We start from the raw sequence: 222820 nt of genomic DNA, 5'->3' as shown, positions 1-222820 counted from the left end.
GAGGCTGTGTGACCGGCGTGGACCACTGGCATGAGGACACACGGGGGGAGTGGACACTGTCCCTTACAGGACCGACCGTCACACGAGGGTCGGTTACACGAGGGTCTGTTACACGAGGGTCTGTTACACGAGGGTCGGTTACACGGGGGTCGGTTACACGAGGGTCAGTTACACGGGGGTCAGTTACACGAGGGTCAGTTACACGCTGGGAACCGGCAGCAATAAGTGACATCGGTTACACCGGACTCCGTGCCTGTGAGGGAACAGCGCACGTTAACCGCAAACCCCCACCCCCGGCACCGCCGCCAGCGATCCCCACCCCCCACAGTAATCCCACACCATCCCCAACTACCACAGCATTCCTATTCCCTCAGTGTACCCCCCAAACCTGCCCCCCCCCCACCTGTACCCTCTCCCACACCTGTCCCCTCCTCCCTCACCTGTCTCCCCACCACCTGTCCCATTCTCCCACCTGTCCTCACCACACCTGTCCCCCCCCCCTCCCCACCTGTCCCCCCCCTCCCCACCTGTCCCCCCCCCCCTCCCCACCTGTCCCCACACCTGTGGCCCAGGTGAGCAGTTACCTGTGGGTTTGTAGTGGATCTGGCTGAACATTTTCCTGTACCAGTCCCGCGGTTTGTCCACGCTCTGTGGGGGGGGGGGGGGGGGTTCAGAAAGGAACAGACAGCGAGGGGAAAGGGGGGGGAAGAGGTGCGGGAAAGAGGTACCAAGAAACGGTGAGTGCAAGGGGATAGAGAGATGGGAGAGATGAACATGGGGAGAGATGAACATGGGGAGAGACATAGGGAGAGTTAGAACTCATGGTCCACCCTCACTCCATGACCCTTCCCCCACCCTCCCCTTCTCCCACAATTCACCCTCACCTGTAACCCAAGTAAAGCTAAACTGAACAAAAACAATGGTGAACCCACTTGTTCCCCGCTGTTATCAGGCTTATGACCGGTCCTTCCATAAGCTAGGGTACTGTCCGATTCACCTCTACCCCATTGTGGACATTGGACTTTGTCTGTGGAACTGATGCGCTACAATGCTGAGAACTATATTCTGCACTCTGTATCTTCCCCTTTGCTCCACCTGTTGTACTTGAGTTTGACTTGGTTGTGTTAGTGTGTGGCATGTCTGATCTGTTTGGACAGTGTGCGTAACAAAGCTTTCCCCTGTACCTCGGTACAAGTGACGGTAATAAACCTGGTGAGGGTCTGTGCATATCCGTGTCGTATGTCACCTGTGTCCTATGTCACCCGTGTCGTGTGTCACCCATGTTCTACATCACGCTAGCCACGCCACCACTCACCGGTCGGGAGGCGATGGGCATGCCTGCTTCATCCGTGGGCCCAGCCCCGTCATATTTCACCCAGATCCTCTCCAGCGTGGACGTCTTTGGCTTGACCACGGCCCCAGTGACCAGACCCGTGGGGGGCGAGTGGGGTGGGGTCTCTAGACCTCAATCAATCAATCAATCAATCAAAAGGCTTTATTGTCATTCAAAAATACACCAATAAACAAGTCTGAACAAAATGTTGTTGCATCTGGCTCCGTGCAACATAAAAATAACAAAAGGATAAAATAGATAAAAAGATACAATAGATAATAGTGGTGGCACATTATATGGAATTCAAGAGTCTGATGGCTCGGGGAAGAAGCTGCTGCAAATCCTGGCCGTTCTGCTCCTTATACCTGGAACAATGAAGCCCGGCATCAACAGAACTCCCTCCCTCCCTCCACACCCCCTCCGCACCCCCTCCCCAAACATCTCCGCCTAGACACACGCGCACACGCGCGCACACACACGCGCACAGACACACACGCGCACACGCGCACACACATATACACACACACACACACATACACAGACACACACACAGATACACACACGCACACGCACACACACACAGATACACACACGCACGCACACATACACGCGCGCGCACACACATACAGACAGACACACACACATACAGACACAGACACACACATACACAGACACACACACAGATACACACACACACATGCACGCACGCACGCACACAGACACACACACACGCACACACGCACACAGACACACACACCTGTGTCGGGGTTACGGGGGAGAAGGCAGGAGAATGGAGTGGAGAGGAAAAGATAGATCAGCCATGATCACTTCAGGTAGCCCCGGCATTCCCTCTCTCTCTATCCCTCCCCCACCCAAGTCGCACCAGCTTCTTGTTCTCACCCAACAAACAGATAACAACGTAACTTTTTTTGCATGTCTTTCATTCATCGTTCTTTATCTCTCCACATTATCGTCTATATCTCTCGTATCCCATATCCCTAACCGGTTTGAAGAAGGGTCTCGACCCGAAACGTCACCCATTTCTTCTCTCGAGCGATGCTGCCTGTCCCGCTGAGTTACTCCGGCATCTTGTGTCTGTCTTCAGTGGTGGGTTGGCAGCTGATCAACAGTGCGTGACCCCTGTCCATCCCTAACCTTGACCAGACCCTCACCTACCTGTGGACACTCCATCCGTGACACACGAGGGTGTCCTCGCTCCCTCTCCTCCAACTCCATTCGTCTCTGGAACCTGAGGGGACAAGGAGACGGTCATCATCAGAGGGTCACACAACGTGAAAACAGGCCCTTCGGCCCAACTTGCCCGTGGTGACCCACATGCCCCATCTACACGAGTCCCACCTGCCCCCGATTGGCCCATATCCCTCTAAACCTATCCTATCCATGTACCTGTCCAAATGTCATTTAAATGCTGTTATAGTCCCTGCCTCAACTACCTCCTCTGGCAGCTCGTTCCATACGCCCACCACCCTGTGTGTCAGAAAGTTGCTCTTCAGCTTCCTGTTAAATCTTACCCCTCTCACCTTAAAACTATGTCCTCTGGTTTTTGATTCCCCTGCTCTGGGCAAAGAATAAGGGGCAAGCCATTTAGAACGGAGATGAGGAAAAACGTTTTCACTCAGAGAGTTGTGAATCTGTGGAATTCTCTGCCTCAGAGGGCGGAGGAGGCCAATTCTCTAGATGCTTTCAAGAGCGATTTAGATAGAGCTCTTAAAGATAGTGGAGTCAGGGGATATGGGTAGAAGGCAGGAACGGGGTACTGATTGTGGATGATCAGCCATGATCACAGTGAATGGCGGTGCTGGCTCGAAGGGCCGAATGGCCTACTCCTGCACCTATTGTCTGTTGTCTATTCTTTCATCTTTACAATAAATAATTGTTAGTGTTGAGATTCCCCTCATGTATTTGTCCACCTCTATAAGATCACCTCTCATCCTCCTGCGCTCCATGGAATAGTCCTAGCCTGCCCGACCTCTCCCTGTAGCTCAGCACCTGTAGTCTTGACCATAGAGGGTGGCATGGACCTGTCGCTGACCACACAGCACTGGCACGCAGGGACAGAGTCCTTCCTCTGACATCATGCCCAGTGCTTGGCGCACCTACCTGCAGACGTCCACTGCTGGAGCCAGTGGCCACTGGGAGTTCCCTGGTCATCTCCGGCCAAGGCAGCCCATCGCTGAGCCCAGCGTGGGCGGGAGAGACCCCCGTCTCAGGATCCCGCCCGGGAGAAACTCGCTTCCGGAAGATTCCATTGGTTTGCTGTGCCAGCTGGACACTCGTATGCTTGGAAATCAGGAATATCGGAGCCTCCTGCCAACAGACCAAGTTCAAGAGAGTTTATTGTCATGTGTCCCTGATGGGACAATGAAATTCTTGCTTTGCTTCAGCACAACAGAACATAGTAATAATAATAATAATGGATGGGATTTATATAGCGCCTTTCTAATACTCAAGGCGCTTTACATCGCATTATTCATTCACTCCTCAGTCACACTCGGTGGTGGTAAGCTACTTCTGTAGCCACAGCTGCCCTGGGGCAGACTGACGGAAGCGTGGCTGCCAATCTGCGCCTACGGCCCCTCCGACCACCACCAATCACTCACACACATTCACACACATTCACACACAGGCAAAGGTGGGTGAAGTGTCTTGCCCAAGGACACAACGACAGTATGCACTCCAAGCGGGATTCGAACCGGCTACCTTCCGGTCGCCAGCCGAACACTTAGCACATTGTGCCATCTGTCATCCCTGTCGACCAGTGATCACAATACCATTAGTTTCAATATAATTATGGAGAGGGTCAGAACTGGACCTAGGGTTGAGATTTTTGATTGGAGAAAGGCTAACTTTGAGGAGATGCGAAAGGATTTAAAAGGAGTAAATTGGGACATTTTGTTTTATGGGAAAGATGTGGAAGAGAAATGGAGTGCATTTAAAGGTGAAATTTTAAGAGTACAGAATCTTTATGTCCCTGTTCGGTTGAAAGGAAATAGTAAAAATTGGAAAGAGCCATGGTTTTCAAGGGAAATTGGACACTTGGTTCGGAAAAAGAGGGAGATCTACAATAATTATAGGCAGCATGGAGTAAATGAGGTGCTTGAGGAGTATAAAGAATGTAAAAAGAATCTTAAGAAAGAAATTAGAAAAGCTAAAAGAAGATATGAGGTTGCTTTGGCAAGTAAGGTGAAAGTAAACCCAAAGGGTTTCTACAGCTATATTAATAGCAAAAGGATAACGAGGGATAAAATTGGCCCATTAGAGAGTCAGAGTGGACAGCTATCTGCAGAGCCAAAAGAGATGGGGAGATATTGAACAATTTCTTTTCTTCGGTATTCACCAAGGAGAAGGATATTGAATTATGTGAGGTAAGGGAAACAAGTAGAGTAGCTATGGAAACTATGAGATTCAAAGAAGAGGAAGTACTGACACTTTTGAGAAATATAAAAGTGGATAAGTCTCCAGGTCCGGTCAGGATATTCCCTAGGACATTGAGGAAAGTTAGTGTAGAAATAGCAGGGGCTATGACAGAAATATTTCAAATGTCATTAGAAACAATAGTAGGCATTGACTACAGAACAGATCAGTGTGTCCATATACCATTGTATAAATATATACACACATGAATAAATAAACTGATAAAGTGCAAATAACAGATAATGGGCTATTAATGTTCAGAGTTTTGTCCGAGCCAGGTTTAATAGCCTGATGGCTGATTTAGTTTTTCAGCATGAAAACAGGAAACATGGAAACAGGCCCTTCGGCCCACCGAGTCCATGCTGACCAGCGATCACCCCGTACACAAGCACTATCCTCCACACTTGGGAGAATTTACAGAAGCCAATTAACCCACAAAGTGTGGGAGGGAACCGGGTCACCCGGAGATAACCCAGGCGGTCACAGGGAGAACGTGCAAACTCCACACAGACAGCACCCATAGTCGGGATTGAACCCGGGTCTCTGACGCTGTGAGGCAGCAGCTCTACCCGCTGCACCACCGTGCCGTCCAAATGTAGAGTTAGGGGGTGATACAGAGAGGGGGACGGGAATGTTTGCCCACCTGTGCCTGCATGTTGTCCACGCCAATCCTCTCTGCTGGCTCCTTCCCACACACGGCCTGTAGATAGGGTGTAGTGGTCAGACAAATGCAGTCAGAGACATCTCCCCAACCCCCCCCTCATTCCACCCCCAATCATCCCACCCCCCCCCCCCCCCATCGTCCTAACATCTATCACACCCGCCTTCCCCTCCCCCCAACATCTATCACATGCACATAGACACACACACACACACAGAAACATTGACACACATAGACACACACACACACACACACACACACACACACAAACATTGACACACACACACACACACACACACACACACACACACACACACACAGAAACATTGACACACACACACACACACACACACACACAGAAACATTGACACACATAGACACACACACACACACACACACACACACACACACACACACACAGAAACATTGACACACACACACACACACACACACACACACACACACAGAAACATTGACACACACACACACACACACACACACACAGAAACATTGACACACACATAGACACACACACACACACACATGTCCATTCCTTCTCTCCATAGATGCTGCCTGTCCCGCTGAGTTACTCCAGCACTCTGTGTTTATCTCCAGTGTAAACCAGCATCTGCAGTTCCTTCACACACACACAGAGTGTTTTTATCGTGACCATGAAAGTTTATAATGTTTTTATTGTGTTACTGACTGACCGAGCATGCCAATTATTACGGAAATCGGTCCGAATCAAGTTACTGATTCAGTTTAATCATTAATCTTCCTCCAGCTTTTTTCCGAAGAGGAATTTTTTCAGCATGGTGACAAACGTGGCTGGCGGGGGGAATGTTGCGGTGGCGTTTAACCTGGGTGGAAGTGAGATCATATCGAATGGCGGTGCAGGCTCGAAGGGCCAAATGGCCTACTCCTGCACCTATTTTCTATGTTTCTATGAGAGGAGTGTGTGTGTAACTCAGTGTGTGTGTGTAACTCAGTGTGTGTGTGTGTGTGTGTAACTCAGTGTGTGTGTGTAACTCAGTGTGTGTGTGTGTAACTCAGTGTGTGTGTGTGTAACTCAGTGTGTGTGTGTAACTCAGTGTGTGTGTGTGTAACTCAGTGTGTGTGTGTAACTCAGTGTGTGTGTGTGTGTAACTCAGTGTGTGTGTGTAACTCAGTGTGTGTGTGTAACTCAGTGTGTGTGTGTGTAACTCAGTGTGTGTGTGTAACTCAGTGTGTGTGTGTGTAACTCAGTGTGTGTGTGTAACTCAGTGTGTGTGTGTAACTCAGTGTGTGTGTAACTCAGTGTGTGTGTAACTCAGTGTGTGTGTGTAACTCAGTGTGTGTGTGTAACTCAGTGTGTGTGTGTGTAACTCAGTGTGTGTGTGTGTAACTCAGTGTGTGTGTGTAATTCAGTGTGTGTGTGTAACTCAGTGTGTGTGTAACTCAGTGTGTGTGTAACTCAGTGTGTGTGTAACTCAGTGTGTGTGTGTAACTCAGTGTGTGTGTGTGTGTGTAACTCAGTGTGTGTGTGTAACTCAGTGTGTGTGTGTGTAACTCAGTGTGTGTGTGTAACTCAGTGTGTGTGTGTGTAACTCAGTGTGTGTGTGTAACTCAGTGTGTGTGTGTAACTCAGTGTGTGTGTGTGTAACTCAGTGTGTGTGTGTAACTCAGTGTGTGTGTGTAACTCAGTGTGTGTGTGTGTAACTCAGTGTGTGTGTGTAACTCAGTGTGTGTGTAACTCAGTGTGTGTGTAACTCAGTGTGTGTGTAACTCAGTGTGTGTGTGTAACTCAGTGTGTGTGTGTAACTCAGTGTGTGTGTGTGTAACTCAGTGTGTGTGTGTGTAACTCAGTGTGTGTGTGTAACTCAGTGTGTGTGTAACTCAGTGTGTGTGTGTAACTCAGTGTGTGTGTGTGTAACTCAGTGTGTGTGTGTGTAACTCAGTGTGTGTGTGTGTAACTCAGTGTGTGTGTGTAACTCAGTGTGTGTGGGCTCAGCCCCACTGTGGCAGCTGCTTCCCTACTAAAGCCCCATCACAGGCTCATAAGCTCATAAGTGATAGGAGGAGAATTAGGCCATTCGGCCCATCAAGTCTACTCCACCATTCAATCACTGCTGATCGATCTCTCCCTCCTAACCCCATTCTCCTGCCTTCTCCCCATAACCCCTGACACCCGTACTGATCAAAAATCTATATATCTCTGCCTTAAAAATATCCACTGACTTGGCCTCCACAGTCTTCTGTGGCAATGAGTTCCACAGATTCACCACCCTCAGACTAAACAAATTCCTCCTCATCTCCTTCTGTGAGGTCCCCCCTCATTCTTCTAAACTCCAGCGAGTACAGGCCCAGTGCGGACAAACGCTCATCATAGGTTAACCCACTCATTCCTGGGATCATCCTTGTAAACCTCCACTGGACCCTCTCCAGAGCCAGCACATCCCTCCTCAGATATGGGGCCCAAAATTGCTCACAATATTCCAAATGTGGCCTGACCAGACCAGCGCCTTATAGAGCCTCAGCATTACATCCCTGTTTTTGTATACAAGGCCTCTAGAAATAAATGCTAGCATTGAGTTTACTTTCTTTACTACCGATTCGACTTGCAGATTAACTTTTTGGGAATCCTGCACCAGCTCCCAAGTCCCTTAGCACCTCCGATTTCTAGATTCTCTCCCCATTTAGAAAATAATCTAAGCCTTTATTCCTGCTATTAAAATGCACGACCCCACACTTTGCTACACTATATTCCATCTGCCACTTCTCTGCCCGCTATCCCAACCTGTCCAAGTCCCTCTGCAGAGTCCCAGCTTTCTCTACACTACCTGCCCTTCCACCTATTTTCGTATCCTGAGAGTGGACCAAGGGCTGTTTCCACGCTGTATCTCTAAACTAAACTAAACTAAAGTGCGGCACCTTATCAAAGGCCTTCTGAAAATCCAAGAAAATCCAACAACATTCACTGGCACTCAAATATAGACACAAAATACTGGAGTAACTCAGCGGGTCAGGCAGCATCTCTGGAGAAAATGGAGGTGCCAATTTGGATCTGGATCTGAATGTGAACCAGTGTTCTCCAGAGATGCTGCCACACACTCACACTATCCTACACAAACCAGGAACAATTTACATTTACACCAAGCCAATTAACCTACAAACCTGCACGTCTTTGGAGTGTGGGAGGAAACCGAAGGTCCCGGAGAAAACCCACGCAGGTCACGGGGAGAACGTACAAACTCCGTACAGACAGCACCCGTAGTCGGGATCGAACCCGGGTCTCTGGCGCTGTGAGGCAGCAGCTCTACCTGCTGCGCCACCCTTTGCTTGTGTGGTGTTGCAGGTGAAGGGGTTAATTGCGAGCTGTGCAGGGTGGTCCCTGGGCATTGAGACTGTCTGACTCACTCTGCCCGCTCATTATTGCACTCGGATTCCAAAGATCGGCTCCTCTCTCAGCCCCTGTCATTCCCATTGGCAGCATCCGGGAATTGTGTACAGTTTTCCAAAAGCCCAGGATTAGTCATGCTTTTCCATAACACTGTGCCAATCCCCTCTCTCTCTCTCTCTCTCTCCCATTGCTGGGAGATTTCTCTTTCTTGGAGAACAATTCTGGCAAGGCCAGCAGCATCATCAAGGACCAGTCGCACCCCCCCCCCCCCCCTACCGGGCCACACCCTCTTCCCGTGAAAACGCACACCTCCAGATTCAGGGACAGTTTCTTCCCGGCTGTTATCAGGCAACGGAACCATCCTCATAATGTCATAAGTGATAGGAGTAGAATTAGGCCATTCGGCCCATCAAGTCCACTCCGCCATTCAATCATGGCTGATCTATCTCTCCCTCCTAACCCCATTCTCCTGCCTTCTCCCCATAACCCCAACACCAGTACTAATCATGAAACCTACCACAACCAGAGAGCAGCGCTGAACTACCATCTACCTCATCGCTGACCCTCGGACTATCTTTGAACAGATGTTACTGGCTTAACCTTGCATTAAACGTTATTCCCTTACCATGTATCTGTACACTGTGGACGGCTCGATTGTAATCATGTGTTGTCTTTCTGCTGACTGGTTAGCACGCAACAGAAGCTTTTCCCTGTACCTCGGTACATGTGACAATAAACCAAACTGAGCTGAACACTGAGGGAGTGTTGCAGAAATCAAGGTTGTTTGGGCTGACTGAGTCAGTAGGTGTCCTGGGTTAGATACCAGTACAGTGAGCTCATACAGTGGGGCCAAAGACCACACTCCAAAGACGTACAGGTCTGTAGGTTCATTGTAGCTTCAGATGTGAGTGTAAATTGTCCCTAGTGTGTGTAGGAGAGTGTTGGCGTGCATGGATCGCTGGTCGGCACGGACTCGATGGGCAGAAGGGCCTGTTACAGAGAACGGTGGAGAACACACAGCCAACATCGCCAGGCCGACTCCTGCAACTCCGGCCCAGAGCCGTCGCCATGACAACCGGCCTTTATGGCCATGGTGAGAGTTTTTTAACAACTTTGAACTTGAAGGGAGACGTGGCGACTCTTGTGGTACAGACTCAGGGTCATTACTATTCCTGAAGAAGATAGACACAGAGTGCTGGAGTAACTCTGCGGGACAGGCAGCAACTCTGGAGAGAAGGAATGGGTGACGTTTTGGGTCACAGAAACATAGAAACATAGACAATAGGTGCAGGAGGAGGCCATTCGGCCCTTCGAGCCAGCACCACCATTCATTGTGATCATGGCTGATCGTCCCCAATCAATACCCCAATAACTCATAGAAGGGTCGAGGCCCTTCATCAGGCTCACTCCGAAACGTCACCCATTCTTTCTCTCCAGAGATGCTGCCTGTCCTGCTGAGTTACTCCAGCATTTTGCGCCTGTATTCGGTGTAAACCAGCATCTGCAGTTCCTTCCTACTATTCCAACACTCTGGTGCTCTGATAAGTTCGGGAGTCAGGGGTTCTGGGGAGAAGGCAGGAGAATGAGAGGGAGAGATAGATCAGCCATGATTGAACGGCTGAGTAGACTTGATGGGCCAAATGGCCTAATTCTGCTCCTATCACTTATGAAGTGAAGTTACTGAAGTATGACACAGTACACGGAACCGTATGTGACATATAATGTCACTGTCCCTAAGCACATGTGACATGGAGTACTATTTAAACCATTGTTATTTTGTGTTTAGGCCCTGAAGGAGTGCAGAGAAGGCTTATATCCCTGAGCTACAGGGAGAGGTTGAGTAGGCTGGGATTCTATTCCTTGGAGCATAGGAGGATGAGGGGTGATCTTATAGAGGTGTATAAAATCATGAGAGGAATAGATCGGGTAGACGCACAGAATCTCTTGCCCAGACTTGGGGAATCGGGGACCAGAGGACAATAGGTGCAGGAGGAGGCCATTTGGCCCTTCGAGCCAGCACTGCCATTCAATGTGATCATGGCTGATCATCCACAATCAGTACCCCGTTCCTGCCTTCTCCCCATATCCCCTGACTCCGCTATTTTTAAGAGCCCTATCTAGCTCTCTCTTGAAAGCATCCAGAGAACCGGCCTCCACCGCCCTCTGAGGCAGAGAATTCCACAGACATAGGTTCAAGGTGAAGGGGAAAAGATTTAATGGGAATCTGAGGGGTAACTTTTCCACACAAAGGGTGGTGGGTGTGTGGAACAAGCTGCCAGAGGAGGTAGTTGAGGCTGGGACTATCCCAACATTTAAGAAACAGTTATTTAAGAAGGAACTGCTAGAAAATCGAAGGTAGACAAAATTGCTGGAGAAACTCAGCGGGTGCAGCAACATCTATGGAGCGAAGGAAATAGGCAACGTTTCGGGCCGAAACCCCCTTCAGACTGTTTAAGAAACAGTTAGACAGGTACATGGATAGGACAGGTTTGGAGAGATATGGACCAAATGCAGGCAGATGGGACTAGTGTAGCTGGGACATGTTGGCCAGTATGGGCTAGTATGGGCTAGTTGGACCGAAGGGCCTGTTTCCAGGCTGTACCACTCTATGAATTTTAGGATTAGGATTGTTCTCTGTAAATTAAACTTTAGCCTGTAGGCAGCACGGCTCCGTGGGCCAGGGTTAGGCTACAAGTTGTCACCTCTCCTGCCTGGGCTGGTGCAGTTGTTGAGGGGTTAACCCTGTGGTCACAGTGAGTTGGATCTGTGTCCGCTCGCTTGGTGCCGAGCTGGAGTTTGGGGAATCAATGACTCACCCTCCCAGTTCCTGTTTCAGGCACAAAGTGAATCTCGGCCAAAGTCACAGAGGATCGGCCCCTGCCGGCTGCGAATGGTTATAGAGGGGAGTGTCTGAGCTCTCCCCCACCCACACACACACACACACACTGACAGCAACTGCAAGAGGCATAGGAAGGGAGTTAACGGACATCTGATAGTTATTGAAGAAGCATCTTTGCTGACATTGGCAAATCTCTCTCTCTCTCCATCACCCTCTAGATCTCTCGTTTCCCTCTCCCCTCACTCTCAGTCTGAAGAAGGGTCTCGACCCGAAACGTCACCCCTTCCTTCTCTCCAGAGACGCTGCCTGTCCCGCTGAGTTACTCCAGCACTTTGTGTCTATCTTCGGTTTAAACCAGCATCTGCAGTTCCTGACATCCTCTTCACTCTTTAAAGGGAGCAAGTGGCTCAGTATTTATACAGCTCTGGAACCGCCACAGGTCACAGGGGCAGTGGTGTGTGGTGGTACACCTGCCTCACTGCTCGGTTGACCCAGGTTCAATCCCAGCTTCCCATGCTGCCTGTGTGGAGTTTGCACGTTCTCCCTGTGACTGTCTGCGTTTTCCCTTGGCGCTCCGGTTTCATCCCACATCCCAACTGCTGTAAACCGAGGCATGTCTGTGGAATCTTAGACAGTTTGATGGGAGTGAGGAGAATGGGATTAGTGTGGCACTGATGTGAATGGGTGCTAGTGGTTGGCAGCAGCTCAATGGGCCGAAGGGTCTCTTTTGTTGCTGTATCACATGGGCACACAAAACACACACAGTGTCACACACACACACACAGTGGCACACACACAAACACATACACAGTGGCATACATACACAGTGACACACACACACAGTGACACACACACACAGTGACACACACACACACACACACACAGTGTCACACACACACACAGTGACACACACACACACACAGTGTGACACACACAGTGACACACACACACACACACAGTGACACACACACACACACACACACAGTGACACACACACACACACACACACACACAGTGACACACACACACACACACAGTGACACACACACACAGTGACACACACGCAGTCACTGTTTACTGACAGCAGAGGCTCCTGGACTCAGTGGACAGGCAGATCTGCCAAACACATTCCTTCGCAAACCATCAGTGGAAAATATAAAAACATTTCCTTTGGGGCCCGAATCTTGGATAAAAGATTAACTTACAGTGTTCCTGGCGAGGCGACAGTCAAGCTGTGCTGTAGAGTCCCTGCTCGCTTCTCCAAACCTGCTCCCTCCAGCTGCCCGCCCGGCTGAAGTCCGCTGCTCAAGTTCAGCTCTTCACTGGATCGCCAGTCTGCCACTCACCAAGGTCACTTGGCGAGAGAGGGCGTGTGTGGGAATGGCAGCGGGAGAGGGCGGGAGAGGGAGAGGGGGAGGGAGGGGGGGAGGGAGAGAGGGAGGGCGAGAGGGAGGGAGGGAGGGAGGGGAGGTGGGAGAGGGAGGGAGGAGAGAGGGAGGAGGGAGGGAGGGCAGGAGGGGAGAGAGAGGAGGGAGGGAGGGAGGGAGGGAGAGAGAGGAGGGGAGGAGGAGGAGAGGAGGGAGGGAGAGCGGGAGGGGAGAGAGAGGGAGGGAGGGGAGGGAGAGAGAGAGGAGGGAGGGAGGGAGAGGGGGGAGGGAGGAGGGAGGGAGGGAGGGGAGGGATTGGGAGGAGAGAGGGGAGGAGAGGCGAGAGGGAGGGAGGAGAGAGGGAGGGAGGGGCATGAGGGAGAGGGAGAGGGATGAGGGAGGGAGAAGGGAGAGAGAGAGGGAGAGAGAGAGAGAGAGAGGGAGAGAGAGAGGGAGACAGAGAGGGAGAGGGAGACGGAGATAGGGAGAGGGAGGAGGAGAGGGAAGAGAGGAGACTGAGAGGGAGGGAGGGAGAGAGAGGGGCGGGAGGGGGGAGGAAGGGAGAGGGGAGGGCAGGGAGGGAGAGAGGGAGGGGGAGAGGAAGGAGAAAGAGAGGGAGAGAGAGGGAGGGAGAGAAGGAGGGAGGGAGGGAGGGAGAGAAAGATGGAGAGAGAGAGGGAGAGAGATGGAGAGAGAGAGAGAGATAGGGAGAGAGAGAGGGAGAGAGGGAGGGAGAGAGCGAGGGAGAGAAGGTGGGAGGGAGAGAGAGGGGGAGAGGGATGGGAGGGAGGGAGGGAGGGAGGGAGGGAGGGAGGGAGGGAGGGAGGGAGGGAGGGAGGGAGGGAGGGAGAGAGGGAGAGAGGGGAAGAGGGAGGGAAAGAGGGAGGGAAAGAGGGAGGGAAAGGGAGAGAGAAGGAGAGAGGGAGGGAAAGGGAGACAGGGGGAGAGAGGGAGAGGAGGGGGAGAAGGAGGGAGGGAGCGAGAATGAGGGAGGGAGCGAGAAGGAGGGAGGAAGGAGAGGGAGGGAGGGAGGGAGAGAGAAGGGGGAGGGAGAGGGTAGCACCCTCTGCAGCCACTACACACTCGGTGGGAGAGAGAACACTGTGGCTCGTGGAGTTACTTGCATCCTCTGGCAGTGGGCAGTGAGCTGGGCTTTAACTCACTCTGTGCCTCAGCTCACCGGCTGCTCCGGGAATCTCCCGCCCTCCTCACTCCCGGTCACTTCACGACCCTCTCCCACGGGGCACGAAGACCACCCCACCCCCCGAAACCGCCTGAAGAAAGGGTCTCGACCCGAAACGTCACCCGTTCCTTCTCTCCAGAGATGCTGCCTGAGTTACTCCAGCACTTTGAGCCGGTCTTCAGTGTACAGCAGCACCTGCAGTTCCTTCCTACATATTTTGTCTACTATCTACCTCATTGGTGACTCTCGGACTATCCTTGGTCGGACTTTGCTGGCTTTACCTTGCACTAAACGTTATCCCCTCATCATGTATCTATAACGCTGTAAATGGCTGGATTGTAATCACGTATTGTCTTTCATCTCACCCCTGCCATCAGGAAGAAGGTACAAGAGCCTGAAAACTGTAACATCCAGGTTCAGGAACAGCTACTTCCCCACAGCCATCAGGCTATTAAACACTACAACATATAAGCTCGGAGCTCTGAACTGCAGCGTAGGTTCACCAGGTTAATTCCCGGGATGGCGGGACAGTCATACGCTGAGAGAATGGAGCGGCTGGGCTTGTACACTCTGGAGTTTAGAAGGATGAGAGGGCATCTTATTGAAACATATAAGATTGTTAAGGGTTTGGACACGCTAGAGGCAGGAAACATGTTCCCGATGTTGGGGGAGTCCAGAACCAGGGGCCACAGTTTAAGAATATGGGATAAGCAATTTAGAACGGAGATGAGGACAAACTTTTTCACACAGAGGGCTGTGAATCTGTGGAATTCTCTGCCTCAGAGGGCGGTGGAGGCCGATTCTCTGGATGCTTTCAAGACAGAGCTAGATAGGGCTCTTACAGAGCGGAGTCAGGGGATATGGGGAGAAGGCAGGAACGGGGTACTGATTGGGGATGATCAGCCATGATCACATTGAATGGCGGTGCTGGCTGGAAGGGCCGAATGGCCTATGCACCTATTGTCTATGTTTCTCGGGGCTCCATCTACACTGGGTACACGTGCCTGCGTTTGCCCCGCGTCTCTCAACCTTTCCCGCCCACGAGGCGAATCGGAATGAGTTGTAAATGTTGTGGGGCGGTGTTGTAATGTGGAGAGGGAATGGAGTTGTTTGATTATCTCCACCCACGGCCCTGTCGCTGGAGTCAGCCCCGTCACTGCCCCCCTCCCACCCCAGTCGCCCTCTCGTCACCCACGCACGCTGCCATCACGCTCACTCCTCGGCAAATGCTTCAACTTTGATATAAATCATATTCCCAACTTGAACGAGAACTCCCTCTTCAAACATTAGCAGCGGTGAACCGCAGCCTCGAGGGCTGGGATGGGCACTGTGAGGGAGGGGGGGCCTCAGGCCACGGATGTCCCCTCCCCAAACAGCAACAAGGCAGGTAGCTGAGTGAGGAACACACCCAGTCATCATTCTAGCTGTGACCAAAGATCTTAGAGCAGAGCTGTGACTCTGACACTTTGAAGGGACTGATTGTCTCCGGACTGGCTGAGCGGAACAGGGACCCAGTGTCCCAGCACTAACTGTGTGTGTGTGTGTGTACAACAGGGACTGGCTGTCCCTGAAACTACTGACTATTAAACAGAACAGAGTGGCCCAGCACTGACTCTCTCTGTGCGTGAAACAGAGGCTCCGTTTACCACCATTGACTGTGTGTGTGTGTGTGAGAATGTGTGTGTGAGTGTGAATGTTTGTGTGTGAGTGTGTGTATGCGTGAGGGTGTGTGTGAGTGTGAATGTGTGTGAGTGTGAATGTGTGTGTGTGTGAATGTGTGTGAGTGTGAATGTGTGTGTGTGTGTGTGAGAATGTGTGTGTGTGAGAATGTGTGTGTGTGTGAATGTGTGTGTGTGTGAATGTGTGTGTGTGTGTGAGAGAATGTGTGTGTGTGTGTGTGTGTGTGAATGTGTGTGAGTGTGAATGTGTGTGTGAGAATGTGTGTGTGTGTGAGAATGTGTGTGAGTGTGAATGTGTGTGTGTGTGTGTGAGAATGTTTGTGTGTGTGTGTGAGAATGTGTGTGTGTGTGTGTGTGTGTGTGTGTGTGTGAGAATGTGTGTGTGTGGGAATGTTTGTGTGAGTGTGTGTATGCGTGAGAGTGTGTGAGTGTGAATGTGTGTTAGTGTGAATGTGTGTGTGTGTGTCTGTATGCGTGAGTGTGTGTGTGAATGTGTGTGTGTAAGTGTGTGTGTGTGAATGTGTGTGTGTGTGTGTGTGTGAATGTGTGTGTGTGAATGTGTGTGTGTGTGAGAATGTGTGCGAATGCGTGTGTGTGTGTGTGTATGTGTTTCCAAGTGTACGCAAACAGTAATAGGCAGTGAGGCCAAATGTAGGATCCTTACAGAGTTGGGAGAATTAATAATGTGAAATAAGGTGCGGAGAGGAGTTAAATTCCTTGAGTCTGCCTTCACACAAGATACATCTTCCATCAACCACTACCTCCATAACCTCCAATCTACTAGAGAATGAACGGTTCAGTTCAATAAAATGAGAACCTTTAAAAAAATTAGTATTAGCAAAGAAATAGCACGAGAAGTGATTAGTTTAGAGATACAGTGTTTAAGAAGGAACTGTGCAGATGCTGGAAAAATCGAAGGTAGACAAAAATGCTGGAGAAACTCAGCGGGTGAGTCAGCATCTATGGAGCGAAGGAATAGGTGACGTTTCGGGTCTCGCCCGCTGAGTTTCTCCAGCATTTTTGTCTAGTTTAGAGATACTTATATACACTTGAACATAGTTTAGTTTCAATTTAGTTTAGAGATACAGAACCGAAACAGGCCCTTTGGCCCACCAGCAATCACCACACACTAAACACTATCCGACACATACTACTGACAATTTACAATTTTACCAAGCCAAATTTACCTACAAACCTGTGCATCTTTAGAGTGTAGGAAGAAACCTTAGATCCTGGAGAAAAGCCACGCAGGTCACGGGGAGAACGTTCAAACTCGATATATACCTACAGATTAATTTGGATAGTCCAAGGGTCTCCAATGAGGTAGATGATGGGTCAGAGCCGGTCTCTAGTTGGTGATAGTTCGAGTCTGAAGAAGGGTTTCGGCCCAAAACGTTGCCTATTTCCTTCGCTCCATAGATGCTGCCTCACCCGCTGAGTTTCTCCAGCATTTTTGTCTACCTTCTAGTTGGTGATAGGATGGTTCAGTTACCTGACAACAGCTGGGAAGAAACTGACCCCTGAATCTGGAGGTGTGCGTTTTCACACTTCTGTACCTCTTGCCAAACGGGGGAGGGGAGAAGAGAGAGTGTCTGGGGGTGAGACTCGTCCTTGATTATGTTAGTGGCCGTATGTACTGGAGGAGTAACCCAAAGAAGCCAAGTTTACATCCGTCAATGTGTCTGAGAAATAGAACAGTTTGAAAAATCTGGTGATGGGACAAGTGAGTTTAAAGTTGCTGTAAAATCCCACCGGGTTGACTAATAATATCCTTGAGGAAAGATAATGTGTGATCCCAGTCTACCTACATCTTGCTGCCAACAGCAGCCTCAACCCCCTGCTGTATCAGACTCAGGGTAGGGTTATGAACACAAGCAACTCTCAAGTCCTGAGAACAAATGTAATGGGTCAGAAGGAGGAAAGGCCTCAAGTTAATGAACAGAGTGGAATGAAACTCTGGATACCTGGTGACAGAAGCGTGTCCATAGCTCCACCTCGTTTGGGAGGACAGGTGTCTACCACTTAGGCTGCTTGCCCACGGATCCTGATCTGGCAGCGTTTCATAGACCACAGGTTCAGTTTTGAAGAGCGGAACTGGAAAACATACTCGGAGAATGTTCTGATTAAACCAAACATATTTTTAATGCACATTTTGTTACAAGAAAAATCTTATTGCTGTGCTAAATTAGAAACGGTTCCAGATTTTTAGTACTTACAAAAAAAAAAACAAGTTAATGAAACACTTTTTAAACAACAGTATTTATGCAGCGTTGCTCTCCAGAGGGGAGTCGACATTTCAACCCCAAGAACGACTGCTGCACATTTAAAAATTCTGCAAACAGTAGAACTCTTCCTTTTAAAAAAAACAGCAGAAATAGATCACGTTCTTGATGAATTGGAAGCCAAGAGTTTGAGATTGGTTCAGGTTCCCTGAAGGGTCCCACCGCACCAGTGTGAATTATTCCTGAGGAGATTCCAAATTTCAGCCTAAGATTATGAACTGATCAGTCCCTATGAGTGTTTAAACCCGCACTTTAAATTAGACCTTGAAGCCCATCTTAGACATCGTTTTAGGGAGTAGGGTGGAAGTGGAAGATGTTTTAAGTGAATTTAGCCATTAATTTAATCTTGGTAGTGGCAGTGAACAGTAGTCGTTATTTGGGGGGGGGGGGGGGGACTCTAAGGCTGGGCCAAGAGCTGCACTTGAATGAAGTCTTTGTGCATTTGCTATGACAGGGAAAACAAAAGATCAAAGCTCTGTTGGTATCAATTTATGATCTCCTTATCTCAACAGCAAGCAAACATGCAGACCCAGGTTTAGAAACAGGTCAATGATTGGAATAGTTGCTGGGTCTTGGGTCAGATGAACTGCAGCAGGACTGGGCACGATGTAAACGCAGCTTTGTCAGCGTAAGTCAAGGGATGCCGCGATGCAACTTTGCATAATTAAATACAACAAAAGTGAAAGCAGTTGATGGCCATCGCTTCACTGCCAGGCAGCAAGGATGGGATCTTTAAACAGGTATTAATCAGCTCACTGACAGTCACCTCAATGAAGGAATACACTGATACCACCACATTGACTAACATGCTCGTCAGCTGTAACAGTGCTGGTAAAGTTGCACAGACTGAGCACAAGAGCAACCACCTGTCAGGTGAAATCAGCACACCTCCCTGGCTGCCACTGCTCAGATGGGAGACTGAGAGAACCGTTCCCCCTTTGCAGATGAGCTCGAGATCAAACCAGACCACCGAGAGAGCAAGATGTAAAACTAACATGTTAACCTAGTTCACTGGTGCATCTCCCTCCAGAGGCCATGTCCACCCCTCTCTGCTGGGAAGCTAAACATAAGCTGATAATATCAGAGATACATTAATAAAAAGCAACACAGCCCAACCCTTGAAATAATAAGGGCACAATGAGTATTTCAATTCCCTTTGCTGACAGAGACCTTTAAGCACCAGAACTTGCTCTTTCTTCTCCCAGATAGTCCCCTGAGTCTGGTGCTCTCATGTGAACAGGCGATGGATTCACTCACTCCGTAATGAAGGATCAAGAGTGGAGGACCGTGCAAGTATATTTAAAAAAAATATTGTTCATTAAAAATCCGAGTGAAACAAAAGCCTGGCATGAACTTCTGGTCCACCCTCTGGGCTTCTAACACTTCAGCTAAAAATCTCATGGATTCACAGCCTGGGATCATGTAACCTTGTGATTGGGTTGTGAACAAACAGGACGGCTGAGGTATTCAAATACTGAAAGAGTGGCGGTGTAATGGAGAAATGGACAGGCTCATGAGTGACAATAAGTTCCTTAATCCAGGTGAATTCACAGGTGTGGGGATTGGTGAAGGAAACACTGCTTGCTCCATATGGGTAGAAGATAATGGCACCACAGGATTGCCAAAAGGGTGTTTGCAATGGGGACTACGTGAGGATTTCATTCCTGCCACTACCAACTCTTCTATCCTGAGGATTTAGTCCAAGGAGAGCAATTATCAAGGTACCGCTGTGGAAGGTGTGGATGAAAAGTAGGTGGGGAGGCCAAAGGAACCATTCAAGATGACATCCAAACCAATCCTCACCCCCAACCCCCTGGAGATAGCGATCGGGAAGTTGTAAGTAATGACCCAGGATCTTCCGGTAACTTAATGAGGTCCATGGATCTCCCACTCCATGACCTTCAATCCGACAGAGGTCTTCTTCTGACGTCCCGCACAAACTTGGCATCATTCGCTGTTGATTGCTGGAACCAAAGGGCTGGTCAGTGGTTTGCATTCCAAGACACTCCCATCTTGCAAACAGTTACAATAAATAAATAGGCCCTTGTTGCACCTGTGAGATGGGGTGAGCAGTTAATGTGCCAATTATCATTTGCCTTTCCCCTTGTCAGACTTGAGAGGTGGCATATCACGTGTCTTGTGTTCGGTGGCCTGAGCTTGCTGTCTGCGGGAGGTCACGGTCGTAGGTCGTTCTGACACCTGGTCGGAAGAAGAATCTGTGTGGGCTGACTTTGGCGGGCTGGCTGAGGACTGGCTGCCCTGCTTCTGCATCCGAGACTGAATCCAAGACTGACTTGCGGTCTGCGAATGACCCTGGGGTGTTGCCAGACCCGTAGTCTTCTCTTTCGTTGCCTTGCGTGGTGGCATCCTTTCATTAACACGGTCCAAACCTCTGGCCTGTTCAAAGCTGATAGCCGAGATAGGACCTTTTCCTTGGAAACAGACACAGAGATAAAGCAAAATGTAAGGCACCAACCAGCCTGTTCATCGCATTCCCAACACTGTAACGGAAAGGTTTCTGATTATCATAGAGCATAGAACAGTACAGGTCAATGTCTGTGTTGAACATGATGCCAAGACCAACTCTTATGATCGACATCCCTTCGTTTCCTGCACATCCATATGCCTACAGTATACGCCACTCCGGTTAGCACGCAACAAAAGCTTTTTGCTGAACCTCGGTACACGTGACAATAAACTAAACTCATAACTGTGTAAATCCTTTCAGGCCTACTTATTAAAGAAAATTAACACATTCTGTAAGAGAAATAACAACCAAAAATTAATCTGGCATCTACATCCATGCAGCTGGACAAAACCCTGGTTACACCTCATCTAAAGTAATTGTGCACATTGCAAAGCACTGCTTCCTGGGTCGGAGGGAGACATAGAGTCATCTTTCGGCCCAACTTGTCCACACTAAACAACATGCCCCATCTGCACTAGTCCCACATGCATGCGTTTTGCCCGTATCTCTCCCAGCCTTCCCTATCCATGTAACTGTCCAAATGTTTCTTAAACGGTGTAATAATACCTGCCTCTGGCTGCCGGTTCCATATACCCACCACGCTTTGTATAAAAAAGTTGCTCCTCAGCTTCTTAATACATCTTTCTCCCCTCACCTTAACCCTATGTCCTCCAGTTTGTGATTTCCCCTAATCAGGTTAAGAGACGAACATGGACACAAAATGCTGGAGTATCTCAGCAGGACAGGCAGCATCTCTGGATAGAAGGAATGAGCAATATTTTGGTCTGAAGAAGGGTCTTGACCTGAAACGTCACCCATTCCTTCTCTCTAGAGGTGCCACCTGTCCCGCTGTGTTACTCCAGCATTTTGTGTCTTATCTTTGGTGTAAACCAGCATCTGCAATTCCTTCCTACACATCAGGATAAGATACTGCTAAAGAAACCTAGATGGTGTAGTGCCAGTAATATGTTTGTGGCTGCAGAAGTCAGTACTTTAGAAGCTTTCCTAAGCCATCACATGTATAAATTCATTTGCAGGATAAATGACTCTAAAAATGTAATTATTGTGGCCTTGTGGATCTGAGGGACCGTGAGGGTTGGTAGGGGGAGAGGAGGTCAGTGAGATATGGGGGGGGCCAGATGGTGGAGGGCTTTGTAGGTGAGGACCAGGATTTTGTAGGTGATCCGGTGGGAGATGGGAAGCCAGTGAAGTTTTTTGAGGACTGGAGTGATGTGATGCCAGGATTTGGTGTGGGTGATGAGTCGGACGGCTGCGTTCTGGACCAGTTGGAGTCGGTTGATGTAGGTGGAGCTGATGCCAAGGAGAAGTGAGTTGCAATTTACTATGCATTTACTCTATCTAATCCCTTCATGATCCGATTCACCTCTATACTCTCATCCTCTGCGCTCCAAGAAATAAAACCTTAGTTGGAGAGGAGTATAGACTCATCAAATAATACTGAGGCAGGAAGACTTCATTGGAAGAACAGATTACAGTGCTTTGTATATAGAACCTTGAGGAGTGGAGGTTCAAAGGTTTGGGGTTAATCTATTTCCTTTATTACCTACAGAAATAGGATGCCTATCTCTCTTAGAGCCAGATCACTGAGAGGCAATGTCAGGAAGCACTTCTCCACACGACTTGGAATAAAAACAGGACTCTATCTCCCATAAACTTCAGAACTGAGATTGATTCATTTGTTACTGATCAGAAAAGCTGAGCAGACAAGTTACATCACTTATCGTTCAAAGACAGACACAAAGTGCTGATGTAACTCAGCGGGTCAGGCAGCATTTCTGGATAAAAGCAATACGTGACATTTCGGGTCGAGAGCCTTCTTCAGACTCCAGTCAGTCTGAAGAAGGAACCCGACCCGAATCATTACCTATCCATGTTCTCCAGAGATGCTGCCTGTCCCGCTGAGTTACTCCAGCATTTTGTGTCTATCTTTGGTGTAAACCAGCATCTGCAGTTCCTTGCTACACATCAGTACACTGTATATCAGTCTTGATCGAAGTGAATGATGGAACAAGCTCAAAGGTCTTTGTGAATGGAAGAACAAAGGTGAAGGCATGACTGTGCTCTCAGGACTAGACAGTGGGGTTATTCATAAAGACAGTGCATTGTTTACAGCTGCAGTCTATCTAGGCCCTGCGTGCAGTCTCCAGCTCTGCAGGTAGCACGCTTACAATGCTAAACACATCCGGGACACCTTATCTGCTCCTCACCTTTTGTCAACATCTGATACATTGCAGGTCACTAGCTAACACTTTTGCCTCTCACGAGCCAAGGTTTTAAGTCTTACTCGAATTTTGAGAACGTTTCTGCATTTCTACTCCGACCATTAAAGGTGTGTTTCGATATTCCAGTTCTCCCAAAATAAATGCTAACATTGCATTTGGCCTCCTTACTATGGATTCAACTTGCAAATTAACTCTTTGGGAATCCTGCACCAGCATTCCCAAGTCCCCTTGCACCTCCGATTCCTGAACCCTTTCCCCATTTCGAATATATTCTATGTCTTTACTCCTACCACCAAAATACATGACAGCAAACTTTGCTACACTCTTTCTATCTGCCACTTCTTTGCCTACTTCCCCAACCTGTCCAAGTCCTTCTGCAGAGTCCCTGCTTTCTCTACACTACTCTCCACTAAGACAGCTGAGCAACACAGATGTAATTCAATACTCTGCCCCGACCAAAGACAGCAATGTGCTTTTAAAAATCCACCACTGTTCAAAAATTAAATGCAGTTGATAATGTTCTATCAAGAGGTGAGACGGGAGGGGTTGATAATGTTGAACAGAACAAAAAGAGGATAGGCACAAAAAGCTGGGATAACTCAGCGGGACAGGCAGCATCTCTGGAGAGAACGAATGGGTGACGTTTCGGGTCGAGACCCTTCTTCAGACAAGTCAGACTCCCGAAACGTCACATATTCCTTCTCTCCAGAAATGCTGCTTGTCCCGTTGAGTTACTCCAGCATTTTGTGTCTATCTTTGGTTTAAACCAGCATCTGCAGTTCCTTCTTACACAGAACAAAAACAGGGTTGTGATCTGAAGGGTTAATAACACTCCAGAATCTCACAGCAAGAGGGGGTTTCTATCCATCAGTTGATATTCTCACCTTTGAACACCATGCAAACATTCATAACCTGGGCTCATGCTACTGCAGTTCCAAATCATTGCATAGCCTCAAGATCAGGGCAACAAATATCAGCTCACACAGCCTGAGAAGTGAGGAGGTAAAAGAGAGCTTCCCTAATAGCTTGCAACAGTTTTCCTGTTGTCACCTTCGAACTTGGCAAAGTTCAAATGGAACTGAGAATTGGAGCTTCTGCAGCCAAAAAAAAAGCAGGAATTGGACTCAAATGATGCCAGAAGATTAACCCACTTCACTATGGGCGAGGAAACAAATTCTGTTGTTCAGAAGCCAAAGAATACACACACACAAATCTTCATGCACTGATTAGCTGAATGGGTGGCAGGTTTGGGTCCAAAATAAAGGAACAAAAACACAGTGTTACAGCGTGAATCACACACAATTCCCAACATGCTTATACATACCCTTAGTGGGGGTAGTGGTTGCTTCAGTTAAAGCTTCAGGGTGAATCCCAGCATGGAATGGGAGAGAGAGGAAAGCAGAGTCATCATTAAATATTATCATTGAATAAACATTATGTATGGGGACCAACAAGGAGACGGCAATGGGCATAGGGTGGACAGGGCAGAGGGCAGGGGCAATGAGGAGTGCAAGGTTGCAGGGGAGAGGCGAGGGGCGGGCGGCTGACAATAGACAATAGGTGCAGGAGCCGGCCATTCGAGCCAGCACCGCCATTCAATGTGATCATGGCTGATCATCCACAATCAGTACACAATCAGGTGGGGAGGAGCAGTGCCAGGGGAAAGGGCAGGAGGGGGGCTATGGCACCAGGGACGTGTGGGAGGGGAGGAGGGCACCAGGGGCGAGCAAGAGGGGAAGAGCGGCACTAAAGGCGGGCGGGAGGGGATGAGGGCACCAGGGGCGAGGGGAGGGGTGGGGCAGCACTGGAAGTGAGGGAAGGGCAGGAGCGCAACAGGGGCAAGGAGTGGGCGGGAGGGGAGGAGCAGCACCTGGGGCAGGTGGGAAGAGGAGGAGGGCACCAGGGGGGAGATAGGAAGGGGGCACCAGGGACGAGGGAGCAGAGCAGGGCTGGCCAGAGCACAGGAGACGCAGCGCTGAGGGCTTTGATGTTGGGTGTCCAGTGTACAGGGGCTCTGCTAGGCATGTTTGAACGCTCCTAACCTTGCTCCAGGCTCGGTCTCCCTCCTGTCAGGGCACCGAGCGGCAGGTTGCCGGATGGCGTCAAGCCTTTCAACGTCAGCACATTTTCATGTTCCTCTCTATGAAGACCACAAAACAAGAAACGGTCAATATGTGGCACACCATATTCCTCAACCCTATCGTAACATCCAACCTTATCTAGAGCCACCTTTACAATCCCACCACGGAGCGGGGAACTGCACCAACACGCTGACACAAGAATACCTGAGCACTGCGAAGACCCTGGCCATCTTGCCGATCGCACGGATCTTATTCTTGATGACTTCCTTGCGATCATGTTGAGCTGCTGAAGAATGAAGCAAGAATTAGGAACAGAGAGAGCACCATCTAGCAGTGCACAGCAAAGGAAAAAAGGTGTCAACTGCATCCGGCCACTTCCTAGGTGGGTGTGATCGTCACTGGCACTGTACAGTTTTGTATAAACCTGGAGAGAGGTGCAGGGGCAAAGATAACTTAAGTCCAGCTGAAACGGTATCACTACAATGGGTTAGAACATAGAACAGGAAAACACAGCACCCCACAATGTCCATGCCAAAAATGACGCCAAGTTTAACTCATCTCGTCTGCCTGCATGTACTCCATAACCCTCCCTGACCTGCATGTCCACGTGCCTATTTAAAAGCCTTTCAAATGTCCTTCTCGATTCTGCCTCCACCACCACCCTTGGCTCGTACCTCTCTGTGTGCAAATAAACATTTGCCCGCGTATCTCCTTTAAACTTTGTTCCTCTCACCTTAAAGTTATGACATTTATTTCCTTGGTCCTTGACATTCCTCTACCCTGTTGAAAAATGTTCTGACTGTCTACCCTATCTGTGCCTCTCATAATTTTATATACTTCTATCCTGTCTCCGCTCAGACTCTGACTTTCCAGACAAAAACAATCCATGTTTGTCCAATCTCTTCTAATACCCTCTAATCCAGGCAGCATTCTTGTAAACGCCATCTGCCTCCATTTAGATCTTGTAATGGGGTCACCAGAACGACACACAATGGTCCAAATGCGGCCTAACCAAAGTCCTATAAAGCTGCAACTAACTCTTATACTCAATGCCCCGACCAATGAAGGCAAGCATGCCACTCTATCTACTTGTGATTTAACTTTCAGACAGCTACGGACTTAAAGCCCAAGATCCCTCTACACATTAAGGCTGTTGTGTCTTATAATTAACGGTATATTTTCCCCATACATTTTAAACATCTCAAAGTGCCACACCTCACACCAGCTCGGATTAAACTCCATCTGCCATTTCTCCACCCATCACTAAGTTGTCAGCTCCTGCCTCACCCCTCATCCTTAGCTCTTTACACTGGACAGGTATCCCCCCTTTACACGCACAGTCCTAATGCAGGATCTCAACCTGAATCGCGGTCTTTACACTGGCTACTTCCTCTTTACATTCGCAACCCGAATTGTCGATTACCCCTCTGCCCTCACAGATGCTGTCTGACCTGCAGAGTTCCTGCAGCTGCTTGTTTTATGCTCCACATTCCAGCATCTGCAGTCTCTAGAGTCTTCATCTTTCCAGATGCTCGCCGGTGCTGCCTGCAAATCATTTCTCCCCTCCCTCTTTGCTCTGAAATGGTTCACGTACTTCTAGCATTAGTGTGAAACTGCACTTACCATCATCCTCATCCAAGAGCTCGTCATCGGAGCAGACGTTGAGGATACTAACCAACATGTCTGTAACTGTAAAAGAAAGCAGAGCAGTTCCACATAGTGCCAGCCACACAGCCCGCACTCACTGAATGAAGCCTTACTCACAATGTCTACAGCCAATGCACATCAGGTGCGTGTTACAATATCACACTCAGTGTAACAACTGGACCACAAGTCACCCAGCCCAACCAAAGTGCAAAACTCCCAGTATGAAGAAGGTTCCCAGCCCGAAACGTCGTCTGTCCATTCCCTCCACAGACGCTGCCTGACCTGCTGAGTTCTTCCAGCACTTGGTATTTTGTACAACACTTCCAATACTTTCACACGCAACATCTCCCCCTGCCTCCACCGAGAAAATGACCCAACTCCAATGCCCTTGTTCTGGATTTAGTTTAGAGATACAGCGCAGAAACAGGACCTTCGGCCCACCAAGTCCACACCGACCAGCGATCCCCGCACATTAACACTATCCGACACACACTAGGGACAATTTACACATACACCACGCCAACTAACCTACATACCTGTATGTCTCTGGAGTGTGGGAGGAAAGGGAAGATCTCGGAGAAAACCCACGCAGTCATGGGGAGAACTCCGTGCAGACAGCACCCGTAGTCGGGATCGAACCCGGGTCTCTGGTGCTGCAAGGCAGCAACTACCGCTGCGCCATCGTGGCCGCCCACTGGAGCACGCCTCTTCCTAATGTTACCTCCTTCCCTCATTGCAATCCCACGCTTGCCCCATCTCTCTCACCCTTCCATGGACTTTGGCCTGCCCTCTGACCTATTTTTCCAAGTAGGAAAAGGAACCAAATTATTTATAAACGCATCACTTGCCTTTCTCACCAACAAATGGCAGAGACCAGGAGAAGACATCCATGAAGTTTGGCAGCCAGTAGGGGTGTGGGGAGCAGTTAAACTGCCTAATATTCATCACATTATTTTCATATTTCAATACAGCAGCTATGGAGAGAGATGGAAAATGCCTATCAATAATTCTGTGTAGTTGGCACTGGGCACATCATCCCTTACTATCTTGTACACACAAGCTGATGAGCAGAATCATTGTCTGACTGTGGCAATACGAGGATGAATGAATGATTCAAGCTCTTGTTTTAAAAGATGAACCTCACCTTTGTTATTATAGACATCCAGATAATTTGGTGCAGAAAATATCGTTATTAATGATGGGAAGCCAGTCGCCTGGTTTTTCCTATACATTCGATATCTGTGGATATGGGAATCATAGGTTAATATGTACAATCATTTCAAATAACCAAAAGCAGGGAACAGAGAGGGGTTGAGGGCTAACCCCTGGTTGGGGAATAGGCATCTCCACCAAAGTGAAGGGGGAGAAGCCTTCAGTACTGGAGCAAGAGGTAAATGAACTCTGGAACAAGAGCAAGCGCGGAGTGGAAAACTACTGGATTGAGTGGGGAACAAGACCCCCTGCCGGAGTCTGGGAAATAGACTCCTGATTTTCAGCAAGTGAAGAGTGGGCTCCTGCATCGGAGTGATCAGGGAACAGGTCTGGGACTACAAACTATGGGGTGCTTTATAAAGATAGGCTTCGAGCCAGCACCGCCATTCAATGTGATCATGGCTGATTATCCACAATCAGTACCCCGTTCCTGCCTTCCCGCCATATCCCCTGACTCTGCTATTATAGGAATCACAGCACACTTAAAAATGCCATAGGCAGCAATGAGTTGGCCGAGATCATTTACAGGACAAATATCTGGCAGGCCAACAAATAGAAGAACCTTATTTGAATTTGAATGTTACTATTGGATCATTTATATTCATTGCGTAGGCATCATTGCGTAGGCAGTGGAGCTAAAGATTAAAACCCCATACAAAAGATGGAACTCAGAACAATGCAGTTGAGTTCTCTTGGTAAACCTCTCTGACACTGAAGGTTCTGTAATGAGTGCCACTTGCTGGAGATTCTGGGGATAGCAGCAGTTGCCTTTTACCAGTGTAGAAGCTTTCATTCTTAATTTGCAGTTATACCAGGTAGAAGTGTGCAGCTCAGTTCTACAGAGGAAGGAGCTGAGAGGGAGAGAGGAGAGAGCTGAGAACTTTATCTGGCCCTCTCCCGACCAATCCTCACTCCCCTGAAGGTCTGCGTGGCTTAAGGTTGGCGGGGAGATGAGGCAGCTGCTTCACCTGCCAACCCGATCTTCCCAGCAAAGCTCTGCCTCTCAGCACCATAGACAGCAAAAACAAGCACAAAATAAATAAAGCATTCACTCCCAACTTGATCCGGGGAAATCACAGCTTACCCAGCGTCCTGAGCCTCGTGTGCACGGATTACTGATAACAAGTTGTTGTGTTGCAAAAATTTACAAACTGCGGCATAACTGCAAAGGAGACACAAATACTGTTAGAGCAGGCGAGCGGCTTGTCCTCGAGTAATGACAGGGCCCATGTAAAACATCCCAATCCTTTCAGCACTGACTCTAAGCCTGTTTCCATATCTATTTTCGAGATATAGATGAAGAGAGTTAAGGGGAGAAACAGTGCAAATATTCAACGCGTTAATGGGAAAAGACCAACAAGTCCTCGAGCCTGCTCTTAAATAGATTCATCTAGAGTAGTGTCCAGAAATAGCTATCGATGAAAGGTCAACAATTTAAACAGTTGGCTCTTCTCTCTCCATAGATGTTTTCTAATCTGCTGGGTATTTTCTGTTTATATTTCAGATTTCTAGCAGTATTTTGTGTTAAGGTTGATAGAGACAGATAAACCAGATCCATACATGGACAGAACATGGAGGCATATTCTTACAAATTACAGCAGTTTGTTCTTTACAATGGACATCTAGAAGTCTCTCCCCAAAAAGGCTGAACCTGGGAGTGCAGGGAGTCAATAACATTTTCAAAACTAAGATTAAAAAAGATGCTGGTTGAGTAAAAGTATTATAGGTTAAGGAGCTAAGATGAACTGGACAGCGCACACCACCAGAGTCAGGAACAGCCTCTGTTTTCAGGCTTCTGAACGATCCTTCCACAGGTGATGGTACTGTCCAATTCATCTCTATCCATTGTGGACTTTGTCTATGCGACTGATGTACTGCAATGCTGAGAACTATATTCTGCACTGTGTATCTTCTCCTTTGCTCTATCTGTTGTACTTGAGTTTGACTTCATTGTGTTTATGTATGGTATTATCTGATCTGCTTAGGAAGGAACTGTAGATGCTAGTTTACACCGAAGATGGGCACAAAATGCTGGAGTAACTCAGCGGGACAGGCAGCATCTCTGGATAGAATGGGTGACATTTCGGGTCGAGACTCTTCTTCAGACCCTATTTGGTCTGTTTGGACAGCATGCAAAAAAAGGTTTCTCATTGCACCTCAGTATACATGACAATAGTAAAGCTATACCATTGAAACTGAATGGTAGAGCAGGCTCGAAGAACTGAAGGCTGGATAATCCAACAATTAATTAAACTGTTTAAAAACTGGGTAGATCAGAGACATATACAAGGGATTTAATCAATAGAGGTGGGTGGAGTAGATGAGAACAATTCTTCCCTGTGGTGGAATCTAGAATAAGTGGGACTGTATTTTAGGATGTCGCAGAGCTAGTTAGGAAGGGTCGGAAAGGAGCTGGGTGGAAAAAAAGGGTGGAATATTGCAGAAGAAGCACAGAGTGGTTGAGTTATACAGCATGGAAACAGGCCCTTCGGCCCCACTCATCCATGCCGGCCAGGGTGCTCATCACATTTGCTGGTGTTTGGCCCATATCCCTCTAAACCTTTCCTATCCATGAACCTGTCCAAATGTCTTTTAAATTATGTTATAGAACCTGCCTTAACTACCTCCTCAGGTTCCTATGAAATCTTACCATAAACCTATGTTTCTCGATGCCCCCACCCTGGGCAAAAACTCTATGCTATCACACTGTATATTCCCCTCATGATCTTATGCATCTCTATATGATCACCCTTCAGCCTCCTGCGCTCCAGATTCAAAAGGTACAAGACTGGAGGATGACCCTATGCAGACTAGGACTAGCTGCCCCTATAACTGGGCCAAGCCATCTTTCACATACCCTCAATAGCACGTGCACAAACCTAAAGAAGTAGGAGCAGCCTCGTACAGTGTTGTGACTGAAGTGATCTGGAGTCTTCTCGCTGCCATAGTCCTCGGTTGGGTCCGACCACAGCATATCACACATGGGACCAAAGGCTGGTGGCTCTTTAAATCTGTCTAACTAAAAGATGAGATGAAGCATTAAAAGAAAATGGACCTACAATTACAGAATGCATTTTACAATATCAGGACCTTCCCCAAATGCCTTCCCAACCACAAAGCTTTCATTTGATATGTAGCCTCTGTTACCGTGTGGCTGCACGCACGCGATCCCGTAAATTCAGCTGGGCTTGTGCATGTTTGAGTGAAGTGGGTGATAGGAAGTGTGGGTACACAAAAAAGCTGGAGAAACAGCATCTATGGAGCGGAGGAAATAGGCAACGTTTCGGGCCGAAACCCTCCTTCACAGGAAGTGTGGGATGGGGGGAGGGGAGTGCGAGGGATGTGGGGAACTGCGGATAGTTGTTGGGAAGAGCGTAGGGTTGGAGAATGGAATGGGAACAAAGTCTGCAACCGTGACCAGTTAATTCACAAAATGGAGAAGGGAAGTCCCTGCTGATCTGAATCCAAGGGGGAAGGGGAACAAATAAAGGAAGCAAGCGTGAGTCAGAACAGGGCCAAATGAATGCCATGATCACAGTGAATGGCGGTGCTGGGTTGAAGGGCCGAATGGCCTACTCCTGCACCTATTGTCTATAATGCAGAGGTTTCTAGTTTGGGTAAAAGGGGAAAGGTTTATTATGTGAGGGGAGTCTAGGAGAAACAAGGGGATAAAGGTTGCAGATTCTCCATGTGTGGGGTGTGCAGGCTGGGTGGGCAGCAGATCCCAATGTTTATGAGCTCCAATACAAGAAGGAATGGGGTACAGGAGGGCGCAGGTGGTCCTACAGCACGGCAGCACTCCTCCCCACCCCAATACAACCCGCTCCTGTCCATCCCTCATTCCATTTCCATGCCCTGCTCCATTCTCTCACAGTCCCATCTCCAAACCCACGTTCCACCCTTCTCACTCTGCACCCAAAGTCATCTCCCAGTCCTCCAGCCGTCATCACAGGTTTACTGAGAAACCAAATAGTGGTTCAAAACCAAGGGAGTGAACTTGCTTCTCCTACGGTGACCTCCTTCTCCTCCTGCTTGCCACTGACCTGCTTCTGCTGGGCATCCTGTCCCACCTTCATGAGCACTCGTACTTACTCTCCTAATGTCATCTAGACTGTGGATGTCCGGTGACAGGCCCCCGTGCAAGCAGAGGAACTGATGATTTACGAGGGCAGCCAGAGGCAGGCAGTCAAACGCACCCATGCAGACATTGTAGAGTTGGTCTGAGTACTTGATTCTGCCTACAAACAGGAACGACATAAGGAATATTAACACACCACATACACTACCCCCACAAAGCAGAGATAAACCTGACAAACTGATGGCTTAGCACCCCATCACTGATTAAACCTCTAGTTCCCCTACTGCACTTCCTCTCCCTTGCCGACACTGCAGTCTCATTGCTGTTGATCACATGGACCGCCTCCATGTCATAGTCCTCAGAGACATCATACAGACGCCCAGATGAGTTTGGCACCTTGATGAATCTTCCTTATCCCTAGGATTATCCCAGGTTGAGCCGCTGATGAAATATAATACGCAAATGTCAATCCAGCCCCAGTAGAATACGTATCATTTGGATATTTTGTGCACTATTTGTAATTTTTTAAAGGAAACTTCCCATTTTACCGAAGAAAGCCCTTCACAAATGGGAGGGTGCTAGAATAATGAGCATCCTTAACACTGGATTCAAATCCTTTATCAACAAGTAAAGTCTTTGTGTGCAGCAGCAGAGATTTCTTCATCTCACTGACTTGTTAGCTACCTTCACTGCAGGAGAGACTCAATATACAGAAGGAAAATTACCAGAATTCCTACAAGAGGTCACCGGAAACTGGGAATAATTCTGCACATATTTCATATCCCACCATGGACAAAATAATTGATGAGGATCGGAATGGTGGCACCCCACAGTCACTCTGTTCTTGCAGCACGATGTTACACTTCCATGGTGTCAGTCAACGGCTCCAGATCCAAGGTCTGCTACATGTATAGCTTCTCTCGTGGCAGGGTATGGGAAAAGAGAGGGATCACTTTGTGGAGAAGGGAGGGATCCATAAAGGGGAGAGGATGATCACTGAGGAAATAATGAAGGTGGGTCATTATGAAGGGCGAGAGCTATGTTTAGTTCAGTTTAGTTTAGACATGCAGCGCAGATAAGATACAGATAACCTTCGGCCCGTCGACCAGCGATCACCCCATACACTAACACTATCCTACAAACACTGGTGACAATTTACAATGATACCAGGCCAATTAGCCTACAGACCTGTACATCTTTGGAGTGTGGAAGGAAACTGGATATCCCAAAGATATCCAGGATTCTCGGGAGATATCTCAGAGGAAACCCACGCAGAATGTACTAACTCTGTACAGACTGCAACCGTAGTCAGGATTGAACCCGGGTCTCTGGCGCTGTGAGGCAGCAATTCTACCGTGCTGCCCTGGTTTAGCGAGAGGATTCAATGAACGTAACTAGAGTTTTGCCACCCAAGGATTGTCACACGGGTTAAAGCACTCTGTCTAGTGTGCAGTTTGCCCCAGAGGAGATGACGGTGCAATATAGGGTTACGTGTAAGATGAGCTGCAAAGTCACACATTGCAACTCTGGGATAGTGACAGAGTGAGTAATGTACCCGGTATTCTTGTCAGCTTGTTTTCTTTCTTGCCCTGGACAAATGGAGCGGCATCCCAAGCTAATCGCTGGATATTCAGGCTCTGGCTGGATAAACTTTCAGTCGGCCGATGAATTATACTCACACTCTTGTTTGAACGTGAAGTACTCAGTGAGGTGTCTGCACTCATGGTTCCCCCGGAGCAGGAACAACGTGGTTGCATGGTGAATCTTCAGGACCCAGAGAAGCAGCACACACTGCAAGAGGAAACATTAACAGAGAACCAGGCAGGAATAGGTGAATATGTAAGCGATTGTGTGGCAGGTAAGAGCAACCAGGGAAACGGATCAACCTATAGTTAGTGAAACAGCGGCAATGTGCGAGAGCTGCATTAACATCAGTAGATGTAAAACCAGTACATATTGCTGGGGAGTAGGGTTCTGGAGATTACGTGAGCAAGCTTGATTGACCTCTATGTAGTAAGACAAGGTATTGAATGTAGGGCTTACTGAAGGCTGTAATCTCAACATTACAATCAGTGACACAGTGCAATGGGGTAGAGAGGTAACAGAGAGACAGGAGGAGAGAACTGGCACAGCAGCAGTTGCGGTGGTAGTACAGAGCAGTGGGGAAAATGGCTCACTGAGTGATAGTGTGACAGAGCTAATATCAGCAGAAATACATAGTTACTGAATGACAGTAGGATTGAACTGGCATTGCATCATTAAAGATAGTAACTGCTGATTACAGTGGTTAGTGATAGAATGATATTAACATCAACGAGTGAGAGATAAGTTACTGACAGAGTAAGGAACCTGCAAACATTTCCTTTGTGTGCATTTCTTCAATTTCCCTATTAAAGTTACCATTCAATCTGATACCGTACCCTTTTATGCATTAACGGAAGTCATTTTGTTGAGAAACAACGTTTTGGAATGTTCCCATCCAATATATGAAACCTTGTGAGAAGTTAATGAAGTTATTCCAGTTCCATCACACTGTCATTCAGTAGTAAGCCCTGTACAGGGCCCTAGTGAGACCACACCTGGAGTATTGTGTGCAGTTTTGGTCTCCAAATTTGAGGAAGGACATTCTTGCTATTGAGGTAGTGCAGCTTAGGTTCACCAGGTTAATTCCCGGAATTGCGGGACTGACATATGTTGATAGAATAGAGCGGCTGGGCTTGTATACTCTGGAATCTAGAAAGATGAGTGGAAGGATCTTATTGAAACATATAAGATTATTAAAGGTTTGGACACACTAGAGGCAGGAAACATGTTCCTGATGTTGGGAAAGTCCAGAACCAGAGGCCACAGTTTAAGAATAAGGGGTAAGCCATTTAGAACGGAAATGTGGAAGAACATTTTCACACAGAGGGTTGTGAATCTGTGGAATTCTCTGCCTCAGAAGGCAGTGGAGGCCAATTATCTGGATGCTTTCAAGATAGAGTTAGATAGAGCTCTTGAAGATAGGGGATATGGGGAGAAGGCAGGAACGGGGTACTGATTGTGGATGATCAGCCAAGATCACAGTGAATGGCGGTGCTGGCTCGAAGGGCCGAATGGCCTACTCCTGCACCTATTGTCTATTCAATACCCAGTAATATTAACTCCGCTGAGGTTAATCAAGCAATCAATACTCCACAACCCTACGCCCCAGCAATGGACACATTGGGAACTCAGCAGGACAGGCAGCATTTCTGGAGAGAAGGAATGGGTGACGTTTCGGGTCGAGGTCTGAAGAAGGGTCTCGACCCGAAACGACGCCCATTCCTTCTCTCCAGAGATGTTGCCTGTCCCGCTGAATTACACCAGTATTTTGTGTCTATCTTCGGTTAATCTAGTTCCTTCCCACAACCCAGCAACATATATTACTGATTTAATCTCTACTGATATTAATCTAGCTCCCTTACTGTCATTTAGAAATACTCATTACTGTCAACTGCCACCCTGCTAACTCTGAGATCTCTAAATTTAACCAACTTGTTGACTGCGGGTTCTGCTTGTAATTTGAAAAAAAATACAGAGCTGAAAATGTACAAAAGCTCAGTCATAATCTGAAGCAGAGCAGATAAATTAACATCTGATGTGAAGTCCAGCATCTGAAGTTTGCTCCAAAATTAGCGTCAAGCCTTTCTTTCAATCAGTGTCAGATTTTGGGGGTGTTTAATGATCAGCTCTGTCACAGATTGCGTCTAGCCACAGGTCAATTACAAGCACACAGACCGTAATGCAATAAAAAGGGAGCTGCAAATGCTTGTTTATACCAAAGATATACTGTAGTAACTCAAGAGCATCTCTGGAGAAAATGGAAGGTGACGTTTTAGGTCGAGACCCTTCATCAAACTCAATGCAGGACCTTAATGCAGCATGTTTGTGACACTTAAAGCTCTCCCAGAAGAGGCCGAGGAGTGAACGATTGATTGTGGCTCTGAAAAGAATTGTTAATACCTTCCCATTCCCTCTGAACGAACAAAACACCAGGTCCAGATCTCACCTCAACGCTGAAATAGCCCCGATCCACATAATCGCCAAGGAATAAATACTGTGTGCTGCTGGGCGCTCCACCAATTTCAAACAGCTTCATCAAGTCAAAGAACTGACCATGGATGTCACCACAAACTGAAGGGAAGAGAGAGAAGTCAAGTGAGAGTTTGCTCTCCGAAGCACACAAACCACACGGAAGATCGGGGCTGCAGACAGCCTCAGAGGAGTGGAGAAATTGTGTCTGGGAGAAGGAAGAAAAGGATGGAGGGGATTGCAACAGAGAAGCTCGATGGCCAATGGGGACTGGGTTGCTGCAGGATTAAGGTGGCAGGGAGGGTAGTGTGGACCTGAGGGTTTGGGCTAGGGAGGGTTGCGTGGTAAAGAGAATGCGCGGTGGTCAGTCTAGAGTCACTAGGTGTGTGGTGGCAGGCTGGGTCGAGTGATGGGGACGAGAGGGTGGGGTGTGAGCCGAGGGTCTGTGTGGTGAAATGGGGGTGGCTGATGAGATGCAGAGTGACAGGAGAGAAGGCAGGAGCAGCAAAGAGGGAGGGCAGAAGAAGTGAGGTGTGGGTTAGTGCGGCAGTAATACCTCACGACTTCTGTCCTCTCGTTTTGCCAACGCACATGCCTTGAGGCAAGAGTTGGCAAAGCAAGGGTGGTGAGGTGGGGAGGGGAGGGGTGCAATGAAGGTGAGCCGTGGGATGAGCAGGGGGAATGGTAAACCATTAGCTAGAGGTTGATGTTGCAGACCTGTGACAGGTGCGTCCACCTCAATCAGAGTCCTCTCTTTGCGAAAGACAGCAGCTCCATCTTCTATGATCTTGATGGCAGCTTCCTCCTCCAGCCGCCCTTCTTTAATGAAATGAGCTTTGAGGATATCGAACCTGGGTTTGCCATCAAAGTAAATATCCTGCAAGGTCAAGCGGCGAACTGGTGGTAAGGGAACAGCTGGAAGAGAGTTACAACAGACCTTGACCAGTCCACAGTAAGAGATCACACCAGCCCAAGTAACTGAGCAGACAGACAATGTTGCATTTATTAAACGATTTAGTCAATTTCCCAGGATTGTCATCACACCCCTCACGATAACCTCTTAGGGTGTCAGGGGTTATGGGGAGAAGGCGGGCGAATGGGGTTAGGTGGGAGAGACAGATCAGCCATGATTGAATGGCGGAGTAGACTTGATGGGCCGAATGGTCTAATTCTGCTCCTATCACTTATGATAACCAGTGACTTTAGAATGTAGACTAACAGACTTTAAGAAGGAACTGCAAATGCTGGAAAAATCGAAGGTAGACAAAAATGCTGGAGAAACTCAGCTGGTGATGCAGCATCTATGGAGCGAAGGAATAGATGACGTCACCGATTTTTGTCTACCTTTAATGGTAACCAGGTAGTGATTTTGACCGGAGGGGTCCAATGTTAGCCACAATACTGATGAGGTCTACACTACTTTTCTTCTTGCGTGACATGGGCTCCTCTGTGGAGAGCAGACAACACCTTGCTTTTGCATCCCATCTGAAAGGTAATGTTTTTCATATCAGCAGCACACTTTCAACAGTGCTTTAATCCCATACTAATACTTGTACAGTGCTCCCTCAGTACTATGCTGAAGTGTAGACTAGCATATCAGCCGATTGGTTGTGGAAAAGGACAGTCAAATGTTTCTCATCCTTCCCTGGAAGATGAAAAGGAATTCAATTGAGATGGCTTCAAATGAAACCTTTCAATTAAAAACTAAAAGTGATCTTCAAGGGCAGGTTTGGTTTGAACACAGCGTTGTTCTGAATGAATGATTCTTTCAATGTGAAGTCTGCTGAGTAAGAGGTGTTCAGTGAGGTAGAGGCAACAGTGAGAAGGGACAAGAGGAGCAATGCAACTCTGACAAATTGGTAGAAGATGAAGGGAGGTCCTCCATGCAGGTTTTAGGGAATGAAGAAAGAAGTTAAAAAGGTGCTGGAGTAACTCAGCGGGTCAGGCAGCATCTGTGGAGAACATGGATAGGTGACATTTCACAGAGTGCTGGAGTAACTCAGCGGGTCAGGCAGAATCTGTGGAGAACATGGATAGGTGACGTTTCACATAGTGCTGGAGTAACTCAGCGGGTCAGGCAGCATCTGTGGAGAACATGGATAGGTGACATTTCACAGAGTGCTGGAGTAACTCAGCGGGTCAGGCAGAATCTGTGGAGAACATGGATAGGTGACGTTTCACATAGTGCTGGAGTAACTCAGCGGGTCAGGCAGCATCTCTGGAGAAGATGGATAGGTAATGTTTTGGGTCGGGAAGGTCCTGACTCAAAATGTAACCTATCAAGTTCACCAGAGAGGCTGCCAGATCTGCTGAGTTACTCCAGCACTTTGTATCTTTTGTTTGTAACCTAGCACCAACAGTTCCTTGTATCTCAATCTCAAGATTATACCCAGTTGTACGTGTTAATAATCACAGAAATAGGAAGATAGAATAAATGACTGGGGAGATGATACGGATATTTTATCCTCTGGTATTTTATTTTATTCTTCACATGTTTAAATTATAATGTTTTGTTTTTAATTGTCTACTGTATATCGTGTTGCTATCCTTGCGGGCAAATTCCTTGTATGTATACATACTTGGCTAATAAAATGTATTCAATTCAATTGAATAAACAGGTTATACCTCGATAGTGGGGTTTAGAAACATAGAAAATAGGTGCAGGAGTAGGCCATTCGGCCCTTCGAGCCAGCACCACCATTCAATACGATCATAGCTGATCATCCAGAATCAGTACCCTGTTCCTGCTTTCTCCCCATATCCCTTGATTCCGTTCACCCTAAGAGCTAAATCTAACTCTCTCTTGAATACATCCAGTGAATTGGCCTCCACTGCCACGCTTTTCAAGATGGTTTAAATAAACTTAGACCAGGGATAAAAACCCAAACAAGAAGAATATTAGGAGGGAAAGGAACAAGGCAGAAAAAACAGTTAGAAATGATGTAAACAAAATAAGTACGGTAGCAGTGGAAAAAGGCAATTCTCTGCCCCAGATAGTGGTGGAGGCCGCATCATCAGATATATTTAAGGAGGAGATAGATAAATGCTTGAAAGATCGAGGAATTGAGGGATATGGGGAACTAACATATGAGTTGAGGTAAGTAGAGATCAGCAATGGGGGTCTCCTGGTCTATTCCTGCTCCAATTTTCTTGTGATCGTGACCCACTCAGTGTTTAGATAGAGACTTGACGTAGAGACATCAGCCTGGAGGGGAAGCTGACATTGCCACGATAATCAAATCAATTGATTAATAGTTTGCAGAAGGGTTGGAATCACTGTTGCTCAATAGTCCATAAGCTCACATGCTGGGTCTGAGGTCTAGATCTTTTAAATGCTGGATTGCCGTCTTCATAATTACATCTATGTGCTGTGCCCACAACAGGTCATCTGAGATGCTAATTCTCTTCACCACCAAGAAAAACTGGTACATGGTCTCCTGACTTATGCCACTCTATTCTTTAAGCTGACTTTCTACTGCCATTCTTGTCTCACTGAAGGCAGTGGAGTTAAGTCCTGTACAGCTTGGGTCAAATAGCCAAGTGAGCTTATTGCGTCTATCTTCAAGAAAACGGACGCCAATATAATTGTAAAGGAGGAATGGTAGCAAGACAGAAGCAGATTCAGTGAGGGGTGGCAACAAAGCTTTGACCTACTCACAAAGAAAAGTCATCTAGTCTAGCTCAGAAGTAATTGGGGTGGCTATAATTCATGTCTTGGATTTGCTGCAGAGAATTTGAAAGTTGGACATGTCTAATTCTCAGTTCAATACAGGAAGAGAGATAAACTATCTACTGAGAAAGTCTAGAGATCTCAATCACTTAACTAAATTAGTTGCCATTTTGATGGAAATGTTTGAGCACATGCTAACCCATATAGATTTATTACAGAAAAATAATAAATAGAATGTCTAAGAAGCGTCCCAGCCCGAAACATCACCTATCTGTGTTCTTCAGTGATGCTGCCTGACCTGCTGAGTTACTCCAGGGCTTAGTGTTTAACAAAGGTTTATTACAGCCTGTTTGGTGAACATAATGGAGAGGTTTGAAATACGAACAGAAAAAGTTATCAATAATAGTGTGGTTTATATTGTGGATCTGTGACTTCCATGAAGTGTTTGAAAGGACTGCCACTGCACCATCTTGTCAACAATAACATATGCTGTCGGACTAAAGGGAGTGTGAATGTATGTGCATACAACAGTGTAGAAGGCACTTGCAACGGTGAATGGGTGTTTTCTTATAAGACCAGAAGGCTACATTCAATAATATCTTCTGGAATATCAGAACCATTGCCCATAGGTCAAAAATGACATATGATACAATGCCCAGAACTATACGAATAAATAAGGAAGATACAAACGGAGCTGACCAAGCAGTCTGGAAAAATAGCCAGTGGTAAATGAAATAAATTGTGAATAGCTATTTCTGTGCATTGAGATTCAATAAAATACTTTGAGATTCTATAAACAACTCTGCCTCTAATCTGTGTTTCTCTGCAAATTGATACAGAATGTGGAAATGAGGACAAGGAGAGTGGAGGAGTAAACTGAGGGAGGAAATTGGAAGGGATGGAGAAGGGAGTGGGAGGATGGGGTAGGGTTGAACAGGAGGTTGTTCTAGAGGTGAAGGAGTTGGAAGGGGGAGTGGGTGATGTCAAGTGGAAGGTGTTATATAGTGTTTTCAGGGGGCAACATGTCAGAGAGGTTTGTAGGACGTGGTTGTAAAGGCTTATGTAGAGAGGATTGCAGAGGGATTGTGTGAAAAAAGGGGCGGATTCGAGAGGGTGATCAGTGTAAGATGCATAGGAATGGTTGTAAGAGATGAAGTAGATAAGGAAGAGTGGTAATGGTATGATGTAGGGGGGATTATGGAGTGGGTCTGATGAGGTGGGTGCTTTAGTGTGGAAAGAGTTAACTGGGGTGACGCAGGGTGGGGTGAGGACTCACACAGGGGGTTATGCGGGGAGGTACAAGGGGTTGCAAGAAGGAGATTTGAGGGGAGTGGTTGCTGGGGAGGGATGTGGAGATGAGGGTGTGGAGGGGAGGTGGTTGAGGGTGAGGTTGAGCTGAGGGTGTGTTTGGGAGCAAGTGGCTGAGGGTGCGTGGATAGGGATGGTTGAGCTGAGTATTTGGGTAGGGAGAGTCTTTTTTTGAGGGGATATGGCTGAGGGTAGGTGTTAAGGAGTTTATTGAGGGGGGAGATTGCTGAGGGAGTGAGGTGACGGGATGTGAGAGGTGACTGGATGAGTGAGAGATTACTGAGGATGAGGGGTGATGAGGTTGAGGATGATGAGGGTGAGGAGGTGAGGCCGTGGGTGGGCGAGTGAACCCGGAGGCGTGTGTAGGGAGGGAAGGAGGGGGGTAGAGGGGTGAGGGTGGGGGCGATGAGGATGAGGGGGTGAGGATGGAGGATGAGGGGGTTGAGGGTGAGGGTGATGAAGATGAGGGGGTTGAGGATGAGGTTGAGGATGATGAGGGTGAGGAGGTGAGGCCGTGGATGGGCGAGTGAAGCCGGGGGTGTGTGTAGGGAGGGAGGGGGGTAGAGGATGAGGGGGTAGAGGATGAGGGTGATGAAGATGAGGGGGTTGAGGATGAGGTTGAGGATGATGAGGGTGAGGAGGTGAACCCGGGGGCGTGTTGTGGGAGGGAGTGAGGGGGTAGAGGGGTGAGGGTGGGGGTGATGAGGATGAGGGGGTGAGGCCGTGGGGTGCTGGGTGGGTGGGCGAGTGAACCCGGGGGCGTGTGGAGGGAGGGGGGTTGAGGATGAGGAGGTTGAGGGTGAGGGGAGTTGATGATGAGGGTGATGAGGATGATAGGGATGAGGATGAGGAGGTTGAGGTAGAGTGAGGAGGTGAGGCCGTGGGTGGGCGAGTGAACCCGGGGGCGTGTTGTGGGAGGGAGGGAGGGGGTTGAGGATGAGGAGGTTGAGGGTGAGGGGATTTGATGATGAGGGTGATGAGGATGAGGGGGTTGAGGATGAGGTTGAGGATGATGAGGGTGAGGAGGTGAACCCGGGGGCGTGTTGTGGGAAGGAGTGAGGGGGATTGAGGATGAGGACGTTGGTGAGGGGAGTTGATGATGAGGGTGATGAGGATGATAGGGATAGGATGAGGAGGTTGCGGTAGAGTGAGGGGGTGAGGCCGTGGGTGGGCGAGTGAACCCGGGGGCGTGTTGTGGGAGGGAGGGAGGGGGGTTGAGGATGAGGGGGATGAGGGGGTTGAGGAGGTTGAGGTAGAGTGAGGAGGTGAGGCCGTGGGTGGGCGAGTGAACCCGGGGGCGTGTGTAGGGAGGGAGGGAGTGAGGGGGGTAGAGGGGTGAGGAGGTTGAGGGTGAGGGGAGTTGATGATGAGGGGGATGAGGATGAGGATGAGGATGAGGATGAGGATGAGGTAGAGTGAGGAGGTGAGGCCGTGGGTGGGCGAGTGAACCCGGGGGCGTGTTGTGGGAGGGACGGGGGTTGAGGATGAGGGGAGTTGATGATGAGGGGGATGAGGATGAGGTTGAGGATGATGAGGGTGAGGAGGTGAACCCGGGGGCGTGTTGTGGGAGGGAGGCAGGGGGGTTGAGGGTGAGGAGGTTGAGGATGAGGGGGGTTGATGATGAGGGTGATGAGGTTGAGGTTGAGGTAGAGTGAGGGGGTGAGGCCGTGGGGTGCTGGGTGGGTGGGCGAGTGAACCCGGGGGCGTGTGTAGGGAGTGAGGGAGTGAGTGAGTGAGGGAGGGGGGTAGAGTGAGGGGGGTAGGGGGGTTGAGGATGAGGGTGATGAGGATGATGATGAGGGTGATGAGGATGAGGTTGAGGATGATAGGGATGAGGGTGATGAGGTTGAGGTAGAGTGAGGAGGTGAGGCCGTGGGTGGGCGAGTGAAGCCGGGGGCGTGTTGTGGGAGAGAGGGAGTGAGTGAGTGAGGGGGGTAGAGTGAGGGGGGTAGGGGGGTTGAGGATGAGGGTGATGAGGATGATGATGATGAGGGGGATGAGGTTGAGGTTGAGGATGATGAGGATGAGGGGGTTGAGGTAGAGTGAGGAGGTGAGGCCGTGGGTGGGCGAGTGAACCCGGGGGCGTGTGGAGGGAGGGGGGTTGAGGATGAGGTTGAGGATGATGAGGATGAGGGGGTTGAGGTAGAGTGAGGGGGTGAGGCCGTGGGTGGGCGAGTGAAGCCGGGGGCGTGTGTAGGGAGAGGGAGTGAGTGAGTGAGGGAGGGGGGTAGAGTGAGGGGGGTAGGGGGGGTGTGGGTGCTCACGCCGGCTGCCAGTACCTTTCATCACCCTCTCGACGGTGGGCAGGGGAGCGCTCCTCGCCTCCGAAGCCGCCGCCATGTCTCGGTGAACGGGCAGCCAGGCTCCGCCCCTCGCGCCGCGCGACGCCCGCCGGGAGCTGTAGTCCAACCGCCGCCTCGTCCCCAACCGACTACAACTCCCGGCGGGCAGCGCGCGGGGGGGGGGGGGAAGGGGTTGGGGAGTGGCGCATGCGCAGGGCGGCCGGCCGGCCGGGCGATCATGGCGGGCGGCTGCGGTCGCCATGGCGACGGCGAGGGACCGGAGTTGCAGGGCCACGGGTTCGATCCTGACCTCGGGTGCTGTCTGTGTGGAGTTTGCATGTTCTCCCTGTAAGGACGCGGGTTCCCTCTCACGTCCCAAAGATGTACAGGTTTTGCCTCTGTAAATAGTCCCTAAATTGGGATAGCACAGAACCATTTTGTTGTCTGTGTACTGTACACTAACAATGACAATTAAAGTTGAATATGAATCTGAATCCATAGATTAGTGCAGGTAGATGGGACTAGGGAAGAATAAGTGTTCGGCACGGACTAGAAGTTCAAGTTCAAGTTCAAGTTAGTTTATTGTCATGTGTCCCTGTGTAGGACAATGAAATTCTTGCTTTGCTTAAAGGGCCGAGATGGCCTGTTTCCGTGCTGTAATTGTTATATGGTTATTAATTCTTTCAAACCTGTAATCTTTCACATACAGGCCAGGGTGGTGGGTGCATGGATCGAGCATTCAGAGGAGATGTCTACTATTTCCAAGTGCCCTCTGCTCTCTCCCAGGGCATGGACAGCACGAGTTGTTTACAGTCTACACATCCCAGCATAGATGTAGCATAGAGTGGAGTGTGCAGGAAGGAACTGCAGACGCTGGTTTAAACCGAAGATAGACACAAAATGCTGGAGTAACTCAGCGGGACAGGCAGCATCTCTGGAGGGAAGGAATGCGTGACGATTCGGGTCGAGACCCTTCTTCAGACAGAGTAAGTAGTTGAGTAAGTAGGCCGATACGATAGCAACATTTAAAAGACATTTGGACAGGTACATGGAAAGGAAAGGTTTAGAGGGATAATGGGCCAAACACGGGCAGGTGGGACTGGTGTAGATGGAGCAACTATCCAAGGAGGCGCCCATACCAGGCAACTCTTTGTGTGCTGGTCACAGAAGTAGATCTGCAATTATGCATTGTAATCGTTCCACTCTTTTAAATCTCTACTCTGCTGTACACAGTGGACGGCTTGATTGTAGCTTTTCCGTTGACTGGTTAGCATCCAACAAAAGCTTTCAAAGTACGTCGGTACATATGACAATAAACTAAACAAAATCTTAGTCGGCATGGACAAGTTGGGCCGAAGGGCCTGTGGCCATGTTGTATAACTCGATGACTCTAACTTGTATGAATGAGTGATAATGGTTGGCATGGACTCAGTGGGCCGAAGGGTCTGTTTCCATGCTGTGTCTTTAAACTAAACTAATCTGTCCTAATAGTCCAACCCTTTATCTTGAGGGTGTGACCCCTGACATGGGAATCATCGACTTTGCATTTTACTGGAGCATTCTGAACGTTTCACCAGTCATTCTTCCAAGCTCAGGAGAACAGAAATCTAATTTGTTTAATCTCCTCATAAAACATTTTCACCCAGAGAGTTGTGAATCTGTGGAATTCTCTGCCACAGAAGGCAGTGGAAGCCAATTCACTGGATGTTTTCAAGAGAGAGTTAGATATAGCTCTCCGGACTAACAGAATCAAGAGATCTGGGGAAAAAGCAGGAACGGGGTACTGATTCTGGATGATCAGCCATGATCATATTGAATGGTGGTGCTGGCTCGAAGGGCTGAATGGCCTACTCCTGCACCTACTTCCTATGTGTTTATATTTAATCCTCCCCGCCATCAAATGGATCTACAGGAGGGCTGCCTCAAAAAGGACCCACACCACCCTGGCCACGCTCTCATCTCGCTGCTACCATCGGAAAGAAGGTACAGGAGCCTGAAAACCGTGGCCTCAAGGTTCAAGAATAGCTTCTTTCAAGCAGGCTATTCTTGAACAATGCACAAGGTCTGAAGAAGGGTTTCAGCCCAAAATGTTGCCTATTTCCTTTGCTCCATAGTTGCTGCCTCACCCGCTGAGTTTCTCCAGCACTTTGGTTTACCCTGAACAATGCACAACCTTACTTTAGCACCAATCTACAGTGAAATGTTTTTTTTGTTGCACTATATATTTTAGTTTTGCATTATTATGGCCTAGCTACCTTGTATAACATCATAACATTTATTGTATACTTATTTGTTGCATTATTGCATTAATGGGCCTGTAAAGCTGCAGTTCCATCGTCCCGGAGCGGAAAAGGCCGTAAAAAGTTGTGTCCACAGCCCAGTCCATCACTGGCTTTGACCTCCCCACCATCGAAGGAATTTAACGGATTCGCTGCCTTAAAAAGGCAGGTAACATCATCAGAGACCCACACACTCATTTCACCACTGCCATCGGGAAGAAGGTTCAGGAGCCTGAAAACTGTAACGTCCAGGTTCAGGAACAGCTTCTTCCCTACAGCCATCAGGCTATTAAATGCGGCAACAAATAAGCTCTGAACTGCAACAGATTATTATTATTATTACACTATATTTGTTTGTTTTTGAGTATGTGTGTGTGTATACACACTGAACTTTTTTTCTCTTGTTTATGTACTTGGTTTACATATTCTGTTGTGCTGCAGCAAGCAAGAATTTCATTGTCCTATCTGGGACATATGACAATAAAACACTCTTGTCTCTTGACATGTGACAATTAAAGCCTCTTGACTCCCCATCTCTGGAACTGGTCTGGTGAGTCCCCACTGACCTCCCTCTATCACACCCACACCCATAATACTACCTGACCTGTTGCATCTGTTCTCCTTAAGCCAAATCATATTCCTTCCTGGAAAAATTAACTTGCGCAAGTGAGAGGAGTAGCATTAGGCCATTTGGCCCATCGAGTCCACACCGCCATTCAATCATGGCTGATCTCTGCCGCCTAATCCCATTTTCCTGCCTTCACCCCATAACACTTGACACCCGTTCCAATCAAGAATTTGTCTACCTTTGCCTTAACCTTGTCACAACCTGCACAAATTCTCTTTATTTTCTATATCCACGTTAAATCTAACTGAATAAGGATTTACTGTCTTCCCACTTGCCCGGATTTATTCCCTCTCTCTCTCTCTCTCGTGGTCTGAATTTTCAATGTTCTGATCACAACCCTACTGAATGCACATCAGGAATTATATGTCCCTTCATGCCTGTCACAGGGGGTTATGTAACGGCCCAGTGTGCGTTCACAGATCTGAATTCCGGGAGTCCAATGGAAAAATGAGACTGATCCACCTGCAGTTACTCCTTGTGGTTTCACAATCTTCATCTCTTCAATCCTGACCCCCACTCCGACTGGCCTTTTTGTTCCAACCAACTGTGTATCAAAACCCCCCCTTCGCCTGTGCCCACCTTTTACCAGCCACGCTCTGTCCTGCCTCTCCCCTGTTCCAGCTTTCTTCTCTCTTCTCCCCCCACCCCTCCAACTCAATCTGAAGGATCCCGGCTTGAAATGCCACCGATCCATGTTCACCTGAGATGCTGCCTGACCCGCTGAAAGAGTCTGAATAAGGGTCTCGACCCGAAACGTTGCCTATTTCCTTCGCTCCATAGATGCTGCCTTACCCGCTGAGTTTCTCCAGCATTTTTGTCTACCTGCTGAATTACTCCAGCACCATGTGTCCTTTAGTGCAATTACTTTGGTCTCTGCTGCCTCCAACTGGCTGGTGTGTAAACTCCACCCCAGAGCAACAGCACCCTTGGGTGTCTTCAAAGAATATTTACCCAAGATTTGGGTGGTCTTTTCATCCCCCAATTCCCATCAGATTGGATTGCAATGCACTTTCAACCACAGATGCACAATCTCTTGCCCAGAGTAGGGGAATCGAGGACCAGAGGACATAGGTTCAAGGTGAAGGGGAAAAGATTTAATAGGAATCTGAGGGGTAACTTTTTCACACAAAGGGTGGTGGGTGTATGGAGCAAGCTGCCAGAGGAAGTAGTTGAGGCTGGGACGATCCCAATGTTTAAGAAATAGTTAAGACCAAAAATCTGTAGCCTCCTTTTGTTCTGGTATTTTATTGAATTTAAATGTTTAATTAATAATATTTTATGTGTCATTCAAGTCAAGAGAGTTTATTGTCATGTGTCCCAGATAGGACAATGAAATTCTTGCATTGCTGCAGTACAACAGGATATTGTAGTCATAAATACCGATCAGATCAGTGTGTCCATATACCATAGAATATATATATATACACATCAGTAAACAGATAAAGTGCAATAGGTTGTTATAGTTCAGAGTTTGTTTGAAGTTGTGTTTAATAGCCTGATGGTTGTGTGGAAGAGGCTGTTCCTGAACCTGGATGTTGCAGATTTCAGGCTCCTGTACCTTCTACCTGATGGCAGCAGAGAGATGAGTGGCCAGGATGGTGTGTGGGTCCTTGATGATGCTGGCAGCCTTTTTGAGGCAGAGACTGCGATAGATCCCCTCGATGGTTGGGAGGTGAGAACCGATGATGGACTGTCACTGTATGCCATGTTGTCACTTGCGGGCGGAGCACCAAGGCAAATTCCTTGTATGTGATTATTTGGCCAATAAACATTCATTCATTCAGGTACATGGATAGGACTGGTTTGGAGGGATATGGACCAAGCGCAGGCAGGTGGGACGTGTTGGCCGATGTGGGCAAGTTGGGCCGAAGGGCCTGTTTCCATACTCCATTACTGGGATGGGAGATTGCAACCTTCACGTAGTTCACCCGGTTTCGACTAATGAAATCAACCCGACGTGCACAAACAAATAGAACAAGTTGTCCTACAACTTTAGGCTGCACACGCCTTATGCAAGAAGATTCCATGAGCACGTTGATATAACAGCCAAGCAGGCAGACCAGTGCCTCGATTTTCTAAGGAGACTCCAGTGACTATGACAAACTTTTACAGGTGCACAACAGAACAGCAAACTGTCGGGTTGCATCTAATTAATACAAAATTGACTAGTAAGGTTTTCAAAGGTTATGGGGAGAAGGCAAGAGAATGGGGTTGAGAGTGAAAGTCCAGGACTAGAGATCATAGCCTCAGAATTAAAGGATGTTCTTTTAGGAAGGAGATGTGGAAAAATGTCTTTAGCCAGAGGGCGGTGAACCTGTGGAATTATTTGTTGGGGTGGGAGATTGCAACCTTCACGTGGTCCGCCCTGTTTTGACGAATGCAATCAACCTGGCGTGCTCAATCAAATAGAACAAGTTGTCCTAATATTATCTAAATGGTGGCCGACTAGGAAAAGGGGAGATGCAGCGAGACCTGGGTGTCATGGTACACCAGTCATTGAAAGTAGGCATGCAGGTGCAGCAGGCAGTGAAGAAAGCGAATGGTATGTTAGCTTTCATAGCAAAAGGATTTGAGTATAGGAGCAGGGAGGTTCTACTGCAGTTGTACAGAGTCTTGGTGAGACCACACCTGGAGTATTGCGTACAGTTTTGGTCTCCAAATCTGAGGAAGGACATTATTGCCATAGAGGGAGTGCAGAGAAGGTTCACCAGACTGATTCCTGGGATGTCAGGACTGTCTTATGAAGAAAGATTGGATAGACTTGGTTTATACTCTCTAGAATTTAGGAGATTGAGAGGGGATCTTATAGAAACTTACAAAATTCTTAAGGGGTTGGACAGGCTAGATGCAGGAAGATTGCTCCCGATGTTGGGGAAGTCCAGAACAAGGGGTCACAGCTTAAGGATAAGGGGGAAATCCTTTAACACCGAGATGAGAAGAACTTTTTTCACACAGAGAGTGGTGAATCTCTGGAACTCTCTGCCACAGAGGGTAGTCGAGGCCAGTTCATTGGTTATATTTAAGAGGGAGTTAGATGTGGCCCTTGTGGCTAAGGGGATCAGAGGGTATGGAGAGGAGGCAGGTACGGGATACTGAGTTGGATGATCAGCCATGATCATATTGAATGGCGGTGCAGGCTCGAAGGGCCGAATGGCCTACTCCTGCACCTAATTTCTATGTTTCTATGTTTTCTATGTCCTGCAACTTTAGGCTGTGCACGTCATACGCAAGGAGGAATTATTTGCCACACAAGGCTGTAGAGGCCCTCAGTGGATATTTTAAAGGCAGAGATAGATTTTTGATCAGTACGGGTGTCAGAGGTTATAGGGAGACGGCAGGAGAATGGGGTTAGGAGAGAGAGAGAGAGAGAGAGAAAGATAGATCAGCCATGATTGAATGGCAGAGTAGACTGGAGGAACTGAATTGTCCAACACTGCTCCTGTGATTTATGAACCTATGAGGCTGGAGAACTGGAATCAGATTTATGTTTTGGATGCAACCAGGAAGAGTGTGGGGAGCTGGAGAATATTTTGGACAAATACCCAAAAAGAAAATTAAAATTGCAGTTGTGGGGGGGGGATGGGAGTTGGACTAATGGGAGAAGTCTAATGGCCCAAATGGCCTCCATGGGTCCACGATTCGCAAACACCAGAGTCAGAATTCAGCTCACCTTTATTGAAGTTTCTACAGTTCACAATATATAGGCTATCCCATCGCCAGCGTGGTGCGTTCATTACTTTGGCTTCAGTCTTTCACAACATACAGCACCAGATATCACCCCTGCAGTCAGAGCCGAGGTATTTACCGCAGGGGGTCCAGATGAGTTTGTCCCGCGGGGCGGCAGAGATTGAGGAGCAGTCAGAAGCCCACAAAACCTCCTGGGTGTGATGCACACTGAATCCTCCAGGATCACCAGGCCCTGTAGACTATGTCCCAGCCCCCTGAAGCCCCTCTTGCCAGAGGATGGGTGTGGGGAGCCCACCCTGCACTGGCATCAAAGCCCACAGACCCTTGACTAGTATTGTACAACAGCAACAAATAAATAGCATTTTGATAACCGAGTTAATCACGCAAACAGCATCTAACACGTTGGTGTAATACTTCTTGGCTTTTACAAGTGATATTGCTTTTACATAGCACAGGCTGTGAACAGCCAGGCAGTACAGGGAAAGGTTGTACACGCTATCCCACTATACAAGCTAATTCAAGAGTTCTCCCGAGTTTCCTCTGATTCGAATTCGGAGAATTACAGTAATAGCCGCTTGTCAGTACTCGGGGCTCTCGTGGACATTTTTCAACATGTTGAAAGATCTTCACGAGTCTTCCCAAGCTTACAGCGTTTCCCGAGTACCTGCCGTCAGCATCCCGAGCTCTGACATACCCGCTACGTACGTTCTACGTACTTCCACGAGTTTGATTTTTTTAAAACTCGGGAGAGCTCTTACAGTGGGACAGGCCCTTAACTCAGCGGGCCAGACAGCAGCTCTGGAGAACACAGATAGGTAACACACTGGTCAACCTGAGGAGCACCTTCAGCAACAGACAGGTTCCACCTAGATACAGGGCAGAATGCCATGGGAGATCTTTCTTCCCTGTGGCTATCAAACTGTACAACTCCTCCCCCTTCTATCGTGGGGTAGACTGACACCCCCCCCCCCCACCACACCCCAATCTTTGCTCATACCCAATCCTTTCCATTCATCACTTTAATTTCATGTTTCATGTATTTTGTGTTTTATAACTGTTGGCAGATCAATAGACAATAGGTGCAGGAGTAGGCCATTCGGCCCTTCGAGCCAGCACCGCCATTCAATGGGATCATGGCTGATCATCCCCAATCTGTACCGTCTCCCCGTATCCCTGACTCCGCTATCTTTAAGAGTTCTATCTAGCTCCCTCTTGAAGGTATCCAGAGAACCGGCCTCCACCGCCCTCTGAGGCAGAGAATTCCACAAACTCACCACTCTCTGCGTGAAAAAGTGTTTCCTCGTCTCCGTTCTAAATGGCTTACCCCTTATTCCTAAACTGTGGTCCCTGGTTCTGGACTCCCTCATGTTTCATGCCTCTAGCGTGTCCAAACCCTTAAAGGTTTCAATAAGATCAGACGGGTCCTGATCCGAAACGTCACCGAATCAACATTCTCCGGAGATGCTGCCTGACCCGCTGAGTTACTCCAGCACTTTGTGTCTTTTTGTGTAAACCGGCATCTGCAGGTTCCTGTTTCTACTCCTTCCAGCCAGTGGACTTCTACTACTTCTGGCCAGTGGACTGAGGGAACCTCTAAAGGAATGTCTGAGACAGGGAGCAGACGGCAGCGACCATTGATCTGAGCACCAACAGACATCTGAATGTCCCCATCTCACCGCCAACCTCCGCGCCTGATGAACATGTGGTAGGATCGTACTATAGGCTCTCCGTCAGCAGATAACAAAGTACACAGCAAAGATCCTATAGCGAGCAAGATAGTCCACTCGACGAAAAAAGACCTAGTACGGTCATGGGCAGATCCGTGGGTAATTTTCGGCCCCATTTCCGTAACCGGCTTCCGTCTCCGCACCAAAGATCCCGTAGCGGAGCAAAGATACTAGTGCGGAGACGGAAGCCGGTTACGGAAACATCCTCGTAAAAATAAAAGTTATTTGGTAAAAATCTTCTCCTCATTTTCAGAATTATAACTTATTAACACAAACTGTTCCCCCGCAACGTTGATTAAACTGCGAGTCGGGTCGGGTCCGGTTACGGAAATGGATGAAAAAAAGGCCCACGTTCCGCTCTGTTGCGTACTACACGTCAGCTCATTGCATTTAGCAGGAGTGGCCGATCTTGCTCCGCTATAGGATCTTTGATACACAACTTCCGGAGACAACATCACCTGCATTTTCTGTTGAGAGTAAACATTTCATTCGCTTCATGACTTAGATCGGGCAATCGCTTTCTATCAAACACATTGCACAATAGGTTTATGGTGAGGGGGGGGGGGGATGATATAATGGGAACCTGAGCTTGCAACTTTTTTTCACACAGCGGTTGGTGGGTGTTTGGAACGAACTGCCAGAGGAGGTAGTTTGGACAGGTACAGGTATAGGTATGGTTAGAGGGATATGGGCCAAATGAGAGCAGGTGGGACTAATGTAGATAACAGACAATAGGTGCAGGAGCAGGCCATCCGACCCTTCAAGCCAGCACCGCCATTCAATATGATCATCCCCAATCAGTACCCCATTCCTGCCTTCTCCCCATATCCCTGACTCCGCTATTTTTAAGAGCCCTATCTAGCTCTCTCTGGAAAGTATCCAGAGAACCTGCCTCTAATGCAGAAAATTCCACAGAGTATCTTGGACAGCATGGGCAAGTTGGGCCGAAGGGCCTGTAACCGTGTTGTGTGATTCTATGAGTCGCTGATTCCCTGATATTTTTGACTCAAACTATTGCTAAGGTTTATATTTGGATGACCAAAGTTACCAGAGAACGGTGAACAAGCGTTAGCATTGCCTGCTGTCCTGCCACAAGTGACCGATCACCGCTCACCTTCGCCAGTCAACGGTTTCTGCCCAAAGTTCTCCCGAGTCTCCTCTCCAGTCTCCCCAGAGACTGAAGAAAGGCCTCGACCCGAAACGTCACCCATTCCTTCCATCCAGAGATGCTGCCTGTCCCGCAGAACTCCAGTTTCGTTTAGTTTAGAGATATAGCATGGAAACAGGCCCTTCGGCCCACCGGGTCCGTGCCGACCAGCGATCCCCGCACATTAACACCATCCTACACCCACTAGGGACAATTTTTACATTTACCAGGCCAATTAACCAAAAACCTGTACGTCTTTGGAGTGTGGGAGGAAACCGAAGAACTCAAGAGTGAGTTAGATGTACTGAGGCCCTGGGGTGTATCTGGTCAGTCAGCGTGTGAAAGGGGGGTGGGGGGGGGGCATGGAGGTCCAACCTTCCCCTCCTGTGGGTCTCGGGGTCTGAGACAGCGATGACCCTCTGGGTCCTGTCTCCGCGCAGAATTCCCCATTAGCCGGCCCCTCAGTCCCCATCGCACCTTCCCAGGTCCGAAGGGTAAATCTGCCCCTTCCAGCAATACCCCCTTGCCCCAGTGCCACACCCTGCCCCTCCCACTAATGCCGCGTAGCCCTGCCAATGAGGCACTTGCACCGCCACTAATGCCCACATCATCCTCTCACCCATCATATACCCCCACCCACTCACTAATGCCCACATCTGCCTCTCCCACCATATACCCCCATCGTTAATGCCCACATCCACCAATAGCCCCCACTCACTAATGCCCATATCCACTAATAGCCCCCACTCACTAATGCCCACGCATCCTCACAACCTTTCGACTAATGCCCACGACTGCACTGGGAACAAAAGGGCAGCAGGAGACCTGGGAGTGCGATGGTGGGGGGGGGGGGAGAGTGCGAGGGGGGGGAGTTCTTTCACCTAAAGCCTGCCCCACCCTCAGTAAACCTGCACTCCCTGTGTCCCCACTGGTGCTGGGCTTGGAATGTGTAGCCATGGGAGGAGGGGTCAGCTACAACTATGACCACCCTGGACAGTGTCCAGTCTTGGACCAGCCGGTGGGGGGTGGGGGGGGGGAGCAGGAATCACTTTGCTGCTAAACAGACTATGGATGTGTTCTGCCACCATCGTGTTTCTGAATGGGAGGCGGCGTGTCCATGCCCCCTCGATGGCCGGAGTCCCGCTCCGTGTGAGGGACAGCGGCCGCAGTGACTGGTGGCATTGTCCAGATCCATGGCCACCAGCACTGGCCGGACCCGTGACCACCGCCGGCGCACTGACCACTAGCACTGCCCGGCTCCCTGGCCCGCGGTGCTCCAGGCACACTGACCGCCAGCGCTGCCCGACACCGCGGCCGTGCCCGTCACCGTCTCTAGCCGAACTGGATGGACCCCGAGTACATGGTGAGCAGCAACATGATGGCAAAGCCAGTCAGTAGTCCAGCGTTCTGTATCGCAAACACCACCAGCGACGTCGACTCCTGCCCATCCTCATCTTTGCTCACCTCGTTCATCTCGGGGAACTGTGGGGACAGAGGGGGAACGGTCAGGGGGGAAACATACACATGGAAAATAGGTGCTGGAGTAGGCCATTCGGCCCTTCGAGCCTGCACCGCCATTCAATATGATCATGGTTGATCATCCAACTCAGTATCCTGTACCTGCCTTCTCTCCATACCCCCTGATACCTTTAGCCACAAGGGCCACATCTAACTCCCTCTTAAATATAGCCAATGAACTGGCCTCAACTACCTTCTGTGGCAGATAATTCCACAGATTCACCACTCTCTGTGTAAAAAATGTTGGGGGGGAAAGGTCGGGGGGGGGGGGGGAAGGGTCGGGGGGTAAAAGGGTCGGGGGGTAAAAGGGTCGGGGGGTAAAAGGGTCGGGGGGGGAAGGGTCGGGGGGGAAGGGTCGGGGGGGAAGGGTCGGGGGGGAAGGGTCGGGGGGAAGGGTCGGGGGGGAATGGTCGGGGGGGGAGGGTCGGGGGGGAAGGTCGGGGGGGAAAGGTCGGGGGGAAAGGTCAGGGGCGATCTCTGCATGCAGTCCACTGGATCTTCTGAAAAAGGACATAACGCCTACCCCCTCTCCCCAGCGCCCCCCCTCCCATCACCACCGCCACTCACATTCCACTTCCCCCTACCACCAGCCCCCCCCTCTCCCAACTGACCACACTCTCCCTTCAACCTCTGACCACTCGCGATCCCCTTATGACCCCTGACCCTTCCCCCACAACCTCTGTTCCTTTGCTCCGTCCAGTCTGACCCCTAGTACTCCCCCCCTACGACCCCTAACCCCCCCCTGTGCTGCCCCGGCCTAGCCCACTGACCCACCATGTCGGCCAGGGCGATGTAGAGGAACATGCCCCCCGCCAGGGCGAAGATCCAGCTGGGGGAGAAGTGGCTGCCGGCCAGGATCCCAAAGGCCAGGCCCAGGTAGCAGCAGCAGGCGGACAGGAAGTTGAAGAAGAGAGCCTGTTGTAAACTCATGCCCGCATTCAGCAGGATGACAAAGTCACCTGGGGGTGGGTGGAGAGAGCAGAGCGATCGGTCAGTACTGGACGTGGGTGTGTGGCCATCTCCCTACATCCACCCTCTCACTGTATGTGTCGGTGTCTGCTTCTCTGCCCCACACCCACACAAATTGTGTGTGTGTGTGTGTGTGTGAGAGTGTGTGTGTGAGTGTGAGTGTGTGTGTGTGTGAGTGTGTGAGAGTGTGTGTGTGTGTGAGTGTGTGAGTTTGTGTGTGTGGGTCAGTGTGTGTGTGTGTGTGTGTGTGAGAGTGAGTGTGTGTGTGTGTGTGTGTGTGTGTGTGTGTGTGTGTGTGTGTGTGTGTGTGTGTGTGTGTGTGTGTGTGAGTGCGCTGGCACCTACAGCCATCCCCATCTTTTAACCCCCCACCCTGTGGCCCCTGCACCCCACAGGGGTCTATAACCACACCTGGCCTTTGACCCCCCCCCGTTCCTACCCCAGCCCTCCTGTTCTCCCCCACCATCCCACACTCCCTCCCTCCCTACCCACCCTGTACCCCCCCAGCTTCTCCCCCCCCACCCATTGCTCACCCAGCTCGTGGGGGAACTCCTCACACAAGATGGCGATGGAGGTGCTGACCCCCTGGAAGACAGAGACGGTGAAGGAGGCGCCGATGGCCAGGCCGTCGATGAAGTTGTGCAGCCCGTCGCTCAGCGTCACCATCCAGGCCAGAGTGCCGATGTCCGAGTACTGGCTGCCCTTCAGCCAGTAGCAGTTGCCATGGCAACGCTCCTGTGGGGGGGGGGGGGGTGGAGTGGTGGTCAGTCCAGACCCTCAGTGTTCCTCCCCCCTCCTCTCACTCCACCGCACAGTCAGTGCAAGACCACCCCCCCCCCCCACACAGGGACCATCCCCAACCCCTCCCCCACACTGACCCGTGACCCCACACACACACACTGACCCATGACCCGACACACACACTGACCCGTGACCCCACACACACACTGACCCGTGACCCCCCCACACACTGACCCGTGACCCCACACACACACACTGACCCGTGACCCCACACACACACACTGACCCGTGACCCCACACACACTGACCCGTGACCCCACACACACTGACCCGTGACCCCACACACTGACCCGTGACCCCACACACACTGACCCGTGACCCCACACACACTGACCTGTGACCCCACACACACTGACCCGTGACCCCACACACTGACCCGTGACCCCACACCCACTGACCCGTGACCCCACACACTGACCCGTGACCCCACACACTGACCCGTGACCCCACACACTGACCCGTGACCCCACACACTGACCCGTGACCCCACACACTGACCCGTGACCCCACACACTGACCCGTGACCCCACACACTGACCCGTGACCCCACACACACACACTGACCCGTGATCCCACACACACTGACCCCACACACACACTGACCCGTGACCCCACACACACTGACCCGTGACCCCCCACACACACACTGACCCATGACCCCACACACACACACTGACCCATGACCCCACACACTGACCCGTGACCCCACAAACCCACTGACCCGTGACCCCACACACACTGACCCGTGACCCCCCACACACACACTGACCCGTGACCCCCCACACACACACTGACCCGTGACCCCACCCACACACACTGACCCGTGACCTCACCCACACACTGACCCGTGACCCCACACACACTGACCCGTGACCCCACACACTGACCCGTGACCCCACACACACACACTGACCCGTGACCCCACACACACTGACCCGTGACCCCACACACACACACTGACCCGTGACCCCACACACACACACTGACCCGTGACCCCACACACACTGACCCGTGACCCCACACACTGACCCGTGACCCCACACACACTGACCCGTGACCCCACCCACACACACTGACCCGTGACCCCACACACACACACTGACCCGTGACCCCACACACACTGACCCGTGACCCCACACACACTGACCCGTGACCCCACACACTGACCCGTGACCCCACACACACTGACCCGTGACCCCACCCACACACACTGACCCGTGACCCCACACACACACACTGACCCGTGACCCCACACACACTGACCCGTGACCCCACACACACTGACCCGTGACCCCACACACTGACCCGTGACCCCACACACACTGACCCGTGACCCCACACACACTGACCTGTGACCCCACACACACACACTGACCCGTGACCCCACACACTGACCTGTGATCCCCACACACACACTGACCCGTGACCCCACACACACTGACCCGTGACCCCACACACACTGACCCGTGACCCCACACACACTGACCCGTGACCCCACACACACTGACCCGTGACCCCACACACACTGACCCGTGACCCCACACACACACACTGACCCGTGACCCCACACACACTGACCCGTGACCCCACACACACTGACCCGTGACCCCACACACACTGACCCGTGACCCCACACACACTGACCCGTGACCCCACACGCACACACTGACCCGTGACCCCACACACACACACTGACCCGTGACCCCACACACATTGACCCGTGACCCCACCCACACACACTGACCCGTGACCCCACCCACACACACTGACCCGTGACCCCACACACACTGACCTGTGACCCCACACACATACACTGACCCGTGACCCCACACACACTGACCCGTGACCCCACACACACACTGACCCGTGACCCCACACACTGACCCGTGACCCCACACACACTGACCCGTGACCCCACCCACACACACTGAACCGTGACCCCACACACACTGACCCGTGACCTCACACACACACTGACCTGTGACCCCACACACACTGACCCGTGACCCCACACACCCACTGACCCGTGACCCCACACACACTGACACGTGACCCCACACACACTGACCCGTGACCCCACACACCCACTGACCCGTGACCCCACACACCCACTGACCCGTGACCCCACACACCCACTGACCCGTGACCCCACACCCACTAACCCGTGACCCCACACACACTGACCCGTGACCCCACACCCACACGCGACCCCCACACACACACTGACCCGTGACCCCACACACACACTGACCCGTGACCCCCCACACACACTGACCCGTGACCCCCCACACACACTGACCCGTGACCCCCCACACACACACTGACCCATGACCCCACACACACTGACCCGTGACCCCACACACACTGACCCGTGACCCCACACACACTGACCCGTGACCCCACACACACTGACCCGTGACCCCACACACCCACTGACCCGTGACCCCACACACCCACTGACCCGTGACCCCACACCCACTGACCCGTGACCCCACACACACTGACCCGTGACCCCACACCCACACGCGACCCCCACACACACACTGACCCGTGACCCCCCACACACACTGACCCGTGACCCCCCACACACACTGACCCGTGACCCCCCACACACACACTGACCCATGACCCCACACACACTGACCCGTGACCCCACACACACTGACCCGTGACCCCACACACACTGACCCGTGACCCCCACACACACACTGACCCGTGACCCCACACACACACTGACCCATGACCCCACACACACACTGACCCGTGACCCCACACACTGACCCGTGACCCCACACACCCACTGACCCGTGACCCCACCCACACACACTGACTCGTGACCCCACACACACACACTGACCCGTGACCCCACACACACACACTGACCCGTGACCCCACACATACTGACCCGTGACCCCCACACACACACTGACCCGTGACCCCACACACACTGACCCATGACCCCCCACACACACTGACCTGTGATCCCCACACACACACTGACCTGTGAGTGCCCCTCCAGGCCGGGCTCTGCCTCGGACAGACTCTGCCGCTCACAGTCGCCGCTGCCCGGGCAGGGTGCTCGCCCCACACCACCGTTCTGCAGCTTCTCCAACGCCCCATCCTCCTGCTCACTGCCCGTCATCAGCTGCTCCGGACAGCAGTGGCTGTGGCCCTTCACTCGGCGCTGCGGGGACACCGGCTGAGGGGTTAGCATGGACTCGGTGGGCCGAACGGCCTGTTTCCGCGCTGTATCTTTAAACTAAACCAACCCCCCCCCCCCCCCCCCACTGCTGAACCTACCACTCCCTCCACCCTCTCTTCCCACCCCAGACAGGACTAGAGGGTCTTGCACCACATCCCACGGGTTGAACCCCTCGACACACAGCCCCCCTGCTCCCCACCAAGTGTCAACCAGGGGCAAAGGGCTTGCACCAACAGCACTGCTCCACCCAGGGCCAGCAGAGACTCAGTGGGCCGAATGGCCTCATACTCTGCTGTGAAACAGCCTCAGCTTCCCCACTGTGATGTGGTCCCGCGATGGGTCTGTATACAAGCCCGTAGCCCACGGTCAAGATTTGGAGCACCCCCCCCCCCCCCCCCAAAACCAGCCCCCCAAATCAAGAAACATTAGGACAGGAAAGGTTTCAATAAACAATAGGTGCAGGAGTAGGCCATTCGGCCCTTCGAGCCAGCACCGCCATTCAATGTGATCATAGCTGATCATCCCCAATCAGTACCCCGTTCCTGCCTTCTCCCCATATTCCCTGACTCTGCTATCTTTAAGAGCCCTATCTAGCTCTCTCTTGAAAGCATCCAGAGAACCTGCCTCCACTGCCCTCTGAGGCAGAGAATTCCACAGACCCACCACTCTCTGTGAGAAAAAGTGTTTCCTTGTCTCCGTTCTAAATGGCTGACCCCTTATTCTTAAACTGTGGCCCCTGATTCTGGAGGCAATGAGCATCACAGATTCACCACCCTGTATCTTCTGACTGTGACTTCAATGCCTCATACCCCCTGCCCCACTCCCAAGAAGGGTCTCGACCCGAAACGTCACCCATTCCTTCTCTCCAGAGATGCTGCCTGTCCCGCTGAGTTACTCCAGCATTTTGTGTCTATCTGAAGACTGGCAGCGATAACTGGGGGACAGAGAGCGGGTGTCCTGGCCCAGGTATGGGGGTCTTCTCTCCCACCATCTGCCTAGGTAACCTCCCACTGTCCCAGCCCCCCCCCCCCCCCGCACCTTCTCCTTGGGTTTCATGATCATCTTGAGGATTTTCTCGGTGAAGAAGAACAGGTAGAATCCACCGAACACCACCACCGACTTGGTCACGTAATCCGGCTTCCTGGGGTCAAAGCCAAAGGCCTGTGGGAGGTTGACAGCCGGCGTTAAGGAGAGGTCCATGCCAGCCGGACAACATCGCTGGACATGGGGACGTGTGGTCAGCGGACAGGCCCTTCTGCCCATCACCTCTGTGCTGCCCAACGAAGCTGGCCCCACTTGGTCAGATTAAAGGCAGCGGCCCCTCCAAACCCACCCCTCCCCCACCCCCCCCCCAAACCTCACTCCTCCGGCCCATCCCGTGCAGGGTCACATCCCAACCCAGGAGGTGGGAGCACACGGGAGATGCCAGATGTGGACGGGACCTGCCTTCCCCAGATGTGGAGAGGCAACACCTGGGTGCCAGGACACACCTTGCACAGGTGATCTCAGGTGAGGTGGGCATGGGGAGGGGGGAGATGGTGCTGGAGTGGGTTCTGGGGGAGGGTGGGAGCTGGAGGAGAGGGGGGGGGGGGAGTGGGTGCTGGGGGGGGGGGTCTATGGGCATCAGATCCTTGACATACCACCCCTCCCCCACTCCGTGAGCAAAGCCCACCTCAGGGTGTCACTGGGACGGCCACCACTGGACTTAGGAGACATACAGCAGGGAAACAGGCCCTTCAGCCCATCATCTCCGTGCCGGCCGTCTCGGCTTTGGTCCGCGCCCCTCCCACTCCACCTTGTTTTTGGGGGTGGGGGGGGGGGAAACGGCAGCTCGGTCACCGGGCTGGGGGACGGAGAGAGTCACCTCGACAATTCAAAGAGGTGGTACCACCTGCCCGAGGATCTCCCCATGAACACCGACCCCCCCCCCACCCCCCCCTCCCCATCCACCCCCCCCTCCCCATCCACCGACATGAAACCAAAACATTGGGAACACCAATCAAGGAGACAGAGCAGGCAATACCACCCCCCCCCCCCTCATTCACTCTGCACGGAGGATGTGCAGTGGGCTGTCAAAGACCAACTGTTGGTCAACAATAGGCGATCATTCAGAGACCCCCCCCCCCCCCCTCTTCCCTTCATCTTCTCCGACTGATGGCGAGGGCCGGACTCTGGAATGGGCGATCTGGAACGACTCAGATATGGTAGACAGTCACAGCCTGGTGGAAATATCCAAGACTGGAGGGTGTAGGTTTGCGGGGAGAGGGGCAGAAACTTATAGGAGATTAAAGGAATCAAGGGGTTGGACAGGCTAGATGCAGGAAGATTGTTCCCGATGTTGGGGAAGTCCAGAACAAGGGGTCACAGTTTAAGGATAAAGGGGAAGTCTTTTAGGACCGAGATGAGAATTTTTTTTTTCCCCACACAGAGAGTGGTGAATCTGTGGAATTCTCTGCCACAGAAGGTAGTTGAGGCCAGTTCATTGGCTATATTTAAGACGGAGTTAGATGTGGCCCTTGTGGCTAAAGGGGATCAGGGGGTATGGAGAGAAGGCAGGTGCAGGATACTGAGTTGGATGATCAGCCATGATCATATTGAATGGCGGTGCAGGCTCGAAGGGCCGAATGGCCTCTACTCCTGCACCTATTTTCTATGTTTCTGAGTGATATGGGGAGAAAGCAGGAACGGGGGTAGACACAAAATGCTGGAGTAACTCAGCGGGTGAGGCAGCATCTGTGGAGAGAAGAAACAGGCGGCGTTTCGGGCTGAGATCTCGACCTGAAACGTCACCCATTCCTTTTCTCCAGAGACGCTGCCTGTCCCGCTGAGATACTCCAGCATTTTGCGTCTGTCTTCTGTGTACCATCGGCAGGAACTAACCCCGGTACATCCTCCGTGACACACACATGCGCGCACACACACACACGTGCGTACACACACACGCACGCACATATGCGCACACACACACACGCGCGCGCACACTGGCTTCCACAGTACCTCAGGGATGAGCTGAAAGAGCGCGTTAGAGTAGAGGGTACCGATGGCCAGGGCAATGAAATACAGCAGCAGCCGCTTGTAAAAGGTTCTCCTCATAAACGGCACCACGCTGGCTCCCAGCAGCGAGCAGAGCGAGATGACAGTCACACAGAGGAAACCGTAACCCCAGACTGATGGGCCCCACAAGGGCAGAGGTCCACAACCCAAACGGAGCCAGGGGGGAGGATTATTCCAAATGGGGGGTGGGGTAGAGAAAGAGAAAGAGAAAAAAACACCATTAAATCAATCCATCCAAGATGTCCCCTTGTTGTGGCCGGGGGCCGTGAATGTTGGACATCCAGGAGGGAGGGGATTATTCCAGGGGGGGGGGGAGGGAGAGGGAGGGAGAGGGAAGGAGAGAGAAAGAGAGAGAAAAAAAACACACCATTAAATTAATCCATCCTCGATCTCTCCGTGACTGCTGGACATCCGACAGCCCACTGGACCCCACTGAAGGCCAGGAGCCCCCAGCTGATTTCTCAAATAACGTTGCACCTTCACATCATCAATACATGACTCGTTGGATCAGAAGCTGGCCCTTCGGCCCCTCAGTCCTCCTCTCCCATTTAACAAGATCTGATTTTCACCCTCAACTGTGTGTGTGTGTGTGTGTGTGTGTGTGTGTGTGTGTGTGTGTGTGTGCGCGCACTTCTTCCTATACATAGTGTTTAAGAAGGAACTGCAGGTGCTGGAAAATCGAAGGTAGACAAAAGTGCTGGAGAAACTCAGTGGGTGCAGCAGCATCTATGGAGCGAAGGAAATAGGCAACGTTTCGGGCCGAAACCCTTCCGGGTTTCGGCCCGAAACGTTGCCTATTTCCTTCAGTCTGAAGAAGGGCTTCAGCCCAAAACGTTGCCCATTTTCTTCGTTCCATAGAAACATAGAAAATAGGTGCAGGAGTAGAGGCCATTCAGCCCTTCGAGCCTTTCAGCCCTTCAATATGATCATGGCTGATCATCCAACTCAGTGTCCCATCCCTGCCTTCTCTCCATACCCCCTGATCCCTTTAGCCACAAGGGCCACATCTAACTCCCTCTTAAATATAGCCAATGAACTGTGGCCTCAACTACCTTCTGTGGCAGAGAGTTCCAGAGATTCACCACTCTCTGTGTGAAAAATGTTTTTCTCATCTCGGTCCTAAAGGATTTCCCCCTTATCCTTAAACTGTGACCCCTTGTCCTGGACCTCCCCAACATCGGGAACAATCTTCCTGCATCTAGCCTGTAGCCTGTCCAACCCCTTAAGAATTTTGTAAGTTTCTACAAGATCTAGCCTGTCCAACCCCTTAAGAATTTTGTAAGTTTCTATAAGATTTAGTCTGTCCAACCCCTTAAGAATTTTTGTAAGTGTCTATATGCTGCTGCACCCGCTGAGTTTCTCCAGCACTTTTGTCTACCATTGGAATATAGTCCCCGTTTTGCCCATCCTGTCTCCAAAGATTTTAGCCCCCCTTTCAGGGACAATTAGCCCACAAAACCGCACGTCTTTGGGACGTGGGAGGAAACCGGAGCACCCGGGGGGGGGGAAACTCCACACAGACAGCACCCGAGGTCAGGATCGGGCCTGGGTCTCTGGCTCTGTGAGGCTTGTATTTCATAGGTGGGGACTTAAAGGTCAATTTTCACTGGCAGAATGCAAGGAGGAACAGCAGGGTTCTGCGAAACAGGTTGCTAGGCATCCGTACCTAGTCCCTCTAATGAGCTTAGACCCCATTCAGATCACCCGGCTAATCCTGCCCCGGCTCAAGGCCCCACACACACACACATTTACCCTCTGACCCAGTTCCACCTGGGGAGCTGCGGAGTTGACAATTTGCGGGTACATTCGCTGGGAAGGGGTGCGTTATCCGAGAAATCTCGCTGGCTGAGTCACAGTGTGGAGAGAGGGGGAGAGCAGGACCGCGCGGTGAGTTTCAGCTCGACGTTGCCCTGGGACCAGTGGCCAGTGGCTTGGGACCAGTGGCCAGTGGCTAGTGACCAGTGACCAGTGACTAGTGACCAGGGCTCCAATTATCACAGTCTCGCTGAAACCCACTGCGGTGGCAGCTGTGCCCTGATCATTCGATGGGCTTCCTCACTCCGAGTGGGGACATGCTACACACGCACGCAGGTACGGACACGCACTCACGAACAGACACACACACACACACACACACGGGGACACACACGGACAGACACATACACGGATATGCGCACACAGACGTACACACACACGGGAACACACACAGAGACAGAGACACACACACACACACACAGAGAGACACACACAGACAGAGACACACACCGACAGACAGACACACACACCGACAGAGACACACACCGACAAAGACACACACACACACAGACACACACACCGACAGAGACACACACACACAGACACACACACAGACACACACACACACCGACAGAGACACACATGGACACACACTCGGAGTGAGGGAGCAGTTACGCGTGTGACGGCCCCAAGATTCATCTCCCAGAGATAGGGGACATGGACGGTGTTAGCGGGCACGGCACCACCCAGGGGGCGGTGGGGACCACGTGACTGGCGTTCCGCACCTCTGGGATCAACTGCAGGATGGCGGTGGAGGTGAGAGTGCCGATGGCCAGGGCGATAAAGTAGACGAAGATCCTGCGGAAGAAAGGCTTTCGCCGGCACAGAGTGACCGTGACTCCAAGCAGCGAGCTGAGGTTGATCACAGACACGCTGACAAAGCCCAGACCCCACACTGTGCACAGAAAGCCCGCAGTGGGTGTTACTGACAGGCTGCACCCGCTCCACAGTCATCACCCCACCCCACAGTCACCCCCTCCTCCCCACAGTCACCCCCTCCCCCCCCACAGTCACCCCCTCCCCAGTCATCACCTCCACAAACACCCCACCCCACGGTCAACCCCCTCCCTACAGTCACCCCCTCCCCCCCAGACACCCCCTCCCCACAGTCACCACCTCCCCCCCACAGTCACCCCCTCCACAAACACCCCACCCCAGTCACCCCCTCCCCAGTCATCACCCCCTCCCCATAATAACCCCTCCCCCCCGCATAATCACCCCCCTCCCCAGTCACCCCCACCCCACAGTCACCCCACCCCGCAGTGAGTGTTACTGAGGCTGCACCCGCTCCGCAGTCACCCCCTCCCCCACGCATAATCACCCCCTCCCCATAATCACCCCCCTCCCCCCCAGAGTCACCCCCTCCGCAGTCACCCCCTCCCCACAGTCACCCCATCCCCTTGTCACAGCCCCCACCCCACAGTCAACCGTCTCCCCCCCATAATCACCCCCTCCTCTTCCCCACAGTTGTCCCACTGACAGGGGGAGGGGCTGGCAGTGCCCAGGGGGGAGGATGAGGGGAGGGGGGTGAGGGAGGGAGAGCTCCACTCTCTCCGGGACACCCACCTTCGGTGGCGGTGGGCTTCTGCCCATCGGTCACCTCGTCCTCCTGGTCCTCCAGGTTGTCGGCCGTGCACGCTCCGCTCTCCAGCTGTTGCAGGACGGTGGGACAGATGTGCGTCAGGGCGGCACCATCAATGCGGCTGTTGTTGGTCAGCTGGTGGATGGCAAAGATCTCTGCCGACGAGAAACACTGAACCGGCAGAGATGGGAGCGTCAGACACCGGCCCAGAGACACAGAGACCCTCCCTTCCCTTCCATTCCTATTCTCCCATCCAGCATTCCTATTTTCTCCTTCCTGCTCCTTCCCCTCTGCTGCCCCACCCCTCCCCCCCTCCCCTACTCTCCTCCCGTCCTCATCCTCATCCTCCCCCCCCTCTCCCCTCCCCTCCTCCACTTCTCAAGGGGCCCCACAGATGATGGTCCACCTGAGCCAGACAGGTAGCAAGGTTGGTTGGGGCAGGTGAGGTCCCGGTGTTACCAGGCAGGGATGGCGCCGGCAATACCTTGGCGAGGCTCTGGTTGCCGGTGCGGGCCCCAGTGTTGCCGACACCCACGTCCAGGCGGTTGAGCAGCGCCTTCAGCTGGTGCAGCTCCAGCACCTGGTGTTCACCGTAACGGCTCAGGAGGTCTCGCAGGAAGGCAGCGGGGGGCGGGACGGTGCCGTTCCACTGCGTCCCCTCCACCGCCATCACCGCCCACATCAGCAGCAGCCCGCGGCACACACCAACACCGGGGAACCGGCCACTCGGGTACATCCTGCAACACAGGCACACAGGGTGAGGTTAGTTTAACATGCCGTCGGGCCCAGTACAGACATTGCGGGCCGAAGGGCCTGCTCCTTCACGTGTAGGGTGGTAGGGAGACAGAACCAGGTGCCAGAGGAGACGGGAGAGAAGGTTGTGCGGGCGGACAGGTGCGGGGGTGTGGACAGGTGCGGGGTGGACAGGTGCGGGGGGGACGACAGGTGCGGGGGGGACGACAGGTGCGGGGGGGACGACAGGTGCGGGGGGGGACGACAGGTGCGGGGGGGACGACAGGTGCGGGGGGGGACAGGTGCGGGGGGGGACAGGTGCGGGGGGGGACAGGTGCGGGGGGGGACAGGTGCGGGGGGGGACAGGTGCGGGGGGGGACAGGTGCGGGGGGGGACAGGTGCGGGGGGGGACAGGTGCGGGGGGACAGGTGCGGGGGGGACAGGTGCGGGGGGGGACAGGTGCGGGGGGGGACAGGTGCGGGGGGGGGGACAGGTGCGGGGGGGGGGGACAGGTGCGGGGGGGGGACAGGTGCGGGGGGGACGGACAGGTGCGGTGGGGACGGACAGGTGCGGGGGGGGGGACAGGTGCGGGGGGGGGACAGGTGCGGGGGGGGGGGACAGGTGCGGGGGGGGACAGGTGCAGGGGGGACAGTTGCGGGGGGGACAGGTGCGGGGGGGACAGGCTGCGGGGGGGGGGGACAGGTGCGGGGGGGGGACAGGTGCGGGGGGGGGACAGGTGCGGGGGGGGGACAGGTGCGGGGGGGGGGACAGGTGCGGGGGGGGGACAGGTGCGGGGGGGGGACAGGTGCGGGGGGGGGACAGGTGCGGGGGGGGGACAGGTGCGGGGGGGGGACAGGTGCGGGGGGGGGGAAAGGTGCGGGGGGGGGACAGGTGCGGGGGGGGGACAGGTGCGGGGGGGGGACAGGTGCGGGGGGGGGACAGGTGCGGGGGGGGGACAGGTGCGGGGGGGGACAGGTGCGGGGGGGGGGACAGGTGCGGGGGGGGACAGGTGCGGGGGGGGACAGGTGCGGGGGGGGACAGGTGCGGGGGGGGACAGGTGCGGGGGGGACAGGTGCGGGGGGGGGACAGGTGCGGGGGGGGGACAGGTGGGGGGGGGGACAGGTGCGGGGGGGGGACAGGTGCGGGGGGGGGACAGGTGCGGGGGGGGGACAGGTGCGGGGGGGGGACAGGTGCGGGGGGGGACAGGTGCGGGGGGGGGCAGGTGCGGGGGGGGACAGGTGCGGGGGGGGACAGGTGCGGGGGGGGACAGGTGCGGGGGGGGACAGGTGCGGGGGGGGACAGGTGCGGGGGGGGAAGGTGCGGGGGGGGGACAGGTGCGGGGGGGACAGGTGCGGGGGGGGACAGGTGCGGGGGGGGACAGGTGCGGGGGGGACAGGTGCGGGGGGGGACAGGTGCGGGGGGGGGACAGTGTGCGGGGGGGGACAGGTGCGGGGGGGGACAGGTGCGGGGGGGGACAAGGGCTGGGGGGGGGGACAGGTGCGGGGGGGACAGGTTGGGCGGGGACGGCTTTTTGGGCGGGGGGGGACAGGTGCCGGGGGGGGACAGGTGCGGGGGGGGGACACGTGTTGCGGGGGGGGGGACAGGGCGGGGGGACAGGTGCGGGGGGAAGGTGCGGGTGGGGTGAGAAAGAGTGCGGGGGACAGCGTGCGGGGGGAGGGGGACTGGGTGCGGGGGGGGACAGGTGCGGGGGGGACAGGTGTCGGTGGGGGACAGGTGCGGTGGGACAGGTGCGGGGGGGGACAGGTGCGGGTGGGGACAGGTGCGGGGGGGACAGGTGCGGGGGGGGACATGTGCGGGGGGACAGGTGCGGGGGGGACAGGTGCGGGGGGGACAGGTGCGGGGGGGACAGGTGCGGGGGGGGACAGGTGCGGGGGGGGACAGGTGCGGGGGGGGACAGGTGCGGGGGGGGACAGGTGCGGGGGGGGGGACAGGTGCGGGGGGGACAGGTGCGGGGGGGACAGGTGCGGGGGGGGACAGGTGCGGGGGGGACAGGTGCGGGGGGGACAGGTGCGGGGGGGACAGGTGCGGGGGGGACAGGTGCGGGGGGGACAGGTGCGGGGGGGACAGGTGCGGGGGGGACAGGTGCGGGGGGGGACAGGTGCGGGGGGGACAGGTGCGGGGGGGGACAGGTGCGGGGGGGACAGGTGCGGGGGGGGACAGGTGCGGGGGGGACAGGTGCGGGGGGGACAGGTGCGGGGGGGACAGGTGCGGGGGGGACAGGTGCGGGGGGGACAGGTGCGGGGGGGACAGGTGCGGGGGGGACAGGTGCGGGGGGGGGCAGGTGCGGGGGGGACAGGTGCGGGGGGGGGCAGGGGCGGGGGGGGACAGGTGCGGGGGGGGGACAGGTGCGGGGGGGACAGGTGCGGGGGGGGACAGGTGCGGGGGGGACAGGTGCAGGGGGGGGACAGGTGCAGGGGGGGACAGGTGCGGGGGGGGACAGGTGCGGTGGGGACAGGTGCGGGGGGGACAGGTGCGGGGGGGGGGACAGGTGCGGGGGGGGGACAGGTGCGGGGGGGACAGGTGCGGGGGGGGACAGGTGCGGGGGGGGACAGGTGCGGGGGGGACAGGTGCGGGGGGGGACAGGTGCGGGGGGGACAGGTGCGGGGGGGACAGGTGCGGGGGGGGGGGACAGGTGCGGGGGGGACAGGTGCGGGGGGGGACAGGTGCGCGTCGACAGCAAAGATTTTCATTCATTGAAAGACACAGCATGAAAACAGTCCCTTTGGCCCATCGTCGGCCATGGCCATCAGCATGATCCCGGAAGTGAGGGGTGGGACGGGGTCGGGCAGGGCAGCTTCACTCGGTTCTCAGCCCACAATTCTTGTTTTAAGCAAACAGCTTTTATCCAATTGAACACTAATCCAGGGCACTCACAACCTCAAGGCAGCCGGCCGCTGGCAGTTGGCAAGCGGCAATCACACGGTTATCAGATTGAAATATTGTCAACTTGACCCCCCCCCCCCCCCTGCGGTGACCAGCGATCACGGAAAGCCTCCAGAGTCCACGCGTGTGCTCCCTCTCCAGGGACAGAGGGGCCCAGACGGGGGGGGGGGGGGGGGCAGACAGAGGGGGGGCCAGACAGAGGGGGGCCAGACACGTGGAGAGCGGTCAGTGCCGGAGTCCGTGTCACTGTGTCCAGCCTGGCCAGGTCACCTTGCCCACTGGGAACATGCCCCCAACATTAACCCTTAATGCCACATCACCACAGCGATCACCATCTCCCCCAAACTATCAGCAATCCCCCTCGCAAAGATTTGTCGCTGTAGAGAAACACAGACAATAGGTGCAGGAGTGGGCCATTCGGCCCTTCGAGCCAGCACCACCATTCAATGTGATCATGACTGATCATCCTCAATCAGTACCCCGTTCCTGCCTTCTCCCCATATCCCCTGACTCCGCTATCTTTAAGAGCTCTATCTAGCTCTCTCATAAAAGCATCCAGAGAATCGGCCTCCACTGCCTTCTGAGGCAGAGAATTCCACAGATTCACAACTCTTTGGGTGAAAAAGTTTTTCCTCATCTCCGTTCTAAATGGCCAACCCCTAATTCTTAAACTGTGGCCCCTGGTTCTGGACTCCCCCAACATCGGGAACATGTTTCCTGCCTCTAGCGTGTCCAAGCCTTTAATAATCTTATACGTTTCAATAAGATCCCGATGATCATGGCTGATCATCCACAATCAGTACCCCGTTCCTGCTTTCACCCCATATCCCTCTAAGAGCTGTATCTAACTCTCATTAATGCTCCCTCCACTGTGAAGACCACACAAACAGCCACCTACCTGTTGCCCAGCAGCACCTGTCCAGGTCTGACTGACCCCGTGTCCACGGTTGGCACTTTGTGTGGGTTCACTGGCTCAGTGGTCACTCACAGCCAACCAGAGTCACACAGACAGAGGCCACTGACGCACACTCACACCATGTCCAGCCAGGCAGGGTTCGGGGTCAATATTGACGGCAAACAGTGGAAGACAGCGAGTCACGCAACATCAGTCCCACATCCCTCTGCCTCCACTGACGCTGCCCGAGCCGTCTGTGACAATAGACAATAGGTGCAGGAGTAGGCCATTCGGCCCTTCGAGCCAGCACCGCCATTCAATGTGATCATGGCTGATCATCCCCAATCAGTACCCCGTTCCTGCCTTCTCCCCATATCCCCTGACTCCGCTATTTTTAAGAGCCCTATCTAGCTCTCTCTTGAATGCTCGCACTGCTGCCTACAACTCGGGCCTGGCATCAGGAAACATGGACGTCTACAAGGCAGAGTCCTACCGACTGCGAAGGGCGGTGAAGGACGCAAAGAGGAGGTACAGGGACAAGATGGAGTTACAGATGGAGCAGCAGGACACCAGAAGCCTGTGGCAGGGGCTACGGATTGTAACCAACTACCGGAGCACCCCCTCCCTCATCCGCAGGTGCCGGCACCTCCCTAGCTGATGACCTGAACTCCTTTTATGCTCGTTTCGAGAGGGGCAACACCACCCCAGGTCTGCCGACTATCGACAATACCGCCAGCGGGCTGGCTACCGAAGCTGAAGGGAGGAATGTGTACACATTCTCGCTGTCCGAGCACGACGTGAGGAGGGCTCTGACACGGGTGAAAAGCTGCAGGCCCCGATGGCATCTCAGGGCGAGTACTCAAGTCCTGTGCTACGCAGCTAGCTCCAGTGCTCACCACATTATTCAACCTCTCCCTGGACAAGTCCGTGGTCCCTGCCTGCTTCAAAAAATCCATCGTTGTACCGGTACCAAAAAATGCCTCCCCAGCCTGTCTGAATGACTACCGTCCGGTGGCCCTTACCTCGGTAGTCATGAAATGCTTTGAGAGGCTGGTGAAGAAACACATCTGCGCCTTCCTCCCTCGGAACATGGACCCGTTGCAGTTCGCATACCGTCCGGACAGATCCACGGACGATGCGGTCTCCCAGGTCTTGCACACCGCTCTCTCCCATCTGGACAGCCAGAAGGGGGGCTACGTGAGGATGCTGTTCATAGACTACAGTTCAGCCTTCAACACGATAGTCCCCACCAGACTGGCCGGGAAGCTAATGGAATTAGGGCTCAACACCTCTCTGTGTGCCTGGGTCCTGGACTTTCTCACCGCCAGGCCCCAGGTAGTCAAGATGGGAGGGAATACATCGAAGTCCCTCACCCCGAGCACAGGATCGCCCCAGGGTTGCGTCCTCAGCGCCCTACTGTACTCCCTGTACACACATGACTGTGTGGCTAGGTTCAGCTCCAACTCAATAATTAAGTTTGCTGATGACACTGTGGTGGTGGGCCTGATCTCAGACAACGACGAGAAGGCCTACCGGGAGGAGGTGGCTGGTCTAGCACTCTGGTGCCAGGACAACAGCCTCCTCTTGAACATCAAAAAAACGAAGGAGCTGATCATGGACTTTAGGAGGGCACATCATCCGAGGACGTACACACCATTGAGGATAAATGGGGATCCTGTGGATAGGGTGAACTGTTTTAAATATCTGGGAGTCCACATCTCCGAGGATATGACATGGGCATCACACGCCTCAGCACTCGTGAGTAAGGCAAGGCAGCGCCTTTACCACCTCAGGCAATTGAGGAAATTCAGAGTGTCTCCGAGGATCCTCCAGTGCTTCTACGCAGCGGCGGTGGAAAGCATCTTGTCCGGGAACATTACCATCTGGTTTGGGAATTGCTCTGCCCAGGACAAGAAGGCTCTGCAGAGAGTAGTGCGTTCGGCCGAACGCACTATGGGAACTTCACTCACCCCCCTGCAGGAACTATACATCAGGAGGTGTAACTCCAGAGCCAACAAGATCATGGGAGACCCCTTCCACCCCTGCAACGGACTGTTCCAGCTGCTACGGTCAGGCAAATGCCTCCGTTGCCATGCGGTGAGAACAGAGAGGTTGAGAAGGAGTTTCTTCCCAGAGGCCATTCGGACTGTAAACGCCTATCTCACCAGGGACTAACTCTACTGAACGTTTTTCCTTCCATTATTTATTATGTAAAAGAATATGTGTGTTTATGATTGTGTTTATAGTTTGTTTGGTTGTTTGGTTGTTTGTCTTTTGCACAAAAGTCCGCGAGCATTGCCACTTTCATTTCACTGCACATCTCGTCTGTGTATGTGACAAATAAACTTGACTTGACTTGATCCAGAGAACCTGCCTCCACCGCCCTCTGAGGCAGAGAATTCCACAGACTCACCACTCTCTGTGAGAAAAAGTGTTTCCTCGTCTCCGTTCTAAATGGCCGACCCGATATTCTTAAGCTGTGTGTGGCCCCTGGTTCTGAACTGCCCCTACATCGGGAACATGTTCCGTGCGAGTGAGTGAGCGTGCGAGTGTGTGTGTGTGTGTGAGTGATTGTGTGAGTGTGCCTGTGTGTGTGTGTGTGTGTGTGTGTGTGTGTGAGTGACTGTGTGAGTGTGACTGTCTGTGTGTGTGTGTGTGAGTGTGACTGTCTGTGTGTGTGTGCGTGCGTGCGTGTGTGTATGTGTGACTGTCTGTGTGTGTGTGTGTGTGTGTGTGTGTGTGTGTGTGTGTGTGTGAGTGTGACTGTCTGTGTGTGTGTGTGTGAGATCATGTGACACTTGTGGGAGCGTTTACCCAGTGACTGCAGCTCGCTACATTGCCCACATTCCAGCCAAGACCACACGACAAAGCTACTCACTCAACCTCTGCTCTCACCGCTCCAGACTCCACCAGCCAGTGGGCGACTGCATTCCACACAGCATCAGCACGTTACTGTTCACACCTCACATACACAAGCTCGCTCGGCTGCCTGCCACTGAAGACAGCCTCAGAGAGCTGGAGCAACTCAAGTTTATTCGTCACATACACATACGAGATGTGCAGTGAAATGAAAAGTGGCAATGCTCGCGGACTTTGTGCAAAAAGACAAACAACAAACAGAATGGAACAGAATCACATATTCTTTTTACATTTTACATATTGTGGGAGGAATGGAAAAAGGAAAAAAAATGCAATATTTTTTAAAACAGTAGAATGGTACAGGAAGGTTATTCCCTGATGAGGTAGGTCAGGTAGTCCCTGCTCAGTAGGTCAGGCAGCATCTCTGAAGAACAGGAACAGGTGATGTTTTGGTCCTCTAATGTGAGGAAGGACATTCTTGCTATTGTGGAAGTGCAGCGTATATATCTAGAAACACAACATAGAACGCCGTGACCCCTGGTTCTGGACTCCCCCAACATCAGGAACATTTTTCCTGCATTTAGCCTGTCCAATCCTTTAAGAATTTTATAGGTGACGTTTCGGGTCGAGAGATATAGACAATGACGTAGAGAGATAAAGAACAATGAATGAAAGATATGCAAAAAAATAACAATGATAAAGAAAACTGGATAAGTGGATGTAGAAAGAATGTTTCCACTGGTGGGAGAGTCTAGGACCAGAGGTCACAGCCTCAGAATTAAAGGGCGCTCTTTTAGAAAGGAGGTGAGAAGGCACTTCTTTAGTCAGAAGGTAGTGAATCTGTGGAACTCATTGTCACAGAGGCTGTGGAGGCCAAGTCAGTGGATATTTTTAAGGCAGAGATAGACCCGTAACCTACGCTGCACTCCCTCAATAGCAAGAATGTCCTTCCTCACATTAGGAGACCAAAACTGCACACAATACTCCAGGTGTGGTCTCACTAGGGCCCTGTACAACTGCAGCAGGACTTCTTGGCTCCTAAACTCAAATCCTCTGGCTATGAAGGCCAACATGCCATTGGCTTTCTTCACTGCCCGCTGTACCTGCATGCTTACTTTCAGTAACTGATGTACAAGGACCCCCAGGTCTCGTTGCACCTCCCCTTCTCCTAATCTGACACCATTCAGATAATGTTTAAGAAGGAACTGCAGATGCTGGAAAATTCGAAGGTAGACAAAAATGCTGGAGAAACTCGAGCATGTGTATGTGACGAATAAACTTGAGTTGCTCCAGCTCTCTGAGGCCGTCTTCAGTGCCAGTCTGAAGAACGGTTTCGGCCCGAAACGTCGCCTATTTCCTTCGCTCCATAGATGCTGCTGCACCCGCTGAGTTTCCCCAGCAATTTTGTGTATCTTTGCTGGAGAAACTCAGCAGGTGAGGCAGCATCTGTCTTCCTGTTCTTGCCACCAAAGTGGATAACCTCACATTTATCCACATTATACTGCATCTGCCATGCATCTGCCCACTCAACAAACCTATCCAAGTCACCCTGCAGCCTCATAGCATCCTCCTCGCAGCTCACACCTCCACCCAGTTCACACCGGTACTGTAACCCAGTAAATTTAAAGATTACTGGAATGTAATTGTGAATGAAACACAAAAGCCGACGCTGGGACCTGCCGATGCAGGCAATCACTGGCAACTCTCCACTGGCCAGGCAGCATCTGCGGAAGGTGCAACCGTTTACGGGTCAGAATGATCATCCTACATCAGAAGGGTCCCAGAGATGAACCATTTCCTGTTCCTCTCTCCACAGACGCTGCCTGACTGGTTAAGTGTTTAAGTGCAGTGCATTTATTTCTAAGTGTCCTCTGCTCTCTCCTAGGGCACGAGTTGTTTACAGTCTACACATTCCAGCAGATCTGGATCTGCGCTGAACAGCTCTAGGTAGAGCATCACTCAGCCCTGGCTGTTAGACAAGTTTTACAATTTATCAAGCCAATTAATCAAACCAATTAACCTACAAACCCGTACGTCTTTGGAGTGTGGGAGGAAACCGAAGATCTCGGTGAAAACCCACGCAGATCACGGGGAGAACGTACAAACTCCATACAGACAGCACCCGTAGTCGGGATCGAACCTGGGTCTCTTTGCGCTGCTTTTTGCTGTAAGGCAGCTACTCTACCGCTGCGCCACCCGTGACTGCATAGAGGTAGCACAGAGTGGAGTGTGCAGGAAGGAACTGCAGATGCTGGTTTAAACCGAAGATAGACACAAGATGCTGGAGTAACTCAGCGGGACAGGCAGCATCTCTGGAGAGAAGGAATGGGTGACGTTTCGAATCGAGAGCCTATTTCAGACTGGTTAGGGATAAGGGAAACGAGAGATATAGACAATGACGTAGAGAGATAGAAAACAATGAATGAAAGATGCAAAAAAATAACAATGATAAAGAAAACTGGATAAGTGGATATGGAAAGAATGTTTCCACTGGTGGGAGAGTCTAGGACCAGAGGTCACAGCCTCAGAATTAAAGGGCGCTCTTTTAGAAAGGAGGTGAGACTTCTTTAGTCAGAAGGTAGTGAATCTGTGGAACTCATTGCCACAGAGGCTGTGGAGGACAAGTCAGTGGATATTTTTAAGGCAGAGATAGACAAATTCTTGATTAGAACAGGTGTCACGGGTTATGGGGAGAGGGCAGGAAAATGGGATTAGGAGGCAGAGATCAGCCATGATTGAATGGCAGAGTGGACTCGATGGGCCGAATGGCCCAATTCTACTCCCATAACCTGTGAACTCATCCAGGGCCAGGTCTCGGTTCTGGGAGCGCCTCGAGAAGTCTGTGATATCGCCAAGGTTGGAAAAAATGCTACTAAACTCACAGGACAACGGCTTGTCCTTTTCACGGCTTGTCCTTTGGTCAAGGGACAGACAGGTAGATACAGAGTGAAGCTCCCTCTGCTACACCGTCCCATCTTACATACATACACACACACGCTACCCCACACGCACACACACACACTACCCCACACACACACACACACTACCACACACACACACCCCCACACAAACACACTACCACACACACACACTACCCCACACACACACACACACACTACCCCACACACACTACCCCACACACACACACACTACCCCACACACACTACCCCCCACACACACTACCCACACACACTACCACACACACACACTACCCCACACACACACTACCCCACACACACACACTACCACACACACACAACCCCACACACACACACACACCCCCACACACACACTACCCTTCCCACTAGCCCCCACACACACACTACCCCCCACACCTCTACCACACACACACACTACCCCCACACAAAAACCCCACAAACACAAACAACACACACACTAAAAAAACAACAACACCCAAACACAACACAACACCAAAAAACAAACACAAAAACAAACACACACGACAACACACACACACACAACCAACAAAACACACAACACAAAACACACACACACCCCACACACACATACCCACACACACACTACCCAAACACACACAAAAAACACAACAACTACCCCCATACACAACACGAACACGACACCACAAACCCCCACACACGACCCCACCACCCACGACCCACCACACACACAATGACCCACACACACACTACCCACACACACACACTACCCCACACACACACTACCCCACACACACACTACCCCACACACACACTACCCACACACACACACTACCCCACACACACACTACCCACACACACACACTACCCCACACACACCACCACACACACACTACCACACGCACACGCACTCACACGCAAACCTGGGCTCACACACACACACACAGTGAATCTCTGCCACACTCTCTCCCAGGGCAGGAACAGCCGGGCTGTGACTCCCTGAGCCGGGGGGGGTGTGGGGGGGGGGGTTCGGCTGCTGCGAGCGGCGAGTGGCCGCTGGCCCAGCGGGACACGAGTGACACGTTGCCATCCTCCCGGCCCCAGAGCCGCGCTCCCCGCTCCCGCCTGTGCCACCGCCGGCCCCGGGCCTCCCCTCCCCTCCCCCGCAGTCTACTTGCCTGACCTTGCCGTGTGCCCGTGTACCGGCGCTCCGCTCCCTGGCTACGGCCCGGGATGAAGCCGGGTGTCCGCTGCCCGAGTTCCACGTCTCCGCTGATCTGATCTGATCTGATCTGCGCTCCGGGTTCCCCCGCGGATCCGCTCCGGGATTTTGCCGCCGCCGCCGCCGCCACAATGTATCGTTTCACGGATACTAACCTGAGTTGCGACAATCCCGCCCCTTAAAGGCGCACGCACACCTACCGTCCCTGCATCCAAGGGCACAGCCACCCATCCTTGTTCAATACGTACCAGGGCCCCATCCCCGACCACTACCTCCGTTACATTGACGACTGCTTTGGGGCCACCTCCTGCACCCACACACAACTGACTGACTTCATCCACTTCACCACCAACTTCCATCCGGCACTCCAATACACCTGGACCATTTCCGACACTTCCCTACCATTCCTTGACCTCACCATCTCCATCGCAGGGGACAGACTTCTGACCGACATACACTACAAACCAACTGACTCACATGGCTATCTGGACTACACGTCTTCCCACCCTGCCCCCTGTAAAGACTCCATCCCCTACTCCCAATTCCTCCGCCTACGCCGCATCTGCTCCCAGGATGAGACGTTCCACACCAGGGCATCGGAAATGTCCTCGTTCTTCAGGGAACGGGGATTCCCCTCCGCCACCATAGATGAGGCTCGCACCAGGGTCTCATCCATACCCCGCAACACTGCTCTCTCTCCCCATCCCCGCACTCGCAACAAGGGCAGAGTCCCCCTAGTCCTCACCTTTCACCCCACCATCCGGCAAATACAACAAATAATCCTCCGCCATTTCCGCCACCTCCAACGTGACCCCACCACTCGCCACATCTTCCCATCTCCCCCTATGTCTGCCTTCCGCAAAGACCGCTCCCTCCGCAACTCCCTTGTCAATTCTTCCCTTCCCTCCCGTACCACCCCCTCCCCGGGCACTTTCCGTTGCAACCGCAAGAAATGCAACACCTGTCCCTTCACCTCCCCCCTCGACTCCATTCAAGGACCCAAGCAGTCGTTCCAGGTGCGACAAAGGTTCACCTGTATCTCCTCCAACCTCATCTACTGCATCCGCTGCTCTTGATGTCAGCTGATTTACATCGGGGAGACTAAGCGGAGGTTGGGCGATCGTTTCGCCGAACACCTCCGCTCAGTCCGCAATAACCTACCTGAACTCCCGGTGGCTCAGCACTTCAACTCCTCCTCCCATTCCCAATCCGACCTCTCTGACCTGGGTCTCCTCCATTGCCAGAGTGAGCAACACCGGAAATTGGAGGAACAGCACCTCATATTCCACCTGGGTTGCTTGCGTCCGGTTGGCATGAACGTTGAATTCTCCCAGTTTTGCTAGCCCTTGCTGTCTCCTCCCCTTCCTTAACCCTCGAGCTGTCTCCTCCCATCCCCCCGCCCTCGGGATCCTCCTCCTCCCTTTTTCCTTCCTTCTCCCCCCCACCCCCCATCAGTCTGAAGAAGGGTTTCGGCCGAAACGTCGCCTATTTCCTTCGCTCCATAGATGCTGCTGCACCCGATGAGTTTCTCCAGCATTTTTGTGTACCCACCTCCATCCACTACCCGTTTAAGAAGGAACTGCAGATGCTGGAAAATTGAAGGTAGACAAAAGTGCTGGAGAAACTCAGCAGGTGAGGCAGCATCTATGTGGAGCGAAGGAAATAGGCAACGTTTCGGGTCGAGATCTCGAACGGGTGACGGTCCCACTTGTTCTAATCATGGATAAAATCGTGAGAGGAATCGATCAGGTAGATAGATGCACAGTCTCTTGTCCAGAGTAGGTGACTCGAGGACCTAGAGCTAGATAGGGCTCTTACAAATAGCAATCAGGGGATATGGGGAGAAGGCAGGAACTGATTGGGGATGATCGGCCATGATCACATTGAATGGCGGTGCTGACTCGAAGGGCCGAATGGCCTACTCCTGCACCTATTGTCTATTGACTATTGACCAGAGGACATAGGTTCAAGCTGAAGGGGAAAAAAGATTTAATAGGAATCCGAGGGGTAACTTTTTCCCACACAAAAGGTGGTTGGTGTATGGAACAAGCTGCCAGAGGAGGTAGATTGAGACTGGTTTCAAGATGGTAAACACAACACAAACAGCTGTATAGAAACCCTGGCAGCCTCCCACGTAAAGTATAACACAGACGCGGTGGAGGTTCTTAGAGGAGAGAGGCGAGGTGAGAGCTGGGGCTGAGATTCAGTGGCCCGGCAGGCTAGCAAGGACAAAACACAGCCACAGCCATGTCACCTGGGGAAGCAGCAACGGTCTAAATAATTCAACAGCGACTGGTTTTAAATTCCCATCTGCGCTCAGGCTGTGAGTGGGTGTCACTTAGGAGGGCTGCGGAAGTCATAAGTGATAGGAGTAGAATTAGGTCAAGTCAACTCCGCCTTGATTCAATCATGGCTGATCGATCTCGCCCTACCAACCCCATTCTCCTGCCTTCTCCCCATATCCTCTGACACCGGTACTAATCAAGAATCCATCTATCTATCTCTGCCTTAAATAAATCCACTGACTTGGCCTCCACAACCTTCTGTGGCAAAGAATTCCACAGATTCACCGCCCTCCAACCTTGCCAGTCCTTTAACCTGATCTTGCTAAACTTACAAAGGAGGTTCTATCTGCATGGGGAATGAAAAGTAAATAACATGCAGAGCTGGAAATCCAAAGGAAGTACATAAAATGATGGGAGCACTCAGGCAGAGCCTGTCTATTTCACAGAGGCAACATTTCAGGCTGAAGAACCTTTAGTTTATAGAGATACAGCATAAAAATAGGTCTTTTGGCCCACCGAGTCCACACCGATGGTACACAAAAATGCTGGAGAAATTCAGCAGGTGAGGCAGCATCAATGGAGTGAAGGAATAGGTGACGTTTCGGGTCGAGACCCTTTTCCTTCGCTCCATCGATGCTGCCTCACCCGCTGAGTTTCTCCAGCATTATTGTCTACCTTCGATTTTTCCAGCATCTGCAGTTCTTTCTCAAACATTGAGTCCACACCGACCATCGATCACCCAGTTCGATGCTATCCCACTTGTTGCATCCTCTACACGAGGGGCAAGTTGCAGAAGCCAATTGACCTACAAACCCGCATGTCATTGGGATGTTTGAGGAAACCGGAGCACTCAGAGGAAACCCACGCAGTCAGTGGGAGAGAGTGAAAACTTCACATGGACAACACTTGTAGTCAGGATCGAACCCAGGTCTCTGGCGCTGCGAGGCAGCAACACTACCCGCTGCGCCACTTGGCCTTGTGTTCCAATGAGTTCTCTTTCCGCAGATGTCTGAAGAAGGGTCTCGACCCCAAACGTCACCTATTCCTTCGCTCCATAGATGCTGCCTCTCTTGCTGAGTTTCTCCAGCATTTTTGTCTATCTTCTATTTTCTCTTATAGAAACTTACAAAATTCTTAAGGGGTTGGACAGGCTAGATGCAGGAGGATTGTTCTCGATGTTGGGGAAGTCCAGAACAAGGGGTCACAGTTTAAGGATAAGGGGGAAATCTTTTAGGACCGAGATGAGGAAAACATTTTTCACACAGAGTGGTGAATCTGTGGAATTCTCTGCCACAGAAGGTAGTTGAGGCCAGTTCATTGGCTATATTTAAGAGGGAGTTAGATGTGGCCCTTGTGGCTAAAGGGATCAAGGGGTATGGAGAGAAGGCAGGTACAGGATACTGAGTTGGATGATCAGCCATGATCATATTGGATGGTGGTGCAGGCTCGAAGGGCCGAATGGCCTACTCCTGCACCTATTTTCTATGTTTCACAGATGCCAGTGGACCTGTTGCGCACTTCGTGTTTTTTGATTGTATTCCTATGCAGACAGGATTGATTTATTCCTGCTCGGAGTAGATTAATTTAAATTGAACATCAAAATGCTGGTGAGCCGTGTAATCAGATCTACCAAACATCACGGCAGGGGGGGGGGGGGAAGATGCTGATGCTTTATTAAGGCCAGCGTTTGTGGTCCTTGCTGCAAGGAAGGCTGGCAGGCTCTGGAGGCTTTCATTAGCATTAACTTGACCAGCGTTGTGTGGCTTTGCAAGGGAACACCTTGCAGTGGATCCCCAGCCCACATTTGCAGGTGAGAACACCTGGCTCACCTCTACCTGTGGACCAGAGATCGAGAGCACATCCCTGGAGCACTGTCTGGCCAATGGTGTTTGCATAATACACGCCATCTTGACCACAAGGCGAACAGAGTACACATTGTGGACTTGACTTGGCTTGCTTCAGTCTGCCCCGGGCAGGTGGTTTTCTGGCGAATTTGGAACCACATATTAACGGAATAATGTGAGGCCAGGTGTGTTTGAACAATGTCCTTCCTTAAAGAATAGTGGTGCAACAGTAGAGCTACTGCCTTGCAACGCCGGAGACCCGGGTTCGATCCTGACTACGGGTGCTGTCTGTACGGAGTTTGTACGTTCACCCCGTAGAATTATAAAAGGACTGGACAAGCTAGATGCAGGAAAAATGTTCCCAATGTTGGGCGAGTCCAGAACCAGGGGCCACAGTCTTAGAATAAAGGGGAGGCCATTTAAGACTGAGGTGAGAAAAAAAATGTTCACCCAGAGAGTTGTGAATTTGTGGAATTCCCTGCCACAGATCACTGGATGGATTTAAGAGAGAGTTAGATAGAGATCTAGGGGCTAGTGGAATCAAGGGATATGGGGAGAAGGCAGGCATGGGTTATTGATTGGGGACGATCAGCCAGAGATCACAATGAATGGCGGTGCTGGCTTGAAGGGCTGAATGGCCTCCTCCTGCACCTATTTTCTATGTTTCTATGACTTGTTTGGGTTTTCTCCGAGATCTTCGGTTTCCTCCCACACTTCAAAGACGTACAGGTTTGTAGGAGAATTGGCCTGGTATAAATGTAAATTGTCCCTGGTGTGTGTAGGGTAGTGTTAGTGTGCAGGGATCGCTGGTCGGCGCGGGCTCGGTGGGCCGAAGGGCCTGTTTCCACGCTGTAGATCTAAACTAAAGACAACAGGTATTGCCTTACATCTGCTCCCAATGAGTAGTGCAATGGACAAGACTTCACTCAACTGGATTTGAGCTCCTGAACCAAACCACCAGTGGATAACTTGTGGCACAAGGTGGAGATGGTCTCATGAACAGAAGGCAGCAGACCCAAGCAATATGCAGAACAGCACGGCTGGTTCTATCTGCTCACGGCCTTGACTCCTGGGCAAGAAGCCTCTTTCACAATGCTCTGCCTTGAACAGTCAGTGACTTCTCGACTCCGCTTATATCCACTGTAATTTAGAAGAATGAGAGGGTTTCTTATAGAAACATATAAAATTCTTAAGGGATTGGACAGGCTAGATGCAAGAAATATGTTCCAGATGTTGGGGGAGTCCAGAACCAGGGGTCACACAGTTTAAGAATAAGGGGTAGATCATTTAGGACTGAGATGAGGAAAAACGTTTTCATCCAGAGAGTTGTGAATCTGTGGAATGCTCTGCCACAGAAGGCAGTGGAGGCCGATTCACTGGATGTTTTCAAGAGAGTTGGATACGGCTCTTGGGGCTAATGGAGTCAAGGGATACGGGGAGAAAGCAGGAACGGGGTACTGATTCTGGGTGACCCGCCATGGTCACATTGAATGGCGGTGCTGGCTCGAACGACACTCTCCCGCACCCATTTTCTATGTTTCTAACTTCTACAGAAGTGTCTTTGCAGATCAAGAGCAAGTTTAAGAAAATTTGGAATAAAAACTGGACGGAAGAAGCAGAACAAATATTTTATTTTCATACAACATGTTTTTTTTCTCCAGAGTACACCCTCTGGAGGGACAGTGGAAACAAATTCAATGGTAACTTTCCAATAAGAGGAATTGGATGAATTCACCCAAACAGGAATATTTGCAAGGTTGGATAGAAACACAATTAATGGAACGCTCTCTCAAAGAGCCTGTGTGGATATGACGGGTTAAGTCGCTTGCCCGCGGGTGATGGCTGAATGCAGACCATCTTGTGATGATCTATCCAAGATATGGATGTCAATTGTACAGCAAAGTTAAGGCTTAGATATTGAAGTACCTAACAGAGAATCCATCCTAAACCTTCAACATAGTTTAATCATAGATCATATCTCCTGCATTGACAATTTGGGGGGGGGGGGGGAGAAACAACTCTTTAAATGCAAGAATACAATGCTTACCATAGTGTTTAGGTAATTCATGCAAACAAACAGATTCACCAAATTAACCACAATCCACTATCGAGATCAATAGTGGAAACATCCAGGAACCTACATCTTGTTCTTCATTAAATCAATAATTTTAAATAGTTAAATCAATTGGTTTAAAACAGGCAAATGAGTGAACTAAACTTTTGGCAATTAAATCTCTAAGGCAAGGTTAGACTGAGATGACAAAGCTGAGCTGGGGAAATGACAAACTCAAGTGACTTCAGTAACACCAACTCCAACTGGAGTCCAGCAGACATGGGGGAAGGGGGAAATGGATGAGTTATAGTGAGACTACTAGGGCAGAAACTGCAGCCTCTGCCATGACTCCATTGCAATGCGGTGGATGGGAAGGGAGAGAAGGGAGCAACGTGGGGAAGAAGCAACTGAAGTGGAGCGACTGAAAGCAAACTTACGAGAAAAGAGAGTCTGTAGAACAGGGCAGAAATTTGGCAAACTACTGTGGAAACAACAGATTTTTTTCGATATTAAAAGTAACAGCACATCGGCAGCAGAGCAGGAAACTAACGAGGCCTGAAATTAAAGTGACTTGTCTGGACGTAAAGCATTGCCAGCGAGATGCTGGATGAACTAATGGTACAAGTAGTGATGAGTGGGGCTGATCGAGGAGCTGGCAAACTGAGCAATGTTGGACACATAAATATTCCGGGGTAGTCATCTTAGAAAAGACCACCGGGATCGGGAAGGTGTGACTGTGAAAAGATCAACCGGGAGAATGGGTCTGAACTCAGAAAATCAGTGAGTGTGGTGGTCAAAGATAGAGAAAATGAGGCGAGGTCTGCTGTGTGAGCCTTGTCCCTCTTTCACTAAAATAATAATGCTGTTGATGAGATAAACTCCACATGTTAGAGGGGGAGAGCAAGAGAAGATAATGGTGCTGGGTACGTAATGCTGAGGCTCTTTAAGGCGCTGGTTAGTTGTATTGTGAGCAGTCTTCGGCCCCATATCAGAGGAGGGATGTACTGGCATTGGAGAGGGTCCAGAGGAGGTTTGCGCTAACGATTCCCAGGAAGGAGTGGGTTAACATATGAGCGTTTGAAGGCACTGGGCCTGCACTGGCTGGAGTTAGGAAGGATGAGCGGGTGACCCCATTGAAACTTACCGGAAGACCCCATTGAAACTTACCGGATAGTGAAAGGCCTGGATAGAGCAGCGAGGATGTTTCCACTAGTGGGAGAGTCTAGGACCAAAGGCCGTAGCCACAGAATAAAAGGATGTACCTTCAGAAAGATGAGAACATTTGTTAGAGGGTGGTGAATCTGCGGAATTCATTGCCACAGACGGCAGTGGAAGCCAAGTCAATGGTGGAGATTGACAGATTCTTGATTAGTGAGGATGTCAGGGTTTTATGGGGAGAAGGCAGGAGAATGGAGTTGAGAGAGAAAGATAGATCAGCCATGATTGAATGGCAGATTAGACTTGATGGACTGAATGGCCTAATTCTGCTCCTTGAATTCATGAACTTATAAAGCCATGGTCTGATTCATGAAGCAGATTTATGAGTCTTGCTTGAATCTCTAATGGAGCATGTGGTTACAGTACTTTGTTGCTTCTGCCCAGAGTTTTGATGAGGAAATGATGGCTGGAAAAAACCAGGAAGGCTTTTTGAAGCGTGATTAGATATATCAGAATCAGCAGAAGGCATGAAGAAAATTTGATTGTACAATATTTGGAAATAATAGATTGGGAGACACAGTTTGAAGATGATTAATAGACAGAAAACAGTCAGAATTCAAGGGTCTTGGTCAAGTTGGTTGTTTGAGGGGCTTTTTAAAATGAAGATGAAATGAGAATATGCTGATGACCCTTTCAACATGGTACAAGCACAGCTAGAAAGAGGCACAGAGTGCTGGAGTAACTCAGCGGGTCAGGCAGCATTTCTGGAGAACGTGGATAGGTGAAGTCTCAGGTCAGGACCCTTCTGAGTTACTCCAGTACTGTTTTGTTTTGGTAAACCAGCATCTGCAGTTTCTTGTGTCTTCTAGAAAAAAAAACATAGGAAGCAAAGTTTCCAATCCAGAAGATAGGAGCACAAGAGTTAGGACATCTTGCTCTTAGTGTATAATCCTTTGGCAAGGCTGCAGCAGCAAGACTCCATGTCATTCACTTCTCATTTATTAAAGGACTCAAATGCCTTTGAGGTGCAATGAAAATTTGCGATGTCAATTTCTGGGCTACGGGGAAATTTTAGTTGAATAGCCCAACAATTAAATGAATGATAACATGGTCTCATCTCAAGATCTAACCATTGTAAGGGATGACTAGATGTTGAGGCAGTTTCATCTGGCTAGAGGGGTTGGGGCTCAGACACTATCACAGGATGAAGGCAGGCCAATTGGCACCGATCTGTGGAGAGGTTTCGTGTGAAGGGGATTGCGAATACGTCTCTTCTCTGGGCCAAAGCGGGTGTTCCAGTCCTTGTGAATAATTAGCAAGACGACCAGTGGAACAGTGGTTCGAGTGGACACAGCCCAAGGGTCAGATCAACTCGTACACCAAGGGGATGAATCGTATTCCCGCTCCCGTTTGGATTGTACGTATTTGAGCGATAACTGTACAACTTGCATGAGGGCACTGCCTCACAGCTCGAGTGGCCAGGCTTCAATCCTGACCTCCAATGCTGTTTCGTTGGAGTTTGCACGTTCTCCCCATGCTTCTGTTTCCAGCCACATCCCAAACAAAGCATTCGTCAGCGGATTAAATCGGCCATTGTAAACTAGGGAGCGGCAGCATCAGGGGGGAATTGATGGGAATGAAGGGGGGAGAGAATTACATGGAATTAATGCAAATGGATGCTTGGGCTGAGCAGACTTGATGGGCCGAAGGGCCGATGTCGGTGCTGCATGACTCACCTATCCTGATGCTCCACACCACCAAAGCTGCCTGTGATCAGGCACCAACACCATCTCACTGTGTCCATCTCCTCATAGATAGCTTGCCAGATTTAAATTGGCTCTCAGGTGACGTTCCTGACGTTGAGACGAACTTTGATTGCACAGTTTGGTTCAAGACAGAGGCACAGCCACAGATGCCGACAGGTTTTCCCAGTGTGGTCTGGAGCAGGGAGGTTGTAAAGCGGTCAATGGGATCGCTCCGATTTGCCCGCAAGTTCCTCAGAGGGCAAGAACGACAGGGTGACCACAGTGGCGGCCAACGTTCCCGCTCCGGCCAGGAGTTTGGTTCTTCCCGGAGTCCCAATTCCTTGCATTCATCCATGAGCCCCAAGCTCATTTGGCTTTAGCTACAGGAGAGGATAGACAAGGGGAGCTAGAGGGAACATTGTTGTCCAGTCTCTGCCATGGACGGGCCAGCATGGAACACACACACAACTGCATATGTAACATGTAGACCCAGCCAAGTTAGTGCAGGCAAAAGCTGGATGCAGTGTTTGATTGAAGATGGTGAATGGTGTGGGAGGAGAATGACTTGAAGTTTGGGTGATCACACCCCAGGAGATTACTGACTGCATTTTTGCACCATTACAGAGCTCAGCATACTGTTGTACGGGTGGGACCAGCCTCATAGCAGAGAGGTGGTGGCTCGCCACACTTCCCCACAAAATCAAAACGAGAGATTGAACAATACGAGATGTAGTTCTTCACAAAATAGCTGAGGAGGCTAGGAGTGAACTGAAGATTTCAAAACTGAAATCAATAAATCTCAGCCATAGTGAAGGAATGGCTCAAAAGCATTGTGTGGGGAAGAACTGCAGATGCTGGTTTAAATCGAAGATAGACACAAAATGTTGGAGCAACTCAGCGGGACCAACAGCGTCTCTGGAGAGAAGGAATGGGTGGTGTTTTGGGTCGAGAAGTCTGAAGAAGGGTCTCACCCATTCCTTCTCCCCAGAGATGCTGCCTGTCCCGCTGAGTTACTCCAGCACTTTGTGTCTATCTTTGGCTCCGTAGCATTGACGGGCTGAAAGGCCTCTGTTGTTCCTGCACTCAGATTGGGGTTAACACACAATGAACTGGATGTGCCTTACCCCATGCAGAATGATCCCTCTGCTGTGAAAGGTCAGTCCGCGTTGTGCAACATACAAAATAATTCCAATGGCTTCCAATGGACCAGCTGGTGAACAGCTTGGCACAGAAACAATTTGGGCAACTCGGGGATGCTTGTAAGGAGAGCTCGGCCCTTATTGTTACTCAGATTTACAGAGATGAGTGCTGCTGTGGGTCCAGGCCTGGATGAATCCTCTGAGGCCGCACAGATTCCACTCTGCACTGGAGGAAACACCAACTTCTTCCTGCACCATTCACGAACCACACACACCATCTAATGAACACAGACCAGGTCATGCACAAATTCTTCACACTGGGTATAAATTCAAGGACGGCGGTGGTTCAAGATGGCAACTCGCCATTAGCTTCCCAAGGGCAACTGGGGATGGGCAGTAAATAAACACTGGCCTTGCCACAGAACAAAGGGTGGGGGAGAAAGGTCTTTCACACATGGAAGGACATTTGCTTACAGTATCCCCCAGCCAAGGGCAGTGGATATGTGGCTACACAGTGCTCATGACCCATCTACCTACACAACACAATCACACCACTGCTTGCTAACACATCAGCAACTACCAACTGACCAAAGTTGGCTCGATTTGTATGCGACAAATGTTCACATTAAAAGATTTCTATTAAGTTTTCCAGAAGAAAAATTTGGCATCTTGGGTTGAGATTTACTTCAAACAATTCAATTGTTTTGGGACGAAAGCTGAGTGAATCGTGGCGTGGGAAGCAGTCACAGTGGCGAGGCAACATTTTTGCACAGCGGAAGAATTCTAACGGGGTCAGCAGAGGGTGAAGAAGCCTCCAAATGAGCCTTGCTCCTTGTATTACTACACGCAACAGAAAGATGTGCGATTGGATGGAGACACCTGGCAAAGAGGTGAAGCAAAGCGGAGCTGGTGTAATGCAAGTGCAGTACAATATTCAAGACCGGAGTCACTAAATGGAAACATCGTTTCCTCTGTTGTTGGAATGGGAATTTCCTGCAGGGAGAGGAAGCTTCAGAACTACAAAGTCCCTTTGTTTGGCGTGGATCGGAATTCAGCGAGCATGCTCTGTGGAAGGAATTAAAAGAGAAGATTCTGGGATTTCTATTCATCTTCCTCACATCCGAGTGCGTAGATCAGGTCATCTCTAGTCCAGCAAACCACACGTTTCTCCAAGTGAGCTGGCCCTGGTGGTGGCAAGGGTGGAGATGGACTTGTTCGGAGGTCCGTGTAACCTAGATGAGGATTTTCCTGGGGGGATTTTGCATTGTTCTTCCCGGTTACACTGCCATTTGTTTCCCCCGCCTCTTCCATTAAATCAGAAGATTGACGAGTGGCCCCATTCTGTACGAGTCGGCCAGGTGCGGCAATTGTGCGGGGCTTTCAATTGATTGACCGATGCAGCGTGGAACTTGGCCCCTTTGGCCCGTGCAGACCATCGATCGCCACAGCCCTGTGTGTGATCACACTTTCCCGTGCACTCGGGGGGGGGCAATTTACAGAGGGCCAATTAACCTACAAACCCGCACGTCTTTGGGGTGTGGGGGGAAAACAGGAGCACCTGGAGGAAACCCACGTTGTCACACCGAGAGCATGAAAATCACACAGGTTTCGAGCACTGGAGGTCAGGATTGAACTCAGGTCTCTGGCGTTGTGTGGCAGCAGTATTACCCGCTGCGCCACCTCATTGCCCACTGTGAATGGATGAGTTTCTTGCCCACTATGGTTGCACAGAGACAATCAGTAAGACGGGCAGCATGTGCAGAGGTGAAGATTGCTGTTAGTATTAACAGTTTCTTTCCACAAATGTTGCCTAATGTAGTGGTGGGCTGTTCCCAATCCAACCATTTTGCAATCCCTCTCTTCCTGATTATGCAACTTTTCCAATTCTCAGGGAGACACCCAATGACGTTTCTCCACACCCAGCTTGGACAGCGTGCTCCATGATGGCAAGGAATATGGAGCAAACAAACGCCACGGGTTAAACAAGGAATGAAAAATGTGAACGCCTCCACTGAACTGGGCTTTGTATTGGTTTGCTGGTTTCTAAGCAATGGCAAGTTGAGAAATCTGTTAGCTACAAGACCCACATTGTTACTTTCAGACCTGTGCAGAATAGATGGACAAACTAAGTGACCAATGCCTCAATCCCTACTGAGTAATAGCGACCAGATGGTATGGAGGTGGTGGTGATGGGGGGGGATGAGCAAACGCTACTGAAAATAAACCACCAATGTTATTCTTCATTGTCACCTTCCTCTAGTAAACAATGTTCCATTCAACATTCTCCTTAATCTTCGTCCCCTTTGCTCTCTTGGTTTCACACTTTACCCGTCCATATCTCTGTGTCTCCCTCTCCCCTGACTCTCAGTCTGAATAAGGGTCTCGGACAAAAACGTCAGCCATTCCTTCCATCCAGAAATGCTGCCTGACCCGCTGAGTTACCCCAGCATTTTGTGCCTGTCCTCCAGGTTAATACCCGGTGTGAAGCCGTACGTGCCCCCTGCAGGCCAGGCTGTGGGGAGACGGGGTGGGGTGTGGGGGTGGACAGCCAGCGAGCTGGTCTACCGCTCGATGTGATCACATCACACCACTGATGCTACACACTGGTAAAGCTCACTGATGGAACCCCCAACCTCTGCACTATATACACTGCTGGGGAGGTCAGTGTAAGATCTCAAAACCAGCGAGTGAGACGCACTCAGACAAGACGACGAGGAATCATGGAACCAAGGTGTGAAAGCCTTTGATAAAAAGGATGAACTTTCAAAATGGAGATGAGCAGCAATTTCTTTAGCCAGAAGGTGGTGAATCGGTGGAATTCATTGCCACAGAAGGCTGTGGAGGCCACGTCAATGGATATTTTTAAGGAGAGATTGCTAGGTTCTTGATTAGTAAGGGCGTCAAACGTTACAGTGAGAAGGCAAGAGAATGGGGTTGAGGGGAGAAATAGATCAGCCATGATTGAATGGCAGAGGAGAATCACTGGGATGAATTGCCCAGTTCTGCTCCAAAGTCTTATGGTCTTAAGAGAAGGAGCAGGTACCATGTAAATAGATTTGAGAAGCAGCATCGATATGTTCCTTAGTCGTTTGGGTCTCGATTAATATATCTGTACTGTATGAAAATGTGAGAGTTCTGGAGGGTTCAGTCAGAGGGACTGTTCTAGGATTGGAAGGTTCAAACTGCTCATGGTTTCTGCCACAGACAGCATGTTGCCCAGAACAAGGCAGGACTGTTGAATTGAATTTTTGATTGAAAGATACAGCCTGGACATGGGGCCTGCTGCCTATGAGTTCACACCAACCAGCAATCACCCGCTCACACTAGTTTGATGCTATCCCACTTTCCCACCCACTCCCTACACACTAGGCAACAATTTACAGAGGGCCGATTAACCTACAAACCCGCAGGTCTTTGGGATGTGGGAGGAATCCGGAGCACCCGGAGGAAACCCACAGTGAAAATGTGCAAACTCCACACAGACAGCACCCAAGGTCGGGATCAAACCAGGATCTCTGGTGCTGTGGAGGGAGTGGCTCTACCAGCTATGTCACCGTGGCTCGCACTGGGACCACGAGGCTGTCAGTACAAGCACTCAGTGCAGAAGCTTGTACACGAGCCACATTTGAGTCTGTTGCTTGGGTGGAGTCCATGAGCAGCACTGATTTTCACAGGCAATACTTATCTTCCAAGTAAAAATACACTGTCTCTTTCAGGCTAGCCATTGTGTTTGGTTTCCTCACCAGCTTGCCCTGTCATTTCCTTCTCATCCGGCGTTACTCGGGAAACAAAGACATTTTAAAGTCAAACATATTTCTGCAGCCAAAAATAAGCAAATAAATGTTTTGGGTGGAAAACAAGCCCACGTGGCACCTTGACCAGGGCTCCCATCCGCATCGCATCGCATCACTCCGTGTAACAGGCCACCACCCTCAGTCGCAGCGATCGCCGCACAGGCCGTCACAGGTAAAACAGCAGCTCGGACAGCATGGCGGACGGCTCCTGGTGCAGGGACTGGCCGCACAGGAAGGCCAGCTTGTGGGCGTACTTGCAGGGCGCTGGCACCCGGATGGTGCCCGACCAGTTCCAGTACATGTGGCACAGCTTGAAGGTGAGCCTGCAACACAAAAGGCAAAGTTTCCACTGGGAATGGTTCAAAGGTTCTTTATTAGTCACATACACCAATTGGTGTTGTGAAATGCCGATTGCCATTGCAGCACATAGAAAAACAAAACAACATAATAATAAAGAAATTTAAACATAAAAAACATCCCCCACAATGGTCCCCAATGTGAGGGAAGGCACAAATCCCCATGTCCACCCATAGTCGGGCCAATTTAGGCCTCCGCAGTAGGCTTTACAGAGTCCCGATGTTCCAGGCGTTTCTTGCCAGATGATGGTGCTCCGGCGTCGGGAGAATCCTCACAGCGCCCTGGGAATGGGAATAAAAGGATAACCGCAGAGTGCTGGGGGAGGGGCGGCACGGTGGGGCAGCGGTAGAGTTGCTGCCCAGCAGCGCCGGAGAACCGGGTTCCATCCCGATTACGGGCGCTGTCTGTACGGAGTTTGTACCTTCTCCCCGTGACCTGCGTGGGTTTTCATCGAGATCTTCGGTTTCCTCCCACACTCCAAAGACGTACAGGTGTGTAGGTTAATTGGCTTGGTGTATGTGTAAATTGTCCCTAGTGTGTGTTGGATAGCGTTAATGTGCAGGGATCGCTGGTCGCTGCAGGATCGGTGGGCGGAAGGGCCTGTTTCCGCGCTGTATCTAAACTCAAACTAAACTCAGCGGGAGAAAAAAAATAGGTGACATCTTGGGTCGAGACCCTCAGCTGATACGGTTACATTTCAGAAACATTCACTAACCCACTAACCTTGAACGAGCAGCATTATTATTGCATCATTTAAACGCAAATAAACTATTTTGGCAAATTTACATTTGGCTCTTGTTTATCAGAACTCTGAATAAATAATCATAGAAGTAGCAAAAGGTGGACAAAAATGCTGGGAAAACAGCGTGTGAGGCAGATTCTATGGAGAGTTTCTCCGGCATTTTTGTCTACCTTCGATTTTTCCAGAATCTGCAGTTCTTTCTTAAACATAGAAGCTTCACTCGAACATGCAAGGTCAACCTGCGTCTCACCAAGAGAGGGGGGGTGTGGGGTGTCTGTGTGTGTCTCTGTGTGTGTGTCTATGTGTGTGTGTGTCTCTGTGTGTGTGTGTCTCTGTGTGTGTGTGTGTGTGTGTGTCTCTGTGTGTGTGTGTCTCTGTGTGTGTGTGTCTCTGTGTGTGTGTGTCTCTGTGTGTGTGTGTCTCTGTGTGTGTGTGTCTCTGTGTGTGTGTGTCTCTGTGTGTGTGTGTCTCTGTGTGTGTGTGTCTCTGTGTGTGTGTGTCTCTGTGTGTGTGTGTCTCTGTGTGTGTGTGTCTCTGTGTGTGTGTGTCTCTGTGTGTGTGTGTCTCTGTGTGTGTGTGTCTCTGTGTGTGTGTGTCTCTGTGTGTGTGTGTCTCTGTGTGTGTGTGTCTCTGTGTGTGTGTGTCTCTGTGTGTGTGTGTCTGTGTGTGTGTGTGTCTCTGTGTGTGTGTGTCTCTGTGTGTGTGTGTCTCTCTGTGTGTGTGTGTCTCTGTGTGTGTGTGTCTCTGTGTGTGTGTGTCTCTGTGTGTGTGTGTCTCTGTGTGTGTGTGTCTCTGTGTGTGTGTGTCTGTGTGTGTGTGTGTCTCTGTGTGTGTGTCTCTGTGTGTGTGTCTCTGTGTGTGTGTCTCTGTGTGTGTGTCTCTGTGTGTGTGTGTGTGTGTGTGTGTGTGTGCGTGTGTGTGTGCGCGTGTTAAACTAAAGCTAAACTACTCACCCATTCTTGGAACCCCAAATCCTCCGCTTTTTGTCAATGCAAAGATAAAAGTCACCAATTTCAACAGGCACCTGAATTATTTGTTTATAAAACCCATCTATCAACCAGTTAATAATATTCTGATGCGATTAAGAAGACAACCCTTGATGTTGACTCTCTTGATGAAATGTAACAGTTACGCTGTGAGAAAGGGGGGGGGGGGGGGGGGCAGATTTTATTGGATTCGGGGGGATAATTTTTTCACGCAAAGAGCAGTAGGTGTGTGGAACGAGCTGCCAGAGGAGGTAATTGAGGCAGGTATTATTGCAACGGTTAAAAAACATTTAGACAGCTACATGGATAGGACAGGTTTGGAGGGGTATGGGCCAAACACAAGTAGGTGGGACTAGTGTAGATGGGACACATTGGCCGGTGTGGGCAAGTTGGGCCGAAGGGCCTGCTGTAAAAGACTATGAGTAACATGGTAAAATACAAAGCTTCTTTAAGGAGTGATCTCACAGCTCTGGCCGCCTACCTCTGAATGTGGTCAGGGCTGAGGTTCAGACTGTTAAATACACAGATGTAGCGGGTGGGAATGCCACAACCCTGGTGAACAGTGTGTGCCATCAGGAAGAAGTCAGGCCTGCAAAAACAAGAAGAGCACAGTGAATATCAAGGCTGACTAAGTCATCTGTCCTTTTCACACCTTACCGTCCATATCTCCAGTCTCCCTCTCCCCCGGCTCTCAGCTGAAGAAGGGTCTCGACCCAAACCTCACCCACTCCTTCTCTGCAAGGATGCTGCCTCTCCCGTTGAGTCAGGGAGTCGTGATGCAAGCTTTTTGTAGGTCTTGGTTAGATCGCATTTGGAGCATTGCGTGCTGTTCTGGTCGTGCCACTGCAGGGGGCTCATGTTGTCGACCCCCCCCCCCCCCCCTGTGGTGAGTGAGCCATGTCAACTGACCTCAGTCAGGCCAACGACAACAAACAGAGAACAGCTTGGCGCCAACCCGGAGCATGCGCCCTTTATAACGCCGGGAACCTACGGATGTCGAACTTGATGGCATCACCCTGCTGCAGACTTCTGCTGCCTCAAACGCAAGAAGCAGCAGCCACTGCAGGAAGGATGTGGAGGCGTTGTAAAGGTTGAAAACCAGCGCGCTAGTCAGTGCTAGAAAGTATTAGCTAAAAGGAGGGCTTTGTGACACTCTGTTGCAGATTTTCACACAGAGAGTGGTGAATCTGTGGAATTCTCTGCCACAGAAGGTAGTTGAGGCCACAGTTCATTGGCTATATTTAAGAGAGAGTTAGATGTGGCCCTTGTGGCTAAAGGGATCAGGGGGTATGGAGAGAAGGCAGGTATAGGATGCTGAGTTGGATGATCAGCCATGATCATATTGAATGGCGAATGGTGCAGGCTCGAAGGGCCGAATGGCCTACTCCTGCACCTATTGTCTATGTTTCTATGTTTGACAAACTTGGATTGTTTTCTCTGAGAGAGGGAGGCTGAGGAGAGAGCTGGAGGTAAGAGGCTGACTTAGGGGAGACAGTCAGAATGTTCCACCCCCCGCGAGGGTGGAAATGTCAAATACTACTGGGCATAGCTTTAAGGTGAAAGTTGCAATGTTTAATGGAAATTTTTTGTTTTTTAACAAAACCTCAGTTTTGTGGCCAGTGCCTGCAACACGCTCTCAGTGGTGGTGGTGAAGGCAAATACCACAGTGGGATTTATGAGGCCTTTAGATAGGCACATGGAGATGCAGGGAATGGAGGGGTATGTATCACATGCTAGCGGGGGGGGAAGGGGAAGGGAATATTTTAATGGCACGTTGTGGGCCAGAGAGTCTGTTCCTGTGCTGTTCTACTTCCTATGAATGGGCCACGGCTGTGTACAAACCCCTAGGATCCTGCAATGCTCCAGGCACAACTACATTGCTCTTCAGTTGGGTGCTTCGGCAACTGTTGGTAGGGCAAGGCCTTGTTCCAGATACCATTCTCTCCCTTCCCTCCATTGTGACTGCCCATTGCTGGGAGAACTGGAGGCTTAGAGAGAGCGCCAGAGGGCTCCATCAATGTCTACAAGGTCACCATCGTTCCAAGACGGGCTCTCACCATTCCTTTGTGCTGACGGTGTGGTCCAGCACAGTGCCGGGAGGCGGGATAGCCAGTCTCCCCGACCCCGACACTGCGTACAGTTTGGTGCCAATCCTCTTCTGCACCACGATCACCATCATCTTGGGGTGATAATCACTGAACACGTCAAAGCACTTCAGAAGCTGTGGAATCTCGTAATCTGTCACCGTGCTCAACTGCGAATCGGACACGCCATCCCGGTACACAGCGATCTTCTCGGGCAGGCAGTGGTTGATCTGCAGGCAAAACACACACAAACAAATCAATGCACGTTTGAAGTCCCTGGACTCAGTGATTTCCTGACTCCAGCATTAGCTCATTCATCGTCAATGCTGAAACGGAATGGAATTCTAACAATGCCAACGCTCCGGTACATTAAGGCATTTGGCTGACGGGAAAGAGACCAAAGCAGGAGAGAAAACCTATCAGTGCAGTGCAACTCGCTTCCATTCCACAGCATGTGAGAAGATCATTCCTCAACCACGTTGTTCAGCACATGCCATTCCTCTGCTTGTTGAAATACAAATGATTACCTCGTAATATTTCTTTAAGGATGCCACCATACAGATCTTCAAGCCATCGATGATTTCCTGATTGGGCATCTGGAAGGCCACTCTGGAAAACCACTTGGTCATTGCTCTGGGGGCAGGAACAGGTGAGATGCAACAGTCAGTCTCCAGTCTCCAGATCAAATCACCACCACACACCTCCAGTTACGGGGTACATTGGCACAGCAACTCACCAGCAGATGAGCAGCCAGATAGAATGGAGTAGCCCATGACTGTTCAAACCCCACCACGGCCACAGGGGGATTTAAACGCATCAACTCAAGGGGGGGGGGGGGAGATGGGGGGAGTAATGGGGGGCGAGGAGGTGGGGGGGGGGGGGACGAGGGGGAGGAGAGGAGGGGCGGGGGGGGGAAGAGGGTGAGGAGAGGAGGGGGGGGGAAGGGGGGGGAGAGGAGAGGGGGGAGAGGGAGAGGAGGGGGGGAGAGGGAGAGGGAGAGGAGTGGGGGGGGAGAGGGAGAGGAGGAATGTGCCACTCATTCTTTCTACTATTTAATCTTTTTATTTTGGCATTTTTATGCAATAAACTTCTAGCATTTTGTTTGTACTTCTATGAAATGTTGCTGCAGTTCAGTAATACCAAGGAATTCAAACCCGGAATGAAGCAGGAACCAGTCTTAAAATTATGCAACAAGGCTCTATCTGACATGTCGAGGTGAAATCTGATGTCGAGATAAAGAGAGTGCAAAGGTTCGCCAGATTGGACAGAGGACAAGAGGTACATTTGTCCCGTGGGGATAATTAAACAAACTGGGTCAAAAAGCTCGAGGGTTTCGATGAATCAGAAGTGTAATTGACAGAGAATTCTTCGGGGCTTGGCAAGATGGGTGAAAGGACGGCGCCCACAACCTGTGTGACTGAGGTCAAGTGATAGGGTCATTCAGGACAGAAATTGGAGGAGATTTCTTCAGAGGGCAGCTAATGTTTGGAATTCTCTACCTACGTGAGCTGCGGACCTCAGTCGTGGTATTTTCAAGACAGATTGATAGATTTCCAAGAAAGATTAGAAACAAGGAACTGAAGATGCTGGTTTAAAAAATGCTGGAGTAACTCAGCAGGTCGGGCAGCATCGTTGGAGAACATGCATAGGCGATGTTGCAGATTGGGACAGATTTCCAGATATTGAAGGAATCAAGGGATACACAATGCTGGAGTAATTCAGCGGGACAGGCAGCATTTCTGGAGAGAACAAATGGGTGACGTTTCGGGTTGAGACCCTTCTTCAGACGAAGAGTCTCGACCAAAAACATCTCTCATTCCTTCTCTCCAGAGATGCTGCCGGTCCCGCTGAGTTACTCCAGCATTTGTCTACCTACGATTTAAACCAGCATCTGCAGTTCTTTCCTACACAGGAAGCAAGGGATGATGGGCTTAGTACAGGCATGGGAAGATCGGGTTAAAGGTCAGCCATGGGACTAGCTTAGATGGAGCATCTTGATTGGCATGGGTACGGGGCCGAATGGCCTCTTTTCATGTTGATATTTATATCATGGTATATGTATATATATTTATATCATGGTATATGGACACATTTATCTGTTTTGTAGTAAATGCCTACTATTTTCTGTGTGCTTAAGCAAAGCAAGAATTTAATTGTCCTATACAGGGACACATGACAATAAACTCACTTGAACTTGAACTTGTATGGCATAATCTTACTATTCAATAGAAGCAGGGGCAGCACTGGTAATAGACATGTTTTGCTACAAGAAGCTAGATTGTTGCTTAAATTAATTTTCCTTTTCCTTTAAATAATCCGTCCCGGTGACAGACTGCTGCATGAAGGATGTAAGGATTAAAGGGCCTGTCCCACTTACGTGATTTTTTTTCCGTGACTTGCCGGCATAGTCGCAGCAGATTGCCGAAAATGTTCAACGTGATGAAAATCCAGCGGCGACCAGAAAAAGGTACGACTCTTTGGGCGACTACTCACGACCGTACAGGCGTCACCCCGCCACATGTTTGGTCGTGAGCGGTGGCCCAAATAGTCGTACCTTTTGCTGGTCGCCGTTGGGTTTTCAACACTTTTGAAAATTCTCAACTGCAACTACGACGGGTGCCGGCAAGTCGCCGAAAAAAATCTCGTAAGTGGGACAGGCCCTTGAGGGAGCAGCGAGGCAAAGGAGAGAGGAGACAGAGACATGCAAGCACAAAAAAACAGCTGCGTGTGATCACAGACTACATTCAACTCTCAGCTCTTCTGTCCCAGACAGCCGAGTCACAGAATCACAGCATTTTAGGTGACAGTCTGAGCCGATATAGATTGTGCCCTCATGAAGAAAAAATATATATACTTTATTGATTGCTCTGAATAAAGTGGCAACGGGTACTTACTTGTTTAAGCTGGCAACAAATCCAACAACAGAGCGCTTCCCCATTACGGGGTCATGGTACACATCCATTCCTATCACCATCAGCTGTTTCTAAAATAGGGCAGAAACACATGCATAGATAACACTGTCATTTTAATCAGGGCAAGGCCACGTGTAGGGAGGAACTGCAGATGCTGGCTTAAACTGAAGATACACAAAAAGCTGGAGTAACTCTGCGGGTCAGGCAGCATCTCTGGAGAAAAGGAATTGGTGACGTTTCGGGTCGAGACGTTTACTCAGACTGAAGAAGGGTTTTGACCCGAAATGTCACCTCTTCCGTTTCTCCAGGGATGCTGTCTGACCCTTCTTCAGACTGAAGGAAATAGGCAACGTTTCGGGCCGAAACCCTTCCGGGTTTCGGCCCGAAACGTTGCCCATTTCCTTCGCTCCATAGATGCTGCCGCACCCGCTGAGTTTCTCCAGCATTTTTGTCTACCCATGTTATATTGGATGATGGGCTGTGCAATTAAATTAAGTTCATTTCAAATTGAAAAACTCAAAGTGGATAAAACCTCTAGTTCAAATGGTTTGAATGCAGGCATTTGAAAAGAACCAAGGAAATAAAGAGCATAGGCTATTTAGTGCTACACAAACATTAATTAATTACAGAAAGGTATAGAGCCAGAGAACTAGCTGACAGCTAACATAATATTTGCCTAAGGTAGACAAAAATGCTGGAGAAACTCAGCGGGTGCAGCAGCATCTATGGAGCGAAGGAAATAGGCGACGTTTCGGGCCGAAACCCTTCTTCAGACTGATAATATTTGCCTATATTTGTACTGAGGTGGGACCTGCCAGGTTAAACACACAGGTTACATATTAATGGGAGCAACCCTTGCTAATGGAGAGAATAGAAACTACAAGGTCCAGGTTATACAGCATGAAAACAGGCCCTATTGATCCAAAATGACCACGCTAACCAATATGTCCAAATTTAGAACGGAGACGAGGAAACGCTTTTTCTCACAGAGAGTGGCGAGTCTGTGGAATTCTCAGCCTCTAAGAGGGCGGTGGAGGCAGGTTCTCTGGATGCTTTCAAGAGAGAGCTAGATAGGGCTCTTAAAAGTAGCGGAGTCAGGGGATATAGGGAGAAGGCAGGAACGGGGTACTGATTGGGGATGATCAGCCATGATCACATTGAATGGCGGTGCTGGCTCGAAGGGCCAAATGGCCGACTCCTGCACCTATTGTCTATTGTCAAATGCCTCAAACATTGTAACTGTACCTGCCTCGGCTAGCCTATTAAAGTATTTTAAAGTATGGATTTCCAAAAAGGATCAATTTGCTCGAATAGTTTCATTGATTATTTTGTTGTTGTGTGGGGTCAATGGGTAACCTTGATGGAATACGTGGAGATTTTCATTGCGATTGAGGTTCTGCAAGACTGTGACAAAGCCGGCATGTCACATTCCCTCGGGCGAATTGTGTACATTTGCTCTGAAATGAAAGTACCCTTGCATGGCATGCAGTGGATGTTGGCACCGCACTCGTTGGCCCTGATACACATCAATGTCTGTACCCATATACAAAGAGACAAGATGGAGACCAAGCCCACACACTCACCAGTGGAATGTCCACGCCCCACAGCTCTCCGCCCAGTTTACAATTAATCTGCAGGAGGATCTTTTGACAGATGCATCGCATTCGTGCAGTCTGAGAGATAGTCCGCACATTAATTACCTGGCAAGAACAAATCAGTGCAACGTTAGTGACCGACGTAATCAAAGACTCGACCCATCCTAGTCATTCCTCCTTCTCCCTGCTCCCATCCAGCAGAAGGTACAGAAGCTTGAAAGCGCACACCACCAGACTGGGGAATAGCTTCCCCACCCCCTCCGTTATCAAGCTTCTGAACGGCCTTTCCAGAAAGCTAGGGCATCATCACCAATGTGCACTCAGCTCGGGTAGCAAAGGGTTAGGATTCTCCTTCCAACAACTGCCTCCTGCTGTCCATAAATTGACCTCTTACCTGCGAGGGGACTGGAGATTGGACACAGCACAATTTCTTTATGGCGTGGTACAGGTCATCACGGGTACCAGTCACTAGACACACCACAATCTTAACCGAAGTCTGGAGGGCAAGAAACATTGGCAACAGATTAAAATGTCAAACAGATATAGAACCGGTCCAGGGCCACATTCCATGTTTGCTTTCACACTTTTTCCTCACAGAGAGTTGTGAGTCTGTGGAATTCTCTGCCTCAGCAGGCGGTGGAGGCAGGTTCTCTGGATACTTTCAAGAGAGAGCTAGATTGGGCTCTTAAAGATATGGGATATGGGGAGAAGGCAGGAACGGGGTACTGATTGGGGATGATCAGCCATGATCACATTGAATGGCGGTGCTGGCTTGAAGGGCCAAATGGCCTACTCCTGCACATTGTCTATTGGATAAGCTTGAACTAGGGCTGGGAAGCAATAAAGAGGAGAGAGAGAGAGAGAGAGAGAGAGATGCAATGTCCCAGTAATATTCCCTCTTCAGCCTCGATTACCATTCACCCTCATACCGTGTGTAAGAAAGAACTGCAGATGCTGGTTTAAATCGAAGGTAGACACAAAATGCTGGAGTAACTCAGCGGGTAAGGCAGCACCTCTGGAGAGAAGGAATGGGCGATGTTTCGGGTCGAGACCCTTCTTCAGACTGGCAAGTTTGGATTCGCAACTTTTAGTTGCAGAGGAGACGCAGAAATGCAGCGAGTGATCGGCAACCTACGTTGCTCTCCAGGTGTGACTGAAGGGACCGGATGTAGGTCTGGGTCCTGTCGTCCTTCAGCTCGACGTAGGCAGGCTGCAGGAAGGTCATCCCGATGGGCTCCGCCACCTTCGACATGCAGCTGATCAGGTCCTTCGCACGCGTTGCATTTTGCTTTGAGCAAAAGAGCGTCCAGCAATGCATTGGAATCTGCGTGTCAAAACAATTATAATAATAATAATACATTTTATTTGTTGGGCGCCTTTCAGACATCTCAAGGACACCTTACATAGGTTAACAGGAATATAAACATATAATCAGAGTAAAATAAATAATAAAGACATCACAGAGACACAAACTAAAAACAGAATTCAGTCCAAAAACAGAAAATCAAAAACACAATGTGAAGAGAGCAGCGGCAGCCAAAGCGCGCCAGCGTCCACTCTCCCTCCACGGCAGCCATCTTGGACACAGACTAACAGGATTACATTACAGACAAAACAAAATCATCCCTCCGCAGTGGATACCACTGTGGGGGAAGGCACAGTGTCCAGTCCCCACCCCAAGTTCACCCCAAAGTCAGGCCTATTGAGGCCACTGCAATTGCCTCTACGGAGGCCTGATGTTCCTGGCCATTCTCACCGGGTAGTGTTGACCCGGCGTCGGGAGAGTCCTCTCAGCGGCTGGGCCACCTGGAACGGCCGCTTTCTAGTTGGAGACCGCGGCTTCCGAAGCCGACAAGGCCGCGCCGGTTTGGAGCTCCCAGGCTCCCGATGATGAAGTCGGTGCCGCCCGCTCCGCTCCGCAGCCCCGCAGCCCGGAGGTGTCGAACACGGCGGTCTCAGCTCACCGGAGAGCCATTCTGAGAAGTTAACTCCCCTTACAACCCCTCGACCCCGTCTCATCACCCCTGACCCCCAAATATAAATGATTAAATATTCACTCATGTATCGGACTGATATAATGGAACTTCTTTACACACAGGGCAGCACGTTGGCACAGCTGCTGCCTCACCGCATCAGAAACCCAGGTTTGATCCCAACCTCGGCTGCTGACTGTGTGGAGCTTGCACGTCCTCCTTTTGCACGTCCAACATTTTGAACATTTTCGGCAACGTATTACGGGTGCCGGCAAGTCGCCGAAAAAATTGCGTGTGGGACAGGCCCTTAATGGTCACAACTGCAATGTCTCGGTGGATAAAAGGATAGAGGTGATACTATTGAACTAATCAGGGCAGAGGGCATTCCTAGAGAACATATTGAACCAAATGACCTATTTACACAGCGCGTTTGATAAGGGAGCAGACTTCATCAATATATCTCAACCAAGCTAAATTAGGTCTGTTACTGCGCTTCATTCAATTCCACTCTGCAAGGGCTGTACGCAGTCTCTTTAGAACTTACCGCCGAGATGACTTTCTCCCGTGAAACCTCTTTAGACCAGTTAACATCAGGCCCGCTAGGAAATGACTTGTGCCGGACGATGATCTTCTCAGGGGGCAACACTCTTGCCTCCGTCTGTTAAGCGAACTCGACCAAGAGAGAGAAAAAAAAACAAAATACGCTGTGTAAACATTGTCTAACATTCACCAGTGATGGCTTATTTAAAAAGAATATGTACCCACTGTGAACTAACTCTGCTCCTCACCTTTCCTGAAGAGGCTCAGCGGCTAACACTCTCATTTTTAAAGTCAGGGAGCTGTACACCACGGGAACATGCCTTGACCATGCCATAGTTGGCATAGTGGGCTAGTTCTTGTCTTCATTTGGCCCATAGCCCTGTAAACCCTTGCTATCCATATATCTGCTCAAGAGATCATGTACTCAAGTTAAAAAGAGAGAGCGAGAGAGAAAGTGAGAGATATAGAGGCATGGCAGCACTGGAGCAAGGGAATTGCTGAGGGAATTCACACCGATCAAGGAATGCCTTGCTCCCCCCGTGGGAGAGGCTGTCCCAGGAAAGGTCCAAGGTGTAAACATTTAATCCAAGACCTGATCTGCCCTCAGGCTGACACAAGAGTCAAATAAGAATTCCCCGGCTTCTCTTTCCTAGATGTTGCATAATTCCCAACACAAAAGGTAGCAAATGCACTGCCAGCCCAGTCAGTGCCCGGCTGTGGAAGAGGACAGATCCTGCACAGACCACCCCTTATGGGCCTGTCCCACTTGGCGATTGTCAAGAGTCGTAGCAGGTCGCGGCAAAACCGGCGACAACCTACGTCATCCTGGCGACACCCTAGGTCAGGAGAAGTTAAGCCACGCTCATTGGCGTCAAAGCCATTGTCGCCGAAAAATTTTCAACGTGTTGAAAATTTAGCGGTGACCAGAATGATGCTACGACTTTTTGCGCGACTGAGGCGACTACTTCCAGCGACCAAGTGGCCACAAACACGTTGCCTGCAGTTGCCGAAAAAATCACCTAAGTGGGACAGGCCTTTTACTCTGTGCGTATGCTCAAATCTCCTCTCACCCCAGGCAGAGGTGGCAACGTCACACCACTTTGTTCAGCATCACAAGTGGTTTGAAGGACCCCGAGCACAGTAACAAGTGCGCAGGAGGAGTTGGGTTTCATTGACCTTACGCTGAGGATGTGCCCAGCGTTTGCCAACCTGCCAGCTGCTTCAGCACAGGACAGGTGTTTGGACACAGACCCACCTTATGGATATCATCATCAATGAGGAGACCCCAGAGGCCCAGCTGCTCCTGCGCATCGCTACTTTTCTTGATGTCATTCAGGAGTTTTCGAAGGGCCAGTTGGTGCTGCTCTGGGCTGAGGTTTATCTCTGCAGTCAGATTCTGCAAGAACAAATCAAATGCTGATATCAGAGCCATGAGAAGCACAGAGACCGATCCTTCAGCTACTTTTCCCGAGTTTGGCCCACGTCCATCTGAACCCTTCCCATCCATATATCTGTCCAAATTTATTTTAAAAGTTTCATTGTAGCCACATCTACAGCTTTCTCTGGCAGCTCGTTCCAGATGTCAACTACCCTCAGTGTGATAAAATGGCTCCCGAGGTCTCTCTTAAACTCTCCCCTCACACCTTAAGCCGATACCCTCTGATTTTAGAATCCTCTACCCTGGGAAAAAGACAGCGTTCACTTTATCCATGTCCCTCATCAACTTGTACAGCAAAATATTTCTCCAATTTACACTCGGTCTTCTGTCCTGGGCCTCCTTCACTGTCACTGTCCTGGGCCTCCTCCACTGTCAGAGGGAGGCCCAACACAAATTGGAGGAACGGCACCTCATATTTCGCTTGGGCAGCTTACATCCCAGTGGTATGAACATTGACTCCTCTAACTTCAAGTAACCCTTACTTTCCCTCTCTCTCCATCCCTCCCCCATCCTAGTTCTCCGACCAGTCTGACTGTCCCCAATTATATTTTATCTCTATTTGCTTCGTTGTCCACTTCTCCCAGTTTAACAATGACCTCTCCTACATTTTCCATGATCCCCATCTCTTTTGTAGCCTCATTTTCACACCTTCCCCTTCCTTATCTCTGCGTCTCCCTCTCCCCTGACTCTCAGTCGGAAGCAGGGTCTCGATCCGAAACGAGACCCATTCCTTCTCGCCAGAGATGCTGCCTGTCCCGCTGAGTTACTCCAGCATTTTGTGTCCATCCTGGTGAATCTGTTCTGCACCCTCGAGTTTCCCCAGTGTCTTGCTCCTTGCCACTGCGGTAGTTACAAGCTCCGCCGTACCGTTTCAAACAAGCACACCGTGATATTTGCAGCGTCCTTCACCACCAAGGCAAAGATTAGTGAAGCTTTTTATACATCGTGATACAATAAAGAATTCACGGCATTCCCCCTCTTTGGGAGGGTCAACTTGAGAACGTGTGGAGCAGTCGGCCCCTCCAAGGGCAGAGATAGTCACAAAAAGCTGGAGTTAAGGGCCTGTCCGACTTGGCGATTTTTTCGGCAACTGCCGGCATAATTGACTGACATATCAGGTCACCGAAAAATTTGCGGTGTGCTGACGTGTTGCCGAGCGGTGTTTTTCCAAATGTCGCAACATTTTCTTTGTCGCCGCTGGGTTTTGAAATGTTCAAAATCTTTTGGCGACACTGATGCCGGAAAGAAAACGCCAAGTGGGACAGGCCCTTAACTCAGCGGGTCAGGCAGCATCTCTGGAGAGAAGGAAGAATCTATTCTGACTGCAGTCGTTCCCGTGGCTCCTCTTTCACCGTATCCTGTTATGTAGAAAGCCCATTCATATTTAAACAACTGAATGGCCCGAGTGACGCTCGCAAGTTCTAGTTTAGTTCCAGGTTAGATAATACCCTCTCGTTCATCAGGGGTCTTTCAGCCAGTTTTATACATGGTTACTTGCCCTCATTGCACGGAAATCCTTCCTCATCGGCTCAGGTATGCCAGTCATGTAGGACAGCTCAGGCACCAGAAGAATTTCATTCTCGATTAACTAATATAAAAGACATTTTTTTTTACACATTAAGAAATGAATCATCCTTCGTATTGAAACTCACTTCTCCAGATTAACTGGACATTTGCCATTGCCGCAGAAAATCAAAAGACGTCCCACCCCGGCCATTCCTCCTCCTCCCTGCTCCCGTCCGGCAGAAGATACAGAAGCTTGAAAGCATGCACCACCAGGCTTGGGAACTTCCCCGCTGTTATGAGGCTTCTGATAAGCTAGGGTACTGACCAATTCACCTCTACCCCATTGTGGACATTGGACATTTTCTCTGGAACTGATGTGCTACAATGCTGAGAACTATATTCTGCACTCTGGTTTTTTCTCCTTTGCTCCACTTATTTTACTGATTGTATTTAATTATGGTATACGTATTTTTTTTTAATTATTATTTTTTTTCAAATTTTTTATTTATTAGAAGCAGTGTACAAAAGAATAAACTGCGGCATATGACATAATACGGTTATTGTACAGCTTCAAATTTTAGCTAAAGATGAGAAAGAAGAAGAGAGAGAAAGCAAGAGAGAGAGAGAAAGTGAGTGTGCAAGAATAGAACCCCTAGACTACCAAATTGGTGTAGCCAATAAGAAAAACGTAGAGAAATAAAAATACAAAAACAGAAAGAAAAACAGAAAGTGATGATATACCTGCTTCGTATCTCTCCCCACCCATCACCCAACCCGTAATTCGATTTAATTCCAAAATTGTGTTGCACCATACTATCCTTGTAATGAATCAGTATGGTATACGTATTTGACCTGCATACAAAACATAGCTTTTCACTGTACCTCGGTACACGTTACAATAATAACTGATATATTGTGCAATAGACAAATGTGACATCATGATGGTGATGTGACAAGCTAACTGCAGTATTATTCGCATTGCCACCTTTAGGCAGGAAGTTGAGCTCTTGGGAATGGCTGCACAGGAGATATACTAGAAAGGATCATGTTAGTGGACTCCCATAAGATGGAGGGAACATGGATTGCCTTCTGTTTTATAGAAACGTACAAAATTCTTAAGGGGTTGAACAGGTTAGATTCAGGAAGATTGTTCCCGATGTTGGGGAAGTCCAGAACAAGGGGTCACAGTTTAAGGATAAGAGGGAAGTCTTTTAGGACCGAGATGAGAAAATCATTTTTTACACAGAGAGTGGTGAATCTGTGGAATTCTCTGCCACAGAAGGTAGTTGAGGCCAGTTCATTGGCTATATTTAAGAGGGAGTTAGATGTGGCCCTTGTGGCTAAAGGGATCAGGGGGTATGGAGAGAAGGCAGGGATGGGATACTGAGTTGGATGATCAGCCATGATCATATTGAATGGCAGTACAGGCTCGAAGGGCCGAATGGCCTACTCCTGCACCTATTTTCTATGTTTCTATGAACTGCAGATGCTGGTTTAAATCGATGGTAGACACAAAATGTTGGAGTAACTCAGCGGGTCAATTAGCTCGCCAATTGAAAAAACAAGAAAAGGAAAATACTATAACCAAAATTAAATCAGAGAAAGGTGAATTACTAATACTACCTAAAGATATTAATAATAGATTTGCCCAATTTTACCAAAACTTATATACATCTAAAATTAAAAGAGAAGATAGTAAAATAAAAAAATTTCTAGATAATTGTAATCTTCCAATACTGGACCTTTTGGAACAAGAGGAATTAGGAGCTCAAATTACAATCAAAGAAATAGGTGAAACAATAAAATCGCTGAAAAATGGTAAGACACCGGGACCAGATGGTTTTAATAATGAATTTTATAAAAAATTTCAGGAGATAACAACCCCTTATTTATTTAATTTATACTCCCATGCTTTTAAAGAAAACAAACTACCTGAAACACTAACAGAATCAACTATTACGCTTATTCCAAAAAAAGATAAAGATTTAGAAGATCCGGGCTCGTACAGAGCTATATCACTTTTAAATACAGATCAGAAAATTTTAGCAAAGATTTTAGCAAGAAGATTAAGCAAATATATTAGTAAATTGATAAACCCTGATCAAACGGGGTTTATACCTAAAAGATACTCATTTAATAATCTGAGACGTCTGTTTAATATAATGTACTCGCATAAAGTAGAGGAAGAAGATATATCAATTATTTCTTTGGATGCAGAGAAAGCATTTGATCAGGTAGAGTGGCAATACTTATATAAAGTACTACAAAAATTTAATATGGGAGAGAATTTTATAAGATGGGTAAAATTATTATATGATAAACCGATGGCAAGAATTTTAACTAATAACATGTTATCTCAAAAATTTCAACTATCAAGGGGTAATAGGCAGGGATGTGCACTATCACCCCTGCTATTTGCCCTTATGATAGAACCCCTGGCTGAAAGTATAAGAATTCATCCGAATATTCAGGGCTATAATACCAGAGACTCAAAGAATAAAATCTCATTATATGCAGACGATATACTTTTATATATTACAAAGTCACAAACGAGCATACCAAATTTATTAAACTTAATAGAGGAATTTGGGTCTTTTTCTGGATATAGAATAAACTGGAATAAAAGTGAAATCATGACATTAAAACCTCAAGAACCTACACACTTACTGAAGTTCCCCTTTAAAATCGCAACAGAAAAATTTAAATATTTGGGTATTCAGATTACTAGAAAATATAAAGCATTATTCAATGCTAATTTCATGCCTTTATTAAATAAACTTAATACGTTGATTAAATTTTGGAAAACACTTCCCTTATCATTATTAGGTAGAATAAATGCAATAAAAATGATCTTCCTACCACAATTACTATACCTATTTCAATCTATACCGGTATATATACCAAAATACTTAAAAAAAAAATTAGACTCTAATATTACTAATTATATTTGGGACTATAGATCACATAAAATCACAAAAAAACACTTATGTAAACCAAAAGAGGTCGGGGGACTTTCACTTCCGAATTTTATGTATTATTACTGGGCAGTGCATATTAAGAATATGATTTATTGGTTGGATAGTTCTACCCAACAGACAGAATGGATAAAAATGGAGAAGGAGGATTGCCATCCTAGTAATATAGGAACGATCCTCTTCTCCCCAAAAAAACTGAATAACACAATATATAAGAAGAACCCAATTATATATGGTACAATAAGAATTTGGAAACAAATAAAATTATCTTTAAAATTAAGAAATCTATCACTGTTAATGCCAATAGCGAATAACCCTTTATTTAAACCATCTCTTATTGATAAGACATATAACCAATGGGAAAGTCTCGGAATTAGAAGGATCGGGGATATGTATGAAATGGGAAACTTACTATCATTCCAACAATTACAATTAAAATTTAAATTGAAAAACAACCAATATTTTAAATATCTTCAGATTTGCGATTTCGTGAAAAAATATATACAAGGATATCAAAAAGTAACTCCTGACTTATTGGAAGAGGCAATGAATATTGAAGCTGACTCACAAAAATTAATATCATATTTATATAATAGTATTCTAAATATAGACCTACCATCGACAGAGGTACTTAGAGAAGAGTGGGAACGGGAACTAATGATAAAAATTACGAAGGTTAAATGGGAAAAATACCTGATATATATTCACAAATGTTCAATTAATGTAAGACATAATTTAATTCAATTTAAAATTGTACATAGATTATATTACTCAAAAACAAGATTGAACAAATTTTATCCAAATATATCCGCCACTTGTGATAAATGTCTAGCCCAAAAGGCAACTATAACACACTCCTTAGTCTCCTGCATAAAACTTTATAGATTTTGGAATGATATTTTTGAAATATTTACAAAATTATTCAAGACAAGAATGGAACCTAATACTGAAATGATTATATTTGGCGTAATGGAAGATGGGAATAAATTGAACACATCTCAAAATCTATTCCTTAACTATGGTTTAATAATAGCAAAAAAATTAATTCTTAAATTTTGGAAGGGTACATCAATACCAACGCTTAAAATGTGGATTGCAAGTATGTTGGACACCGCTCATCTTGAGGAAATGCGATTCCTCCTAATGGATAAATCAGACCAATTCATAACGAGTTGGTCTCCATTCGTCGTTTTTTTGGAATCATATGGTGCAACACAATTGTAAAAAATAACTGTTTCAGGACTGGACGAGGGTTGGTCAAGACTATAAATAATGATCTCCTCTTTTTTTTTTTTTTTTTTCTTTTCTTCTCTCTATTCTCTCTCTCAACTTTCTTCATTTACTCATTTTCTTTTTTCACACACTATATATTTCACATCTTTCTATCCTTTACTATCTAACTTCTTTTTCTTATTCTAATCTTTTTTCAGAAAAAAACTTTAAAAAAAAAAAAAAAAAAAAAAAAAAAACTCAGCGGGTCAGGCAGAATCTCTGGAGAGAAGGAATGGACGACGTTTCGGGTCAAGACCCTTCTTCAGACGGATTGTCTTCTTATGGCAGAGGAAACAGAGGGAGAGTTAATAGAAAACTGCGTAAATGAAATGTGTAGGAAGGAACTGCAGATGCTGGTTGAAGCCGAAAATAGACACAAAAAGCTGGAGTAACTCAGCGGGTCAGGCAGCATCTCTGGAGAGAAGGAATAGGTGACATTTTGAGTCGAGTCCAATCTGAATCTGGCACCAGCGGGCCAGGTAGCATCGCTGGAGAAAAGGAATAGGTGACGTTTCTGCTCGAGACCTGACCTTGACCTGAAACATCACCTATTCCTTTTCTTCAGAGATGTTGTCGGACCAGCTGAGTTACTCTCCGCTGAGTTACTCCAGCTTTGAGTCTATCTATAGTGTAAAAGAATACAGACTCAAAACAAAAACTGAAAAAAAAATAAAAATCCTGGAAACACTCTAGCCAGAGAGAAGTTGTGGAGAAACAAAAGTAAACAGGCTATCTGGATGACATTTCAGAAGAGCTGGATGATTGAGAACACTATTTTAAGTTGCAGGAAGACTACGGGTGGGGAGTGATTGGGCAGAGATCAAGATTGTTCTTGATCAACATGACCAAACTGTTGTGTAAGGGTGTGTGAAGAATGCTGGTGATCATTGCTATCTTTCTGGGGGAATGTAAACACGAGGAGATGGATTTGGGCAGTCGAGGGACAAAACATAAACAACACAGGAACCGTGAGATGCAGAATGCAGTTGTTGTGGGAAATCTGAAAACTAAATGTGTCTGAGATAAACATCTGTGAAAAGCTATGATCTACATTGCCAATAATCGACCTGACACCAGAACCAGTCAGTTTTCACCAACAGGAAAGACTGGTTATACAATAGACAATAGACAATAGGTGCAGGATTGGACCATTCGGCCCTACGAGCCTGCACCGCCATTCAATGTGATCATGGCTGATCACCCCCAATCAGTACCCCGTTCCTGCCTTCTCCCCATATCCCCCGACTCCGCTATCTTGAAGAGCCCTAGCTAGCTCTCGCTTGAACGTATCCAGAGAACCGGCCACCACCGCCCTCTGAAGCAGAGAATTCCACAGACTCACAACTCTGTGAGAAAAAGTGTTTCCTCGTCACCATTCTAAATTGCTTATCCCATATTCTTAAACTGTGGCCCCTGGTTCTGGACTCCCCCAACATCGGGAACATGTTTCCTGCCTCTAGCGTGTCCAAACCCTTAACAATCTTATATGTTTCAATAAGATATCCTCTCATCCTTCTAAACTCCAGAGTGTACAAGCCTAACCGCTCCATTCTCTCAGCCTATGACAGTCCCGCCATCCCGGGAATTAACCTTGTAAACCTACGCTGGGCTCCCTCAATAGCAAGAATGTCCTTCCTCAAATTAGGGGACCAAAACTGCACACAATACCCCAGGTGTGGTCTCACTAGGGCTCTGTACAACTGCAGAAGGACCTCTTTGCTCCTATACTCAACTCCTCTTGTTATAAAGGCCAACATGCCATTTGCTTTCTTCACTGCCTGCTGTACCTGCATTCTTACTTTCATAGACAGATGAACAAGGACCCCCCAGATCCAATATTACTGAGTTCAGAACAGGTTCCTAAGGTTACAATGTGCCCAGATCTAATGTACATTGGACCTCAGGGGGTGCCGACTATGGCAGCCTCGCCAACAGTCTACATCGTACCTGTCCTTGTGACCCTAGCTTCTGTTTCGGCCGATGTACCAGGAGAGGCTGGTTGTGATCCTGGATGCTAATCCCATAGTTTTTCCTGCAATAGTAAATACAACAGGTCAACGACAATACCTACGGCACTCTCTGACACATCATCATCACCTCGTAGCTTGGCTCCACATCGTATCTCTGCATTCGGTTGCTTCACCCGCTTTCAGGCTGTGTCATTATTTAATGTTTTGTGTTTCAGAGGTATCTGGAGTTAAACTGAAAGCGCAGGAAATCCAAAGAAGCAGTACAGACCATTAGCATGGAAACCAGTCAGCAGAGCATTCATGTTACAATGGACTCCATCACAACTTTGACCAAGTGAAGACTGTACTCCAGTCAGTTTTGTTTTCCCCTCTACATACACTTTACAATGATTGTGTTCGTACTTCCCCAGAACCACATCCCAAATTGTGTGCATCAAGTTTAGACATTAATTCTGACCTGTAATATTCACAGAAGGTGATGTCACTCCCGTCCGCCATGCGGAAGGAGCTGGTCGGAGCCTTGTGCCAGTCGATGTCGTCAATGCGGTAGGTGCAGTTGTTGTACTTGGTCATGATGATGCTGCCCACCAGCTCCTTCATGCAGTCGTCCTGGAAGTTCTCACTGCTCTTCTGGTACAAAGCTTGCCTGCAGGGGAACACAATGGGCACTCACCGAACAGTCGGACGAACCAGGTGGTCGAATATAGACACAAAAAGCTGGAGGAACTCAGCGGGCCAGGTAGCATCGCTGGAGAAAAGGAATAGGTGACGTTTCTGCTCGAGACCCTTCTTCAGACCCGAAACGTCACCTATCCCTTTTCTCCAGAGATGCTGCCTGCCCCGCTGAGATACTCCAGCTTTTTGTGTCTATCTTCGCTTTAAACCAGCATCTGCAGTTCCTTCCTGGTTGAAAATTATCGGCGACCTGACCGGTGCCAGCAGTCGCCGAAAAAAATCAAGGACAGGCCCTTCAGTAATAGATGAAGAGAGAATAAACCAAACAACAAAGACATCTCAAACAACAACAAACGGGTACAAATTCAGAACAAACAGATACTTACATCATGTCAATGACAGAGTCATTGCGGATTACTTTATGGGACAGATCGACCTGTAACATCAATCCTGCCTCTGTCCTACGGATGCTGGCAGAATAGCCAGGCCATATCTGTAGCCTGCACAACAACAAAAAATGCTCGTTAGGAAGAAGGAAAACCTGTAAATTATTGCAAGTCAAGGCTCTCGTGTCATTGATAGAGTCGAGGCAGAACCTTTTTTCCACAAGATGGCAATATATCAAATACTAGAGGACATACATAGCTTTATGGTGAGAAAGACAAAGCTTAAAGGACCTGTGCTGGGCAAGTTTTAGAAACATAGAAAATAGGTGCAGGAGGAGGCCATTCGGCCCTTCGAGCCAGCACCGCCATTCATTGTGATCATGGCTGATTGTCCCCTATCAATAACCCGTGCCTGCCTTCTCCCCATATCCCTTGATTCCACTAGCCCCTAGAGCTCTATCTAACTCTCTCTTAAATCCATCCAGTGATTTGGCCTCCACTGCCCTCTGTGGCAGGGAATTCCACAAATTCACAACTCTCTGGGTGAAAAGGTTACTTCTCACCTCAGTCTTAAATGGCCTCCCCTTTATTCTAAGACTGTGACCCCTGGTTCTGGACTCGCCCAACATTGGGAACATTATTCCTTCATCTAGCTTGTCCAGTCCTTTTATAATTTTATATGTTTCTATAAGATTTCCCCTCATCCTTCTAAACTCCAGTGAATACAAGCCTAGTCTTTTCAATCTTTTCTCTTTCTAAAACCAGTTTCAGTTTAGTTTATTGTCAAGTGTGACAACTATGATACAGTGAAAAGCTTTTTCGTTGCGTGCTAACCAGTCAGCGGAAACACAATACATGATTACAATACATGAAGGGTCTCGACCCGAAACATCACCTATTCCTTCATTCCATAGATGCTGCCTCACCCGCTGAGTTTCTCCAGCATTTTTATCTACATGATTAAAATTGATCCATTTACAGTGTATAGATACACAATATTGGAATAAGGTTTAGTGCAAGGTGAAGCCAGCATAGTCTGGTCATGGATAGTCCGAGGGACATCAATGAGGTTGATGGTAGTTTGGCACTGCTCTCTGGTTGTGGTAGGATGATCCAGTTGCCTGATAATAGCTCCCACCCAGAGGGTGGTGAGTGCCTGGAACACTACCAGAGGTGGTGTGGAGGAGGCAGGGACAACAGTGGCATTGAAGAGGCTTTTAGATAGGCACATGGATATGCAGGGAATGGAGGGATATGGATCATGTGTAGATGAATAAGAATTGGTCACGGCATCATGTTCGGCCCAGACATGACGAGCCGAAGGGCCTGTTCTGGTGGTGTCCTGTTCTATGTTCTATCTGCCAGCTTTGAGACTTTCAGGTTTCAGACGTCCATTATTAGGAGCAGGGGTCATCCCTCAGTCCCATCACCATTCAATAAGGTCCGACCACAAGCTCAACTCCATGTCCCTGTCCACCTGTGGTGACTTTTCAGCCGTTACTTATCAAGAATCATGCCCTGTTCTCGCTACTGCAATCGGATCGGAGCGACAGAAGCCTGAAGTCCCCACACCACCAAGTTCAGGAGGGAAGATCGATTTCATTGGAACGTACACATTTTCCAAGAGGACCTACTGGACACATAATTTCCCAGTGGAGGAGTTGAGGACATTGGATCAATGGTACACGTGTCAGAGGTTACGGGGAGAAGGCAGGAGAATGAGGTTCGGAGGGAGCAATAGATCAGCCATGATTGAATGGCAGAGTAGACTTGATCGGCTGAATGGCCTAATTCTGCTCCTATCACTTATGCTCTAAATAGTAAGAGACGGGGAAGAAGTCTATATTAAGAGTGTGAATCTTTGAAATTCTCTACACCAGGGATCCGAGCTGTCCTGTCTTTGTTTGGTCTACAAGGCTGAGACAGTCTCTGGTCTAAAACGGAATCAAGGGTGATGGGTCAGCCGTTATATTGTTGGATGGAGCAGGGAGGTTTAGGGCTAGTACAACCTTTTCCTCATCACCCTTGCATGCGGTGAATGCCGCAGCATAACTAGAGTGGAGAGCCAAGGTCACCCCAACCCCAATAGTTGAGCTACAGTGCTCACCTTCATGCACTGAGGCAGTGCAGAGGATGGGCTTGACGCTCAAGATTCACCCAACCTGCCTCTGCTGCACAACACTGCTTTAAAAATAAAAAGGTCCTGGATCACATGGACCACTCTCCACTGTCAGAGTGAGGCCCAGCGCAACACGGAGGAACAGCACCTCATATTTCGCTTGGGTAGTTTACACCCCTTCGGTATGAACATTGACTTCTCCAGATAGCCCTTCCTTTCCCTCTCTCGCCATCCGCTCCCCCTTCCCAGTTCTCCCACCAGTCTTAAGGGCCTGTCCCACTGTACGAGGTAATTCAAGAGTTCTCCCGAGTCTTCCCCTGATTCGAACTTGGAGAATGTCCGTAGCGGGTCCGTAGGAGTTAATGGATGTCTCGTAGCGGCTCGTACGAGTAAAAAGTTTTTTTAAATTCCATCACGAGTATTTATTTACTCGTGGACATTTTTCAGAGTGTTAAAAAAACATCACGAGTTTACCGGATTTCCCGAGTACCTAGTTCCCGCTACGAGACATCCACAAGCTTCTACGGACCCACTACGGACATTCTCCGAGTTCGAATCAGGGGAAAACTCGGGAGAACTCTTGAATTACCTCGTACAGTGGGACAGGCCCTTTACTGTCTCCGACTACATGCTATCTTTGTCCCGCCCACAACCCTGACATTAGTCTGAAGAAGGGTCTCGACCCGAAGCGTCGCCCATTCCTTCTCTCCAGCGATGCTGCCATTCCCGCTGAGTTACTGCAGCATTTTGTCCATACATCGATAGTCACCTCTCAGCTAAGACAATAATACCCGCAGATCCAGAGTAGAATCCTCGCTCCCAGAGTCCCCCAGGACTCATCAACGACACTCACCTGTACTGAGGGAGAACATTAGCGTTTGTTGGGTCGTAGAAATTTCTTCCAATTAACTTTAATTCCAGAATTCTCATCACTCTGTGTGCATGAAAAGAAAAGCAGTGCATATGATACAATGATTCTCCGATTGCCCCCGCATTTAGTGAGCAAAAGCCAAGCCACATTACTCACCAGACACCATGGAAACAATACTGGTACGAGTCACAAAATGCTGGAGTAACTCAGTGGGACAGGCACCATCTCTGGAGCGAAGGAATGGGAGACGTTTCCGGTCGGCTCTTCGAGCCAGCACCGCCATTCAATGTGATCATGGCTGATCATCCACAAACAGTACCCCGTTCCTGCCTTCTCCTCATATCCCCTGACTCCGTTATGTTTAATAGCCCTATCTAACTCTCTTGAAAGTATCCAGAGAATCGGCCTCCACCGCCCTCTGGGGCAGAGAATTCCACAGACTCACAACTGAAAAAAGTGTTTCCTCATCCCCATTCTAAATGGTTTACCCCTTATTCTTAAACTGTGGCCCTTGGTTCTGGACTCCCCCAACATCGGGAACATGTTTCCTGCCTCTAGCTTGTCCAAACCCTTATTAACCTTATATGTTTCAATAAGAGTCCCTCTCATCCTTCTAAATTCCAGAGTATCCAAGCCCAGCCGTTCCATTCCCTCAGCATATGATTCGGCATCTAGATGAGTGTATTAAAGATCAAGACCATAGGCCAGTTCAGCCATGGTGATAGAGACTTTGTGATCCTGTTGCGGGGTTACTCTTCATAGCACAGGTTCAGTTAATTGTACAATTAGACTTCAACACGTCACACATTTAATTGCCAAACCAGTTGCCTCTGGTCTTTAGGGTAAACAGCCTCAAAGCCCAGCAATTATTATTCAAGTCATCTTCCCCTCTAACATGGTTTAAAAATAAATTATACAACGCAGTTTGTTTTAATGACAGCAGTATTCATATCCAAGATTTATTTTAAGCAGAGCGCTGATTTACTGATTAAACAACAAAGGAGAAATATATATATCTTTTAAATCAAAGGAATGCAAATGCTTGAAATCTGTAAGCAACAGAAATAGTTGGAAATAGTCAGTCATGATTCAGATTGAATACCACTAGTTGGATCCGTTTCTCTTGCCACAGATGCTGCCCGTCCTGCTGAGTGTTTCCAGTGACTTTTTTTTTTAACAGAAAAAAAGTTAAGACGGAAAAAGCTGAGGATTATAACTCAGCAGGGCAGGCAGCATCTCTGGAGAAAAGGAATGGGTGGTTTCAGGTTGAGACCCTTCATCAGACCATTCCCCCTCCCTGCTCTCAGTCTGATGGAGAGTCCCGACCTGAAACGTCACCTATTCCTTTTCTTCAGTGATGCTGCCTGTCCCGCTGAGTTACTCCAGCATTTTGTGCGTATAACCATATAACAATTACAGCACGGAAACAGGCCATCTCGGCCATTCTAGTCCATGCAGAACACAGCATCTGCAGTTCATACAAATAAAGAGAGGATGATGCCACATTACCTTCTGAATATCACGTTGTAGTAGGGAATGCAAAGATTAGAGTTTGGCTGCAGGATTTTGGTCATTTGGATTTTAATGTCCACCTCCGCACCGTCTGTTCTTCTTTCTGCTTTGAGATGGATTACCTAGGACGAGACAAAAACAAAGACCTCAAATGACAATAAATGGCTGGAAATACTCAGCCAGTCAGGCAGCATCAATGGAAAGTGGAACAGAGGCCAGGGGTCACCTATGGGAACAGCCCAAACTCAGTGGCTCCCCAAGTCTCTACTTCTTGTCCAGAACAAGGGGGCCACAGTTTGAGGATAAGAGGGAAGTCTTTTAGGACCGAGACAAGAAAAAAAAATTTCACACAGAGAGTGGTGAATCTGTGGAATTCTCTGCCACAGAGGGTGGTTGAGGCCAGTTCATTGGCTATGTTTAAGAGGGAGTTAGATGTGGCCCTTGTGGCTAAATGGATCAGGGGGTATGGAGAGAAGGCAGATACAGGATACCGAGTTGGATTATCAGCCATGATCATATTGAATGGTGGTGCAGGCTCGAAGGACCGAATGGCCTACTCCTGCACCTATTTTCTATGTTTCTATGTTACTGGCATCATTGCCAAACATGGAGACAGTTCCATACAGCCCCGATCTGCACGGTCGTGCCAGTCTCCATAATTAACAAGGCAACAAAGATGTAATTGTTATTTAATAATCCAGAAAGAAATGAAATTTATTTACAATGGGTGTTTCTTTAAATCCACGGCATACCATATGCAAATATTGTAGACTTCTGACTTGATGTTTAGAATTGGATACGCAAATAAAATTGTTTTAAACATGTCCTGATCCCTTAATTTGACAGAAGGCAAACATGGTGGTTGATGCAAAAACATAATGAACTCAACAATTATCTACATAACCATGTTGTGGGGCAGCACGGTGGTGCAGGGGTAGAGTTGCTGCCTTACAGCACTTGCAGCGCCAGAGATCCGGGTTCAATCCCAACTACGGGCGCCATACTGTACAGAGTTTGTACATTCTCCCCGTGACCACGTGTGTCTTCTCAGAGGTCTGCGGTTTCCTCCCGCAGTCCAAAGACGTACAGGTCGGCAAGTTTATTGGCTTGGTGCAAGTGTAGATTTTTGTGTGAGTGTGAGTGAGTGAGTGAGTGAGTGAGTGAGTGAGTGAGTGAGTGAGTGTGTGTGTGTGTGTGTGTGTGTGTGTGTGTGTGTGTGTGTGTGTGTGTGTGTGTGTGTGTGATAGTGTTAATATGTGGGGAATCACTGGTCGCTTCGGACTTGGGCCTGTTTCCGCACTGTATCTTTAAACTAAACCAAATTAATAAACCGCTCTTCAGTTACAGACAGCGTGACATTTTTGAAAAGTCACGCAAAGCAATTTAAGCATGGTAGAAAAGAAAGATGAAAAAGGGCAGTCTGCTCTGAGACAACACATTCCTTCCAATTTCCAAATGCAAACTGAATCAGATGATTTTAATAATGATGGAGGAAACTGATCCAAACCACACTGATAAAATTGGAGATATTCCCTTGACAGATCAGTCTTTCATGAACCCATTCTGAGAAGTTGTGAAATCCTGGGGACATTTTGAGGGGGAAAGAAAGGGCATCCCATCACACTTCACAGCCATTATGTATTTTGTAAGTAAGACAAGGAATTGCAGATGCTGGAATCTTACGGTGAATACTGGCCTCGGGTACTGACTGTGTGGAGTTTGCATGTTATGCCTGTGACGGCATGGGTTTCCTCCGGGTGCTCTGGTTTCCTCCCACATGCCAAAGACGTGCGGGTTTGAGGTTAACTGGCTGCTGGAAATTTCCCCCTAGTGTGTAGGGATGACACAGACTAGTGTAAACGGGTGATCAATGGTCAACGTGGACTCGGCAGGCCGAAGGGCCTGTTTCTATGTTGGAGCTCTAAACTAAGATAAAAGAGCTTTGTTACCACATGCACCACTCTAAGTGGAGGAATTAAATACGAGTACGTACACATGGCACAGTACGTTGATTGTAAATGAGGGGCGGTAAATCTGTGGAATTCATTGCCACAGACAGCTGTGGAAGCCAAGTCATCGGGTATTTTTAAAGGGTCCGAAGAAGGGTTTTGGCCTGAAACGGTGCCCATTTCCTTCGCTCCATAGATGCTGCCACACCCGCTGAGTTTCTCCAGCGCTTTTGTCTACCTCTGGGTATTTTTAAAGCGGAGATTGACAGGTTCTTGGTTAGTAGGGGTGTCAAAGATTATGGGGAGAAGGCGAGAAGATGGGGGTTAAGAGGGGAAGAGAGATTGGTCATGATTGAATGGTGGAGTGGACTCGATGGGCCTAATGGCCTAATTCTGCTCCTATGACTTATCAACTTATGAAAATGTGAACTGTGGTATACCTCTGGTAGTTTCACAGGCAGGTAGAGTATGGTTCCATCAAACGCGGTGGCCCGCCCCGTCACCGCCTGCTGCTCCTTCAACATTCCAAAGCGTATATTCCGACATTCTACATCAGGGCTGAATCAAACGGCAGGGTTTGTCAAGGTGTACAAAGATGTTACGTCAAAACATAATTGGCATGACTAATGTGCCTTCTCTGCCACAGAAAGCACTGAATAAGTCAAGAATGTGGGCAAACGTGGTCACAAACTGGAACTTTAAGTTTCAGTTTCATTTATTTAACCGTGCCGAACAACTAGAAAGCGATTCGCAATTTTCTCTAAACGTTTTAACGCAAACCCAGTGCTCAGAACCACACATGGATCTGTGTTGCACACACTTAAAGTATAGCTGGCGAGTGGCACATGTTGAACAAAGGGTTAATTTATATTGCAGAGAATTGCAGGTCGAGACGTTCAGTGCCATGCCAGCCAGTTGTGCACTCTCACCATAACTGCAAATTAATTTTTTTTCCCCTTTGCTTATTATTATTTTTTATTGCTTTCCATCTCGAACAGTGGCTGCAGGCCACACGCCTCCTCCCCATAATTTACAGCCTCTCGTGACAGCGAGGCTTATTAATATAACTGACCCACAAACGCAAATGCCACGGCCAAAAAGGCTCTGGGTGAGAAATAAAACAAAACGTTCCCCAACACTCGCTCCAATGCACGTATTGCTCAGTGTCACGCACCTGAAGGTGACATGGTATTGATATACAGCTTCATTTCTGCAGTATATCTTGACGTGGTTTACTGCCAGAGGTATGGCCGTTCCAGATGACCCCCTTGTCATAACGGGCTCCCTAAATAAGAACACACAAGGGATTAATATGGTAGACACAAAATTCAGCGGGACGGGCAGCATCTCTGGACAAAAGCAATGGGTGACGTTTCGGGTCGAGACCCTTCTTCAGGGATTAATATTGTCGAGACCCTTCAGGGATTAATATGTCACAGCCACTCCCCTTCAACTTGACCTGTGACTAATAACCTCTCATACCCAGTAACCAAAAGTACAGCAAGTCAGCACATAAACATTCTGGCGATATAGCGCAGAAACAGGCCCTTCGGCCCACCGAGTCTGCACCAACCAGCAATCCCCGCACATTAATACTATTCTACACACACGAGCGACAACTTACATTTATACCGAGCCAATTAACCCACAAACTCTTACGTCTTCGGAATGTGGGAGGAAACCGAAGATCTCGGAGACAAACCACGCGGTCACGGGAAGGACAAGCACCTGTAGTCGGGATTGAACCTGGGTCTCTGGCGCTGTAAGCACTGTAAGGCAGCAGCTCTACCGCTGCGCCACCGTGCCACCCTTTATTTGAAAGATACACGTTTCCATTACAAGGGAATTAAAGTATAATATAGGTCACTGATAAATCCAAAAGGGAATTCAAGAGGAACCTCTCTCTCTCTCTCTCTCTAGATAGATGTTTCAATGCAGAACTGGTTCCCACAGGGAGTGATTGAGGCGAAAGAGATGAAATTAAGGGAAGCCAAATGTGAGAGGGAAAATGGGGCATGAAATGAGGGGTGAAGAGGCTTATGTGAAGCATAAACACTGGCTTGGACCATTTCTGGTTCATGCGTCAAGTATTCAGGAGGTACAAAGTATGATTTATGGCTGCCTTGAAATTACAGAGACCAGACACTGCTCGCCGATTAAGCTGCACTGGGTACATGGAGGGAGGAACTGCAGATGCTGGTTTAAACTGAAGGCAAACGCAAAAGGCTGGAGTAACTCAGCTGGACAGGCAGCATCTCTGGAGAAAAGGAATAGGTGGTGATTCGGCTCGAGAACCTTCTGCACATTGAGAGTCAGGGGAAAGGAGTACAAGAGATATAGATGGTGCTTTGGAGAAATGAATGGAAGACATGCAAAAAACAACAATAGTCCAGGAAGTGTTTAAGAGGAAACTGCAGATGCTGGAAAATCGAAGGTAGACAAAAGTGCTGGAAAAACTCAGCGGGTGCAGCAGCATCTATGGAGCGAAGGAAATAGGCAACGTTTCGGGCCGAAACCCTCCTTCAGGAAATATAGACCAGTGTTGACTGTGGGATGGGCGACAATGAGTATACAGACAGAGGAACTCAACAGGATAAGAGTAAAACTAATATGAAGACTAGGGTGGGGGAGGAACAGGGAGAGAGAGAGAGGATGCAAGGGTTATAATACCTGAAGTTAGAGAAATTAATATTCATACCAGTTTGGGTTTCAGTGCATTCACAGCTACAATAACTGCAAACACACACCTTCTGTAACAGCAGATACTGCCACCAGCAGGCAGGAAGGAAACTAAGCACACTCATATTAAATTAAATACGTTAAGTGCTGCAGTAACTCAGCGGGTCAGGCAGTATCTCTGGAGGATAGACACAAAATGCTAGAGTAACTCAGCGGGACAGGCAGCATCTCTGGAGAGAAGGAATGGGTGACGTTTCGGGGTCGAGACCCTTCTTCAGGCCGATAGGGGAAACGAGATATGGAAGGATACCAAGAATATGCAAGGTGCGAGTAGAACAGATCACAGCAGGCGATGATGAAGGAAATGTACAATGGTTCATTGTTGGATGAGTGGAAGGTGACAATGAGGCGTACAAAAAGTAACATTAATCAGTAGAACATCTCTGGAGGACATGTGCAGGAACGTTTTGGGTCGTGACCCTTCTTCAGGTATATTAAGAACAGTGCGAGTCCCCAGGGGTAAAATCTAAAACAAGAGCTGCTTCAAGAAACAGAAAATAAGCAAGGGAAGAAAGACATGATACTTCAGAGCAATAGTCTCTAATTATTTTAAAGCTCATTTCTTTAAATCCGGAGGCTGAAAGCCAAACTTTTTATGAAACAGTTCATTCATTCGAGTAAATACCGCACGATGGCTGCCTCTCTTTCATCTTTTTCCTTCTTTGTGTTTTTAGTTTCTTGTAAAATGTATGTTTTAGTTTATCTTTAGTTTCGTATTATGTGTTGGGGGGGGGTGAGGGAAACTTTTCTTGTCTTTCCTCAACAGAGATGCAACATTTTCCATGTCGTATCTCCGTCTGCACTGCGGCCTCTCGTTTGGGACTTCTGGAGCTCCAAAACCGGACTTTAAAATCCCGGAGCAGGCGATACCTTTGCCAGGTGTCGGCCTTTGGTGCTCCAACCTGCGGGAGCTGCGGACTTTAACATCATGAAACTCGCCGTCTCTGGTTAGGGACCGACTTTGGGAACTCCAGGAGTCATCAACTATGGTTTATTCATCCCACAAGCAATATGCACCCCTCCACCCCCACCTCAGCCAACCACAGGGTGAACTGCACGCACCGTATGCTTGGTTCCAGCAACTCACCCATAGCTTTCCGTTCCCTTGGCTGCTGCAACATCCGGAGCAGGAGAGAACCGCTGGTCCCCTGCTGCGAGCACAGCTGAGGGGGGAAGGAGTCTGCTCTTCCCCAGTGAGCCTCGCCCCATCTCCAAGCCCTGCAGGCAAGCTGCCAGCTCATCATCGCTGCACAGAGATGGCTCGGGAACCCTGCCTCGGCCTCTGCAATTGGGAGAACTGGAGAGGACAATGTGGGTGAATAGTACATATTAAAATAAAATCATCCCAGTCAGGACTGGATACAGAATGTAGACAAAATTGCTGGAGAAACTCAGCGAGTGCAGCAGCATTTATGAAGCGAAGGAAACCTGGATACAGAATCGTGTAAGAAGGAACTGCAGATGCTGGTTTAGACCAACGATAGACACAAAAAGCTGGAGTAACTCAGCGGGACAGGCAGCATCTCTGAAGAGAAGAAATGGGTTTTGGATCAAGACCCTTCAACGTCACCCATTCCTCCTCTCCAGAGATGCTGCCTGTCCCACTGAGTTACTCCAGCTTTTTGTGTCTATCTTCAGGATACAGAACTTCACATTGCCAAATAGTTTATAGCCTGGCCTGATCTTCCATATTGTGGCACAATGAACTGCAGATACATGTTTACAAAAAAATACTGGAGTAACTCAAGTCAGGTAGCATCTTGAAAGAACATGGATTAAGAGATGCTTCAGGTTGGAACCCTTCTTCAGACTCAGTTGGAAGAAGTGTCCCAACCCGAGATGTCACTTATCCATGCTCTCCAGAGTTGCTGCTTGACCCGCTGAGTTACTCCAGCACTTTGTGTCCTTTTTTGATCCTCCATATTCTTGTAAGTGCACACTTTTAAGTTGTGTACTTTGCTATTCAACTTGTATTTTCTTCTGACGTAGGCAACTATTCCGAATAGTATTCGGACCATCAATCCAATCCCGCAGAGCAGTCGCGCTCCCCAACGCATTTTTCTATAAATAATGCCCTTTCACATGCCCCGGAGATTACATACAGCGGCCAACTAACCTAGCAAACTGCACGTTTTAGAACATGGTAAGAGACTGGAGCCAGTGGCGGACTGGGTCTAAAAATATTGGTTGCCAGGAGACAAAGGGGGCCCACCCACAACTACAATGCTATCATTTCACAGGGGCCCACTTGCTATCACTTCATCAGGGGACCACTTGCCATCGGGCAAGCTGACACCCTGGCCAGTCCGCCACTGACTGGAGCACCCATGGGAATCCGTGCAGCAACAGAAAGAACCTGCCAACTCCACACAGACAGCTCTGAAGAAGATGATTGAATTCTGCTTGGTGGAGCCGAGAGGCAGCAGGGCAGCCCTCTGCCTCACTGTGCCTGTGGTTTACTTATCAAAATGGTCAGCACCTCTAGATCTTTGCTACGCTAAGACGTCACACTTCTTTGTGGGATGGCTTTCCCCCACACCAATAAAAACCACAAGGGGAAAATCACACCTCACTGATCCGCTCTGCAACCTCGCTTCCCAATGCAAAAAGCAGTGTGACAGTCGGATTGGTGTGACAGGAGCTTCTGACGAAGTGCAGTTCCTAACAGTGGAAGTACAGATACTCATTGTCAGTAGATAGTTGACCACACAACTGCCCTGTCATTTCCTTACCTGCTTTGCCCATAGCTCCACTGTGGTATTGCTCTCGGTGGAAAGGCGTCCCCGGCTCCCAGCTCCTTCTCATGTTTAAATCCTCCTAACGTTTCGCTGGATATTCCTCGTCCCAAGATCCCTCTGCCTGTGAGGGGGGGGGGAAAGGAATTAAAAGTCAGTGAAGTCGCTTTACTGCATAGGGAACCACATAGGACTGCTGGGTGGAACATTTAACCTCCAAATTAAACCAAGTCTAAAGCAACTGTGTAGACTACCATTCCCTCCGCAGCAGGTTGCCGAAAATTTTCAACGTGTTAAAAATCCAGCGGTGACCAGAAAAAGGTATGACCCTTTGGGCGACTACTCACAGCCATACAGGCTTCACACCGCGATACGCGGGGTAACGCCTGTATGGTCGTGAGTAGTTGCCCAAAGAGTCATTCTGGTCGCCGCTGGATTCGCAAAACATGTTGAAATTTTTCAGCAACCTGCTGCGACTATGACGGGTGCCGGCAAGCCCAGATTCAAGAGAGTTTATTGTCATGCGTCCCAGATAGGACTATGAAATTCTTGCTTTGTTTCAGCACAACAGAACATAGTAGGCATGAATACAGAACAGATCAGTGTGTCCATATACCATTGTATAAATATATACACACATAAACAGATAAAGTGCAAATAAACAGATAATGGGCTATTGCCCTCCATTGCCAGAGTGAGCAACACCGGAAATTGGAGGAAGAGCACCTCATATTCCGCCTGGGTTGCTTGCGTCCGGATGGCATGAATATTGAATTCTCCCAATTTTGCTAGCCCTTGCCGTCTCCTCCCCTTCCTTAACCCTCGAGCTGTCTCCTCCCATCCCCCCGCCCTCGGGCTCCTCCTCCCTTTTTCCTTCCTTCTCCCCCCCCACCAGTCTGAAGAAGGGTTTCGGCCCGAAACGTCGCCCATTTCCTTCGCTCCATAGATGCTGCTGCACCCGCTGAGTTTCTCCAGCATTTTTGTGTACCAATGGGCTATTAATGTTCAGAGTTTTGTTTGAGTTGAGTTTAATAGCCTGATGGCTATGGGGAAGTTGCAATCTTCAGGCTCCTGTACCTTCTACCTGAAGCTAGTGGGGAGATGAGGGTGTGGCCAGGATGGTGTGGGTCTTTGATGATGCTTGATGACAAGTCGCCGAAAAAAATCACTTAAGTGGGACAGGCCCTGAATGCTTCCCTATTTGACCGCATTCACTTTGCACTGGAACCTCTCCACGCAACATATACTCTTTGCATTTGCATGCACCAATAACCCATTTAATACCAAGAATCAAGTCCTTGGATGCTTTTTCAGCATGCAAGCAGGAATCTTTCAACAGCTCGGTCGGTCTAGTCTTTGTTGCAAGGATTGGTGGGAAGATGCTGTCCGGCAGCAGAAACAACAGCAGAGTGTAGTTGGGCTGGATGGTCTGTTTCTGAGTGGAGACACCAACTCCAGTGAAGGTGCGACATTCATTGATTATTAGCGGAGTGAAGGGTTTACAATGGAAGGTTTGGATACTTCACCAACAACTGGCAAGGTAGACCCAGTATTTGCCGCTGGTCCTTACCTGGGACTGGAGCATGGGTTTTGTTGCCGAGGTGATCTCCTCGACCATAAGCCCCAAACTGCGGTAAGGAGGTCAAACTACGGAGCAGTTCGCCTGAACGACCCAGTGACTGGAAAAAAACAGGCAGAGTTAGGGAGACAATAATTTCTGCTGTAGATGCTGGAAAAATCGAAGGTAGACAAAAGTGCTGGAGAAACTCAGCGGGTGCAGCAGCATCTATGGAGCAAAGGAAATAGGCAACCCTTCTTCAGACTGATGGAGGGTGGGGAGGGGGGGGGGGCATCTAGAGCAGCAGATGCAATAGATGAGGTTGGAGGAGATGCAGGTGAACCTCCGTCGCACCTGGAACGACTGCTAGATGCTGCTGCACCCGCTGAGTTTCTCCAGCATTTATGTCTACCTTCGATTTTCCAGCATCTGCAGTTCCTTCTTAAACACAGTAATTTCTGCTGCACCTTCCAGCAGCTGAGGCATCCTACACCACATCACAGACCGCAGCATATGTCACACAAACTAAAACAAGGAGAGGCAGAATTGAACCCCATCATTTCATTATGTCGCAACAGTTACTCCAATCGGTTGGAAAATTAAATTCAGGTCAGGACACTCGAGGGAACTCCATGCAAGAGGACAAGTGAGGTATAGTACCATAACATTACAAAGATATTTAAAAGATAGCGATAGACTCAAGGGCCTGTCCCACATACGCGATTTTTTCGGCGACTTCCCGTCATGGTCGCAGCAGGTGGCCGAAAATTTTCAACATGTTGAAAATCTAGCGGCAACCAGAGAAAGGTACGACTCTTTGGGCGACTACTCACAACAACACAGGCGACCAGAAAAAGGTACGGCTCTTTGGGCGACTACTCACGATCATACAGGCGTCACCCCGCGACATGTCGCGGGGTGACGTCTGTATGGTCGTGAGTAGTCACCCGACGAGTTGTACCTTTCTCTGGTCGCCGCTGGATTTTCAACATGTTGAAAACTTTCCACCACCTATGACGGGTGCCGGCAGTCGCCAAAAAAAATTGCATAAGTGGGACAGGCACTTTAAGGAAGTGAAGCAGTACACAATCCTTTGTATACACCATACATTGACGGCGTTGAAGTAGAGATGGTCGAAAACTTCCAAGTTGCTGGTATGCTTTGGTGATTCAATTGCACGTCTAGATTTTTAAATTTTTTTTAATTGAGCATTCTGGCATCATCTTGAAAGAGTTCTTGCACATTTTACTTGTCTGCAATAACCAGGAGAGCACAGTTCAGGTAATAATTCTATGAATATACTTCCTTTAACGGGTTATACAAGCTAAAGGGCCTGTCCCACGGCGATTTATTTTGGCGACTGCTGACATCATTGACTGACGTATCAGGTCACCGAAAAATTTGTGGCGGTGATGGCGTATTGACGTGCGGTGTTTTTTCAAGTGTCGCAACATTTGCTTTGTCGCTGCTGGATTTTGAAATGTTCAAAATCTTTTGGCGACACTGATATGATGCCGGTAGTCGCCAAAAAAAAAATTGCCAAGTGGGACAGGCCCTTAACACCCTTAAATGCGTAGGAAGGAACTGCAGATGCTGAAGATAGACACAAAAATCTGGATTAACTCAGCGGGACAGGCAGTGTCTCTGGACAGAAGGAATGGGTAAGGTTTCAGGTCGAGCCTTCTTCAGATGGTCTCTGAGATGCTGCCTGTCCCGCTGAGTTACTCCAGCTTTTTGTGTCTATCTTGTTTTTGAAATGCAGTGCATCAAATCAAAGAGGGCCAAATACAACTGTTTGCAGGATAATTCCCCAAAGCGTTCACATCACTATGGTGCGCCCCTGCCAGCTTTCCCCAAACATAATGTGCGTACCTGGAAGGCCTGTTTGGGACAGGTTGCAAACGTTGCAGGCTGCTGTGGCTCATCTCCCAGTGACTCAGGCTGCAGAGGTCTCCCACTGAGGTATGTTCTCCCTCGCGCTCCCATTGCTGCAGGTTCGGGCAGCGGCTGTTGTGGACGGCCAGGACATCGTGGGTCAATCGCTGTATGAGGCAGGCCGCCGCGGAAAGAGAATCGAGCCCGATCAGACATCTAGCTACCTGCAAAACACCACAGCCACATTATAAGCTCATAGTACCATTACACGTTTTTGATCGAGTTGAAAGCATCAACATTTTCCACTGCGAGGGAAGGCAGTAAAAACTTCAGTCCTCTTCCTCATGTTCACCCGAGGTCGGGACCTATTTGAGGCCTCCGCAGTCGCCTCAACGGCGGACCGATGTTACAGGCCCTCTCGCCGGATGATGGAGTTCCGGCTTCAGGAGAACACTCTTCAACGGCTTGGAGTGTCTGGAACGGCCGCTTCCTCCCCGGAGACCGCGGCTCCCGAAGTCCACAGGCCGCGCTGGTCGGAGCTCTGACACTGGCGATCTCAGCGAGAGAACCTAGGCTCCGCGGAGTTCAAAGTCAGCGCTGCCCGCAGCTGGACGCTCCACAACGACAGCTCCGCGATGTTGGAGTCGGCGGTCTCAGAACTCCGGAGCTTACCACACGGCGACCCGGGTAAGGCATCGCCCGCTCCGCGATGGTGTTTCAGCGCCGTGCCGCCGCCGAGGCTGAGGTTCTGGCTGGTCCCGGCAGGAAACACCGCTCCAGACCCATTGGTTGGGGCGAAAATGCGGCTCGGAGGAAAGCCGCATCTCCGACCAGGTAGGGACTAAGAAATACAGTTTCCCCCTTCCCCACCCCACCCCCACATAAAAGAATTAGAAGACCTCCAGCAAAAAATACAGACTACAGGCAGAGCAGCCATACACAAAGGCGCCCCACTCCTGCAGTCCGCCATCTAGTCATGTTTAGTATTTTGTTGCATATTCTTCCCATGCTTGAAGTCTGCTTGAAGTCTGCGATTCATGGACATCACCAGTTGCTGAGTGTCTTCTCTGGTGATGCTCCGCCAAGCCTGTATTGCAGCCATCATTAGATCACGCTTGTTTTGGGAGCTAATCACCTTCAGTTTTCCTTTCAGCATATAAAAGGCATGCTCAATTGGGTTCAGATCATGTGATTGACTTGGCCACTCGGGAATTGACCATTTTTTATCTTTGAAAAACTCCTTTGTTGCTTTAGCAGTATGTTTGGGACCATTGTCTTGCTGTAGAATTAACCACCAGCCAATGAGTTTTGAGGCATTTGTTTGAACTTGAGCAGATAGGTTGTGTCTATACGCTTCCGAATTCATGATGCTTCTACCATCACATGTTGTATCATCAATAAAGATAAGTGAGCCAGTACCTTCAGCAGCCATACATGCCCTGGCCATAGAACCCCACCACTGTGTTTCACAGATGAGGTGGTATGCTTTGTATCTTGGGCAGTTCCTTCTCTCCTCCATACTTTGCTCTTGCCATCATTTTGATATAAGTTAATCTTCATCTCATCCGTCCACAAGACCTTTTTCCAGAACTGCGGTTGCTCTTTTAAGTACTTCTTGGCAAACTGTAACCTGGACATCCTATTTTTGCAGCTAACCAGTGGTTTGCATCTTGCAGTGTAGCCTCTGTATTTCTGTTCATGAAGTCTTCAGCAGACAGTGGTCATTGACAAATCCACACCTGTCTCCTGAAGAGTGTTTCTGATCTGTCGGACAGGTGTTTGGGGATTTTTCTTTATTATAGAGAGAATTCTTCTGTCATCAGCTGTGGAGGTCTTCCTTGGCCTGCCAGTCCCTTTGCGATTAGTAAACTCACCAGTGCTCTCTTTCTTCTTAATTATGTTCCAAACAGTTGATTTTGGTAAGCCTAAGGTTTGGCTGATGTCTTTAACAGTTATATTCTTGTTTCTCAGTCTCATAATGGCTTCTTTGACTTTCATTGGCACAACTTTGGTCCTCGCGTTGATAAACAGCAATAAAAGTTGATGGAAAGACTGGAGGAAAGATTAGATGCTGAGAGCTCTCTTATACCTGCATTAGGAAGGCAATGAAACACACCCGAGCAATTCCAAACGCCTGTGAAACCATGTGTCCCAAACGTTATGGTGCCCTGAAATGGGGGGGGACTATGTATAAACACAGCTGTAATTTCTATACGGTGAAATCAAAATGTATAAAAATACCCTTTAATAAAATCTGACAATGTGCACTTCAACCACATGTGATTTTTTTCTATTGCAAATCTCAAATTGTGGGGTACAGAGGCAAATAAATAAACAATGGGTCTTTTCCCCCAAACATTATGGAGGGCACTTTACAACAGGACAGCACAAGAACAGGCCATTCAGCCCACAATGTCTGTGCCAAACACAAGACCAACACTTATCTAAGAAGGGTCTCCACCCAAACCGTCACCCATTCCTTCTCTCCAAAGATGCTGCCTGTCCCGTCGAGTTACACCAGCATTTTGTGTCTACCTTCAGTTTAAACCAGCTTCATCAGTTCTTCCCAACACTTATCTACCTGCACATGATCAATATCCATCTATTCTCTCGTTTATCAGACCATTATCTGACCAATTATCCTCCCCACCTCTAAATCCTCCTCCCCCTCTCTACCCCCCCTCTCTATCTCCCCTCTCTACCCCCCCCTCTCTATCCTCCCCTCTCTATCCTCCCCTCTCTACCCCCCCCTCTCTATCCTCCCCTCTCTACCCCACTCTCTACCCCCCTCTCTACCCTCCCCTCTCTACCTCCCCTCTCTACCCCCCTCTCTATCTCCCCTCCCTACCACCTCTACCTCCATTAGCCCCTCTTCCCTCCATCCCCACCCCTCCCCCCCATCTCTAGCCCCCCCTACCTCTCCCTCCCCACCTCTCCAACCCCTACTCGAGTTAATTGGCTCTCCGAATCAGGGCCCTCAGTCCCTTCATCCCCATCCATTCATTCATCACCTGGGCCAGGCTGCAACCACCACCTCTGTACCGTTCAGACTGGTCACCGGAACCCGGCCTCGAGGCTCCACAGCAACCGGGCGCCAACCGCCCCTCCCCTGCGCCCCCCCAGCCCCGCCCCTCCCCTGCGCCCCCCCCCAGCCCCGCCCCTCCCTGCGCCCCCCAGCCCCGCCCCCTCCCCTGCGCCCCCAGCCCCGCCCCTCCCCTGCGCCCCCAGCCCCGCCCCTCCACCACAATCCTGCCCCTCCCCCTGCGCCTTCCCCAGCCCCGTCCCACCCTTACGCCCCCCCAGCCCCGCCCTCCCTTAGCCCCACCAGCCCCGCCCCTCCCTTAGCCCCCCCAGCCCCGCCCCTCCCTTAGGCCCCCCCAGCCCCCGCCCCTCCCTTAGCCCCGCCCCTCCCCCTGCGCCCCCAGCCCCCGCCCCTCCACCACAATCCTGCCCCTCACCCTGCGCCCCTTCCCCAGCCCGTCCCACCCAGAGCCCCGCCCCTCCCCAGAGCCCCGCCCCTCCCTTAGCCCCTCCCACCAGAGCCCGGCCCCCCCCGCCCCTTCCCCTCCCCAGCCTAGTCTACTATTGGTCAATGCTGCTGTCATTCACGCCTGGTCACGTGGGAGCGCTTGCCCCGCCCAGCACGTGGTGCATCGAAGACTGAAGAAGGGTGTCGACCAAGGATCAGAGAGCGGGAATTAAAATGCCGGTTCATGTACCGATGTCCGTCTGTTCCCGGGGCTCGTAGCGGCGCCTCCCTCCCTCACTGAGCTGTGTTATGTGAAACGCTGCTTGACGTAAAAGGTTTTGGGGGTGGAGTGTTTGCAGGAAGCAAAGACTTGTTGAGGGGCTTTAGCTGCTGGAGGTCGTTCGAGTCACATCGCAGATTCTAGAGGCCCATGGCTTCAGGGAGTGGTGGGGCTGAGGGTGGTGGGTGGCAGACTGTAGGTAAGGAAAAGGGGGGCTCTAAGAGAGAGGCATCGAGCGAAAGACCCGAAATGTCAGGAGACGAAGGAAGTAAAGTTAGGAGAACTAGAATTATTGAAGAATCGTCGTGCTGTTTAAAGTTAAAGGAATAAATCAAGGAGATGCAGGATTTGGAGCAGTGAATCCATTAAAAATCACCACCGCCTTGGAGAGCCAGATAGGCAGGGATTTTCAGGCTAAGATTCTGTATAATGGGATGTTAAGAGTTTGTTGCAAAGACAGAAAACAGTTTAATGATGCTAGGGGTGTGGGGAAATTGGTGGTCAAGGTGGAGAGTTTGGTCCCTAGAGGAAGACAGCAGGGAATAAAGGGTGTGGTGTATGGGATGTATGATGGCTTGTCTGAGAAGGAGATCTTAGAAAACGTTAAGGGGGCCCAGGTAATTGATGTTGTGAGATTTAAGAGTAGGAATGGAGTCAGGGACCCGCCGGTCCTGCTTACGTTCAAAGATGGAGTACTGCCACAGAGAGTGTTTCTTGGGAGTATGGCGTATCAAGTGAGGGAGTACATTAAACCACTGTTGCGCTGCTATAACTGTCAGAGGTTTGGACATGTTGCTGGGTCTTGTCGGGGTAAAAGAAAGTGCGCAAAGTGCGGTGGAGATCATGCAATACAAAATTGCAAGGCAGAGGCTCCTAAGTGCCCTAACTGTGATGGGGATCATGCAGCAGGGTTTCATGGTTGTGAGCGCTTTGTTCAGGCGAAGCGAGTGCAGGAAGTGAAGGATCAGAACAACGTGTCATATGGACGACAGATGGCGCAATGGGCTAAGTGTTCGGCTGGCAACCTGAAGGTGGCCGGTTCGAATCCCGCTTGGAGTGCATACTGTCGTTGTGTCCTTGGGCAAGACACTTCACCCACCTTTGCCTGTGTGTGAATGTGTGTGAGTGATTGGTGGTGGTCGGAGGGGCCGTAGGCGCAGAATGGCAGCCACGCTTCCGTCAGTCTGCTCCAGGGCAGCTGTGGCTACAGAAGTAGCTTACCACCACCGAGTGTGACTGAGGAGTGAATGAATAATGCGATGTAAAGCGCCTTGAGTATTAGAAAGGCGCTATATAAATCCCATCCATTATTATTATTATTATATGCAGAGGCAGCTCAAAGGGTGGCTAGAGAACGCGGAGATGTGAGCGCTGGGACTAGAGTGGTGCTAGGAAGCCAGATCACTGCCAAACTTGCCGTCGGCTTTTCCATCTGACATGTTGATTTTTAATAAGGAGTCATTTCTGTCTTTTGTTTCTGATGTGCTGGTAGGAGCTAAGAAAGCAGCTAACCGGTCAGATATCATCAGGTTAGTGGCGGGGGCAGCTGAAAGGTTCCTCAGTGTAAAGCAGTTGCCAGAAAAGTTGCATCAATGCATGACGGAAAGTCAGTGTATGGAGAGGTCACAGTTGTCGAGAGCTAGCAGTATGGAGTATGTCAGTGAGGTGGATGATGGTGATCCTCATTAACACCATAATGTTTTATATACTTCAATGGAATGCCCGGAGTCTGATTGGAAATGGTCAAGAGTTAAAGAGATTTGTTGATGAATTTAAAGAAGCACCAGAATTAATATGTATCCAAGAGACATGGTTAAAGCCCTGTCTAGATTTTGTAATCCCAGGTTATGAATGTGTGCGATTAGATAGGTCTGATAGATCAGGTGGGGGTTGTGCAACTTTGTTAAGAGTGGGTTGCAGTATAGGAAAGTTGACATTAATTCTAATCTTGAGGTTTTGGCTGTGGAGGTTTGGAGCAGCCAGAATTCTATCACTGTGATAAATTATTATAACCCCTGTCAACCCTTGATATTGTCAGATTTTGATGCGATAATGGAGAAGGTAAGGTGTCCTGTTATATGGATTGGAGACTTTAATGCGCATAATCCTTTATGGGGTAGTGATCACAGGGATAAAAATGGTGTTATTGTTGAAGAATTTCTAGACAAGTATGAGTTGGTATTGTTAAATGATGGAAGGCCGTCTAGGTATAATATTGTGAGAAACACCTGCAGCCACATAGATTTATCAATTGCTTCATCAGAATTTAGCAAGAATTGATGAATGGGATGTAATGGATAGATATACATTGGTGATCATTATCCAATTTTATGTAGGTTGGTAGGGATTTGAGGAGAGAAGTGGTAAAGAAAGTCCCTAGATATAACTTTTTTCAGGCCAAATGGGATAAATTTCAAGAGAAGGCTCAAAGTTTAGTTGGAGAGGTTAATAGTGAGGGTTCTGTAGATAGTTGGAATACTTCCATTAGTCTCATGATTCATGAGGCAGCTTGTGTACTATTCCTGATGAAGCAGGAACCTAGGTCCCGTATGTCTGTTCCTTGGTGGAATAAAGAATGTGATGAAGCTGTAAGGAATAGGAAAATAGCCTATCGAAAATTAAGAAAGTATCCAATTTTGGTCAATGCAATGGAGTACAAGCGGCTAAGGGCAGTAGCAAGACGAGTTGTAAAGGATGCAAAGAGGAATAGTTGGAGGAAGTTTTGTGGTACGCTAGTCCCGGAAACTCCAGTAAGGCATTTGTGGTCAGCTGTGCGTAGAATGTCAGGAGTATACAAAATAAGTTTGTTACCAGTGTTGCAGAAGGGTGAGGTGGTAGCAGTCTCCAATAAGGAAAAAGCAGACATGTGTGTTGACAGTTTTCAAGCAGTGCATAGATCAGAGAGCATGGGAGTGGAGAGGTGTAGAAAGTGAACCGAGCTGATGGCAGTTAATCAGTGGAAGCTGGAGAGGAGTTAGTAAATGATAATACCTTTAATCTGTTTTTACCATAAAAGAGTTGAAGGATGCAATTATGTCTGGGGCAAATACCACCCTGGGGAGAGATAGGTTGTCGTATGAGTTATTTAAACATCTGAATGATACTGTACTTGATGAAATCTTAGCTTTGTTTAATACTGTGTGGGCAGAGGGTTATTTACCAAAGGAATGGAAACATGCAGTCGTGGTCCCTATTTTAAACCAGGCAAAGAGGCATCTGACCCTAGTTCATATCGCCCTATAGCGCTCACAGCAGTGCTCTGTAAAATTATGGAGAGGATGGTAACTAACAGACTAGTTTATTTTTTAGAAACCAGAGGACTATTTGTTGATGTACAGAATGGCTTTAGGAATGGAAGGTCTACAATGGAGTCTGTATCAGTTTTGGATCAGGATATTAAAAGGGCATTTAGAAGCAAGGAAACAGTAGTGAGTGTATTCCTTGATATTGAGAAGGCATATGATTCTTTGTGGAAGGAGGGATTAATGATTAAAATTTTGACTTGGGAGTCAGGGGACGAATGTTCAACTGGATTAAGGATTTTTTATTGAATAGAACAATACAAGTAATGGTTGGTAGTGTCAGCTCAGAGACTGTAGAAATAGAGAATGGAACCCCGCAGGGAAGTGTTATCAGTCCAGTTTTATTTAATATCATGATAAACGACATATTTTGTAAATTAGAGAGAGGATTTGGTCTGTCTTTGTTTGCAGATGACGGGGCCATCTGGAAAAGAGAATACTTCCATTGTCTCATGATTCATGAGGCAGCTGGAGCTGCTCCCACCACGCCAAACTGGTTGACAGAGCCCTCAACGACACCTGCCGCATTATCACGGGATGCATAAAGACACGCCAGTCCCGTGCCTCTACGCCCTAGCTGGTATTGCCCCCCCTCCCCATATCAGACGATCCATCGTCGCCCAAGAAGAGCGGAGAGCACAGGAGATCGATACCAGGCACCCCCTGCACGGACACACAGCACCTCCACCCCGACTGAAATCCAGAGCCAGTTTCTTGCAGACAGTTCCCACCTCTCCAGACAACCAAAGAAACAGCAAGGACCAACATCTGGAAAGATGAATGGAACCAGCTCAACACACGAGCCCACGACTGGATGGAGAGAGGAATCACTCCGACTGAATGCCTCGCCAGCGGCACGACCTCCCATGGCCAACCTGGAAGACCCTCAATAGATTACGAGTGGAGCAGGGGAGTGCAAAGCACTTATGAAAGCATGGAACTACCAGGCAGAAGACACATGCAGCTGTGGAGCAGTACAGACAATGTCCACCTACTGGAGTGTGACGCCCCCTCCCAGTGCAGCCCCCAGGACCTGGCTGTACCGACCCGACCATCTGTGACCTGCGCCAGATACTGGCAGAATACATCTGAGATTGCAACGGACTCGAAGAAGAAGAAGAAGAAGAAGATCAGGCCATGATCAGATCTTCTCTTGACTATGGGTGTTTTGTGTATGGGTCTGCGTCTAAAACTGTTCTGGCTAGGCTAGATGTGTTGCAGGCAAAGGCTTTGAGGCTTTGCTGTGGAGCCTTCAGGACTTCCCCAGTCCCTGCCCTGATTGTTGAAATGGGAGAAATGCCCTTATGGTTAAGGCGCATTAAGCTAGGGTTACATTACTGGGCTAAACTTTGTGGGTGTAATGATACCTTCCCAGCAAGGTGTTTGTTGCAAGAGGTCGATGATGGTAACAAATATAACACATTTTTTGTCATTATAAATCAGTGGGCTAGGAAGCTGGGTTTGGAACAAGGGGGTATTATAGAGCATACAATAAGGCTACCTGTGCCCTATTGGGTTCTTCCTGAACTGTTTATTGAGCTTGCTTTTCTTCAGGAAAAAGATAAGCGCGAGGTGACTCCAAGAATAGTGGAATATCTTAATTCAATCAGTGAGAGCACTTTGATTGTTTTTACAGATGGATCTAAAGATCCAGTTAGTGGAGAGCTGGGTTTGGGTGTATGTGGAGCAGCTTGGGTTGAAGATTGGCCGGCGCATTTCTGATGGAAGCTCTGTTCTCCGACTGAATTAATGGCAATTCAATGGGCTCTATGGTGGATTGAGGAAGCCAGTTTTAGAGAAGTCATTATCTGTTCTGATTCTGCAGCAATCTAAAGCTCGTCCTGACATTCTAAATGAAATCTTGAGTGTGTTTTCTAGAATTGGGTTTTCAGATTCAGATTCAATTTTAATTGTCATTGTCAGTGTACAGTACAGAGACAACGAAATGCATGTAACATCACTTTTGCTGGGTTCCCGGGCATGCTGGGGTGAGGGGGAATGAGCAGTGGCCCTCATAGCAAAGGAGAGTTTAAGAAGAGAAATAGATATCCATGTATCATTGGGGAGAGTGGAACTGAGAGAATAATTAAAGAGGGCTTAACAAAGAATGGCAGAGAGGATGGGAAATGGAAGTCAGGGGTAGACACTACTTTTCTATACAATCTGAAGTTAGGAAAATATGTTTCTGTACATCTCTGTCCCGTAGGGACTCAGTTAAACTGTGTAGATCTAGGTTGGGACACTGGTTAAATTACTATTTGTGCATTGTAGGGAAACATGTTTCTGGCTTGTGTGAATGTGGGAGTAATGAGACAGTTAAGCATGTTTTCCTAGAATGTAAAAAGTACAGGGTAGAAAGAAAAGTATTGTTTGTTAGACTGACAGGACTTGGAGTTGAGGCTTTTTCTGTTTCATCTTTGTTTGGACACAGTGAGAAACATCAACTGATATCCAGGGCTGTTCTTCAATTCCTGCAAGTTACAGGACTGTATGTAAGAATTTAGTTCAAACTTTGACCTGTGGAGGGCAGTAATACGCTTAGCAGCGTCTACACTGCCGGAATCCTACAAGAAGAAGAAGCATATCAGAGACCGGATCTTTGGTCTCGACTTTTTCTCCAGCATTTTGTGTCTGTCTGCGGTGTGAACCAGCACACATAGAAACATAGACAATAGGTGCAGGAGTAGGCCATTCGGCCCTTCGAGCCAACACCGCCATTCAATATGATCATGGCTGATCATCCACAATCAGTACCCCGTTCCTGCTTTTTTCCCCCATATCCCTTGATTCCGTTAGCCTCAAGAGCTACTATGTTCTGGTGTGCTAAAGCAAAGCAAGAATTTCATTGTCCTATCAGGGACACATGACAATAAACTCTCTTGAACTTAAATCTAACTCTCTCTTGAACGCATCCAGTGAATTGGCCTCCACTGCCTTCTGTGGCAGAGAAGTCCACAGATTCACAGTTTTCTGGGTGAAAAAGTTTATCCCCCATCTCAGTCCTAAATGGCCTTATTGTTAAACTGTGGCCCCTGGTTCTGGACTACCCCAACATCGGGGAACATTTTTCCTGCATCTACGCCTGTCCAATCCATTAAAAAAAATTATGTTCTATAAGAACCCCTCCCATCCTTCTAAATTCCAGCCCAGTTGACCCATTCTTTCATCATAGTCAGTCCTGCCATCCGGGAATTAAATGGTGAACTGCGCTGCACTCCCTAAATAGCAAGAATGTCCTTCCTCAAATTGCTTCGAACGGAGATGATGAAACCACTTTTTCACACAGAGAGTTGTGAGTCTGGAAATCATCTGCCTCGGTGGAGGACGGTTCTCTGGATACTTTCAAGAGAGAGCTAGATTGGGCTCTTGAAGATAGCGGAGTCAGGGGATATGGGAGATGAAGGAACGGGTGGGTAATGATTGTGGATGATCACTGTTATCCTGTTAATAACAGTTGTGTCAGTTTATGTAAATACGATCTGTTCGTTATTTTGCAAATCCCGCAGGCATTGCCACTTTCATTTCACTGTAATCTTATATGTGTATGTGACATAAAGTTGACTTGATCAGCCATGATCACATTGAATGGCAGTGCTTGCTTGAATGGCCTTTTCCTGCACCTATTGTCTATTTATCTGCAGTTCCTTCCCATAATTTGAATGATTGATTTGATTTGATTAAGGTTAATTCTAGTGCAATCAGAACACCAGCTATTAACCCACAAGGGAGTGAATCTGAGCTGCTCCGGCATTTTGTGTCTGTCTGTCTTTCTTCGAACCATTGGTGAGTTGGGCCGAAGGGCGAGGGGGTGCGCGCATGCGTCTTGGGTCCAGCGTCTTGCGTGCGCAATGAGGGTTGACGTTGGCGGGGCGCTGACGCGTACGCAATGACGTTGGCGGGTGCGCGGTGAGGGCGGGGCGGGCGCTGACGCGTACGCAATGACGGTTGACGTTGGCGCGTGCACGGTGCGGGCGGGGCGGGCGTTTGCGCGTGCGCAATGAGGGTTGACGTTGGCGGGGCGCTGACGCGTACGCAATGACGTTGGCGGGTGCGCGGTGAGGGCGGGGCGGGGCGCTGACGCGTACGCAATGACGGTTGACGTTGGCTCGTGCACGGTGAGGGCGGGGCGGGCGTTTGCGCGTGCGCAATGAGGGTTGGCGGGGCGTTGGCGCGTACGCAATGACAGTTGGCGCATGCGCGGTGAGGGAGGGGCGCTGACGCGTACGCAATGACGGTTGACGTTGGCGCGTGCACGGTGAGGGCGGGACGGGTTGATGGCGCGTGCGCGTTGAGGGCGGGGCGGGGGCGGTTTGGGGCGGGGCTCCGGCCGGAAGCGGGGGGCCGGGCCCGGTGGAGCCTGGCAGATGGCGGCGAACCTGAGCAGGAACGGGCCGGCGCTGCAGGCCGCCTACCAGGATGTGCTCAACGACAAGACGGGCACCGACTGGTGAGCACGGTGGCCGGCGGCTCTGCACAGCCACTGTCCCTGACCTGACCCGACTGGGCTGGGCCGGGCCGGGGTGGGTCTGTAACAGGTGGGGGGGAGACCAATAACCCCCCCCCCTCATATCTCTCCCTAACACTGGGGGTTGGGGTTACCGCCTCTCCCCACCCTGGGGGTTATCGACCCCCCCCCCCCCCCCACTACCCTACCCTGGGGGCTTGTAGCCACCCTCTATTCCCCCCCACCCAGGGAAGATGTGGCCACCCTCTCCCCCCACCCCCTCCCCTTCCCTGGGCGCCTGTTGCCCACTCTATCCTCCACCCCCTGGAGGGATATGGCCACCCCCTCCACCCTGGACGTGTCTGCCTTGGAGAAGATGCGACCAACCTCTCTCCCCATCCTGGGGAGATGCGATCACGCCCTTCCCCCTCCATCCTGGATGGATTTGACTGTCACCCTCCCTCCTGCCGAGAGCAGATGTGATCACCCTGTCCCATCCTGCCTCTGGTTCCTCCCGTGTAGAGGAGACAGCATTGTGAACATTGAATGCAGTGTTAGATTGGTAGTGCAAGTGAAAATTCTGTGTGCGTATGATGGATGGGGGGGGGAGGGAAGAGGTGAAAGGACAACTATGGCATTGCTTGTAGTTGCAATGGAGACATCCGTGTGGGGTGGTTGATGGGAGCGGAAGATTGAACCACAGAGTTGCTAAGGGAACAGTCCTTATGAGCAGTCCTTCCTCTTCTGAAGGGGAGGAATGAGGAACGCATATCTAGGGGTGGAATCTCTTTGTAGATGGTGAATACAGTTTTGGTTTTACAACCGAACAAGGCCATAATGTCAATGAGTAATGTGGCAGGATTGAAAGGCCAAGGGCCTACTCGCATTCATAGCTTTTAAGTTCATAAGTTTTGGTTTTGGTTTGGGTACTTCCCTTGAGAGAGTGGGTACAGAGACTATTAGCAGAACTTCCTAGATTACCACAGCAAGAGAATAAGGTGGAGCATATAAAATATGTCGGATTGTTAATGCATGTGAACCAACCTATTTATGGAAGTTTCAGAGGCGAAGTAAAAAAAGATTGCGGCAAAGGACTTGAGAGAAGTTGTTCAGCAAGAAAAAGGGAAATCCAGTAATTCTGTAGGACTGTGCACATGACGGGTCTATAAGAGGCAGGGTTGATGTGACAGTGAAAAGCAAATTCATTCATGGGGACAGAGGAGATACTGAACGACTTGCTAGGCAGTCTGTGTGATAGCGTTTACCCAACGACGGCAGAGGGAAATATAGTTGAGATTCTGAATGGGTTAAAAGTTAGTTAACAAAGAGGTCTCAAAGTCTGCACTTAAATGGATGAATCACCTGGTGCAGATGAGATTGATGCACCCTATCTATATTGCTGAAGGTAATTGCAGAGGCGCTGGCTACATGTTTCCAAACATCTGTGGCTTCAGGGGTGGTGTCTGATGTCCAGAAAATTGCAAATATTACTCAAAATATGGGTGCAGGAAGAAAGCACAAACCAATCAGTTCTGGAAACAAGAATCAGAGCATCCATGTTAACGTGTATGCTTGTAACCATTCTTGGTTGTAACTATTCTGTGTGAACTGTAAGATGTCTCTGATCTGACATTTGGCATGTGTCCATAGTTGGAGATGGAGGTTGGGGCGCAGTGATGAAGTATTGTAATTAGGAGTGCTACATGAGTGATATGTAACTGGATGACTAATAAGTAAGCCGGCTGCCAAGTGTTCTGTTAACATTTCTCTGTGTCTCTAATCTGAAGATGTGTTACTGTAGATTTTGGATTCTCCATATTAATATTTGGATTTAGATTGGACATTTAAAAAAATCCTTGATAATGTGGGATTGATCTGACTTGCGTGACCTTTTCATATTCAATCCTGGGTTTAATAATAATAATAATACATTTTATTTATGGGCGCCTTTCAAGAGTCTCAAGGACACCTTACAAAAATTGAGCATGTATAGGAAAAACATGTAAGGGGAATGAAATAAATAGTAGAGACATGACTAGTACACAAAGTAAAGACAGAATTCAATACAAAACACAGCATGAGGCAATTAATGCACAGATGAAAAGGGACGGGGACGTGGGGCTAAGGATAGGCAGAGGTGAAGAGATGGGTCTTGAGGCGGGACTGGAAGATGGGGAGGGACACGGAATTGCGGATCAGTTGGGGGAGGGAGTTCCAGAGCCTGGGAGCTGCCCTGGAGAAGGCTCTGTCCCCAAAACTGCGGAGGTTGGACTTGTGGATGGAGAGGAGACCGGCTGATGTGGATCTGAGGACCGTGAGGGTTGGTAGGGGGAGAGGAGGTCAATGAGATATGTGGGGGCCAGATGGTGGAGGGCTTTGTAGGTGAGGACCAGGATTTTGTAGTGATCCGGTGGGAGATGGGAAGCCAGTGAAGTTTTTTGAGGACTGGAGTGATGTGATGCCAGGATTTGGTGTGGGTGATGAGTCGGGCGGCTGCGTTCTGGACCAGTTGGAGTCGGTTGATGTAGGTGGAGCTGATGCCAAGGAGAAGTGAGTTGCAATAGTCCAGTCGGGAGGAGATGAAGGCATGGATGAGTCTTTCAGCAGCAGGCGGAGTGAGAGAGGGTCTGAGTTTGGCGATGTTGCGGAGATGAAAGAAGGAGGTTTAATGACATGGCGGATGTGAGGCTCAAGGGAGAGGGTGGAATCAAAGATCACGCCAAGGTTGCGGGCCTGGGGAGATGGGGAGACAGTGGTGCCGTCGATGGTGAGAGTGGGGTTATTGATTTTGCTGAGTGTGGCTTTGGAGCCTATGAGGAGGAATTCTGTCTTATCGCTGTTGAGTTTGAGGAAATTATGTTGCATCCAGGTTTTTATAGCTGACAAACAGGAGTTGATATGGGAGAGGGGGGGGTTGTGGGGGGATTTGGTGCCAAGGTAAATCTGGGTGTCATCAGCGTAACAGTGGAAGTCCAGATTGAAGTGGCGGAGTATCTGACCAAGGGGGAGGATGTAGATGATGAAGAGGAGGGGGGCCGAGTACGGAGCCTTGGGGAACGCCTTGAGTGACTGCGGCTGTAGCAGAGGTGTGGTTGTGGAGAGAGATGAAGTGGGATCTGTTGGAAAGGTAGGAACGGAGCCAGCTGAGTGCAGAGCCTTCAATGCCGAGGTCCCTGAGTCTGGTGAGCAGGATCTTATGGTTCACTGTATCGAAGGCTGCGCTCAGGTCGAGGAGGATGAGGATGTTGAGGGAACCAGTGTCAGCAGAGGTGAGGAGGTCGTTGAGGACTTTGAGGAGAGCAGTTTCTGTGCTATGGAGGGGGCGAAAGCCAGATTGGAGGGGTTCAAGTAGGTTATACGCAAGGAGGTGGGAATGAAGTTGCGACGCAACGATACGCTCCAGGGTTTTTGAAAGGAAGGGGAGGTTTGAGATTGGGCGGTAGTTAATGAGAGAGGAGGGATCAAGACCAGGTTTCTTTAGGATTGGTGTAACGGCAGCAGTTTTGAAAGCGGAGGGGACAATTCCTTGGGACAATGAGGAGTTGAAGAGATTAGTGAGGTAGGGGCAGAGTACGGGGAGGCAGGACTTCAGCAGGGGAGTGGGGAGAGGGTCGAGGGAGCAGGTGGTGGGTTTGGAAGAGCTGATGAGTTTGGAGATTTCAATAGGGGTGACCAGGTCAAACTGGGAGAGGAAGCAGTGTGGAGGAGGGGTAAGGAGGTCAGTGGAGATGTTGAAAGGAGGGGCCGTGGTAGGTGGTGGAGTAGATGCTGGGGAGTCGGGTACAGGGGATAAAGATTGATAGATGGTGCTGATTTTATCAGCGAAAAAGTGGAGGAATGAGTTGCAGAGATCCGGAGTAGAGGTAGGGAGAGTGTTGGCTCGAGGCTTGAGGAGGTTGCCCACTGTGGAGAAGAGGGTTCTGTGGTTTAGGCAGGGATCGGTGAATATGGAGGAGAGATGGGCAGATTTTGCAGCAATGAGGGCATCTTTGTAGTCAGTGAGGTGGAGTTGTAAGCTTCAAGGTGGACTGTGAGAGATGATTTCTTATTAGTCGTTCGAGTTGGCGACCAGTCTGTTTCAGTTTACGAAGTGCAGGTGTGTACCAGGGTGAGGATGTGTTGAAAGTTACGGTTCTTGTTTTGAGGGGGGCCAGAGTGTTGAGGGAGGTAGACAAGGTGGAGTTGAGATGGTTTGTGAGATCATCAGGTGAGATGGGGGTTGAGTCCAGTGGGAGAGTGGTGGAGAGCAGGTCAGAGAGATGGAGGGGATCAATGGATTTTAGATTCCGGAAGGTGATTTCTCGGAGGAAGAGGGGGCGAAGTGTCGGAGAAGGGATGGTGAACCGTATAAGCTTATGATCAGAGAGGGGGAAGAGGCAAGGATGGAGGTCGAGTACCGGTTGATTTATGGAGCAGACCAGATCAAGGATGTGACCTTTGTCATGGGTGGGAAAGGTGACGTGCTGAGAGATAGAGAAGTTGTCCAGTAAAAAGGCGAATTCAGATGCGAGCTTGCAGGTGGGGGAGTCCATGTGAATATTTAAGTCACCAAGTAGCAGCAGACGTGAGGAGAGGGATGAGGCAAGTGTGAGGAGTTCAGTGAAGTCAGATAGGAAGGAGGGGTTTGGTTTAGGTGGCCGGTAAATGAGGATGACTGTCATGGAGGAAATGGCTTTGAAGGCGAGGAATTCAAATGATGCTACTGGGGGGAAGGTGAGTTCAGTGATACGAAAATTCTGGTTAAAAATAACAGCGAGGCCACCTCCATGGCGGGAGGGGCGGGGTTTGGAAATGTAATTAAATCCAGGTGGGGATGTTTGATTGAGGGAGAAGAAGACATTGGGTTGTTGCCAGGTCTCAGTGAGCAGAAGGAAGTCCAGAGTGTTGTCAAGGATTAGTTCATGGAGGGCAAGGGCTTTGTTGTTGAGCGACCTGGTGTTGAGGAGGGCAAAGTTGGCATTAAGATATAAAGGGGTTTCCAGAGGTGGTGAGTTGAGCAATTACCCCAGAACGATACTTCCTCAGCACTGTCCTTGCAGGGCCAAGCCCTTGAGAAGATGTTGGTGAGCTGTCTTGAACCATTATCTGAAGATTATTCCACAGTGCTATTGTACAGGGAGTTCCCAGGTTTAGAACCAGTACAGATGAATTTATATGGAAAACTGTCAGGAAGGCGAATGACTTGTAAGGGCGTTTGGTGGCATTCCATGTGCCTTGTACCCTGGAACAAACGACAGTGTTGTCTGCAGTTAGACAATGGACGTGGACAATTGTCAGAGGAGAAGATTGAATGTACCTTGTATCGCTGATATGCTGAGAAAGAATGTGTGTGAAGTGAGCCGTACAATAGAACAACACAGGGAGGGAAGACAAAAAACGGTGGATTCTGTAATTGCTGTTCTATTGGAGTGAACTCTGTATTGATCTGCAAAACCTAGAATTTGATATGTTTGAAAAGTCATAAATTATATGCAGTTTAGCAAGGGATTTCTGAAATAAGGAACATACAGGAACACCATGCAATGGGAAGAAGGGCAGTGAATACGGAACCAGTGCAATAAATAATTCAGCAGATCAGAATGTGCACAGTTTCTCTGTTGTTTTAATTCTATCTAGTTATAATATAAGACCTTTAAATCCAAAATGCTGCCCTTGACCTTGTGTTACCCAAACTGAGTACCGTCTCATACCTCTGTGAGTCCTTTCTCTTAAGCAAGTCTTGCAACCCTTAAGCACTCTTCCTGAATGTGGCCTGCTTGCAGTGTCTGAGTATGTTTCCTTGATGTATTAAGAATGCTGTACAAATTTATTTGGGGATTTGACGGTGAACATAAAATTGTATCACATTTACTTAGCAAAGACTATTTTACCCCCCTCTTTCCCCCCCCCCCCCCCCCCCCCCCCAGCCTATAGGGACTTGTGTACCACACAGGACTCACGCTCATAAGTCCCGGCCTGTTAACTCTGTGTAGCATAATCAGCCTTGATCTTAATGAACATGGAGCAGGTGATCCATTGTCTAAAGGGCCTGTTCCACTTACGCGTTTTTTTTCGATGACTTGCCGCCACCCATCATAGTCACTGAAGGTCACCAGTAAAAGGTACGACTCTTTGGGCGACTACTCACGACGTGTCGCGTGGTGACGCCTGGTGATGTTGGCAGCGGATAAAACGCAAAACAAAGTTATTTCACTGTATCGGTGCTTGTGACAATAATCAACCAATACTGATAGTGTAGGAAGGAACTGCAAATGCTGGTTTACACTGAGGATAGATACAAAATGCTGGATAAGTGTTATGGGTTTTTGATTTATACTTTCAACAAACGTAGGCCTGATGATTCACGCTCAGCATGCAAGTAAAAACATATCCAGGTTTCGAAGTTGAACTTGTGAAACATTGTTTAAATATTTTGATGGTGTCTATGGTGCATCAGTTCCATAGACAAAGTCCAATATCCGTAATGGTGTCACTATGAATCTGACACTCCCCTCCCATGGGAAAGAGCTATTCAGAAGCCTGATAAGAGGGGAAGAAGCTGTTCAGTGATGCTTTGTATGTCACATATGTAACTGCAGTGTGAAATTAGTTTTACATGTTTACACATGCGGGAGCGGCCATGTTTTGGCACCATTTCCACAGTCCAAAGTCCAGCCTGCCTGTGTGCTCGGTCTACTGGAGCTGTTCCCGATCCTGCTGAGCCCCAGGCTCCTGCAGGGCCAATCTTTGACCAGATCGGCCCGCAAACCGATGTCCCTCTCCTTGACCAACCACGTATGTGTCCCGCAAGTTGGCGTGAACTCGGGCTAAAGGGCCCGTTTCCACGCGGTGTCTCTAAAGTCTATTAACCCTCGCTGGCAATCGAGCCTGGTGGTTCCGCATTGGCCTCACCAGACACCTCAGACCCACAGAGATGGAGTGTTATTCACACGCCTCTGGGGCTGCCGAACAAGCAGTAGATTCTCGCTGCTAAAAATGTTGAATTACTTGTTCTGTGTGTTATCTACACTGCAGCTTGTCAGTGTTTTGTGTTACAAGGTTGCACAATAATAGAACTTGGCTTGAATTGTAATCCTCTTCCTTTCCGTACACATCCCCCCCCCCCCCCACTACCCTTGATTCTGTGGATTGGTGCAATCCAGTTTCACATGGCGACATTTCCCTCCATTGCTTAGAATTGGAAAATTGTGGCATGGAGGCCATTTGGCCCGTATAGTTTGTGCTGGCACTCAGCAAGAACAATGCAGTCAGTCCCACTGCCCACTGCTTTTCCTCTGCCTCATCGGGCATTGGTGAGATCCGTTCAAGTGTCTACAAAGCTTGCATCTTTATTAAAGTCAAGTCAAGTTTATTCGTCACATACACATACGAGATGTGCAGTGAAATTAAAAGTGGAAAGTGGCGATGCTCGCGGACTTTGTGCAAAAAGACAAACAACCAGACAAGCTACAAACAGAATGGAACAGAATCACATATTCTTTTACATATTAAATATTGTTGGCGGAAGGAAAAAGGGAAAAAAAACAGCAATTTAAAAAAAAAGCAGTAAATTGGTACAGTAAAGGAAGAATGTTAATCTATTGGGAAGAACTGCAGATGCTGGAAAAATCGAAGGTAGACAAAAATGCTGGAGAAACTCAGCGGGTGAGGCCGCATCTACGGAGCGAAGGAATCGGTGACGTTTCGGGTCGAGGAAAAGCAGCTTTGTGATGCAGTCCACTTTAATGACTTGAAACTTAAAGGAGGAACTCATGTGTGCGTAGCCAGGGAGGGTCACAAAGCTCCATAAAAGGAAGTAGTTTTCCATGTGCACTGCGGGCCTTGTGTATTTTGAAGTGCGTATAGGTAGTCCTGTGCCTTTGACTGACCTTGTGAAGCAGGTTTGCAATCTGACCTCCATCTCATAGCTTGCAAACACCTTGTTGATCTTTAAGCAGTTCCTTAAGCATTAACTTTAAGAAGTTAATACCTATACTGGGTTGTGTGGTTTAAGATAATTTTAGATAGGCTGTGTGGAGAAAGAACTACAGATTCTGGTTATTTCCTGTTGATTCCAGTGCTTTTTGTATAGTACCATGAGATAGTCTAAACACCTTGTTTTTTTTGTTGCAGGGCACTGTTTACATATGAGGGCAACAGCAATGACCTGCGGGTGGCAGGAACTGGAGGTGAGGGTCACTCAAACACACTGTTAAGTGGCATTTTATCTGTAGTAAGTGATCTTGCTTGCATCGATGTGGTGCAGTTTTGATTGAGTTGCCGTACCTTCCCTTCTCAATGTGGATTGTTCTCATATGGAGAAGCAAAAGCAGTGGTGCAGGGGTAGAGTTGCTACCTTACAGCGCCAGAGAGGACAGGTGCTTTCTGTACAGAGTTTGTACGTTCTCCCTCTCTCTTCATAGCTATCTGAAGAAGGGTCCCAACCCGAAACATCACCTGTAGAGTGGTGAATCTCTGGAATTCTCTGCCACAGAAGGTAGTTGAGGCCAGTTCATTGGCTATATTTAAGAGGGAGTTAGATGTGGCCCTTGTGGCTAAAGGGATCAGGGGGTATGGAGAGAAGGCAGGTACAGGATACTGAGTTGGATGATCAGCCATGATCATATTGAATGGCGGTGCAGGCTCGAAGGTCCGAATGGCCTACTCCTGCACCTGATTTCTATGTTTCTATGTACCTGTCTTCCAGAGATGCTGCCTGACCTGCTGAGTTACTCCAGTACTTTGTGTTCCATTTTCCCTATAGCGAATGCCCTCAAATCCCGGCAGCATTCTTGTAAACCTCTTCTGCACCCTCTCCAAATCTTCCACATCCTTCCTGTAATGGAGCAACCAGAACTGAACACAATACTCTAATGCGACCCAAAAGCCCGATAAAGCTGCAACGTGACTTCATGGCTATCATAGTCAATGCTCTAAAGGATGAAGGCAGACACAAAATGCTGGAGTAACAGGCAGCATCTCTGGAGAGAAGGAATGGGTGACTTTTTGGGTCGAGACCCGAAACGTCCCGACCCCAAACGCCACCCATTCCTTCTCTCCAGTGATGCTGCCTGTCCCGCTGAGTTACGCCAGCATTTTGTGTCTATCTTTGATCTATATCCTGTTGTATACTTTTGCAGCCTTCCACACTGTCCGCATCTCCACAAACTTCAGTCTCGTCTGCAAGCTCACTAACCAACCCATCTACATTTACGTCCAAGTCGTGTGTGTATATATATATATACATATATATATATATATATATATATATATACTATATATACATATATACATATACAATATACACATATAATGTGTCTCTCTCTCTCTCTGTGTCTCTCTCTCTCTCGTGTGTCTCTCTCTCTCTGTGTGTCTCTCATCTCTGTGTCTCTCTCTCTCTACTGTGTCCTCTCTCTCTCTGTGTCCTCTCTCTCTCTGTGTCTCTCTCATCTCTCTCTTCTGTTCCTCTCTCTCATCTCTCTGTGTCTCTCTCTCTCTGTGTCTCTCTCTGTGTCTCTCTCTATCTGTTCTCTCATGTGTCTCTCTCTCTCTGTCCTCTCTGTGTCTATCTCTCTCTGTCTCTCTCTGTGTGTGTGTCTCTCTCTCTCCTGTCTCTGTCTGTCATCTGTCTTCTCTCTCGCTCTCTCTCTCTCTCTGTGTGTGTGTGTGTCTCCCTCTCCCTCTCCTCTCCCTCTCCCTTCCCCTCTCCCTCTCCCTCTCCCTCTCACCTCTCTCTCATCTCTGCTCTCTCATCTATATGTGTGTGTGTGTGTATATATACATATATATATGTGTGTGTGTGTGTGTATCTATATATTACATATATATATGTGTATATCTGTGTGTGTGTCTATTATATATCTCATATCTATATGTGTATATATATGTGTGTATCTATATATCTATCTATATCTGTGTCTATATGTGTGTTGTGTATCTATCTATCTACCTCTATCTATCTGTCTATGTCTCTGTCTCTGTATGTCTCTGTCTACTCTATGTCTCTGTCTCTGTATCTCTCTCTCCTCTGTGTCTCTATCTCTCTCTCTATCTCTCTTGTGTGTCTCTCTCTCTGTGCTCTCTCTCTCTCCTCTCGTGTGTCTCTCTCTCTCTCTCTCTCTCTCTCTGTGTGTGTCTCTCTCTCTCTCTCTGTCTCTCTCTCTCTCTCTCTCTCTCTCTCTGTCTCTCTCTCTCTCTCTCTCTCTCCCCCTCTCTGTGTGTGTGTGTGTCTCTCTCTCTCTCCCTCTCCCCCCCTGTGTGTGTCTCTCTCTCTCTCTCTCTGTGTGTCTCTCTCTCTCTCTGTCTCTCTGATATTATATATATATATCACAAGCAATAGAAGTCCCAGCACTGATCCCATTGGAATTCTACTGGTTACACACCTCCAGACAGAATAACACCCTTTCACCATAACTGAAGATAGACACGAAATGCTGGAGTAACTCAGCGGGACAGACAGCATTTCTGGAGAGCAGCATATGGGTGACGTTTTGGGTCGAGGCCCTTCTTCAGAGTGAGAGTCAGGGGACAGGGAGACTAAGGATAGGGAAGGGTAAGGTGTGAAAATGACAGATCAAAGCAGACGATGTTCAAGGAAATTTAGAATGGTTCATTGGTGGCTGAGGGGAAGGTGACAACGAGGCAAACAAGCAGTAAAATTATTTAAGAAGGAACTGCGGATGCTGGAAAATCGAAGGTACACAAAAATGCTGGAGAAACTCAGTGGGTGCAGCAGCATCTATGGAGCAAAGGAAATGGGCAAAGTTTCGGACTGAAACCCTTCTTCAGACTGAAGGAAATAGGCAACGTTTTGGGCCGAAACCCTTCCGGGTTTCGGCCCGAAACGTTGCCTATTTCCTTCGCTCCATAGATGCTGCTGCACCCGCTAAGTTTCTCCAGCATTTTTGTGTACAAACAGTAAAATTAATCAGGAGGACAACTAGGGTGGGGGATGGATGGAGAGAGAGGGAAAGCAAGGGTTACTTGAAGTTTGAGAAGTCAATATTCATACCGCTGGGCTGTAAGCTGGTCAAGCTTACGCACAATCACAACCCCTGTGTTCCTGCTGTGATTATTCTGATGACCTATGACATTGGCATTTTCAGATGGAGGTCTGGAGGAAATGGTGGAAGAGCTGAGCAGTGGGAAAGTGATGTACGCTTTCTGCCGAGTGAAAGACCCCAATTCAGGGTTGCCCAAGTGTGTGTTGATTAACTGGGTAAGTGTTGACCCGTGTGTGGGTGAGTTGCTGTTCATTGACCACTCACTCTCCACACCGTAGGGGAGTGCCGTACTTGATCATGCTCCTCCCTTCTGCAGGCACTGTGTTTACCACTCTGCGAAAGCTTAACACTGCACCATTGTTTCATGGTGAGCTCGGAGAGAAAGAGAGAGAGAGAGAGAGAGGGAACGTAGCTGAGTATTGGAGGCCGTCTGGCGATACATGGTGTCCCCCACATCCAGTTATTTCCCTCTTCTGCTGCTCGAGAACCTGAGACCAGTTTTGGCAATCCTACAGCCAAGAAAGGAAATGTCCATTCTTGCTCCTTATCTATATTCCCCAGTATTTGAGCATTTCACCATGGTAAAATGTTCATCCCCTGCAAAATCCTGCATGTCCTGTTGTTTCTGCAGAGCCATGCTCTTTAAAACTGGGGGTGCTGAGGAATGTCAGCTGGATAAAGCTGCAGTTGTTTGAGTTCAGAGACAGGCGCGACTATGATCGTTTATCTCTGGCAGATGCATGTCTAGTTACCTGACCCTTTGTCTTTAGACTGGCGAAGGAGTGAAGGATGCCAGGAAAGGGCTGTGTGCCAATCATGTCAGCACTATGGGCAACTTTCTGAAGGTAAGGTCAAGTTCTCCACACTCTCCTTCCCCAACGCATCGGCTGCCGAAACCCTCCAGACCATGCTGTTCTGGCCGGCTTCCCACACCTGACACCCACTGTACTCCTGAGCCATTTAACAATGTTGCAGCCCATATCCTAATTTGCACTAAATCCCATTTCCCCACCGCTCGCTGTGAGATGCCTTCAATCCTAATCCAGTGCGGCTTTGATTTAGGAATCCTCAGCCTTGTATCCGGTTCCCTCCATGTCCAAGCCCCACCTTGTCTCGGAAACTAGTTCCCATCCAACAATCCTCTGGGCTATCTGTACTTAACCCTACCTTCCAGAGACCACAGGCATAAAGGCATAGATTTATAGAGTCGTGGAAACAGAAAGGCATAGATTATTCAGTGTGGAAACTGGCCCTTCGGCCCAACTTGCTCACACTGACCAACATGCCCCATATTTACTATTCTCACCTGTCTTCATTTGGTCCATATATACCTCGAAACCTCCCTTTAGACAGGAACCTATCCAGGTTCCTGTCTAAATCTGCCAGAGATGACAGGTGCTTTCTGTACAGAGTTTGTACGTTCTCCATCTCTCTTCATAGCTACCTGAAGAAGGGTCCCAACCCGAAACGTCACCCGTTCCTTCTCCCCAGAGATGCTGCATAACCTGCTGAGTAACTCCACATGTTGTGTCTAGCTTTGTGTTGACTTCGAATCAGTCTCAGCCTTTCCAAGTCAATGTAGATTCTGTCCTACCCCCTAGGGACAATTTACAGAAGCCAATTAACCTACATCATTGGTTCCCAATAATTTTTTCCATTAATTTCCTTCGTATTATTGTACGGCTGACCAGCCTGTTAGTTTCCTGGTTTATCCCTGGTGCTCTATTCGGATAAGGTTAATGACATTAGTCACCATCGCCTTTTCTTTCCGATGTTCGCTCACACCGACCTCTTTGACGATGCTTTCCTGTTGAATGTTGCCCGCTTCCCAGGGAGCTCACGTTACCATCAATGCCCGAGCTGATGAGGATGTGGAGCTAGACGAGATCATTGGGAAGGTTGCCAAAGCCTCCGGTGCCAACTACAACTTCCACAAGGAGAGCTCCCGCTACCAAGATACCACCCCGCAGGGACCTGTGGTGAGTCACCCATCAGCCTCTTGAAGCACTCTACACAACCCTACCTACAGCCCGACCTCAGCATCGATCTGCTGTGGACTTTGTTCTGCTTGCATTGCGTGCTTTGCTTTGCACTATTATCATCTGGTTACTGAGTATTACTGATAATATTGAATTATTGATTATTATATATTTGTTGTTGCATTAATGGACCTGCAGCAAGTAAGAATTTCACTGATCCGTTCCTGGTGCATATGACAATAAGCGAGTTTGGTATTCCGAAAAATGCAAGGAGTCATGGGATTTGTCAAAGGTCACTCGTGATAAACATTCTCGGCAGCTGTGCTGCTGCATTTTATTTTATTTTATTTAACCTTTATTTAACCAGGAGAAGTCTCATTGAGATTAAAAATCTCTTTTACAAGAGAGTCCTGGCCAAGATTAGATTAGATTAGATATAATTTATTGCCACAAAGACAGGCAGCAGCACAGTTCCACAGTTACAGACAATAATTTAAAAAAAACAAAACAACAGAGAACATATAAATAGAGTCACAGTCAGAACATCATCAAACAAAGCATGTACAGACAGAAGAGCCCGCTTCAACATCATTAAGAAGGGATTTAAATCTGTTTATAGAAACCAGCTCCTTAAGTTGCAGTTTATTCTGCAGCTGGTTCAATGCGAAGCGAGCAGCATAACTAAATGCCCTTTTCCCCAGTTCAGTACGGACTTTAGGTACAGTTAGTAAGAACAAGTCCTCAGAGCGGAGCTGATAAGTTCCTGTGCTTTTTCGAATTACATACTTCTGCAGGTATGAAGGAAGAACACCGAGGATAGTCTTATAAATAAGGATATGCCAATGATGGAGTCTGCGGGTGGACAGGGCAAACCATCCAACTTGAGCATACAAAGTGCAGTGGTGCGTGAGGGTTTTAAAATTAGTAACAAATCTCAGTGCTCCGTGGTAGACCGTGTCCAAAGACTGTAGGCATTTTGAAAATGCATTCATATATAAAATATCACCATAGTCCAACACAGACATAAACGTTGCAGCAACAAGTCTTTTTTTGGCTTCAAAAGAAAAACAAGATTTGTTTCTAAAGTAAAAACCTAATTTTATCTTTAGTTTTTTCACAAGTTGCTGGATATGAGGTTTAAAAGAGAGAGAATCGATGCATGGATACAGACCAGCGTTTTATCCGTAGTCAGGATCGAACCCGGGTCTCCAGTGCTGCGAGAGCTGTTGAATTGCTACTGGACCGTCCCCGTCCCCTCCCGAGTGTCCCAACTCTGTCCAGGGGCGGTTGGAGATGTCCAGGGTGACCTTGGACTGACGGGACACCAGCCCGGAGCAATGGAGTTAGCGCTTCTTCTCTGCCTTGGCTGTAAGCCTGGGCCGCCACTTATATTCTAAACTAAATAACATGGTGGGATTAAGTGAATGGTGATCATGTGGTTTGGGATTCGGTGCGAGTTCATTCCAAGAGCTCTCCCGAGTTTAAAAAAAAATCAAACTCGTGGTAAGCACGGAGAATGAACGTAGCGGGTAAGTCGGTGCTCGGGGTCGTCTCATAGCCATAACGGCAGGTACTCGGGAAGACTCGCTAAGGGCAGGTAAGCACGGGAAGACTGGTGAAGATTTTTCAACATGTTGAAACGTGTCCACGAGAGCCCCGAGTACCGACGAGCGGCCATTACCGTAAATCTCCGAGTTCGAATCAGGGCAAACTCGGGAGAACTCTTGGAATGAACTTGTACCGTGGGACAGGGGTTTAAGTGTTTTGTCGGTTCTGAGCAGAGACCAAGACGGCACACTGGCCCAGACAATTGCTGCGCGGACTCGGTGGGCCAAAGGGTCTGTTTCCATGCTGTGTCTCTAAGAAAAAAATCGAAAGTACGTCACTTTCTGTAGGTGGTCCTCAGCGTGTCTATGAATGGGTGGAGAAGCTGCATGGTCAGCTGTTTGACCCACCTTCATGGCTGGTGAGCATTGTATAGCACGAGTGGGCCTTAGAATGGGGAAACCTGTCCCATATGCAGCGTACTTCCTCAGGCAATGTTACCAGTAGCAATGGAGAGCTGCGTGCAGTCTGGGTGTCTGTTGTGAGGCAACGTGCCCATGCAGTGTGACCACAGAGCATCGTTGCACCTGGTCTACTCTGCTCTGACAGGTCGAGTTTCACGGCCAAACTCTATGCCTTCCCAACCCAGGACACGTGCTACACATCTTGCTGTCATTCGAATGCCACAATCTTCAGGCAGCACTAATTTCCTTCTCTCTCCACTCAGGGGTCAGTTTATAAGAAGACAAACGCAATGTCAGAAATCCGAAACGTGAACAAGGAGGGTTTCTGGGCACAAACGGAGGTGAGGCTTTAGTGAGTAAGTAAGTAAGTTTATTGGCCAAGTATTCACATACAAGGAATTTGCCTTGGTGCTCCGCCCACAAGTAACAACATGACATACAGTGACAGTTACGGCAGTGGAATACTTTTGAAGGATACATTCAGCCTGTTGAGTTGTGATCAGCGATTGTAGCTTACATCAGCCATCCACCTGTCCAAATGACTAAACCCAGAGGTTGCCAATTGACGTCCCACTGCGCCAATTTGAGAATCGGGTGTCCACGGTGAGACCCCATGGAGATAAAGCTGACTGCAAAACACTCCTTTGGTTATAGGATCCCAGAGTTGACTCTGGATGTGTTTCAAGGAAAGTACCTACTTGGTCTTAGCCTGTTTCAGCCCAGACCTGCCCTTTGCAAGTGAGTCGGTGAGCACGAAATCACAGCAACGCTGAAGTAATGATCGGCTCAGCACAGAGGAATGAGCAGTAAATGACAGCCTCGCTAGAAATGCTGACAAGCACTAAAACATTGATCAATGTTGCCCATGATCTGAGACAGCGGTGTTGAGCCACCCGCGCTGTCTGCCCAGGAGCAGGTGTACAGCCGTAGGTAATAGTAGCAGAATTAGGCCATTCGGCCCATCAAGTCTACTCCGCCCTTCAGTCATGGCTGATCATTCACTCCCTCCCAACACCATTCCCCTGCCTTCTGCTCAGCTCAGAGCTTTGTCAGCGCCCTTTATGGCCGACTATTTGTATACCATGGGTTTGCAAGGAAAGAATTTCACAGTGACTTGTCACATGTGACAAAGTATTCATTCATTCTCCCCGTAACCCCTGACGCCCGTACATACTGTATGCTATGTGGGGGAGAAGAACCCCACTCTACCCCCTAGACTAGCTCGGTCTCTCTCCTTGCGGGGTGCCATATCATCAATCCACGACTGTTTTCCCCCCCCCCTTCCCCCACATTCCTTATGTGCTGCTGTATCACCAGTCCTGCACAATCTCATGTTCAAAGGTGATCGGAGCAGATTTAGGCCATTTGGCCCATCAAGCCTACTCCACCATTCAATTATGGCTGATCTATCTCTCCCTCCTAACCCCATTCTCCTGCCTTCTCCCCATAACCCCTGATACCTGTACTAATCAATAATCTATCTATCTCTGCCTTAAATATATCCACTGACGACCTCCACAGCCTTCTGTGGCAAAGAATTCCACAGATTCACCACCCTCTGACTAAATAATCTCCTCCTCACCTCCTTCCTAAAGGAACGTCCTTTAATTCTGAGGCTATGAACTTGGTCCTAGACTCTCCCATTATTGGAAACATCATCCCCACATCCACTCTATCCAGGCCTTTCACTATTCGGTAAGTTTCAACGAGGTCTTCCCCTCATCCTTGTGAACTCCAACGAGTACAGGCCCAGTGTCGTCATGTGCTCATTATGTGGTAACCCACTCATTCCTGGGATCATTCCCGTATTCTCCCCCCACATTCCTTGTGTGTTGCTGTATCCCCAGTTCTCCGCAGTCTCCCCACATGCCGTGAGCTAGTGACTGCTGCTTCCTGGCCCCACAGCGTTGGGTCCTGCAGGAGTATCGTCGAAACTTGGGGGGCGTGTTTCCGATTTTCCACGTCACATTCCCACACTGACGGTGAGTCCCTTTCCCATCAGAAAGATGAGGCGAAGCGAAGGGAAGAAGACAAGAAGAGGAGGACACAAGAACATGAAGGCTTGGAGCAGGAGCGGAAGGCGAGGGAGCGGCAAGAATCTGACTCGAGGGAGCAGCAATATAGAGATAAGTCAAGTCAGATTGACCAGCAGAAGTGAGTGTTGTTTCTCTGTGTCCGTTCTTTCTCCGAATGGTGCTGTGTTTGAGTACAGACCGGGTCAGGGACTGCAGGATATGTTATTTAGTGAAGAGATACAGTGCGGAAACAGGCCCTTCGCCCCACCATGTCTGCAAGGACCAGCGATCCCCGCACATTAACACTATCCTACACACACTAGCAGCAATTTACATTTATACCAAGCCAATTAACCTACAAACCTGTACGTCTTTGGAGTGTGGGATGAAACCCGAAGATCTTGGAGAAAACCCACGTGGTCACGGGGAGAACGTATAAACTCCGTACAGACAGCACCCGTAGTTGGGATCGAACCCAGGTCTCTGGCCCTGCAAGCGCTGTAAGGCAGCAACTCAACTGCTGCGCCACCCTGCTTAATCTAGCTACTCAATCTTGCCTGCACTTGGCCATGTTCCACCAAATCTTTCCTAACCATGTACCTTTCCAACCTGTCCCGCTAAACTACTCCAGCATTTTGTGTCTACAGTGTAAACAGCATCTGCAGTTCCTTCCTACATTATGTGGAATTGGTTTGAACTCCCTCAAATTAGATGACCTGATTGTAGTTTCATGCAACATAAACTATGGGCCGCTGCTTCAAGTTGATACTCCTGTTTAGTGTCTCAGTGTTGTGCTGTTGGTGTTTTAACGAGTTGCAAATATTACAATAATTGTACTTACCGTGGGTTTCCTGCCGTAATGCAGGAAAAATGTTCCCACTGTTGGGGGAGTCCAGAACCAGGAGCCACAGTCTAATAATAAAGGGGAGGCCATTTAAAACTGACAATGGAAAAAAACATTTTCACCCAGAGAGTTGTGAATTTGTGGAATTCTCTGCCACAGAAGGCAGTGGAGGCCAATTCACTGGATGAATTTAAAAGAGAGTTAGATAGAGCTCTAGGGGCTAGTGGAAACAAGCGATATGGGGAGAAGGCAGGCACGGGTTATTCATTGTGGATGATCAGCCATGATCACAATGAATGGCGGTGCTGGCTCGAAGGGCCAAATAAGCAAGTAAGTAAGTTTATTGGCCAAGTATTCACATACAAGGAATTTGCTTTGGTGCTCCGCCCGCAAGTAACAACATGACTTGCAGTGACAGTTGCGAATGACTCAGAAAACATTAAACATTAATAATAATAAAACATTCATGATAAAACACCATTAATCAAGCATGTGAACCAACAAAATACCAACAAATGGCCTCCTGCACCTATTTTCCATGTTTCTATGTAATGTTAACCATGTCTGAGCAGCTTCATGGGTCTGGGTACAACTTGCTTGCATTGGGTGTTGGTGGATTTAATATGGATTATGGAACACCTCAGTAATGAATCATAAAAAGAGTCTGCCCTCAACAGACTACATTTTCAAAACTCGTTGACCGGCAGGTTTTCTTTAAATTCACTCCATTTTTATCCATCTGTCCTAGGCAGTTCCAGAAGAAACAAGACTCTGTAAGCAGGGAGAATGAGAAACAGCGTTGGGTGAGAACTCATCTGTGTAACTGTAAACGTTGATGCCCCTCTCTGTAGCTCATGAGCGCTGAACATCAGACTGACTTGAAAAAGCCAGTCCATGTAGTACATTGCTAGGGTACAAAATATAAGCTTTGTTTTGCATTCAAATTTCTAATGGTTCCTTAACACCCTTCAGTAAATCATCCCACGGTAAGGTGGAGTGTGGTTAGAAACACTGAATATTTCTCTAAGCTGCCCCATGAAACACTCCCTGGGCAGGTACAACTCTCTCGACACTTATTAAAAATTCCTAGGACAGGTACCAGATGGGTTAGGAACAGAGTAATCCCCTGCATTCCCAGGGCTTAGTGTCATTGTGGTACAGTGTGGAAACATGCTCTTCGGCATAACTTGCCCACACCGACCAACATGTCCCAGCTCCCTAGTGTCACCTGCCTGCATTTGGTCCATATCCCTCCAAACCCATCCTATCATAACCATAACATCCTGCTCACCAGACTCAAAGGCCTCGGCATTGAAGGCTCGGCACTCAGCTGGCTCCGTTCCTACCTTTCCAACAGATCCCACTTCATCTCTCTCCACAACCACACCTCTGCTACAGCCACAGTCACTCAAGACGTTCCCCAAGGCTCCGTATTCGGCCCCCTCCTCTTCATCATCTACATCCTCCCCCTTGGTCAGATACTCCGCCACTTCAACCTGGACTTCCACTGTTATGCCGATGACACCCAGATCTACCTCGGCACCAAATCCCCCCACAACCCCCCCTCTCCCATATCAACTTGTCAGCTATAAAAACCTGGATGCAACATAACTTCCTCAAACTCAACAGCGATAAGACAGAATTCCTCCTCATAGGCTCCAAAGCCACACTCGGCAAAATCAATAACCCCACTCTCACCATCGACGGCACCACTGTCTCCCCATCTCCCCAGGCCCGCAACCTTGGCATGATCTTTGATTCCACACTCTCCCTTGAGCCTCACATCCGCCATGTCATTAAAACCTCCTTCTTTCATCTCCGCAACATCGCCAAACTCAGACCCTCTCTCACACCGCCTGCTGCTGAAAGACTCATCCATGCCTTCATCTCCTCCCGACTGGACTATTGCAACTCACTTCTCCTTGGCATCAGCTCCACCTACATCAACCGACTCCAACTGGTCCAGAACGCAGCCGCCCGACTCATCACCCACACCAAATCCTGGCATCACATCACTCCAGTCCTCAAACAACTTCACTGGCTTCCCATCTCCCACCGGATCACCTCCAAAATCCTGGTCCTCACCTACAAAGCCCTCCACCATCTGGCCCCCCCCATATCTCACTGACCTCCTCTCCCCCTACCAACCCTCACGGTCCCTCAGATCCACATCAGCCGGTCTCCTCTCCATCCACAAGTCCAACCTCCGCAGTTTTGGGGACAGAGCCTTCTCCAGGGCAGCTCCCAGGCTCTGCAACTCCCTCCCCCAACTGATCCGCAATTTCGTGTCCCTCACCATCTTCCAGTCCCGCCTCAAGACCCATCTCTTCACCTCTGCCTATCCTTAGCCCCACGTCCCCCTCCCTTTTCATCTGTGCATTAATTACCTCATATTGTGTTTTGAATTGAATTCTGTCTTTACTTTGTGTACTAGTCATGTCTCTACTATTTATTTCATTCCCCTTACATGTTTTTTCCTCTACCTGCTAAATATTTGTAAGGTGTCCTTGAGACTCTTGAAAGGCGCCCATAAATAACATTTATTATTATTATTATTATCCATGTTCCTGTCGAACTGTTTCTTAAACGTTGGGATTGTCCCAGCCTTAACTACCTCCTCTGGCAGCTTGTCAGTAGTTTTCTTCATGGAGTCCCGAATATTGTGCTGCCGCTAACTGTGAATGGGTTGTTTTGCAGAATGAACAAGAGCAGGAATATCAAACAGAGATGCGCAAGGGCTTCAAGAGAAGCCAGTCCATTGAGAAGGCATCGGTATGCCGACCATTAGCATGTATCTGCATGGGCTACAGTGCTGTCCTTCATTCAAAGAGGATGTGGGGTACTTAATACACAGGGAGCAACTGCCATTTCTTTCCCTCCCTCTCCATCCCTCCCCCTTCCTAGTTCCCCCACCAGTCTGACTGTCCCCTAGATTAAAATTCTATCTCTATTTGCTTCGTTGTCAACTTCTCCCAGCTAACAATGATCTATCCTACATTCTCCTTGAACCCCATCTCTGTTGGTCTCGTTTTCACACCTTACTCTTCCTTATCTCTGTGTCTCCCTCTCCCCTGACACTCAGTCTGAAGAGGGGTCTCGACCCAAAACATCACCCATTCCTTCTATCCAGAGATGCTGCCCGTCCATCCCTCTGAGATACTCCAGCATTTTGTGTCTATCTTCAGTTGTTACGACTGACTGTAAATGTATGCCAGAGCCCCATAGGAGAATACTTACAACCTGGATCGCAAGAGAACATAGATTAAACATGGGTAGTATTTTTGTTTAAATGGGCAGGTACTTGCCAGGGTGGGGAGGCAGGCTGAGTCATACACATGGCGCCCACGCACACAGGCGCGCCCACACACATGCCCACATGCGCGCGCACACACACACACGAAAGCGCACGCACACATACATGCGCACACATGGGCGCACACTCGCACACGCCTGCGTGCTGACGTCTGCGCTTCTCTGCGTTCTCCACTTACTACTGCTCTCTCTGCAGGAGGCAGCTTCCATCATCGCCCAGAGATCAATGAACCCCAAGGAGCTGTTCAAGGACCGTGAGCGTGGCAAGTTGGCAGACCCGTCTTTGTTCAATGCGAGCACACAGCCAGGTAATGGAGTAGACCAGACTTCCCCCCCACCCCCACCGCCTGAATGCACGCAACATGTTTCATAGGCAGAAGGGAAAAGCCCGGAGTGCAGTGAACAGCGCAGAGTGTGGTCGAACTGGTTACAGCTCCTGAATGTGACATTGTACAGTCCTGAACCCTCACGACCCAGAATAACGTTCAAACCTGCTGTATAGAATTGGCTAAAGCTGCAAAGTTAATGATGACGAAATGGCCAGAGTGCTGAGCTGTGCAGTTGCAACAGTCCAGCAACTTTTGCTGTCGCAGTGTTTAGCTACAAGTGAGCAGATCCACTGCCCTCCTGTTCCAAGAGTGTGAGCGGGTCAAGACCTCAGGATCTCTTGTGAATTAGTGTGAACACAAGGCCTGGTAATGGAGAGGGAACAGGAATGAATGGGTTAATAACATGTGATGAGCGTTTGACAGACTGGGCCTGTACTCGCTGGAGTTTAGAAGAATGAGTGGGAACCTCATTGAAACGTACCGAATAGTGAAAGGCTTGGATGGAGTGGATGTGGAGAGGATGTTTCCACTAGTGGGAGAGTCTAGGACTAGAGGTCACAGCCTCAGAATTAAAGCACGTTCCTTTAGGAATTTCTTTAGTCAGAGGGTGGTGAATCTGTGGAATTCTTTGCTATAGAATGGTGTGGAGGCCAAGTCAGTGGATATTTAAAAGGATATTTCCCTTATAGTCACGTTGACCACCTTTGCACCTTATCCCCACCTAAACCCCTTCTTGTTTGGAACGACACTCAAATCCTAGTGCATCTTGCAGTGTACAAGCAGCTTAAGACGTCTTCGATATTTTGAGCACTGATCTGGAAACTTATCGAGTCGGTCGTCAGCGTACCTAGAAAGGTTTCTGCCCCGCTTCATGCTCTCTAAAGCCACAGCTGCCGAGGATGTCCTGTTGCACAGAGAACACTGAGGTTTGCAAGTCATGCACTGTTACATTAACGCACTTGCACTGAGCTGCCTGCTTCAGGGCTGAGGGCTGCGGCAAATGGCAGCTGGAATCTCTTAGTGTGCACGGTTGTTCTTCATGACCGTATATCATAAGTACAGAGCCTTATCTACACTGGAGGGAAAAAATTAAATTACTCCGTTGTAGCTCTGCTAATTTCACCGTGCAAATGAGACACTAGGCAGGATGTGGTTGCAACTTGGCTTGTTATCTGGTTAGTTAGTGCAATGTCCAAGTGCCTCATTTACTTCCAATTTACTGGTTATCAACACAATCTTTCCTCGTTTGTCCCTTAAGGTCAAAAGGAATAGCAGTAGAATTAGGCCATTCGGCCCATCAAGTCTTCTCCGCCATTCAATCAAGGCTGATCTATCTCTCCCTCTGAACCCCACTTTCCTGCCTTCTCCCCATAACCCCTGACAGCTGTACTAATCAAAAATCTAGGCAGGAACGGGGTACTGATTGGGGATGATCAGCCATAATCACATTGAATGACAGTGCTGGCTTGTAGGGCCGAATGGCCTACTCCTGCGTCTATTGTCTATCTATCACTGCCGTAGAAATATCCATTGTCTTGGCCTCTCCAGCCTTCTGTGGCAAAGAATTCCACAGATTCACCACCTTATGATTAAATACATTTCTCCTCATCTCCTTCCTAAAAGAACGCCCTTTAATTCTGGCGAGATGACCTCTAGTTCTAGACTCTCCTTGTGCTTGCACTGACGTTTCTTGCTGCTCTCTGTCACCCTGTGCTTTGGTGCTTGAGCTTCCCTGAGCAAGGGCTGGGTTGAAAGCACAAGTAGCCCTTCAGGGTGAAACACTGGCACCCAAGCTGGCACTGCCCTTCCAATCAACTGTCCTGACGCTCATTGCTCCCCTCTCCCTCTTGGGAAAAGTTTTAATAGGAATCTGAGGGGTAACCGTTCCCACACAAAGGGTAGTGGGTGTATGGAACAAGCTGCCGGAGGAGGTAGTTGAGGCTGGGACTATCCCAACATTTAAGAAGCAGTTAGACGGGTACATGGACAGGAAAGGTTTCGAAGGATATGGATCAAATGCTGGCAGGTGGACTAGTGTAGCTGGGATGGGCATGTTGGGCCGAAGGGCCTGTTTCCACGCTGTGTCACTCTATGCCTCTCCATTACCTGGTTGCCACACGGTAAGGACAGCTGATGCATGCGACCACTGCCATCTATAAGCAATACTCCTCGAAATATATCGCCGTTCCTCCACTGCCCGCTCGGTCTGGACCCTGGACTTGCATAACTGCAGTGTGAGAACCCCTTCCCATCAAAGATCATCGTGGTTCAAGGTGGGTCACCACCAGAACCAGCTGCCGTTGAAGATGAGCAGTAAATATTGGGCCTACTTAACAAAGTAATAAGCTCAGTGTTGCTGCATCTGGTCAGCTTGCATCAATAGATAATAGACAATAGATGCAGGAGTAGGCCATTTGGCCCTTCGAGCTAGCACCACCATTCAATGTGATCATGGCTGATCATCCACAATCAGTACCCCGTTCCTGCCTTCTCCCTATATCCCCTGTCTCCGCTATTTTTAAGAGCCCTATCTAGCTCTCTCTTGAAAGCATCCATAGAACCCGCCTCCACCGCCCTCTGAGGCAGAGAATTCCACAGACTCCCCACTCTCTGTGAGAAAAAAGTGTTTCCTCGTCTCCGTTCTAAATGGCTTACTCCTTATTCTTAAAAATCAGACTTATCAAATATTGTGGACTTTTATTTGGTGTGTAATTTTGAACACTAGAGGGTGATTGGTGCAGCTTTTAACTTCGTCCTTCACAGTGCAGGCCTGCAGCGTGCGGCCACTGGCTTGGAGTCTCCTGCCGTGTTGCCTTGTACGCTGCCGTGACAGCGCAGCTCACTGTTGTGTCCGTGCTTTTGTGTCTTATCTGCTTTTTTCTGCCAGGCAAGTTGAAGAGCCCTTTCCTGCAGTCCCGGAGCCAGCAGCTAGAATCCCCTCCCTCGCCTGTCCGCTCATCAGCCCAGCCACAGTCCCCAGGTTGGCATCGCCTCTTCTCCGTTTTCACTGGGCCTGTGGTAGCGAAACAATCAACAAAGGGTTAGGGATGAGATGCATGACGTTAGTTACTAAACCCGAAAGCTCTCTCATGTGATGTGTGTAATCAGAGACCGACGGTTGTGTATTACTGTCACTTGCCTTTCGACACATTGGCTGCTGCAAATGCTGGACATTGTGGGACCTCACTTGTGTCTCAGCCTCGGGCTAAATCACACAAACCAGACCACTCTGCTCTGCAGCAGACATTTGCTTAGAAGTATCCACCAGAATTTAAACTGTCGATACGCACAAATGGCTGGTGTAGCTCAGCGGGACAGGCAGCATCACTGCAGAGAAGGAATGTCGAGACCCTCCTTCGGACTGGACAAGAGTCATTTGGACATCTGCCTGAAGAAGGGTCTCGACCCGAAACGTCGCCCATTCCTTCTCTCCAGAGATGCTGCCTGTCCCGCTGAGTTACTCCAGCATTTAGTCTCTGTCTTCGGTTTAAACCGGCATCTGCAGTTCCTTCCCTCAGAGTTGAAACTGTCCACACGCCTCCTTGCCCTCCTTCATCTCACCCTATCGCCACATCTACCGTGCTTAGCAAGCTTTGCCTTCAATGTAATCTGCTTTATGCTTATTAATTCATGGAGTAAATGCAGAGAGTCCATACCTCTCTGGGTCGACTTTTACCCTGAATCCCTGATTAGATTTATATTGCCAGTAATTCTGGGCTTCCAAACAAATGGAATTGTACTACTATGAGCCAACCAAGGTGGTAACCAGAGCACCCCCGCCTTCGTACAACCTCTGAATTCCACAATCCCTTTCAGCAGCTTCCCGGTGCCTTACTTGGTTCTTGGTTTATTGGTCCTCCAAAATATTCCAAATGGAATTTAAACTGGAGGTGGTACCTCATCTCCCCCCTCCCCCACATCTCTCTCCCCCTCCCCTCTCTCCTCCCCTCCCAACCCCTCGCTCCTCCCCCTCTCCATCTCTCTCTCTCTCCTCACCTCTCTCCCTCTCCTCTCCTCCCCCTCCTCCTCCCACCCCCATCCCTCTCTCCCCCACCCCCCTTCCCTCTCTACCCCACCCCTTCCCTATCTCCCTCCGCCCCCTTCCCCCTACCCCTCTGTCCCTCTTCCCACAACTCCCCCTCCCTCCCAACTCTTCCACCTTCTCTCCCACTATACCCCACCCGCTCTCTCTCTTCTCTCCATCCCATCGCCCCCTCCCCACCCACCTCTCTCTCCCCCCCACACCCCGTCTCTCTCCCCCCTCCCACCCCTCTGCTCTCTCCCCCTCCCAACCCCGTCCGCTCCCCTCCCACCCCGCTCTCAATCCCCCTCACCCCTCCCCCCCGCGCTCTCTCTCCCCTCCCCCTCCACACCACCCCTCTCTCTACCCCTCCCCCTCCCCACCGCCCCCTCTCCGCTCCCTCCGCTCTCCCCACCCCTCTCCTCTCTTCTCCCTCACCAACCTCTCTCTCCCCTCCCACCCCTCTCTCTCCCCCTCCCACCCCTCTCTCTCCCCCTCCCCCCCCTCTCTCTCCCTCTCTCTTCCCCACGCTCTCTCTCACCACTCCCACCCCTCGCTTCCCCCCTCCCCACCCCTCTCTCTCCCCCTCCCCCCACCCCCTCTCACCCCTTCCCCTCTGTCCCTCTTCCACAACTCCCCCTCCCCCTCTTACGATTAATTCTGTAGTAGAGAGACTTGAACTGTGTATGGTGCTGCAAATGTGGTCTAACCACAGTACCGATCCTCACTGGATTACTTACAGGTAACATTCCTGGGAACTGTCCGTAGCCAATTTCTCCAAGTCAGAAAACTTCCATTTTCTACATCAATCAATACAATACAATACAATACAGTTTTATTCGTCACATTGCACATAAAGTGCAAGTGAAATGAATTTGTCAGCAGCGGTACAATGATAAAGAACACACAATACACAATAAAAATATTTAACACAAACATCCACCACAGCATTCATCACTGTGGTGGAAGGCACAAAATTTGGCCAGTCCTCCTCCATTTCCCCCCGTGGTCGGGACCAGAGTCCAGAGTCAGTCCAGGATCGGCTCTTCCTCACCGGAGACCGCGGCTTTAGGTTGGTGTAGGCTGCAGGCCGGCGGTCGAGATTTAAAGTCCCCGCCGCAGCCAGAAGCACCGCAGACCGCAGGGCCGGCGGTAGAAGCTCCCCTCCAGGGGTGATGTTAAGTCCACGCCGGGTCCGTGGTAGAAGTTTGCCGCGGGCCGGCGGTGGAAGCTCCTTCTTCTCCCGGGTCCCCCGCGAGGGATCCCGGCCTGTAGACGCCGCGCCAGCTGGAGCTGTGCAGACCGCGCGCGGCTTCAGGCTGCCGGCTGCCCCGGGCCAGCGAAATGGAGCGCTCCCCTCCAACACATCATTCTACGTACACTCCAGTACATTCTACGTACTATAACTTAGTTTAGTTTAGAGATACAGCGCAGAAACAGGCCCACCGAGTCGGCATCGACCAGCGATCCCCACACATTAACACCATCCTACACACACTGGGGACATTTTTACATTTATATATTCATACATTTACACCAAGCCTATTAACCTACAAACCTGAACGTCTTTGACATGTGGGAGGAACGAAGATATCAGAGAAATCCCACGCAGGTCACGGGAGGTTGTACAAACTCCATACAGACAGCATCCGCAGTCAGGATGGAACCCGGGTCTCTGGCGCTGTAAGGCAGTAGCTCTACCGCTGCCTCACTGTGCAACCCCATTTATTTGGTATCATTTTATTTTCATCCAATACTCACCTAACACTACCTCTAACTAAACTAATGTACTGTACCCAGTGGTTAATAGACACCATGTAGCATTATTATCACAACTTGCTTTGCAAATGTGGTAATAAAGTGTGAGTTTGGGTATAGTCGGATTTCCATAAGTCTGAAGAAGGGTCTCGACCCGAAACGTCACCTATTCCTTTTCTTCAGAGATGGTGCCTGATCCGCAGAGTTCCTCCAGCTTGTTGCATCTATTTCCCATTAACAACCAGGTGGTTTGTAACCCAGGGAGCCCCTGTGTATGGAAGCCACAGTGATGTGGAGTGCTGCATGGATTCTAACCAGGGTATACAGGGACCAGAAATGTGCACGGGCCCCCAGCTGAGGGCTATCCAAGCGACAAGGAGGCAGCGCTCAGTGGGTTGTCAAAGGTCCACTATAAATTTACGTTTTTAAAATCTTTTCCGGCCTTTGTCTCCACTTTGATAATTGAGGTTGAGAATGCAACTTATGCGATGTAACCATGGTGATGCAGTTTAAACACAGCATGCCTGGAATGATTATATTTATAGAGTTTGGTTCAGTGGGTGCTAGGAGCAGAGGTGGGTGCTTTTCAACCCTTTACACACAAGTGCGTGCATGCACACACGCGCTCGCACGCATACACATGCTCGCGCACACACACACACGCGCTCGCACATGCACGCTCGCGGACACACACACGCCCATGGGCATGAACTCGCGCGCGCATGCACACTCCTCGTCCCTTTGTAATTCTCTGATCGTTGATCTTTTTTGGCAAATCCCATCAGATCAGCACACGATTAGAAATCACTGTGTTTGCCAACCTTGTATTTAGAGATGCAGCCCTCAGCAGAGGCGCAGAGTGAAACCGAGAGGGTAGAAGCAGAGCCCAAGGAGGAGCCGCAGACTGACTGGAACGGTAAGTCAGCAGCTGAGGTGTCCGTGCTCCTGGCTCTGTGCACGGGTGTCTGTACGCGACATGCACTGTGTTCGGGAGGGAACATTATCTACCTCTATTTGGTTTATTATTGTCACCGAGGTACACGGAAAATCTTTTTTGTTGCGCGCAATCCAGTCAGTGGAAAGACTATACATGATTCCAGACACAGGAGAAAGGGTATCATGTTTAGTGCAAGGTAAAGTCTGATTCAAGATAATCTGTGGGTCCCCAATGAGGTGGTTGGTAGGTCAGGCTGTTCTTTAGTGGATGGTTCAGTTGCCTGATAACAGCTGGAAAGAAACTGCCCCTGAATCTGGAGGTGTGCGTTTTCACACTTCTGTACCTCTTGTCTGATGGGAGAGGGGAGAGAGTGTTCTGAGTGAGACTGGTCGCCTATTCCTTCTCTACTTAGATGCTGCCTCACCCGCTGAGTTCTTCCAGCATTTTTTGTCTACCTTTGACCTGAAATGTTCTCAGTTTCCCCTTGCTCACATGCCTGACCTCTTGAGTCTCTCCAGTATTCTGTCTTCAAGTGGGTGGTGGGAGAATGGCTGGGTATGGAATTCCCTGCCACAGAGGGCAGTGGAGGCCAAATCACTGGATGGATTTAAGACAGAGTTAGATAGAGCTCTAGGGGCTAGTGGAGTCAAGGGATATGGGGAGAAGGCAGGCACGGGTTATTGATAGGGGACGATCAGCCATGATCACAATGAATGGCGGTGCTGGCTCAAAGGGCCGAATGGCCTCCTCCTGCACCTATTTTCTATGTTTCTATGTATTCCTGCCCTCGTTGCCTATTGACCTGATTTTCCCTCTGCTCATGTTCCGGCAACCAGCACCAGCACCAGCACCAGCACCAGCACCAGCACCAGCACCAGCACCAGCGGAGCAAGCTCAGAGTGAAGAAGGTTACAGCTGGCAGTTCCACCACTCAGACACAGTGGAGCATGAGGACATCTACCAGGATGCGGAGGGTAACGCAGAGGAGCAGCAGAAGTCGGAGCCAGTCGCCGCGGTAAGTTAGTTTAGAAATCAGAATCACACTTTATCCGCCAAGTATGCAATAAAAGTCACTGTTCCCTGATCAGTTTTATTGCCCTCGTCTTAGTTTACAACCCCCAATGTTTATTTTAACTAAACTAGTTGTGCTGTGGAATCTAAACATTAGATAGATAGATAGATAGATAGATAGATAGATAGATAGATAGATAGATAGATAGATAGATAGATAAATACTTTATTAATTATTAATTATATTATGAACAAATATATTTATTGCCTCACCAACATCCTTATGTTGGCCATTTAACCCATCGCGCTTCCCCAGTAAAGAGCCTGTCCCACTTTCACGAGGTAATTCACAAATTCTCCCGAGTTTTCCCCTCGATTCAAACTCGTAGAATGTTCGTAACGAGTCCGTAGGTGGTCGCAGATATATCCTAGCGGCCCGTTATGCTAGCTGTAGGTACTCGTGGCATCAGGTAAGTCGGGACGTTTTTTCCAGCCCGATAATAAATGTCCACGAGAAAACAAAAATTGTCGGGATGAAAGAAACTGCAACTTTTTACTCGTAAGGAGGGCATCGAAACAGTGGTGGGAATTCGTGGACATACTCGTAGGGGTCCGTGAACATAGTCGTAGGAGTTCGTAGATTACCACAATCTTGATTTGTTTTTAGGTCCTTTAAACTCGGCAGAGGTTTTGAATTAAGTCTTGAAAGTGGGACAGGCCCTTAAGTAAATTCGTGGGTTAAGCAGATTGAAAACTGATCATCTTCCTTATAGTTTTCAAAATGTCCGACATCATGGGTATTTGGGATTGTGAAGGGCTGTTGCTGGAGTAAGTGGGGAGAAGCTGTTTGTAGTGGGCCAGTGACTCGAGAGGATGTTTAGGAATTGGCAGCAGAGTTGTCTGAGGGCTTGGTGATTTGGAATACACTGCCAGAGCTGCTGATGGGATGGGGTTGGAGGGAACGTGCAGATGGTAGCCGGGTCGATACTTGAAGGTGACCACGTTCTTGTTTCTCACAGTCTGTCCCTCAGGTCACGACGGAGCAGGCTGCCCCTGACGAGCAGAACATTTATGAGGCAACAGAGACCCCGGTGCCGGGGCTGTGTGCCAGGGCACTATACGACTATCAAGCTGGTAGGTCTATTTGCCACCTTGACACCAAGGGCCATTGGTCACATAAGCCAGCTGCCGATAATCAGGAGACATCGAGGTCCCTGGTGGACTCGTGAGCAGAGTCTGTGGGGAAATTGGATCCTGTGTGGCTGTGTTTAAGGCAGAGATAGATTCTTGATTAATACAGGTGTCGGAGGATAAAATATAATAATATATCTTTTATTGTCATTGCACGAGATTTGGAATGCAGCTTCCATCCGACATCATAACTTAATTAGCTAAAGATTTAGACACTCAGAGAAACAAGATTAAAAAAAAACAAAAACAGTTAAAACGGGGAGAAGGCAGAAGAATGGGGTTAGGAGGGAGAGATACAGTAGATCAGACATGATTGAATGGTGGAGTAGACCTGATGGGCCGAATGGCCTAATTGTACTCCTATTCCTGATGATTATATGACCCGTGTGTGTGTGTGTAAGAGTCAGCTCCATAGGCTGGTATCGTGCATCCCAAGCACAACACACAGACCTGATACCTGCCCAGGTGCCAACCTTTCTTGGGCTTCTGTGAGATCCAACACCAGTTGCAGGGTCTCTGGATGAGTGGACACAGTGGAGTGACACCGCGGTCAACACTGGCAAGGCAGCTCACTGTGTGGTGGAGCCTGCAGGTGGAGGAGTGCCCACTGCCCATTTCCATGGCATCTCACATCCATCCTGGCCTTGTCCGGAGGTTCCTACTTCCCCAACTCTGCTCCCAGTTGCCACTCCACAACTATAAAGCAGAGATAGACAAGTTCTTGATTAGAACGGGTGTCGAGGGTTATAGGGAGAAGGCAGGAAACTGGGATTAGGAGGCAGAGATCAGCCATGATTGAATGGCGGAGTAGACTGGATGGGCCGAATGGCCTAATTCTACTCCTGTAACATGTGAGCCACTGTGATGTTGGCTCTATGATAACCCTGGTGTGGAGACGCAGCTGAGGGGATCAGTCCTGGCTTTCCCCAGGTGCCCTGCCCCTGCCACTGCCAACTCAGTTGTTGCTTGATCACATGTTTCCTGCACTCAGAAAGGCACAGTCATTGAGGTGTAGAGGAGGCCATTTGGCCCATTGAGACTATCCTAACTCCCTCATGTTTTCCAGTCTTTCCCATTCCCCCATTCTATTTCAGCCGCATTCAGAGAGATCCCCATTTAACGGCAATGTGGCCCTTCTGTCATACAGCACGGAAACAGGCCCTTCGGCCCAACTTGACCATGCTGACCAAAATGCCCCTTCTATACTCGTCACATCTGCCCACGTCCCTCTAAAACTTTCCTATCCATGAACCTGTCCAAATGTGTTTTAAATGTTGTTGTGATAGTACCTGCCTCAACTACCTCCTCTGGCAGCTCGTTCCATACACCCACCACCCTCTGTGTTGAACAAAAATACCCTTTAGGTTCCTATTAAACCTTTCCCTCTCAACTGAAACCCATGTCGTTTGGTTCTTAATTCCTCTACTCTGGGTAAAAGACTGTGTCCATTTACCCTGTCTATTCCCCTCATGATCTTAGTAACCTCCATAAGATCAGCCTTCATCCTCCTGCGCTCTAACTAATGAAATCCTAGCCTGTGAAACCTCTCCCCATTAGCTCAGGCCCTCGGGTCCTGGCAACATCCTCGTAAATCCTCTCTTTCCAGCTTTAACGGCGTCCTTCCTCTAGCAGGGTGATCAAAATTGAACACAATACTCCAGGTAGACAAAGGTGCTGGAGAAACTCAGCGGGTGCGGCAGCATCTAAGGAGCGAAGGAAATAGGCAACGTTTATTTGCACAACCTTGCACAACGTTGCCTATTTCCTTCAGTCTGAAGAAGGGTTTTGGCCCGAAACGTTGCCTATTTCCTTCAATCTAAAGAAGGGTTTTGGCCTGAAACGTTGCCTATATCCTTCAGTCTGAAGAAGGGTTTTGGCCCGAAATGTTACCTATTTCTTTCAGTCTGAAGAAGGGTTTCGGCTCGAAACGTTGCCTATTTCCTTCGCTCCATAGATGCTGCTGCACCCGCTGAGTTTCTCCAGCTTTTTTGTCTACCTTCGCAGTTTTAGTGTTGACTGTTGTGTCAACTGGTTACAAACACATGAAGCCCAGTGATTGCAGAAAGTAAAAAGATTATCCCGATGGTTTTGCTCCAGGATAATTCTGGACGGTTGTGTGCAGAATATGTTGTGGCCAGTGATGCTGAACAGAATGAACAGGTAGAAATGCTGGTTTAACAGGTTCAGGTGTGCTGATCTCTCTCTCTCTCTCTCTCTCTCTCTCTCTCTCTCTCTCTCTCCCCCCGTCTCATCAACCTCCTCCTGTCTCCCTCACCCCTTCTCTCCCTCACCGTCTCCTCCCTCAACCCATTTCTCCCTTCCCCACTCACTCCCTCTCCCCTCAACCCATCTCTCCCCTCCCCCATCAATCCATCTCTCCTTCCACCCACACCTCCTTTCTCCCTCCCCCCTTACCCCCTCTCTCCTCTGTCACCTCCCTCACCCCCTTCCCCCTTTCCCTGCCACCCCCCTCTCTCATCCCCACTATGCCCTCTCTACCCCCTCTTCCCTTTCCCCATCACCCCTCTTCTTCCCCCCCCACCTCACCCCCTCTCTCCCCACCTCCACCCTCTCTCTCCCCGCTGTGCTACCTTGCGGACCCAGCTGACAGCACAGAGATCTCCTTCGACCCGGACGACATCATCTCGGACATTGAGCAGATAGATGAAGGCTGGTGGCGGGGCTACGCTGCGGACGGCACCTTCGGCATGTTCCCAGCCAACTACGTGGAGCTGCTGACCGGGTAGTGTCCGGCCCTGACCTGCTGTACGCCCACCCGCCCGCCCGCTCTGGCCCAACGCTGACCACTCGCCAACGCTACACTGTGCCTACAGCTCTCGTCCTCTCACCCTCCCGGTGTCTTGGTGATCGGCACGGCTAGGGGTGGTGGTGTCTGCTCTCTAACTGGGGGGGGGGGGGAACGGTCTCTGCTCTCAGTCACACGGTGGGGGGAGGGGAGAGGGCTGGAGAAGTTTCAGCCATCCCTCACCCTCCAGTACACTTGGTGTTTTCCCCCAAACATTCCATCCATCACACATTCCACCCCCTCACTGCCTAGCGATCAGGCCAGGACGTTGTCCGATCCCGGAGAGCCCCTGCCTGGTGGTACCACACTGGGGGCTGTGTGTCCACCTCCGGCCTGCTTCCCCCCCCCCCCCCCCCCCCCCCCCCCCCCCCCCCCCCAGCCCATCAACGGTGGACGGGCCCCTCCCTCACAGCGCACTGCGGCCAGCTCAGGGTGGGTAAGCCCAGCCCAGCCCCTCCCCCAACCCCCCACCCACACACCTGGGACCACAGACCACCCAACAACCGGGCCACTTCTCCCCCGACCCCCCCCCAGTGTCTCGTGCCTAACCCCGCCACACTTCCCCCCCCCCCCCCCTCCGCTCCTGCCAATTGTGTCCCAACCCGTGCCCACCTCACCCGCCAACAAGAGGACATTGCTGGTTTACGGAAAAAAGACAAGAGTGCCGGAGTAACTCAGCAGGTCAGGCAGCGTCTCTGGAGACCACGGATGGGTGATGTTCGGGGTCAGGACCCTGCACACTAGAGATGCTGCCTGACCTGCTGTGTTACTCCAGCATTCGGCATGTTCCCCACCTGTTGTTAGTTGTTCAGCAGAGGGGGGGCGAAGGGGAGTGGGTGGGGGGGCGAAGGGGAGTGGGTGGGGGGCGAAGGGGAGAGGGAGGGAGGGAGGGGGGGTGGGATCAGTAGTCGTCAGGTGCTCACCCACCCCCCCCCCCCCCCCCCCCCTCACTCACTGCCGCAGCCTCCATCAGCTCCCCTGGACACAGCGGCCCCCTGAATTTGAGTCGATGGTCGGGTCGGGGAGGTGTGTGTGACGGGGGGGGGGGGCTTTCTCTGGGGTTTCCACACATCGCATCAACGGCTCTGTCCTGATTGTTTTTTTTCTCTCTAATGGCTTATTTTGAATAAAAAACAATCGTGTGCCGAAATGAAAGTATTGTCTACCTGCGGGCACGGCCCCCAGCACCACGGGCAATGGGGCTGTCTGCTTCACCCCCCCCCCCTCCTCCCGCCATTCACTCACACTCGCTCACTCACACTCACACTCACCCATCCACTCTGCCCCCACCCTCCGCTCACTCACTCAGTAACCCACCCACCTAACGCCCGCCTAATGTCTTTGCTGCTCGCTTTTAATAAAAGGATTTCTTTGTTTTTTGGTCACTTGGCCTCTGTGGCTGTGTTTGTGTACTGGGTGACGGTGGTGCGGAGACCAGACATGCCGGTGGTGTGGTGGCCATAGCCTCAGAATTAAAGGGCACAAAAGGAGGTCGTCCGAGGGTAATTAATCTGTGGAACAAAGGGCTGTGGAGGCCAAGTTAGTGGATATTTCTAAGGCAGAGATAGACATTCTTGATTAGAACGGGTGTCAAGGGTTGTGGGGAGAAGGCAGGAAAATGGGATTAGGAGCCATAATCGAATGGTGGAGTAGACTGGATGGGCCAAATGGCCTAATTCTACCATAACTTGTGGACTTGTTGGGGCCTGCAGGGAAAGTGGGAGAGCTGAGTGGGGGAGGAGGGGTTATGGAGGGAGGGAGGGAGTGACTGAGGGACTGAGGGTAGGGGAAATGAGTGGGAGGGAGAGGTGAGGGGAAAGAAGAGGGAGGGTGAAGAGGAGGGGAGGGAGTGCTGGGGGATGAGGGGAATGGAGGATAGGGGTAGGAAGAGGGATGGCCAGGTAATGGTGGGGAAGGGAGGGGGTGATGGGAGGAAGCAGAGGAGGGTGGGGAGAGAGGATAATGGAGGAGGGGAATAGAGGACAAGAGGGAGAGTGAGATGCGTTCACATTGATCTATTTTGCCATTTTAGTTATTGTCATTTTAAACTTTAAAAACATCACAGTGTATGCGCAGTTTGGTGGAATATTGCATTGGGGGAATGGGGACCCAACTGGTCCCACTTGGTCTAGTGTGACAATAAAACGCACGACTCCGGGAACCTCTCAAACAAAGATACTAGAAGATCCTCTAGGATCTTTGATCTCAACAGCCTTGCTGAAGCAATTGTTGGAAGTAGCAGCAGGGGGCAGCAGAGGTCCAGTCTCTGTCAGCAGAGGTGGTATTGAGGAAGGAACTGCAGATGCTGGTTTACACCAAAGATAGACACAAAGTTATATGGAGAAACAAGGAACTGCAGATGTCTTTATTTACAAAAAAGACATAAAATGCTGGAGTAACTTAGCGGGACAGACAACAACTCTGGCGGGACAGGGATGATTGGCTGATGCCAGTGTAAAGGGAGTTGCATCATTCAAGACTGGAGGAGATGATTGTGTGGATGGTCTTTTCAAGGTGGTCGAATTGGAGGAATGGTTTTATTTCAGCTATCGTGTGAAGCTGGATGAAGCTAGCTTTTACCACAGCATTGACTTGTTTGTCAAACTTCAATGCAGAGTCAAATATCACAGCAAGGTTTTTGACGTGAGGTTTGAGTAAGGAGGTTAGGCTTCCAAGGCTGCCTGCTATCGTTTTGATGGGCCGAGTAGGATGACCTCAGACTTGCTCTCGTTTAGTTGGAGGAAGTCATGGTCCATCCAACACTTTATATCCTCGAGGCTGTAATCTAATATGGACACGGAATTTCCCAGCTAATCGATATCCGTTGCAAAGACTTGACACGCACATCTGTTGCCAAAAAAAAGCCCGGTGGCAGATTTATCGTATTTGATAAATATTTGTGTACTCTGTTTGGCACAAGCAACTTTCACTTCCCCCTCCCATCAATAAGGAGGCCTGCATGCGTTGAGTTGACTGGAATAGCTAGGGCTTCAGTCATGAGTGCAGTGTGTGGGCTAATCCTCCAGCTCGATTTATTTACGCCCAATTCAGTTTTAATGACAAGTTATTTCCAGCTTGTGAGAGTACAGTAAATAATTGAGGAAACGCATTACTGTAACAAGCATGGAGATTCCTTTGATGGGGAAAGGCACTTACAAGCCTCATAATGTCCATGTACACAAGGGCTCTACCCGTGCGTGCGATAGACACAAAATTCTGGAGTAACTAAACTAAACTCAGCGGGCCAGGCAACATCTCTGGGGAAAAGGAGTAGGTGAGATTTCTGGTCGAAACCCTTCTTCTTAGAGGGTTGGAAAAATATAGGGGGTTGGACAGGCTAGATGCAGGAAGATTGTTCCCGATGTTAGGGAAGTCCAGGACATGGGGGTCACAGTTTAAGGATAAAGGGGAAATCCTTTAGGACCGAGATGAGAAAAACATTTTTCACGCAGAGAGTGGTGAGTCTCTGGAACTCTCTGCCACAGTAGGTAGTTGAGGCCAGTTCATTGGCTATATTTAAGAGGGAGTTAGATGTGGCCCGTGTGGCTAGAGGGATCAGGGGGTATGGAGAGAAGGCAGGGATGGGATACTGAGTTGGATGATCAGCCATGATCATATTGAATGGCAGTGCAGGCTCGAAGGGCCGAATGGCCTACTCCTGCACCTAATTTCTATGTTTCTGACCTGCTGAAAATGTCACAGTCTGCCCTCTCCTCATTCTCATCCACTTCACCTGCCTGCCTGCCACTCCCCTTTCATCAGCCCAACTCTCCTCACCTGTTGCACTCAGTTGCCTCTGATCACCAATTAACCCGGTATATAGACTCTCCTCACCGGTCACACAGAGCCAGATTGTTCTCAGCATTCATGCAAGACTCTCCAGCGATTTCCCGACTTCCTGCCTGGCTTCGACTCTCCTTTTGTCTGTCCCTCGCTGGTTTGTTTGCATCGTGTGTTGGATCTCCTGGTGACCGGACCTTCCGCTACCCCGACTACGTCTCCTGCCTGCCCCTCTTCGGAACCCTCGCTCAATCCTGAGCCTCTGTGTGAGTACGGTGTACCCATTCCTGTGTTACTACTCTGTGTTACAGTATCGTAATAAAGTTCGTTACCAACTATACCTGCCTGATTCTGTGCTGCTATTGGGTCCAAGCTATACCCGTTACAGAAAATGCTGTGGATGTGTGGTTAGAAATCTTGTGTTAACCAGCATTGTTTGCGCGTTGCTTTTTGGTCGACGGCATGTGGATGTGATGCCTTGTGGGTTGGTATTTGAACCTGTTTGTATCCAACTGTACTATGAGAATCGTTTTTCATCATTCACCACAGAACAGTTTCCTGAAAGCCTCTGGAAATAGTCGCTGAAATCTTTGGTACTTCCCCACCTCCATTGTGGTTCTCAGAATGATGCCTGCCACCTTATTTCAGTGGGAACGGCTTCTCGGCTGAAATATTATCGTCAAAATAATAAAAAGTACCTTGACGAAATGATAGAAAATAAAAGCTGGTGGAAATTTTTACAAGTAGTGAGAATTGGTGTTGGGGCAAAAACAACAGCAACAGTTTTCCTGTTAGTAAAATATCAAATGCAAGGCTCAAAATAACCCTGGAGGAACTCAGTGGGTCAGGCAGCATGTGTGGAGGGAATAGACTGAAAAAACATCCTGTCCCGAAGCTTTGTCCATCCATTCCTTCCACAGATGCTGCCTGACCAACTGAGTTCTTCCAGCGCTTCTTGCTTTGCTCCAGATCCCAGAATCTGCTGTTTATAGAATATAGTACAGCACTGGGACGGGCCATTCAGTCCACAATGTTTGTGGTGAACATGATGCCAGCCAATCTCCTCTGCCTGCATGTGTTTCCCATTCTGCAATTATCCGCATATTCACCTGGCTATCCAAAAGCTTCTGAAACACCATTATTGTATCGATCACCACCGCTACAAGAAGGGACAGAGCTGGCTGGACTTTCTGAGAAGGCTCCATTCCTTCAACATCTGCAGTAAGATGCAGCAGATGTTCTACCAATCGGTGGTGGCCAGTGCCATCTTCTTCGCTGCCGTGTGCCGGGGCAGCAGGGCGAAGGCCGCAGACGCCAACGGGATCAACAAACACCTCAGGAAGGTCAGCTCCGTCCTGGGAGCGGAGTTGGAGTTGGATTCACTGGAGGTTGGTCTTGGAGGGAAGGATGCTCCTCAAACTGCGGAGCATCCTGGACAAAACAGCTCACCCCCTCCATGGCACACTGGACAACCTGAGGAGCACCTTCAGCAACAGACTGGTTCCACCAAGATACAGCACAGAACGCCACAGGAGATCCTTCTTCCCTGTGGCTATCAAACTGTACAACCCCCCCCCCTCCCCTTCTGACCTGGGGGTAGACTGAGACTGACCCACCCCCAGCCCAATCTTTGCACATCCCTAATCCTTTACACTCGTCACTTTATTTTCATGTTTCATGTATTTTGTGTTTTATGACTTGGCAGATTAATTTCCCTCCTGGGATAAATAAAGTTCTATCGTATTGTATCATACTGCCGTTTGCCCTCTGTCTAAGGAAGGTTCTCCTTGCCCTGGTGAGAGCATAGTTTCTTCCCCCACAAGATAGGATTGAGACCCCTTGGCGTTAGGAAGAATGAGAGGTGATCTTGCTGAGGTAAACCAGTTTAGCCCTGGAGTGACTTCTCCGGACTCATAACAGCTCCATCCAAGACCACATGTAACTGCAGCGAATTGTGGACGCAGCCCAGACCATCACACAAAACCAACCTCCCTTTGATCGACTCCATCTACACCTCATGCTGCCTTGGCAAGGCCAGCAGTATCATCAAGGATCAGTCACTCCCTCTTCTCCCCTCTCCCATCGGGCAAGAGGTACAGAAGTGTGAAAACGCACACCTCTAGATTCAGGTAGACAAAAATGCTGGAGAAACTCAGCGGGTGCAGCAGCATCTATGGAGCGAAGGAAATTACCTTCGCTCCATAGATGCTGCTGCACCTGCTGAGTTTCTCCAGCATTTTTGTCTACCTTCGATTTTCCAGCATCTGCAGTTCCTTCTTAAACCTCTAAATTCAGGGACAGTTTCTTCCCAGCTGTTATCAGGCAACTGAATCATCCTACCACAACCAGAGAGCAGTGCTGAACTATTATCTCGTTGGTGAACCTCGGACTATCCTTGATTGGACTTTGCAGGCTTTACCTTGCACTAAATGTTATTCCCTTAACATAGAAACATAGAAATTAGGTGCCGGAGTAGGCCATTCGGCCCTTCTAGCCTGCACCGCCATTCAATATGATCATGGCTGATCATCCAACTTAGTATCCCGTACCTGCCTTCTCTCCATACCCTCTGATCCCCTTAGCCACAAGGGCCACATCTAACTACCTCTTAAATATAGCCAATGAACTGGCCTCGACTACCCTCTGTGGCAGAGAGTTCCAGAGATTCACCACTCTCTGTGTGAAAAAAGTTCTTCTCATCTCGGTTTTAAAGGATTTCCCCCTTATCCTTAAGCTGTGACCCCTTGTACTGGACTTCCCCAACATCGGGAGCAATCTTCCTGCATCTAGCCTGTCCAACCCCTTAAGAATTTAGTAAGTTTCTATAAGATCCCCTCTCAATCTCCTAAATTCTAGAGAGTATAAACCAAGTCTATCCAGTCTTTCTTCATAAGACAGTCCTGACATCCCAGGAATCAGTCTGGTGAACCTTCTCTGTACTCCCTCTATGGCAATAATGTCCTTCCTCAGATTTGGAGACCAAAACTGTACGCAATACTCCAGGTGTGGTCTCACCAAGACCCTGTACAACTGCAGTAGAACCTCCCTGCTCCTATACTCAAATCCTTTTGCTATGAAAGCTAACATACCATTCGCTTTCTTCACTGCCTGCTGCACCTGCATGCCTACTTTCAATGACTGGTGTACCATGACACCCAGGTCTCGCTGCATCTCCCCTTTTCCTAGTCGGCCACCATTTAGATAATAGTCTGCTTTCCTGTTTTTGCCACCAAAATGGATAACCTCACATTTATCCACATTATACTGCATCTGCCAAACATTTGCCCACTCACCCAGCCTATCCAAGTCACCTTGCAGTCTCCTAGCATCCTCCTCACAGCTAACACTGCCCCCTAGCTTAGTGTCATCCGCAAACTTGGAGATATTGCCTTCAATTCCCTCATCCAGATCATTAATATATATTGTAAATAGCTGGGGTCCCAGCACTGAGCCTTGCGGTACCCCACTAGTCACTGCCTGCCATTGTGAAAAGGACCCGTTTACTCCTACTCTTTGCTTCCTGTTTGCCAGCCAGTTCTCTATCCACATCAATACTGAACCCCCAATGCCGTGTGCTTTAAGTTTGTATACTAATCTCTTATGTGGGACCTTGTCGAAAGCCTTCTGGAAGTCCAGATACACCACATCCACTGGTTCTCCCCTATCCACGCTACTAGTTACATCCTTGAAAAATTCTATAAGATTCGTCAGACATAATTTACCTTTTGTAAATCCATGCTGACTTTGTCCAATGATTTCACCACTTTCCAAATGTGCTGCTATCCCATCTTTAATAACTGACTCTAGCAGTTTCCCCACTACCGATGTTAGACTAACTGGTCTGTAATTCCCCGTTTTCTCTCTCCCTCCCTTCTTAAAAAGTGGGGTTACATTTGCTACCTGCCAATCCTCAGGAACTACTCCTGAATCTAAAGAGTTTTGAAAGATTATTACTAATGCATCCACTATTTCTGGAGCTACTTCCTTAAGTACTCTGGGATGCAGCCTATCTGGCCCTGTGGATTTATCGGCCTTTAATCTATTCAATTTACCCAACACCACTTCCCGGCTAACCTGGATTTCACTCAATTCCTCTAACTCCTTTGACCCGCGGTCCCCTGCTATTTCCGGCAGATTATTTATGTCTTCCTTAGTGAAGACGGAACCAAAGTAGTTATTCAATTGGTCCGCCATATCCTTGTTCCCCATGATCAACTCACCTGTTTCTGACTGCAAGGGACCTACATTTGTTTTAACTAATCTCTTTCTTTTCACATATCTATAAAAACTTTTGCAGTCAGTTTTTATGTTCCCTGCCAGTTTTCTTTCATAATCTATTTTTCCTTTCCTAATTAAGCCCTTTGTCCTCCTCTGCTGGTCTCTGAATTTCTCCCAGTCCTCCGGTATGTTGCTTTTTCTGGCTAATTTGTACGCATCATCCTTCGCTTTGATACTATCCCTGATTTCCCTTGTTATCCACGGATGCACTACCTTCCCTGATTTATTCTTTTGCCAAACTGGGATGAACAATTTTTGTAGTTCATCCATGCAGTCTTTAAATGTCTTCCATTGCATATCCACCGTCAACCCTTTTAGAATTAATTGCCAGTCAATCTTGGCCAATTCACGTCTCATACCCTCAAAGTTACCTTTCTTTAAGTTCAGAACCATTGTTTCTGAATTAACAATGTCACTCTCCATCCTAATGAAGAACTCAACCATATTATGGTCACTCTTGCCCAAGGGGGCACGTACAACAAGACTGCTAACTAACCCTTCCTCATTACTCAATACCCAGTCTAAAATAGCCTGCTCTCTCGTTGGTTCCTCTACATGTTGATTTAGATAACGATCCCGCATACATTCCAAGAAATCCTCTTCCTCAGCACCCCTGCCAAATCGTGTATCTGGACACTAAATGGCTCGATTGTAATCATGTATTGTCTTTCTGCTGACTGGATAGCATGCAACAAAAGCTTTTCACTGTACCTCGGTACACGTGACAATAAACTAAACTGAACTGTGTTCCCATTTGCTGTGTAGGATGTGCACAGGCAGGTCTTACACGGCAAGATCCCACAGCAAGAGGGTGAAAAGCAAAGATCTTATAGCGGAGGATCTTTGGTGAAAAGAACCTGATAACCTGTTTGTGTAAGGAGGAACTGCAGATGCTGGTTTAAACTGAAGATAGACACAAAGAGCTGGAGCAACTCAGCGGGACAGGCAGCATCTCTAGAGAGAAGGAATGGGTGATGTTTCGGGTCGAGACCCTTCTTGTGACCTGTTTATTTGAGTTGCAAATATTAGCCCCAAATATTGTTCTCGGGATCTTTTTGATTAATTTGTGTGAGCAGATATGAATGTTATGTGTAATTCGAAGGACTGATAAAACCACAACTGCGTTTCCCCAGAGTTTGTTCAGGTCTGACGAGATATTGGACATCAACAGCTCACCAAATGCGTAAAATCTTTCACAAACGAAACCATTTCCAGGCCACAACACTCTGCTATTTCCTGTCAATTGATCATTTGACTGTAAAACTCACCAATATATTACGCAGAGTTCTCATCTCACTCAGCCTCTAATCAAATCATCTCTCCACCATCAATAACCACACACCTCCAGGGACAAACAACACTTCATGTTTCTGCAGCACCTGGAATGGCTCAATTCATCGAGCTATGTGAGATGTGAGGACTGAATACAGGAAATACTGGAAAAGCTCAGTCGGTCGGGCAGCATCTGTGGAGAGAGAAACACACAATGTTGGTGTATCAGATCTGAGCCCCCCCCCCCCCCCCCCCACACCCCATCAGAACTGGGGAACTCTGAGTCCCCAGGCGACCCAGCCGTGGTTGATCAGACCACGACTTGTGTTCAGGTGGCATTCTCTCCTCCCCATGGACTTTCTCTCCTGATCCAGAGCCATCTCGAGGCCTTCTCCGCTGCCTCTGTGGTGTTCGTTTTTTTTGTTTTTGTTTTAATTTAATTTTTATTAGAAGTACAGTAAATTACAATAATACACATCGGATATTTCTTATTACATTTGTTGTACCACTTCGTTTTTCGAGCTTTAAAAAAGATAGAAATAAAAGAAGTAAGGAAAGTGAGCAAGAATCGTGAAGGTGCAGGAAAGTGTTGGGAAAAGAAAGCCCCTTAGGGAAGAAGTTAGAGAAGGAAGTAAAGAAAGGAAATAAGACCCTAGAAAGAAAAGAAAAAAAAAGAAACACCTCTGTGGTGTCCTTGATGGCTCTTCTCCTCTCCACTCCGATGATGCCCAGCGCACTCAAGGCTTTGTAGAGCGATTGCCCTGCAAAACCTCTGCAGCCAACCTCGATGGGCCTACACCTTGCCTTCCAGCTCTTTGTACTTGGTCAACTTCCTCTCCTCCAGACGGTCCTCCCAAGGCACTGCCAGTTCCAACGAGACGATGTTTTTAGTCGCCTCTGAGACCAGGAGGATGTCTGGCCTCAGCGTGGTCGTGGCAAAGTGCTGTGGGAACTTCAGCTGTTTCACCAGGTCGACAGAAAGCTGCCAGTCCTGCGCAGTCGCCAGGATTCCTGACGGATTCCTGGCAGCTGTGGAAAGATATTGAGTACAAAGGTTGGGGCATCATGATACAGATACACAAGTAACATGGAGTATTGGGTGAAGTTCTGGTCGCTCAGTTATAGTGAGGATGGCATTACGTTAGAAAGGGTACAGAAGAGATTCACCAGGACCTTTTCCTGGGTTAGGTCAAAGGTCAAAAAGGTCAAAAACTTTATTTGCCATTTGTGCTTACACACATAGGAACTCTTGTGCGGCTATTCAGAGAGTCAAGTCAAGTCAAGTTAAAAATTAAAAATTAAAAATTAAAAAAATTAAAAAGACACACAGAAGACACATAATCCATAAAAAACACATACCACTCCAGAAATAAAAAAAGAAAATGCCTAAAACCCTATACAAAGGGGAAAGTGAGAGCATTGTAACTTGCACAAACCCTATATCAGGACATCAGTTCATTTTGTTTTGTTTTGGCCAAGAGTCTCACTGTTGCAGGGAAGAAGCTCTTAAAAAAGCGTGTTCTATTTGTGGCGATACTGTCCGCTCGTCTGTGCCTGAGGTTGTATGTGCAGTTTTTGTGTTTGAGCAGGGAGTGAGCTGGATGTAGTGTGCCTCTGATGATTCTCTCTGTTCTTTTTTGACAGCGCTGTGTGTAGATTGTGTCCATGGAGGGGAGTTCAGTTCTGAGCTTGAGGGGCTTGAGGCATAAGGAATGAATGAATGAAGTTTATTGGCCAAGTATTTACACATACAAGGAATTTGCCTTGGTGCAAGTAACAACACGACATACAGTAAACAATTAAAAATAAAACTTAAAACCTTAAGAATAAAACATTATAGTTTAAACATGTGAATGAAATAAATTACCAGAGCAAAAGGAGGCTACAGACTTTTGGTTATCGAGTAGAGCTACTACTCATGTTTTTATGTCTGGCTGTGGCGGCTTTGACAGTCCGGAGAGGTTAGACAGGCTGGGACTTTTTCTTTGGAGAGCAGGAAGCTGATGGGTGACCTTATTTGAGGTGTACAAGATCATGAGGAGCACGGATAAGGGAATGTTCACAGCCTTATTCCCATGGTAGAGGATTCAAAACTAGAGGACATACATGTGGCCTTAAGATGAGAGGGGCAAGATTTTAAAGGGACCTCACACTCGGAGGTAAGTCGTATCAGGAATGAGCTGCCACAGGGGGCTTTAGAAATGGATACAATAATGACTTTTAAAAGACATTAGGACATATATATACAGGTATAAATAGACAGAAATAGCCAAATAGCTTTTGCGGTTGCAGCACCTAGACTGTGGAACAGCATCCCTCTCCTCATCAAAACTGCCCCCTCCATCGACTCCCTTAAATCGAGGCTCAAAACCTACTTCTACTCCCTAGCATTTTTTGAGGCCTTCTGAGGGAGCGCTGTAAACAGTTAATGTATGCATTGATAGGTCTGTGTACCATTGTATGTAGCACATTAGTATCTGCTCTGACGTACAGCACTTTGGTCAACGTGAGTTGTTTTTAAATTGCTATACAAAATAAATAAAATTGATTGATTGATTGAAATACAGGCAAGTGGGACTAGCCCGGTATGATAGACAGGGTGGGCCGAAGGGCCTGTTTTGATCAGTATCGCTGTATGACATCTATGCCAAACAAGCCTGGTGTAATAGAATATTTCTCAAAAGATAGGGCTTAATATTCCATTGATAACAAAACTAACAAACGGAAGTGAAAGAAGCGGATGTAATAGTGTTCGATTAATGCTCAGTCATTTCGGAAGAGGTTTCAGCAATATTGAGGTCGGTTTACCGTGGGTGCTATCTGCTCGCTCTGCTGTCAATAAAATGTCTTTGGCAATCGACAATGCCACACACTCTCCCACGTAAGTTTCAGTTTTACTTTGTAAAGTCTGGTTTGTGAACTTCACCGCTCCACACTGCGAACTGTCAGAGGGGGCTGTTGTAGGGAATGAATCACAAGTTTCGTTTGAGGCAAGGTTCGTAAGTGAGAGAGAGACCAGAAAAAGGTGCGACTATTTGGGCGACTACTCACCACCAAACAGGTGTCACCCCACAACCTTTTTTCTGGTCGCCGCTGGATTTTCAACATTTAAAAAAATTTCGGCAACATACTGCGATGATGCCGGCAAGTCGCCAAAAAAATCGGGTAAGTGGGACAGGCCCTTAATTCTTCAAATACAAGGAGCACCTTGGAACCAATAGGTGGGAATACTGAAGATAGACATAAAAAGGTGGAATAACTCAGCGGGTCAGACAGTATCTCTGGAGAAAAGCTGCCTGGCCCAAGTGTTTTATTGTCATGTGTCCCACATAGAACAATGAAATCTTTGACTTACTGCAGCACAACAGAATATGTAAACATAGTGTGATATGATAAACGAGAGAGAAAAGGAAAGTTCAGTGTGTATATATACACATACTCACACTATATATGTATATATATACATATATACTACCCTACTCGCTGAGTTACTTCAGCTTTTTGTGTCCATCTTTGGTTTAAACCACCATCTGCGGTACTTTCCTGCACATGGGAAACCTCCACCTGCAGGCTCCCCATGTGCAGGTCCTACACCGTTCAGTCCTTCCTTGTGGCTGTGTGTCAGCTCAAGTACTGTAGCAGGAGCTTCATTAGAAGCTCTGCTGACATTTGTGGCTAGGCTGTGGGATTGCCGGCTGGCCCAGTGGTTAATATCACAAAGCGGCAAGAGTGAGAGTCACAAAATTGCTGGGGAAACTCAGCGGGTGCAGCAGCATCTATGGAGCGAAGGAAATAGGCGACGTTTCGGGCCGAAACCCCAAGAGTGAGAGTCAGGCTGGATTCTGAGGGTTTTATATAGAAACCCAGGAACGATTTACAGATCGGAATCTGAAGTTTCAGATCTCGACTCTGCCTCCACCATCTTCATTTACCACGGACTTGGACCATGGGATCCTTCTGTACATATTTGCACAATATTCTTTGCACAAATTGCACAATATTCTTTGCACAATATTCTTTGCACAAAAATGCTGTAGAAACTCAGCGGGCGAGGCAGCATCTATGGAGCGAAGGAAATAGGCAACGTTTATTTGCACAACCTTGCACAAGTTTCTTTGCGCATGTTGCTTTACACAAGTTTATTTGCACGACTTAACACGGGTTGCTTTGCGCAACTTCGCGCAACTTTCTTTGCACGAGTAGCTTTGCACAACTTTGAGCAAATTTATTTCTCCCTCCCTCGCTGCGCTTTGTCCATCAGGCCAGCGTGCCTTGGGATTTTCCCCTCTGGCTGCTCTGATTTCTTCCCACATCACATTTCCCCCCTTGCCCTGCTTTAGAATGGATGTCATGAGGATGGAGAGAGTGCAGAGAAGATGTTGTCTACAATTTCTACAAACCCTTCTTCAGACTGAAGGAAATAGGCAACGTTTCGGGCCGAAACCCTTCCGGGTTTCGGCCCAAAACGTTGCCTATTTCCTTCAATCTAAAGAAGGGTTTTGGCCTGAAACGTTGCCTATTTCCTTCGCTCCATAGATGCTGCTGCACCCGCTGAGTTTCTCCAGCATTTTTGTCTACCTTCGATTTTCCAGCATCTGCAGTTATCTCTTAAACACAGTTATGGGATCACAGCGATGGGGGGGCGGGGCGGGGCGGGGCTGGCCACGAGGGGGCGGGGCTTGTGGGAGGGGCGGGGCTAACTGGAGGGGCGTGGCGAACTGGGCGGGGCTGGTGATGAGGGGCGTGGCTATCACAAGGATCGTGGCTTGCGGAGGGGCGTGGCTATCCGGAGGGGCGTGGCTATCCGGAGGGGCGTGGCTAGCCGGAGGGGACGGGGCTTGCAGAGGAGGCGGGGCTAGCCGGAGGGGCGGGGCTATCACAAGGATCGTGGCTTGCAGAGGGGCGTGGCTATCCGGAGGGGCGTGGCTAGCACAAGGATCGTGGCTTGCAGAGAGGGCGTGGCTATCACAAGGATCGTGGCTTGCAGAGGGGGCGTGGCTAACCAGAGGGGCGTGGCTAGCTATGGGGCGTGGCTGTCGGTGAGGGGGCGTGGTTAACCGGGGGCGGGACCGGCGGGTTGTCCGTTGGGCCGCTGCTGCAGCGCGCGCTCCGCCTGCAGGCAGTTTGGCGTCGAGTGCGGGCGGGTGGACGGGATCCAGCTCCATGTGGGCACCTGCCGGCAACTTGTACAAGTGAGTGAGGGAGGGAGGGCCGTTAAGGTCAAGTTCAGTTGAAGTTCATGTCATGTGTGTGTGTGGTACTCTGTATGTGTGATACTGTGTGTACATGTGTGTGAGAGGAAGGGGCACTTCGTGTGTGTGTGTGGTACTCTGTATGTGTGACATCACATTGTATGTCTGATACTGTGTGTACATGTGTGTGAGAGTGTGAGAGGAAGGGGCACTTCGTGTGTGTGTGTGTGGCACTCTGTATGTGTGACATTGTATGTCTGATACTGTGTGTACATGTGTGAGAGGAAGGGGTACTTTGTGTGTGTGTGTGGTACTCTGTATATGTGACATTGTATGTCTGATACTGTGTGTACATGTGTGTGTGAGGCACTGTGCGTGTGTTAGTGTGTGAGAAAGGGGCATTTCGTGTGTACGTGTGTGAGAGAGAATGTGTGTGAGTTGGAGATTGTATGTGAGACACTGTGAGTGTGAGAGATACTCTGTGTGAGAAAGACACTGTATGTGTGCTAGTGTGTGTGTGTGAGAGTGAGAGAGGGGGGTTGTGTGTGAAAGATACTGTGTGTGTGTGTGTGTGAAACAATGTGTGTGAAACAATGTGTGTGTGAGAGACACTGTATGTGAGTGTGTGTGTAGAGTGTGTGTGTGAGTGTGTGTGTGATAGAGGGGGGTTGTGTGTGAAAGATACTGTGTGTGTGTGTGTGTGTGAGAAACACTGTGTGAAACAATGTGTGTGTGAGAGACACTGTATGTGTGTTGGTGTGTATGTGTGACTGTATATGTGTGTGAGTGAGAGAGAGAGGCGTTGTGTATGTGTGCAAGAGAGAGGGGTACTGTGCTTGTACTCACACCTATTGCCACCACAGACGTGTTGAGCCCTTCCCGCGTTCTGTACTTTTAAATCGGAAGGGCTGCCGAGAGAGGAGACAGAACTAGAGCCTCACTCAGTGTGGCTCTAGTTCAGTCTCCTCTCTCGGCAGCCCTTCTGATTTAAAAGAACAGAACGCAGGAAGGGCTCAGCATGTCTGTGGTGGCAAAAGGTGTGAGTTGAGCCTTCGTGTTGAGACCCTCCATCAGGAGTGACCCAAAAAATGAATATCCACCTCTCCCCTGGAGAGACTGTATTTGACCCGCTGAGCTCTGTCTGTTATACCAGATTCTTGCTTCTGTCGTCTATTTGTCTCCAGCCTTCCTGGTGTGTTTGAGTCTCTGACTTGCTCCTGCACATGACACTGTGTGCAGACAAGCCTCCTCTGAGCCTCGGTGGAAGTGGGAACGTTGGCAGAGTTGAGAAGTTGGTGCCAGTGAGACTTTTGTAGCAGTGCTGTGTGGGCGAGGACAGAGATTCAGTGGAGATTATTGCTGCAATCTCATTGCTGAGCAGCTGACATCCTTGGGAGTTATTCAGAGTTCCTGCCCCGACTCAGTGAAGCCATGGTTTTGGCCACGACGAGAGAGGGGAGAGCTCGGAGTTACAGACCAGGCTGTTTCCACATCCCACCATGGGCCAGGTGAGGGGGATTGGAGAGGAGGGGGATGTGGCATGAATAGCCTGCAGGTAACATGGGTTGGGCAATGGGATCTCTCTGTGAGCCAGCAGAGACTTGATGGGCCGAAAGGTCGTGAGTAAATATGGAAACTGGCAATGATTTGAAAAGGAATTGTTTGCGGTGTGCATGGCTGCTGTTTAAGGATGTGAAAGTCCCTGAAAGGGGAACCGAGGGGATTCTTCAAATTGTTCGAGAGATGAGGGATTCATCTTCACGGAAAGGTTGTCAATGGTGGATGTTCTCCTCGGAGAGAAGCAGTTAGGAGGAGGTTTGATAGAGGCAATGGGATAGGCTGGGGGTGGGTCTCCATTAACAGACTTGGAGTAACGCTGCTGGTAGAACCGTGCCTCACAGCACTGGAGACCCGGGTTCAATTCTGACCTCAGGTGCTGTCTGTGTGGAGTTTGCACGTTCTCCATGTGACTGTATGGGTGTTCTCCAGGTGCTGCGGTTTCCTCCCACATCCCAAAGGCGTGCAGGTTTGTACGTTAACTGTCCTCTGTAAATTGCCCTGACTGTGTAGGGAGTGGATGTAAAGTGGGACAACATAACAGAAAACCTAGACTGCAGGCGGTGTGAGGTGGCAATGTGACTAGGATATGACTGTCTGTTGGGGCGTGAGATCCCAGCCCGTCTGGAGACGGCATGAGGTGGCAGCCGGAGGCTAAGATATTAAATAAGAGCAGAATTAGTCCATTTGGCCTATCAAGCCTACTCCGCCATTCAATCATGGCCGATCTATCTCTCCCTTCTAACTCCATTCTCCTGCCTTCTCCCTATAACCCCTGACAACCGTACTAATCAAGAATCTATCTATCTCTGCCTTAAACATATCCATGGGCCTCCACAATCGTCTGTGGCAAAGAATTCCATAGATTAGCTACCCTCTGACTAAAGAATTCCTTCTCATCTTCCTAATAGAACACCCTTTAATTCTGAGGCTATGACCTCTAGTCCTAGACTCTCCCACTAATGGAAACATCCGCTCCACATCCCCTCTATCCAAGTCTTTCACTATTCGGTATGTTTCAATGAGGACCCCCTTCATTCTTCTAAACTCCAGCGAGTACAGGCCCAGTGCCGTCAAACACTCATCATAAATTAGCCTACTCATTCCTGGGATTATTCTTGTAAATCTCCTCTGGACCCTCCCCAGGGCCAGCACATCATTTCCCAGATATGGTGCCCAAAATTGCTCACAATTCTCCTAATGCGGCCTGACCAGAGCCTTATAGAGCCTCAGCATTGCATCCCTGTTTTTGTATTCTAGCCCTCTTAAAATAAATGCGAGCATTGTCTTTGCCAGGGGAAGGTGTAGAGCCTAGTCTCCCTGTGAAACACGTAAATGTCTGGCTGACCTGGACTAATATGCAGCAGCACAGGTTGTGAGAAATACACCGGAAAGGGGCAGGTCTGGTGTGTGACTCAGAACCCACAGGGGAGTTTTTATTGCAACAGACATGTGTTTTTATAGAAAATGTGGTAATTTTGCTGCAATGATGTCAATTGAAAAGCAAGGTATCTAATGTTTACATCCTTCAGAACAGATATTGCAACCAGTGAAGTTTTGAATTGTCTGTTTGATAAAGGGAAAGTACTGAGGTTCTGATATTACTGAATCAGAACCAAAGTCAGTGATGTATCTGGAGAAACAAGGAACTGCAGATGCTGATTTACAAAAAAGGACACAAAGAGCTCGAATAACTCAGCAGGGCAGACAGCATCTATGGAGGGAATGAACAGGCAGAAGATGGGTCCTGACCTGAAAATTCATCTATCCATTCCCTCCCCAGATGCTGCCTGACTCGTCGAGATCTTCCAGCACTTTGGGTTTTGCTCAAGATTCCAGCATCTACAATTCCTTGCGTCTCCAGGTGGTGAGTTACTCAGCTAAGGGCAGAGGAATTCAATGAATGGTGGTCTTTGAGGGTCTTTCTAACATTATTCACTCCCATGTCGATTCCCCTCTACCCCATTGCAGACATTGGACTGTCTATGGAACTGATACGCTACAATGCTGAGAACTATATTCTGCACTCTGTATCTTCTCTTTTGCTCTACACATTGTACATTTTCTTTGACATGTTTGTGCCTCTGTATGGTATATCAGTTCTGTTTGGATAGCATGTAAAACAAAGCTTTTTACTGTACCTTGCTACTTGTGACAGTAGTAAACATAAACCTTAGCTTAGGTCAGAGCTTGCAGTAGCATACACACCCCACCTCGTGGTTCCTGCCCTGATTTGGATCAGTTTGTTCAGCTCCAACGCTCTCCAGACCTGGGGTGTGCATGAATTAGGTGGCTTAATAGTCCACCGTCCATTGAGGAACTGACCATCGTATCTACCAGTTCATCTTCTCCCTCGCTGCGCTTTGTCCATCAGGCCAGTGTGCCTTGGGATTTTCCCCTCAGCCTGCTCTAATTTCTTCCCACATCACATTTCTCTCATTGCCCTGCTTTAGAATGGATGTCATGAGGATGGAGAGAGTGCAGAGAAGATTTACGAGGATGTTGCCTGGATTCAATAACCAGAGCTACAGGGAGAGGTTGGACATGGTGGGTCTTTATTCCTTGGAGTACAGGAGGCTGAGGGATGATCTTATAAAGGTGTATAAGATCATGAAGGGAAGTGATTTCATCCCCACACCTTCCTAGGGTTGAGAAGTTGAGATTGTCCATCCCCTGCTGTCTTCTATCTCTGTCCCGCCATTCTGTTTCTTTCATTGGTGGAAACATCTCGACATTTACCCTGTCGATTCACTAAGGCTCTCAACCCCTTCCAGAAGATCACTCCTCATTCTCCTGAACTCCAAAGAATACAAAGACAACTTCTTCAACCATGTATGGTAGGACAACTCCCTGAGCCCCAAAATTAGCAGATGAATTGCCTCGACTGCTAGTAATTAAGGTGACGCAAGCTCCACACAGTGCGCCACCGATCCAAGCACCACTCACGTGCTCTCTCCATGCTGACTCTCCTGCAGAAGGTGAAGGATTGTTGAATATCAGTCCTCTTCCTGACACAGCAGATCTAAAAATAAGGAGAGAACAAGGGAGCTGACAGACCACAGACATTCTCCCAGCTTGGTTACAGCGGCTGATTCTGCTGCTCCAGCTCTCTGTCCTAGTTTTGCAGATCAGCAAAGGTGGAGCATGGGGAGGGGGGGGGGGAACATTTCAATGTTCCGTTGTCAGTACACATGACAATTAAACACTCTTTGACTCTTGAAGCTGAGGCCAGACTTCGGGGTCAGAACATGGCAAGATGCTATTTCCTTTAACGTGTATCTGTACACTGTGGAGGGCTTGATTGTAATCATGTATAGTCGTTCCGCTGACTATAGCAGGCAACAAAAAAGCTTTTACTGTACCTCAGCACACATGACAATGAACTAAACTAGCCCAGTGACTCTTTTAACTCGGAGGCATCATGAGATGTCGCACCTTGAGTGGCTGAATGGCCTCCTATGATGCCTCAGGGTTCACGGAGGAGTCTCTGGGGTAGAAGAGAGTGTCCTGACACTGACCTACAGTAGGTCTCCTGATTCTGCCAATCCTCACCAACATTCACCCTCACATCCCTCCCGAGACATTACTTATTCCGATGAGTTTGAAAATTGAATGGTTGCTCCAGAATCCACAGGCTTTCGTTTTGAGCACTTTCCTATCACATGTGGACCTAAACTTTGCGCAGTTCTCAAAAAGGGCCTGTTTTTGTCAGGTGTTGATATTTGTGAGAGGAAAAATGGTGGGGGGCTGGAACATGCTTTCAGGGGTGGTGGTGGAGGCAGATACAATAGTGGCATTTAAGAAGCTTTTAGTTACATTTAGGTGCATAGATATGCAAGGAATTGAGGAGTATGGATCCCATGCAGGCAGAGAAGATCAGTTTAACTTGACATTGTGTTCGGCACAGACTGTGGGTCGAAGGGCCTATTTTTGTCAGGTGTTGATGTATGTGAGAGGAAAAATGTAAGTGGATGCTTTATGGACAGCACGGACATGATGGGCCAAATGGCCTGTTTCCATGAGATGACTGTAGCAAGCTGTAACCTTCAGTGAGGAAGCCTGAGTGCCCTTCACAAAAGTGGAGCTCAGCAGTTAGTGGGCAGTCATTAATCAGAGACGGGGTAAGGCAGGCAGCAGCATCCAGGGAGTGGATGGTTCACAGCTGGGCAGCGCTGGGTCTGTGCTGTGGACCTGGCGCTGCTCTCTCGCTCTCACTCGGTGCCGGTACACTCTTATCAGCCGCAGATCAGCAGAGCTTGGAAAGCTGTCATTTCCGATCAGCGAGCTGCCTTCCCGAGGCCCAGACCGCCTCAGCCACAGTTGTGATTTTGCGCGCATAGTTTGAAAGGCAGTTATATTGACCTTAAATAATGGAGCAATTTCTGTAGTAAGCTACTGTTCGGGGTTAGTCACAATTTGTGTTGTGTTTCTGTTTGTGTTTCATCACTTTTTTCCAAGAAGGAAATGAGTAATAAAAGGAAATTCTATAGCGTGTGTTATAAACTTCAGATAATAATTTGAGGTGAACAGATTGATGGAAGGCAATGATAGTGTGTCGGTGTGTGTGTGTACATTGACGTACATCTTTCTCTGTCTGTTGTCTACATGCATGGGTCCCTCAATATTGCTGTGTTATGCATGCATTGTGCAGTAAAGCCATGTATGGGACATCGTTCTCTGTGCCTGTGCCTGTGGCAGTGGATGTGGGCTTGTTCTCTTGCAGACATTCCCAGCATGACGTGGCATTTGTCTCTTCCCCCAATGTTTCATTGAACAACCAGCTCCCATCTTCCAAATGCGGACAATTTCTAACGTTGCCCCCAGATGGCAACTGGGCTAATCTGGAACGAGCTGGGGAGAGGTGGACAATAGACAATAGGTGCAGGAGTAGGCCATTCGGCCCTTTGAGCCAGCACCGCCATTCAATGTGATCATGGCTGATCATCCCTAATCAGTACCCCGTTCCTGCCGTCTCCCCATTTCCCCTGACTTTCCCCTATCTTTAAGAGCCCTATCTAGCTCTCTCTTGAAAGTATCCAGAGAACCGGCCTCCACCGCCCTCTGAGGCAGAGAATTTCACAGACTCACAACTCTCTGTGTGAAAAAGTGTTTCCTCATCTCCATTCTAAATGGCCGACCCCTTATTCTTAAACTGTGGCCCCTGGTTCTGGACTCCCCCAACATCGGGAAGATGTTTCCTGCCTCTACCCTGTCCAATCCCTTAATAATCTTATATGTTTCAATACGATCGCCTCTCATCTTTCTAAATTCCAGAGTATATGACAGTTCAACCATCCTGGGAATTAACCTGGTGATCCTACGCTGCACTCCCTCAATAGCAAGAATGTCCTTCCTCAAATTAGGGACCAAAACTGCACACAATACTCCAGGTGTGGTTTCACTAGGGCCCTGTACAACTGCAGAGGACCTCTTTGCTCCTATACTCAACTCCTCTTGTTATGAAGGCCAACATGCCATTGGCTTTCTTCACTGCCTGCTGTCGGTCGGCACCCTCATCGTCGGTCACATTGACCTCTCCACTTTCGCCTCTGGGTCCCCTCCTGACCCCTGCGTGGCGCCGAAACAGGCCCCAGGATGCGTCGACTCGCAGGGCTCCAACTCCAACCCGCGAGGGAGCCTCCCTATAGAGGATCTGTCTGCCTTTCACCGCGACCTGCGTTTTCGGAAGACAAGAAGGTGTGAAGTGAAAGACCAAGGTGGTTTTAGTGGTCGCCCTCACTATGACATGACATTTGATGCTGGTTCAGTGAGTGGTGGAACTCTGAGTGTGCCTCTTACTGATAGAAGCTGCAGGCTGATGAACCTACCTGCTAGCCTGACCATTGTACAGCATCCACCGTGAATCCCGTACTCCCAGTTACCAGCCATAACTCCCATTCTTCTGCCATTCTGTAGCTCACATCCCAACAGTATGAACATTGATTTCTCCAATTGTAGGTAACTTACCAAAGCCCCCCCCCCTTCCTTCCACCCCTCCTTTTTTTACCCCCTCTCTTCCCTGTGCCTCGCCTGCACCAATTTCCCCCCCCCCCCCCCCCCACCTTCCTCCTGCGTCCTTCCTCTGGCTCCACAATTTGCTGCTCTCCTATCCTTGTCTCACATCTTTAATCTTTTCATCTTTTGTCTTTGACCAACCATATATCTATCACAACCCCCCTCCTCACCTGCATCCACCTATCACTCACCAGGCTTTGTCCTGCCCCTCCTTTCTTTCGTTATTCTTCCCTCAGGCCCCCTCCCCCCACAATGTCTGAAGAAGGGTCCTGAAACGTCACCCATCCATGTTCTTCAGAGATGCTGCAGCACAACAGAGTTACTCCAACACTTTATGTCCAAATCCATGAACGTTCTTGCCCAACTGCACCAAGCCATCCATCATTCCACAGGGAAAGACCAGGATATTCCCACCACTCCCGGAGGCATTGGCAGACATTGCATTCCCACACAGAACACTGTGTGAGAAGCCACACACATGTTGGTCATGCCAGCTGCAGTGTCTGTGAACACCACCCACCTCCTTCCCCTCTGTCCCTGCATCCAGCATGACTTATCTGATGTCTCCTGCCATTCACACGGGTGATGGGGTGGCACTGCGGCTATAGCTGCTGCCAGAAACCTGCATTTGGTCCAGACCTTGAGAGCTGTCTGTGTGGAGTTTGCACGTTCTCCTTGTGACCGTGTGGATTTTCTCTGGATGCTCAGGCTTCCTCCCACATCCCAAAGACGTGCGGGTGTGTAGGTTAATTGGCTCTCTGTAAGTTGCCCCCTGAGTAGGTACGTGGGGAGCAGATATGATGGGCATATGAGAGAGAATTAGTAGCTAGAAATGCCCTGAGAGCAGGCATGGACTCGATGGGCTGAATCATAAGGAATAGGAGCAGAATTAGGCCATTCGGCCCATCAGGTCTACTCCGCTATTCAATCATGGCTGATCTATCTCTCCCTCCTAACCCCATTCTTTTGCCTTCTCCCCATAACCTCTGACACCCGTACTAATCAAGAAATGGCCTTCGATGCACTATGAAATATCAAAAGACCAATCTCTCTATAAAAATCAAATGGGAATGGAGTTGTGATTGTGACTGGGCATCAGTACTCTGGGAATAGTCTGGTTCTCCAAACTCCAGTCGGTGTAGACGGGGTGTCGGGGATAGAGCGCTGTCTCTGTCCCTTGGCTGGACGGACTGATCTGGTGCTCAGCTCCATGCCCGGTTCCTCTTACAGCTGTGAAGACCGTAGCCTAGTCTTGCCGCTGCGCCAACAACAGAGCTGGAGATGGCGGAGAAGCCGGGTCTACCGGATGATGCAGGTGCCGGTGAAATCAACCAGAAGAGCTTCCTGTTCAACCTGTACCAGTTTATGAAGGAGCGGGGCACTCCCATCGAGAGAATCCCACACCTGGGCTTCAAGCAAGGTGAGTGAGGGGCTGAGGCAGGAGGGGGGACTGAGCCTCGGGCATCCCTGGCAAAGGCTGATCAGCTTGGCAGGTGATGCCATGCATGGCAAGGGGTGCATCCACGATGGCATTCTGAGACACGGCGCTTCCCAAAACAAGTTCCACATCCAATAATGTATCATTAAAGAAAAGAAACACAGCAGGCAACCTTTGCTCAGTGAAGGGTGGCACGGCGGCAGAGCTGCTGCTTCACAACCCCTGAGACCCAGGTTCAATCCTGACACCAGGTGCTGTCTGTGTGGAGTTTGCATGATCTCCATGCAACTGTGTATGTTTCCTCTGGTTTCCTCCCACATCCCAAAGACGTGCGGGTTTGTAGGTTAATTGAGCCTCTGTAAATTGCCCCCTGGTGTGTAGGGAATGAATGATAAAGTGGGATAGCATAGAACTAGCATGAAAGGGTGATCTATGGTCGTTGTGGACTCGGTGGGCTGAGAAGCACTGCAGAAGCCTCAGAAGTACTGTAGCTTCTCCCCAAAAGCTGCAGTGCTTACGGCTACCCAGCGCGAGTGGGCGTGAGAGAGCGGTGGTGTCCTCTGGCGCAGGGAGTAACGGAGGAGGGAGGGGGGAACAATGACAATGACAATAATCTCGCTGTACATGGTGGGATCTTGACGGAAGTTCCAACCTTTGCTGATTCTGTGACTGCTTTCTCTTCGCAGTGAACCTGGCCACACTCTACAAGGCAGTGGAGAAGCTGGGTGGTTACGAAGTGGTGAGTCATTTTTTGTTGCCCTCTGTGGCAGGGAATTCCACAGTGGTACAGGTGGTACAGGTCTGAATCCCAGCCACCTGTGATGTTCCTGCTCTTTAGCCTTGGACTGTTCCTCCATCATGAGTCAGCCAGGCTTTGACTGAAGAAGGATCTGACCAGAAACGTCACCTATCCATGTTCTCGTCACCTGCCTGATCTGCTGAGTTACTAGCGTTTTGCCTTTTTTTGACTGGCAGCCTGGTCCTACTCTGCCTTGCAATGCAGGCCGTGCATTTACCCCTCTATAAAGCTCAAGAGTCTAGAATATTTAACTCCCTGACATTGGGCCCTAATACTGTTCCAATGAAGCTTGCTCGAAGCTCAAGGATAACACCTCACCCTCTAACTAGACTTGCCTCAGACCTCCAGCCTCAATGCTGACTTCAGCACCTTCCAGTCACGATATGTTGCCTTTCTCTGTGTGCCTCATGGTATCATCAGGGTTCAGTTCTTGTCCCCTCAATCGTATCTCCTGTGGGGTGACCATCGCCCCCTCGCCTGTCAACTGTGTTCAGCACCAATCCGTCAATCTCTGCTCCCTTTCAGACCCGCCCTGTTCACTCCCTCTTGCCCCTCCTCACCACCCTGACAACCTAAAACATGTTTGATTAACATCGAAGATAGACACAGAATGTTGGAGTAACTCAGCGGGGCAGGCATGATCTCTGGATAGAAGGAATGGGTGACGTTTCGGGTCGAGACTCTTCTTCAGATTGAGAGTCAGGGGAGAGGGAAACACGGAGGTGAGGAAGTGTAAGGTGTGAAAACAGGACATCAAAGGTGATGAATCTCAAGGCAAATGTAGCTCAAGGATCAAGGTTAGCTTGGAGAAGGTGACAAGGAAGCATCTGTTTCCATCTGTTCCCAGTTTTAGTGGGAGACCATCGACCCCAAACATTAGCAGTGTCCTGTCCCCACCCACGCTGCCTGGCAATATACAATAGACAATAGGTGCAGGAGTAGGCCATTTGGGCCTTCGAGCCAGCACCGCCATTCAATGTGATCATGGCTGATCATCCCCAATCAGTACCCTGGCCTGCTGACTCTTTCTGGCAGTTTCTATCTATATTTTGGATCTCAAACGTCTGCAGTATTTTGTCCGTGGAGGCCTGTCGCGTACTTCCCCTGACATTTTGGCACCGGTCTTTCCCATGCGCAGTGTCCAATCCAATGAATTCCAATCTCAAGGGCTTGACTTGGAAACCAGCCCCAAACAAACGTCAACATCTCGGCCCTCTGAGACCTACTGGTCATGGGGACTTGTCCAGACTTTGGTTCCCAGGAATCCTCAGCTGGGAATTGGCAAGGCGTGTTGGAAAACATCCACAAAATCATCACGTCATTCGCATTTCTTCTCCAGCAGCAGCTTCCAGCTGCACCCTGGTGACCTGGCACGGGTCACGCTCCCTGTGAGGGGGAGAAGTCATTGTTTGGGTATCTGCAGCTATTGGGACCTCCAAAGTGTCCGGAGGTTGCTCACCAGGAAAGGGGCCCTGGGTGACTCCAACCTCCCTGGTCTACAGGGACTGAATCACGGGGAGATACAGGTCAGGGACAGGCCCTTCGGCCCAACGAGTCCGTGCCGACCATCAACCACTTATTTACATAGTCCTACATTAGTCCCATTCCTTTTTTCTCCTTTGACGTTTTATTGGAAGTTGAAGGAAAAGATCAAAGTTTCTCATCAAATGGCCCCAGATTCCAGCACTCCCTACACACTGGGGGATGTAGGAGGGAACCGGAGCATATAGTCACAGGGAGAATGTGAAATCTGAACACACATAGAGTGCAGGAGGTCGGGATTGAACCCGGATCCCTAGCTGTGTGAGACAGCAGCTCTACCCGCTGCGGCGCACAGACGTTGCCATGGCCGGAGTCTCCTGGACACGACAGTGTTCCAGTCCAAGTTGTCCTTCACCCTCCCTGGATACTCACGTGACGTGCAGCAGGACGTGACTGGCAAAGTGGGTCTCCCATGGGCTCTGTGCTGCTGGCATCAGGGAACAAGGCAACTGCAGCTGTTGCTCCAAAATTCTCAGCAAAAGCACAATACCTGACAGCTGCATCATCTGGAGCAAGGATTAAAATAGGAATCTGTTGCCTCAGCAGGTGACAGAGAGCGGGAGATGCTGCCTCCCTCCTCCTCCTCCTTGCTTCCTTCCTTTATGTCAGAGAGACAGCATGGAAACAGGCCCTTCGGCCCACCGAGTCTGTGCTGACAAACGATTACCCATACACTGATACTATCCCACATACTAGGGACAATTTACAGATGGCAAAAATTAACCTACAAGCCCGAACGTCTTTGGAGTGTATAAACATTGTGCTCTGTAAAACCCATATAAACAAATAATTGTTCAGTGTGTATATATAATAAAATAAACAGAAAAATAAATGGCAATAATAGTGTAAAGTCAAAAACATAACTCAATAAATAAATAAAAGTTCAATAAATTAAAAAATACAGGTTGAAGGGCCTGTTTCCACGCTGTAACTCTACATTAAACTGAACCAGCAAAAGGGCCACATAGCTGGGGCACATATGAGTGCCCATGGCTATATCTTTAGCTTGAAGAAAGTGAGAGAAGTCAAAAGAGAAGTTGAGGCCAAGTTCAGCCAGGTGGAGGAGAATGTTAGTGGAGGGGAATCGATTAGGAAGATAGACACAAAAAGCTGGAGTAACTCAGCGGGTCGGACAGCATCTCTGGAGAAAAGGAATGGGTGACGTTTCGGATTGAGACCCTTCAACTGACAGAGAGACAGGGGAAAGGGAAACAAGGTGATGTATGGAGATAGAACAAATGAATGAAAGATATGCAAAAAAGTAACATTGATATGGGAAACAGGCCATTATTAGCTGTGGCCTAAAGCAAAAATGAGTACAGACAATGAGTCTCAACAAGACGACTTTGAAGCTGGTACGACTTGGGTGGGGGAGGGATGGAGAGAGAGTGGATGCAAGGGTTACTTGAAGTTAGAGAAATAAAAATTCATACCACTGGGTTGTAAATTGCCCGAGTTGCCCAAACATATTGGGTCTCTGTCAAGAAAGATCCCGGAAGGCCTTGAGACATTCCTGGTGGAGGGTGGAGGTGTAAAGGGACTGGACATCCACGGTGAATATGAAGAAATGGGGTCTAGGAATTGGAAGTTGTTGAAATGATGAAGAGCATGTGAGATGCCTGCCTCGGATGTAGGTTGGAAGGGACTGAACAAGGTGAAAGTGGAGGTATGTGGAGATGAGTTTGGCCAGGGGCAATCCCGTTTGTGCATTCTGGGAAGGAGATAGAAATGAGCAATGGGAGATTGTTAACCTGGAGAATCAACAAGGAGTAGGTGTAGTCCAAGGAAGCACATGGCAGGTTGGCTGACGAGGTGGGGGCAGTGGGAATACATTCTGGAGAGGGGCAGGAACACGGCCATCTGCTGCTCGGAGAGCACACTGCTGACAAAGTGGGGAATTTCCCCCCCCCTTCCCCCGACAAACCGTTAACTTCAGACATGGGAATTCAGGTTTTACTGAGAAATAATGACTGTATCTCTCCAAGTCAGGAAGTGTGCGTGTACAGAGAACTGATAAAATTATACTGATGATTTAAAACCGCTAGCGTGACAGACAAACCCTCCACCACACCAGTCCCCTACCAGTAATTTCACAAGAATGAACTTGGGTCAATTTCACTCAATACTTTGCCTATCCATTTATCTGTCCAAATGTATTTTAAGTCAGATTTGCATCTTCTTCTATAGATTCCTTTGGCAGCTCATCCCAGGTACAGACTACCATCGGAGTGAATAAATTGCCATCTTAAATCTCTTTTTCTCACCATAATCCGATGTCCTCTAGTTTTAGAATCCTCTACCCTAGGAAAAAGACTGTGAGCGTTCACTTAATGCGTGCCCCTCACGATCTTGTACACCTCTATAAGGTCACCCCTCAGCCTCCGTTGCATCAAAGAAAAAAAGGCCCAGCCTGTCCAAACCAATGATCAGTCTGAAGAAGGGTTTCGGGTGCGGCAGCATCTATGGAGCGAAGGAAATGGGCAACGTTTCGGGCCGAAACCCTTCTTCAGACTGAAGGAAATAGGCAACGTTTCGGGCCGAAACCCGGAAGGGTTTCGGCCCGAAACGTTGCCTATTTCCTTCGCTCCATAGATGCTACTGCACCTGCTGAGTTTCTCCAGCACTTTTGTCTGTCCAAACTCTTCCTGGCCTCACCAAGCTATCTCACTGGGCCCATCTCTCTCTCTCTCTCTTCATAAGAGCTGGGAAAGGCTAGAGATGAAACAGGTGTTAAGTTGGAGGGAGGAGAGACTGCTTGGGGGAATAAGGTGTCTGTGCCAGGATGATGTATGGAGATGTGTTGGCAATAACTACAAATGCTGGTTTACACCAAAATGCTGGAGTAACTCAGCGGGACAGGCAGCATCTCTGGGTGACGTTTCGGCTCGAGACCCTTCTTCAGACTGAGATGTTTGGTGATGCTGCCCACTGCCACCCAGTGCTACTGACCAACTACATACTGCACCAGAGACCTGGGTTCGATCCTGACCATGGGCACAGTGTGCGTGTGTGCAGTTTGCACGTTCTTCCTGTGACCACGTGCGTTTCCTTTGCGTGCCCCTGGTTTCCTCCCACAACCCTATCCGCGTACACCACAGTTGCTGCTTGGCCCACTGAATTACTCCAGCACTTAGTGTTTTTTTATTTTGTAAACCAGCATCTGCGGTTCCTTGTGTCTACCAAAGACATGCGGGATTTGTAGGTTAATTGTCCCTCTGTAAATTACCCCTAATGGGTCGGGAGTGGATGAGAAAGTGGGATAACATAGAACTGGTGTGAACCCGGTGGGCCGAAGGGTCTGTTTCCACGCTGGATCTCGAAAACGAAATGTAAAACTAAATTCCTTCTCTGCTCCTGCAGGTCACCACAAGCCGTCTTTGGAAGAATATTTACGATGAGCTGGGGGGCAGCCCAGGCAGTACCAGCGCCGCCACCTGTACTCGCCGGCACTACGAGAGGTAGGAGTGGGCACAGTGCAGAGACTACACACCTGTGTGGAGGGGTGGGTACCCCCTCTGCTGGCTGTCTGGGGCAGTTGCCAAGAAGGGTTCTAACCCGAAACATCACCTATTCACATTCTCCAGAGTTGCAGCCTGACCTGTTGTTTAGTTGAGACATACAGCGTGGAAACAGGCCCTTCGGCCCGCTGAGACCACACCGACTGCACACGGCTCAAGCTGACTCTTACAAAATAAACAGAGAATGCTGGAAAGGCTCAACAGGTCAGGCAGCATCTGTGGAGGGAGAAACTATCCATGTTCCTTTAACTTGCACCTGACGTTATTCATGTTATTCCTCTATCATGTATCATTATACTATGGATGGTTTGTTTCTCTTGCCCCTCTCTCTCTCTTCCCCCCCCCCCCCCCCCCCCCCCTTCCCCTCCCTCCCTCTCTCCCTCCCCCCCCCTCTCTTCCCCCTCCCTCCCTCTCTCCCACCTCTCTTGGACAGGCTGGTGTTGCCGTACGAACGCCACCTGAGGGGGGAGGCTGACCGACCTCTGCCGGCGGGCAAGCCCCGGAAACAGTACAAGGTGGTCCGGGGCAAGGACGGCAAGGGCTCCAGCGCTGAGCTGAAGGAGCAGAACAGCAAGCGGAGACCGGGGAAGACAGGCGTGCAGCAGAACCAAGGCGGTGAGGTACGGTAACCCACTCCTTCCCGACTGTCTGTCTACGGAGAGTGGTGGCACAAGGCGCAGCGGGTAGAGCCGCTACCTCACAGCACCGGAGAACTGGGTTCCATCCTGACATCGGGTGCTGTCCATGTGGAGTTTGCACGTGGGTTCTCCTTGTGATCGCGTGGGTTTCCCCGGGTGCACTGGTACAGGTTGAGTGGTTAGTCTGCCGCTGTAAATTGTGTGGGGGTGACAACAGCTGGGAAGAAACTGAAACTGTCACTGAATCCGGAGGTGTGTGTTTTCACATTTCTGTACCTTCTGCCCGATGGGAGAGGGGAGAAGAGGGAGTGACCGGGGGTACGACTGGCCCTTGATGATGCTGCTGGCCTTGCCGAGGCAGCGTGGGGTGTAAATGTAGCTTGGGCATCCCTGTGACTGAAGATTTCTGTCTTGTGTCCCCTCTTCCCCCCCCCATCACACCCACACACAGATCCCCCTTCTGGCGGCCAATGCGGACACGGGGTCGGGGTCGGCCAGGGACCCTCGCCGCCACTGCACATCTCCTACCGAAGACCACAAGTGCCCGGGAACGGACGGGGCGACGACGGGAGACAAAGGCTGTGCTGGGTCCCCACGACCAGCCGGCGACAAGGTCCCTGGTCCGGGGTCGAATGAGGAGCTGCGGGTGGCGGGAGGGGGCGGCGGAGAGACGGGGCCGGAGCTGGAGCCGGGTCCCCACCGCTCTTCGCCCTGGAAGGAGCGGGCAATCCTGTCGCCTTTAGCCAAGAAGAAGTTCCTCGCCCAGAGAGGGGTGGTGGCGGCGGCCGGAGCCGGAGCGGTCAGTCTGGCCAGACCCTCGGTCATCCAGCCGCCGCCGCCTCCACCGCGCCCGGCCGGCTGTCGGATAGCGGGGGAGAGTGGACAGGAGCCGCGGACAAGCCCGGCGCCCCCGCTGCGTCCAGCCGCGGTCAAGCCGCTGCCTCTCCCTGACAGACGGTCCGGGTTCTCCTGCTGCCGCGGCTACAGGGAGCTGTACGACCGGCCTACCGACCTCAGCTTGCCCCGACCCCGGCCTCTCACCCACCCGCCGTGGGCAGTCGAGCCAGGCCGACCTAAAGCGTGCTGGGTGCCGCCTCTAAGCGTGGCGCTGCCGCGGAGGGTACCGGTCAAGCGGCTGAAGGCGGCCGGAGGTTTGTGCGAGGCGGGCCCGCTGACGGAGGCGGCTTTGGGCAAGAGGTATCGCGTCGTGTCCCCGCTGCGAGTGGTGAAGCAGCCGGAGGCCCATGAGGGACCGGCGGGGGAGGACAAGCCGGGCAAAGCCCCTCCGCCGACCTGGTTGCTGGCGGCGCCCAGAGCCCACCTCCCCTGCCCAGCCCCGGCGCTGAGGGAGCGGTTCCCGGCCGCCTACCTCCTCCCATTCAAAGGGCAGGCACTCTATTCCTCCCTCGTCCCCTCGCTCGCCTTCAGCTCCTTCATGGCGCCGGCCGGGCCGGCGGGGACTCTCACCGCTCCTGGATACCCGCTGGATCTCTACAAACATTGGGCAACCGGACCTTCCTACGACTCCTTCCTCCGGCATCGTCTCTACCCGCTAGCTAGTTATCCCACGCCCTACCTCTCCGCCCATGTGCGGCCTCCGCTGTAGAGCGGCTCGGCTCGGCCCGGGCGACTGCGCTGGGCCGGGGCCTGTGACAGAGAATGCTCCAGCCTAGAACCACACAAACGGGGCATCGCCCCTCACTGAGCCAATGACCCGAGTCGCGCTGAAAGGACAGAAGATGGCCCGGGTCGACCTCGTGTGTAAATAATCTGTGACGGACAGAGACTGGCCGGGGATACAAGCCCCCCGGGAACTTCGGACATCGGCGCGGAACGACTTGACTTTGCCGAGCTCCGCGCTGCTGCTGCTGCTGCTCCGAGTGTCAAGAGGAATCCGATGGACTCGTTCAGGGAGCGACCGGTGAACCGCAGATGCTGGAATCTAGAGTGAAAAAAGCCAAAGTGTTGGAGGAACACAGCGGGTCAGGCAGCATCCGTGGAGGGAATGGACAGATGACGTTTTGTGTCGGGACGGTGTGAGACTGGAGAGGTTGTACGTTACCCGAAATATTCCGCCACAGATGCTGCCTGACCCGCTGAGTTCCTCCGGCACTTTGACTTGCAACTGGTTTAGGGGGCAAACGGGCCAGGAGGTGAGAGTTGGACGATTCCTTGTAGATTAGCAAACAAATAGAGATAATTTATATACACATAAACCTGGAGTAACTCAGCGGGACAGGCAGCATCTCCGGAGAGAAGGAATAGGTGACGTTTCGGGTGGAGACCCTTCTTCAGACAGAGTCAGGGGAGAGGGAAACGAGAGATATAGACGGCGAAGTAGAGATATAGAACAAATGAATGAAAATATGCAAAAAAGTTATGATAAAGGAAACAGGCCATTGTGGGTTAGGTGAAAATGAGACTCAACAAGACGACGTTGAAGATGGTATGACTTGGTATGGGGGGGATGTGGGGGGAGGGAAAGCAAGGGCTACCTGAAGTTGGAGAAATCAGATTCATACCACTGGGTTGTAAGCTGTCAATTTGCGTTTGGCCTCACTTTGACAATGGAGGAGGCCTAGATCAGAAAGGTCAGTGTGAGAATGGGAAGACTCGATATCATCCAACATCAAGTCGGCACATGCTGTATGTGGCATCTCACCGCGCAGAAACGAGCAGCCGGGAACTGCAGGTGCTGCTTTACACCGAAGACCGACACAAAATGCTGGAGTAACTCAGCGGGACGGGCAGCATCTCTGGAGAGAAGGAATGGGTGGCGTTTCGGGTCGAGACCCTTCTTCGCCCATTTCTTCTATCCAGTGAGCGTGCAGAAATGAGCGGCACTTTGCAACATTATAAGGCGGCCACACACACCTCACCGCCGCTGGAACACTTGCGACAACTGAGACTAGACGCCATCTCCCACCCGTGACTGAATGAACCGAGGAGCTCTCGGGATGATGGACTAATGAATACAATTGGTGTCTGTGTCACCTCTCTCTGAAGGACGTGCATGTAAACGTGACTCTAAACTATGTATTTGATAAAGACCAACATGTCGCCAGAAAACTGATTCTATGTTTAATCCCTGTAAATGAAATGTTGGTGATCTCTGATCGTGCTTTAGCCATCTGTCTTCCCCGGGTTGACCTGTTATGTTCGGTTAGATCAATTTGATCCGTGTTTCCTCGCTCCCCCCCACCCACCGACTTTGCCTGGTGTAATGGCGACCTGAGGACCCATAATCCTCCCAGCTTCGGAAACCTCTCTATCTGCCTCGTGTTGTGAGCGGGCACTCGGCGAATGGAATGGTATACACTCTATTGTCACATGTGACAAGGCACAGTGAAATTCTTTCCTTGCATACCCGAGGTGTACAATGTAGCTGAAGGGATAGTCTGGGATCGTGTTATAGGAACAGAATTAGGCCATTCGGCCCATCGGGTCTACTCCGCCATTCAATCTTGGCAGGAGAATGGGGTTAAGAGGGGAAATGAGATATCCTGGGATGGCAGGACTTTCATATGAAGAAAGACTGGATAGACTCGGCTTGTACTCGCTAGAATTTAGAAGATTGAGGGGGGATCTTGTGGAAACTTACAAAATTCTTAAGGGTTTGGACAGGCTAGATGCAGGAAGATTATTCCAGATGTTGGGGAAGTCCAGAACTAGGGGTCACAGTTTAAGGATAAGAGGGAAGTCTTTTACGACCGAGATGAGAAATCATTTTTTACACAGAGAGTGATGAATCTGTGGAATTCTCTGTCACAGAAGGTAGTTGAGGCCAGTTCATTGGCTATATTTAAGAGGGAGTTAGATGTGGCTCTTGTGGCTAAAGGGATCAGGGGGTATGGAGAGAAGGCAGGTACGGGATACTGAGTTGGATGATCAGCCATGATCATATTGAATGGCGGTGCAGGCTCGAAGGGCCTAATGGCCTACTCCTGCACCTATTGTCTATGTTTCTATGACATGATCCAAGATTGCATGGCGGAGTCGACAATTCACTTCTGACCTTATTTAGGGGAAGCGGGGTCTTCATGGTCTTGAACAGCGACTGATTAAACCCGTGGACAAGGGCACACTCTCGTGTTGGATTGCGGAATTGCAGCCAGCAAACCTTTCATTCTAGAAACAAGGAATTGTAGAAGTTAGACACAAAATGCTGGAGTAATTCAGCGGGACAGGCAGCAACTCCGGAGAGAAGGAATGGGTGATTGGATAGGTATATGGACGGGAAAGGAATGGAGGGTTATGGTCTGAGTGCAGGTAGATGGGACTAGGGGAGAATAAGTGTTCGGCACGGACTTAAAGGGCCGAGTTGGCCTGTTTCCGTGCTGTAATTGTTATATGGTGACGTTTCAGGTCGAGACCCTTCCTCAGACTTGTTTGTCTTGTCTGCCTGAATAAGGGGCAAGGCCGTAAACGTCACCTATTCCTTTTCTCCAGAGAAGCCGCCTGACCCACTGTTACTCCAGCTTGTTTGTGTCTTTCTTCAGGTTCAAGCCAGCATCTGCAGTTCCTTCCTACACACCTCGGTCACCCTATACTGTGGTGGTCAACCCATGTCCCGATTCTAAGCCACATCTCAACCAGTGCTTGGTTTCCCGGGTGCTGCTCTGCCAAGTTCACGCCCCGCAAAACAGTCTCCAAAAGCGCCAATAACGCGAGAGAAGATCGTGCTTTATTTCCTGGGGTCAAGAATGGTGTGTTTTAAAAAAAAATCGAAACTCTCTTAAGTTCCAAATTCTGACGCCGTCTTCCTCGCTGCTTGGAAGCGACAGTTCATCAGCACAGGAAGAGTTTCCCTCCGTGACCTTTGCAATCTGAGGAAGAGCAATGAGAAAGAAAACGTTAGCAATTGAGCATTTGTGTGAAAACTATTGAAATTTCCTGGGATATCCTTACTTGATAGGACTGTCCAGGATCGCAGAGAAATGGTCTGAGTGACCTTGTATTAGACCCCCCCCCCCCCCCCCCCCAACAGACAAAGAATCCCCAGCAGCATCAGAGAGCACTGGCTGCATGGGTGCTACCTCCTGCACCTGTGCTGTGAACTCATTGTTCATTTGTGTCACTACCAATTTCCATCCTGCGCTCAAATTCACTTGGACCATCTCCGACATGTCCCTTCATTTTCTTGATCTCACCGTCTCCATCCCAGGAGATAGCCTATCGACTGACATCTATTATAAACATACGGACTCCCACAACTATCTAGACAAGGCTCCCAAACCAGGGGTCAATTTAAGTTGCCTATTTCCCGAAACGTTGCCTATTTCCCGAAACGTTGCCTATTTCTAGAAACGTTGCCTATTTCCTTCGCTCCACATAGATGCTGCTGCACCCGCTGAGTTTCTCCAGCACTTTTGTCTCCCTTCGATTTTCCAGCATCTGCAGTTCCTTCTTAAACACGATTAGTGCGGGTGTCAGGGGTGATGGGGAGAAGATAGGAGAATGGGCTTGGGAGGGAGAGAGAGATCAGCCCAGGCTTGAATGGCGGGGTAGACTCGATGGGCCGAATGGCCTAATTCTGCCCCTGTGACTTGTGAACTGGTGAGCGGTGCATTATGAAGGTGTAAGGTGGTCTGCTGGGCTAGTGGGTGATCTCAGGGCTGGCCAGTGGCCTTGGGCAGGTGGGGGTGAAGTACTCACTCAGCAGGCTGCTCCAGAAGGAGGCGTAGGTTGCCGAGCCCGTCACTGCCCCCGGGGTGGCGGGGTTCCGGCGCGTGGTCCTCACCGTGAAACCGTGGCCTGAAGCCTCGTCCACCGGGCCTCTCACCTCCACCTCCACGACGTGCCAATCCGACAAGCTGTGGGGGGGCAATGGGCACCCCGTGAACGGCCCGCGGGGGGACAGGGTGAGTGCACACAGTTTCAGTTATACAGCGCGGAAACAGGCCCTTCGGCCCACCGAGTCCGTGCCGACCAGCAATCCCCGCACATTAACACTGACAATAGGCAATAGGTGCAGGAGTAGGCCATTCGGCTTGATCATCCCCAATCAGTACCCCGTTCCTGCCTCCTCCCCCATATCCTCTGACTCCGCTATTTTTAAGAGCCCTATCTAACTCTCTCTTGAAAGCATCCAGGGAGCCGACCTCCACCGCCCTCTTAGCGGCAGAGAATTCCACAGACTGCCAGGGACAATTTATACTTACAGTGTAGAGCCAATTGACCTACAAACCTGCCCGTCTTTGGAGTGTGGGAGGAAACCGAAGATCTCGGAGAAAACCCACGCGGGTCAAGGGGAGCACGTGCAAACTCCGTAAAGACAGCACCGTGGTCGGGATCGAACCCGGGTCTCTGGCGCTGTGAGGCAGCAGCTCTACCTCTACGACACTGTACCGCCCTACCCATAGTCATCTACCCATGGTCGGGGAATGAAGACCCAGAGGGCCGAAGGGCTTGTTCCTGTGCTGTACCGTTGTATGGACCATGAACAGGTACTGGCCTGCTAACCATTTATCACCACGTCACCTTTGAGAGACTCCCTGTCTCACAACCCCACACCCTCTCCCCCCCTACCCCCCCCCACCCCCTGCCCGCACTGACCTGGGGTCAGACACCAGACATCCCTGTACCCGGTCGAAGCCCAGATTGTGGGCGGCCATGGCTGCGGCTGCCATGGTGTTGACGTTGTTGGGCGCCAGGGGGCAAAGACCCCTCACAGGGCCCTCGTACAGCACCGCCCGCTCCCCCCGACTCTCCCCCTGCGCCCCCAAAGCCCCCTCTAGCCTGAAGCTGTCGGGGTGCTTGCTCATCGTCACCTTCAGAGCCTAGGTCAAGGGGGAAAGGTCAGGGGCCGGAGGGAAGAAATGGGGATGGAGAAGGGGGGGGGGGTGGGTTTGTTAAGATCCCCTCCCACCAAATCCCCTCCCCACCCCCACCCCATCCTTCCCCACCCCTCCCAACCCTCCCCACCCCTCCCCACCCCGCCTCATCCCACCACTCCCCACCCCCATCTTTACCCACCCCACTCCACCCCTCCCCACCCCTCTCCCCACCCCTCCCCTCCCCACCCCTCCTCTCCCCACCCCTCCTCTCCCCACCCCTCCTCTCCCCACCCCTCCTCTCCCCACCCCTCCCCTCCCCACCCCTCCCCTCCCCACCCCTCCTCTCCCCACCCCACCCCTCCCCATCCTCCTCTCGCTCCCCACACCCTCCCTCCCCAACCCATCGCCCCGTCCCCACCCCTCCTCTCCTCCACACCCCTCCCCTCCCCACCACCCTCCCCTCCCCCACCCCTACCCCTCCCCACCCCTCCCCGCCCCACCCCTGCCCCTCCCCACCCCTCCCCTCCCCACCCCTGCCGCTCCCCACCCCACCCTCCCCATCCCTCCTCTCCCACCCATCCCTCCCCACCCCTCCCCTCCCACCCCGCCCCTCCCCACCCCTCGCCTCATCCCGCACCTCTCCTCTCCCACCCACTCCTCCTCCCCACCCTCCTCTCACCCTCCCCCCTCTCCCCCCCCCCCCCCCCCCCCCCCCCCCTCCCACCCTCCTCCCCCCCCCCTCCCCCCCCCCCCCCCCCCCCCTCTCCCCCCCCCTCCCCTCCCCCCCCTCCCTCCCCACCCTCCCCCCCCCCCCCCCTCCCTCCTCCCCACCCTCCTCCCCTCTCCCACCCCTCCCCTCCCACCCCTCTCCCTCTTCCTCCTCCTCTCCCCACACCTTCCTCCCCCCCCCCCCTCCCCCTCCCCTCTCCCCCCCCCTCCTCCCCCCCCCCCTCCCCCACCTCCTCCCCCACCCTTCCTCTCCCCACCCCGCCCTCCCACGCAGCTACAGCCCCACCCCATCCCCTCCCCACCCCCACCCCTCCTCTCCCCACCCATCCTGACCTGCAGGGCTCCGCTGTCGGCCATTCTCTGGATGTCCGCTGCCCCCCACAATGCGCCGCTGGGTACGTACAGGGTGTGTCCGTGTCTCCTCGCCGCCTCCCGGCACGCCGCCTCCACTTCCGGATCGGCAAACGCTGTGGGTGACCCGACCTGGGCAAAGGCCAGTGACCCCTCACCTCTCAACCCTCACCTGTTGACCCCCACCTCCACACTGACCCCCCCCCCCCCTCTCTCCCCCCTGCTCCGCCCTCACCTCATGCTCACACGGTGGGAAGCTCCACGAACCCTTCCCCACCCCGGTTGCTTCTGTCGTCAGTGGGGTCACAGAGAGGGTGCAGTTCTTTCCCACACCCTCCCCCATCTCTCCCCACCCACATTCCTCTCCCCCCACCCACACTCCTCTCCCCACCCACATTCCTCTCCCCCCACCCACACTCCTCTCCCCATCTCTCCCCCCCACCCAGGACCCCCGCCGCGCCTCACTGAACTCACCATGAAGTCTGCGTGTTTCAGGATCTCCGCTCCGTGCTCCTTGGCTATGTGAGGGTGGGCGACCTCCACAACCAGGTCCGCCCGCCTGCAATGGAGAGGGAGGCGGTGGGAGGCAGTGTGGCCGGTGGGTCTGAGGTCCACTAGTGGTTGACCAGTCACCCTCCCCCAGGTGCACCCAGGAGGCTGAGGCTGGAGAGGTAGGAGGAGGGTGGACGCAGGGACTGAGGACCAGGCGCATTGACCTAGCATGGATCCGGGGTCACAGCATTGCTATAAGCCAGGAGCTGGCCATTCAGCCCATCTAGTCTGATCTAGGCCCACCTCAAGTGCACCTCAAATTATCCAGTATATATCATCTTTCAACTTTGAAAGCCTTGTGTCCGAGGAGATGGCCAGGCCTCTGGGGCTGAAATGGATTTTCCAACCTTCTCCCCCAGACCCAGCGTGTCGGCAGAAGATAAACGCAAGATGCTGGAGGTACTCAGCGGGTCAGGCAGCATCTCTGGAGAGAAGGAAGGGGAGAAGTTTCGGGTCGCGACCCTTCTTCAGACCGAAGAAGGGTCTCGACCTGAAACGTCACTTATGCATGTTGTCCAGAGTCGGCCACGGTCCGGATGCAGGTGAGAGCTCACCTGTGCACGACGTCGCTGAGGGACGGCAGCTGCTGCTCCCTCCGGACGCGGCCCTCCATCTTGTCCCGGCTCCTGTTCCACACGAAGGCCAGCTCCAGACCGTGCCGACACCCCTCCTCCTCAATCCTCGCGGTCAGGTACTGGCCTGCAGGTGAGGGGCAGGGGCATGAGTAACGGGGCTGTGGGACCCCCAGCGATGAGGGGGGGGAGCTCAAACAGGGCAGTGTACCGCTCCACACCCTCCCCTCCGGAACCCTTCCCTCCCCATCCCTCCCCATCCCTCCCCACCCCTCCCCACCCCTCCCCACCCCTCCCTTCCCCACCCCATGTACTCACCTAGGGAACAGAATCTCACCCTCACTAACATCAGCTGTTTCCTCCTGCACCACTACGACCACACATGAAAAGTTTACCCAGAATAAAGTTTCTGAAGAAAGGCTTCCTCTGACCTTCGACCTACCTAAGTGTCCGAAGCCGATGATTCCGACTCTCCGGGGCTTACTGTCTCCGGCCATGGTTGTCACCTGCTGGTCCCGTGCCTTCAGCCCCTGTAAGACACGCTCAAACAGATGATCTAGACTCAATTCCCTGACCGATGAAGGCCAATGTGCCTTCTTCTGTGGAATTATCTGCCTCAGAAGGCAGTGGAGGCCAATTCTCTGGATGCTTTCAAGAGAGAGGTAGATGAAACTCTTAAAAGATAGCGGAATCAGGGGATATGGGGAGAAGGCAGGAACGGGGTAATGATTGTGGATGATCAGCCATGATCACAGTGAATGGCGGTGTTGTCTCGAAGGGCTGAATGGCCTACTCCTGCACCTATTGTCTATTGTCTATTCACCACCCGTGTAAACTGTGACAACATTTCAGGTAATGTTGTGGACTTGTGTCCTAGATCTCTCCACAATGGGGCTCAGACACGCCCAGGCCATGGTGGAAGGTGAGCAGTGGCTTCTCCCCAGAGACCCCGGGGCCAGTATCCATCCCTCATTCACCAGGCAGGTAATTGAACGCTGGTCATTGTGTGCTGGTGGGATCTTGCTGTGCAGTGGTCTCGGGCAGTGGCGGCCTCGCTTCCCAACTGCACTGGGCCCGCAATGGACAAGGGTGACTTGTACTCGCCGACTGACCAAACTCGCCAATCCTTCATCAGTCTGAAGGAAGGTCTCGAACCGAGACGTCGCCCGTTCCTTCCCTCCAGAAATGCTGCCTGTCCCGCTGAGTTACTCCAGCATTTTGTGTCTACAATATACGTCGATGATTCTCTCTCCCATCTGTCTCCCCCCAACCCTCCTGCACCCCCCCCCCCCCCACCCACTCCTTCCCTGCAATCGGTCTGAAAAAGGTTCCTGACCTGAAACGTCCTTGCTCCCCAGAGATGCTGCCTGACTCGCTTATGTTACTCCAGCACTCGATGTCAACCCCCTAATATTAAACTGACTTACAGCCCCAAGCAGCAAGGGCCAGTACAAACCTCCGTGGCGATCTCTCACACAGCAGGCAGTGTGGGTTCCCCAGCCTTGTGTGTACTGATCCAACGCACCTTGACCCCATCTCTCCCGCTACAGTTAATCACTAACCGCTGACAAAGCGTTCAAGAAGGAACTGCAGATGCTGGAAATTCGAAGGTAGACAAAAGTGCTGGAGAAACCCAGCGGGTGCAGCAGCATCTATGTGGAGCGAAGGAAATAGGCAACGTTTCGGGCCGAAACCCTTCTTCAGACAAAGTGTTCAGTTTGGTTTGTTGTCACGTGTACCGAGGTACAGTGCAAAGCTTTTTTTTGTTGCCTGCTATCCAGTCAGCGAAAAGACAACACGTGGTGACAATCAATGCGTCGGAAGGAACTGCAGGTGGTGGCTGACACCGAAGACAGATACACAAAGTGCTGGAGTAACTCAGCGAGTCAGCCAGCATCTCTGGAGAGAAGGAATGGGTGACGTTTCGGGTCGAGATCCTGCAGGTCTGAAGAAGGGTCTCAATAGACAATGGGTGCCAACACCGCCATTCAATGTGATCATGGCTGATCATCCCCAATCAGTACCCCGTTCCTGCCTTCTCACCATATCCCCTGACTCCGCTATCGTTAAGAGCCTTATCTAGCTCTCTCGTGAAAGCATCCAGAGAACCTGCCTCCACCGCCCTCTGAGGCAGAGAATTCCACAGACTCACCACTCTCTGTGAGAAAAAGTCTCCTCCTCTCCGTTCTAAATGGCTTACCCATTATTCTTCAACTGTGGCCCCTGGTTCTGGACTCCCCCAACATCGGGAACATGTTTCCTGCCTCTAGAGTGTCCAAGACCTTAACAATCCTATATGTTTCTCCAGCATTTTTATCTACCAGAGGTCATAAGGTCATGAGATAGGAGCAGAATTAGGCTATTCGGCCCATCAAGTCTACTCCACCATTCAATCATGGCTGATCATCCACAATCAGTACCCCGTTCCTGCTTTCTCCCCATATCCCTTGATTCCGTTAGCCCTTAGAGCTACATTCAACTCTACCTTGAAAACATCCAGTGAATTGGCCTCCACTGCCTTCCGTGGCAGAGAATTCCACAGATTTACAACTCTCTGGGTCAAATCAGTCATGGAAGTGAGTATAAATGTTGGACTGTTTTGTTATGGTTTGTACAAGATGTTGGTGAGGCCGCACTTGGCCTATTGGGCTGGTATCAGTTCTGGTCACCCTGATATGCGTTAACCCTCATTAAGTTGGAGCGAGTGCAGAGAAGATTTACGAGGGTGTTGCCAGGACTTGGGGGCTTGAGATTTAGGGGGAGGTTGGGCAGATTAGTCCTTTGTTCTGAAGTCTAGACAGAAGAAAGGTCTCGACCCGAAACGTTACCTATTCCTTTTCTCCAGGGATGCTGCCTGACCCGCTGAGTTACTCCAGCTTGTTGCTTCATGGACGCTGTTGGATTGCAGAATTCCCAGGTCCCGGTTCGGGGCACACGGAGCTCTGAAGGAGGGACACTAGGGGGACACTTGGACATTGAGAACAAAGAGTGATTCTCAGGAGGGGTGAATGTGCGCTAGTGGACTGAAAGGTGGCTCGTAGTGTGGGGGTAAGAGGTGAAGCCGTGTTTGAAGAGTGACTCATAATGGGGGCTTAGAACACGGGGACAGGCGACACAAGGGGATGGTCTATCGCAGTGTTCCAGAGTATATCTCACAATGGTCCCACCTCAGTGATTCATAACGGCCCTACCTCAGTAGCCCAGTGTGTGGCTAGCAGTAGCCCTCCATTAGTAGCCCAGTGTGGCTAACAGTAGCCCTCCCTCAGTAGCCCAGTGTGACTAACAGTAGCCCTCCCTCAGTAGCCCAGTGTGACCAGCAGTAGCCCTCCCTCAGTAGCCCAGTGTGACCAGCAGTAGCTCGCCATCTGTAGCCCAGTGTGACCAGCAGTAGCTCGCCATCTGTAGCCCAGAGTGTGGCTCACACCAAGGCAACATCTGACGTTGGTTTTGGACAGCGCAGCCACAATGGGGAATTCATTTTTTGTTGAATTCAAGTCGAAGGTGGACGGCGAAGTGATCAACCCGTTGCAGAAGACGATCCTGGAGTCGGGCGAGATCCGTAAACCGAGCCACAACTGTCGCACATTGAGCCAGGACATGTGGCGGGGCGCCATCGGCTCTTCCTTCACCGTCTTCATCGGCGGCATCCTCCTCATTCTCATGCACAGAGGCATTGCGTTCATCTACATCGAGCTGACCCATGCATCCAATACACAGGATTCCAGGGTAAAGTGTCAACCGTCTGTAGGGTCATAGGGTCATAGGGTCATAGGGCCACAGGGTCCTAGGGTCACAGGGTCATAGGGTAATAGGGCCACAGGGTCATAGGGTCATAGGGCCACAGGGTCATAGGGTCACATGGTCATAGGGTCATAGGGTCATAAGGCCACAGGGTCACAGGGCCACAGGGTCATAGTGCCACAGGGTCATAGGGCCACAGGATCATAGGGTCACAGGGTCATAAGGCAACAGGGCCACAGGGTCATAGGCCACAGGGTCATAGGGCCACAGGGTCATAGGGCCACAGGGTCCTAGGGTCACAGGGTCACAGGGTCATAGGGTCATAAGGCCACAGGGTCACAGGGCCACAGGGTCATAGGGTCATAGGGCCACAGGGTCATAGGGTCATAGGGCCACAGGGTCATATGGTCATAGGGTCACCGAGTCACAAGTCATAGAGTGATATAGTGTGGAAACAGGCCCTTCGGCCCAACATGTTCCATCTACACTGGTCCCGCCTGCCTGCATTTGGCCCCCATCCCCCCAAACCTATCCTATCCATGTACCTGTCTAACTGTTTCTTAAATGGGATAGTTCCAGCCTCAACTACCTCCTCTGGCAGCTTGTTCCATACACTCATGTGTGAGAAGGATACCCCCCAGATTCCTATTAAATCTTTTCCCCTTCACCTTGAATCTATGTCCTCTGGTCCTCGATTCCCCTACTCTGGGCAAGAGACTATGTGCATCTACCTGATCTATTCCTCTCATGATTTTATACACAATCTGTAGATCAGGCACAAAATGCTGGAGTAACTCAGCAGGACAGGCAGTATTTCTGGAGAGAAGGAATGGGTGACATTTAAGAATGATCTTGTTTAAGAAGACAGTGGGTAGCATCGACAAACATCCCAGTCTGCAGAAGGGCTCGGCACGAAACGTCACCAATTCCTTCTCTCCAGAGATGCTGTTACTCCAGCATTTTGTGTTAATCTTCTAGATAATCTTCTGGGTGCGGTGGGGGGTGGGGGGGGGGGGGGTGTGATGTGGAATATGTCCCATTGTATGTCTTGGTTGTAGCAGTAATGGGTGGTAAGAGGGGGTCCCGTTCCAAGTGTGGGATGGGGAAACATAGAGCACCTCATGCAGGTGCGGTCACAATGGCGCAGCGGTAGAGTTGCTGCCTCACAGCGCCGGAGACCCGGGTTCGATCCCGACCACGGGCGCTGTCTGTGTGGAGTTTGCACGTTCTCCCCGTGACCTGCGTGGGTTTTCTCCGAGATCTTCGATTTCCTCCCACACTCCAAAGACGTGCAGGTTTGCAGGTTAATTGGCTTGGTGTAAATGTAAATTGTCCCTAGTGTGTGTAGGATAGTGTTAGTGTGCGGGGATCGCTGGTCGGTGCTGACTCAGTGGGAAGAAGGGCCTGTTTCCGTGCTGTATCTCTAAGCTAGGTTACACGTTAGTTTTGGAGGGCAGAGTGCAGGTTAAATCTCTGATGAATCTTGGATCTGTGCAGTGGAGATAGTTGCCAAGACGGGGCTGTCAATGTTTGGTGAATCCCACACTGCCTCCACTCACCGTGTATCTTCTGTAACGCAGCGTGTGCAGTGCCTGGTCTAACTTGTCCCTCTCCTTCTCATCATCTCTCCAGTGGAACAGGGGCAAGAATCGGGTGATGTCCCACGATGTGGTAATCGCTGCCAAACACTTGACCAATCGCCTCGTGCTGGAAAAGAAGAAGAAGATTCTGACAGCTGAGGTAGGTGTTTGCCGAAGGAGAAATCCTGAGCGGGACAGGCAGCGGCCGCAGACAGACACAACAAACCTTTCCACGTTAGTGGGTATTTTTAAGGCGGAGGTTGACGGGATCTTGGCTAGTCCGGCTGTCAAAGGTTATGGGGAGAAGGCAGGAGAATGTGGTTGAGAGAGAATGAGCGTGGGGGCATCACGGTGGTGCAGCGGGTAGAGCTGCTGCCTCACAGCGCTGGAGACCCAGGTTCGATCCTGACAGCGGGTGCAGTGGCCATTTGGCTTTTTTTTGCGACATTAATGATGGCGTGTGTCTTTAAATTTTAGACTGCCCGTTATATTGTGGGTGGGATTTAGGGCGCGTTTGGAGCTAACTTTCTTGCGCAGTAGCTTAGTTTTTAGTTTAGTTTTGGGACCAGCGTGGAGAAGGTTTACCCTTGGACCATGCCAAGTGTAACGGAGACACGAGGAGTTTTCTAACGTTTAAAGCGATAAGGTGGAGTCCGATGAAGATTATAGTAACGAGTCGGAAGATGTTTGGATGTACCTTATTGTCTTTCATCAACAATAAAGAATTTATTAATCAAAGGGCTGTGTTTTGAAGACCTATCTGTGAAGAAGCTCTGAAGGTCTCTGATGGTGAGCTCGCATGTGAATAAAGACATTCCCTTAACCATGCTGCCCATTTAGACATTTAGAGGGAGTGATCACTTTTTAAAAACACAATAAATATTTTTATTAAAAGCATAAATAGTAATAGATGACAAATTGGTTACAAAGTTCTTGCATAGCTTCAATTTTTAAAGTTTTTTTTTAAAGAAAATAAAGAAAGAAAGAGAGAGATAAGAGAAACTATAAACTAATAGAAAGAAAGACAGGAGATAGATCCGGGAGATGTTGAGTATAGTTGTTCATCCAACCCTAAACTCGAGTTTTGACTTTAATTTTGTGTTAAACCAGTTTACATTTTATAAAAAATTCAATAAATGGAGACCATATTTTTAAAAATAGTTCTGGTTTGTCAATTAAGACAAATCTTATTTTTTTCCAAATGGGTCTCGGTCATTTCCGTAATTCACATTTTAATTGTGAGTGAAGAGGGAGTAAACTCTTGAACGATATAAAAATCTGCCGCTACAGCGGGTAGTGCTGCTGCCTCTCAGCGCTGGAGACCCAGGTTCGATCCTGACAACGGGTGCTGTCTGTACGGAGTTTGTTCATTCTAGCCGTGGGGTTTTCTCCAGGTGCTCTGGTTTCCTCCCACAGTACATTTTCCCTCATATATAAATAATTTAAATACTTTCTCTTTCATTGCCTTTTCAATAATAGATTTATCAGGTCGTTAGATATCACCGGCGTAGCTAGCAAAATGTAAAATAAACATTGGGGGTTGTAGAGAGTACTAAAACTACAATAAATAGAGTTGGCCTTTATTGCGCCTCATAGTAGGTAGATCGAACAATGGTTTTAGTGAAGATAGACACAAAATGCTGGAGTAACTCAGCGGGACAGGCAGCATCTCTGGAGAGGTGGAACGGGCGACGTTTCAGGTCGACACCCTTCTTCAGCCAGAGAGTCCGGGGAGAGGGAGACACGGAGATAAGGAAGGGTAGGGTGTGAAAAAGAGAGATCAAAGCAGACGTTGATAAGGACATTTAGAATGTTTAAGAAGGAACTGCAGATGCTGGGAAAATCGAAGGTGGACAAAAATGCTGGGGAAACTCAGCGGGTGCAGCAGCATCTATGGAGCGAAGGAAATAGGCAACGTTTCGGGCCGAAACCCTTCTTCAGACTGAAGGAAATAGGCAACGTTTCGGGCCGAAACCCTTCCGGGTTTCGGCCCGAAACGTTGCCTATTTCCTGCGCTCCGTAGATGCTGCTGCACCCGCTGAGTTTCCCCAGCAATTTTGTGTACCAGTCTGTAATACTTAATCGGGGAGGACAGTAGGACTAGTCGGAGAACTAGGGTGGGGGAGAGACGGAGAGAGAGGGAAAGCAAGGGTTACCTAAAATTAGAGAAGTCAATGTTCATAACGCTGGGGTGTAAGCTGCCCAAGCGAAATATGTAGAGACGTTCGTCCAATTTGCGCTGGGCCTTTCGTTCAGACCGAAAGGTCTGAATGACAAATAAAGGATTCAAGTCAAGCCAAGGCCTCACTCATAGTGACAGGAATCAGGAGGTAGTGGAAGTAATGTGAGCGATGATCTGTGTGGGCTCGGTGGGCAGGTCTGAAGAAGGGTCTGAAGAACCCATCCCTTCTCTCCAGAGATGCTGCCTGTCCCGCCGAGTTACTCCAGCATTTTGCGTCTGTCTTTGGCTGAAGGGCCTGTTTCGAAGGGCCGAATGGCCTACTCCTGCACACATTATATATTGTCTGTTGTCTATTGAAAAGGAATAGGTGATGTTTCGGGTCGAGACTAGGGAGTGTTAGGGCCTCGGGGTCAGGTACGTAAATCATTGTAGGATTTAAGGAGATGGTATCACTGATCTTGCGATATTTCTGAAATATGACTGAAATCTGAAACGAAATCCATTGCAGGAGATTGAGCAGCTGAATGCCACGGAGACATCGAAGATAAGGAAGGTCAACTTGTCAATCGATGTTCAGGAATGGGCCCAGCGAATGATATCGGCACAGTCTTTAATTGGTCGAGGTCTTGTGAGTAGCAGCGGCAGGGCGGTTCGCCACTGGGGGTCGACATTGGAGACGCCGACATTGGTCAGTGCAAGGACAGTCGCCAGGTGGGGGCGAAGACCAGGGCTACAACGACATCCTTGGCTTAAGGCAGGATCGTTCCGTGGGCTGAACACAGCAGCAGGGAAGAAGGGTCTCGCCCCGAAACGTCACCCAATCCTTCTCTCCAGAGAGTAGTTAGAGGGGCAAGGTGACAGTGGTGGGGAGGTGGGTGGGGGTGACCTCGGGCAGTGGGGACCTGGTGAAGGGGAGCAGACGGAGGTGGAGGTCAGGGGGGGGGGGGGGGGGGGGGACCAGAGAGGGGGGGGGGGGGGGGGAGGGGCAACCAGAGAGGGGTGGGGACTGGAGGTGACAGTTCTGGGCACCCAGCCTCTGATGTCCCCTCTCTCTCTCTCTGTCTCACACACACACACACAGGTGATGATGGTGTTCCTGCTCAGCTTCGGATCCCTCTTCATCTACTTTGTCATCTCCATAGAGTGAGTGAGTGAGTGAGGGGGCAGGGGGCAGGGGGCAGGGGGCAAGGGGCAGGGGCAAGGGGACAGGGGGCAAGGGGCAGGGGGCAGGGGGCAGGGGGCAGGGGCAGGGGGCATGGGGCAGGGGGCAGGGGGCAGGGGGGCAGGGGGCAGGGGGCAAGGGGCAGGGGGCAAGGGGACAGGGGGCAAGGGGCAGGGGGCAGGGGGCAGGGGGCAGGGGGCAGGGGGCAAGGGGACAGGGGGCAAGGGCAGGGGCAGGGGGCAGGGGGCAGGGGGCAGGGGGCAAGGGGCAGGGGGCAGGGGGCAGGGGGCAGGGGGCAGGGGGCAGGGGGCAAGGGGGCAGGGGGCGAGGGGCAGGGGGCAGGGGGCAGGGGGCAGGGGGCAGGGGGCAAGGGGACAGGGGGCAAGGGGCAGGGGGCAGGGGGCAGGGGGCAGGGGGCAAGGGGCAGGGGGCAGGCTCAGACCCACAGGCCAGCGACGCAGGGGCACGCGGGCACAGAAAATACAGCAGTAGGCCATTCGGCCCTTCGAGCCAGCACCGCCATTCACTGTGATCATGGCTGATCATCCCCAATCAGTACCCCGTTCCTGCCTTCTCCCCATATCCCCTGACTCCGCTATTTTTAAGAGCTCTATCTAGCTCTCTCTTGAAAGCATCCAGAGAACCCGCCTCCACCGCCCTCTGAGGCAGAGAATTCCACAGACTCGCCACTCTATGTGAGAAAAAGTGTTTCCTCGTCTCCGTTCTAAATGGCTGACCCCTTATTCTTAAACTGTGGCCCCTGGTTCTGGAGTCCCCAGAAATCTGACTCTCTCTTGAAAACATCCAGTGAATCGGCCTCCACTGCCTTCTGTGGCAGAGAACTAGCAACACAAAGTGTCACACGCGGGCACAGCAGACACGGTACACGGGCACACGAGCAGACACACACACGGGTATCCACGGGCAAGACAGACGTGGGCAAGGCAGCCACACGCAGGCTCATGTGTTGGCGTGTCCTGTCTGATGGATTGCTGTGGGTTGGCCGGTTAAAGTGGGAGCGTGGGGGGGGGGGGGGGGGGGGGTTCACCAGCCATTCACCCCCCTGCTTTGCCCTCCCCTGTATAGAAGCAGCGAGGACACCCGCGTGGTCCTGGAGAAACTCCAAGCGGTGGATCTGGGTTTCAATTCCTTCTTCCTGTTCTACTTTGGACTCCGTGTAAGTGATCTGCTGCCCCGGGGACCCCCGTGAGCCGCGCTCTGAGACGGGGCGATACAACTTCCCACCTCGGCCCCGAGCCGTGAGTGTGTAACCCAGGCCCGACCTCACCCCCCCGACCTGACATTCACATCCCCTGCCCGAGGCTGTCTGTTCCTCCGTTCAGTCCGCCTGGTCCGGTCAAAGGAATAAGTTGGTTAACCTATGATGAGCGTTTGTCGGCACTGGGCCTGTCTCGCTGGAGTTTAGAAGAACGAGAGGGGACTTCATTGAAACTCAGAGAACAGTGAATGGCCTGGATAGAGTGGACGTGGAGAGGATGTTTCCACTAGTGGGAGAGTCTAGGACTAGAGGTCACAGCCTCAGAATTAAAGGACGTTCCTATCAAGAGCGTTCAAGAGAGAGCTAGATAGGGCTCTTAAAAATAGCGGAGTCAGGGGATATGGGGAGAAGGCAGGAACTGATTGGGGATGATCAGCCATGATCACATTGAATGGTGGTGCTGGCTCGAAGGGCCGAATGGCCTACTCCTGCACCTATTGTCTATTGTCTATTGGGATGAGGAGGAATTTCTTTAGTCAGAGGGTGGTGAATCTGTGGATTTATTTGCCACAGACGGCTGTGGAGGCCAAGTCAGTGGATATATTTAAGGCAGAGATAGATAGATTCTTGATTAATGATGGTTTCAGAGGTTATGGGGAGAAGGCAGGAGAATGGGGTTTAGAGGGAGAGATAGATCAGCCATGATTGAATGGTGGAGTAGATTTGATGGGCAGAATGGCCTAATTCTGCTCCTATCCCTTTTGAAATGACCATTCCCGCATTGACCTTTCTGTCCTGGATCTCCTCCACTGTCAGTGAGGCCCAACGCAAATTGGAGGAACAGCGCCTCATATTTCGCTTGGGCAGCTCACACCCCAGCGGTGTGAATATTGATTTCTCTAACTTCAACGTCAAGGGATCCTAGGGTCCTTATCCATAGCTCCCTGAAGGTGGAAATGCAAGTAGATAGAGCTGTATGGTATGCTTGCCTCCATAAGTCAAAGCATTGAGTGCAAGGGTCAGGAAGTTATGGTGCAGCTCTTAGGTGAGGTTGCATTTGACGTGTTGCTCGTATCTGTGTCTGTCCGCTGGAATTCTTCGTCACCCACTCGTCCTCCTCACGGCCAGTTCATCGCTGCCAACGACAAACTGCGCTTCTGGGTGGAACTCAACTCTATCGTGGACTTCTTCACCATCCCGCCCGTCATCCTGTCTCTCTACTTCAGCCGCGACTGCATCGGTGAGTGGCCGTGTCACCCCCTCCCACCCCCCCCCCCCCTCACCCTCCCGCTCCACCCCATCCCCACTGCCCC

At 49.9% G+C, this 222820-nt stretch overlaps 7 protein-coding genes across 22 annotated transcripts; 3 read left to right on the top strand and 4 right to left on the bottom strand.

Moving 5' to 3' along the window:
* Window positions 1-17999: 17999 nt before the first annotated feature.
* Window positions 18000-43319, bottom strand: LOC116967451 (serine/threonine-protein phosphatase 2B catalytic subunit gamma isoform-like). Of its 3 annotated transcripts, none has more exons than XM_033014017.1 (14): window positions 43197-43319; window positions 36657-36816; window positions 35917-36041; window positions 33566-33677; window positions 31901-32046; window positions 30688-30827; window positions 28893-28970; window positions 27741-27835; window positions 27445-27570; window positions 26573-26638; window positions 25154-25235; window positions 24911-25008; window positions 24193-24225; window positions 18000-20590 (listed from the first exon to the last, which is right to left on the bottom strand). In XM_033014017.1, exons 3-14 carry the CDS (start codon window positions 36004-36006, stop codon window positions 20247-20249), a joined length of 1410 nt encoding a protein of 469 aa, XP_032869908.1. In that variant the 5' UTR covers window positions 36007-36041; window positions 36657-36816; window positions 43197-43319; the 3' UTR covers window positions 18000-20246. The 3 variants fall into 3 exon arrangements, with proteins under 3 accessions (XP_032869908.1, XP_032869906.1, XP_032869907.1); XM_033014015.1 differs by having other exon boundaries at window positions 36657-36854; window positions 43197-43313; XM_033014016.1 differs by having other exon boundaries at window positions 25154-25232; window positions 36657-36854; window positions 43197-43282.
* A 9709-nt stretch (window positions 43320-53028) lies between these two features.
* Window positions 53029-77305, bottom strand: slc39a14 (solute carrier family 39 member 14). Of its 4 annotated transcripts, none has more exons than XM_033013753.1 (9): window positions 77100-77305; window positions 66093-66345; window positions 65593-65779; window positions 64752-64921; window positions 60196-60318; window positions 58957-59154; window positions 55688-55889; window positions 54960-55144; window positions 53029-54149 (listed from the first exon to the last, which is right to left on the bottom strand). In XM_033013753.1, exons 2-9 carry the CDS (start codon window positions 66342-66344, stop codon window positions 54000-54002), a joined length of 1467 nt encoding a protein of 488 aa, XP_032869644.1. In that variant the 5' UTR covers window position 66345; window positions 77100-77305; the 3' UTR covers window positions 53029-53999. The 4 variants fall into 4 exon arrangements, with proteins under 4 accessions (XP_032869644.1, XP_032869643.1, XP_032869642.1 ...); XM_033013752.1 differs by lacking the exon at window positions 64752-64921 and adding an exon at window positions 62155-62324 and having other exon boundaries at window positions 77095-77303; XM_033013751.1 differs by lacking the exon at window positions 64752-64921 and adding an exon at window positions 62155-62324 and having other exon boundaries at window positions 77100-77303.
* Window positions 77306-90862: 13557 nt separating this feature from the next.
* On the bottom strand, window positions 90863-131018 carry piwil2 (piwi like RNA-mediated gene silencing 2). Its single transcript, XM_033013887.1, has 23 exons — window positions 130937-131018; window positions 127923-128149; window positions 126063-126171; window positions 124490-124616; window positions 122845-123054; window positions 120193-120303; window positions 119459-119576; window positions 117067-117191; window positions 115540-115620; window positions 112568-112681; window positions 111964-112152; window positions 111484-111568; window positions 105282-105371; window positions 103601-103741; window positions 102350-102463; window positions 100968-101156; window positions 100227-100328; window positions 99821-99937; window positions 98220-98308; window positions 95853-95958; window positions 95299-95555; window positions 93723-93830; window positions 90863-91479 (listed from the first exon to the last, which is right to left on the bottom strand). The coding sequence occupies exons 2-23, from the start codon at window positions 128139-128141 to the stop codon at window positions 91323-91325; spliced, it is 2958 nt and encodes a 985-aa protein (XP_032869778.1). The 5' UTR covers window positions 128142-128149; window positions 130937-131018; the 3' UTR covers window positions 90863-91322.
* Window positions 131019-139299: 8281 nt separating this feature from the next.
* dbnl (drebrin like) lies at window positions 139300-172994 on the top strand. 10 transcript variants are annotated; one of them, XM_033014032.1, is made up of 15 exons: window positions 139300-139423; window positions 147533-147588; window positions 150505-150617; window positions 151173-151247; window positions 152235-152381; window positions 154654-154731; window positions 156393-156544; window positions 157998-158052; window positions 159947-160021; window positions 160758-160869; window positions 163778-163870; window positions 167502-167585; window positions 168449-168621; window positions 169637-169751; window positions 172413-172993. In XM_033014032.1, exons 1-15 carry the CDS (start codon window positions 139341-139343, stop codon window positions 172553-172555), a joined length of 1554 nt encoding a protein of 517 aa, XP_032869923.1. In that variant the 5' UTR covers window positions 139300-139340; the 3' UTR covers window positions 172556-172993. The 10 variants fall into 10 exon arrangements, with proteins under 10 accessions (XP_032869923.1, XP_032869922.1, XP_032869921.1 ...); XM_033014031.1 differs by having other exon boundaries at window positions 168443-168621; XM_033014030.1 differs by having other exon boundaries at window positions 168437-168621.
* A 14044-nt stretch (window positions 172995-187038) lies between these two features.
* arid5a (AT-rich interaction domain 5A) lies at window positions 187039-204249 on the top strand. The gene is made up of 6 exons (XM_033013823.1): window positions 187039-187136; window positions 195939-196128; window positions 196833-196885; window positions 201848-201945; window positions 202439-202625; window positions 203095-204249. The coding sequence occupies exons 2-6, from the start codon at window positions 195990-195992 to the stop codon at window positions 204247-204249; spliced, it is 1632 nt and encodes a 543-aa protein (XP_032869714.1). The 5' UTR covers window positions 187039-187136; window positions 195939-195989.
* A 3056-nt stretch (window positions 204250-207305) lies between these two features.
* On the bottom strand, window positions 207306-213139 carry aspdh (aspartate dehydrogenase domain containing). Of its 2 annotated transcripts, none has more exons than XM_033013837.1 (8): window positions 213080-213139; window positions 212066-212153; window positions 211606-211750; window positions 210974-211058; window positions 210482-210631; window positions 209199-209422; window positions 208299-208456; window positions 207306-207469 (listed from the first exon to the last, which is right to left on the bottom strand). In XM_033013837.1, exons 2-8 carry the CDS (start codon window positions 212118-212120, stop codon window positions 207432-207434), a joined length of 855 nt encoding a protein of 284 aa, XP_032869728.1. In that variant the 5' UTR covers window positions 212121-212153; window positions 213080-213139; the 3' UTR covers window positions 207306-207431. The 2 variants fall into 2 exon arrangements, with proteins under 2 accessions (XP_032869728.1, XP_032869729.1); XM_033013838.1 differs by having other exon boundaries at window positions 213051-213094.
* Window positions 213140-215006: 1867 nt separating this feature from the next.
* LOC116967389 (calcium-activated potassium channel subunit alpha-1-like) lies at window positions 215007-221611 on the top strand. Its single transcript, XM_033013899.1, has 5 exons — window positions 215007-215349; window positions 216997-217104; window positions 219635-219754; window positions 220208-220269; window positions 221375-221611. The coding sequence occupies exons 1-5, from the start codon at window positions 215089-215091 to the stop codon at window positions 221496-221498; spliced, it is 675 nt and encodes a 224-aa protein (XP_032869790.1). The 5' UTR covers window positions 215007-215088; the 3' UTR covers window positions 221499-221611.
* The last annotated feature ends 1209 nt before the right edge of the window (window positions 221612-222820 follow it).

Source organism: Amblyraja radiata, chromosome 39 (assembly GCF_010909765.2).
Source record: "Amblyraja radiata isolate CabotCenter1 chromosome 39, sAmbRad1.1.pri, whole genome shotgun sequence".
NCBI lineage: Eukaryota > Metazoa > Chordata > Chondrichthyes > Rajiformes > Rajidae > Amblyraja > Amblyraja radiata.
Note: the sequence above shows the minus strand (reverse complement) of the source record. Positions and strands in the feature narration are given on the sequence as shown.

What these genes read in the sequence shown, in the direction of transcription:
- LOC116967451 (XM_033014015.1), bottom strand. Translation starts at nt 43,257, where the DNA reads ATGGCGGCGGCTTCGGAGGCGAGGAGCGCTCCCCTGCCCACCGTCGAG. An exon ending in GTCTAGATGACATTAGGAGA is followed by an intron (nt 30,828 to 31,900) that starts GTAAGTACGAGT and finishes CTCATCTTTTAG; the next exon opens with TTAGACAGATTTAAAGAGCC. An exon ending in GGATGTCTATAATAACAAAG is followed by an intron (nt 27,571 to 27,740) that starts GTGAGGTTCATC and finishes CTCTCTCCATAG; the next exon opens with CTGCTGTATTGAAATATGAA.
- slc39a14 (XM_033013753.1), bottom strand. Translation starts at nt 66,344, where the DNA reads ATGTACCCGAGTGGCCGGTTCCCCGGTGTTGGTGTGTGCCGCGGGCTG. An exon ending in GCAACCAGAGCCTCGCCAAG is followed by an intron (nt 65,780 to 66,092) that starts GTATTGCCGGCG and finishes CTGCCGGTTCAG; the next exon opens with TGTTTCTCGTCGGCAGAGAT. An exon ending in GCCTGGAGGGGCACTCACAG is followed by an intron (nt 55,890 to 58,956) that starts GTCAGTGTGTGT and finishes CCCCCCCCACAG; the next exon opens with GAGCGTTGCCATGGCAACTG.
- piwil2 (XM_033013887.1), bottom strand. Translation starts at nt 128,141, where the DNA reads ATGTCTGATCGGGCTCGATTCTCTTTCCGCGGCGGCCTGCCTCATACA. An exon ending in CAATACCATGTCACCTTCAG is followed by an intron (nt 119,577 to 120,192) that starts GTGCGTGACACT and finishes CGTTTGATTCAG; the next exon opens with CCCTGATGTAGAATGTCGGA. An exon ending in CCTTAAAGAAATATTACGAG is followed by an intron (nt 95,556 to 95,852) that starts GTAATCATTTGT and finishes TTTTGCCTGCAG; the next exon opens with ATCAACCACTGCCTGCCCGA.
- dbnl (XM_033014029.1), top strand. Translation starts at nt 139,341, where the DNA reads ATGGCGGCGAACCTGAGCAGGAACGGGCCGGCGCTGCAGGCCGCCTAC. An exon ending in GCGGGTGGCAGGAACTGGAG is followed by an intron (nt 147,589 to 150,504) that starts GTGAGGGTCACT and finishes TGGCATTTTCAG; the next exon opens with ATGGAGGTCTGGAGGAAATG. An exon ending in GTTTCTGGGCACAAACGGAG is followed by an intron (nt 154,732 to 156,392) that starts GTGAGGCTTTAG and finishes CTTTCCCATCAG; the next exon opens with AAAGATGAGGCGAAGCGAAG.
- arid5a (XM_033013823.1), top strand. Translation starts at nt 195,990, where the DNA reads ATGGCGGAGAAGCCGGGTCTACCGGATGATGCAGGTGCCGGTGAAATC. An exon ending in AGCTGGGTGGTTACGAAGTG is followed by an intron (nt 196,886 to 201,847) that starts GTGAGTCATTTT and finishes CTGCTCCTGCAG; the next exon opens with GTCACCACAAGCCGTCTTTG. An exon ending in AGCAGAACCAAGGCGGTGAG is followed by an intron (nt 202,626 to 203,094) that starts GTACGGTAACCC and finishes ACCCACACACAG; the next exon opens with ATCCCCCTTCTGGCGGCCAA.
- aspdh (XM_033013837.1), bottom strand. Translation starts at nt 212,120, where the DNA reads ATGGCCGGAGACAGTAAGCCCCGGAGAGTCGGAATCATCGGCTTCGGA. An exon ending in TGTCTGGTGTCTGACCCCAG is followed by an intron (nt 208,457 to 209,198) that starts GTCAGTGCGGGC and finishes GCCCCCCCACAG; the next exon opens with CTTGTCGGATTGGCACGTCG. An exon ending in CTTCTGGAGCAGCCTGCTGA is followed by an intron (nt 207,470 to 208,298) that starts GTGAGTACTTCA and finishes GCTCTTCCTCAG; the next exon opens with ATTGCAAAGGTCACGGAGGG.
- LOC116967389 (XM_033013899.1), top strand. Translation starts at nt 215,089, where the DNA reads ATGGGGAATTCATTTTTTGTTGAATTCAAGTCGAAGGTGGACGGCGAA. An exon ending in AGAAGATTCTGACAGCTGAG is followed by an intron (nt 217,105 to 219,634) that starts GTAGGTGTTTGC and finishes AATCCATTGCAG; the next exon opens with GAGATTGAGCAGCTGAATGC. An exon ending in TACTTTGTCATCTCCATAGA is followed by an intron (nt 220,270 to 221,374) that starts GTGAGTGAGTGA and finishes TCCCCTGTATAG; the next exon opens with AAGCAGCGAGGACACCCGCG.